The sequence below is a fragment of the Rhinatrema bivittatum genome, chromosome 1 (genome assembly GCF_901001135.1).
Source record: "Rhinatrema bivittatum chromosome 1, aRhiBiv1.1, whole genome shotgun sequence".
Lineage (NCBI taxonomy): Eukaryota > Metazoa > Chordata > Amphibia > Gymnophiona > Rhinatrematidae > Rhinatrema > Rhinatrema bivittatum.
In genome coordinates, this window is record NC_042615.1 from 502,622,020 (window position 1) to 502,847,960 (window position 225,941).

At 47.2% G+C, this 225,941-nt stretch overlaps 5 protein-coding genes across 9 annotated transcripts; 4 read left to right on the top strand and 1 right to left on the bottom strand.

Annotated features, from left to right (window-relative positions):
- Positions 1-4,544: 4,544 nt before the first annotated feature.
- Positions 4,545-103,323, bottom strand: LOC115095885 (deoxyribonuclease-1-like). 3 transcript variants are annotated; one of them, XM_029610183.1, is made up of 11 exons: positions 103,087-103,323; positions 76,383-76,440; positions 54,985-55,254; positions 42,804-42,995; positions 41,367-41,455; positions 34,624-34,710; positions 20,947-21,059; positions 20,496-20,608; positions 19,062-19,219; positions 18,083-18,179; positions 4,545-5,521 (listed from the first exon to the last, which is right to left on the bottom strand). In XM_029610183.1, the coding sequence occupies exons 4-11, from the start codon at positions 42,948-42,950 to the stop codon at positions 5,369-5,371; spliced, it is 957 nt and encodes a 318-aa protein (XP_029466043.1). In that variant the 5' UTR covers positions 42,951-42,995; positions 54,985-55,254; positions 76,383-76,440; positions 103,087-103,323; the 3' UTR covers positions 4,545-5,368. The 3 variants fall into 3 exon arrangements, with proteins under 3 accessions (XP_029466043.1, XP_029466062.1, XP_029466052.1); XM_029610202.1 differs by lacking the exon at positions 54,985-55,254; XM_029610192.1 differs by lacking the exons at positions 76,383-76,440; positions 103,087-103,323 and adding an exon at positions 66,424-66,453.
- Positions 66,688-99,219, top strand: LOC115095894 (mitochondrial carnitine/acylcarnitine carrier protein-like). Its single transcript, XM_029610215.1, has 9 exons — positions 66,688-66,831; positions 69,649-69,741; positions 71,863-71,990; positions 72,381-72,471; positions 77,331-77,448; positions 77,623-77,695; positions 93,994-94,103; positions 94,309-94,430; positions 95,084-99,219. The coding sequence occupies exons 1-9, from the start codon at positions 66,727-66,729 to the stop codon at positions 95,144-95,146; spliced, it is 903 nt and encodes a 300-aa protein (XP_029466075.1). The 5' UTR covers positions 66,688-66,726; the 3' UTR covers positions 95,147-99,219.
- Positions 103,324-103,386: 63 nt separating the features above from the next.
- Positions 103,387-158,543, top strand: TAZ (tafazzin). Of its 2 annotated transcripts, none has more exons than XM_029610237.1 (11): positions 103,387-103,486; positions 107,807-107,959; positions 113,987-114,115; positions 120,344-120,389; positions 137,593-137,678; positions 137,844-137,924; positions 138,314-138,355; positions 139,400-139,462; positions 143,095-143,147; positions 155,738-155,815; positions 155,988-158,543. In XM_029610237.1, exons 2-11 carry the CDS (start codon positions 107,851-107,853, stop codon positions 156,087-156,089), a joined length of 789 nt encoding a protein of 262 aa, XP_029466097.1. In that variant the 5' UTR covers positions 103,387-103,486; positions 107,807-107,850; the 3' UTR covers positions 156,090-158,543. The 2 variants fall into 2 exon arrangements, with proteins under 2 accessions (XP_029466097.1, XP_029466089.1); XM_029610229.1 differs by lacking the exon at positions 103,387-103,486 and adding an exon at positions 106,346-106,404.
- Positions 158,544-168,283: 9,740 nt separating this feature from the next.
- On the top strand, positions 168,284-198,871 carry LOC115095910 (V-type proton ATPase subunit S1-like). The gene is given in 11 exon segments (XM_029610250.1): positions 168,284-168,422; positions 178,901-179,027; positions 179,966-180,040; positions 192,760-192,953; positions 193,975-194,015; positions 195,171-195,256; positions 195,397-195,638; positions 195,948-195,998; positions 196,350-196,459; positions 196,462-196,589; positions 197,033-198,871. Coding segments are annotated over 11 exon segments (1,377 nt in total). The 5' UTR covers positions 168,284-168,309; the 3' UTR covers positions 197,243-198,871.
- A 6,637-nt stretch (positions 198,872-205,508) lies between these two features.
- Positions 205,509-222,080, top strand: LOC115081208 (rab GDP dissociation inhibitor alpha-like). Of its 2 annotated transcripts, XR_003853748.1 has the most exons (5): positions 205,509-205,759; positions 207,300-207,407; positions 207,919-208,018; positions 221,832-221,939; positions 222,014-222,080. XR_003853748.1 is itself a non-coding variant. In XM_029585739.1 (4 exons), the coding sequence occupies exons 1-4, from the start codon at positions 205,715-205,717 to the stop codon at positions 222,016-222,018; spliced, it is 258 nt and encodes an 85-aa protein (XP_029441599.1). In that variant the 5' UTR covers positions 205,511-205,714; the 3' UTR covers positions 222,019-222,063. The 2 variants fall into 2 exon arrangements, 1 of the variants encoding a protein (XP_029441599.1); XM_029585739.1 differs by lacking the exon at positions 221,832-221,939 and having other exon boundaries at positions 205,511-205,759; positions 222,014-222,063.
- Positions 222,081-225,941: the final 3,861 nt, after the last annotated feature.

Consider the following 225,941-nt stretch of genomic DNA (forward strand, 5'->3'; position numbering starts at 1 on the left):
TTATCGGACCCCCACAAAGGTGCCCTCCTCTGTCTGGGACTGCGAAAGCACAGAAAGGACACAAAGGCCCCATTTTTAGCACCACTTAGCAGGATGAGCTCAGACGTATCTGGCTATGTGGTGGCGTTTGAATATTCGATTGCATTCAGCGGTCGCCACTTAGCTGGACAACTGGTGGGGCAGGACAAGGGCGTTCTAGGGTGGAGCTACTTATCCAGCTAACCTAGCCAGATACATGGCAATATTCAGACTTATCTGGCTAAGTTAGACCTGCTGTTGAATAAGTCTAAAGTTATCCGGGTATAATTAGAGGTGTGGCCATTTATTTATTTATTTATTTAAATTAATTTATATACCGGAGGTTCCTGTATAATATACATATCACCCCGGTTCACAAAGAACAGTAACTATCGCTACAAATAGCGGTTTACATAGAACAGAATAAAAGAAATTTTACATTGAACAAAAACAAAGTAATAAGTTTTACATTGAAGTCAGCATGTGTAAATTTCTGATTAACAAAGGAAGAAAAAAATAGATCTGAATAACTCGTTGTGGGCTTGAAAAGACTTTTCTTCGTGTTCTTGGCTCTAGGGGAAAGCTTGTTTGAAAAGCCAAGTCTTAAGTTTCCCTTTAAATGTAGAGTGGCATGGTTCCAAACGAAGGTCTGGAGGGAGCGAGTTCCAAAGTGAAGGGCCCGCTGTGGATAATGCACGTTTCCTCAGAACGGATTTCACAGGTTGTGTGATTAGTCTGTTCTGATAGGCGCTTCTGGTTGGTTTCACAGATGTGTGTAATTGAATTTGGAATGTTAGGTTGAGAGGTGCGATGTTGTGTAAGGCCTTATGTATCATCATTAAAGACTTGAACTGGATCCTGTATTTAATTGGCCATGGCTGAATAGCCCAGCTAACTTAGCTACATATGTTTATCCGGCTAATTTTCCTAGCCAGATACTGTCTGAATAGGAACCTTGAAGAGACTTAACAGAAATTCAGACTGGAATTAAAACTAAAATAGACATTTTAAGTGGGCACATTATTTTTTATTTAAGGTAAACATTAGAAAAAAAAATAACTATATGGTTGTACATTACATTGCTCTGTACGACTTTTTATGAGCCTGGTTCTTGACTAACTAAGCTTCAATCTAGGTCTCCTCTTAGTTAACCCCTGAGTTTTCGGTTTTATTTACACATATACAATGATGTGCACATGGAGAAAATCACAGCAGAAAATATACACAAGTCACAGATTTACGCAGCGTTCCCTCATTTTATATTAGGACGCAGTTCAAAAGGCACTCGGAAAACATTTTTTAAATAATGCGTTTTAAAACACAATTTTCTCAGACGTAACCCTTGCCCCCTTCTTTTCCTGATAAAATTAATTGATCCATGTTTGTAATCTGTAAACCAGTGGTTCTGAACAGGTGTGTCAGCACACACTAGTGTCACGAAGTCCTGGGAGGTGTGTTGCTGAGCCAGCAGAAGACTGATCTTTCCTCCTCAGTCTGGATGGGAGTTGACCAACTTCTCTCTTATTGGGTAGGACAGGAAGCTGCTCTTACTTCCTTCTCCTCTTCTTGGCCAGTAGGAGGTTGTTCCCTCCTCCTTCACCCAGATCAGAGCGCAAAATCACCAACTCCTGTTCGTATGGGCCCGGCAGGACACCGACTTTATCTCCCTCTGCCTGGCAGTGAGGCTGCTGTTGCTCTCTTCACCCCATGCGGCCTGGATGTGAAAGCAGGAGCATGAGGGAGAGAGGTGCGTGCTCTGTAAATCCACTGCTGCTGCCTCCTCATCTTCCTCTCCTCAATGCTTCTTGCCCTCATCTGCTGCTGATAAAGAGGGAGGTAGACTCTGGATTGGACTGAAGGCTTTTCTGCTGGCTGGGAGCAGAAGGGGGAAATGTTCTGGGAAGATAGGAGTAGAAGAGTCTTCTGGGCAGGAAGTCATGGGGAGATAGGAGTCTGGATAGGAAGGGGTGGGGGGGGGGATGGAGGGTAGGGAGAGGGAGAGGCAGAGGCAGAGGAGGGAGGGATTGGAGGGGCTGCTGGGCAGGAAGGCATGGGGAGATAGGAGTCTGGATAGGAAGGGGTGGGGGGGATGGAGGGTAGGGAGAGGCAGAGGAGGGAGGGATTGGAGGGGCTGCTGGGCAAGGAAGAGATGGAAGTGGGGAGAGAGGTATGGAGCAGCTGGGTTGGGGGAGAAGGGAGCTGGGAGTGGGGGATGTTGAGCAAGAAGGGGTAGGAAATAGGTGGTCAGGTATTCTGGCTAAGGAAGGGCAGAAAGTTGAACAGGGAAGAGAGGGAGCATGGGGAAGAGGGTGAGGAGTGTCGGGAATGTTGGACAGGGATATGAGCACATGAAGGGATGATTTGAGTATTTGGGAGAAGTGAAGGGTGATGGGGGCATGGAAGAGAGTGACTGAGTACAAGGGCCATACTATGTCAGTTTTGAGAATATGCATTTTTTCTCTCTTTGAACTTTGCTTAGTGTAGGAGGAAATATATTTTTGTTTCTAGTTCTCCAGTTTTACACTGCATGCAGAAGGTGTTGGGATTTCCATTCCAGGTTTTGTTTCCACATTTGTAATTTGTGTGTGGGTTTTTCTTTTTTTTATAATTAGTAGTTTTTATTGTCAAAAGCCAAGAAAATACAACGAGAATGCACATTAGTACAAACAACTTGTTAAGACAACAAATAAAAACTTTTCATGTGCATCCTAAGGAAAGTCCCCATCCCTTGCTGCCTCTACCAAGCATGAACCTATAATTAAAGCAAAGAACAAGGGTCATCAGAGCGAACCCAGAAGTTCAAAATGTCCAAAGACGTTGTCCAGAAGCAGACGTCACAGTGAAATTCAAAATGAGTCAAGTTGTCGCCAACACATATACTTGCTGAGTTTGTGAAGCTTCAGTGCAGTTACTTTGCTCATAGTGCAAACTTTGTCCGAGCGTGATATCACTCTCCGTGTCATTGGAGTGCAATCTTGTTTCCAAAAATACGCAATCTCAATTCTTGTGGCAATGCAGAATTGCTGGGACAGTGCCTGAGAAGCTTAGGTCATCATAAGGAGCCGGGAAATGTAAAAGCGTCACTTCCTTTGTAATTTGTGGTCTTTTATTCTATATTTGGTGAAGGCAGGTCTGTCTGTATTCTGTGTGTATGTGACTGAGATGAGGTACTTTGCTAGAGGTTTGTATCAGCCTTATCTGTTGTATTTTCTCAGTATTATATTGCACTGGTGGTGAACTGCTGCCTTTTCATGGGTAGGGCCTATTGCTGTTTCATTTCTTGAAGTTAGTGCTGTTGAGGTATGGCTGGTTTGATAAATGTGTACAGAGTGTCCCCCCCCAGGTGTTGTATTAGTTTACAGTGCCCTGGTAGCAGGAGTTTGTGATGCTGTTATTAAGATGATACCAGAATCAGAATAACATTTTTGTATGCTGAGTTGTACAGGGAAATGTCTTAGTTTTGCTCTGCACCCATTGTTAGGAAGCGGGAGACTCCTGTGGATGCAGAGCATATGCTTATATTGTCCCATAATGGTCATGTGTTCAGTGAGTCACGTATGCGAGCGTCTTCTCTCAGGTGTGTCCTGATAGAATAAAGGTTGAGAACCACTGCTGTAAACAATGTTTTATTGAAGGAAATAAAACCTCCAGGTGAGATTTTTTTATTTTTTGGTGGTGGTGGGGGGGCGGGGGGGGGAGTTGTGTGTCAGTACTGGAATAAAAGGAGGTGCTGAAGAGTAAGAGTAAGGTCTGCTGATAGAACTTCTTCTGTGTGTGTGTGTCTCAGTACTGGGACAGCACTCCCTGGAAGAGCAGGGAGGCCTGTGGGGCAGGAGTGAGGTGCAATGACAGAGCTGTGCTGAGGGTTTCAGTACTGGGATAGCAGGGGGCACTGTGGGGCAGGAGTGAGGTGCATTGGCAGAGTGTAAGGAGTCAGAACTGGAACAGCAGGGAATGCTGCAGGGTAGGAATAAGGAGATTTGACAGAGTTATATGTGCTGGGAGGGGGTATCAGTACTGCCATAACACTATGCTGGGACAGTTCTGACTCAGAGGAAGAGAATCCACTAATACCATTTGGATAAGAATTAGTCTAAAGTGAACAGCAGTGGCTACTGATCAGTATGAAAAGTGCTATCTTAATGAATGGTATAACCCACCGTCTGGACTGATCCTGGTACGTACAGGGAACCCTTATTTTATTTAAAAAGTGTAAACGCAGCATTGTATAGAGTAGGAGAGGGTCCTTTTTTGTCAGTAGACATATTAGGGAAGATTTTAATACCTACGCGCGGGCGTAGATTTGTGCGCACAACCCGGCGTGCACAAATCTACGCCCGATTTTATAACATGCGCACATGTTATAAAATCCAGGGTTGGCGCGCATAAGGGGGTGCACACTTGTGCACCTTGCGCGCGCCAAGCCCTAGGGGAGCCGCGATGGCTTTCCCTGTTCCCTCCGAGGCCGCTCCGAAATCGGAGCGGCCTCGGAAGGAACTTTCCTTCCGCCCTTCCCCTACCCAACCTGCCGCCCAGCCCTACCTAAAACCTCCCCTGACCTTTATTTTAGAAGTTGCGCCTTCCTCCGGGCAGGCATAGGTTGCGCACACCAGCCAAGTGCCAGTACGCAATCCCCCGGCCTAGCGGCCCTATGAAGGCCTCTGGCCACGCTCCCGCCCTGGACCTCCCACGCCCCTTTTTTCAAGCCCCAGGACATACGCGTGTCCCGGGGCTTGCGCGCATCACCGGGCCTATGCAAAATAGGCTCAGCATGCGTAAGGCTTTTAAAATCTGCCCTATTACCTTCTGGTGTTTTGGAGAAGGGAGTAAAAGCGTGGCTTTTTTAGTTAAAGAGGTTAATAAGTATTTCAAAATGTAGCTTCCATTTTCTTCCTGACCCTGTTCCCCCTCTCCCCCCCCCCCCCCCCCAAAAAAAAGCTGTTGCACAACTACCACCAATTCCTGACTCGGTGCTTTCCCCCTGGCTGCGCCATGTGCTTCTTAGTCTTCCTGAGCTAGTGCTACATGCTCCCTCTCTCGCCTTTTTCAATGCCATCTAAAAATACTACCATTTCAGGGGTGCTTTTAAATTGTAAGCGCGATTCCTTCAGACTCATTAAATAACTAATTTTAATCATTGTCTTACTCTATGAAACCCCCCAGTCTCTTGCCTTGTATGTTGGTCTTGAGTAGATTGTGAGCTCTTCGGAGCAGGGACTGTCTCTTATGTGTTTGTACAGCGCTGCATACAGCAAGTAGCGCTATAGCAATGTTAAGGAGGAGGAGGAGTAACTTGAGTTTATGTCCCATCCTGCATCTCTTTGTCTTGTCGTGCAGTTCCGTTTTGTCACTAGAGCAGGATTCTGACTTCAAAACATCCAACAGCAAAGGCAGAAACCAGAGCCACAAGAAGGAAGAGCCAATTCTGAACCTTGGGTTTTTCAGCCAGGCTGGACATCTTCAACTCCACCTCCACTGGGTAGTGGTCACTGACTTCCAGGGCCTGCAGTAGAATGAAGAGGGAAGAGATTAGTCTTGGTCTCACCAGCACCATGGGATGAATGCTGTGCCAAAAAATAGTCTGTTCAAGCTTCCCCTCTAAATAGCAAAAACAATGCCGAGTCCATTCCTAAGAAGCATGAAAATCCAGCCCAGTTTTTCCACGCAAGGGATTTCCCCCCAGAGTTCAATCCAAATGGGTAGAGAAATCCAGTCCAACTTCCAAAGAAGATCTTTCACCTGCACAGTACTATTTATTTATTATATAATATTTATGAATCGCTTTCCAGATCTTACAATAAACGCTCCAAAAATGATATACAACAGAAAATACAAAACAAATAAAATACAATACAAAAGTAACTATAAAATCAAAATTTTAACATACCTGTCCACATCTATATAATAAAAATAGTAAAACACCTATGCACCCATTCTTACTGCTGGTACTGACAAAAATAATTTTAATTTATAACTCTGAACTCATCCACCAGCTCTTCAACTTACAGCAAAACTGCATTAGGTTGGACTCTTCCCTGATCGGCAAAGGAAGGTCACTGCATAACTTTGGCATAGTCAAGGAAAATGACCTATTTTGCCATTAGCAGTGATTCCTTCTTCTGGCGAAATTTGGCGTTGCAAAATTGTACATCACTTTGCTACATATTATTGATGTTCTATACTCTATCGACTGTAATTTAAGCCCCTGATGCAGCCTTAAGTGGCGAAACTCGACCGGAGTCGGACAATTCAAATAAAAATCTTCCACGGCATAAGGTTGTCCCTTTGTTGTTTTTTGCCTTGGCTACGTGGGACCGCCTTCCAATTTATTTTATTGGACCTAGCATTTAAGCTGACACCTAAAAACCTCACCTCCTCAGTAGTCATCACTGAGTCTCCATCAATGGAGATCTGAATTTTCTCCAGGTTGTTACCTATCTGCAGGATCTCTGTTTTATTGGAGTTCAAAACCAAAAACGTTTCCCTTAGCCATATACTAATTGCTGGCATGCAATTTTCCAAGAGGCCAGATAAACATTAAACAGCAAGGGGGAAAGAGAGGAGCCCTGGGGAGCCACACAGTTCATACTACCCATATCTTGAAAGGACACCATCTGGAAATCCACTTTCAAACTGTCTCGTCTAGACCTAAACATTGACAACGAGAGATCAAGATGTCATGATCCACAAGATCAAAGGCACTTGATAAGTCAATAAGAACGAACAAAACTGAATGATCCCTATCTAGAGTAGGTAATATGGAGTCCATCATATCCACCATGAGAGACACAAAAAATGATATGGCTGGAAGGGACTTTAGGGAATCATTTACAGCCGAGGTTTTTAACCTGGGTCTTGGCTATCTATTCAGCCAGGTTTTCAGGATTTCCACAATGAATATGTATGAGATAGATCTGCATGCCCGGCCTCTAATGTATGCAACTATATCTTATGCATATTCACTGTGGATATCCTGGAAACCTGATTGGCTGGGGAGTCCCCGAGGGCAGGGTTGAAAACTACTGATCTAGAATTATAGAAATGTAGTCATAGAAAGATAGGGCTGGATGGGACCACAAAGAAGGTAATCTAGAATCAGAAGATGATAGGGCTGGAAGGAATTGCAGGGAGTAATCTAGAAACAAAGAAAGCCAGGGCTGGATGGCACCACAAGGGAGGCAATTTGAATGCAAGAAAGGCTGGAAGGGACAGAAAAGGGTTATCTAGAATAATAATTAAAAAAACAAACAAACAGGATTGGAAAGGACAGCTGGGGGGTCCTTGAGAATCAGAGAAAGACAGGGCTGGAAAGGACCATAGGGCATAATCTAGAAGCATAGAAAACCAGGGCTGGATAGGATCAAATGCTGGAAGGGACAGCAGAGGGTCATCTAGAATCAGAGGCCAGGATCAGGGGACTGAATCTAGGTCTCACATGAGCACTCTTCACTGAGCTGGCAAGCTGACCCCATTTTTATGAAATTTGAATGCATTTTTAAAGAAATAAATGCCAAACCAGGCCTGCTAAAACCTACCTCTTAGCAGTTATACTTTGAGATGTTGTTTGCTGGCATATTAAGTTTAAAATTCGAATTTTAGTTTTCAAATTGATTCATGGCCTTATGTCACAATTTTCCAGAATTGGTTCAAAGCAGTCTCTCCTGCAACCTATGTTCCTTTGCTAGGCATCTTCTTGCTATACCATCACACAAATTGATACATGTAAAGGAATCTCAGGATCAGATGTGTCAAGTTGTGGGAACAAGTTCCCAGAATTTCTGAAGGCAGAGACTGATTATCTACGCTTTTGAAAATTTCTAAAGTCTTGTTTGTTTATATCTGCATTTCAGTTAAATCAGATGGAACCTCTAAGGGACTTTTCAGAGATCTGGACAATGTAATTGGTTCTAGGAGATTTTAGGACTCTATCAGGCTGTTTTTGGAGATTCGATTTGTATTTTGTGTGTTACATTTTGTTTAATTTTGTCATGTTTTGTTGATTACGTTTGAACTATTATGAATGTTATATTGTTAGCCTCTGAGTTTTGTAGAACAGCAGGTTACACATTTTTTCAAATAAATAAATAAAGCTGTAATGTTTTTCAAGATTTGCGCAACAAAGGAACTTGGGAGGACCCGAGATGGTTGACTGGGAAGGCATGTTGGAAGAGCTCTGAATTGTCATCAGTGCTAAAACTTTTCCTTTTGCCTTTTTCCCAAGGTTAAATGCAAGGGCAGACTTCGGAGGAAGCCCCCCTACTATCCCCCTTCGGTCTTACCCGTGTGGCAAATGATTTCAGGGCACTTCCAGACCACTGCTTCGCTGCTGGGCGTGTACTCCGTTGCGGCTGGCATTGGGGGAGAGATGCGACCGCTTGGAAACAACGAAGATCGTTTGCTTAGACCTGGCCAGCGGAGTTCCTCCTTCCCCTGCAGGTACTGCAGGGGAAGGAGTTCCTCCTGCAGGGAACGACTGCTTCCCTGCAGTGCATGCAGGGAAGCAGTCGTTCCCTGCATGCACTGCAGGAGCTGAAGTCTTGGATGTCAGCGTGGCAGGGCCGGAGACGCCGAGAGGTTCTTCGCATACCGCTCAAGTGAGTCCCGCTGAAAGTCGATATCTGCAGTTAGATTGTGCCGGCAACACGTTGCTGCCGAGAGCTGGAGGAGATGCTGTGGCTTAGGTCTATTATTTCTGTGCAGTGTGCTGTTTCCAATGTCCGGCATTCTCCGTTACCATTGGAGACTCCCAAGCCTTCCCCCATTACACTCGACGGTATCTGGGAGGTTCCCTCTTCCGTGGAACATGGATTTCTCTTTCTGTTCTTATTATCACTTCTTATGGTCAAATTCAATCACATGAAAATCTTTTACAAATCCATACTATGCAGTTTGGGACTTTGCAACAAACTGTACAGATGACAGCCCAGAGACTAACATCTTTGGTTCAAGATAAAACTGAGGTGGAGTGGAGAGGAGAAAATCTGTAAAATGCTGCAAAGATCTTAAACCTGCACGTATTCAATTTTCCTGTGGTTTCCACGATTTCCCCTGAAGAAACTTTCAGATCTTATTTGCGGGATGTACTTAATATCTCTCCTATCATCAAAAAAACACCACACCACTCATGAGGAACAATACATATTCTTATCAACCAAAATGCTTTTATATATGTGGGGAATTAGTATCAGAAATAATTGTGCTCTTTCAGTCTCCAGGCTCTTGCCCGCAATGGGCTTCAACCAGTATCATAAACGAGCACCAGATTTTACGTCATCTACTGCTTCCCACACAACACTCTATTTTATTTTATTTTATTCATTACTACTTTTCTAAAGCAAATTTCTTCTTTATGCTTAAAAATTGTTTAAACAAACTTCCGAATCAAAATGTACTTATCTTTCACTTGAAGACTATTACTTTACAGATTCTTAATCCTTTACTCTGCCCGCTGTGTTCTCTCCACTTAATGTACCTGACATTGTCCCAGGTAACCGCTTCTCCAGGAAAATTCCTTTACAAACTGCTTTCACAGCTTGGGAACTCTAGAAACGTTAATCACGTGAGCACGGAGGCCAAAGAACAGTTACACCTACAGTTTAGAAGGCTTATTATTAACCTGGGGGGAGTCAGAGAGCGACGCTAAGAGAGATAATAGGAACCAGGACAGACTGGACTTTTCTGCATTATTAGAGTCCACTGTGACAGATGAAGAACATTGGGCTACGTTGCTCATTACTTTTGCTACATTATGACATCGTGATTTGGTTTTTAGACTGTATTTTCTTTGTGCTCATATTGAGGTAGATCTTTAAAAAGTACCCGCGCACGTACTTTGGTTCGCGCAACCGGTTTCCAAATGAAACCAACAAAGTTGCTCTCTCAAAAATCTCTGTGGTAGAAGACTCCAGGAACTCCGTTAAGTTCCCCAAGTCCAGTTGGTACATGAGAATGGAAGGAAATACATTAGAGGTGTGAATCATGTAATCGATCGTCTTAACAATCAATTTTGGCTGGGGGGGAGGGAAATCTGATCGTCGAGTTTTTTTTTTTTCTAAAAATCGTTAAAAATCATAAATTGGGGGAGGGCGGGAAAACCGGCACACCAAAAAAACCCTAAAACCCACCCGAACCTTTAAAACAAATCCCCCACCCTCCCGAACCCCCCCCAAAATGTTTTAAATTACCTGGGGTCCAGTGGGGGGGTCCTGACGCGATCTCCTCCCGCCCTCTGGCCACCGCTGCGTTGAGAAATGGCGCCAGTGGCCCTTTGCCCTTATCATGTGACAGGGCAAAGGTAGCGCCGGCGCCATTTTCTTTCCTGGCTCCTGACGTCACGCGTGCGGGAGATCGCCCCCGGACCCCCACTGGACCCCCAGGGACTTTTGGCCAGCTTGGGGGGGGCCTCCTGACCCCCACAAGACTTGCCATTTTGAAGATTGGCAATAATGGCACCGGCGCTACCTTTGCCCTCACTATGTCATACGGGCGACCGTCGCCCGTATGACATAGTGAGGGCAAAGGTAGCGCCGGTGCCATTTTGAAGATTGGCAATACGGCCCGCGTGCAGGAGGTCGCTCCCGGACCCCCGCTGGACTTTTGGCTCCTAGTACTCCCTCCCCACCAATTACAACTTTAACAAATTTAATAGGCCCTCTTACGAGTAAAGAGGGTTCTGGAGAATTAAATATTTCACCCAAGGATGGCATGAGGAGTGGGGACCAAGCTGTGGGGGGTATAGGAGATCTAAGGACTGAGTTGGAGGTAATTTTACCACCAAAATCCTCGGAGATTACACAATGGAAACCTTGTGGACTGCAATTAAGTCCTTAGAACAAGCAATTTTGAATTTGACTCAAACGACAGCTAATTCCCAACAAAGAGTATTTGATTTGGAAAATTCTACTTCTCTGTGTAATTTTAAGATGAGAAATTGTGAAGAGCGGTTAGATAAGGTGGAATCTCTCCAAAGAAATATTGTAAAAACCGAATCAGTTAATGTAAAGAGATTAGAGTTTATAGAAAACTCCCTGAAGCTTCCTAACTTGAGGGTTTTGAATTTTCCTTTGCAGAAATGAATACCTGCAAAGGAAATGTTTAGAGTACTTACAATCTATACTGAAAATGCCTAATCAAAGTATACATGCCTTTGCTAAAATTTATAATCTACCCTCAAGAGTAGGAATAGGGAATCGATTGCTAAATAAGCAACCAAAAATTATAGTGAACCTGTCTGAAGAATTAGAAATTTCAATTGATACGGAGATATCGGTAAGAGCTACATTATTTGTCTCATTCTTATTCCAGACAGAGAGAGACGCTGTATTAAGACTATTTCTTAGACATCGTTTAGAGAATTTCCACAGTCAACAGATCTGGATATATCCAGATCTGGCGAGAGTGACTCAATTAAGAAGGAAGGAATTTCTGAGTTTAAAACCAGAAGTTCTAGCTAGGGGAGCTAGATTCATGTTAAGGTACCCATACAGATGTGAAATATATTATATGGAACATAAGTATGTATTCTTTGAGGTACCCCACTTGTAGCCCTTTTTGGAATCTCACCCCCTTAACACAGAAATTGGCTAAGAGCAAATGAAGGCTCTGGCTGTTATCTCTGATCTTGAGAGGGGATTTATATTAATCCCCTAGTATCCTTTGTTTTGTTGTTTTCCTTATTAATCGCTTATTTACAGTTATTCTCCTGGATTACCTAGAGATTAAACAGATAATGGATGTCAATTACTTGATTATAAGAAATGTTGCCCGATATGATTTGTACTTCTTATCTTTATGCATTATAATGCTTGTTATAATTTTGAAATTTATAAATTAAAAAAAAAAAAAAGAAATATTGAAGATAGCACAGAATAATCCCCACCAGCAAAAAAAATCTTCAGTGTACATTGGAAATTATATATGTAAATTAGAAATTTATGACTATAGACAAAGAGCATTTTATATAAACTCATTCAAAATCAAACTCTGTGCTCTGACTGGGAGAGAATCCAAGTAGAGAGACCAAATCTGCAAAAAGTCATGTTTACGTTTAAACATAGTGTGTCAGGAAGCCATCTTTTCCATAATTAGAAGATTATGAATGGCATTTCTCCAAAAAGTGAGAGAGGAGGGGAAGAGTCTTCCAGTAACAGTACTGATTTTTTACCCAACAAGAAACATTTGCTCCACCGAAAAGGCACTAGCTTCACAGTATCATCAAACCCTAAGCTTGATTACACAATAAATAAATAATTTTTAAATTAATTATTCTGCGAAATAGGGAAAAGCTGTTCTACGGGCAAAAAATTTGGATTTTCCCGGACATTACAAAACCAACACAAATTCGGAGAAAAATGCTTGAGATGTGCCAGGAGGCAAGGTCGATGGGTGCCAAGATAACTATAAGATACCCTTGCAAATCCGTTGGAATAATGCCCACTATATTTTTTATGAACCGGACCATCTACCTACATTTATAGATAGCCATAAAAATGTGGGCAGTGTGACCTAAGTCTCGAGCTTAGATAGAATGTTTAGTATCCTCCCTAATTTTTTTGAATTCTCTAAATAATTGTATAGAAAATGTTCCTATATATCTTGGATCTCACTGTATTACTGCTTAAATAGTTAAATATGATAAGGGGGAAAGATAGAAATAACTGATTGTTTGATATTTTTTCTTTAATTTGTATTGATCTTTTCAATGATTTCCAATGATGTGAATAATTGGAATTTATTCTGTAAATCATATTAAAATCATATAAATAAAGAATTTAAAAAATAAATAAAATAAAATAAACATCTGAAGTAAACAGATAGGAGAGGGGAGGGGCAGAAGCTGGATAAAGACAATAATTACTAGACCCAGGATCACAACCAACCCCACATAGTTATTATTACAAAGTAGTTTCACTCAATCTCTAGCGTACCATGGAACTACATGAGCAGGAAACTACCACAGTTCAATTCATGAATGATTTCTCAATTCCTGAATTGGAGAAGGAAAAAGCAAGAGTCTCCTTCCTGAGAGCGGCTGGAAAGGCTCTTTCTTCTCAAACTGCACCACAGAAAAATCATCAAATGGAAACAGCTGTGAAATACAGGAAACCTTAGAACCCACTACCTTGTCATATAGGACAACACATTACATTAGAAGGTCTGAATACACTAGACCAAAAAAACATGGCCAAAAGTATTCTCTTGAGTGTAACATTTCTGACAGACTCCAGTCAAACTAACAGTAGCCAAGAAGGCTCTGTGTTGTGAGATACAAAATGAGATAAGAATTTCTGTTAGTAAATTGAAGGAAGAGCAAGCGAGGCATATTGCTGACATGTTAGAACAGACTAAGAGGGAGGCTGACTGCGTGCTGGAAGCATTAAATTACTTGATATTTCAAAGAGCTGCAAAATCACTTCACTTTTTTCAATATCAACTGTATAAGTATGGTAACAAGCCTAGCAAACTATTCGCTAACTTAATTCGGATCGAAGGCCCGAGTTCTCTAACTCTAGGCTTAAAAGATAAAAGGGATGTACATAAACACTTTTTGGAGGACTTCACTGATAGATTTTTAGATCTCTATAGCCTTGAAAAGGTGGATGAGGGAGTTAGAGAGGAATTCTTCCAGAATCTAAACTGGCCCAAAATAACGCAAGATCAAGTGGTTCGGTTAAACAGACCTATAAGTGATGGGGAGATCTTTCGAGTGATCCAGACCCTCAAGTTGGGAAAAGCGGTGAGAATTGATGGTTCGGGCATGGAGTTTTATAAAATTCTGCGCTTCCCAATATTACCCTCTCTTGCTGCTTTTTATAACAATATTATAACCCGGGGGCTGTCCTGTTAGATATGAGTCAACCAGTAACTGTAGTGTTGCCGAAGCACGGGAAGGATCCGTTAGAAGTAGGGGCGTACAGACCCATTTCACTTATAAATGTTGATAGGAAAATTATGGCCACGTTCTGGCAGGAAGGATTAAGATGGTGCTACCAGATCTGATAAATGGGGACCAAATGGGTTTTGTAAAGAGGTGCCCCGGGGTCAAAAAGGTAAGTCGCTTTATAGCGGCTTTAAGTAATCAGTCACATTCTGACGCTGTGATTCTCTGCTTAGATGCAGAGAAAGCCTTTGACTCCATGACATGGGGCTTTATGTTTTGGGCATTATCACACTACGTGTTCGAAGGAAGCTAGCTGCAGTGGCTGCGGGAGATGCATAGCAACCCCAGTGCACGTATCCTTGTGAATGGAGAACTATCCCCCCATTTAGGATGCAGCGTGGGATCAGACGGGGTGCCCTCTATCCCCTCTCTTATGTATCCTTGCGATTGAACCACTGGCTACATGACAGAGTAAAAAAAACCTTTCATGGTTTAACAATAGGGGGGGGGGGTCACCTTTTAAAACAGGCTATTTTCACTGATGAGATTCTGTTTGTTGGTGAAGCCAGAGACAATATCCCGGGAATAGTACAGATTGTGGGGTTAAAAATATATTTTGCTAAGTCTGAAGTATTGGTACTAAATCCTAGTATTGTCGAATCATTGGTGGGGTCCTTTCCCTTCATGTGGGCTGACCAAAGAATTAAATATTTGGGAGTTTGGATCCCATAGAACGTTTCTTCTCTGTTCAAGGTAAACTTTATAGAAGTCTTCACAAATGTCCAACAGCAATTGCACTCATGGGGGGCAGATTTTAAAAGGCCTATGCGCGTAAATCCAGGAGGATTTACGCAAGTGGGAGGGGGGTCACGCGACCGGGCCTATTTTCAAAAGGCCCGGCAGAACGTGTAAAGGCCCGGGACACGTGTAAGTCCCAGGGCTTGGAAAAATGGGCGGGCTGGGGGCGTGGCCAGAATCCTCTGCAAGGCCGCTGGGCCGGGGGATTGTGCACCGGCAGTTGGCCGGCAGGCGTAACTTGTGAAATAAAGGGGGGAGGGGTTTCGGGCTGGGGGGCGGGACAGGTAGGGGAAGGGAGGGAAAGGTGGGGGGGGTTAAGGGAATGGGGAAAGCCAGCTGGTCTCCCCGAGGGCTCGGCGCGCGCATGTTATAAAATCAGGGGTCGGTGCACCTTGCGCACGCCGAGCCCTCGGGGAGACCAGCTGGCTTTCCCCGTTCCCTCCAAGGCCGCTCCGAAATTGGAGCATGTTATAAAATCGGGCGTACATTTGTGCACACCAGGTAGCGCGCACAAATGTACCCCGTGCGCGTATGTTTAAAAATCCGGCCCACTGTGTACAAGGTTCACCTCCTTTTTCTTATTGGTTATTCCTCTCAATGCAGTTCAGCATTCTTCTGGCTTTAGCTATCACCTTGTCACATTGCTTCGCCACCTTCAGATCTCCAGACACTATTACCCCAAGATCCCTATCTTGGTCTGTGCACATCAATCTTTCACCTCCCCCATCACATACAGTTCTTTTGGATTACTGCACCTCAAAAGTATGATTCTGCACTTCAAGGTATTGAATCCCAGCTGCTAAATCTTCAACCACTCTTCAAGCTTTCTTAAATTGCTTTTCATTATCTCTACGCCTTCAGGTGTGTCCACTCAGTTGCAGATCTTAGTATCCTCTGCAAACAAACTTTACTTTTTATTCCTTCCTCAATGTCACTCAGAAAGATATTGAACAGAATCGGTCCCAACACAGTTCCATGTGGATTGCCACTTAACATGGCTCTCTCTTCAGAGCAGGTTCCATTTACCAAACACTGTCTCCCATTAGTCAACCAGTTCGTAATCCACGTCACCACGTTGTCACTCACTCCCAAACTTCTCATTTTATTCCCAAGCCTTCTATGCAGGACCGTATCAAAAGCTTTGCTGAAATCCAAGTAGATCACATCGAGTGCACTTCCTCGATCCAATTCTCTAGTAACCCAATCAAAAAAATCAATTTGTCTGACAGGTTAATCCATGCTACCTTGGGTCCAGCAACCCACCGAATTGTAGATAGTTTGCTTCTTGCTCCTTTCCCAGGGGAGATAAAGAACAGCCGATCAATTGCTGTCCTCACTGTAACTCTCATTCAGACAAATGAACACACCTTTCTGCCTTCATTTAAACGCACATTTTCTGTGACCAAAACTTACTGCCGATACAGCAAGACGTTTTGCATGCAGAAAATGTAAGTTTCTAAAACAGGAGTACTGCTTATCACCCTTGCATGGAAATCCCATGCAAATGAGGGCATTAAGTAGTACTCCCTGATGCATGCTGACTTGGCCTGTATTTCCTTACACTGAAAACTTTACTCCTGGTCAAAGGTGGATTACAGTTTCCAGCATTGAAGGAAACAGGCTGTTTGCACACACAAAGTCTGAGTCACCATATACTTAAAATATGTAGAAGTAAATAGCAACAAATAATGTCCCAGTTCAGCAGCAAGGGTTGCTTTAAATTTGGGAGGGAGAGGAAGTCGGAAGCCTCTCAGTGGCTGCTCTCATTTCCTCTGGCAGTGCAAAGGAGGGAGGGAGCTGTGGGTGTTTATTGCTGAGCTGACTGGGAGGTGGACACTGCAGCAGAGTAAGTCCTCACCGTGCATCTCCTCTCTTTGCTCACTGCTAAGATACTGCTGGTCCTCAGCGTGCAGTGAGCTGGGTTTTGCCTCCTACCCCCGCCCTGAGTATGCAATACAGTATGCTCAGCCGAGCACTGTTTAACCTGCAGTTGGACGCGGATTGTGGAGGTGAGACTAATAGCGCTCATCACATGCAAATGTATGTTAATGAAGTTATTAGGGAATCATCCAAAAAAAAAAAAAGTGCATCTAAAACGTACAATTTTGTGCTCAGAAATGAATGCCTGCCTAGAGCAGGCATTCATTTCTGAGCTAATGCACTCCTACTTAATATTTTTGTAATATTAAGTAGGAGGAAGGAAAACTTCAAAAAAGTAAAAAAAAAAAAAAACAAAGTTAAAAAAATAGTGCTGACGGGCAGGTTCGGGAAACAGACACTCAGCTAACAAGCATCCGTTTCTCGAACCCCTGGCTGTGTGCCAATTAGGGAAATGGATGCTGATAAATTCAGCGTCCGTTTTCTTAACCAGTGGACAGCCTCAGACAGCCGACCACTCGCAGGCTCTCGCTGTCAAGGAGGTGTAAGAGGCAGGCAATGGACCCTAGCGCCTCCTTGACAACGCGACCTCTGATTTACATACTGTATGGCATCCCCGGGGGAGATGCCTGGGGGCGAGTTAGGAAAGCGGGCGCTGAACACTCAGCGCTCGCTTTCACCGCATTTTTTTTTGCATCGGCCCTTAATGCGCATTCAGCACAGAGCGAACACACATTTTTTTTTTTGTAAATAATACTTTATTATCCATCATTAACGTTGCAGAATACCGCACATTTTAACTCAGATTTCCTGTATCTGCGCACTTTTTAACTTCCAAAGCATTAGCATAACATCAGCTTACTGCATCAGGAATTTAAAAAACAAACAAACAACAGCCTGTGTATTAGGAAACTGTGTGCACAGTTTTAACGCACAGCTTCTGCATTGGCATGTTCGTGTATCTGCCGTCAAGTCACCCTTCAGCATAATCCTCTCCAGGATGACTCAACCCAACTCTTTCAGCCTGTCCTAAGATACACTAGTTAGATCTCTGATCATCTCCCAGTCCAGTGGTAGACAACTCCAGTCCTGGATTGCCACAAACAGGTCTGTTTTTCAGGATATCCACAATCATATGCATTAGGTATATTTGCATACAATAGAGGCCCTGCATGCAAATCTATCTCATACACATTCATTGTGGATATCCTGAAATTCTGACCTGTTTGTGGCACTCCACGACCAAAGTTGCATATCCTCGCCCCAGTCTTTCTTGAATCCTGGAGCTCAGAACTCCACCAATGGTTTTTGCCGATATCACTAATTTGTTACTTTGGGTTACATCTATAAGCCATAGACATTTGTCCCCTTTACAAAAAAAAAAAGGTCAACAAACAAGTTGTAGTTGATATTCTTAGGTCTAGGAAAAAACCTCCAAAAACCAAGGTGATCATCAGGCCTAGTGAGAGAAACCTCAGCTGTGTGCAAAGGCATCCTGGCCTTACTTACCGAAGTCTCCAAGAGACCGAATTCACTAAGGAAGTTGAAGGGTCTGGCAGATCCCGGGATGATTGCTTGGGAGCCCTGTTTGCCATATACCACAATCCTGGGAGAAGAAAAGATACTGAGAGCATTAATGAAAGAGTGCGTTACATTAAAGCAAACTGCAATGGCTCAAGGTCATATTAACATGATGCACACATCCATTTGATCCAACCAAACAAACCTACAAACAATAAAGCCTCCAACCAAGGGAAGCAAAAGAACCAAGGAAAAAGAGAATCGGGAGCAAGCCCAGATTCCACTACTCGCATCTGCTGGAGTCAGAAGATACTGAACTCCTGCAGAGGGGGTAGTAGTATTTATGGTGACGCCCCCTCGAAGCTTTGGGCTGACTCCATCTGCTGGATTGGGGACATAACCCACTGTCTGGACTGATCCAGGTACGTACAGGGAACGTGCCTTATGCTCGGAATGCCATGCCCCCTGACCTCAGACCTGAACAGTGCACACAGAAAATAAAAAAAACCCAAAACTTAAAACTTGGCTATTCAAGCAAGCTTACCAATAACCCTCACCTTCATTAAGCCCCTTCTGACGCTCTTTTATTTGAAACTGCAAGTTCTGTGATGCTTTATCACTAAGGTTAACTCGCTATCCTAGATGTATTAAGTTTAATACGCTAGCCTAGATGTACAAAGTTCTGTTATCACTATCGTTTTACTGTTGTTAAAGTCCACTGATAACTACTCCCTTTATGAGCCTTGATCCTCCAGCTCTCCTGCCTTTCCTCCTCTATCTCGCATTTTACTCCCAGTTCCTCGCACCCCTGTTATATGTAACTATTATTCTTTTCCATATTACCCCTGTTATATGTAAACCGGTATGATATCTCTTGATGAATGTCGGTCAAAAAAAACCCCTTAAATAAATAAATAAATAAACATACACACTCTCTCGTGCTGAATCCCTGGGCCCCCTGCCTGACCTGTCATAAGCACAGTTAGTGTTCTCCCTAACTGTGGTGTCAGCGTTATCTCCGATCAGCCAGTGGAAATTGGGATCTATGCGGAGTCGTATCAGGGGCCAACGTTTCTTCGCCACGTAGGCACAGTCAGCATTAAAGTCTCCCAAAAATATGATGGTCTGCATGGAGGAAACAGTTAATGGGAGAGCTAATCATTATACAGAAACAGTACCAGAGCTCATCAAGTCTAATTCCAGCCTGTCTCTCAGCTCTGATTCCCGGCTGTCACTGACTGTGTGTGTGATCTCAGGGTGAGTCACTATCTCCCTGTGCCTCAGCTCTAATCCCCGACACTGTCACTGACTGTGTGTGTGTGTGATCTCAGGGTGAGTCACTATCTCCCTGTGCCTCAGCTCTAATCCCCGACACTGTCACTGACTGTGTGTGTGTGTGATCTCAGGGTGAGTCACTATCTCCCTGTGCCTCAGCTCTAATCCCCAACTCTGTCACTGACTGTGTGTGTGTGTGTGATCTCAGGGTGAGTCACTATCTCCCTGTGCCTCAGCTCTAATCCCCGACTCTGTCACTGACTGTGTGTGTGTGTGATCTCAGGGTGAGTCACTATCTCCCTGTGCCTCAGCTCTAATCCCCAACTCTGTCACTGACTGTGTGTGTGTGTGATCTCAGGATGAATCACTATCTCCCTGTGCCTCAGTATACTGATTTGTAATTGGACAACATTCAGGCCGATTCAGTACGGTGCCCGGGATACTGAAAGTAAAATGTGCAGCCAAGTCACACATTTTACTCTCAGAAATTAACTCCTGCCAAAGGCAGACGTTAATCATAGATAGCACTGGGAAAGTGTACAGAAAAGCAGAAAAAAATGCTTTTCTGTACACCCTCCAACTTAATATCATAGTGATATTAAGTCGGAGGTCACAAAAAAAAAATCTGTCTGTAGGTTCGAAAACGGACGCTCAGTTTTGCCGGCGTCCGTTTTCCAAACCCGTGGTTGTCAGCGGTTTCGACAACAGACGCCAGTAAAATTAAGCGTCTGTTGTCGAACTCGCTGACAGCCGCCGCTTCCGCTAATAAGGAGGTGCTAGGGATGCACTATTGTCCCTAGAGTCTCCTTATTAGCGCCTGGCCTCATTTAAATAGAGAGTTGCGCGCCCAGGAGAGGTGCCTGGGCGCGCGTCGGGAGAGCAGGCACTCAACATGGAGTGCCTGCTCTCCCGCGCTTTATATTGAATCGGCCTGATTGTTCTTTTTTTTCCCTTCAGAGGAAACATATTAGCAGGCTAAGCCACTCAAAGGTGGCTGTAGTGTTGCAAAGCGATTAGGTTTTGGATGCAGGATGCTACAGAAATATACATTATTAAGGATTTCACCTGACTTCCATCCTTCCCAGCAGAAGCAGGGGGTGTGCGATTATAGTGCATTCTGTCTTACCTGCACCTTGCAGCGCTTCTGGATGCTGAGGAATACATCGTAGAGTGCGTCTATCTCTTTTACGGCATCGCTGGGAGTCGTGTGCTGAGGGACCAGGATCAAGTCTTTAACGACTGAGGGGAGAACGTGAGATGGGGTAAGATCCTGGCACATCCAGTGCCTCTGCTTCCTGACACGTCCAGAGGTGCCATAGGAGGGGAAATGGAAAAAAAAAAAAAGATAGACCGGGAGCGGGCAAACCATTTTATGCTGCACAGTGCTTTGCCCAGTCGGAGTTCTGCAGGGAGGGGGCGGCAGCAAGCAAGAGCCGCTAATGTGACCCTGTGTAAAAAAAAATTGTTTGCCCATCCCTGACCTAAAGATTTTGATCTCTTAAATATCAGAATTCCCCAATGCAACCACTGACATTTCTCGCTGGTCAGTGACTCAGCAGCCTGGAACACGGGCTCACCTGTGGTTGGGAGATGGAAGTGGACGATGTAAGGCTCCCGAGCGAAGACATCCACACTTCCAGTCAGATTATCTTCATACTGGTAGGAATCCATCACTTTGGCTTTGTCTGACCTGGGGATAGTGAAAGGAGAGAGTGGCATGGGAGTGGGGGGGACCTTACCACACCATGCCGGGTGCAAGCCGGGGATTTACTCACATTCCCGTTGTTTTCTACCTCATTGCTCAGTTCCTCCCTCTCTCTCCCCTGTTGCAGCTTCTCTTCTAGCACCCGGGGGAAAAGAGAAGGGTCCCTCACCGCTGAGAAACCCCAGGGTGGGGCAGCCAGACCAGTGATCGTTACTGGGGGGACGTGGGAAAGTCAGTGCAAGCCCTTTCAAGGGATGTCATTCCTTAAAAGCAAACTACATTCCCCCTCCCCTTTCTTGCCTACAGATAAGAAAATTATTCCTCACGTGCTAATTTTCGTTCATGTAGTACCACGGATCAGTCCAGACAGTGGATTGTGTCCCCCTTCCAGCAGATGGAGACAGAGCAAAAACTGAAAGGACGGCCCCTTACAGGTTGGAGCGCCCTATGTGTCCCTTCAGTATCTAGAATATCAGAGCCAGAAAGCCCATGGTATGGATCAACTTGAAACCATAAACAGAAAACATGAACTTGAAACGTGAACCTGTAACGCTTAGAACTTGCAAAAAGAACTGACATACAGACTCATAGAGAAGAAGTGGAGCTGGGCTCAATCCAGAAAGAAAAAGGGAGGGCGTCTGGACTGATCCGTGGTACTACAGGAACGAAAATTAGCAGGTAAGGAATAATTTTCCTTTCCCTGTACGTACCCGGATCAGTCCAGACAGTGGGATGTACCAAAGCTTCCCTAAGTAGGGCGGGCCCTGGATAGCCCAGCACGAAGAACTTGCGCACCAAATGATCCAAACTGCGAAGAGGGAACATGTAGGTGATAGTGGCGCGCAAAGGTTTCCAGGTAGCTGCTCTACAGATTTCCTGAGCAGAAACAGAATAGCTCTCCGCCCAGGAGGTAGCTCGGGAGCAAAGAGAATGAGCCTTAATGCCTTCCAGAGGCGGACGCCCAGCCCCGATGTAGGCGGAAGAAATAAGTAAATTGGTTCTTACCTGCTAATTTTCGTTCCAGTAGTACTAAGGATCAGTCCAGAGAAGTGGGTTGTGTATCCCTACCAGCAGAGGGAGTGAGGGAACCAAAACTTTGGGCACTGCCATATATACAAGAGTGCCACCTGCAGTTAGCCAGTATTGACCTGTACCCAAGCCCATGAGTAACCTAAGAAAGAAGCAGTAGGTAGCCCCAAAAAACCCAAACAATCTTACTGCTCCAGATAAATTCAAAAAAACAACTGTGAAAAACTGCTCCAACAATCACACTTCAACGGAGCTTCAGAAGTAAATATAGGCCAACGCTAGCCCAGACAGTCTTTCGGAATCAGAAGTAAGAGGTGGGCCTCTGGACTGATCCTTAGTACAACTGGAATGAAAATTAGCAGGTAAGAACCAATTTTTTTTCCCCATTACGTACAGGATCAGTCCAGAGAAGTGGGATGTACCCAAGCCACCCTACACTGGGCAGGCACCTGAAAGACCCGCACGCAAGACCCCTGCACCAAAGGATGAGTCCTCCGGCGCCCTAACATCCAAACAGTAATGCTTGGTGAAGGAGTGAAGAGAAGACCACACTGCCGCCCTGCAGATCTCCTGCAGAGACAGTAATTGACACTCTGCCCAGGAAGTAGCCTGGGCTCTAGTAGAGTGAGCTCATATACCCAAGGGGGCTTGGCGACCTCGGATTATGTATGCCGAACAAATGGCTTCTCTTATCCAACGAGAAATGGTCACCTTCGACGCCTTATCACCTTTCTTGGAACCCCCAAAAAGAACGAACAAATGGTCAGAACTTCGGAAATCATTGGTAACCTCCAGATACCGTAACAAAATGCGCCGGACATCTAAGAGATGAAGCTCCCTATCCTGAGTTGAGTTATGGGACCAACGTGAAAACCCCGGCAACTCTACAGTCTGATTTACGTGAAACACTGTAACAACCTTAGGAACAAAGGATGCGACAGTGTGCAATGACACCTGGTCATCGGAAATCTGCAGAAAAGGATCTTGACACGATAGCGCCTGCAATTCTGAAATCCGCTGGGCCGAACAAATGGCCACTAAAAACACCATCTTCAACGTCAGATCCTTCAGAGAGGAGCGGCGAAGAGGCTCGAACGGAGCATCGCAAAACACTTGGAGCATTAAGTTCAGATTCCAGTCCGGGCAAACTCTGTTGATTGGTGGTCATAAATGCTTGACCCCCTTCAAAAAACGAGCAATGTCCGGGTGCACCGCCAAGGAATAGCCATTGAATCGGCCCCATAGGGCTCCAAGAGCCGCCACCTGCACCCGGAGAGAACTGAACGCCAAGCCCTTACTCAGTCCTTGCTGCAAAAAATCCAGTACCCGAGGGACACCGACCGATAATGGATCATAGTTTTGAAGGGAATACCATGACTCAAAAACCTTCCAGACCTGAACATAGGCTATAGAGGTGGACGGTCGTCGCGCCTGAAAGAGAGTGGAAATGACTTGTTCAGAGTAGCCCTTCAGACGTAAACATTGCCTCTCAAAAGCCAAGCCGCGAGAGAGACGCAATCCTCTCGGTCCGAGAAAATGGGTCCTTGCCGAAGAAGACACAGGAGATGGGCCAGCGGCAACGGCCCGTCGAGAGCCAAACGCACTAGATCCGCGAACCACGGCTTGCGCGGCCATTCTGGCGCCACCAATACCACCCGTCCTGGGTGTAGTTCTATGCGGCGAAGGAGCCGACCGATGAGAGGCCAGGGAGGAAAGACATACAGAAGGATTCCTGTGGGCCAAGGACACACGAGAGCGTCAATGCCCACCGATCCCTGCTCTCGACAACTGAAGAAGCGTTCTGTCTTCGCATTTGTCCGTGTCACCATGAGATCCAACTGAGGTACTCCCCATCTGGCGCAAATGCAGCTCCATGCGTCGGCCGACAGCTCCCACTCTCCTGGGTCGAGTTGGTGCCTGCTGAGAAAGTCCGCCTGAAGATTCTCCACTTCGGCAACATGGGACGCGGCGATGCCCTCAAGATGCCGTTCCGCCCAGGTGAATAACAGGCGTACCTCCAGTGCCACCTCGGGGCTGCGGGTGCCGCCTTGACGGTTGATGTACGCCACTGTCGTCGCATTGTCGGAGAAAACTCGCACCAGCGGCTGAATCCAGGGAAGGAAGACTTGCAAGGCTAGTCGCACCGCCCTTGTCTCAAGACGATTGATGGACCATGAACATTCCGTGACCAGAGACCTTGTGCTGATTTCCTCCCACACACCGCTCCCCACCCGGAGAGGCTGGCATCGGTGGAGATAATCAGCCAATTTGGGGTGTCCAAATCCACCCCCCCCCCCCCCCCCGCTCCAGATTGTCGTGCGACAGCCACCATGACAGACTGAGTCTGGACTCCCGAAGGAGAGGCATTGGTAGATGATATTGTTCAGACACTGGACTCCACCGAGCCAACAGTGCACGTTGTAGCGGCCGTAAGTGAGCAAATACCCAGGGAACTAACCCCAGGGTGGAAGCCATGGAACCCAGGACTTGAAGATGATGCCACACTGTGGGAGACCGCCTCCTCAACAGGGAGTAGATCTGGTCTTGCAACTTCATTATTCGATCTGCCGACAGAAACACTTTGCCTTGCAAGGTATCGAATCGAGCTCCTAGATAAACGAGCTCCTGAGTGGATTCCAATTGACTTTTCTGGATGTTGACCACCCATCCCAACGACCTCAATGTGGTCACCACTGTGTGGACCGACCTCTCGCATTCCTCTTGTGACTTTGCACAAATCAACCAGTCGTCCAGGTACGGATGAACCAAGATGCCTTCCTTCCGAAGGAATGCTGATATCATCACCATCACTTTCGTGAACATTCGGGGGGCTGTGGCGAGACCAAAAGGAAGGGCTCGAAACTGAAAATGTTGACCCAACACCTTGAAACGCAAGAACCTCTGGTGACATGGTTGGATAGGTAGATGAAGATACGCCTCCGTGAGGTCCAGGGATGCCAGAAATTCTCCTTTGCGAACCACTGCTATCACTGTGCACAAGGTCTCCATCCGGAAACGCGGTATGCAAAGGCAGCGGTTCACCTGCTGGAGGTTGAGGATGGGACAAAACGTGCCTTCCTTTTTGGAAACTACAAAATAAATCGAATAACGGCCCCGGCCCTGTTGCGCTTCTGGAACCGGAACAATCGCTCCAAGGTTGAGAAGTCGACGCAGAGTTACTCAGACCGCCTCGCACCTGTGGGGCGAGGCCACCCGGGACTCCACAAATACCTCCCGAATCGGCCACGAGAATTCCAAGGTGTAACCGTCCCTGATGACCTTCAAGACCCAGCGGTCTGATGTAATTCTTGCCCATTCCGTGTAAAACAGCAACATCTTATAAGAGACTTCACAATATAATGTAAATAATTAATCCTAACTGCTCGGTTATCTTACTCTAATTCTCTCCCCAGTTATATGATCCTTGTTGTAATGTAACTTTAAGATCTCTTTGCACTTGTTTATGTTCCATTTTTTGTTCACACCCCCTTGTTATATGTAAACCGGCATGATGTGGTTTCTAATCACGAATGCTGGTATAGAAAAACTCTAAATAAATAACTAAATAAATAAAAGTTGGATAATCTACCTCCGACAGCTTCGACGACGGAATGGGCGGTCGTGGCTTCATTGGGCAGTCTTGTTGCTGGAGGCCCCTTGTCACTCGGAGTCTCTCCCGGGTCGCCGACCCCCTCGAAAGGACTGCTGCTGACCTGTAGTCGGCTTAGAAGAGGTCGTGGACGTGTACCGACTAGTCCTGTAGCGACGGTTGTCCCGAAAACGAGATCGAGGTGGGAAGGACTTCCTTGACGATCTTCTGTCCTCAGGTAATCGGTTGCCCTTGGACTCCGCCAACAACTTTACCAGTTGGTCCAGTTCCTCCCCGAAAAGAAGCTGGCCTTTAAATGGCAGGTTGGATAGCCTGGATTTTGAGGACAAATTCGCCGCCCAGTTCCGTAGCCATAGGAGTTGTTGTGCGGAAACCATGGACACCATAGTCCTCACCGAGGTCCGCACCAGATCATAGAGTGCATCTGCTACATAAGCAATACTGGCCTCCAAACGGGCGGACTGCAACGCCCCGCTGTTGCCGGCGTCAGCACCGTCCCGAGTTTCCTGGACCCAACACAGGCACGCTCTCTGCATGAGACTAGCACAGATCGCCACGTGTAAACTCAGAGCTGAAACTTCAAAGGCCCGCTTCAACTGGATCTCCAGTTTGCGATCCTGTGCGTCCTTTAGCGCCGTCGCACCAGTCACCGGGATTGTGGTCTTCTTGGTGACCACTGAGACCGCAAAGTCCACCTTAGGAACCTTGAGCAAATCCAAAACGTCCGTGGACAGGGGATATAACTTCGCCATCGCTCTGCTGACCTTCAGTCCCGCATCGGGAGTTTCCCACTCCCTGTTCACCAACTTTCGAACTTTCTTCGGCAAAGGAAAGGCAGTAGTCGGACCTCTAATGCCATCTAGAAAAGGTTAACCCCCTCATTGTCCGATTCCTCTTGAGAAACTTTCAGCCCCAGCACTTCCAAAACTTGAGGAATAAGCGAATGGAGCTCATCCCGCTTAAACAGTCGGACCACACTGGGATCATCCCCTTCCGTCGACAGGGCCTCCGGGTCATTGGAAATATCTGTATCCACATCCGCTTGGTCCGGGTCTGTTGCCGGGACCACCCCCGTGGCCGGGGCTAAACCCGCTCCCGGGCTCGGACCCTGAGGAGCCTGTGCTCCCACGCCACTTGGATGGGACTGATCCCCGGAAGGGTGAGAAGAGCCTGCACCCAGAGGTATTTTCTCCGGTGGATGTCCTGTGCCCTCTTGTTGGCCAGGCCGTTTGACAGGCGCCCGCTGACGTGCCAAGTACACCTCATGCATGAGGAGTACAAATTCCAGGGTAAAACCCTCCGGTTTCCCCTCCACCCCCGAGGGGGGTACTGTGGTCACCATGTCAGCACTCCCTAAGGAGTCCGCCCCTATAGGGGCCAAAACGGGAGGAGCTTCCTCCACACATAAAGCCAGCTCTAAAAACACCTGCCCCTCCGCCCAAGAGGGTCCCTCCGACCCCAACGAGTTCCCCGACTCTGAGGCACAAGTGGGGCATAGAGAATCCGCATCCAGCACCTGTCCGTGTGTACCACACACGCGGCAGGACAGCGATTTCGAGCAGGGACCCATCGGGCAGGCGCGTCGCCACGAGGCGCGAAGAAAAAAACAAGGCCGCTAAAATCAAAACCCCGCTTGCCGCCACGACGCAGGAAAAAACCAGGCCTGAACAGAACCGGCAAACTACGGGTGAAGAAACGCAGCCGCGACGCGGGAAAAATAACCAGCGGCAGGGCTGAGGAAGTCGGTCCGAAATTTAGCGCCAAAATCTCCCCCACCACCCAGCTACGGGTCCCCGGCGCCGGCTGAAGAGAAAAAATACAAGCACCCGCGGCCGCGAACGAACCCTGGCCGGGTCAGAAACGTCAAACTCACCCCTGGGCCTTCGAAGTCCCCCGGAGCCCCGGGAGTGGAAGGACACCGTGCTACCAGGCTCCCGTCATGGTCACGACCCGATCCCCCTGTGCCGACTCCTTACCTCTGTTCCAAAGGCAGCCGGCCAGCGTCACAGAAAGAAAGTCTTTTTTTTTTTAAACTAAACTTTACTCTAAAACTGAAGCAGGGATCGAAGGAGCAGATGTAGCAGCAGCAGGGGGAAATAAACCAGGAGCCCCTGGAATTCCCCCACCGACCCGATGCAGGCGAGGCACAGGCAGGTATTCCCAATCCCCCGGACGCCCGACTTCCACTGAGGGATGGCCCACGAAGGTGCCTGACACCTCAGGAAGCGTTGCAAATGCAATAAAAAAATCTAACTACCTAAAAGAAAAGTAACTATAACAAAAAACTGCAGGAGTGTAAATCTACCCTCTGCTGGAGTCAGAGAAATACTGGCTAACTGTAGGTGGCACTCTTGTATATATGGCAGTGCCCAAAGTTTTGGTTCTCTGACTCCCTCTGCTGGTAGGGATACACAACCCACTTCTCTGGACTGATCCTGTACGTACTGGGAATGCATCTTTTAACCACCATGCAATGGTGGTCTTGGAAGCCTTGCATCCTTTCTTGGGTCTGCTCCATAGCACAAAGAGATGGTCCGTAAGGCGAAACGGATTAATCACATCTAAATAGCGCAAGAGGACCCTTTTCACGTCAAGGTGCTTGAGCTCTTGAGGACAATCACCTGGGAAGGATGGGAGCTCTACAGACTGATTCAGATGAAAAGCGGAAACCACCTTGGGTAAGAAAGCTGGGACCGTGTGTAACGAAACTCCCGAATCTGTGAAACGGAGGGAAGGCTCCCTAGATGACAAGGCTTGTAATTCCTATATGTGGTGAGCGGAACAGATGGCCATGAGGAACAGTGTCTTGAGAGTGAGGTCTTTGAGGGTGGCGCTGCGAAGAGGTTCAAACAGTGGGCCACCCAGGATCTAGAGGACCAAATTGAGATTCCAGGACAGACCCGACGAATGGAGCTGAGGCCAGACATGTTTCACTCCTTGCAAAAACCAGACAATGTCAGGGTGTGCTGAGAGACGAAGTCCATGAGATTGAGACACGAGGGCCCCAAAAGCCGCTACCTGGACCTTTAAGAAGTTGTAGGCCAGCCCCTTCTCCAAACCTTGCTGCAGGAAGGCGAGAATGTTGGAGATGGAAGCATGGCATGGAGAAACATGCAGGGTGAAACACCACGTTTCAAACACTTTCCATACACGAACATAAGCAATGGACGTAGATGGTTTTTGAGCCTAAAGTAGGGTGGAAATAACCTCGTCCGGGTATCCCCGCCGTCTCAACTGGCTCCGTTCAAAAGCAGGGGCAGATTGGCCTATCGGGGGATCAGGCATCCCCCAGTGGGCTGATCGCTCCAGTCACGTGGTCTGCCTTGCGCGACCGTGACAGAGCCGCGCTCGGCAGACCACGTGATGTGTCCTGGGCCGGCCTGGGTGGCGAATACCTGGGCCGGTCCGACTTCGTGAATCCGCCGCTGTTCAAAAGCCATGCCGCAAGACAAAAGCAATCTACCCGGTCGAAAAATACTGGTCCTTGACGGAGGAGGTTCGGAAGATGTCCCAGCCGTAGAGGGCCATCCACTGCCAAGTTGATCAGGTCCGCGAACCACGGCCTGCGAGCCCATTCTGGAGCTACCAGGATTACTGGACCCTGATGGAGTTCTATCCTCCGGAGGATCTTCCCCACCAGAGGCCATGGTGGGAACACGTAGAGCAAGAGATTCCGAGGCCATGGAAGGACCAGGGCATCTACGCCTTCTGCGCCGTGCTCTCTCTTGCGACTGAAGAAGCGCGCAACCTTCGTATTTCGTTGTGTGGCCATCAGATCTAGGTGGGGCGGTCCCCATCTTTGCACCAGAAGTTGCATTGCTTCTTCGGAGAGTTCCCACTCTCCCGGATCGAAGCGTTGACGACTTAAGAAGTCTGCTCGAACATTGTCCACCCCTGCGATGTGAGAGGCCGCCAGCCGGGAGCGATGAGACTCCGCCCATACCATCAACTTGTCGATCTCTTGGGAGACGTGCAGACTTCTTGTGCCGCCTTGGCAGTTGATGTATGCCACCATCGTCATGTTGTCTGAGAGAATTCGCTTCGCACGCCCTTGAAGTAAGGAAAGGAAATGTTTGAGTGCCAGACGGACCGCCCTGGTCTCCAGATGATTGATAGGCCAGGTCGCCTGGGTGGGTGACCATTGCCCCTGCATCGACTGTGACCCGCATACTGCTCCCCAGCCGGAGAGGCTGACGTCCGTGGTCACTATTATCCACTGAGGGATTTCCAGGTTCACTCCTTGCAATAGGTGATCCAGGCTGAGCCACCAGAGCAGGCTGTGTCTGGTCGACTCCGTAAGTGGAAGAGGGATATGGAACTCCCGCCACACAGGTTTCCAACGAGAGAGTAATGTCTTCTGGAGCGGACGCATCTGGGCAAAAGCCCACAGCACTAAGTCTATAGTTGACGCCATAGAACCCAGCAGTTGGAGGTAGTCCCAGGCAGTGGGTGGAGAGAGATCCCTGAAGCGTTGCAGTTGAGAAATAGGGAGTCCGCTCGATCCTGATGGAGGAAGACTTTCCCCTGTCTGGTGTTGAAGTGTGCGCCTAGGAAATCTATTGTTTGTGAAGGGGTAAGGTGACTCTTGGGAAGGTTGACAACCCAGCCTAGGGAACATAGGAGATGTAGCACCCGCTGGACGGCTTGTTGGTGAACATCCGTGGAGCTGTCGCTAGTCCGAACGGCAGAGCTTGGAATTGGAAATGCTGTCCCAGAATCTTGAAGCGAAGGAAGCGCTGATGTGACTGGAGGATAGGAATATGTAGATAAGCTTCCTTTAAGTCTAGGGAAGCTAGAAACTCTCCTTTGTGAACCGCCGTGATCACAGAGCATAAGGTTTCCATCCTGAAGTGTAGAATTTTGAGGGCCCTGTTGACCATCTTGAGGTCGAGGATAGGACAGAAGTCTTCTTTCTTGGGAACCACGAAGTATTTATTTATTTATTTAAAACATTTTCTATACCGGTGTTAGTGTGTACATCACATCGGTTTACATCGTAACAAAAGATTGGAAAATACATTTAACAGGGAGAAACATGGTAAGGGGCGTGAGCACGCAGAGAAAGGCATAGAAATATAGAGCAACTGGTAAGAGGTTCTGAACTTGAGTAACTATAGGTTCTTAGTGTAATTTCTTAACCAAGATCTATTGGTACATATCATGCTTGAAAATCTATTACTTAAAATTATATACATTAAGTTCAGGGGTACATAGGATTAAATTATAATGGTATTGGAGGTGATGGCGGGCTATGGGCTGGGGGAAGGCAGATTGTCGCTAGTCCGGGAAGGCCTTTGTAAATAGCCATGTTTTTAGTTTCTTTCTAAATTTTCACCAAGTTTTCACCAAGTAAACTTTCACCAAGTTTCACCAAGTAAACTTTCACCAAGCTTTCGGGGATTCCCCAGACAATCACTAGTTGCCCTTTCTCTTACTTGGACGATGGCCTTGATCTTCATGAACGATGACTAGAGACTAGAGCACCTCTAGGTTAAAGCACTCTTAAGCTTTAACCCGTATCCTCCATTGTATTTCTTAATTATTTCCACCTTTACTTCCTTCCAGCTATATAAGCTTCCAAGTTCCTTACCCTTGTTGAATGTAACTTGCCTTATTCATTTCCTTTTATTTAACTTTCTTAAGTTATGCTACAGTTATACCCTTGTTAAATGTAAACCGATCCGATATGGTTATTACTATGAAGGTCAGTATAAAAAAGTGTTAAATAAATAAATAAATAAATTTGAAATGGCAGGATTCAAGACGGACTGTTGGAGGCAGGGAGTTCCAGTGTGAGGGGTCTGCGATCGTGAGGGCACGTTCCCTTGTGGCGAATAGGCGTGCCATTTTTAGCGAGGGCACATGAAGGGATCCTTTGTTGATTGCTCTAGTGGGACAGAATAGTGGGATGGAATAGTGGCCTGACCCTTGTTCCGACAAGGGTACCGGGATGATGGCCCCCCAAGCCCAGGAGCCGGACCAGCCTGTGACTCACTATATCCTGCTTTTTCACCGGACCACAGGGGGAGAAGATGAATCGGTCTCTTAGGCGTCGAGCAAATTCTAACGCGTAGCCGTATTTTAAGATATCCAGGACCCACTGGTCTGAGGTGATCTTGACCCACTCCTCGTAGAAAAGGGACAGCCGTCCACCTATCCTGGGGGTGGAGGAATGGGCCAGCAAGATTTCATTGTGTGGACTTGGCAGCCCCTTAGGAAGGGCTGTACCTGGACTGTCTGCGACTACGAAAGGAATGAGACCAGGACTGTGACCGGGATGAGGCATTTCTCTGCGGAGCTGGTCTGGACTGATGAAAATGACGCTGACCTCTGAAGCGGTAACGCATGGAGCCGAAAGTCCTGGAGCCCCGAGGCCGGTCTTCGGTTAACTTATGCACTTTATTCTCCCCAAGGGACTGTATGAGTTGTTCCTGCTCGTCTCCAAAAAGCAATTTTCCTTTAAAAGGCAAAGAGCCCTGTCTAGCTTTGGAAGAAGAATCCGCCGCCCAATTGCAGAGCCAAAGCAGGCGTCGAGCGGAGACGGCAGAGGCCATAGTTCTGGCCAGGACTTGGAGAAGATCATAGAGAGCATCCGCCCCATATGCCATTGCCGCCTCCAGGCGGTCCGCTTGTCTTGCTTCTTCAGGAGGAAGCTCTTGAGCACCAAGTAATTGTTGCATCCAACGAAGCCCTGCTCGTTGCATGAGAGAGCTGCAGACCGCCGCACGGACCCCCAGAGCCGAAACTTCGAAGATCCTCTTCAAATACACCTCAAGCTTGTGATCTTGGGTGTCTTTTAGCGCGGTGCCACCCGTGACCGGGATAGTTGTCCTTTTTGTGACTGTGGACACCAAAGCATCAACGTTGGGCACCTTGAGGAGATCCAAAGAGTCCTCGGGAAGTGGGTAAAGTTTGTCCATTGCCCTGCCGACCCAGAGGGAGCCATCAGGAACTTCCCACTCTCTTGACAACAACTGAAGTAGCCTGTGATGAAAAGGAAAAGTTTTTGCGGGGGTCCGAAGGCCCGCCAAGAGAGGGTCCCCCTTTCGCCTAGTCTCACTGGGCCCCGCAGGTTCCTGTGGGGCTTCAATGTCTAGTTCTTCAAGGACTTGTGGAATGAGCGGGTCCAATTCATCCCTCTGAAAGAGTCTTAAAACTCGTGGGTGATCCCCTTCCAGTAGCGGTACCAGGTCTCCAAGTCTGGGTCCGGATGTTGGAGGAGGAGGGGGTCGGGGTTAGCCGGTTGGGGGGCCACTCGCACCCGAGAAGGGCAAGGAATTCCCGGAGGTTGTGAGCTCCCTGTGGTGCCTGTCCCTGGAGGAGCCGGAGGATCAGGTATCTGAGCAAGATCTGGTACATCCCCATTCCCTTGGAGTCTAGGAATTTTTGGGGGAGGGGTAGCTGCTGAATCCTAGGAGAGCCTTGCCAAGTATGCACTATGCATGAACAAAATAAATTCTGTTGAAAACGGCCCCGGGGGGGCAGCGGGAGGGACCCCATTAACCTGTCCCACGATGGAATTATGAGGAGCAGGGCTTGTCGGCGTCAGAATTGGATGGGGGGGGGGGGGGCGAGGAACCAGAGTCATCGAGGAAATCAGGAGGCACAAGAGCAGGCAGCTCCGAAATCAAAATGGCCACCATTCCTTCTTCAGAACGGGACGGAGCCGGCCTCCCCGAGGGCGGGCACACAGAAGCTAGCGAAATCGGATGGCCCCCCAATCTAGACTATCCCTCCCCGCCGGGGAGGCAGCTCGAGCAGAGGCCCTCGTGGGAGAGTCGCCCAGACTCCCCGCAGGCTGCACATCGCGTCGAATGCAGCATGGGAGAGTGAAAAATAGCTCTCCCGGAGGCTGTCAGCAGCAATATGTACAAGAGCTGAACAGAGGAATGGCGCCTCTCTGTCTACACAGCCCGAGGAAGCGACATCTCAGGGCGGGCTGCTGAGGGGGGAAAAGGTTGGAGCCACCAACATTCACCCAGAAAACAGCTGTGCAAGACGCTAAAAAAAAGGAAAGTACAGAAAATAACACTTACCCCCAAAAACAGACAGGGAAGGAACCATAAGAAACTGTCCTATCAAGTTCTGCCTGCAAGTCCAGGAATGATTGGGAGAAGTGAGAAATTTAGTCTTGTATTTTTTTTTTTAAGTTGATCCATAGCAGAAAAGTAAGAAATATAGAATGTAGTAAACAATGCTGGGGAGCCGTAGGTGTCCCCTGCCATCTGCTGGAGTCAGAGAAAATACTGAAGGGACACAGAGGGCGCTCCAACCTGTAAGGTTTTTGCTCTGACTCCATCTGCTAGAAGGGGGACACAACCCACTATATGGACTGATCCGGGTACGTACAGGGAACTTCTATAATACTTTTTCCTATATAGACAGCACCAAACAACATAATTCACTTGGTTAGACTATCCCCATCCCAAACAGCCGATAGTCCCAGGATAGCCACTTAGCCTCCAATCGGAGATAAAGTGCCACATTTTTGGCCTCAAGTTCACTTTATTTGTATTATATGTTTTGCTCTCGCAATATTGTAAACTTCTGTTGACACTCAATAAAAAGTTTCAAATTAAAAAAAAAAGGTAATTATTTTGCTCCTTCCAGTGCACATTTGTGGTGGACCACACAGAATGTTTACTACCATTCCCCCCCCCCCCCCACCTCCATCTGCCATCACCCTCATCCCCTGAAGTGTCCTGCCAATCAGCGCTTTGAACATCAGACCCTCCTTCCCCTGTATGGGTGCAGGAAGGCCGTGCAACTCTTTGAAGGGGAATGAACCCTTGTGAAACAAGGCCTTGCCTGTTTTAGAGGTGTGTTTTTTATATCCTTTATTGCGCAGTTTCATTCTAGCTTTTAGCAATGTAAGCCTGTGTGTGAGGCACGGCCCTCCCCATTTCTCACCTGTAAATAAAGACATATTTTTCCAGGTATTTGTTCCTGCCCAGTGGGCCGCTGCTGATGTACGCGAATAGCTCTGACCCTTGAATCCTGCCAAAGGAGAGTGGGAAAGAGCAGAAGAGTCACTGTTTTGATCAGTTTGTCAGGAGAATAGTGGATGCCTGGAAAACTCTCCCAGAGGAGGTGACAGAGGAAAAAACAGTAACAGAATTCCAAAAGGCTTGAGATAAACAGAGAGGATCCCTAAGTAGCAAGAGAATGGAAATGAAGCACAGAGGTAACTTGCACAGAGTGACAGTTACAGCCCAAAACAGCAGAGATTTGACTGCAGTGCACTTCCTAGAAGGCATGGAGGTACCTGCCCAGAGCAGCAGATACAACCCTAAACAGCAGTGGTACGATGCCATCAAATCCATGAGAAAGCATGGGCATAATCTGCACAGAGCAGCAGTTACAATTCAAAAAGGTTGGTGAGGGACATGGGCAAAGGAAGAGTGAATGTTAAGTTCCATATGGAAATTTGTATATACATCTACCTAAAATAGATAAATTACCTCTGGAATTGGCCTTTATCTGCTGTCATTTACTATGAGGTCCATATTCAGTAAGTCTATGAGTGGACAAATTATCTGGCTAAGTTAGACGGATAACTTGTCCCATATATTCAGTGGGAAAAAAGGAAAATTGGTTCTTACCTGCTAATTTTTGTTCCTGTAATACCCACAGGTCAGTCCAGACAAGTGGGTTTATTCATCCCTACCAGCAGATGGAGGTAGAGGACAAAACTTTAGGCACTGCTACATATCTGAGAGTGCCACCTGCAGTCCCTCAGTATTGACCTGTATCCAAGCCAAGATAACTTAACAACAGGGCGAACTAAGCCCTTGAGATGGATACCCCTGAACTGGATAGCCACCAACCAAAGTAAACATTGAAACTCTAGAATACGTTAATGTCAATAGGTCTTTAACAACATCTTCGTATGAGCCCAAAAGGCCCAGCAGCAGAACAAGCAGTTTTTCGGCATAGTTCCCAAAGGTGGGACTCTGGACTGATCTGTAGTATTACAGGAACGAAAATTAGCAGGTAAGAACAATTTTCCTTTCCTGAACATACCCAGATCAGTCTAGACAAGTGGGATGTACCAAAACCCCCTTATATCGGGCGGGAACCTGAAAGACCCGCTCTCAGTACACTCTCACCAAAAGGAGTCGCCTCTGGGGCGCACACATCCAAATGGTAATGCTTGGTGAAAGTGTGAAGCGAAGACCAGACCGGGGCCTGACATATCTCCTGGGGAGATACCAGTTGGCACTTGGCCCAAGATGCTGCCTGAGCACGAGTAGAATGAGCCTTAAACTTCACCGGCACTGCACGGCCCTTGGAAACATAGGCGGAGGAAATCTTTCAACCAGCGAGCTAAAGAAGCCTTAGACGCCTTCTCTTCCTTTTTTGGTTCCCTGAAGAGCACAAATAAACGATCAGAGAGACGGAAAGAGTTGGTAACCTTCAAATAATGCAATAGGGTGTGCACACATCTAAAAGATGGAGATTTCTACTCAGAGAAAGATCATGAGACCAGTCTGGAAAACCTGGCAACTCAGCAGTCTGATTCACATGAAAGGCAGAAACCACCTTAGGCAGGAACGAAGGCACTGTCCATAAAGAAACCTTGTCAGGCGAAATCCGCAGAAAGGGATCACGGCAAGAAAGAGCTTGAAATTCAGAGATCCTCCTAGCTGAGCAAATGGCCACCAAAAAGACAGTCTTCAAGGTAAGGACCTTTAAAAATACTCGACCCAACAGTTCAAAGGGATCCTCGCAGAGGACCCGCAACACCAAATTGAGATTCCATTCTGGACACACGTTCCGAAGAGGGGGACAGAGATGTTTAACACCCCTCAGAAAACGTACCACATCAGGATGGGAAGCCAAAGCCTTGCCCTGCATCTTCCCCCTGAGGCAACCCAAGGCCGAAACTTGGACTCTAAGTGAACTATGAGCCAATCCTTTGGACAAGCCCTTCTGCAAGGACAAAATGTGCGGAACAGAAACCATCAGAGGATCTAGACCCTGTTACCGAAACCAGGTCTCAAAAACTTTCTATACTCTGGAATTGGCAAGGGAAGTAGCTGGTTGCCTAGCCTGAAGAAGGGTAGCAATAACCAGACCCAAATACCCCTTCAGATGCAATTGCCGCCTCTCAAAATCCAGGCCGCGAGACAAAAGCGATCCGCCCGATCTGACAATATGGGACCTTGACGCAGCAGACCCTGCAAGTGAGCTAGACACAGGGTCTCGTCCACCGCCAGATGTATCAGATATGCAAACCACGGGCAGAGCAGCCATTCCAGCGCTACTAGCAGCACCGTACCTGGATGAGCCTCTATTCGCCTGAGCACCCAAGCTATGAGGGGCCACAGAGGGAAGACATAAAGAAGGATTACGGATGATCACGGGCACACTAGAGCCTCCGGTGGCTGAAGAACTTCTCCGTCTTGGCGTTGACTCTTGTCACCCTGAGGTTCAGCTGAGGGGTCCCCCAACGGGCGCAGATATGATTTCAGGCTTCCGGGGACAATTCCCACTCCCCCAGGTCCAACTGCTGTCGGCTGAGATAGTCCGCTTGGACATTGTCCACTCCTGCGACATGAGAGGCAGCAATACCTTCGAGATGGAGTTCTGCCCACACGAACAATAACAAAGCCTCCCGAGCCTTGGCAGGATTCTTGGTTTCCCCCTGGCGATTGATATAGGCCACAGTCGTCTCGATGTCCGAAAATACTCTCACCATACAATCGCGGACCAAGGGTAGAAACACTTGAAGGGCTCTGTGCACCATCCTTGTCTCCAACTGATTGATGGACCACGACCATTCCGACACAGACCGGAAGCCCTGCGCTGACTTGCCCAGGCACACCACGCCCCAGCCCTGGAGACTGGCATCCATGGTGACTACCACCCAATCCAGGACTTGAAGGGATATTCTCTTCTCCAGATTGCTCCTTGTCATCCACCACGCCAGACTGGATCTGGCTTCCTTTGAAAGGGGCAGTGGCAGAAAGTACTGTTCCGACAGGGGGCTCCAGCGAGACAACACCACTTTCTGCAGGGGGCGCACATAAGCAAACGCCCAAGGCACCAGTTCCAATGTCAACGACATCGATCCCAGGAACTGCAAATAGTCCCAGACTTTGGGAACAGCCAGGCGAAGCAAACGAGCTATCTGAGCTTGAATCTTGACCACCCTATCGGCAGTGAGGAACACTGTTCCCTGCTGCATGTCAAATTGGGCGCCCAAGTATTCCAGGCACTAAGAAGGCACTAAGTGACTCTTTGGTAGATTGATGATCCATCTCAGCGACTCCAGGAGAGAACTCACTCGGAGTATCGACTGTGCGCACTCTTCCTGTGACTTCGCCCTGATGAGCCAGTCATCCAGATAAGGGTGCACCAAAACCCTGTCCTGTCTCAGAGCTGCCATGACAGCCACCATCACTTTCGTGAAGATCCGAGGAGCCGTGGCAAGGCCAAAGGGAAGGGCCCGAAACTGAAAATGCTGATCTAGCACCTCGAACTGGAGAAACCTCTGGTGGTCCTGTCGAAAAAGGATGTGTAGATAGGCCTTGGTGAGATCCATAGACGCCAAAACTCTCCTTTTCGGACTGCCGCAATCATGGGACGTAACGTGTCTATCCGAAATCGTGGTAATTTCAAACTCCGGTTGGACCTCCAAAAGGTCAAGATGGGTCGAAAGGACCACGAAATAAATGGAGTACCTTCCATGTCCTTGTTCCAGAACCGGGACTACAGCCTCTAGGCTTAACAAACTTTGAAGGGTCTCCTGGATTGCTACTCGCTTGCTTTGGGAAAGATAGCGCAACTTCAGAAAGACCGACCAGAGAGAGTGAGAAAACTCTAAGGCGTAACCTTCCCTGACAACTTCTAGCACCCACTAATCAGAGGTGATCTTGGTCCATTCCTTGTAAAAATGCGACAGCCTGCCCCCGATCGCCGAAGATGAGGAGTGTACCTGCCTGACTTCATTGGGAAGATTTGATTCCGCCCACTCCCTGAGTAGGTCTGCCTCTAGAAGCCTTTCCGGAACCTCAAAAGCACTGATGCCTCCTTGATGATTGCCTCATCGAAGAGGACACAGCTGATCTTCCAGAGCAGAAGAATCTCGACTCATGAAACTGCGGTCGAGAGGAGAAAGGCTTCCGTGTCGACTTCTTATCTTCCGGCAGTCTGTTGTCTTTGGTTTCCCCTAAGGATTTCATAAGCTGGTCGAGGTCCTCCCCGAACAAAAGCCTGCCCTTAAAGGGAAGGTTACATAACTGCGACTTAGATGAGAGGTCCGTCGACCAATTATGCAGCCACAATAGCAGTCTTGCCGCCACCACAGAAACCATGCCACGTGCTATGGTCCGCATGAGGTCATATAAGGCAATGGCCACATAAGTAACCCCCTGCCTCAAGGCGGGTCACCTGGGCCAAGGACATCGTCCCAGTGGAAGATTGCTCCTGAGGCTTCTAGATCCAACTCAAACAGGCTCGCTGCATCAGGCTGGCACAGAGCACCGCTCGGAGCCCCAGAGCAGACACCTCAAAAACCTGCTTGAGCTGCATTTCCAATTTCCGATCCTGAATGTCCTTCAGAGCAGCTGTGCTGGCGACCGGAACTGTGGTCTTCTTGGTGACCACCAAAACTGCAGCATCCACCTTCAGGGTCCTGAGGGTATCCAAATGGTCCTGTAGCAATGAATAAAGCTTTACCATCGCTCTTCCTACTTTCAAGCTGGAGTCTGGAGAGTCCCATTCATGGCTGATCAGCTTCTGGATCTTCTTAGGAATGGGGAAGGCACTGGGAGGGCTCCATAGGCTGTCCAACACCAGATTGACCCCTCATTATCAGAGTCCTCCAGAGAGAGCTTAACCCCCAATTCCTCCAGCACCTGGGGGGAATAAGCGGGTGCAGCTCCTCCCTCTTGAACAGGTGGATTACCAGAGGGTCATCGCCTTCCACTTCAGGGCCCTAAAAGGCACCCTGATCTTCCTTAGGGTCATCCGGGTCCTGGGGAGTGCCCCCCATCTGGGTCTGCATCCAGATCTGCCGCCGGAAACAAACCACCCTCACCCTGAGGGTCATCTGAATCCTCAGAATCCCTGAGGTCTAAGTCCAGACGCGCTGGGCGGGCCCCCTGAAGCTGGCCCCGCGACCCCACAGAACTCTTAGGGATTCCCCTCGGCCTCTTAGCAGAGGCCTCAGGGCTGTCCTTAAATCGCCGCTTACCCGCTTCCTGAGCCAGGAAGGCCTCGTGGAGTAAGAGGACGAATTCGGGCAAAAAGTCCCCTGGGTCCCCCAAGGGCCTTTCTGGGCTGCTGGGTCCTGACCCCGGCAGTCTATCCAGACATTGCTGAACCGTGTGGGAAAGGGGGGGGGAGAGTCCCCAGAGCCCTGGGGTTGAGCCCTCTTACCCAGGTCCCCTTCCACGGGGGAAGGACCGCATTCTTGTGGCCCCCCCACCACCGCTGCAGACCGCGAGGCTCTCCGTGATTTTATAGGCTTGGCAGAAGCACACTCCCCCTCACAGCACAAACCGTGCAGAGGGAAAGAGAATTAAGATATGCGGAACACATTCCGCAGGACCAGCAGGTCTCCACTAGCGGCCGGTCTGTCATTGGGCCTAAAAAAAGCACCCCCCGCAAATTTCATGGGGGGAGGGGCTTGCCACACGGTTGCCGCCGGTGCAGGAGAGAGAGGGCGGACTGCCGCAAAATGCTCCTGCCAGTGCGAAAGTGCTGAAGCCGTGGGAAAACACGCGCAAGGTCACCGCTGCACAGGGAACCGTGTAAGAGACATTCCCCCAATCCAGGGGCACACTCCTACCACCTTAGGCACCGAGCCTCCCTCCCTGCACAGCTCAATGCCTCCGGGGCCGACCCCTGATAATCCCGCTGAGTAGGCCGCCTGACAGGCTGCTCAGACACTAAGTCTGGGCTGCCGCTGCTGCTGAGCCTCTCAAAAAAATTTTTTTTTAAAGGAACAGCATAAAATATGTGTGGTGTATTCTTCCAGGGCAGCTTCTAACAGAAGCTGCGTGGGAGCGCTCTGGGAGTTGGTAAGGGCCTATCCTGGTCCCAACAAAGATTTGTTTTTAGAGTTCAGGAGGATTGGGGGGGGGGGGGGGGGTAGGATCTGACGGCAGCTGCACATTCAATATTGATTGAATAAGGGGATAGGGGTGGGAGGCACTTGTAGACATCGGAGCAATTTTAACATTTAGAAAGGGATGTGGGGTGGGGGCTGCACGGCTCGACAGGGCTATCGATTAAATTTGGTGGGTGGGGAGAGAGCGGGGGAAGGGAGGAAATCAGGGCGCAGGTCCCTTTACTTTTTTTTTTTTAATTTCCCAGCACTACTTAACTGGCAATCTTTTAAAGATGTCTGGTTTAGTAGGAAGCTATCCGGTCACAGAAAGCCAGACTTAAGTGAAAATCGGCTAGGTTAGGTGGACACATTACTCTTCCCTGAAACGCCTCTTTTATAACTGGCTAGATTTTAGCCTGGTATGTGGCTGAATATTACAAAATTTGCCATTTAAATGGATAAATGGCTTTGAATGTTGACCTATCTGCTACTAATCAGAGCAGGACTGGTGTGTGTGTGGGGGGGGGAGGGGGGGTGCATGCGCCTGTGATCTGATGTCTTGACTTCTTATTCCAGCCCCTGGCTCTCTTCCTACCTGTTCAGCTCTTTCACCAGTGCGGGGATGGCCTCTCCCTTGACATCCTGGACCTCCTGAAGGAGACAGATATCATAACGCAGCAGGATCTGTCCAAAAGAGATTGTAGGGAAAGGGTGTGAGCTGCAGCAGTCTTAGAAAGTTGTGATACACATCGACAGCTCACAACAGCATCCCCAGTTTATATCTCTAGAAAAACAAAATCATTCTACACAGCAATGCCTCGCTAAAGCATCCCCAGTACATCAAGTTGCAGTGGATATAAAGCCACGAGAAGAAGGCCCATCAAAACAGAAGGCATTTGGCAGTTCAAATATTTCTAGGAACCTTTTTTTGAGATTTATTTTTAATTATTTTTCCTGGAATTTATCAGGGTTTATTATGACAAGGACAAGAACAAAAACAGGAGAAAATCAGTGGAAAAAATGACTTCTTATTTTTCTGGGTAAATATTGGAGTACACAGTATTTTGGTAGATTTTTTTTTTTTATTTGATCTTTATTTTTGTCTGGTTTTTAGTTTAGGGGTTTTTCTTTTGGATTCTTTACTTTTCCTTTTGGTTTTCTCTCTTCTCTCTTTCCAGGCATGATCCCCACATTTTCCTCCTTTCTTTTCCCTCCCTCTAGGCATTACTTCCTCCTTTCAGCATGCTGGCCCTCTCTCTCTCAGCACACTTAGTGTCATAGGTGCCCTCATTTTTTTCCAGTCCTGATCATCTCTCATGCACCTCTCCCTGTTGTGCGTCCCGGCTGCATGGGTGCCGCGACCGGGCCTGCTCACCTGGCTTTACCCTCCACTAGCATGGGCTTGGCTGCTGCCACAAACCCCCGGCGTCCCCGTCTCTCACCGCGGCCTTCAACATCTCTGCAGGCCTCGCTGCGGAGCTCCCGTTGGGGCTCCATGTCTTTGGCCAGCTCGGCCCCACTCACAGGCTTTTTTTTCCACATTCCCTTTCTTAGTCTTTTACCAATTACTTTTACAAGGTCTCTTTTTTTCTGTTTCTTCTTTCTCCACCTGTCTTCTTCCCTTCCTCTATCAAACACACAGGCTCTCACTCGCACATGCTCTCACACATACACACACACAGGTTATCACTCACACACGCTCTCTCTTTCACCCATACACACACACACACAGGCTCTCACTCACACACGCTCTCTCTCTCACACATACACACACACAGGCTCCAACTCTCACACGCTCTCTCTCTCACACATACACAGGATCCCACTCTCACATGCTGTATCACTCTCTACAACACATACACAGGCTCTCACTCTCACAGAGCAGATGAAAAATAGTCAATCAACAATACCAATCTCTATATAACCTCTTAAATGAAATCTTAACCCCCCCAACCAAATAAGGTTTCTTGCTCTTGCCGTACCCCTCAGACACTGGCATGACCTCTCTGTTTCAGTAAGGCTCAGCTCTTACCTTTACCAGGATGCTCACCACGGTGCTCTTCGCAGCCTTTGCTTCCCCAAAGCGCTGTACGTTGAAGGCGCAGATGCGAAACGTGAAGGCCCAGCAGAGGAGTTGGAGGAAGAGTGTGGAGAGTGTCAGGAGGCGGAGGCCTCCCATGTCTCTGGCTCGGCGGGGTCACTGTGAGGTCTTGACATGCAGGTACTAATGACAGGGAGATACCCTAATGAAAACCAATTCCTTGTGTATGTATTCCTGATATGTGCACATCTAGGGGGGCCTTTTCAATAGGGCACCCAACAACAAAAGTACGTGTGAACTGTTGAGCTGTGCAAAAATCTCCACCAATCTTCATACCAAAGATACCCATGCACACTGTGTTTGCATACCGGCTTGTTATGCAGTTGACATGGTACATGTGCACTTGCATGATATTAAATGATGAAGTAAAGTAGCTGCATTAGCGGCTTGCTGGCTGCGCACCAGAATGTTCAAATATAAATGTATGTGCATTGTTTCCAACTGTGTCCCCAAAATGCCTCTTTTTAATGTGACTAAAAGTACGCAGGTTGTGAGAGCGACATGCATGCTTTCTGTTGACTCAAAATCCACTAACGTGGACTCGGGAAGTCTGCTCAACTCACACTACCTATTCTATGCACATAGATCCCATCTGTACACAGAATAGGTAGTGTGAGTACCCCTAACGCACATCCTCTTGATGTTTGCACTGCTGCTGTGCTTGCATTATACTAGAACAGGGCTTCCCTGGCCGGTCCCGGGGACCCCCACAACTTGTCGGGTTTTCAGGGTTTATAACATGACAGACTATGGGGTCCCTAGGACAGATATAGGAAGTCCTGCACTAAGGTATATTCATTTTCTGAAACAAACGCACAGTGTGATGGGGCACAGTGTCCGGCTCTCTGTGACACACAGTGGGGGAGGGGGTGTTTTATCGATATATTTATTTATCAGCTTATTTATTTATTTATTTATGTTTGACCCAGCAGTTTCCTCCTGCTTCCTTGGGTTTCTAGCTCATTTGGAACCAGGGCTGGGATTTGGTGCCCTGAGCTTTTATTCACAACTACCCCAGTGAATTTCCCTCCATTTTATGACCCCTTCCAGCTCACTTTATCCCCTGTCAATGCAGTGAGAGTCCTCAGCCGGGGGCCATGCACCTGAGCTCCTACCACAATCCTGCAATCCTGGGGCCTAAGTCTGGCCACTAGGATTCCCTCCCCCCAAGGGTGGTGAGGGTTGCCTCCGCAGTGTTCCCAGTCCCAGCTGACCTGGAGAGTGGCAGATGAAATGGGAATCAGCATGGCTTTACCCAAGGCAGGTCTTGCCTAACAAATCTGCTTCACTTTTTTGAAGGAGTTAATAAACATGTGGATAAAGGTGAACCGGTAGATGTAGTGTATTTGGATGTAGTCCCTCATGAGAGGCTTCTAGAAGAAGTAAAAAGTCATGGGATAGGAGGCGATGTCCTTTCGTGGATTACAAACTGGCTAAAAGACAGGAAACAGAGAGTAGGATTAAATGGACAATTTTCTCAGTGGAAAAGGGTAAACAGTGGGGTGCCTCAGGGATCTGTACTTGGACCGGTGCTTTTCAATATATTTATAAATGATCTGGAAAGAAATACGACGAGTGAGGTTATCAAATTTGCAGATGATACAAAATTGTTCAGAGTAGTTAAATCACAAGCAGATTGTGATAAATTGCAGGAAGATCTTCTGAGACTGGAAAATTGGGCATCCAAATGGCAGATGAAATTTAATGTGGATAAGTGCAAGGTGATGCATATAGGGAAAAATAACCCTTGCTGTAGTTACACGATGTTAGGTTCCATATTAGGAGCTACCACTCAAGAAAGAGATCTAGGCATCATAGTGGATAATACTTTAAAATCGTCGGCTAAATGTGCTGCAGCAGTCAAAAAAGCAAACAGAATGTTAGGAATTATTAAGAAGGGAATGGCTAATAAAACAGAAAATGTCATAATGCCTCTGTATCGCTCCATGGTGAGACCGCACCTTAAATACTGTCTACAATTCTGATCGCCGCATCTCAAAAAAGATATAGTTGCGATGGAGAAGGTACATAGAAGGGTGACCAAAATGATAAAGGGAATGGAACAGCTCCCCTATGAGGAAAGGCTGAAGAGGTTAGGGCTGTTCAGCTTGGAGAAGAGATGGTTGAGGGGGGATATGATAAAGATCTTTAAGATCATGAGAGGTCTTGAACGAGTAGATGTGAATTGGTTATTTACGCTTTCGTATAATAGAAGGACCAGGGGCATTCCATGAAGTTAGCAAGTAGCACATTTAAGACTAATTGGAGAAAATTCTTTTTCACGCAATGCACAATTAAGCTCTGGAATTTGTTGCCAAAGGATGTGGTTAGAGCAGTTAGTGTAGCTGGGTTCAAAAACGTTTTGGATAAGTTTTTGGAGGAGAACTCCATTAACTGCTATTAATCAAGTTTACTTAGGGAACAGCCACTGCTATTAATTGCATCAGTAGCATGGGATCTTCTTGGTGTTTGGGTAATTGCCAGGTTCTTGTGGCCTGGTTTTGGCCTCTGTTGGAAACAGGATGCTGGGCTTGATGGACCCTTGGTCTAACCTAGCATGGCAATTTCTTATGTTCTTATGTGATGCATATAGGGAAAAATAACCCTTGTTATAGGAACCTAACACAATGTTAGGTTCTGTCTTAGGAGTTACCACCTAGGAAAGAGATCTAGGCATCATAGTGGATAATACATTGAAATCATCAGCTCAGTGTACTGTGGCAGTCAAAAAAGCAAGCAGAATGTTAGGAATTATTAGAAAGGGAATGGTGAATAAAACAGAAAATGTCATAATGCCTTTGTATCGCTCCATGGTGAGACCGCACCTTGAGTACTGTGTGCAATTCTGGTAGCCACATCTCAAAAACGATATAGTTGCACTGGAGAAAGTGCAGAACAGGGCGACCAAAATGATAAAGGGGATGGAACGGCTCCCTTTTGAGGAAAGGCTGAAGAGGTTAGAACTGTTCAGTTTGGAGAAGAGACAACTGAAGGGGGATATGAGAGAGGTCTACAAAATCATGAAAGGACTTAAACAGGTTAATATAAATCAGTTATTTACTCTCTCAGATAATAGAAGGACTAGGGGGCACTTCATGAAGTCAGTAAGTAGCTCATTTAAAACAAATCAAAGAAAATTCTTTTTCACTCAGCGCATAGTTAAACTCTGGAATTCATTGTCAGAGGATGTGGTTATGGCAGTTAGAGTAACTGGGTTTAAAACAGGTTTGGATAAGTTCCTAGAAGAAAAATCCATAAACTGCTATTAATAAGCAATAATAGCTTGAGATCTAGTTAAAGTTTGGGTACTTGCCAGGTTCTTGTGGCCTGGATTGGCCACTGTTGGAAACAGGACGCTGGGCTTGATGGACCCTTGGTCTGACCCAGTATGGCATATCTTATGTTCTTATGTGGAACTTACCTGAGTTGTGCTCTTGCCCAGCCATTTGTCCAGATAGGGAAAAATGTGCACTCCTAGTTTGTAGAGGTACACCGCCATAGTGAGACATTTTGTAAAGACATATGGGGCTGATGCTAGGCCAAAGGCCATCAGGTAATACTGGAGGTGATGATCCCCTACTGCAAATTGGCAATATTTTCTGTGACCTGGAAATATTTCTATTTGGGTGAAAGCATCTTTCAGATTGAGAGAGCATGGCTAATCCACTTTTTTGAGAAAAGGAATCATGGTGCCCAGGGAAACCATCTTGAACTTCTCGTTTTCTAAATTTGCTCAAGGCCCTTAGATCTAGAATGCGATAGAGACCTCTTGTTTTCTTTGGAATCAGGAAATACTTTGAGTAAAATACTTGCCCTCTTTTCTCCGATTAGTATTAAATGTGCTACTTGCTAACTTCATGGAATGCCCCCTAGTCCTTCTATTATCTGAAAGTGTGCAAGGATCCCTCAGAGGGCCATACCAATCCTGCCCCAGGCCAAGGGTCCACCTCCAGCGCAACATCATCATTGTGTCACCCACCATCTCCCACTTCCTTTTAAATCCAGTAATAACCCATCTTGGATTTCCTCCGTGGAGGAAAGGCTACAGGAACGGCGCGGGGGCAGAGCAGGGACAACTCTCCACCCTAGGGTCAGGCCGGGGACCCGCGCCGAGGCACCGAGCACCCGGTCAGGGGTTTCCCCCGAAGCCACCACCATCTTTAGGCGTGAGGCCGCGCCTCCTTCACAGATTTAAAGGGACCTGATCCCTTTAACAAGCTTCACCTGTCCTTGATCAGCCTGAACAGGGGAAGTATAAAGGGAATATTCCTCTGCTCATTCTCTGACTTGGCAATTTCCTCCAACGCTGTCTAGTCTGCTAGCTTCGGTGAGTTCCTTGAGCTTCGGATCCTTGTTCCTGTTACATCTTGGTCTTCCCGGTTCCTGACTTCGGATTGGCTTACGAAGATTCTCTGGTGTGTGACTCGGATTGGCAAGCGGTGATTCTCTGGTGTGACTTCGGACTGGCAAGTGGTGGATCCCTCGGTGTGTGACCTCGGACTGGTAAGCGACGACTCTCTGGCACTTGACCTTGGACTCCTCCTGGACTCCGTCTCCAAGGGCCCGCCTAAGTCCCAGCGGTCCGGGTCCCTACGGGCTCCTCCCGGGGGGACCGCGGACTTCCAGGGCGAAGCTCCTGTCAGCCCTTGCACCGATACCGCGACCCCTCTGGGTCCACTTAAGTCCCAGCTGTCTGGGTCCCTATGGGCTTCTCCTGGGGGGGACCGCAGACTTCCAAGGGTGAAGTCACAGCTCCTCTTCTAGTCTCTCCATCTGCCTGCAGTCGCCTCCGTCTCCAGTGCCGAGGGTCAGCTGCTCTCCTCTTCTGTTCTGCCTCGCCACCCGACGAGAGAACCTACGGATCCTCCGCAAGGTATACCATCCTCTCATCGGCCCAAGGGTCCACAAGCCTGAGCATAACAACCCGCAGCAGGCAGAGGCATTCCCAGAGCAGGGTTGGGGAGGGAACTGCACTTACATGCATACTTTTGCGTTTTCAAAACCGTGTGTGAATTTTTCCCATCAAAAAAACTCTGCACACATGGCTAGAGTAAATGTGTAATGGTAGTTTAGATGGGGATATTTTCAAAGGGAAAGAATGCGCATCCTTTCCCTTTGAGAACTGGTGTAAACTCTGTGGGTAATTGCTTTAACACTGATGCTGGCTGGTGCAAGATTAACCCCAAAATGGAGAATTTTGGTAAAGCTGAATTGGAACTCAGATGCGTGAAAGGAGTTTTGTGTGTCAGTCAGCTGCATGGATGCCCTGTGGATTCTGAACAGCTTTAAACTGTGTGTATAATTTCATGACATGCTTCCCTTTGTGTGCCCGGATTGGGGTATTACGATTTAGAAAGGAAAATTAGTTTCTTACTTGATAATTTTCGTTCCTGTAGTACCAAGGATCAGTCCAGGACACCTGGGTTGTGACTCCGCACCAGTAGATGGAGACAGACTAAAACTTGTGGGCGGAGCATATATGCCCCTGTGCCAGTCACAGCCCCTCAGTCATACGTAATGTCAAAGTAGAAAAGCCATAAGGCAACCATAGCTAACCATACAAACTTGCTATTTAAACGGAAAAAAATTCCAACACCCCTACAGGAACTAGACTCTCCAACCGGGAGAACGAATAAACAAGGGGTCAGCGCACTGAAAACAATAAAGAGCGGACTCTCCGTTACCATAGCGCAGCACTGCGGGCGGGATCCTGGACTGATCCTTGGTACTACAGGAACGAAAATTATCAGGTAAGAAACTAATTTTCCTTTCCCTGTACGTACCAGGATCAGTCCAGGACACCTGGGATGTACCAGAGCCAACTTACCGAGGGTGGGAAGCAGAGAGTCCCGCTCGGAGTACCCTCTCTCCAAAACCCCCAGCTTCAGTAGCTTGAACATCCAACCGGTAATGTTTAATGAAGGTATGCAACGACTTCCAGGTAGCCGCCCTGCAAATCTCTTGAGGCGACACCTGAGAAGATTCCGCCCAAGACGCAGCGTGAGACCGCGTCGAATGAGCCCGAAGACCCACCGGCGGCGATTTTCCGCGCAGAATGTACGCGGAACCAATGGCTTCCTTGAGCCAACAGGCAATGGTTGTGCGGAACGCCGCAGAACCTTTCTTTGGACCCGAAGTCAACACAAACAGATGATCCGTCACCCGAAACGGGTTGGTGACCTCAAGATAGCGAAGAAGGGACCTCCGCACATCCAGCTTTCTCAAGTCTCTCGTTTTCGGGTCCGAAGACTCCCCAACCGCGAAAGCGGGAAGTTCAATCGATTGATTCAAATGGAAAGCAGACACGACCTTAGGAAGGAAGGAGGGAACCGTCCGCAAGGAAACCCCGGAATCGGAGATGCGCAAGAAGGGCTCCCTACAGGACAATGCCTGTAATTCCGAAACACGACGGGCAGACACAATCGCCACCAGGAACACAGTCTTTAACGTGAGATCCTTGAGCGTAGAGCTTTTCAGGGGCTCAAACGGCGCGGAACATAAGGCTGAGAGCACCCAGTTGAGGTTCCAAGACGGGCAAGGGAGGCGCAAAGGAGGACGGAGGTGTTTAGCCCCCCGAAGAAAACGGGAGATATCCGGGTGAAGAGCCAGAGAGACTCCCCGGACCTTACCTCGCAAACACCCAAGCGCCGCCACTTGAACCCTAAGGGAATTGCACGCTAAGCCTTTGGCGAGCCCCGCCTGGAGAAACGCCAAAATATCGGAAATAGAAGCGGAAGTGGGATCCAGACCCCGCTCCACGCACCATTCCTCAAAGACTACCCAGACCCGAACATAAGCTAGGGACGTAGACTGCTTTCTAGATCTCAGCAACGTAGCCACGACTGCATCAGAGTAGCCTTTTCTTTTCAACCGATACCTCTCAAAAGCCATGCCGCGAGACAGAAGTGATCCGCATCCTCCAAACAGACGGGGCCCTGCCGAAGAAGCCCCGCGAACCCCTGAAGCCGAAGGGGTGCGCCACCGACAACTGGACTAAGTCCGCAAACCAGGGACGGCGCGACCACTCCGGCGCCACCATGATCACGTTGGACGGGTGCAATTCTATGCGCCGCAGAATCTTGCCGATCATGGGCCACGGTGGGAACACATACAGAAGCACTCCCGCCGGCCAGGGGAGCACCAGCGCATCGACTCCCTCTGCGCCCCTTTCGCGACGTCGACTGTAAAATCTCGGAGCCTTTGCGTTGTGCCACGTGGCCATCAGATCCATGTGGGGCATTCCCCAAGTCTTGCAGATGAAGAGAAACGCCTCGTCCGCCAGCTCCCACTCTCCGGGATCCAGGCGGTGACGGCTGAGAAAATCCGCCTGAACGTTGTCGACTCCTGCGATGTGGGACGCAGCGAGATGGCTGAGATGCCGCTCTGCCCAGAGCATCAAGAGCCGCGCCTCCTCCGCCACTAGAGGACTTCTTGTCCCGCCCTGGCGATTGATGTAAGCCACGGTGGTAGCGTTGTCCGACAACACCCGGACCGCCTGTCCGCGTACTAGGGGTAGAAAAGCATGCAGCGCCAGAAGGACCGCTCTGGTCTCCAGCCGGTTGATAGACCACCGGGTCTGCGACTCCGACCACAGACCCTGAACAGACTTCCCTTGGCACACTGCCCCCCAGCCGGAAAGACTGGCATCCGTGGTCACCACCGTCCAGTCGGGCACCATAAGGGACATGCCACAGGAGAGATGTGTGGAATCCAGCCACCAGCTCGGGCTGGATCGCGCCTTCCCCTCGAGAGGTAGATGTAGATAGAACTCCTCTGAAACCGATTTCCAGCGGGAAAGCAATGAGGACTGCAGCGGCCGTAGATGAGCGAACGCCCAAGGGACTAACGCCAGCGTGGATGCCACAGATCCCAGAACCGTCAAGTAATCGCAGACTCGTGGCCGGTGTACTGACAGAAGACGTAGCACCTGAGACTGCAGTTTGCATATCCGATCCTGAGAGAGAACCACCTTGCCTCGCTTCGTGTCGAAAAGGGCTCCCAGATACTCCAAGGACTGAGAAGGTTCGAGATGACTCTTGTTGTAGTTGACCACCCAGCCCAGGGACTGCAAGAGCTGTAACACCCTGGCCACCGCCCGCCGACACAGACTCTGAGACTTCGCCCGGATCAGCCAATCGTCGAGGTAAGGGTGAACCAGCAGGCCTTCCCGCCGCAACTGCGCCGCTACGACCACCATCACTTTCGTGAACGTCCGAGGCGCTGTCGCCAGGCCGAACGGGAGCGCCCGGAACTGGAAGTGCCTGCCCAGAATGCAAAACCGCAGGAATCGCTGATACGCTGGTTGGATGCCCACATGAAGGTATGCTTCTGTGAGATCTAGGGACGCCAGGAATTCGCCGGGGCGCACTGACGCGATCACGGAACGAATGGTTTCCATCTTGAAATGAGGGACCTGAAGGCATCTGTTGACTCCCTTCAGATCCAGAATGGGGCGGAAAGAGCCGTCTTTCTTGGGGACTATGAAATAAATGGAGTAACGGCCCGTGCCGTGCTGATCGGCCGGAACCGGAGAGATGGTTCCCAAGCTTTCTAGTCTTTGGATGGTGTCTAGCACCGCCGCCTTCTTCTTGGGATCCTTGCAGGGTGAGACCAGAAATTTGTCCGCTGGGATGCGAGCAAAATCTAACTCGTAGCCGTGTCTTATGTCGAGGACCCACTGATCCGATGTCATGCTGGCCCATTCCTCGAGGAAGAAGGAGACACGCGCCCCCACGTTTGGAACAACGTGCCGAGGACGCGAGGAGGGATGGGCCGGCCGAACTTCATTGTGAAGGCTTGGACCCCGCACCCGACGGAGCCCCTCCTTGCCGGCCAAAACGTTTGCCTCGAAAGGACTGCTGCCACTGAGCGTTCCGCGAGGAGGACGGCCTATACGCGGGTCCAGAGGATCTTTGCGGTCTGGACTTCCTGGGCCCCCGGAACCGGGCTCTGCCTGAGAAGGAAGATCGCGGCCGGGCCCTATCCTCCGGCAGCATAAACGCCCGATTCTCACCCAGGGAAACCATCAAATCGTCTAACTCCTTGCCGAATAGCAATTTCCCCTTAAATGGCAATGCCCCGAGGTGAGCCTTGGAAGAGCCATCCGCTGCCCAGTTGCGCAGCCAAAGAAGATGCCGCGCCGACACCGCTGCCACCATGGAGCGAGCTGAGGTGTGCAAAAGATCATGGAGAGCATCAGCCCCATAGGCAATGGCCGCCTCCAACCTGTCTGCTTGAGAAGACTCCTCTGCAGAGAGACCCGCATTCGCCTGAAGGACTTGAGCCCAGCGCAGACTAGCCCGCATAGCAAAATTCGTGCAAATGGCGGCCCGCACTCCTAGGGCAGAAACCTCGAAAATCTTTTTGAGTTGAACCTCCAACTTCCAGTCTTGAATATCCCGGAGGGCTGTTGCTCCCGTGACCGGGATGGTAGACCTCTTCGTGACAGCGGACACCGCCGAATCCACCTTTGGAAGCCGGAGGAGCTCCAGCGCGTCCTCCGGCAAAGGATAAAGCTTGTCCATGGCCTTGCTGACCTTCAAACCCAACTCCGGAGTATCCCATTCCTTGAAGAGGATATCCGTGGATGAAAAATGAAAAGGAAAAGCGACCGCCGGCCCTGTGAGACCGAGCAGGACGGGATCCATATTTGCCTCCTGGCGGACCACCACCGGAGGGGCTTCAATCCCCAGCTCCTGGAGAATGGCCGGGATAAGCGGCAACAGTTCCTCCCTACGGAACAAACGCACCACCTTGGGGTCATCCCCGTCGACGGCCTGTGCTCCTTTCCCTGTACTGGGCTGCGCGGAGCCATCTGACGCTGCCTTCCCGGCCCCCGGCAGGGGCTCCTCAGAGGTCTCCGTGTCCGCCCTCGGCGGATTCTTCGGACTCCGAGACCTGCGGCACCCCTCGCGGAAGCCGCTTGCTCCGGTCCGCGCCCTGGGCGACCTTCGCCGTCCTCCTGGCCATCTTCTTCTTAGGCGGGGACCGGTGGACCCGTGCGCGCGAGGCGTCCCCCCGGCTGCGCTTGCTTCGCCTGTATCGGAGCACCTTGCGCAGCAAAAGTGCCAAATCCTCTGAGAACTCGCCCGAATCCGAGGAATCGTTTTCCGAAGTCCCCCGGGACCGAGGCCCCTCCGAGGGGCCCTCCTCCGCCGCACCCCGCTGTGGGGATAGCTCAGGGGGCAAGACCGAGGCCTCCACCGTCTCGCGCGAGACCACCCAACCAGTGGACAAAATGGCCGCCACTCCCGCGGAAATCGGGAAAGGATCAGAAGGCCTGTCAGGGGGCGGGGCGGGCCGGCCGCCCGCCCCCCCCCCCCCCCCTGTGACGGCGATCGAGCCACCCGGGAACGGGTCCCCCGAGGCGCCCCCGATGATCCCTCATCTCCCGGGACGCAGGCCGAACAAAGGCCGTCCCGGGAGAGACGCGCGCGCGCCGAGCCGCAGGCCCTGCACTGCGAGCCGCGCGGCATGACTAAAACCGCGGGAAAGAAAAGTACGCGCCGAAAAACAATGAGGGACGCTGAAAAAAATAGAAAAATCACCGCGGCAGAAAACAGCGACCTCCCCCCTGCCGACGGCGCCCCCCCTTCGAGCGGAACGGAGCGCAACGCCAGGAAACGGAGAGCCGACAGAAAATAAAATAAAACACTTTTTTTTTTTTCCCCACAGAAACAAACGCTGTCCCTGGTACTGAAGAGCCCTATGTCCTGCAGGGGTGAGTGAACCGGGCTCCCCGGTGTCACCCCTGACGCTGCTACTAGACCAGCCGGGTCCTTGACCCTAGCAGCGGCCTCAACCTGGGGAGGGTAGTCCCCTCAGGACCTCTCAACTCCCCAGGGAGGCAGGGCAACCGGGACTAAATTAACCAAAATTAAACAAACCCCAATTTGCAGAAAAAACCCCCCAAATAGGCCTAATAGAAAAATAAAAGCCAAAAGCGAACCTGACCACAAAACCAGAATCAGGCCCGACAGGGCTGTGACCGGACCTGCACCACCTACTGGAGACAGAGTAAGACTGAGGGGCTGTGACTGGCACAGGGGCATATATGCTCCGCCCACAAGTTTTAGTCTGTCTCCATCTACTGGTGCGGAGTCACAACCCAGGTGTCCTGGACTGATCCTGGTACGTACAGGGAACATGAAATGGAAACTTTTTAAATGCGACACTGTTTTACTTGTGTAATTCTGCACCGTGTACTGAAATGGAGAACTTTATGCGCATAAATATTAGACGAATATCTACCCAATTTCTCACATTAACTTGTGCATTTACTTGGCGTTTGAAAATCAAGGGAAGTTTTGCACTAAAAGGAAAGAATGAGACAGTATGGAAGAGAAATAACACCAGATTCTGGTGCTGGTCCGTATTGTTCCTGGTCAGATTACATTTCTGGCTCAGAGACAGGATACTACATATTTTGTTCCTCATCTGCTGTTTTCCCTCTTTCCCCCAGGATTATAAATAATTTGTCCTGTTCATTCTTTTCTAGGACATCTTGGATTTACTCTGTCAGTTTTGGGAAATGTGCATTTTAGATATCTTTTGTATTTTGCACAGCACAGGAGGAAATGCATTTCCGTTTCTATTTCTCCTCCAGTGTTGCACTGCTTCTTGGGGTTTCCAGCTCACCTTTTGGGCTGCATATTTCTGTTTCTGGTCACTTAGTCTGTATTTGATGAGGGTCTGTCTGTTTTCTGTGTGAGAGGGAGCAAGGTGAGGGATTCTGCTAGCGTGTGTAAAGATCTGTAGCAGTCCAGCTTACTGAATTTTCCAATCTGTATTTCCTGAAAGGTGCAGTGGAATTTTAGTACTCAGTGTACTATTTGCAGCGCTCCTTTTCCAGGTATCTGTCTTGCCCCCCCCCCTCCCCTCTCTTATCTTGTTGCTAGGATTTCAGTCAACATTTTAAGGTCTGAAAGTCTACACCAAACAATAAGACACCAAAGTTTGAAGAGTAAAGCCCAAACTGTGGAAGTCAAATACTTCTACCCTCTGATATTTGGAGGCTTTCACCATTTATCTTCTTCTATTTGGAAGTAAAACTATTCTCCAAAGCCCCCGCTGCTCTGAAAGAAATAAAAGAAGAAATGTAAAACAGACTTACGGCCTAGTTCTGCCACCAGCTGTCGGCCAGCGCTGCTGTGTGTGGTGGCAGGAAGTGAGACTGCTGGAAAAGAGGAAGATGGGCTCGGAAACCTCCTGGCGCTCGCTGTTCGTCACAGTTCCTCATTTAACAAACGCTGGATGGGCTTTGGACAAGTTTGACCACCGGCATCTTCTACCCTGTGCTCTGCTCCTGTTTCTTGTCCCAGAAGCACTCGACACACTTAGGCCCCGATTTACTAAGGCTTTTCTCACATTCTGTATCTGCGGGCTATAAAAGTTGAGAGAATTAGGGCCTTGAAAGGACCTCCATCTGCCAGAGAACCAGACCTCACTAAAACTAGAGAAGTCTGCTGCATTGCTCTAGCTGTGAACAAACCTTGTCTGTTCATCAGGTCCACACCCTCTGCCAGTTAACTAACTAACTAGCACAATAGTAATGAGGATAATATTTCTCCCTGACCCCCTGACTCATGCCTTGTGCTGCTCCTCTGCTCATTATCGCCTCCAAGCCATTTCCAGTCACCTCTCCTAGCACCCGACGCCTTCACTTCTCAGCTTAAAGAGCTGCTGGAAGCTGCCTCCAGGCACTCTCCCTCACCTGTGAACTGCATCATTGCCCCAGCCAGGCTGACTGCCCACTCTGCCCACTTCCAGCCACTGCTGCTCACCCTGCTGCCTGTGTGTGATCAGCACCCTGTGAGATTGCCTGTGATGGTTTAATCCTTGCCTGGGGGGGGGGGGGGGGCAAGGAGTAGGAGTATTGTGGTCATTTTGAGTTGGCTTCTGAGGAAGTAGGAGCCAGGTTCAGGAGCTGGTGGATTCTTTGCAGAAGATCCAAGCAGTGCACCCTTTGCCTTTTTAGGATCTGCCTCTTTTGTGAGAGAAGGACTTTATTTCACTGTTGGACAGTTTGTTTTTTTTTAGTTTTGCTGGGGGTGATGCCCTGGTCCCATTTGATGAGGGACAAGCCCCATATCCAGTGGCAAAAGGATCTGTATGTCACCTCCCCTGAAGTGGAGGTGCAGTAGTGACTCCCCTGAGGTCACCCACAGAGCGTCAGTGACAAACTCAGGGACTGGAACCAAAGCAGAGACATAGAAGGCTAATAAGTGAATTTTCAAAACATTATGGGGCCGGTGCAATATTTGTGGGCAGAAAACGGGTGCTCAGTGTTGAGCGCCTGTTTACGTAAAACGTGCCGAGCCACTTCGCCTGGGCGTGCGTCCCAATCTTTAAATTAGGGGTCGCACAAAAAAGAAGACACTAGGGAAAATGTGTGCGACCCAAGCGCCTCCTCAGCATTGGGCGCACAGAAGTGGCTATCAAGCGGGTTGGGAAAATGGACGCTTAATCTACGAGCGCTTGTTTTCTCTTACTACCGGCATAGACACACACAAGATACATGGCCTGGACCGTGAGCTTTGTGTGCCTTTTGGGCAACCAGAATTTTTTTTTTTTTAAACTAAACCTGCTTTATTTGATTTCTCCTACTTAGTATCGCTATGATACTATTAGGAGGAATCACAGAAAACAGGATTTTTCTTTTTTTTCAATGCGCCCGTGAGTGTGGCATATCTTTATCCCAGCCCCGGACTGGTGTAAAATTTGCTGCGTTGCAATGGACGTATTTGGCTGGGAAATTTTTTGCATCGTGGGGATTAGCTAATAGCCTCATCTACATGGAATGTACATGGGATGACCGCTATTAGCTACGCAGTGATTTGGACGCGCATTTTGGACGTGGTAGTCCCCATGTTGTATCAGGGCTTATAGATGCGCATCCAAAACGCACATCCAATCATGTTAAACTTTGCGCTAGCCACTGCGCACAGCATTGCATCGGCCCCTACATGCGTAAAAATTAGCATATACATGCAAAAAATAGTCTCTACTCGTGTACTCCGTATTTTATAAACATCAGAAATACTTTTCACTTGTGTGTGCACATATACACATGTAAAAAAAAGGGGCAGGGCCACTTACGAACATAGGTTGCTATTTTAAAAGACACTTACCCTTCCACGAGTACGTTTTCCAACTTCCTCACATCTTTACATCTGCTAATTATCAAGTGTAAGTGATGTTAACTGTGGTAATGACCCAGTAGTGCCCTTGGTTAACTCCTTTAGTAGGGACAGAGAGGTGGAGATTGTGGGGAGGCACCATTTGGTACAGCCCTTCCCTTTGAGAGTTCTGGCATGGAAAGCAGCTCTCTTCTGAGAGACTGGATGGAGGCAGTGCTTTTGAGTTTGGAGGTTGGTGGCAGTATAGGAGCATACCATAGTGAGGTATTGCCACAGTTTCTCACATATTCTTATTTACTCACTATGCTAATCTATTACATTAATAGACTGAAATGTAAATATTGCTCTGTGCAATCTCTCCCCTTTTTCCAGTTCCAAGTTGATTTCCCTGATTTATTGTAACTTTCTCAATTCCTTTATCTGATTCACGATATTTAAAGTTCAAGGTTCTTTTTGAGAACATTGTTTTACGTTATGTTATGTTTTACACACTTTGTTAATTGTAAACCGGGTTGATGTGATGCCTGTCATGAAACTCGGTATAACAAAAACAATAAATAAATAAATAAATAAATAAATAAATTTTACTGGTTTGGATTTTGGGCCTGCTTAGAGGATCCAGACAAACTCTGCCTGGGGATCCTGAGCAAGGTCGGGAAGCTGCACTACCAGTCCACTAACTGGCTGGTGGGGTTTGCTTCAGAGCTGACTTTGGGATTTGGACATTTTTCGTGGTAGGAAGCCTGCAGGACTCTTGGGTGTGTTTGTGGGGTGGGTTTACTGCCCATAAAAGGATACCCTGCCCACTTGGGATCTTCACTTATCCAAGCCCTGGAGGATGAATGCTTCCCATGCCCAGGTAGTAGAGACCCGTGCTAAGGGCAGTGTTAACTGTGCCATTCACTCATTCTGATTTACCATTTTGGACACTCCACTAGTCTCCGGTGTATTATTCGGCACTTGCAGCACTCACAGTGGGACAAATTATGCCTCTCCCAAGGAAAAGAATTTCCAAAAGTCACCTCTGTCACTTTGGGCTCTGAAAAGAGGGTTCCTTCCATCTCCCCACCTCAAAGGACTCCGGCCCTGGGGAATAGAGACTTGTGTTTGAGGTAGCCGGTGTGATCCAGCCACAAAGCGAGGGAAATTCTTTTATGGCTCCATCGATGTTAGGACAGCACCCGGAGACGGGGTTTCAGGTGTTTATCATGTAGTACTGTCTGGGTGGGAGATCTGGATAGACTGGGGGGACTTCAGACTAAAGAACCAGGGAGGTCTTGATGACCCGGAGGACTGGGCAAACTGGTGAACCAATTGGTAAACTGGTTAATTTCCTCAATGTGCAAACGATTTAAGATTGGTCAACTTATGCGTGTAAATCGGGACTTACACGAGTAAGTCCTAGTTTACTTTCACGCATAAAATATATGCACACATATGTTAGACTTTTGGGGGAACATTTTCAAAGGGATTTCCATGGATAAATGGGTGTTTACCCATGGAAAATCCTCCTTTAAAAACTGTTTCCTGTTTCCAAGAGCTTAAGGAGGAAGGGGTTTTATCTAAGCGAGTTTTATTATTTTTTTTTAAGACATTTCTAGTATCAGTTTCCAATCACTTTCCACATAAAAAAAAACCGACCATTTCCACAGTGGGGAGGAGAAGGCCAAGCAAACGCCAGAACCCGAAGTGATCCCCAAATGCACACAAGTGTATGGGAGAAATCCTGCACAAAAATATGCTTGTCTAGAGTGTATCCTGAAGAGCTACCTGAGAAGGCAGTCAAGATGTATGTCATCATAGATGAGCAGAGCAACAGATCCCTGGCAAGGCCAGAATTCTTTGACTTGTTCGATATCCATCACCACTACTCTCCGTACAACCTCAAAACCTGCTCAGGAGTTACCCAAGTGACCGGGAGAAGAGCAAACGGATATGTAATAGAAGCGATAGATGGCAGCAACAAGTCAAACTTGCCCACGCTCATTGAGTGTAACCAGATGCCTGACAACAGAGATGAGATTCCTAGACCGGAAGCCGCTCGGTACCACTCTCATCTAAAACCCATAATGCATCAGCTCCCACCAGTAGATCCGGAAGCAGAAATCCTGCTGTTATTGGGCAGAGACGCACCAGCACTGACCAAGGTCCTGGAGATGCGTGATGGCCCACTAGCTGCCCCCTATGCTTACTGACTCGCCTTGGGATGGGTGATAGTCGGCGAAGTTGGCTTAAATCGAACAGGGGGACCGAACGTTCACGCATACACTACGAGTGTCCTAGAGGATGGATGTCCTACCCTATTCGAACCACGGCCTAACCATCTAAGCACCAAGGAGATCTTAAGCTGCGAGGAGCTGAATCTCAATTCAGCTACCAGTCAGATCGCCCCCCCCCCCAATCAGATGTAGAAGAACATCTAGGGGACTCAACGTTTCAAGTCACCAAGGATGACAACGAACCTACCCTCCCAGTAGTCAATAATAGTCCATCACCTACAGTGGCCCCATATGGGCTCAGAAGGACAGCCCAAGAAGGAGAAAAGGAGTACGACGCAGATGCCAGACGCCTTGCAGAAAAGGACTTCTATGCAGATGACGGACTAAAGTCCCTACCTACTGCAGAGGAAGCAATGCTGACAAACGCAAATCTAAGGCTCCACAAAATAGCTTCAAATAGTTCTGAAGTAATGAGAGCATTTCCTTCAGACGATCATGCTAAAGACTTAAAGGACTTGGACCTGAGAGTGGACACACCTCCTCTCCAATGAAGTCTTGGACTAAATTGGGATCCAAAGAGAGACGTCTTCACTTTCCAGGTTCCAACCCAAGATAAACCATACACTCACCGAAGTGTCCTGTACACAGTCAACAGCCTGCACGATGCACTGGAGTTTGTGACCCCAGCTACGATACAAGGAAGAGCCTTGTTAAGAGAGCCTCCATCAAATGCTTCAGAATGGGACACCCCACTACCTCAAGCAAGGAAACCAGAATGGGAAAAGTGGAAGAGATCTCTAAAAGTGCTTGAACAGTTCTACACACCATGCACCCATGTTCCAGTACCACTCAAAACAGCTAGCCGCAAAGAGATCTGCATCTTCTTGGACGCATCTGTGAAGATCATAGCTGCGGTAGCTTTTTTGAGAGCGACAGACGCAGAAAGAACAGTGCGTAGGGACTTCGCATTTGGTAAGGCCAAGCTAGCACCATAGCCTAGCCCCACCGTACCACGTCTAGAATTGTGTGGAGCGGTGCTAGCAGTGGAAACAATGGAGTTAACGACAGCCATCTTCACATGGACAGCAAAGTAGTACTGAGCTACATCTGTAACCAGACAAGAAGGTTCCATGTATACGCTCAACTCTGGGGTTCAGCTGACTTCGTAGGAACCTGTAGAGTTGAGCATTACATCAGTCATGCTTTTAACACAAAATACTATTAACATTCCTGTGCCATGCGGAAACTTGATAGCGGGGAGCTCCACAAGCGTCAATGGAAACAAGTCCAACAGCTTGCCAACTCCCTTTGGATCCTTCGGAAGAAAGAATACCTGCCGACTCTCCAGTATCGAAGCAAGTAGCGATCCAAGATCTTCTACAGGCCCATCAATGAGGCGGCGCTCCTCATGCCGCATGAAGAAACTTGAACTCCGTGGACCGTTGTCCATCCCAGAGACTCTTTCTCTTTTTGTATTGTCTGTCTCTCGTTTCAGCTTGGTGATACCTTTTGAAGAAGACGTTGCCTGGATGACTGGACAACCGAGATGATCATGAACTTCCTTGAACGTCGAAAGATCCAGTTTTAATGGACTTTGCACTGTTGCATAATGATATAAGAACTGATATAATAGTATCTTGTGATACCAGACAGGGAGTGTTCTGTCCCCAGCAGTGAGTACATGTTTGTATCTGTATTTACTGTAGCTTAACTGTGTTTACTGCAGCCCCTCCCTTCCGGGAACTCTTGATATTGAAACACCTTTTGTAACCCATGATAAAAGTCTGGGAGCCCTGCCTTTAAGAGGAGCTTTGCCCTTAAAAGAAACTTCCTCCCCCTTGCTTTCTCTCACTTGGGAAGAGTCTGCTTGCCTTCTCGATCTAACTTGAGTCTTCTTAAGTGCCTTAAGGGACTTAAGTGCCTTAAGGGACTGCCCTTCATGCTCCCCCTGTGTCACATGGGTCCTAGGTTCGTTGCCATTGGGCCTTGCCCCCCCCCCCCCCCCTCCAGCTTGTGGAGGCGTTTTCTGTAACAGCTTTCTGGGAAACTTTCAGTCTCGACCATGCGGTCTCAAAGCCAGGAGCACTTATAAAGCTCTGTGATACGATCAGCTTTTTTATATTCTTCTTATCGCTTTATTTCTAAAGATCAAATCAGCTTCAAAACCCTTTTGTCATCTCACCTTGAATCCCAAGAAACTCCGTTCTCCCCTCTCCTACCTATTTCCAGCTTCAAAGATCTTTGCCTGGGGCTATACGTTTGGAAGCAACAATTGTAAGTAATAAAAAAAAACTACTTGTACAATAAATAATTTCAAACTTAAAGGATTTTTGTCTGAAGACTGATTGGGAAGAAAGTTAGCTGTCTGGATGAGGAAACAAGGCAAGTTTCTATTGAGCCAGCACAAAGCTATTTTTTTCAGACTTGTGCTAATTCAGCTCCATTTTGTAGCTGTTACCAGGGGCTTAATTTCTGGTGGAACAACAGTGTTCTGCCACCCTTTTTCCTGGGAGCTGAGGAAGTGTAGCAGAGCCAACGGTGTAAATCTATTCTGAACACTGGTGGGGGCTGGGATTGAAGGATCACTGGAGTAAGGAGGAGGAAGTGTTTGGGAGAGGGGACCTGGGCCCACACCCTCTCACAGGTCATACTTGACCATGTCCCCGTTCTGCACCCCCACCCCACCGCTCCACAGTTCCACTTCTCTTGTCTACAAATTAAGCCCTGCAATATAGTGTGTCTGGCTTTGGTAACTACTCTAGCTTCAATATGCGTTCGATACACTTATTTTATGTCACTCATAAAGGCTTCAGCCCATGGTTTAATAAGAGGCCTAAAACATTTTACGAAAAATTAGAGTTTGGTCCCTGGGCTGCTAAAAGCAAACCTTTTTGGAAGTAAAGAAGTTCTAGAAGAAGTAGCCATGATAGAGGGCTGTAATGCAATAGACTCAGGAGTAACATCTGAAAACATTTCTTCATAGAAAGGGTGGTAGATACATGGAACGGCCTTTCAGTACAGGTGAGAGAAGCAAAAACAATAACAGTTCAAAAAAGCACAGGACAAGTACAGAGAATCATAACATGTGCACTGTAGGCATCCTTGCCTACTACTTCCCTTTGCCCCCCCCCCAGCACATAAAACTGAGCGCACACAATACAAGTCGGCAGGCAGACTCTTTGTGAAAAATTCAGTCCGCAGCTTTAACATTCAAGGTTCATTGACATCTCATGGCATCCTAACTAGCTAAGGTTCAATTTACAATACATATGTATTCAAGTCAAGTAATTGGTCAGCCTATACAGTCACTTGCAGCTGGCCTGCCTGCCCTCAACCTGCCAGACCAACCCGGCTATGCTTGCTCGATATTGTTGACGCTTTTGTGCGCAGTCTGCCAGACTAACCCGGCTGTGTACCTGATTGAATCGGCTCAAATTAAACACTCATTTGGGCCTATTTCATGTAGGCCTTAGAGCATTGTTAAGTCTGTAAATGTGTCCATTGCGCTACCATCCTGCTGAACCTGTGGTTAGAGATATCTCCCATTACGGGATAGGACAGCAACCTTGCTTGTCCTATCTCCCCCCTTGCACTGCAGCTGAATCCAAAGTGAGAAGCACTACCTACACTTTCCATTCCAATTTCAGAAAAATGCACCCCCATCTGGCCTTTACAGCCCAGGGCAATCCATTGTGATCAAATCGTGTCTCATCACCACACCTCCTAGAAGGGAAATAAACTTGGAGATTTCCCAATTAACCCTTTTTCCTGATATCCTTTAGCCCCATGTCGGAGCGCCATACGGTTCTCAGGATAATATCGAACCATATTATCTGCGATGTCGGAAATAATTCTGCAGTCTGCGCTAGGTCCTTCTTAATCCTCGAGATCAGCTCCACCCCTTTTAGGCCAGCTAGGTCATTGTCACCCTGGTGGTGAATGGTGATGGTTTAGTGCGAGCTGCATGCATCAAGGTCGGGAGTAACTGGTCCCATTTCATTCTATTATCCCCCATCCATTGAATCTTTACTCCTGCCTGTGCACATCCCAAATGCTCCCCATGCAGCTGTTCTAAAGCTTTCTTCCCCTCCTAGAAAACAAAAGAATGGCCACATATACAAATTTGCTTCAACTGACTGACAATGACACAGACACCTTCAGTTACTAGCAGTCCTCACCGTTTCCCATATATACAAGTGCACATATCAGATATCCATTTCTCATACTATATATATATATATATATATATATATATATATATATATATATATATATATACACACACACACACACACATATGTACACACACACCTTCATATATATATACATATATACACACAAATACCTTATAAGGTACCTCTACCACTACCTCCCCTGACCCCAGCTATGCTGTGTGGCCTTACATAGCTCCTGAACCTACCTGACTTCCACCTACCAATCCTTTTGAGCTTATCAGCTGCCCCAAATATGGAAGGAGTGGGTGCCATAGGCTGTTGTGTCGAAACCTGCATGCACTAAACATTTTTTTTAAAACTGATGCAAACTGGTCTAGAACGGGTAGATGTGAATCGGTTATTTACTCTTTCGGATAGTAGAAAGACTAGGGGGCACTCCATGAAGTTAGCATGGGGCACATTTAAAACTAATCGGAGAAAGTTCTTTTTTACTCAATGCACAATTAAACTCTGGAATTTGTTGCCAGAGGATGTGGTTAGTGCAGTTAGTATAACTGTGTTTAAAAAAGGATTGGATAAGCTCTTGGAGGAGAAGTCCATTACCTGCTATTAAGTTCACTTAGGGGGTCATTTTCAAAGGAGTTACGCACATAAATGTAACTACTATTGTAGCAATTTTCAAAAGCCATTTACTCACGTAAAGTGCACTTATGCGAATAAATCCTATGGACGATTCAATGGCATATATTGTAGCAATTTTCAAAAGCCCACTTACTCGAGTAAAGTGCATTTACATGCGTAAAACCCAGATTTACGCATGTAAATGCTTTTTAAAATCCGCCCCTTAGAGAATAGCCACTGCCATTAGCAATGGTAACATGGATTAGACTTAGTTTTGGGTACTTGCCAGGTTCTTATGGCCTGGATTGGCCACTGTTGGAAACAGGATGCTGGGCTTGATGGACCCTTGGTCTGACCCAGTATGGCATTTTCTTATGTTCTTATGGAATCTAGAGCGAGAGAAGCCATCCTGATGCATCAAAAATGTTTCCCCCCCCCCCTCCCCCAGTCCTGATCTGCATAAAGGTCCTCACATTTGTTACAGGGCAGGTAGTTTCCGCAACTTCCCGTAGGTTGACCCACACATCCTTAGTGTCCTGGTCCATCCTAGACCTTCTAATTCTCTCTTGAGTAATAAAACATTCCCCTCCCGTACATCACCTTGGGCCTCTTGTTGGCTGGACGAAGGCACTAACTCACTCACCCACAAAGCCGCAAAAAATGCTAAAGAAAACGCCGTTCTCAAAAGGGAAGAAACACAGAGCTGCTGCCAATCCCCCCACCTGATTTTTTTCCAATACTTGGTGGACTATCAGCCTCCTATAAATCGCTAGCAGTGGAGGGATTCAGACCCTGAGAAGTCCCATGCATTAAATGCGCCTCTGAGCCACTTTTTTCTTTTTGCTGCCCAGTAGCTTAAATAAAGCCTTCATTCCTTTCATCATCTTTGCCTCACCTTTTCTATGCACCCTTTTCGGCTCTCCCTATCTTCTGAACCCCGCACATTCCCCCTTCTTAAATCCCCACAGACCTCCCCCCCCCAACTCGTTCTCAACCTCGCTCCCGTCCCCATGGGACTCATTAAGGAACTGCCCCGGAGGCGACTCCTCGAGGTATCACTCTGGACTGGCGTGGTACCCTGGGATGGTGCCCCCTCCGATTTGCGGCGTCGCTCCGTGCTCTCCTTCTTTTCTCTGGTGGTTCCCCACTCTGTTCTCTCGCAGCCTTCATCCGATCGCGAACTCACGCTGCACCGCGTCTTGCCTCAGCTGCAGAATTAGCTGCTCTAGGTCGCCCTTGTGCTGTCCAGAGGCCTGCGTGCATTCTTGATCCGACGCCTGCTCCTCACCCTGTCTGGCCCTTGTGTTCTTTTCGGAGGCTTCGCTCTTACGCTTGTAGGACAAAGAAGCACTGGAGACAGGGGACCATTTCTTGCTAGGTGTAGGGGATAAGCTCCTGGGTTCAAGTCCTCAGGTATAATCCCAATAATTGTGTGTGGCCATTTGTGTAGGGGATAAGCCCCGGGGTTCAAACCCCCAGGTACAGTCCCAGTAACTGTGTGTGTTTATATGAGACTAGCCCCCCCAGGTCAGAGCCCCTGGGCAGGATACCAGTGTGCACAGCCTGAACCCGTAACAGTCCTTATCTGCTATTATATCCTATGTTTTTCTAATGGTGAGAGTGACAATAAAAGTCACATATACAAAGCCCCATCAGTGAAGATATCATACGACATCTTAAGTGTTCAGAAATTTGACACTTGAAAGTTGGAAGCCCTACTTTATAGATACACAGACAAGGGCTGGGATGCGTATATTGATTCTGCTGCACAGGCAAGTAATTAATCTAAAATCCAAACATAGCCACAACTAGCACTTTGAAAATTAGCATATTTTATCTGCATACAATGTCCCAGTGACCTGCAGAGAACTGAGCAAGGTTAACATCCTCTCTGGCAGTCCTCCATCAGACCAACTTCAGATCAATGGGCAAGCTAGAGGAAGCAGCCACCGTGGCAGGCCTGTACAAGCTCTGTCTTAAGTCTAAGTTGTTATAAAGCCTATGAATTTGTCTGGATTCTGCCACACAAAGCAATGGTGGAGTTTCCGCACCAGGTTTAGGTGCTTAGTGGTCCCTGAAAATTCTCAAGGACCTAACATTGACTCCCTTAACACTGGTCTTACGTGGCCAACACCAATACGGACAATTTGTCCTGCCTGGGTTACCTGCAGAGAGAAGGTGGAAGAGCTGAGGGTGAAACTTTCCCAAGGCTGTCCCCTAACCACTCCATGGCCTTAGAATGTTGTCTGAACCCTGTAACAATGTAATCTGTTCTAGAAGGATTTCAGGAACCATGAGCAAGACTTTCAGATCCTGAACTCGCAACAGCTATGTGGAGGCTAGGTTGGACCATTGTACTTTACGTCATAGCATGAAAAGAATCAATTCCTGTACATACCTGTGCCAGGAAGTAGTGCAACACTAGCAATCCTCTGGCTCTAGCCACTGCCTTGCCACACGTTAAGAAAAGTTAAAAGCTAACTTTGGAACCTGCAATGATTAATTGCTGGGGGTCACATCCGAGCAGCTGCAATGGGGGGGGGGCTCTCGCTTCCACCAGTGCTCGCTCGCTGAAGGTGGAGCCCAAAGACGTCTTATCTCTTCCCCTCCAGACAGCAGCAGGCAGGGAACGTCTCACGCGGTTATGTTAATTTTTTTTTTTTTTTACACAGTTTCTTTTAAGTAAATTAATCTGTTAGAAATGACGCAAAAAGCAGAGAGAATATCCCCAATTAAAAATTTTTTTGCAGGTGGGGTAGGAGGGATTTGCCTAACCGTGGCAGGACAACCTCTGGATACCATCAAAGTGAGTACAGAAAATACTTCAGGTACATTTGCTTTGAAAGATAAATAAAATACTGGAAATTATTTTCTGGGCTTTTTGATTGCCTGGATTTCCTTTAGAAATGAGGAATCTTGGGTTTTTTTCTGAATTCAGAAAGAATATTTTGAAATGCAGGAGTGGATTATTCTGTATCCAGGAGTTTCTTTTGCTTTACTGAGAAGGTTTGCATCAAAATCTGGGAGGGGATGGGAGTGGGGAGGGGCCTGGGGTTGTATTGCCTAGGTGTAAAGTCCTGCGGACCTTGTCCCTGATTTTCATAGGGAAAGTGTGCACAGGCTTTCCCTCTGAACACTGTTCACAGGTACAAAGTACCTGTTGCATCTGCACCAGCTTTTTGTGCGGGTGAAATTGAATTAATAAGACGTGCCTGCATTTGAAAATCCAATGTAGGCGTGTTATTCCCCCCCCCCCCCCCGAGATCGCCTCCTGGCAGTCCCTGAAAGCCCACGTGCTGTGGAAGAGCGCGCACACTTTCGGAAGGAGGGCAATGTTCAGACAGAAAGGGCTTTGAAGATTGGTTACCTCAGAGCGCACAGAAAAGAACCAGAATGGGGTCAGCGATAATAAAGGCAGACAAACAGTCCTGGCACTTTAATTGTTCCATTTTAGTCGTTTCCATGAACATCTCTGAAATACTGAAAGTAAGCGGTCAAACTGGACACTGGTTTTCCATTCAGCGAAAGGGCCCACCAGTCCGAGGCCCTGCTGAACCCACCAGGCTACATATTCTTATGCACCATGGGCTCAAGAACGAGTCCCTTTCTATTATGGGTTTCTGGGATTGAACAAGGATTACTTGTTTCTGATCTATTTTTGGTACTTTTTTGTTTTGTTTTGCTTAACCTGGCAGTATCCTCCTGCTCCTCTGGGTTTCCATTGGGACGGCCTCTGGCTCATCTTCCTTTTCATACCATTTTTTTTTTTTTTTGCTGATGCTCCGCTTAGCCCCATGTTTCAAACATGACACTTAAAAGCGAGGAAAGAGAAACAAGTAACAGGAACCTTTGATTAGATCGAATGAAGCGAGACCCTGTAAACACATTGCCTCGATTAACGGCGGGCAACGTTTGAATTTTTTTGAATTTTTTTTTTTTTACATCTACCGGGGCCAGTGCACACAAGGCACCCGATGACCTGCTGAACAGGCAGTAAAAATGCCACTGTGTGAAATCGCCTGGGATCTGGCATCCTGCCCAGCTCCTCTGGCCCTGCAAAGCAAGCGAGCTGAAGCTACTCCCATGGAGCCTCTATCCACCTGCAGACCCAGAAAGCCCATGCTCCCTCCAGAAGCCCATCTGCTCCTGCTCTCTGGCCTCCCTGCTCCAAAGCCGCCTGACTTGGTGGCGAGGCCTTGCGGAAGATGCTGGCAACAAAGCCAGGACTGGGTCAGCCTCAGCCAGTGAGGCTGAGTGAAGCCAACCTCTCGTGATGCTGCTGCCTACAGGAGGAGCAGCGTTTCCGCCCCTGGGGTCTGGGATGGGGGAGGCTGTCTTCCTGGGCTTCAGATAACTTTATCCCCCCCTGAGCAGCAACCTAGTGGCCACTCCTAGTCCTCCCCTCCAGCTCAAAGCATGGGGACGGCACATGACACCTCTGATAATGGGAACTCTCTCCTCCAGGTTTGTATTAGCACAGGGGGATTACCTTGTTATTACACCTACTGCAGTGCTTGCTAAGAACCATGCTGCCCTTAGTTTCCAGTGTTTTACGTATCCACCTTTCCTCCGACTCGTAGGTGCCAACCTTGTGGACACAGTGGGTGCTTGGGCACTCCCAGGACTGAGCAAACTCCTTCACTGTGTCCAGGGAAAGGGGTATTTTACAATGTTCAGCGCCCTGAATCCTTTTGAAAAAGTTGGCTTCTATGATCTGACAATGGGGAATGGCTAGGATTCTGGTCTCTGACCCTTTCAGCGATTCTCTGCAGCGCTTTGGAGAGGATCACTTTAGCGCCCTGTGCCTCAGCGCTAATCCCTGACTCACTGGGGCCGATGCAATAAGACGCACGCATTGAGTGCCCGTTCTCCTAACGCGCACGCAGCCATATCTCCTGGGCACTCGACGCAGTATTTAAATGTGGGGGTGTGTAAAACAGGGCCCGCTAGGGGAGAATAGCGCATGCGAAGCGCTCAATTGCATTGGGTGCCCACCATTGCAATGGGTGTTCAATAGGAGCATCTGTTTTTATCCCGCTTCTTCAGGCCAATTTTTTTGTTATCGTGCTGGGGTTGCAGAAATGTCTTATATTAAGTGCCCCTTGTATTGTGGGTCTAAATTCTGTGGCCAGAAGACTTTTTTTTTTTTTAATCAAGCCAATATACATTTTTTTCCCCCACCGGAAGCAGTAAATTAAAATTTTTATTATTTTTTTTTTTAAATTTCTCATGAGCCCTTGCCTCATGAATTGCCTCTACTCCACCTCTGGGGCTCGAGTTAAATTTTCCACATTAAAAAGTGTGTGTTGGGCGCCCAGCATGTTCCTGCCCCGGGGGGGGGGGGGGGGGGGGGGGGGTAATAGCTAATAACCTCATCTACATGGAATTTACATGTGATGGGCACTATCGGCTACGCAATTGTTTGGGTGCACGTTTTGGATGTGCTAATCTTATTTTATAGCGCTAGAGTGTGCTTAACAAAAGTTGTGCTGCTCTGACTGTAATACAGATGCACTATTAATTCAAACCATCGGCAATGTAGGCAATATAAATTATTCTGAATGTGCTCTCTTCTCTGCTGTCTTTTTTCCCTCCTCACAGTCTGCCATCTCTTTCCCATCAGGTGAACATGCAAACCCAGAGGAAACCTCGTCCTGGACAGACTCTCCTTTACAAGAGTACCCTGGACTGCTTGACGAAAATCATAGCTAGTCAGGTGCAGCACCCATGGGTGTCATCTATGTGTGAGATATGGGGGACTCTGAGAGCCCAGAAAGGGGTGGGGGCTTTCTGATTTCCTTATGATTAGTGCTCCCCCTTCATCCCAGACCCTCTATAGGTTAAGAATGTGCTATGCTTTTTCAGTTTCAGTTCATATTTATAGATCACCTTATTGGTAAAAACTACAACCCAAAGTTAGAAAAACATACAATTTGAAACATACTAACTCAGCATAAATCCCCTACCCCTAACCCCTTCTCTGCCTAGGAGTACAGCAAAGTTACATGATATAAACATACAATACCAATTAATAACCGTATAAAAAAAAAAAACAAAACCCAACACTTAGGACACTTCCCAAAACTGCAAGCACAAAATGTCAACCTACCCACCGACATCCAAGCCCGAACAAACCTTAAGCAACTCATATAGTAAAGAGCTCCACCTCAGAGGACCTGATGAAAAAGTCTCACCCTCTCTTAAATGTTCACAAGACCACAGATTCCTCTTTTAGGGAGGGAAAAAGGGCGACATATAAGAATGAAATAGGTATCTCCTACTCGCTCAGCTGGCGGGAACTACTGCTTTATCTCAGACTAACTGAACCTCCTTTCTCAGCTAGGGAAGCTGATCCTTTCATAGCTAAATCATAGGAAATCCCCATTTTAGCCCTACTGCCTCAACTAGGGAAGCTGCTCTGTGATCTCTTCTTATTCCCAGGTCACCTAATACCTCAGGGGTGAAATGAGGTTAGCAGCGACAAGTATAGGAGTTACCTAAAATCTCAGACATGGCTATTTTTATCATCGTCTATTTCAATGACCTCCCAGTTCCTTTTTTTTTTTTTTGCCTTTCAACTCAGTTTTTTCTCCTCGGTGATCTCTGTTGCTATCCTCTCCCCAGGCAGCATACTCTGATAAGGAAGGGCACTCTTTTGCCAGCCTGAAAGCTGGAAGGGCACCTCACTAGCTGGCAGGGACAACCATCTTCCCTTCCTCTCCAGGCCTCAGGGCACCACCTCTTCATCGCACCCAGGCCTGAACAGATCCAGAGCGCCCACACCTGAGTACACAGCACTACAGTCTGAAGCACAGGACTGGTCCCCCTCGGCTCCCTTTTAATTTGTTCCCCATAAGAAACCAGAGGTCCATGTTGGGGGTCTGACTTACAGGATGTCACATCAGAGTGTCCTGGGAGGCTCTCGCTCGCTCGCTGTTTCATGCCAGATCTGCTCACAGGCTCTGGGACAAGTCCCAGCAAGCATCCTATCTAGTTTCACACCCATGCATTCACTTCATGTGCATCTCTTTTTCTGGATTAAGCTGTTTGTGCTTCCCTCCTTCTCATGTCCTGCTTTCTAGCAGAGCAGGGTCTCCAAATCGGTCTGTTTTGTGCATACCATGACAGGAATGGACCTCACTCTTAAGCCAGGGTACGTTGGATATTACCTCAGCCGTTCAGGTTGATTGCTAGTGCTCTTCTTAATGCTTGCATTATGCCAAAGAGCGCCTCCTCCTGTAGCTCATAGGACACATTACTTACATGCAACCTGTCATGGTGTACTTGTCAGATTTTGAATCAAGCCAGTGGCACTTGATAGAGCTGGGATGATTTCTGTATCTTTCTGCCACATTTTTATAATCTCTGGTATGGGATCATCTTCTTTCTCTCCATGTGCTGTGAGGGGCTGGGATATGGGGGGGGGGGGTGTGAATTCTCTGCAGATTTCTTCCCCACCCTCATAACTATCAATCTTCCTCAAAGTTTTACTGCAGCTAAAGTACAAAACGCCTCCCTTCCTCTGTTAAAGTGAAGCGGAGAGCTCTTTTTCAGGGAATATACAACAGCAATAAAGAAAATGATAAGAAATGTTTCACTGAATCTACTTTAGACAGCTCCAGGTTACCAGAGCGAGACTAAGCCAGTTCTGGCTTTGTCTCCTTTAATAAAAAGCAGGCAGCGAGGCAAACCAGGATCATATCTGCCTGTCCAGTTGAAATGGAGACAGGTGACCCTGCTGGCATCACTAAGGTGGGAGTTAGGGTCACAGAGCTAGTGCGTGTACCTGTCTTAGCTGTCTTGCGACTGTTTGCTCTGCTGCTCTTTCGTCTGACAGGGCATCCGGGGCCTGTACAAAGGCATGGGGGCGCCACTGGCCGGAATCACGCCCACCATGGCCCTGACCTTCTTCGGCTTTGGCCTAGGGAAAAGGCTCCAGCAGCAGAATCCCGATGACAGTCTGACGTAAGTGATGGGGGGTCTGGCAGTGGCTGGGATAGGGCGGAGTGACCCACCTTGTGGGGGGAGACTTAAGACCAGACCCAGTTTTTGAACTTATATCCCAATGCATTGTGGCATTTGTAGTCCCGGCTTCTTCCCTGTGAAATCAGCACTGCTGGTACCAGGACGCAGGGTAGAGGACAATATAGTGACTTTATTGCACTCATTGGGGGGGAAACTGTTTTTTATTTGTTTTGTAAGATGTTATCATCCTCCTGTTAAGAGTACTGTAAATTCTGGTGTGTCTTTAAAAAGAATCTCAGGCTAAGATTTTCCCCCAGGTACTGGGTCACTTGGCAGCTGGGTGGTGTAGGAATGGACAGCTGATGCTCTACTTGTAGTATGTCTCTCCAGATTCCCTCAGGTGTTTGCTGCCGGGATGATGGCCGGAGTCTTCAGCACCACGGTACTGGCTCCCATGGAGAGGGTGAAGTGTCTGCTACAGGTAGGATACGTCTCCATTATAATAACCATAGGACTGGCCCAGCATATGGACTCAATACACAGACAAATACGTGCACATATACACCTCACATGAGCACCCGCCTCCTCTTCCTCCATGCACAAACACCTTCCAGCTCTCACGTGCCCATGGGATGCACTCTGTGTGGGTACAGATTTTACATTTGTATTGGCATCTCCTGTCAAGATTGCTGACTGGCTCCAGATTTTCAAGGCAGCCTGACCTAGGGCTGGTCTTACCTCACTAAGAATCTAAGAACCGCCATACTGGGTGAGACCAAGGATCCAGCTGTTAATGCCCAGAGATAAGCAGTAGCTTTCCCCAAGTCTACCTTGTAGACATTTTTCTTAGGAATCTATTTTAGAACCATTAAATAAATATGGCAAAGCCCTGCCTAGGCAGTCTCCACCATGGGGACAACAAATGGACCCCGAATCCCATAGGAGTACTCACAAAGAACGAATTCTAAAATAATTTCCGTGAGGAGGATTTCTGCCTGACAAATTAAAAGCAGAGTTGGTGATTTCTCACCAATTCAACGATGACCGTTTTTGGGATAATCCAGTGGCTTGACAAGGGAGCTCTTATAAAATCCTCAGCCCTCTGGAAAAAGGCTGCTGTTGCCCCCTCTCCCTTATGGGGAACAGAGGTGTTGATTGACTTCTTAATAACACCTCTTGAACATCAAAAGGAATCTAAGGTACCTCTTTGCCTTGCTGGCACTACATATAGCATACATCAATACACTAATACATAAAACACAAATACACAAAGACTTCCTACTCTTTCCTCTTATAGGATCTACTGCGTGAACCCACACAGTCGTGCTCATAAACAGACCCAATATTCAGACACACATCTACAACTGCATGTACATAATACATGTACAACTGCGTCACTACTAAAAGCATTTCAAGTATGACAACTCTTGTCTCTCAGATGAGTCTACTAGGACAGCCCTGTCCCTCTCCATGTTGTCATCTCCACCCATCCATGACACAAATTTATACTAACTGATTCTTTTACATGGGCAACAGGGGTCCTATATTTCTGAAGGACCAGGAATGGGAAACAAACCAGATACCCCTATACCCAGGTCCTGGGGTACTCCTGATCTACTGAACCCCTCATCTGGTCAAATAGTTCATAAAGACTAGGAGTGAAGGACCACTCCCCTCATAAGACTAGAGGGGGAGATAATCCTTCAGAGAGATGAGGGTGTGCATCACCTCCACTGCAGTTCACGATACCATCTCCCTCACTTTCTCTCCCTGCCTGGATCTTTCTTCAGAGGAAGAAGCCGGTGGAGATGTCACTGTGGTATCAGCAATTCCTTGTGCTTCTAAAGGTTTGGAGGCTCCCATTAAGAGGGGCCCCCTTGTATTGCCTTCTTCCACCATTCACTACCTGTTTTGCATCTGTGTAAATCTGAAGGGAAGGGGGGAACCTAAGCATCCATCTTCCCTTTTTGAAAATACACAAGGCTCTATCCTTGGGTTTAGCTGTGCTGTGTTAGTTTTGACAGCCAGGGGGAGAGGTATCCTTCTGGGGGTTGTCCCAACAGCTGCCTCACCCAGGGATTTTTACATGTTACAGGTTTTACTGGTGTCTATGGGAGCAGAAGTTGGGGCTGGAGTCCCCCTTCAGGGAGTCCAGTTCTCCAGTCACCTTCCCAGATTTAGACATCCCAGGTGCCACACCAATAAGGTGAATATTATTAAGTGTAGCGGCCCTGGCACTGCAAGGCACAGAAGCCCTGGAGGAAGAGGGTAATGAAGCAGGTTTTTGGACTGTCCAAGGGGGGGACAGAGGCTCCTTGTGAAGCCTCCTGTCCCTGGCCTCAGGACATCACCTTTTGGTGTGCCCCGGTCTGCGGCAGCAGTAGTAAATTCTATAGGAATGGCTCAGATAGTACACCTGAAACCACCCCTTCACCTGCTGCAGTCCCTCAGATAGTTAGATTATTCACCCGATGCCTGAAGGATTCCATGTGCTGCAGCACTCTATCACTGTGCCCCAGGGGAATTTTGGGTGATTGCAGACTTCACCTCCCCCAGGGCCCTAAGGTATGACTCCAACATGTCATCTGGGAGATAAGGCAGCACGTTAGAAATTACCACCGTGATCGCAGGCTCTTCCAGAGGCTTCAATTGCTAGACCTTGCCTCCCAACTTTATGTATCCCTTTAGAGCCTTTGCCACTGCGGCCATCATGGTAGGGACCACCACGCCTTTCCACTGGCCTTAGTGGCTGCTAGCAGTGCTTTTGTCCCTACTAGCTATATAACAGTGGAGGCATACTGTTGCATGTTCTAGGCAGCATAGCACAAGAGCATAGGTTGCTAGCCTATACCTCCATCAGCTCTGAATTGGTTCCCTGGAAAGGGGCAGTAGCCCAACCTTGATGTTTTCTACACCCTTTGGCCTGGACAATGATGGTGCTACTCTACCCATTTTTTACCTCAGAATCCTTATTTGGACCCTTATTGGCCAGATCCCTCTTCTTTTTCTTTTGAGTCACCATGACTCTGTGGCCTCTCTCAAAAGAGAAGACCTCCCCTTAGGCCACCATTGCCCTGGATAGTTTGACTGAGCCTATTTCCATCACAGGTAAAAACCTACCCCTCTCTGGTCAGCCCTCTTTACCATGGTCTCTGAAGAGGGGGTGGCTCTACCACCTGTTCCTGCAGACCCACTGCCTTCATCTGAGGAGAGGGGGGGGGGGTCTATGGTCCACTTCTCTATTCACCCTTTCTAACTCTATCATGTCCTCCAGGTGTTTTCAAGCTTGAGATGCTCCTTCCTGGGCTTTCTCACTTTTGGATGTTCCTTCTCGAGACTTCTCAGCTGAGGTGCCCTCTCCTGGATCTTCCTTACTGGACAACTGTCCTGAGCTTCTCTGAACCTAGGGACCTCCTCATTGAATGCTTTCTGATCGGCTCAGTATACAGTGGCTCTAGGCTATCTTATGGCATATCTTGTCTGAGAGAAGGAGGACATCAGTAACCGACTTCACCTGTATCTTCCTCTTTTTTTTTTCCTGGCTCCTCTATTATTTCTGTGATGCATAGGGACTGATCTGGGCAATCTGGAATTTTGGCCAGTGGCAGCTGCTCCTCTCCAGCTTGGCTATCTGTTGGACCCACCTTCTCAGTCTTTCCACAATAGGAAGGAAGCCCTCTATCAAGGGCAGTACCTCCCAGCTTAAATCAGCAGCCGAAGGAATAACAAGGGTCTCTGGTTACCCTCTTTGGGACATCTGTGATGTCCTCTCCCTGAGGACAGCTATCCTGCTCCCTCCCAGAGGGTCATGACCATCACCTCTAGCCTCTCCCTGTGGCTCGACGGCCATGGGGTCTGATCTTCCCCTGGAGTTTCCTTGACCTCCTTCACTTTCCAGTGAGCTGTTAGGGCTTTCTGGCTCAGGTCAGCCATTGTTAACTCAAAAAGAGGCACTTTGAAGTCTCTTCCTCCAGATTTCCATCTAGTGCCTCCTTCTTTTAGTGGCAGGGAAGCTTCCGGCCACTGTGCTGCCCAATCTTCCTCCAAGATAAATGGGAACCAGGCTTAAGAGGCTGGGGTCGGCCTTTGCCTGATCTTCTTCCCCTTCCCCTGTATCCCCTCGACTTGTCCCTTCTGGGGCATATTTTATTTGTAAATATGTGTTTCTTTTATATTAAACCTCAGGATAAAAAAGGAATTGGGGGGGGGGGGGGATGGGGATGAACTTTAATAACAGAGCTAAAATTAAACACTAAAGAAAATAATCCTTCCTTTTTTACACGGGGAAGAGGAGCAAGCTGGGTCTGCTGCCACACTCTGAGGCAGCCGGTTTAAAAAGAACAAACAAGCAGACTACACACAATAACTGAAAGGGGGAAAGGAACCAATTACCTTAGGATAGTAGCAGCAGCAGCAGCAAGTTGTCTCTGGGGGCATCAGGCCTCACACCCTAAAACAAAGGAAAACAAGGTGAATACAAAAGTATTCCCACCCCCCCCAAAGAACATGCCACAAGGAGCTCCCTCTTTAACCATCCTCTACAGCCCAGGGCCAGCTAGCCCCAGGGGAAGCAGGGGGCCAAGGGAGGCCAAGAAGCAGTAACAGGGATACAACAGACAGGGACTTAAGAACATAAGGCCCAATATATTGGAACAGATCGAGGGTCCGTCAAGCCCAGTATCCTGTTTCCAACAGGGGCCAATCCAAGTCACAAACACCTGGAAGGATTTCAAATCGTAGATAGACCCCATGCTGCTTGCACCCAGGGATAAGTAGTAGCTTTCCCCGAGTTTACCTTGTGGACTGACTCTTCTTAGGGACTGCAAGAGAGAAATCAGAACTACAAGTCCCTGCATGCAATGGAGCAAAACCAAGACTGGATCCTGATCCAGAAAATCTGGAGCCAGTCTGCAACTCTACCTCCCACTGATGCAGACAAAATCAGTTCACAGGAAACACCTACACAAACTGCACTAGTGAAAGTCAGTAGCTCACCTGGCAGACGAGGCTCCATGGATGTGTCCCAGCCAGATTTGCTCAGCTGGTACAACAACCCATCCTAAGGTCAGCAACGTCTACCAGTGTTGCCATCAATAAATCAAACATGCCACCTTGTTAGGGCTCACACTTTGCCTTACATAGAGTAGCCTGCAAACTCCAAGGAACAACTAGAGTTTAGTTCTAATCTGTGCACCATTCTTCTTACACTATCTGTACAAAAAAAAATAAATTAAATTAAATTTTGCTTCTGTTCACATAATACCACGCTGGTTACATACAGCTATCGAGCTTTTATTTAGGCTACATCGGCAGTGACCACACCATATCCGTGCCCCGCAGGTGCAGTCAAACAGCACCATTTGCAGATACGTCGGGCCTGTGGACTGCATGCGGCAGCTGTACGCGGAAAGCGGTGTGCAGGGAGTGTACAGGGGGACGCTGCTCACACTGCTGAGAGGTAGGAAGACAGGCCAGCAGCATTCTCTGCCTCAGTCTATGATTGCATTTATTAGAAGGTCAGTGATGGTGTGATTTCCACCTCTTTCGCAAACTTGTTTCCCATGAGAACTTAGTTATAAGCTGCTTTAGCATTCAATCTATCCCGTCAACTAACGGTTTGTTTTTATGGCAGATGTTCCTGCTACTGGAGTATATTTTATGACGTATGAATGGCTCAAGACAAGCTTCACCCCAGAAGGTAAAAGGTCAGTGACAATGATGGGGGTCACTTCCAGAGCCAGGGACGTGCGGCGGAGGGCGGGGGGAGGGGAAGAGTTCTTATCCATAGCCCAGGTAGAACTGAGATTTAGTCTGAGACCTTGATAAGTTTGAAGGGGGAGATGCTGTTGGTGGTAAGAGATTTTAAGCTGCCAGCTCTTGATTGGGGTATTCCAGCTATAGACCGAAACAGAAGAAAGGAGATTCTGGATTGGAGGTGGGCAAGTAAATGACCACCTGTAGTTTAATGGAAGAACAAAGGCAGGAAAGGGTCATTCAAAGATAAGGGCCCTGGACTTCAGGAGTAATCTCTATGCTGAGATGGGAGGGGGGAGTACTTTAGGGAGGCATTGGCAGGACAGGAAGAAAACAGGTGAAGTAGATGGACAATGAGTTGAACAAAAAAAGCTATTCTAAAAACAAAATGTTTTTTTTTTAAATAAATGTCTTTATTAATCAACACATAGATACATACCAGAACAACATGCAACATAGTCTATTGTTTCCCCAGTCAAACTCCCACTGCCCAGTTGAAACAAATCATTATTTTAGGAAAATACATACAAGCAAGAGGAAAAAGATCAGTTTGGTTTTCTAAAAAGGTGCTGAAATGGCAAAAGATTCAGCATTCAAAAGGGACAAAAACCTTCAAAAAGGGGAGGAGAAGGAATAATATCTGGAAAGGCTGAGAGAAGGCAATCAGGTGCAAACAAAAGGAAATAGATAAAGCAGTTAAAGGGATAACATTTCTTTTGGAATGTCAGTGAAAGGAGGAAACACAGAGGTGGGAGTGTAAAATGGAGAAAATATATAGTGTGACCAAAAAAAGCAGCAATACTGAATCAATACATTGGTTTAGTGCTCACTGAAGAAAAGACTGAAGGAGAACCATAGATATATAGGGTAGAAGAGTAAATAGCCATTTACAGAAGAGAAGGTTCACATGGAACAAAACTGAAAGTGGACAAGGCAATGGAGCCAGATAGGACATGAAGAAAGTTCAGAGAAGTTCTGTTCAATCAATCTTTGGAGAGGAGACGATTCCACTTCCTCTTGAATGCGGCAGGTTACAGGATCTGAGGCAGCATAGGTTTACCAGAGGGATACCTGCGTCAGAAACATCTGTGTGATTTCTTTGGGTGATTGCCGCATGTGGTACTCTGGGGGATGGGCACCCCAGGAGGAAGAGCTCTGAAAATGCACTGCTATGAGATTCATAGAAATAAATGAGGAATATGTACAGTCCTGAATTACACAGAAATTGTTCACTAGAAATCGTAAAATGTAGATTTACCCAATATCCTCTTCTTTTTAAAGATCTATAAGGAAAGAAATTACAACAAAAAAAATTAGTTTCTAAAAACTAAGAGTTTGGTATTGAAAGCACGCAGAGCACTCAAATGTAGGCGTCGAGTTTCAGTTGATTTGAGATCCCTAAATTTCAGGCCAAAAATAGGTGCCTAACTTTAACTTTCAACACCTGAAACTGAGGTCCCTAAAGTTGGGCTTCCTATTGATTCCCCCGACCTGTCCCTGCCCTAAAGTTAGGCGCTCAGATAGGGCAAATTTTTTCATTCAAAACCCCAGGTGTTTAGATCATTTGAATATTGAATATTTATAAAATGTTAGCTTTGTTTGTTTTAACAGTTTTGGTTTACTAACTTAGATCTATCTTTAATAGAAAAGAGCCAAAAACAAAGAGGAAACACATTAGAAAATAACAAACAAATGATATTAAAAGCAGTGGCTACAGACTTCTATTTCAATATAGGATGAGACCTGTCTTGCTAGAGGACAATTAATGTCTTTTAATGTATTTGTTTATCGCTTACAAAAACCTAAACAATTTACAATGAGAACATACATAATAAAATCACAAAAGACAAGGGACATGAGAAAAAAAAATCTAAAAATGTGGCCCTGTTTAAATAAATATGTCTTAAGCATTGACTTGAAAGTCTTTGTGCATTCCATCAAGCACAACACCTCAGGAAGTGAATGCCAAATATTAGGGGCTGTCATTGAGAAAAACAGTCTCTCTAGTTTTGGATAGCTAGGAGGCCTCTCTGAGAGTACTTAAGTGATCGTGTTGGGTTATAAATCCTTAGCAATGCATTGGTCCAAGGCAATGAATCCAACCTCAAGAGTTGGTGAACTGTAATGGCAGTTTTGAATATCACATGAAGTGAACAGTCAGCCAATGCAGTTTCAACAAGGCCGGGCGATATGTTCACACCTGTTCTTTCCCGATAATAGTCCAGCAGTGGCATTTTGGAGAATCTGCATGGCTCTCAACTTGTTTCCGGGTACACAAACATATAGTGCATTGCAGTAATCAAATAGAGGTAACACAGAGACCTGGACAAGGCCCTAAAATCACATGGTTCAAGCAGCGGTTTTAGACCTCGGAGAAAATGTAGTTTTAAAAAAACCCGCTTTAGTAACTGAACTTCTCTGATACCAGAAGGACAGATGCAAGTCAATCCATATTCCAAGACTCTTTACCTGAGGAAGGATTGGGAGAGCGACACCCTCAATGGTTAGTGTGGAAGGAAAAGGATTATTTACATAGCCTTGACTAATCGGAAATTCTGATTTAGAAATATTCAGAACGAATTTATTATGATGTAACCATTTGTTTGATGGTTGATATGCAAATCTGAACGTGTTCAATTGTATCTGACCGAGTCAGGCTGGTGTGGATGAAGAACTGCAAATCATCGGCATAGATACGATAGCCATCACCAAGGAGACTTCAATCAGGATAACTGCATCTGTGATCATACCAAGGGCCTAGGAGGTTAAGCCTTCCTGCCCTCCCCAACCAGATGGACCCAGGCATTAGTAGCTCCCCGGTATTAGCTAGAAAGCCAACTGAGGGTCCCGTTTCATGCAAAAGATGTTCTTATGTGAAAAACAGCACAAAATGACCACAAATGTGCAGAAAACATTAAAGTGTTGGCATTTTATGTGAATTTTTTCCAAAAACCTCTTTTGCAACAAAACTTTACAAGAGAGCTTTGTGGATGGAATTTTTCACGCATAATCTATGCACAAAAATGTATTCACATTCTCCAATAAGGAGCTGCTGATTTACAAAATTATGCAAAGCAGTGCATTAGTGGGGAATTTAGTGAAAACAGGCATGTGAAAAAGGCTTTGGGGGCCCTTTTTCACAAAAAAAAAAAAGTTACAATCAAACAGGTGCAATTATTTTTTGGGTCCAGCCCAGGAGATACCTGCACCATGTGAGGGTTTAAAGGGGTCAAGTGGCCGGATTTAGGCAGGGTTAACATAGGCCAAATTCCGAAGGTGTCCAAAAACTGGGACTCTCCAATTACTCCCTGGTTTCTGGGGGAAGAACTCCCTGGCCCCAGTCCTATGCCTAGAGTGTCAATCTTAAATTCAGCCCTGTACTTGGTCTGTCTGCCCCTTCTATCTCTTCTGACATCTCCCATAGTACAAAGCCCATCATGGTACAAGTTGTGCCCCCACCCAAACTGGGTAAAAAAAATTAAAAAAAAAAATCAAAGAGGCTGTACTTGTTAAATATTTGTCCCCTTCAAAGTACTCATTGTAATGATTTTGGCCCTCTTCCCAAGCTTACCGATGGTTGGAAGGGCCGTTTGGGAGCAGGAGAGATGTTCACTCAAGCCTGCCCTGTCAGCGCCATTTTCTTTTGGGTACTAGGGCCGGCTGGACTTAGGTGGGCCTCCGTATGTCGTCATCGATGGAAGGATCGAGGTCAGCCCAGAGACAGCAACAGAGGAATAGTACAGTTTGTACTGGACAAGGTAGAATCCCGGAGACCCAGGCGCCAAAGGAACAAAGTCAGACAGGGGGCGCCCGAGCAAGAACAGGCCGAAGCCTGAGTAGGCCAAGTCCAGGACTTAGAATGAAGAGGCGTCATAAGGCAAGCTTGAGTCAGGGCTGGCGGCAATCTGGAAGCGGTGGCAAGCAAGGCTGAGATCTGAGTGAGGAGATAGTCAAACGTAGTCAGACAAAGCAGAGGTCCAGGTCTGGAGAGACTCAACGGTGTGGTCAGGCAAAGGACCAGGCTTGGAGAGAGTCAACGGCATGGTCAGGCAAAGCAGAGGTCAAGATCCGAGAAGGAAATCCAAGGGTAGGTTGGAGAACAGGAATAAGGAAACCAGGAACAGGAGTCAGCGAGGATCAGGAACACAGGAACGAGGAGAATCCTTCAGGAGGCAACGAGTACTCGACCAGCGAGGAGACCTGTTGCAAAGGCAATGCTAGGAAGCGAAGCCTGGGCTTATATACCAGGGACTCTGCTGACATCATCATCCGGGACCGCAGCTTGGTTCCCGCCGTGGGCCCTACTTAAGTTACAGTGATGCGCACGCGCCTAGGGAGGGGTACGGCGCCAAGTAGCAGCGTCTCTCCACAGGCCATGTGGAGAGGCCCGATGCAGAGCACTAGGAGCTGTAGCTGAACCGGAGATACCAGGGTCTGTAGCTGAGCTGGAGGCACCAGGGGCGGCCCGAGAATAGAGCTGGCGGCCTATTGCCGCCAGAGACAAGGGACCAGGCACTGGATTCACTTGAGGGAGGCGAGGGGGCCGAGCTGCGGATCTGCTGCGGCCAGCACGCGTAACACTGTCTTTTAACCAGTTTGTAATCCAAGAAAGGACATCGTCTCCTATCCCATGACTTTTTAGTTTTCTTAGAAGCCTCTCATAAGGGACTTTGTCAAACGCCTTCTGAAAATCCAAATACACTACATCTACCGGTTCACCTTTATCCACGTTTGTACCAATATTCAGCTAGAACTGATTGGTTAGATTCTTGGATTATTTTGTAGGTTTTGGCTGTTTTATCATGACAAAAGTACATAGAAAACCCCAATCAGAACAATTACATGTGCATATACTAATGGTGTGGTTGGACGAGCTAAGCAGACAGGATGCTGAATTTCTCAGTTTTTCACTGGGTACTTTTTTTTTTTTGGTGCTTGTTATGCAATTTTATCTGGTTTATCCTCTGGTTGGAAGAAGCACCTCCCAGGTCAAGGATGTTCTCTCTGAGCGAACTGCCTCTAAAAATATAGCCTCCTTTTCCCTTTTATTAGCACATACCAGTCATTGCAAATTTTCTGATACTATGTGAATATGGATACAAGGTGGGTAATGTTAATGGGATATTTAAGGGGAAGTGGGGGAGGAAGAGCACGTACAGTTTATGCTGCATTCTTTTCAGAGTAAAAAGCTATATACCCTTATTCATAAAAACCTTCCTTTCAGGGTGAATAAAGCACACTGTGATCCTGGAGGTTAGTTTGTCATCTCGAAAGGGAACTTAATCAATTCTTGACATTGGTAAATATCTATGGCCCAAATAATAGACAAAATGAGTTCTACAGCACATTTCAAGAGACTCCATCTAAGAGACTCCATCTAAGCTTCTTTCTTCTGTGTCCGCTTACTCCAGAGTTCAGCCTATCGCTGTGGTTCCCCACGGGGCCCCTCCCCATGGGAGGAGTCATCACAACAACAGCCAAGGGTCCACAACCATTCCTCAAACACAACACAAATTAGTGTTAGAACAAAAGCACAAAGCTGAGTACTTGCCTGCCACACTCAGGACGCTGTTAAGAGAGAGACAAGCTTGGCATTCTCCACACCTCCAGCGAGATGTGTTAAATTTGTTATGATGTATTGTGCTTTTTATTATGCATTTTTTATTGCACCCTACTGAGAATGTAGGATTGTGTGGGTTAGAAATCTTTTTAAATAAATAAATAAAAATAAATTTACAAAGCAGAACATATTATGAACATGGAAGTAAGGCCGGGACATTACTGGCTCGTGCAGTGAATGAACAGATAGAAAGTTCAGTAATATGTGCAATCAGAAACCACAAGGGTAATATAAAATATTTGTCTCCTAAAATTAATCTTCTGTTCTTCAGGACGAAGTGAGAGGATAGCATCCTTTATTGATCCATTTGCACTCTCTGGTCTCACGATGCAATATTCAGGCAGTTTAGATTATGCTATAATAGGTGGGGAGGTAAGGCTGTGGGATCTGGGAGGAATCCAGGGCTAGATGGATTTCATCTGGATTTCATAAACATTTTTTTTTTTTAAGAGTTATAATCCACCTGGCAAATACGCTGTGGGGATCGTTTGCCTTAATCTCTACTAACACAGATAAGGCATTTAATCATATTTCTTAGGTTTTTCTCTTCAAACTCCTGCAAAAAAAAAAAAAGGGGTTTCTCTGATGGCTTTACATACTGGATAAAAGCTCTTTAAAGAACTACAGCCGGCATGTTTTTGTGCCGGTGAAGTTTTTAAAGGCTTGCACAATCCGTGTACGTGATTTCACTGGGTTGAAATTCAGGGACTTTGTTGATGATCTTTGACTCCTGTAAGTTTTTGTTCCAAATGTCTTTCACCCAAGACCCGTCACCAGCACATTTTTGTGCTGGGGAATTTTCTCAATTTCTGCTCATCCTGATTCATCTTTTGAGGTGCTTTGATTTTTATCTTCACTCTGCCACTTGTGTCTAATAGAACATCAATTCATTCACCGAAAAAAAACGTTTTCTTTCACTGATAAGAGCTGAAATACAGCAGCATAAAAACATTCTGTGGCATGTTCTAAAGTTTTGCATAATCCATGTACATAATCGCAGTGGGATGAAATTCAGTGGGGGGGGGGGGGGGGGGTTTGGGGTTTTTTGGTTTTTTTTTTTATCATTTATGACCTTTGGTTCCTGAAATTTTTAGCTCCCCCACCCCCTTCATTTTTTGCCCCTCACATCATATACTCTAGAATCGCTGGCAACAGATGCATGCCAGTGATTTTTTCTCAATTTCTGCTCATCCTGATTCATCTTTGAGGTACTTTGAATTCTATTGACATTTGTGTCTAATAGAACATCAATTCATTCACCGAAAAAAATGTTTTCTTTCACTGATAAGAGCTGAAATACAGCAGCATAAGAACGCGCTGGCGGTTCTAGGGTGTAAACACAAAACCACCAACTTTCTTTACACCCTAGAACCGCTGCAGGCACGTTTTTATGCCGCTAGGTTTTGGGCTCCATAATTGAAAGAAAAATATTTTTGGTGCTCAAATTGATGCTCTGTATTAAGTACAAACAATAATTCTGCATTTGTCTATTTATTTCAAAGTTTTTATGGTATAGTCTGTGACAGCCACCAGGGCATGGCTAATACTCTAGAACCACTGAGTGCACAAATATGCAACTACATGTTAGGCCCTATATTGGGGGGAAGGAACTACTTACAATAAAAATTAAAATATCTTTCTTTCACATTTTAAGTGTTTTTACATGAATTCAATATACAGTTTAAGGCAAAGATGAGAGTACTTTCAAGTGCAATAGTTTCAGTCCCACTTCCAGTTCTCAAAGGCACAAGATTGTGCTGCCCAGTCTTCCAATTTATTCAGCATGGTAATTGAGCCTCTGGCACAGGCTATCCAGAATTCTTCTGAGACCTGCAACTGAGATCCAAGAAGCATCACAAGATTTCACTTTGGAGCCGATGCAATAAAATGCGCCCAGTCAAGTGCACAGGTTAACAAGCGTTTGGACGCACGTCTATAACCCCCGATGCAATAAGGGGATCAGTGTGTTCGACCACATGTTCAAACTCATGCATAGTTAATAGCACTAATTACCTGTAAATGCCATGTAGATGAGACTATCAGCTATTTCTCTGCAATGCAAAAAATCCCCCTGCGAGGTGCACTTTTTAACCTGTAAAATTTTACACCTGCCCCACAGCTGGTGTAAAGTCTTCCTCATGTTAAGGGCTCAACTTAACAAAAAAACTGCTTTTCTACTTTTCATCGCGATACTAAGTAGGAAGAACCACAGAAAGCAGCCCCATGCAAAAATAAGTCTTGATGGAAAAAAAAATTTCAGGGCACACACTATGGGCCATGTATATTGTGTATGCGCATTGTGCTGGTAAATTAGCTGCCATGGGATAAAAACGGACGCTTGTAAATTGAGCAACCATTTTCTTAACCCAAATCTCCTGGGTGTTGGATGCCACAGATGCGCTGGGGCCGCACAATTTATCCCTAGTGTGTCCTTTTTAGTGTGACAACTCAATTGCTTATTGCATTAGGTGCCCAGGAGTTGTTACGATCCCGGTCACTAGCCTAGTGACCGGGCTCTTACCTTCCTCCGTGGCGCCGCGAACCGCCGGGTTTCTGGCCTCCAGGGCCGCATGGCAGCGGCGTCTCCTCGTGGAGACGTCGTCAGAAACTCCTCCCCCCAGCCCTGGTACGCGCGCGCGCGCGAAGAGCCGTGTTTTAAGGCGTCTGCACCCGGATGTGCAGACACGCCTCTTTTGACGTCAGCTGATTGAGCAGGGGATTTAAGCCGGGACTTTTGAAGTTGCAATTCGCCTTGCAACGAGGTTTCTCTTCGGAGTGCTAGTTGCCATCGTTCATCTGCCTGCCTGGTTCCTGACTTCAGCCTGCCTGACTCTGGTATCGTTTATCTGCCTGCCTGGTTCCTGACTTCTGCCTGCCTGACTCTGGTATCGTTTATCTGCCAGCCTGGTTCCTGATCTCTGCCTGCCTGACTCCGCTCTCTGCCTGCTTGTACCCCGGTTCGTATCGCTTCCTTGGATTCTTCTGTTATCACCTAGACCCAGCGGTCCGGGTCCCTACAGGCTCCTCCTGGGGGGATCTCGGGCTTCCAGGGCGAAGACTCCTAAGCCCTAGTGACCCGGGCCTCTACAGCTCCTCTGGAGGGGTCACGGGTTCCCAGGTGAAGATTCATTGTTTCATCTAGTCTGCCTCCCGTCTGTCTCCCTCCGGCGGTCGGCCCAAGGATCCACTTCCGGATTGGTCAATCACAACAGTTTGCAAGGCCATGGATCCGGCAGATCTCGCTGGGCTTCAGGCCATTCCTGGGTTGGCACAACGCCTGGTGCAGCAGCAACAGGTGTTGGATTCGTTAGTAGCCACGGTTGAGCGCATGGCTACTCGAATGGACAATGAACCTCCTGGACAGGCTCCGCCTCCGGTTCCGGCTCCAGTAGTCACATTCCAGACTCAGACCCAGCTGCCTGCTCCTTCTCGTTATGCTGGGGATGCCAAAGCTTGTCGTGGTTTTCTCAATCAGTGCTATGTGCGGTTCGCTCTACTTCCCAATCAGTTTCCTACTGATGCAGTCAAGGTGGCGTACATTTTCTCCCTGCTGGATGACAAGGCGCTGAATTGGGCATCTCCTATGTGGGAGAAGAATGATGCCGCTCTCTCGAGTCTGGACCTCTTTGTGGCTGAGTTCAGAGCCGCGTTCGATGAGCCTGCTCGCCAAACTTCAGCGACTTCGGAGCTCTTGCAAATTCGCCAAGGACCACGTACACTGGCAGAGTACGCTCTGGAGTTCCGCACCCTGGCGCTTGAGGTGGGGTGGCGAGATGATGCCCTTCGGGGGATTTTTCTTGAAGGTCTAGCAGGCCGGATTAAAGACATTCTTGCTGCCAGAGAGCTCCCTGAAGATCTCAATGCTCTCATAGAGCTTGCTGGACGCATTGATCAGCGGTTGCAACAGCGGGCTAGAGAGGTACGCCCACTACGGCGCATGTCGCCACTAGCGCCGGTCTCGTCTAGACCTCTTGCCTCTGTTCCCCGGTCTACGGGGGCTACCGCAACACCATCTTCTGATGAGCCAATGCAGCTGGGAAGAACTACCCTGACTGAGGAGGAGAAGCGCCGCCGCAGGACACAAGGTCTGTGTTTGTATTGCGGCGGGAAAGGACATTTCCTGTCTAATTGCAAAGAACGGCCGGGAAACGCTCACGCCTAGGAGTAAGGGAGGAGTGTCCCCTGGGCTGTTTGAACGCTGCTCCTCAATGTACGGTACCGGTAACTTTAAAATTTCCCGAGGAGTCTTTTGAAACTCGGGCTCTGATCGACTCAGGGGCTGGAGGGAACTTCATTGCTCAGTCTCTGGTTGAGCGCCTGCAAATAACTACTCAACCTCGGGAGCCCTCCTTGCGAGTCACCTCCATTCAAGGGACTCCATTGGCCGGGAGTATCTCCTTGGTTACAGCTCCGATTTCTCTCCAGACCGGCCTATTCCACAGCGAGGTGATCTCTTTCCTGGTCTTGGAAAAGTCGGTACATCCTATAGTTCTTGGCCTACCGTGGTTACAGCAACACTCTCCCATAATTCACTGGGACAATTTACAGATTGCTCAATGGAGTCCACAGTGCTTCCAGTCCTGCATTACTACTACTGGGAGTTCTCCCTTCACTCTGGCACATGCGGGGCCAATTCTTCCGGCGGTGTACAGTGAGTTCTCCGATGTATTTTCTAAGGAAAAGGCGGAGTTGCTGCCACAACACCGTCCCTTCGACTGTGCCATCGAGCTTCTTCCCGGTACTACACCACCCCGGGGTAGGGTGTATCCGTTATCCCAACCAGAGACTAAAGCCATGTCCGATTATATTAAGGAGAACCTCGCTAAGGGGTTTATACGTCATTCTAAGTCTTCTGCAGGGGCAGGATTCTTTTTTGTAGCCAAAAAGGACGGATCTTTACGTACTTGCATCGACTATCGTGGTTTAAATAGGATTACTAAAAAGAACCGCTACCCGTTACCCTTGATCCCAGAACTTTTGGACAGACTCCAGGGGGCTCGAGTTTTTACCAAACTGGACCTAAGAGGAGCCTACAATCTAGTGCACATCCGTCCCGGGGATGAGTGGAAGACTGCTTTCAACACCCGGGACGGGCACTACGAATATCTGGTTATGCCATTCGGCTTGTGCAATGCTCCTGCCGTATTCCAGCATCTCATGAATGAGATTCTTAGGGAACTGCTAAACACTTGTGTCATTGTCTACCTGGATGATGTTCTCATATTTTCGCAAGATTTGGATTCTCATCGCCGACAGGTCCGGCAAGTTCTTCAAATTGTCCGAGACCAGCACCTTTACGCCAAACTGGAAAAATGTCTCTTTGAGCAGGACTCTTTGCCTTTCTTAGGGTATATCGTGTCTGCCACAGGATTTCGCATGGACCCAGAGAAGGTTTCGGCCATCAAGAAGTGGCCTCAGCCTACAGGATTAAAGGCGTTGCAACGCTTTCTGGGCTTCGCCAACTTTTACAGACACTTTATTCCAGGATACTCCCGGCTGGTGGCACCTTTGACAACCTTAACAAGGAAAGGAGCGGATGTTCGCCACTGGTCTGCAGAGGCTTGTAAAGCGTTTCAAGATTTAAAGGACGCATTTCTGTTGGATACTTGCCTACGACACCCTGATCCGTCACGTCCCTTCATAGTGGAGGTAGATGCGTCCAGTGTGGCGGTAGGTGCAGTACTTTCTCAGCACTCTAGTGCAGGAACTTTACTCCCATGCTCGTATTTCTCGAAGAGATTCACTCCTGCCGAAAACAATTACGGTATCGGCGATAAAGAACTTCTCGCCATCAAGTTGGCGTTTGAGGCATGGAGGCAGTGGCTAGAAGGAGCTCAGCACCAAATCACGGTGTACACTGACCATAAGAACCTGGAGTTCCTTTCCCAAGCCCAACGCCTCAATCCCAGGCAGGCGAGATGGTCATTGTTCTTTAGTCGGTTCGATTTTATCCTCAAGTACCGACCCGCCGCTAAGAACATCCGAGCCGATGCTCTGTCCCGTAACACCATCCTTGAGGAAAGGAGTGACTCTCCACAGTATATCATTGACCCAGCCAGGATTGCTCTTGACTGCACTAGTGTATCTCAGCAAGGACGAGTAGTAGTACCTCGACGAGACCGAAGGAAGGTTCTGGAGTGGGCTCACGACTCCCTTACAGGAGGTCATGCCGGCCGAGTAAGAACTCTCACTCTCTTGAATCGATTCTACTGGTGGCCTCGGGTACGTCAGGACGTTCAGGAATACGTGGCATCTTGCCCAGTATGTGCCAGGCAAAAGCCACTTTCGGGTCGACCTTGGGGTCTGCTACAACCGTTACCCATTGCCACAGAACCATGGACACATATTGCCACAGACTTTGTGGTAGATCTCCCTCCTTCAGAGGGTAAGACTGTAATTTGGGTTATTGTGGACCGTTTTTCTAAAATGGTACATCTCGTACCACTGGACAAACTGCCTTCTGCACCTGAGTTAGCACAGCTGTTCGTACAACACATCTTTCGAGTCCATGGTCTTCCACAAAGTATAGTCTCTGACCGTGGACCTCAGTTTACAGCTCGCTATTGGCGAGCCCTTTGCAAACAGTTCGGGGTTCAGTTAAATTTCTCCACCGCTTTTCACCCCCAAAGTAATGGACAGACGGAAAGAATGAATCGGTCTCTCAAGTCTTTTCTCCGCAGTTTCATTTCTGAGAAAAGAGATAATTGGGTGGCGTTGTTGCCTTGGGCAGAATTTGCATATAATAACCATGAACACTCTGTCACGGGCCAATCACCTTTTCAAACGGTTTTTGGTCGTCATCTCAAACCTCCTGTCCCAGTTCCAGTGGAGGTGGCATCTCCTGCGGCTCAGTCAGCAGCGACTCAATTTCGTCACCTATGGCAATCACTTCAGCATCGTCTTTCGTCTGCAGCACGGAAAGCACAGACAACAGCGAATCGTCATAGACGGGCTGCTCCGACACTACTACCTGGTACTAAAGTATGGTTAAGTACCAAAAATTTGTACCTTTCAGGCTACTCTCGCAAGTTGGCTCCTAAATTCTGTGGTCCATTTCCAGTGGCAGAACGTATTGGATTGGTATCCTACAGACTTCGACTGCCATCATCATTGCGCATTCACAATGTATTTCATGTGTCCCTGTTAAAACCTGTGGTCCACTCCCGTTATCATCACCTCACTCCGGATGATGTCTCAGCATCATCTCCTGGGGATCCGGTCTATCAAGTACACGAGGTACGGGACGTACGATTTCACAATCGTCGGTGGGAATATTTGCTAGCCTGGGAAGGCTGTGGTCCTGAGGAGGATTCCTGGGAACCTGCGCGGAATATCCTGGATAAGACTCTGCTGTCCCAATTTCACTTGGACAACCCTGGAAGGCCCGGTCCTTCAAAGAGGGGGCGTAAAGTGGGGGGTACTGTTACGATCCCGGTCACTAGCCTAGTGACCGGGCTCTTACCTTCCTCCGTGGCGCCGCGAACCGCCGGGTTTCTGGCCTCCAGGGCCGCATGGCAGTGGCGTCTCCTCGTGGAGACGTCGTCAGAAACTCCTCCCCCCAGCCCTGGTACGCGCGCGCGAAGAGCCGTGTTTTAAGGCGTCTGCACCCGGATGTGCAGACACGCCTCTTTTGACGTCAGCTGATTGAGCAGGGGATTTAAGCCGGGACTTTTGAAGTTGCAATTCGCCTTGCAACGAGGTTTCTCTTCGGAGTGCTAGTTGCCATCGTTCATCTGCCTGCCTGGTTCCTGACTTCAGCCTGCCTGACTCTGGTATCGTTTATCTGCCTGCCTGGTTCCTGACTTCAGCCTGCCTGACTCTGGTATCGTTTATCTGCCTGCCTGGTTCCTGACTTCTGCTTGCCTGACTCTGGTATCGTTTATCTGCCTGCCTGGTTCCTGACTTCTGCCTGCCTGACTCTGGTATCGTTTATCTGCCTGCCTGGTTCCTGACTTCTGCCTGCCTGACTCCGGTATCGTTTGCCAGCCTGGTTCCTGATCTCTGCCTGTCTGACTCCGCTCTCTGCCTGCTTGTACCCCGGTTCGTATCGCTTCCTTGGATTCTTCTGTTATCACCTAGACCCAGCGGTCCGGGTCCCTACAGGCTCCTCCTGGGGGGATCTCGGGCTTCCAGGGCGAAGACTCCTAAGCCCTAGTGACCCGGGCCTCTACAGCTCCTCTGGAGGGGTCACGGGTTCCCAGGTGAAGATTCATCGTTTCATCTAGTCTGCCTCCCGTCCGTCTCCCTCCGGCGGTCGGCCCAAGGATCCACTTCCGGATTGGTCAATCACAACAGGAGTGGCAATTTTGCGCATGTTAAAAAAGAATGCGCCCAGTTTGGATGCACATTTTTAGTGCATCCATATTGCATCAGCCTGTTTATGCTGACATGTTATTAGATATTACCAGAATGTGAAAGTCTATTCTATCTTTGCTAGAGACCTTAAGCAGATATAGTCAATATATATATATCTAGGTATCTAGTCGATTACTTTAAATCAGAAGTAATGATGATTGGGCCAAATACATTATTTCCAGGTCTAGACATATTTAAATTGGCAGCCAATTGATTCAAATATTTATGTATAAGGTGACATCTGATATCTCTATATATTGATAACAACGTGCCAATTCTGAACAGGATTAAGGTTGATTTATCTAGATGAGTTTCACTCCATATATCATAGATGGTAGCATCATCCCGATCAAAATGGCAATCCTGCCCTGCCTTATTTAACTTACCCTACGATATCCTTACCCTACATTTACTTCTTTCAGAAATACATGGAATTATTCAAACCTAAAGATGCTAGTGGGGTAAGATCTGCCAGATTTTCAGATGTGTTATTGGGCAGCCAGACTGTTTTGCCTGCGAGTTTGGCTTGGTGCAGCCCCATTACAGTCATAGCTTTCTTTTGAAGAAGAAAGGGCAAAGGGATTCATCCTACTGACATTACTATCGATGACCTCCAACTCTAGATCTACCAGACAAATTTGTAAAGTGTCCCCTATTTTGGGGCATACTTTCAGTATATGGAATATTGAGCTTAAGAAATTAGGTAAACAGAACATATATCACTTCTATTGTTATCCACTAATACCTTTGGCAACATTTTTTGTTTGATGCCGAAACTGGGGGAGAATAGGACTGAAGTTTCTAGGGCAACTTTGTGAAGGTAAACACTTTAAATCTTTTCTAGACCTACAGGTTAAGTATTAGATTCCTATATTTGCAGTTGAGGAAGGACAACATTTTAGAGGAAGGAAAAAAAATTAACGAGTGTGAGGGCCTTGAAGAAATCTTAAGTTTCGATAAGGATGAGCATCATCTAAATTTAGATTATGTATATTTTAAGAGTTGAATTAAGTGAAGAGGGTCCCATCCTTGACTCAAATATGGAACACAGACTTTGACTGATTTGGGTTCTAGGGACAGGATACAAATAGGGGAGGTCTTAAAGAAATCACCATATGCTGTAAAAGTCAAGAACTGTTATTTAAATTCAGCAATCCCATCCATTATGTTGGAGGGGATGCAGACAGGCAATGATATACATATGCGGAGAGAATGTAATGAAGTCCATAATTTCTGGACTTGGGTAGTAGATTGCATATTGAAAATATGTAGTCAAAACGTAACTCTTGACCTGGTGATTTGCCTATTTGGCTTTTAGAGGGATAGAACGCATACATCCACATCAAGGCAAATTGGCCAGCCAACTCCCTACAGGCAGCTTGGTTACCTATTGCACGTGTGGAAAGTTACACCTCAATGTGCTTGTTGGGAAAATAAAGTTGCTGAGACTGCTGTTCTCGTGAACATCTCACATATGCACTTTAATAAGAGCAATTAGATGTGTATAGAAGGGAGATTGTAGATGGTGGTCATTAATAAAGTGGCTTTATTGAGATCTCAGAATAATATACAAACTCTGTATTATTGCCATCCCCTTTGATGCATTGATTGCAGAGAGTAATGTTGGAGTTGCATCAAAGGTGAGCATAAGGCTTAATGGTTAAGGGTAGTAGCTGCCGCACCAAGCACTTTACCCCAATGCTTGTTTACCCAGACTGCACAGATCAATGCCTTGTTGAATATTGTCTGAATGTAAATCCTGTTTTCCACATTTCCCCCTGCCATTGAAGCAGAGAGCAACACTGTATATGCATTCAAAGTGAAGTATCAGGCTTAAATGGTTAAGGGTAGTAACCGCCATAATAAGCAAGCTACCCCCATGCTAATTTGTTTGCAAATTTTCTCTCATACATATTCATTGTGGATATCCTGAAAACCCGACTGGCTGCGGTGTCCCCAGGACAGGATTGTGAACCACTGGTCTAGAACAAACAGTCATATGAGGTTTTAAAAAGAAAAAATAAAGTATAAAGGAAATATTCTTCACAAAAAGGGTGATGGAATCACAGAAGGGCCTCCCAGGGAAGGTGGAGGGAAAGCCTGTAAGCGAAAAGAAGAAAGCCTGGGACAAGCACAGAGGATCCTTAGTTGTGAAGGGAAAGCCAGAAATCAGCTGGCGTCTATGGCATTTTAACAAGAAGAAAAGTGGGCAGATTAGATGGATCTTGCTATTATCTGACATACTTTCTTCTTGTTGCTCGCTTCCCTATCCAGCATCAGTGATCTCAGTGCTGCATGGATCCTCACTGCAGGGGGCTTAGCTGGAGTTTGCAACTGGGCGGTGGCAATTCCAGTGGACGTGCTGAAATCTCGTTTTCAGACAGGTGAGGAGAAAGCTTCTCTTATAGGCGCTAAATCCAGGCGCCCCCCCCCCCCCCCCAATCACAGCCCTACTCCCACACAGCTCTGCCAAAGCATCTCACTCCTGCCCCGTTGCACCTCCTGCATAGATATGGCAAGGGAGTCATTTTTCTGTAGTAGAAAATGGTTTATTCTGTATGTGAGCATTTTTATATGCATGTTTTACAGCCATTGAAGGGAAGTATCAGGGATTTATGGACGTCTTGCGGGAGGTTCTACGCGAGGAAGGCCCCGGTGGGCTGTATAAAGGGTTCACAGCAGCCATGCTCCGTGCTTTCCCAGCCAATGCGGTAAGAGTCTGAGTGCAGAGGACTGCCCTTCTCCACATATAAAAAGCTCTTCCATCTAATCAGATTATACATATGAAACTGGTTCTCTCTCTCTCTCGAAGGATGGAGAGGGTAACACCTCTTCAAAGTCTCTAGGAACCTGTTTCATCTCTTGTTGCCTTGAAGAGGAACTGGGTTGGGGTAGGAGGGAGGTCTGAAGTCACTGGGGGTGACTGTGCATTTCTCCTCTTAACCTTCTGCCACTTTCTTCTTTGGTGCAGTCCTCATGACTGCATGAATAGTTTCATCCATTGTAGTGTACACAGAGGGGAAAAAAATCAGTAACATGAGATTTATTGGTAACTAATACAAGAAATAGCACTTGGCTGGGAGGTTCTGTCACTTCAGAGTCTTCTAGGCCAAGACCGAAGAGACAGCTCTCAACTAACTCCAATCTGCTTTGAGACACTCCTGGTTTTCAGATGGCCATGTGTTCCAGGAGCTTTAGGCTTGTGATTTGTTTGCATAGACACAAAGCAGGATGAAGAATGCTAGATGAAATGGCACTTTAAAAGCCAACATTGGCTTGTGTGATGGACAGGAGCTAGCTGAGAGATGATGGAATTTTGTTTTTTTTCTTCTCTCTCCCTTTTTGTTTGGTTTCTCTGCTTCAGGCCTGTTTCTTTGGATTTGAGGTGTCTTTGGCTTTTCTGAACTGGATGCTGGCAGATAAATAAGGACCTTGGCAACTAGTGCTGGAGACCAAGTCAGGAGGTTGACCAGCCCATGACCAATGCCAAAACCAGCTAATCTAGAGCCTGTGGATAAATCTGAAGTCTGTAGCACTGGCAAGACATACATCTCTGGCTGACTCTCAATCACAAGAAAGGTTCAGGTAATGTCAAAGGTGAATGGATAGGATATACCACATTTTGTTTCACCTCAAGGATGACTGGACCTCCACGTCTCCCTGAGGGAGATCACTACTATCTTTCCACCTTTTTTCATGGATGGAAAACATTTGGCACAAATGTCCAAAATGACCAGTCTTGACCAAGTCCCTTGACACCGAAAAGGATCAAATCCCAAATGAAGATGAACATAGTCCTCCTAAAGTCCACCAGCCTGCTGATTCCATAGTGTTTGAATTTCATCTCCATGTCTTAGTGGAACTAATCATTTCCCCTGTTGGAATTTCAGCCATCTGCTTCAAAAATTCTTATCCTAACACTAAGCTGAGCCTGACCCTAACACAAGGAGACCCAGTACCCAATGCTACATAAGCTCTCTTGGTGTCTTAGAAGTGAGTAGAATTCTCAACAGGCTCTTCTACTGCTCTCATAAAACACATGGAAGATGGAGGAATTGAGTCACCTTCCTCCTTTGCTTTGCAAACACTTTCTCAGCAAATTAAATCCAGTTCTCCACCAGTCAGACTCTTATGCCTCGCCTTCCTCAAACAGCCTCTGTTGTTAGAAGTAACATGTAAAGACTGATATTTTACCAAAGTTGCACCTATTTTTTCAGATAATCCAAGTTTGTAAAGGTAACTGCAGGGAAGGTGAGGTACTGCTGGTGGGAGCCACCAATCTTCCCCCACCCACAAAACTGGACAAATATACAGCACTTTTTCCTACTTTTGCTGTTTGGGTGTTTTTTCTGCTCGAGTACCTTCTACATCTTTCAGAATCTGCTCTCACAACCAACTCATTTAGGGTTCACTGAATAGAAACACATTTCTGTTTAGCCTTTAAGTGGTCCGGTTCATGTGGGACTTTCTTGAACTGAAGTCTCCACTAAATCATCAGTCTGGTTCTAACCCAGCAAATGAAAGCCACTTTTGAGCTCCTTGAATCTTGTGAGCTCAAGTACCTGACCAGGAAGGTTACATTTTAGCGTCACTTCAGCCTGAAAAGCCAGTGAGCTCCAGGCCTTAGTAAATTACCCACCCTTACATAAACTATCAGAACAATGTGGTGCTCTGGATTAACCCTAAGTTCCTACTTAAGATGGTGTCGGAGTTCAGAATCAGTCAGTCATCCTTCCAACAGTTTTCCTAGGTCACATTCCAACAAAGGTGAGGCCACATGTCACTTAGATTGCAAGAGAGCTGCTACCTTATATCTGAAGTGGATTAAAATCCTCAGAACAGGGAGCAAGAACTTTCAGCCCACAGGCTGCATCCGATTCACAGTTTGATCTTATCCAGAGACCTCCCCATCCCCAAAAATAGGTGAATGCATCAGAGTTCCCACTTGTTACTGCTGCCACCACTCCCAGGTTCATTGTCTGTCCAGCTGCTTCACCAGAGGGGGGACCTACCCCCAAGGCAAGCTGCAACACAAGAGGTGTAACCCCCCACCTCACGCAGGGCGCTGTTTGGTTCCTACAATCAATCAGTCCTATCTAATGCAGTGATTCAATTAAAAAAGGTTAGAAAGTCCACCCTCCCTTAGAAAGTCCACTAACTTTGCCACTAATAAACCTGATTTCACTATGACAAAGAACACCTTTTCTAATTTATTTATTTATTTATTTAGCATTTTTATATACCGACTTTCCAGTAACAAAATTACTGATCAATTCGGTTTACATTCTAAACAATAACAATGACAAGTAAATGTCTTACAATGAACAGGTCGAAATAACTTGGATTAAGATATATGGGGTTAATAACATAATTAAAAGCTACGGTGCCTAATGTAGGCTAGATAGACAGTTGATAGGTATAAGGTTGGGTTGAAGTTAGAATCTCTCATTGGTATGCTCTGGCAGGTTTGACCTTAGAAGGTTAAGATCAGGGCCAAGGCAATACTGGTTATCAATTGAAGGTCTACTTCGGGGTGGCCAACTTTGGTTGAGAGCCACGAACAGCCCTGGTTTTCATGATATCCATAAAGAAAATGCATGAGAGAGATTTGCTTACACTGGAGGTAGTGCATGCATATCTAATCTCATGCATATTCATTGTGAATATCCTGAAAGCCTGGCCTGTTTGTGGCTCTCAAGGACTGGAGTTGGCCACCCTGGTCTCTACCTCCTTAAAAAAGAGATTTGTAAAGCTGTGATGTGGAACTCAGTCCACATACATAAACCAGTCACTATTATCTTCACATGGCTAGGATCCAGTTCTAGAACATATATTTTAACCCAAGCTATTTGTTATTAAAAAATGCAACACTATTTTCAATGAAATAATTTTCAAACCTATTTCCTAATCTTTTATTCTCCCTCCTACTGTCCTGACATCTTTTATTTTTCAGATTTAGCAGTTTCCTCCTGCTTCTTTGGGCCTCAATTGGAATCAGGATTGGGATCCAGTGCCATAAACCTTCATTCACAATTACCCAGGAATTATTTCCCCCTATTGTATATCTTCTACCTTTACTTGAGCCATCATAATGACTGGGTAAAGGTATTGCAGACAAGCAGTTCTCAGACAAAGGCCACCCCGTTGGGCCTTATTTCAGAATTCTGCAATCACGGGCCCTCAATCCAGCCACTCCCTCAGCTCAGGCAGTTGAAAACAGATGTCTCCATTGCCAGCTTCTGGAGTCCACTTGCCTGCCTCAGTTCCTCCCCTTCCCGTCTGAATCTCTGCAGTCAGTGAATCCTTGCATACCATCACAGGAGCAAGCCTCATGCCTAAGCCTGCACGTCTAGACGCTTCAGGAGCAATAAATGATAGTAGTAGTAAGTCAGGGTATACTGGGTTATGATCTCAGTCTCTCAGATTTACTGCTAGTGCTCATTTTCTCTCTCCTATTTGAGCTCCCCAGTTTCTGGACTGGCAGATCAGACACGTCCCATACTGCTTAGCTACCAATTTTCAAATCATAGCTCCCAGGTGAGGCTGCCTCAGACTGGGAGAATGATGTTCTTTTACAATATACCGCGCTTCTGGCTGCCTTAGCCCATCTCCTGTTGCTGAGGTCTGTCACCAAGCATGTCCTTCTGCTGTTCTCCAACTAAGCGACAACTGTCGTGCTTCTCCATATGCCCATCTCACTACCCAAACTAAATATGGCCACCGCCTTCTTCTGCATATAACTTCCTCCTCTAATCGCTTCCTGGCATCATTCTGCATGAGAGCAGTGGGTGCTTTATGGCAGCCACGATTTGTGCCTGGAAAGGAGCAAATAAGTAAGGAGGGAGATCTCCAGCTATTATTCTATGTCAATGCTATTTTTTAAATCTATATAGCTACATTAACAAAATTATATATTTTTTATAGGTATGATTATCAGTGCTATTACTTTTCTAATATTAGTAATGTTAGCATTGTTATAATCATTATCATTGTTATAATTTTTTCATTGTATTTATCTGTATTATATGTCATATCATAGTTATTGTCTCTGCTAAAATCGTCAGTATTCCAATAAGTATCCTTATTAGACCTTTTTAAATGTGTAATTATTTTTTTCTGTATTATGATTATTAGTATTATGTTGTCCCAAAATCCAGTTTCGGTAGGGATTGTTTTTGATTTTTCTGATTTTTTAATTTGTCCTCCTGCACTGCATTGTGGGATTTGTAGTCCGGTGTCTTCCCATGCGACATCAGCTCTACAGGTCCTAGAATGCAATAGGAGAAATGGTGTCAAAAGCCTAGGAGATCTTGGTCCTAGTAACCAGGTCACTTGGACGTTCTGCTAAGGATTGTGTTTTCAGCCTCCCCTTCATTTGCCTATAGGGCAGTATTCTTTATTGAGGTTATACTGGCTTTTAGATGAAGAAACAGCTGCCCTATGAGGAAAGGCTAAAGAAGTTAGGGCTGTTCAGTTTGGAGAAGAGACAACTGAGGGGGGATATGATAGAAATCTACAAAATCATGAAAAGACTTGAACAAGTTAATGTAAATTGGTTATTTACTCTCTCGGATAATAGAAGGACCAGGGGGCACTCCATGAAGTTAGCAAGTAGCTCATTTAAAACAAATCGAAGAAAATTCTTTTTCACTCAGTGCATAGTTAAGCTCTGGAATTCATTGCCAGAGGATGTAGTTACAGCACTTAGTGTACCTGAGTTTAAAAAAGGTTTGGATAAGTTCCTAGAGGATAAATCCATAAACTGCTATGACGGTAATTAATAAACAATAGTAGCTTGCGATCTAATGTCTGGGTACTTGCGACTTGGATTGGCCACTGTTGGGAAACAGGATTCTGGGCTTGGACCCTTCGTCTGACCCAGTATGGCATATCTTATGTTCTTATGAAACGTGAAATAGGAATCTGAGAGCATGGCTTGGATAATCATGTCATGTTCATTCAGTCTTTATGAATGCTTCTAGGCTTTGTGAGATCATTTTTTCCTTCTTTTGGGGTTTGGAGTCACTGGAAGGCCCCTGACTGAAGGGTTGCCAGATTTTAAATGGGGTTTGTAGCCCAAAACTAGCCCAATTACTCCAGGAAAAAGGAGGTCCCAAGCCCAAAAAGTAGCCCAATCTTCAAAAAAATGAAATAAAGGTTAATATAAATGGTATTTTCAATAATTATTTTCTTTCTGATGTAGTAAAACATACAAACCTGTAATTTATCAACAGTATGGCAACAGGCAGATATACAAAAACTGCATCAAGCAAAACTGAAAAGAAATTAAACAAATCCTTAAAGTGCTTTAGTTATTTTTGGAGTCTAGGTTCACAGCTATTTCTCACGCGACAAAAGTCTGAATTCTAATTATTCTCCGGGTGCACTGAGTCTTGATATTCCCTATTTGGATGTTCTCTCTGTATGGGCATGCATGTCTACTGGAAGGGGAGTTGGATATGGAGTTTGAGAAGTTCTGATGGATACACATTCTTCTTTTGTATTCTATGGCCTGATGAATGTTCAGATATATTTCTTTATGACCTGACACAAGCTTTGGGGGTGGATGTTTATATGCATGTTCACTAATAAAATCTTAAATTAAAAAAAAAAAAAAGTCCTTAAAAAGTGTTTACAAAAAAACTTTGTACATTAGGAGAGCAATTTTCAAAAGTCATTTCCATGCAAAAAATTACCAACTTTAGATGTCATACATGGTGCTGTCAAACTTTGCCAGCACCTCATGAGGAGTTATAAACAATGCTGAGGTAAAGCTGTTTCTGTGTAGTATGTTGGATAACACTTTAAGTCCCAGTCGGTTACAAGTGCTATCTTTCAGAAGTGTCAGCTGAGAGAACACCCTTTCAACCCAGGTATTTGACACTGGAAGTGATAGCATCCTGCTCACGCCTAGCACCATCTCTCGAAAGCAATAGCGGTGTTTAAAAAAGGATTGGATAAGTTCTTGGAGGAGAAGTCCATTACCTGCTATTAAGTTCACTTAGAGAATAGCCACTGCCATTAGCAATGGTTACATGGAATAGACTTAGTTTTTGGGTACTTGCCAGGTTCTTATGGCCTGGATTGGCCACTGTTGGAAACAGGATGCTGGGCTTGAGTTCAGTTAGGTCTCCCTGCTATTTGTCTTTCTTTTGAGACCTGACAAACCAGTACAGACAAGTGGGATTCAACCCTCCCCTACCAACAGATGGAGGTAGAGGGCAGCTATGTAGCCTAGTGCAGCAGGGAAGGTGTCAGTCTCTTTGCCTATGCTGAAAGGTAAGGTTCTCCTGTAACTTGACAATATATTATGAATGATATGCCAACATAAAAGAAAGGAACTGAAAGACTATCAAGGAGCATAGCCTCTTCTCTCCTTCCCTGGGCTGTATTTCTTACTTGCCCCCTTCCTCTCCAGCACTGCATTTGTATCAGTGCCATCACGGTTCCTGCAAACGTTGATGGCTACACTACTAACACAGCGGGCGGGCCCTACAGCCCTCACACTTTCTTCTACATACCATACCTGTAATCCGTGTGTGTGGTGGTGGTGGTGGTGGTGGGGGGGTGGGGAATGCTCCAAGTAAGGCTGGAACTTTTGGCCAAGTCACCGCTGTGAGCTGCTCCTTGCTACCACAGCTCTCTTTTTTCTCTGAGCCTCCTAAAAGTGTAGACCTGTAGTTCTGCTCAGCAAATGAAATACAGGGATCAACAGCCTTGATTGCCCTAGGGGAGGAAGAGCAGCCACCTTACTGTCGTCAGGGACTCCAAACCTCTACTTGGCCAAAGTCTCCCTGGAGAAAGCAGCCTGCCCGAGAGACCATTGCCCGCAAGACCTTCCTTCCTTCACCCTCCTGCTATACCATAATTTGCCTACCATCTGCTGGAGGCAGAGAACTACTGACACCTCTGTTATATACAGGCCCATTCAATAAAGTCCGCAGGAGAGCGAGTGCTCCAAGGTGAGCGCCCGCTCTCCCGACGCGCACCCAGGCACCTCTCCTGGGCGCATGATTCTTTATTTAAATTCGGGCCCAAGCTAATGAGGCGCTAGGGACACTAGCGCGTCCCTAGTGCCTCATTGGCGGAAGCGTCAGCTGTCAGCGGGTCTGACAGCCAATGCTTAATTTTACCAGCGTTGGTTGTCGAACCCGCTGACAGCCATGGGTTCAGAAAACGGACGCCGGCAAAGTTGAGCGTCTGTTTTCCAACCCATGGGCCGCGGGCAGATTTTTTTAAATTGTTGGGGCCTCCGACTTAATATCGCTATGATATTAAGTCGGAGGGTGTACAGAAAAGCAGTTTTTTCTGCTTTTCTGTACACTTGCCCGGTGCAGTCTGAAATTAACTCCTGCCTTTGGCAGGCATTAATTTCTGAGAGTAAAATGTGCGGCTTGGCCACACATTTTACTTTCTATATTGCAGGTGACTAACCAACAGGCTCATCAACATGCATTTGCATGTGATGAGCGCTATTAGTTTGGGGGGGTTGGCCACACATTTTCCACGTGATATTATTACCCCTTACAGTATAAGGGGTAATAATAGCGTGTCAAAAATGCGCACCAAGCGCACTGTTCTCTATCGGCCTGCTTGAGATGAACATAAGGACAAGCAACTTACGCTCTGCTTCCATCTACTGTAGGGGGATGAATAGCACTTGTCTGGACTTGTCTGCAGGATGATGAGTCAAAAAGAATTATTCTGATACAAGGCCCCTAAAGGGGGATCTAGTTAAAGTAGCAATACAAGGAACATAGTACAATACAAACAAAAAATTATCCAAGAAAAGCAGGAGAGAGCTGGGCCCAGGGTACAGACGGAATGAATTGAGAGGAGCGGGGGTAAGGAAAGCTCTGTGATTGTTAGCACAGACCAGCAAAATAACCAGGAACGGCACTGTTCCCCTCTCTGCCCCTCATACTCCCCTACGACCCATTTGCCTCCACAATTCCTTCTCTGTTCACCAATTCTTTGTTCGTTTCCCTTCCCTTCGCATCAAATTCTCTTTGCCCCTCATCCTCCAAACTTCACTCTCACCGCCTCTCCCTGACTTTTCTTCTCTTCTGCCTCCACCTTCCTTTGTTTGTTCTACCCTTTAAAAGTGCTTAACACTGCACCAATATCCCCACATTCAACCTTCTCTGTCTTTGCCCTCTTTTCATGACGCTCAACTTCTTCTTCTCCCCCAACCAACTTTCTTTCTCCCTCTTCCCTCCACCTATTCTACAGAGCTACACTTTCTTTCCTCCTCTGGTCCTCCACCTATCCTACAGAGCTACGCTTTCTTTCCTCCTTCCCCCAGGAAGCTAATCCTCAGGCACAAAAAAAAAACAACACTTTTTTTCCCTTAATCGCACCTCTTACCTCGGTTTCCCCTTCCCAGGCAGAAGCTGGGTTAGAAAGCTTCAGCAGGGTAAAATGGGGAGATCAGCCGATTCAGAGTAGAAAGTCCTGTTTAAAGAAAAGCTGAGAACAGTATGAAGGAGGTATACTGAAAGAGTCTTCCCTCTATGCAACTGCGTGCATCTTTCTCCTCTTTTCGTATTCTGCTGCAGCCAACACAGTTACCTTCTGCAACTGCCCTGCGCTTCCTATCACTGATTGGCTGCTACCGATGAGTCATCACTCTGCGACGGTAGGCACCTTCCTCTTCCGTGTTCTGTAGCGACAGTTGCCTTCTGCCTCTACACTGCTTTTCCTGTCACCTCTGATTGGTCGCTGCTGTTGTGTCATCACTCTGCGACTGCTGGCTGAGCAGCCTGAGGTAAACAGGAAAGGCTCCAGCAACCTAGAGGGCTGTTAGCACGCAGCTGCCCGGTTGCTCAGCCCAACGCTAGTCGAACCCGCACAAAAAGAATTTCCTGCTTAACGGAAAGAAAAGTAGCCTATTTGGGCGTGAAATAGCCAGGGCCGGGGGCGCCGAGCAGTAGTATACCGAGGGGGAGGTCAGGGGGAGCCAGTGCCCCCGGGAGCAGGGCCATGGGAGGGGGAGGGGGAGGGGGCGCTGATGGCCGACATGAAGGCTCATGCGGCCGCCGGTGGACCTCATCTCACTGGCGGCTGAGCAGTGAACTACTGCTGTGCTGTGTGAGGGGAGACACACAGCAGGAAGATCGGCAGGGTCGTGGTGGAGCTCATGTCACCACGGCCCGAAGAAAAAGTTCGCCGTCTAAACCTGTAGATGCTCCTTCTTTCTGCCCGCGCAGCCCCGGAAGAAAAATGTTGCCGGAGCCGCACAGGCAGGAAGGATGAGGAGGAGCAGCGCTTACGGGCCACCGGGAATCCCAAGTGGCAGCGGGCTGAGAAGAGGAGGAAGCCCAGTAGCAGGGTCGCGGATCCCACATTGTGGGCGGCCGGAGAAGATCAGGGCAGCTGCAGAGCCGATCCTGCGGCGACCCGTGAAGAGGAGGCCCAGAGCTGAAAGAGAGGCTGAGTGTGTGTGAGAGTGAGTTGAGAGACTGTGTGGGGGAGTGAGGACCTGAATGCAGAGGCAGCATGTGAGTGCCTCTGTGTGTGAGAGAGACAGCATGTGAGAGAGCCTGTGTGTGTGTGGGAGTCAGACAGCATGTGCCTGTGAGAGATTGTGTGTATGAATGATTGTATGAGAGAGAGCATGTGATAGTGAGAGCCTGTGTGTATGTGATAGAGAAAGCATGTGAGAATGAGAACCTGACTGTGTGTTTGAGGGAAGAAGACGGATGGAGAGAAAAGAAATAGAAAAAAGATACTATAAAAGGAATTGGCAAAAAAAATAAGAAAGGAAAGGTGGAAAAAAAAAGCCTGTGACCAACTGATTAGAAAACTAAGATCAGACAGCAAATGTAAATACAAATAAATTACTTTTTACTGATTGGCACATGTAATCTTTGGGAATGTGCAAGAATAGCACTTTCTCTATGCAGATCTCACAATGTAGGAGATCAGCATGGAGGAAGTGGAAGCCCATGGGGCCTGCACAGAGGAGGCAGCAGAATGGGCTTCAGTGCCAATAGCAGCAATGAGCACCTCCCCAATAGCCACGTGGCAGCAGAGGAATGAGAGCAGCTCTGAGGTTGCTGGCAAAAGAAAGAGAGGGGGTCTGCCTTTAATGTGTGCATGTGTATGAATGGGAGTCTGCCTGGGAGTGTATGTGTGTGAATGCATGGGTGCCTGCCTGAGGGTGTGTCTGTGTATGAGAATGAATGGGTGTCTTCTTGGGGTTTGTATGTGTGAGAATAGGTGCCTGCCTGTGTGTGGTGTATGTGTGTGTGAGATTGAATGTGTGCATGCCTGGGGGATGGGGAGGGAGTGGTGTGAAAATGAATGGGAGCCTGCCTGGAGGACAGTGTGTGTATGAGAATGGGAGCTTGTCTGGGTGTGTGTGTGTTTGTGTGAGAATGATTGGGAGCTTGCCTGGGTGTGTGTGTTTTGTGTTTATGCGAGGGAGCCAGTGAGAGCATGAGTGTGTATGAGAAAATCCAGGGGAGTAAGAGTGTGTGTGGGGGGTGGTATGTGGAGAGGGAGAGAGAGTGTCTTACAGCCTGAGAGTGTGTCAGTGTCTGTGAGAGTGAGAGGTTATGGTGGGTATAAGAGCATGAATGTGAAATCTGTATAGCTAAATGTGAGAGAGAATGGACATGTGAGTATGTGTGTGAGAGAGAGAGGATAACCTCCTAATCCTCGACAATATCAGGGTGACTGGAAATCAAGAGCTCCCACATATGGACAGCAGGGGCTTTTTAAAATCCTTATTAGTTTTAATTATTGGGTGTTATTTGATATATGTGCTGTTTTGAAATATTTTATTGGTGTTTGGGAAATGGTAAAAAAAGTATATGATTTTAATTAATAGAAATTCTATTTATCAGAAGTTTTAAAATATTATTTTATTCGTATGATTTTACTATTATAACTGATGCTTTATGTTTCTTGATTTTGTTTTATGAGGAATGGTGGTTCTGTTTTTCCATTGTTAATGCACAGGAGTCTGGTCTCCTGGTGTTTTCATTTCAGTTTTTGTCTAATTTGTGCTCCTTTATTTTGTATTCTGTATTTGGTGAGGGTCTGTCTCTGCTCTGTGTGTGTGACCATGATGAGAGATTCTGCTAGCATGTAGTGTCTGTATAGGGATCTATAGCAATCGGGTTTGTTTTGTTTCCTCAGTAGGTGGTGTATTGGTATTCTAGGACCCGGTGTAATATTTACCCTTGCTTATTCACAGGTAGGGTTATTGTTGTTTGAGTCCTTGGTGTTATTACTGTTATGTTATGATGGGATTGCAGTATAGATTTTGAGTCTTTTTTGCGGGGTTTTGTGTTAGTTCACAATGTGTCTGGCAGTGGAAGGTGTTTGTGCTGCTGTTACTGTGAGGTGACACCAGAATTTGAAAATATCTCTTAGTATGATGAGCTGTAAGGGAAACATCCAAGCTCCATTATTTGGGGGAATTTCAGTGGATGCACAGAGTTACAGAACTGGAGGTGCAGGATTTATATTGACATTCTGTCCCTTCCTATAAATTCCAGACTTCACTCTCATAGCCATATAGAATTAGTTGAATGAGGCTATCAAATAATTTTATAGTAGTTTTACTAGAAGTGTGAAACTGGCCAGCTTTTTAAAATTATGCAGAAGACCCTTTGGACTTTTTTATTAACACTTTTTTTTTATAACCAGTTTTAAAGCAGGATCCATGCTATAGAGGTGGGTGTGATGAAGAAATGGTATTTTGGCTCCCCCCCCCCCCCCCTAATTCTTCTGCCTAGAGATGCCACTGATTTTCTGTGACCTTAAGTATTAGTTGAAGAAGGATTAAGGGGGCGATGCTGGAAAGGCACACTCATGCATTGGCCCCCGGGCACCGGAGACCCTTGGTGCACCACTGGGTGCGAGTCATATGGGGCCGCAAGCGGTCACAAAAAGGAGTGGAGATTTGGCGGGCTGCAAGCAGTGCCCAACCTGCTCGTGACCCAGAAAACCACACAGTCAGCGGGCGTGATCGAGAATGAGGTGGAAGTCGGGGCAGAGACCGGGGGGGGGGGGGGGCGCAAGGGAGAAGGCTTGCCTAGGGCGCCTAATCCCCTTGCACCGGCCCTGGAAATAGCCCAATCTTGCAATACTGGTGGTAGGTGCTTTACGGCAGCCACGATTTGTGCCCGGGAAGGAGCAAGATAAGTAAGGCGGGAGATCCTCGGTTATTCTATGTTAACGTTTTCATTTTTTAAATCTGTATAGCTAAATTATTAACAAATTAAATATTTCTGTTGTATGTATGATTATCAATTCTGTTTCTTTTCTCTGAGTACTGAAATGATTATCTGTTATTGATTGTTTTTGCTAGTCTGTCCACAGTTGGCTTTTGAAGAGAAAACTGGCAGGCTGATGTCAATGTAGGGTATATATACTGTGATGTTAGCTTTGCTCTGTCTCCATCTGCTGGTAGAGGTGCATAACCCACTGGTTCTGGATTCATCTGACTATCCTAAAGAAAAGGAAATTATCAGGAAAGTAGTAATTTCTCATTATATGTCATCGTTTTTTGTTTTTTGCTAAAATCATCAGTATTCCCATAAGTATCTGTATTATACCTTTTTACATTTTGTATTATTTTTTTCAGTATTATGATTATTATTACTATTGAGGTGTCTCAGAATCCATATTCTCTGAAGAATGCTTTTGTGGGGAGTGCATTTCTGATTTTTGAATTTGTCCTCCTTCATTGCATTGTGGGATTTGTAGTCCGGGTTCTTCCCATGTGACATCAGCTCTACAGGTCCCAGAATGCAAAAGGAGAAATGGTGGCTAAAAGCCTAGGACTGAGCTTGGGCCTCCTAGTAACTAGGTCACTTGGACGTTCTGCTAAGGATTGTGTTTTCAGCCTCCCCTTCATTTGCCTGTAGGACAGTATTCTTTATTGAGGTTATACTGGCTTTTAGATGAAGGAGACCTGAAATAGGAATCTGAGGGAATGGCTTGGGTAATCATGTCATGCTCATTCAGTCATTATAAATGATTCTAGGCTTTGTGAGAGAATTTTTTTTTCTTTAAGGATTTGGAATCAATTAACAGCCCCTGACTGAAGGGTTTGTATTTTTTTTTTTTCTAGGTAGGGAGGAGGGTCTGGTTAGGTGTTGCTGCAGTAATGGGAAGATGTCCCTCAAGGGGAAGTGGCCGTTTCCTGTTCACCCGCATTTGCCCTGGACCCTATCCAGCACTGTGGTGATGGGGCTGGTAGGCACCTACAGCTGGATATGGATCAGTAAGTCTGGAGTGGCTGAAGCTACCTCATGTTATTTGATTTCTGTTGACCTATCAGTTTTATAAATGTATAATGGGAGAAGAGGAATGACAGTCTAGCTTTCCAGAATGAGGACTGGGAATGGGGAAAGTTACTTTATCTCCTTGTGTCTTGGTTCTGACCTCTGGACTGTCTGTGACCTTATCTCCTTGTGCCTCACATTCTAATTCTCAGTTCCCTGTAAGAACCCGGATCAGCCCAGACTCCTGGGCTTTACCTCCCCTCCAGCAGGTGGAGACAGAGAAGGTTTTGTGGACTCTGTCGTATAACCCTGAGGTGCCACCTAGAGTCTGTCAATATTCTTCTGTCTCCAGCAGGTGGAAGAGGTGCTGTCCTGGAGTCTGGTGTTTTGGTCAGGTTTAGGAATTTGGTTGTACCTTTCATTGTTGTTATTGTTAGGCAAAGGTCAGATTTAGTTTCCCCTTTCTAACATCCCAGGGGGTTGCCAGGTCCTGGTGGGGCCATCCCCGCCAGGTAGTAGAGGCTTTGGTGCAGAGGGTTGAGGACCCTATAACTGCCCACTGCAGGTGATCCCAGGGGTCTTGGGCTCTCACCTTCATTCTAACCTTATCCAGGTTTTGAAAAAAAAAAAAAGGGGGTTATGTTCCTTTAAATTTCTCCTCTGCTGGCCTAGCTTTTCTTCGTGGGTATGTAGAGTGCGATCGGGTTCAGACCGCGGACAGCTCCCGATCGGGGTTTTTGTTTGTCTTCGCTGCTCCTCTCTCCTGCCGGGCTAAATTTAGGCCGCTGCTCATGCCGCATGGTGCGGCCTGTGCCGCGTGCGGGTCTCCTGGGCCGGCATTTGCAAAGAATGGTTGTCGGGGGGAGAGGGGTCCTCGGGGGTTGCTGCCCCGGCGAAATTGAACGGCAGTGACCCGCGATCGCATCAGGGGGCTGGGGTCCCAGTTTCATTGCTGCAGGCCCCGGATCCGATCCAGCTCAGCGCGGGAACGGAGGCCAGAGAGCAGGAGAGAGCAGCTATGGGGGAAGGGCTTCCCCCACCGTCGTCTCCGCGGCCTAGTGCGCCTGGGAGGGCCGGATTAGATGGGGCTGCAGAGGATTTGGAAGTGGACGATGAAGGGGTCGACTTGGACAGGTCTTCTTCATCGTTCACCTCTGATTTTGTGCTTTTAATGCACAAGGCTTTCAAGGCTCTCAAAGCTGGGAAGTCCCAGGGGCCTAAGGTGGCCCGCAAGGCACCTGCGTTATCTGGACCATAGGATGGGTCCTCTTCAGCCCGAAAGCGGGTTCAGGGGCCGAAGGCCAGTGGAGCGCCGAAGGAGAAGCGTCCGCTTCGGTCCGTGATCTGCCCATTGGACAGCGATACTTCGGATCAGTCAGATGAAGGGGAGTCTCCGCCAGAGGCTCTGGATCAGGATCCGGAAGGGGATCCGGATGCTCAATCCCCACTGACCAAGCACGTGGGCTCGCCTCCAGGTGGAGGGTGATGACCCTAAGGTGGTCCGCTTGTTCCGAAAGGATGAGTTGGGACCCCTTATCCCGGTCATCCTGAAGGAGCTGAGAATTGAGGTTCCTCAGGACGATTCCCGGTTTGGCGCTAATATGGATCCGGCTCGGTCTTTCCCGTTCCACTTATCTGTGTCTGACCTTTTGTTTAAGGAGTGGGACACTCCTGATCTGGGTCTGAAGGTAAGTCGAGCTTTGGATAAATTGTATCTGCTCCCTGAGGACACGCTAGATCTGTTGAAGGTGCCGAAGGTGGATGGGGGCCGTCTCGGCTGTGATGAAGAAATCAACTATCCCGGTGACGGGAGCCACAATCTTAAAGGACTTACAGCACCGCAAGTTGGAGGTCCAGCTTAAGAAGATTTTCAAGGTGTCCATTCTCGGGTCCGGGCCGCTATATGCAGCAGCTTTGCACAGTGAGCCAGTCTCCGCTGGGTCCAGGATTTGCAGGCATCTGTGGCCCTTTTGGAGGCCCAGGCTCAGCAGGCCGGGCGGTTGGAGGCCGCAGTGGCTTACAGTGCGGATGCACTTTATGATCTTTTGCGGACCTCTGGGAGGATGATGATCTCGGCGGTCTCTGCATGATGCCTCCTGTGGTTGCGGAATTGGTCAGTGGATGTTTCCTCCAAAGCGCACTTGAGTTCTCTGCCCTTCGAGGGGAGACTGCTGTTCGGACAACAGTTGGAAGATATGATAAAGTTGCTGGGGGAGAACAAGGTCCATAAGTTACCGGAGGACAGACCAAGGACGAGAGGCTCTTTTCCTCAGCGGGCAAGATTTCGGGGGAATCGACGGTTTTGCTCCTCCCAGTCCACCGGTTCCTCTTTCAGCCAGGGGCAAAGCCGCCAGAATACGTGGAACCAGTCCTTTTGGGGCCGGCGGCTCGCCAGGGAAGGAATTCCCCAGTCCCATGGGGATCCCAAGTCTTCTCAATGAAGTGCGGCCGGTTCATTCCTTGGTTCCAAGAATAGGGGCAGGCTATCCTTATTCCTGGAGGAGTGGACCTCTATAACATCGGATCAATGGGTCCTAAATATAATCGAACACGGCTAGGGTTTAGATTTTGCACGTCCGATCCACGACCGCTTCATGGTATCACCATGCGCATACTGTCAAAAGCATCAAGCGGTACAAGACACCCTGCAGCGCTTACAGGATCTGGGCGCCATAATTCCGGTACTGGCCGGAGAGCTCAGGCGCGGGCGTTACTTAATCTATTTTATTGTGCCGAAGAAGGAAGGCACGTTTTGCCCCATTCTCGATTTGAAGAAGGTCAATCAGACGCTGAAGGTTCCTCATTTTCGCATGGAAACTCTGCATTCTGTCACAAGGGAAAGTTTGTAGCGTCATTGGACCTGACGAAGGCTTATCTGCACGTACCTATCCATCTGGATTATCAGAAATACCTGCGGTTTGCGATAATCGGGCATTTCCAATTTTGCGCTCTTCCGTTTGGTCTAGCGCCTCGAGTTTTCACCAAAGTGATGTTGGTAGTGGCGGCGGCCTTGCGGCGCGAGGGCATATTGGTGAATCCCTAACTGGACGACTGGCTGATTGGCGCAAAGTCGGAAGCCCTATGCAGGACTGCGGTCCAGAGAGTGCTGCAGAGATTGACTTCCCTAGGCTGGGTGGTCAATCCCGACAAGAGCCATCTGATTCCTTCCCAGTCCTTGGAGTTTCTGGGGGCCAGGTTTGATACAGTCTTGGACAAGGTTTTTCTTACAGTAAAGAGGATTTCCAAATTGGTTACCCAGGTGGAATTCTTCAGGTCCATGCTTTGACCCAGGGCCTGGGATCACTTTCAGGTTCTGGAATCGATGGCGTCCATGCTCCAGCTGGTACCGTGGGCCTTTGCCCATATGCGTCCACTTCAATCAGCGTTGCTTTCTCGCTCGAGTCCACTGTCCCAGCAGTTTCAACTTCGCTTACCGCTGACAGACTCGGCGCATTCCAGTCTACATTGGTGGCTTTGCCTAGCCCATTTGCGTCGGGGAGTGGACTTGGAAATTCCCACATGGATCGTGGTCACCACAGACGCTAGCCTCTCTGGATAGGGAGCAGTGTGTCTGGGATCAGCGGTGCAAGGGCAATGGACAAAGACGGAATCTTTTTGGTCGATCAATCGTTTGGAGACCAGGGTGGTTTGGTTGGTGCTACAGGCCCTTCTTCCCCTAGTGGAGGGACAGTTGGTGAGGATTCTGTCAGACAATGCCACAGTGGTGGCCTACATCAATCGTCAGGGAGGAACCAGGAGCCATCCAGTGGCGACGGAAGCTCAGCTGTTGATTAGCTGGGCGGAGCAACACCTTTACAAGATAGCGGCCTCTCACATTGCCGGGGTGGACACCGTGCAGGTCGATTTTCTCAGTCGACACCAGTTGGATCCAGGGGAGTGGGAACTTTCCGAGTTTTAGTCTTCTGTGGAATCGTTGGACCATGCCTTCCATGGATCTCATGGCGACATACCGCAATGCCAAGGCTCCTCGATTCTTCAGTCGGCGGCGAGAACAGGGAGCAGATGGAGTAGATGCTCTGGTCCTACCCTGGCCAAGGGACGTTCTATTGTACTTCTTTCCACCGTGGCCGTTGGTTGGAAAGGTGCTACGCCACATCGCAGTTCATCCGGGCAAGGTAATTCTAGTGGCTCCGGAGTGGCCATGACGCCCGTGGTTTGCAGATTTCTTGAATCTAACAGTCGACGGTCCACTGAGGTTTCGTTTGTCTCTGGCTCTTCTGCACCAGGGTCCCGTCTGTTTCAGTGAGGTAGATCACTTCTGTCTAGCGACATGGCTTTTGAAAGACAGAGGTTGAAAACGAGGGGTTATTCCCTTTGTCAGGAAATATTTAAAAAGAAAATACGAGAGGTTACTGGACTCTACCCACTATTCCTTACAGTTTTTTGCTGCAGCTCCAGTAAGACTTCCACTTCCAGAGCTTACGTCCAAGTTTCGGGAGTGTTTGAATCCTGTTGTTTAGAGCGTAATGTTCGTCCGTCCAGGGCTTCTATTCCGGAGGTTCTGGAATTTCTGCAGGCCAGATTGTCCAAGGGTTTGGCTTTTAATTCTCTGCGAGTTCAGATGGCGGCTTTAGGTTGTTTTCGTGGTAAGGTACAGGGGGTTACTCTAGCTTCTCATCTGGATGAGGTTCGGTTTTTGAAGGGGGTTAAACACTTGCGCCCTCCGGTCCAGAATCCCTGTCCTTCGTGGAAACTTAATTTGGTTCTCCGTGTCCTTTGTGATGCTCCCTTTGAACCATTGAAATGGGCTATTTCATCGGCGAGGAGTATATCAGAGCTTCAGGCCTTATCTTGCAGAGAGCCTTTCTTACGGCTTTCTGACAAAGGAGTGTCCTTGAGAGAACGGTTCTCTCCTTTCTCCCGAACGTGGTTTCTGCTTTTCATTTGAATCAGTCAGTGGAGCTGCCTTCCTTTGCGGGTCTGGATTCCTCTACGCCAGAGGCCAGAGATTTACGGAAGCTGGATGTAAAGAGAGTGTTGTTGCGTTACCTGGAGGTTACCAACAGTTTTTTCTCTCGGACCATTTGTTCATCTTATGGAGTGGACCCAGGAGAGGTCATAAAGCTTCCAAGGCCACTATCGCACATTGGCTGAAGGAGGCTATTGTTTCGGCATACCTTGTACAGGGCCGTCCGATTCTGGTCGGGCTTAAGGCTCATTCAATGCGCTCGCAATCGACTTCGTGGGTTGAATACCAACAGGTGGTGCCTTGAGATTTGTAGGGCGGTTACCTGGAAATCTACACATACTTTCACGAGACATTACCGACTTGATGTCCGGGCACCAGAGCCCGGTTCATTCGGAGCTAGTGTCCTCCGAGTGGGACTCTACAGTCCCACCCTGGTTAGGGAAGCTTGGGTACATCCCAGGAGTCTGGACTGATCTAGGTACGTACAGGGAAAGGAAAATTGGTTCTTACCTGCTAATTTTCGTTCCTATAGTACCAAGGATCAGCCCAGAGTCCCACCCAGGGAGAGTCTGCTCGGCCGGTGGTTAGCGAATTATTTTGCTGTAAGTTACATAATGCCCCCCTTTTCAGGGAAAGGATTTTGGGCATAGTTGGGTTCTCGTCAGTTACATGTTTTCATTTCCTCTGCTCTTCGGGGGGATATTGTTCAGGAAAGATTTTGACAGTTTATTCTCATTCTGCTTGGGTACAGTGTAATACTGACAGACTCTAGATGGCACCTCAGGGTTATACGACAGAGTCCTCAAAAACTTCTCTGTCTCCGCTGCTGGAGACGAGGTAAAACCCAGGAGTCTAGGCTGATCCGTGGTACTACAGTAACAACAATTAGCAGGTAAGAACCAATTTTCCTATCTGCCTCCAACTTCCTGTGTATGTCTGGAAATCTCTACAGAGTATAAGTTCTAGTCATTGAGCTGCCTGATTCCCACATCTCTTTTTGAATTGAGCAATGGGAAGAGTCTTTTCCACTTCCTTTTGGTATTGCTCTGCTGATTCTTCCCTCCTCCTACCCTCTCCTTTCTTTTTTTGTTCACAGAATACTTGAACCGGATCACCGTGCACAACAAAGAAGTACTATATGACCTGATCGAGAAACGAGATGTGGGTACTCCACTCATCACCATATCCAACCACGTGTCCTGCATGGATGACCCACACCTCTGGGGTATGACAATTGGGAAATGAGAGGGAGGTGTAGGGGAGACATTCCTGACTCTCACCTTGTTAACTGAGGTGATGCTAACAAGATCAGTGCAAGCAGGGAAAAATGCACCATGTTTTCTCCAAAGCAGTCTTTAGGATGGCAGCAGCCCTTTCATGGTGCCCGCAGATCCTCCAGAGATCCCGCCGGTCAGGGAACCGGAGGAGGAAAGTCAGCACAATGAAGCCAGTGGGGTCTATTCCTCCGTGAAAGCAGTAGGGGGAAGATTAACCCGCTTTTATGAAAAATGGACCAAGGTCACCTTGGACTAGTGGGTTCTGGAGGTGGTAAGAGACGGTTGCACATTAGAATTTTCGCATCCCATCCTGGAGGCCTTTCTAGAGTTCCCACTGCTGATCTCGAAGCAAGTGGGAAGCGGTGAGGGATATGCTGCGGAGGTTACTAAGTTTAGACACAATTGTTCCAGTCCCACTTTCCGAGTTGGGGCAGGGGAGGTACTCGATTTGTTTCGTGGTCCCCAAAAAAGGAGGGCACCTTCCATCCCATTCTAGATCTGCAAAAGGTGAACTTGGCCTTGCTGGTTCCACGTTTTCACGTGAAGACGTTGCGCACAGTGATAGCAGCAGTCCGCAGAGAGGAGTTCCTGGCATCGTTAGACTTGACAGAGGCTTACCCCCATATTCCCATTCGGGTAGACCATCAGAAGTTTCTACGTTCACGGTGCTGGGCAGGACTTTCAGTTCCAGGCTCTCCCCTTCGGCTTAGCCACGGCGCCACAAACTGTCACGAAGGTGATGGTTGTAGTGGCTGCAGTGCTCCGGAAGGAAGGGGGTTCTAGTTCGTTTGTATCTAGACAACTGGCTTATCTGAGCAAAGTCAGAGGAGGAATGTTGTTGGTCTATTTGAAGTGTACTGGAGATGTTGCAGTCTCTGGGCTGGGTGGTGAACCTAGCAAAGTGTCACCTGGTTCTGGCCCAGACTTTGGAGTACCTGGGGGTAAGATTCGACACCTGGCTGGGCAAGTCCCTCAAAACTGAAATCTCAGCCACCACCACATTTTTGGAGAACAGAATACCCACTCCACAATATTTGTTAGTTACTGGAGCAGCAGCAAAAAACTAAGGGATAGTGGGTAGAGGCCAGTAACCTTTCGTATTTCCTTTTTAAATGTGTTTCCTGTCAAAAACAACACATCCACCCACTGTCTTAGAGCATCTTGCATCAAAGGCTTCCTCTTAATATAGGTATTCAGGCCCTTACCATTCCAAGACATAATCTTTAGCTCCCCCCATTTAACAGAACTCCACCTACCACTCCCCCAAAAATCCACCCCAATACAATAGCAGGTACAATCCTTCCTATTATCCCATAGATACTGCAATCACTATTGTATCCCCCCACAAGTGCCCTAGCCAACAAAAGGAAGCACCCAATATCCCCAGAACTCTCCCCCCCCCCCCTCTGCACCCCCTTCCCCTCCCAAATCACACCTGAAGGAATGACGGCACTCATCTTAGCCCAGCAGTTCTTGCACCCCCCCCAACCAACACACCACATACAAAATCCTCATGTGTCCTCCCCTTAATAGCCCAGCAAGCAGCAATCAAACAAAACACCAGAGAAATAAAAATCTCCAAAACAACTTGAGTCCACAAAGTCCAGGAATGTCCAGACCCATGAAAAACAAGCTCACTAGCCAAAGACCAGCATCAGCAGATCTCAGCAATACATCTTGAGACCCCCCTCAAGAGTTTCTCCGCAGATGCTTCCCTCCGGATTGCATGCATTGCCATCTGAAATTGCTCATACTAGGATGTGTCATAGTGGACAGACTCAAAGTAGAACCAGCAGTTCCTGAACATACCCAGATCAGTTCAGAGAAGTGGGTTGTGTATCCCTACCAACAGATGAAGTCAGAGAACAAAAACTTTGGGCACTGCCATATATACAAGAGTGCCACCTGCAGTCCCTCAGTATTTCTCTGACTCCAGCAGGTGGTAGAGATGCACTCCTGCAGTCTTTAGTTTGAGGTTTTTTGGTTTTTTTTGGAGCAGATTTTTTTCTTCCCTGCCTGACTGAGTTGCGAGCGGCTTTGTGGCAATTGCGGCCTTCTTCCCCATCAAACCGCGAGGCAGCACACTCTTCCGGGTGGGGCTGCGCTCAAAATCGCTGGCCTGCCGCGCACATGGTACATGCGGTCAGGCTCTGGATGCGGCCTCTTTATGCGCAAATTGTGCTCCAGGGTTGGAGGGCTCGTTGGGGCTGGCTGTCCCTTCCCTTGGGAAGGGTGTAGGTGCCCCGGGCCTAGCATCGTGGGAGGAGGATTCTTCTCCTGTTTTAGCTCCAGTGGGGGAGTACCCCACGGGGGGAGCTGGCAATGCACGAAGCCTTCCTTGCTCGGAAGTGCTCGGGGGTTAAGAGTCCCGGACACCCGGGAGATGTTGTAGAACCACCTGGGAAAAGAAGTCGGGCGCGGAGCTTAGTCAGCACCCTATGGAACAGACTCGCCTGAGGGAGGATGGCTCCCGGGGACAGCAAGACCCAATTCTTGGGTCAGGATCAGCACCACCTTCACGGGCGGATGCGGGGGCGGACCCGGATCAGGCAGATGGGGATGCGGACGATACAGATGACCCCAATACCCCGTCTGCGGAGGGAGACGATCCCAGCGTGGTCCGCCTATTTAAAAGAGATGAGCCACGGCCCCTTATTCCACAGGTCCTGGAGGTCCTGGGGCTTAAGGTTTCACAGGAGGAGTCTGACAATGAGGGCGTTAATCCCGTCCTCGATGGCATTAGGGGTCCCACAACTTCCTTTCCTCTGCCGAAGAAAGTATGCAAATTGATGACCCGGGAGTGGGAAGCTCCTGATGCAGGGCTGAAGGTGGGCAGAGCGATGGCGAAGCTATATCCCCTATCGACTGAAGTTTTAGACCTGCTGATGATTCCTAAGGTGGACATTGCGGTCTTGGTGGTCACTGAGAAGACCGCTATCCCGGTTGCTGGGGCGGTCGCCCTGAAGGACATGCAGGACTGGAAGCTCGAGATCCAGTTGAAGCGGGCATTTGAGGTCACTGCTCTGAGTCTTCGAGCGGTGATTTGCGCTAGCCTGATGCAGAGAGCATGCCTGTGTTGGGTTCAGGAGGCTGCTTCCAGTTCCGGGACCGTTTCCATGGATTGTAGGGCTGGAGGGGAATCGGAGCTGAGCCTTTACACATCCGCACGCATCAGACGCCGACAGTGCCCCCCCCTCCCAGGGGTTTCTAAACGCCAGCGCCTGTGTAAGCGCATGGCTGCCGCGGTCAAGCCATTTTTTTCAGCCTCCCGAGGACCCCGGAGCTGCCGGCTCCCTCGAGGCGGGAGCGGCGGCCATTTTGGCACTGGATTCGTGTGCGCCGCCATCTTTGGAGGGGGAGGGAGATCTTCCACCGTTGCTCTCCCCGGTTCGTCCCGGACCCCCCGATGCGCAGGGGCTCTCCAGGGGGGCAAATCATCCAGGTTCTTTACCTCAGGGACCTGGGGGAGACCAGACCCCCATTTTGTCTCCGGGTTCGCACCCTTTTTCGCCAAATTTTATTCTTCTGCTGCACCAAGCTTATCTGGCGCAGCAGGATTGTTTAGGGAGGCAGCTTTGCCTCTGGCTCCTCAGGGTCCAGGTCTGCGGCCTCCGGGTTCCGATGCAGGGTCCACGCAGTTGCGGGACTCGACCATCCCGATGGTGCTCAGCTCCGGGTGGGCAACAGGAGGTTTACAGGTCCCGGTCCCTCCGGCAGGGCAGCGCCAGGCTCCTCAGCGCAGGATCTGGTTTCTCCAGACTTGGATCAAGGTGATGACATAGGGAAGCCATCAGTGGCAGAAGGGAATGATCCCAAGATTCTCCGGTTGTTCCGGAGGGAGGAGTTGGTTCCTCTGCTTCCATAGTCCTTGAGCAGCTAGGTTTAAAATCTCCTCAGGAAGTTCCAGAATTGGATGGAGCGGACCCCGTCCTGGACAGTCTTCAGGCTCCTCCTTCTGCCTTCCAGTATCATAGGTCGGTGCAGCAATTGATTGAGCTTGAGTGGGATTCCCCAGACTCCGGTTTGAGGGTGGGTAGGGCTATGGCCAAACTCTACCCCTTGCCAGAACAGACCTTGGAGCTTTTTGCGCTTCCGCAGGTGGATGTGGCGGTTTCCACGGTCATGAAAAAGACTACGATTCCGGTAGCGGGAGCCGCAGCCCTCAAGGATGTTCAGGATTAGAAGTTAGAACTTCACCTCGAGGATTTTTGAGAGTGCGGCTTTGGGGCTTCAGGCCGCCATTTGCTCAGGCTTTATGCAGAGAGCATGTCTGAGATGGGGGCAGAATTTTCAGGATGCACCTTCTGGTTCCGACACGTCGTTTGCAGATCGCATGGAGGCGTCGGTCGCAGATGCGCTGTATGATTTCGTGCGTTCGCTTACGTGTTATGAGTTCGGCGGTCGTGGCCCGACTTTTACTTTGGCTCCGTCACTGGTCTGCGGATGTATCTTCTAAGGCCCAGTTAGGTTCTTTGCCTTTCAAGGGTCGTCTCTTATGTTGGATTGGTGAGATCTATTCTCTAAATCTTCTAATTTATTATTTAACTCCACATTAGACTGCTGGGGGTCAAACATCTCTTTCTGAAGCTACGTTACTACAGAGGATTGCTCCTTTATATTGGTTTTCACTTTCTCCACGCGCCGCCCTTACTCAAGTTAAGTCAGTATGAAATTTGCTGATAGGCTCCTGTATTTCATCTTTGATAGACTTAATATCAGCCTGTATGTCAGCAAACCAGAGGTGAAAATCTTCTTTAGTAAGCGTTTCACCCTTTTGCGATACAAAATAACCCCCTCATTCTCTGAGCCCTCCCTACCAGAAATACCGTCTGATGGCTTATCCATGCCGCTCAAGGTCCCATAGTGGGATCTGCTTGCATTGTAAGAAAACTGTTTTAGATCCACCATTTTTTTCTGCCTTGCTATGTCCGCCAATAGCGCCGGTTCCTATTTTATATTCCGGAACACTTTTTATTTCTACAGATCCGCTCATTCAAGATTATATTTATGAATGAGATGGGGAAACTCTCGTCAGGCATCCATCTCGCAGGGTTGACATCACTTCCCTCCTCACTCGAGATTTCTAACATTCTTAATTTTCCGTTCCCTGTACGTACCCGGATCAGTCCAGACTCCTGGGTTTTGCTTCCCCTCAAGCAGATGGATCCCATCCCAGGTAAAAAAAAAAGCTCTGGTACATCCCAGGAGTCTGGACTAATCCGGGTATGTACAGGGAAAGGAAAATTTGTTCTTACTTGATAATTTTCGTTCCTGTAGTACCATGGATCAGTCCAGAGTCCCGTCTGTTTTATGTATAGAGGTAACGGAGAGTCCGCTTGTTCATCATTTGTTTATTTGGGGTCTGCAGATCAATCTTGTTCACCGTGTTCAATGGGTTCTTTTCCCATTTGGGGTTAGTGATCCAGTTCAGGTTACATGTTAGTTACATATAGTTAGTTTGGTTTTGAACCATTCTGCTATGCTACTGAGTAATACTGACGGACTGTAGGTGGCACCTTGGGATATAGGACAGAGTCAGTCAAAACTTCTCTGTCTCCATCTGCTGGAGGGGAGGCAAAACCCAGGAGTCTAGACTGATCCAGGTATTACAGGAACGAAAATTATCAGGTAAGAACCAATTTTCCTATCCATCTCCAACCTAAGTTCATCTTCCTTGTTGAGTTTATCGCAGGATCATTAATGCCCGTTAAGTTCAGACCTCTGGTAGGTCAATTTATACTAACTGTGAGGTCCATAATTGTTGCCTTCTGAAAGTTTAACCCTAATCTTGATTACTGGCAGGCTTAAATCAGCAATATTGCAGATATTGAACAATTGCATTATGATTTAAAGGCGTAAGGCTACAAATATATCCAAGTATGTGACTATTATAAGTTTTACTATAGGATGGTGTGATACGGGATTCTTATCTGTTTTTATTTTTTATTCTTTGATTGTTTATGAATTGGTTGATACATGGGACATTGGCTCCATTGTGATTTGTTATGTAAGTGGTTTCAGCAACAGTGCCATGTATTGTGATATGTTGATTTCTGTTATCTGCTTTGTATGCCTGAAAATGTTTACTAAATAAAGAGTTGAAGAAGAGTTCTTAGATCAAGGTTCTGGTTCACCATGCTGTAACATTTGTCATCTCATCACCTGCTTGGTTCTAGGTATCCTGAAGCTGAAGCACCTCTGGAATCTGAGGCGAATGAGATGGTAAGTTTGTGTCTTTGGAGGGTGAATCTAAACACTCAGTACCTTGCTGGACTTGGGAAGGGACATAGTTATGTGGTTCAGATGCCACTGCCTCTTGTTACAAAGAGCATATGCACACAAAATGGGAAAATTATTATTTTTCTTATTGTATTTTTGACTTGGCAGTTATCTCCTCCTCTTCCTTTTAGGTTCTTAGCTCAATCAGAACCATCGTTGATTGATCAATGCTCACCATGAGCTTTCATTTACAATTACCTGGGCTATTTCCCTTTATTTTTTATAACCTTCCCTATCCCAGCCAATGTGGTGATGGTCCTTGAATGGGAGCCACACAGATTGATTCCTGTTGCGCACACGGGCTTTGGCAAGTTGTTACGTGCAGGAGTCCATGAGTGGCTGTTGCGCGGGAACGGGAAAGTGTGCCCTTGGACCTTGGCGAACCAGGAGAGGAGCTCCGTGGAAGTGCCGAGGCTGGTGAGACGAATCCACATCTGGGTAGAGACAGAAGCCCAGGGCCCTGCCGACCTGCACAACCTCAGTGAGGCCAACCATGCAAAGTTGGTCTCTGAGTGGTCCTCCAACCACTCCAAGGCCTTTCGGACCTGCCGCTGGATGACGGCAAAGGCGGCAGGCCGGAGAAGAGGCAAGGGCAGACCAAGAACTTGGAACGTGGAGACTCAAAAGAGGAACTCAGGATCAAAGTCAAGTACTAGGTTGAGGCTACGACGCAGCACGCCCTACACAGCCCACCCACGGACCACGCTGAATGCGAGGCAGACTCCAGATGAGAAGTGAAGCAAATGCAAGGAACATGTCCCAGATACTGTAGAGGCCTGCACCGGGGCGCGCCCTACACAGCCTCCCATGGCTGGTCACGGACCACGCTGAAGTGGCGCAGGTTCCAGCAGCGCCTAACACATGGACGGAGCAACTACAAGAACATCCGATGGCCAGAACGAGATTCAGGACAAGGGACTAAGATGGGACTTGGCTTCAAAGAGGGAATTTAAAAACACAGGACCAATACGGAACTTGGCTTCAGGCAAGGATGACCCTTCGGAGGCTTGTGCTGCAGACGAGAAGGTGGCCTTCTGCCACGAGACGGCAGGCCAGGAAGGTGGCGAAGAGGAACCAGGGGTTCAGGATATCAAAGCTGGATCACGGAACATCAGGAGCATAGATGAAGGATATCCAGAAGAAAACCAGGAACATACAAAAACGACAAGGGATCCCACGAAGAACCAGGAAACCAAGCAGGAGCAAAGACGAGAAGTCCTAGGGAAGACTAACTCCTTGCAAAGGCAACGAAGAAATGAACTCAGAGCCCTTTTATAGGGCAGAAGAGGAGAAGACGCCCAGGGAGGAGTCCAGGTGGGGCCCAGGGCATATCCGGCTGCGGGCCCTTTAAATCCAAGAGGAAGATGTGGGCCCGCCCCTAGGAGAAGGGGCAGGACCATGGACAGCGGCCATGCTGCCACTGAGTGTACAGGAGCAGGGCTGGGCCGGAAACAGGCCCCGACGGAGAAGAGGCGGCGTCCTACTGCTGAAGAGGAGGCTGAGAACGGCTCCCTGCACAGGCGAGACCAGGGACAGCGGCTTCTGGGCCTCGGCATGGCAATGACGTCGGCAACGTCTCCCTGCCACTCTGAACGCTGAAGAGAGGTGAGAGGCCGCGGGAGAGATCTTAACAATTCCCTCTGGAATGCAGTACACATACATCCTAGTTCCAGCCAGTAGGCTACATTGGGTTGAGTTGTGTTGGGTGGACAGCTTGGGGATGGATTGACTTGGACTGTATTACATTCGATGTGATGGGCTTGTATTGGATTTATGTATTTATTTATTTTGGATTTCACTCCCACCTTTTCAAAAGTAGCTCAAGGCAAGTTATATTTGGGTACAGTAGGTATTTCTCTGTCCCAAAAGGTTTACAATCTAAGGGTCGGATTTGCTAAGGCTTGTCTCCCATTCTGTCGTTATGGGAAAAATGCTTAGTAAATGAGGCCCCAAGTTAGTACCTGAGGCAAAGAAGGTGAAGTGACTTGCCCAGGGTTGCAGGGAGCATCAGTGGAATTTGAACTCTGACTTCCCTAGTTCTCAGCTCATTGCTCTAATCACTAGATCAGTGGTTCTCAACCTTTTTTCCATCATGACACACCTGACAGACCATGCTCACGTGCGTGTCGCATAGCACACTACATTTAACAGCTATACTAAAAAACATCCTAAATATTTTATTGTTGAAAATGATGCAGGAGAAAGATAACATTCTTTAATTTCAATAACTGCTTATAAAATATTATTAAAGGTTATTTTGTTTCACAAAAATGTTAATCTTTGCTTACTGCATCAGTGAGAAATCTAGGACTGATATGCATATGCAGCAAACAGCTTTTTGATACAAACTCTCATGCATTTCACTATCAACCTCAGAAAGTTCTGACCTCTTCTGGAGTTTATACAGAGCACAATTAGGAAACTTCCCCTTTCAACTCACCATGCAAAAATATATTCAGATTCTGATATCCCCTCACTAATAGTACTTGAAAATCCTTCCCTGCCAGCCACTTTGTGAAATAACATGATAACGTGCTAAATTGTTACCGTACTATGATGGCACATGAGTAATTTGTAATCTATACTACCCTTATTTCTCTTTATCGTGCCCTTCTGTAAACCGTTGTGATGGTTATTTAACTTAACGATGGTATAGAAAAATTTTTAAATAAATAAATAAAATAAAAAGACATATAGAAATTATATAGCATACCAGCCATACCTTAAGATTACTAACACCCAGGATTTGAACAGCAACAACCTCGCCTATGAAAAAGCAAGACTGCTAATATAGAACACAGAACACTTACTATTAGAAAAACAAAGCCAGACTGCTGTAGATTCCTACACAGAATCTACATCCTAGTTAGCAGAATTCCTCACCTCTATCAAACATGCAGAATGCAGACTGACTCTTATCTAATATAGAATAAAAGGCCATCTACCTTATAAATGGCCTGTGACCGACGGCCCGCAAATGCGCAGTAGAGCGCAGCTCTACTGCGCATGTGCGGGCAAGGACGTCGGTCAGAAAAAAAAATGGCGGTGGGGCCGCAGGAGCGGGAGGAGAAGCAGCGGCGCCGCGCGCGCGCGGCGCCGCTACTTCTCCTCCCCAGATCTGCCGGCAGATCTCGGGGGGGGTGTCACTCCCGCGCCCCCCCCCCGAGATCTGCCGGCAGGAGCGGGAGGAGAAAGTAGCGGCACCGCGCGCGCTGCTTCTCCTCCCGCTCCTGCCGGCAGATCTCGGGGGGGGTCACTGCCGGCAGATCTCGGGGGGGGGGGGGGGGGGGTCACTGCCGCGCGCGCGGGAGTGACACCCCCCCCCCCCCCGAGATCTGCCGGCAGGAGCGGGAGGAGTTAATGGAGCCGGGTGAGGGTTGCGGGAAGTCGCGCTTACGGCGCCGGGAGGAAATGGAGGTGGGTGTGGGCTGCGAGGAGTCGCGAGTACGGCGTCGGAAGGAAATGGAGGCGGGTGAAGGGAGGGACTGAGTGGGAGGGAGGGAGGGAGAGGGGGACTGAGTGAGTGGGAGGGAGAGGGGGGACTGAGTGAGTGGGAGGGAGGGAGAGGGGGGACTGAGTGGGAGGGAGGGACTGAGTGAGAGGAGAGGGAGGGTGGAGAGGAGTGGGTGGGGGAGGGGGGTGGTGAAGAGTGAGGGGAGAGAGAATGAGGGGGAGGTGAGAGACAGAGGGATGTAGCCCGTTTTAACGGGCTTAACGGCTTGTTATAAACAAACATACAGAGAAAAGCTGATCACCAAGAAGCAGGGGGGAGGGGGAGGTACAGCGGTATGGCGAGGCAGGATACAGCATGCCTGCAACATTTCTGACTTGGATTGATGGTGGCAGTGATTGCCAAGGTTGAGGGAAAAGCAGCAACAGGGAGCCGTGATGAAGAATTTTAAGTACCAGCTCCTTACTCTGCAGTCTTCTCAAGCAGCAAGCACATGTGGCTCTTATAGAAAGCATAGGCTTGCTAAGTCAAATTTTTGGTGACACACCAATGTGTCCCAACATACTGGTTGAGAACCACTGCACTAGACTACTGCTTCACTGGTTGGATTGGACTTGATAGGATTAGATTGGGATAGATTGCATTGGATGAAGTTGAGGTTAAATTAATGGGATTGGAATGGATTGGATTGAGCTATTTAAATTGGATGGGACTGGGTTTCAGGATGGGAGCCCCTGACAAGTGTAAACCACATGCTGTTCAGAATTCCAAGTTGGACTTTATTTCAGAATACATTTCAACGGAAATATGACATCCTGGCTTACACTTTGCAGGATTTAACAGAAGACACAGTTTCTCTTCCTTCATGGACAAATGGGAGTTTCAGGTTCAAATAATTTAAATATGTTTAATTATAACTTACAATCCAGTCCGATCCAGGTCAGATTATCCAGTTGCACAGTATTCTATTACTTTGCCTTTACAGACACAAACACCCTTACTTTCAGGTTCTAAACTTCAAGAGTCTCCTCTGGGTTCTCACAGCTTGTCTCTCTCTAGCCCTTGAATATCCAGGAATGACTTCCTAGAGTTCCAGCATCCCTTTAGTAGCCCTGAAGAGCAATCCGGTTCATTAGAGGCAGGCTTTATATTGTCAGCAAGCCCTTCTGGCTTGTTCAGCCTCAATTATCAGACCCACTCGGTGACTCACGGGCAAAGCTTCAGCCTCCCATCCCAACAGTCCGCTGGTTAGAAGCCTGCCAGAGCTTATTTGCTGCTACATTGGGTTAGAGGAGGTGAAGTGGGGTTTGGTTGGGTCAGGTTGAGTTGAATTGCATGAAATGGATTAGATTGGATTGGATTAGGTTGAATGAGCTGGGTTTAGGTGAATTGAGTTGAAATGTTTTGGTGAGTGGAATCTGTTGTATCTGATTTCTTCTTTGTGATGGCTGGGATTCCAGACTGAGACTATAGATTTAGGCGTGAGAACATATTTAATAATTATTTTATTTATAAATTTACAGCACATACTTCAAAGTGAGCATATAATGAATGATTAGCGTAAGTCAGGTGTAATAAATAATCAAGTTCCCTGTACGTACCCAGATCAGCCCAGAATGCTGGGTTATGCCTCCCTTCCAGCAGATGGAGACAGAGAAAAACTTGAAGGGCACCCCTGTGAGTAGGATGCACCTCCTGCAGCCCCTTCAGTATTTCTCTGTCTCCAGCAGATGAAGGTGGCAGAACCTACAGTCCTGGCTAATTGATTCTATAAAACAAAAAAAAAGAAAAAAGTGGCTGTGACAGGAATCTTTTAAATTTGTCTGGCTGAAACAAAGTTTCAAAAAAAAAAAAAGAAGAGCCGAGCCTTCTGAGGAGACGAGTTATTTCTCCTCGGTGTCTTCCCGGGGGCGAGGGCTCATCAGCGGCAGCAGCTGGCGGAAGGGGGAGGCAGGCGCATCGGTCCCGTGGTGCAGGCACCCCGATGCTGCCTCGTGGTATTCCGCCTATCCTGCTCCCGCGGAACACGGAAACGGCAGCCTAATTAGGAGCTGCAGATGCAGATAGCTTGGCAGGGGGAGGGGATCTCCCTCCTCAGTTATTCCCGCAGGATTTTTGCCCTGGGTCTCCTCACTATTTGTTTCCAGCCTTCCCTGCTCCCTTGGGTACCCCCCTCAGGAAAATTTAAAGGGCCAGCATCCTTTTTTGGCTGATTTTATTTTGTTATTACATAAGGCATATTTAGCTTGCCTTATGCCCATGGGGGATCTTGAGCCCCCTCCGGGGCGGCCTGGGGCAGGGCCCTCTCCTCCCGTGCTGGTTCCTAGGCCGGATCCTCCTGAGGTCTCCTGGATTCGGGTGCGTTGCCGTTGGCAGATCCGCTTCAGGCGGACATGGATGAGGATTCCGAGCCTGTGGCTCCAGTGGAAGGGGATGATGACCAGTTGGAGCCGATGATTCCACATGTCCTAGCGGAGTTGGGCATACCAGCTGGTCAGACGCAGACGCCTCAGGATCAGGGCACGGTGGATCCGGTGCTGTCTGGTCTTCGTCCTCTGGCTAGGACTTTTCCTTTTCATCCTATGTTGCTCCAGCTAATGTTTCGGGATTGGGATACTCCGGAAGCTAGCTTCTTGTAGGCAGAGCTATGGAAAAATTGTACCCGCTGCCGGACGACTCTCTCGACCTTCTTAAGATTCCCACAAGGTGGATGCGGCCATATCCGCAGTCACTAAGCGTTCGACTATTCTGGTGGTCGGGGCGGCTGCCCTTAAGGACCCTCAGGATCGTAAGCTTGTGGTGCTTCTCAAGCGTATCTTCGAGGTGTCAGCTCTGGGGGTTCAAGCAGCTGTTTGCAGTAGTTTAATGCAGCTTGCGAGTCTCCGGTGGGTACAGCAACTCCTGAGTGCCAGAGAGCTCTCCCCGGAGGAGTCTGAGCAGGCTGATCATTTGGAGGCGGCGGTAGCGTATGGGGCGGATGCTTTGTACGATCTCCTTCGTACGTCTTCGCGTACTATGGCTTCTGCGGTGTCAGCCCACAGGCTTTTATGGCTCTGTAATTGGTCGGCCGATGTTTCCTCCAAGTCGCAACTGGGTGCTTTTCCGTTTTGGGGAAAACTACTTTTTGGAGATGATTTGGAGAAGCTCATTAAGTCCTTGGGGGACAATAAGGTGTATAAGTTCCCGGTGGATAGACCAAAGGCTTCCAGAGGTTTTGGCTCTTCCCGGTTGTGTTTTTGGGGGCAGCGCCGTTTTCGCCAGTCTAAGCTGGTTCCGTTTGGCCAAAGACAGTCATCCGGGATATCACAGATTTGGTCTCATTTCTTTCGTGGCCGAAGACCCACCCGAGACGGTGATGCCGCAGGGGCCACAGGAGTCAAGTCCTCCCAATGAAATAGCGCCGGCCCACTCCCCTGTTCCGGTTGTTGGGGGGTGGCTGTCCCTGTTTTAAGAGGAGTGGATGAAAATAACTTCAGACCATTGGGTTCTAAACATTATAGAACACGGCTACGCCTTAGATTTTGCTCGTCCCTTACATGACCTATTTCTGGTGTCACCCTGTGGGTCCCTGGAGAAAAGGTGCCAGGTGTCTCTCACGCTTTTCCGGTTGTTAGACCTCTGGGCGATCGTCCTGGTTCCTTCGGACAAACTTCAGACCAGCAGATATTTGATTTATTTTCTGGTTCCGAAGAAGGACGGGTCCTTCTGTCCGATTTTAGATCTGAATGTCAACAGGGCTCTGAGTGCCCCATTTTCGTATGGAGACGCTACGTTCCGTAATCGCCTCCGTCAGAGAAGGGGACTTTTTAGCGTCCCTTGATTTGACAGAAGCGTACCTACACATTGTAATTCGGAAGGACCATCAGCAGTATCTCCGGTTTATGGTCCTCGGCAAGCATTACCAGTTTCAGGCGCTTCCCTTCGGGCTGGCTACTGCTCCGCGCACGTTTACCAAGGTGATGGTGGTCGTGGCGGCGGCTCTCCATCGCCAGGGGATCCTGATCCATCCCTACTTGGACTATTGGCTCATTTGAGCGAAGTCACAGGAACTATGCAAGGTGGCGGTTGCCAAGGTCTTGCAGACACTTCGCGCCCTGGGTTGGATCATCAATGCGGACAAGAGCCAGTTGTCCCTGGCCCAAGTCCTGGATTTTTTGGGGGCGAGATTCGATACTTGGATTGGGAAGTCTTCCTGAGGCAGGAACGGATAGACAAACTCATGTTGCAGGTTCGGCGTCTCTTGTCCCTGCCAGTTCCCAGGGCGTGGGACTATTTACAAGTTCTTGGTTCTATGGCGTCTACTCTGGAGTTGGTCCCGTGGGCTTTCGCTGATATCAGGCTGTTGCAAAGGGTTTTGCTCTCATGTTGGGACCTCATGTCGGAGGCTTTTCAAGTCCCCTTACCCCTCCAGGAACCGGCCAGGTCCAGCCTAGCGTGGTGGCTGAGCCCCGAACACTTGTCCTCAGGGTGGATCTGGAGGTCCTTCAATGGACCATTGTGATGACAGATGCCAGTCTTTCCGGCTGGGGGCAGTTTGCCAATTTCAGGCAGCACAAGGCCAATGGGCGCAGCAGGAAGCGCAATGGTCCATCAATCATCTCGAAACCAGGGCGGTACGGTTGGCCTTGCAGCAGTTCTTGCCTCTGGTTCATTGTCTGTTGTTGCGAGTGCTCTCCGACAACGCAACAATGGTAGCATACATCAACCGGCAGGAAGGCACAAAGAGTAGTCCCGTAGCAGCGGAGGCGGACGAGCTCATGGCCTGGGCAGAAATTCATTTTCCTAGCGTGTAGCAGATGGTCTCAGGATCAATGGGTATAGTGTGCTCCTATTAGCAGTTGGAGACGGAGTCAGATTTCAATCTGATGTCAGCACTACATATACCCGTGCACGAGGCTTTGCTCTCCAGTTTTTTCCGTCTCCTTAGCAGTTCGGGATTTCACACACGCTTGCACAGAGTTAGAAAACCAAACTCCAAATTTAAAGAAGAAACAAAGAAAAACTTACCTCCAAAACGAGCCCTGTTCTCCTGCAGTGATACCTAAGGGTCCCTCCCCCAGTCGAGATTTCCTGAGGTGATTTCCGAGATCCCTCAGAAGTAAGCCTCTGTCCCGGTGTGGACTTAGCCCCCGGGAAAGGGAGCGGCTGAGAGGCAGTGGGTGCAGAACCGAGCGCGGCGGTGAAGGTAATTCCCTCTCCCCCGCAGCCAGAGACCACCCAGCAGAGGACCAGGAAGCTCCGAGACAAGGTAAGGTAGAAAACTTTCTGTAAGTCTCTGGTCTCCGAGGCTTGGACAGCCACACAGATCGTCTCTCCAGCATCTGTACATTCAGGTTGAGCAGCCCCGTCCGGGCTAGACCCCGATCCAGCAAGAGGGTCCTCCCATGTGGAGACCCCCTTGGGGGGGCCGCCATCTTACTGCATGGTTGCCGGCGCCTTCCCCCCTGGTCGCTGCATCGTCCGCACAACTGAGCCGTGCGCACAGCGGCCAGCCGGGCGCACAAAGTACTTGTGCACGTAGCGGCGCTTGCATCTACGCCATGCGCACAGTGGTGCGCACATCGGGGCTGGGCGCACAGTGGCACGCCCTGGGGTGCCAAGCGCGCACAGCCACGCGCACATCTTCTGTTCCTACTCGCACAACAAGGGGCAGTCCTTTCGGAATAGACACAACAAAAGAGGAGCCGGCTCAGGACCAGGCCCCAGCTGCAACACGCAATGAGAATCAGCAGACCCATCTACAGGAAGAGATCAGATGGGGCAGGCTTGCCCTATTTTACAAAAGATGGGTCGAAATAACGTCGGACAGTTGGGTCCTAGCCATCATCCGAGAGGGATACTACCTGGACTTCCACAGCATCCCCCCGGACAAGTTTGTGATTTCTTCGTGCCATGACCCCTCCAAGAGGAAGGCAGTGGAAACCACACTTTCAAAACTACTCGCCCTAAAGGCAATAACACCGGTGCCCATGCACCAACAAAATTCTGGGTACTATTCCATCTACTTCATCGTGCCCAAGAAAGAGGAAACATTCCGGCCCATACTGGACCTCAAGACCGTCAGTCGCTACCTGAAGGTACCCTTCCGTTCGGTCATACCCTGCATTCGGTCATAAAGGCGGTACAACCGGGAGAATTCCTGACCTCCCTGGATCTGTCAGAAGCCTATCTCCACATACCGATCCATCGCCTCCATCAGCGTTTCCTACACTTCGCGATATTGGGCCATCACTACCAGTTCCAGGCCCTACCGTTCGGGCTAGCTATGGCTCCCCAAACGTTCACCAAGATCATGGTGGTAGTAGCGGTGACACTGAGGAAAGAAGGGATCCTTGTGCACCCATACCTGGACAATTGGCTGATCAGAGCGAAATTGCCAGAGGAAAACCATCAAGCAACCATCAGAGTCATGGAACTACTGCAGAACCATGGGTGGGTTGTCAACACACCCAAGAGCCACCTGCAGCCCTCCCAATCCCTGGAGTACCTGGGAGTCCGGTTCGACGCCAAAAGAAACAAAGTCATCCTTCCCCTACAAGGAGAAGGAGATTGATGGAACAACTACGAGCATTGTTGAACTCCACTCTCCCCACGGCATGGGACTATCTCTAAGTCCTCTGACTCATGGCATCAACCATAGAAGTCGTCCCATGGGCAAGGGCTCACATGCGGCTCCTACAAAATTCCCTACTGTCACGGTGGAACCTGATGTCTCAGAACTACTTCGCCCCCCTCCGGCTATTGGCGAAGGTTCAGAACCTTCTACAATGGTGGCTACAAGAAGACCATCTGAGCGAGGGAACAAGCCTATCCCCACCGGAATGGACCTTGCTCACCACGGATTCAAGCCTGCGGGGATGGGGAGCCCACTGCCAGGAGCTAACGGCTCAAGGGCAATGGGACAAAGAAGAGTCGGCATGGAACATAAACCGACTGGAAGCCCGAGCAGCCAGACTAGCCTGCCCTCGGTTCAGCCACAGACTCCGGGGCAAATCAGTCAAAATCTCCTCCTGGCCATAGATGCAGAGAAGGCCTTTGACATGGTTCATTGGCCTTTTCTCTTTCAAGCATTACAGGAGATGGGATTTGGCTCCTTTTTCCGCAACTGGATCCAAGCCCTTTATCACAACCCTCTGGCACGCATAAAAATCAATGGTAGCTACACCGCCCCGTTTCCGGTGCAGAGAGGGACTAGACAAGGCTGCCCATTGTCACCCCTCCTTTTTGCAATTTTTCTCGAACCCCTAGCCATTTCCATCCGCCGCAACCCACAGGTGCAGGGATTCATTACATCTACCTGCGAGCCCAAGTTGTCACTTTTTGCTGACGACATTCTCTTCACTATTGGTAATCCCGTGGGTTCCCTGCCTGCCCTCGAGTCTGAGCTAGCCCGTTTTAGTGCCCTTTCAGGATTCAAGATCAACTGGGAGAAGTCCGAGATTCTAAATCTCTCCTGCCCCCAAGATATAGTAGGTCAATTGCAGCAAGCTCATGCATTTAGATGGGCGCCCTCCAAACTTAAGTATTTAGGGGTGTATCTGAGTAATAATGTATGTGACTTGTATAATCTTAATTATGCTCCTCTTATTAAGAAAATAGATGTTGACTTGGAGAACTGGGGCTCTCTTCCGCTCACGTGGCTCGGACGACTTGCTACCATCAAGATGAACTTGCTGCCCCGGTTCCTGTACCTTTTTCAGACACTACCAATTCCACTGAGTCGAATCACGCTACTTCAATGGCAACGGAAGCTGCTCCGTTTCTTGTGGCGCCGCCGCCCTCCTCGTGTGGCGCAGTCTGTCCTCTACCAGCCGAAACTACAAGGTGGTCTGGGCCTTCCCAATCTGAGATGGTATTATGCAGCTGCCCAGCTCAGGCCCCTCATTGACTGGCACTGTGCTCGTGCCACAAAGCCGTGGGTCGCTTTGGAACAATCGTGGATTGCGCCGGTCCCCTTGGCCTCCCTTCTCTGGCAACCTATCTCGTCCTGGCGACCGATGATACAGCTTCCACCCTGCACCAGGCACACGTATAACATCTGGAAGCAGTGGAGAACCCGACTGGTGGGCCGGTATGAATATTTCCCTCTTACTTATTTATTCCACAACACCCAGTTTCCGGCAGGTCTACCTACCAAGGCCTATGGACTTTGGCAAGCGGGAGGACTTCTCTGCCTGTATCATGTCATGCACCAGGGTCGACTGGCCTCCTTCGACATCCTTCGAGAGCGATTCCACCTACCAGCTACGGAATTTCTTGCCTACATGCAACTCCGCCATTTTATCTCCCATGTTCAATCTAGGGGGCTCCTGGCTCCCTCACGCTCTCTTTTTGAGGGATACTGTGTTTCGCCTACTGCAATTGGTGGCCTTATCTCCAAAATTTACCAGCAACTACTACAGCGCCCGTTCACTAAACACACTCACATGACAGCTTGGGAAGCTGACCTCCAGCGGCCTCTATCGGAGGAGGCTTGGGAATCTATCTTTTCCAACATATCCCGTGGCAATGTGTCCACCCGCATTGTAGAAGCCAACTACAAGACTTTATATCGCTGGCACCTGACGCCGATGAAGCTACATCGCTGCTACCCGCAAATGGACCGTTACTGTTGGCGGAACTGTCACCAAGAGGGCACATTTCTACACATGTGGTGGACGTGTGCTTTTATTCGTCCTCTTTGGACCTATGTATCACGGCTTCTATCAGACCTGCTTCAGTCTCCCTGTTTGCTCACCATGGAGCAGGCATTGCTCTTTGCTCCCTGCGACTCTTTACCTTTGCACGCTCAGACTCTTGTGCAACAGTTGTGCACGGCGACTAAAATGGAAATTGCTTACCGATGGAAAAGGCCACATCCGCCCACGTCAGACGAATTGCTCAAACGTCTAGATAACGTATGCCTTCTTTATAGACTCACGGCACTGAAACACCACCGACTTTCTAAATTTCTTCAAATCTGGGACCCCTATATTTCATGGAGATCCTTATCTTTCACGGTTGTTTAAAAGTGACATCAAGCACTGTTTTCTTTTGCCTCTACTTATTCATCATTCATTTTGCCTCTATTTATTCATCATTTATCTACCCTACGTTCAGCTCCTGAGTTGTTGTTGACTGGAGTGATGCTAGTCTACTCACGTTTATAGATGATTCTTTGGACTTTTCATGGCATGTTGGGGGGTGGGGGGACTGGGACATGTATGCAAAGTTTGCTGTTGTTCTTGCACCACTGCTTGTTTATGTTTATTCTGTGTATTACGGCAAATAAAAATTATAAATTAAAAAAAAAAAAAAAAATCAGTCAAAATCATGCCAGACAACGCCACAACAGTGGCCTACATCAACCGCCAGTGGGGGGAACCAGAAGCCAGCAGGTGTCCCTGGAAATAGAGCCCCTAATGACGAGGGCAGGGATATCAGCCGCCCACATCGCGGGAAAAGACAACATCACTGCAGACTACCTCAGCAGAGAGAGTCTGGATCCAGGGGAATGGACACTGTTTACAGAAGCCTTCCAGCGGATGGTAAACCACTGGGGAGCCCCAGCCCCCCGGATCTTCTGGCAACCGGGTCCAACACCCAGTTTCCCAAGTTCTTCAGCCGAAAACGTGAACTGCTGTCCCAGGGAATCGGCACTCTCGTCCAGACCTGGCCACAGGAGGACCTACTGTACGCCTTCCCTCCATGGCCATTACTGGGCGGAATCATCCACAAGATAGAACACCACAGAGGGCTGCTCCTTCTAGTGGCCCTGGACTGGCCAAGAAGACCATGGTACGCGGACATGCGAAGACTTCTGGCGGGAAACCCTCTACACCCACTTCCACACAGGGATTTACTCTAGCAAGGACCGATCCTCCACGAAGACCCAACGAGATTCTTGCTTATGGTCTGGCCATTGAGAGGTCTCGCCTGAAAAAGAGTGGATATGCAGGACCAGTGATTGACATACTGCTCCGAGCGCACAAGTTCTCCACCTCCTTAACATATATACGAGTATGGAGAATGGAGAATATTCGAAGCCTGGTGTGAGGACCGCGACATCCTTACACGGACAGTCAAAATCCCCATGATGCTGGAATTTCTGCAGGATGGCGTGAACAAAGGGTTGTCCCCCAACTCCATCATGGTTCAACTGGCCGCTCTGGCCAGCTTCAGACCCAGGGTGGACGGCACAAGCCTAGCAGCCCACCCAGACATCTCCCGCTTCTTAAAAGGGGTCAAGCACATTTGGCCACCCTTAAAGTGGCCGATACCCCTATGGAATCTCAATCTAGTGTTAGACTTCCTAGCAGGAGCTTCGTTCAGACCAACTCGTGGTCTGTTCCTACGGCTCCTGACCTTGAAGACGGCATTCCTCGTGGCAATCTGCTCAGCCCGTCGAATCTCCGAACTTCAAGCACTATCATGCCGGGAGCCGTTCCTCAGATTCACGCCAGGATCCATACAGCTGCGCATGGTACCCTCCTTCCTGCCAAAAGTGGTTTCTCACTTCATCTAAACCAAACCATCTCGCTGTCATCTCCAGATGAGCATAAGGACTCTGACAACTCACGCCTTCTTCGCCACCTGAATGTCGGCAGACTCCTAGTCCGATTCCTGGAATGATCAGAACCTGTACGAAAGACGGACCATCTGTTCGTTCTTCACAGCGGGAAGAAGCAAGGAGAAGCGGCCTCGCGGGCAACCAGAGCCCGCTGGATCAAAGAAGTAATCGAGGCGGCCTACAAAGAGGCAGGCAAGCCTCCTCCTCAACAAGTCAAGGCCCATTCCCCAAGGGCCCAGACAGTGTCCTGGGCAGAATCCAAGGTGCTGTCACCTGCAGAGATCTGTCAGGCGGCAACGTGGTCCTCCATCCATACCTTCTCGAGATTCTATCGCCTGGATGTTCAGGCATTCGCAAGGGCAGTACTAAATGGGCCACGGGCAGCCTCCCACCTGTTTCGGGAGTAGCTTTTGTACATCCCATTGGTCCTGAGTCCATCTGCTACACGCTAGGAAATGTAGAAATTACTTACCTGATAATTTCATTCTCATTAGTGTAGACAGATGGACTCAGCACCCCGCCCATGGCTGCCTCGCAATCAAGAATCCTCGGGGAAACCTCGGGGAAACCTCTCCCCAAGTGCAACACAAGCACGGGAATGCCAACCCTTATCTCTAGTTCAGACACCCATATTACCAGGTGTCGGCGCTTCTCGGTTGAGTGTCCTGGCGGTCTCCAGCTAGAAACCAAGTCAACCAATTCAAGTTAATCAAGTTACTCAAGTTAATGAACTTATCCAAGTTAATCAAAAAAATTATCCAAACACATATATCCATAATTGCTTTTCGAGGAGAAAACTGGAGAGCAAAGCCTTGTGCATGGGCATATTTAGTGCTGACGTCAGATTGAAATCTGACTCCGTCTCCAACTGCTATCAGGAGCACACTATACCCATTGGTCCTGAGTCCATCTGTCTACACTAAGGAAAATGAAATTATCAGGTAAGTAATTTCTACACTGCTCAGGATAGCGGCTTCGCACATTGCCGGAGTAGACAAAGTACAGGTGGATTTTCTGAGCTATCAGAGATTGGATCCCGGAGAATGGGAGCTGTCTGACGAGGCGTTCGTTTTGATATCTCATCGGTGGGGGATTCCCCGTTTGGACCTACTGGCAACTCGGTGGAAAGCCAAGGTGCCACACTTCTTCAGTCGCAGAAGAGAGCACAGAGAAGAAGGGGTAGACGCTCTTGTCCTCCCATGGTCTCGCGACATTCTGCTCTATGCATTCCCTCCTTGGCCTCTGGGTAGGCACAGTCTTGAGAAGGATAAAAGCCCATCCGGGAGAGGTGGTGCTTGTGGCTCCAGAATGGCCACAAAGGCTGTGGTTCGCGGATCTCCTCAACCTTGAAGTGGACGGTCCGCTCCATCTGGGTCATCTTCCGAATCTCCTGCAGCAGTGTCCAGTATTTTTCGACCAGGTGGATCGCTTTTGTCTAGCGGCTTAGCTTATGAGAGGCAGCAGTTGAGAAAGAAGGGGTATCCAGATTTGGAAATTTCCACTCTTTTGCGGGCTCGCAAAACTTCCACCTCTCTTACTTATGTCTGAGTCTGGAAGGTTTTTGACTCTTGGTGTAGCAGGTCGAATGTTTCCCCTAGGCGGGCCTCGATAGTCCACATTCTAGCCTTCTTGCAAGAGGGTTTGGCGAAGGGGCTAGCTTTCGGTTTTCTATGGGATCAAATGGCAGTGTTAGGCTGTTTACATGGGAAGGTGGACGGTGCGTCCATAGTGGCTCATCCGGACTTGGCTCGTTTCCTTCGAGGTGCAGAGCATTTGAATCCACCATGTCAAGCAGTTTGACCATCCTGGAATTTGAATTTGGGCCTTAGGACGTTGTGTGAACCACCTTTTAAACCACTCAGGTGTGTCACTCTGAAGGACCTTAGGATCAAAATGGTGTTTTTGGTGGCTATTTGCTCGGCTCAGATGGTTTCGGAAATTCATGCTCTATCTTGTCGTGAGCCTTTTTGTAGGTTTTCCAATTGTGGCGTTTCTCTTAGAACTGTGCCATCTTTCCTGCCTAAGGTTGTATCGGCTTTTCACGTGAACCAGTCGGTTGAGTTGCCTGCGTTCCCGGATTTGGATCAGAATTCTCCAATGCTCATGAATTGAAGCGTTTGGATGTCAGGCGGGCGCTGATGCGTTACTTGGAGTTCACTAATGATTTTCGCCTGTCAGATCACCTGTTTGTCTTGTGGAGCGGTCCTGGGAAAGGGCATAAAGCTTCCAAGTCTACTATTACTCGATAGTTGAAGGATGCTATTGCTTCAGTGTATATATGTCACGGGCGAGCAGTTCCAGGGGGTCTTAAGGCTCATTCTCAGGCATTCTGGGCAGAAAGTGAGTTGATTTCCCCTCAGGAGATCTGTAGGGCAGCGACCTGGAAATCTTTGCATACCTTTGCTCGGCATTACCGTTTGGATGTTCGGGCTCCTGACTCAGAGAGTTTTGGTAGCGGTGTGCTTCGAGCGGGCTTTCTAGGTCCCACCCCATGTAAGGCAGCTTGGGTACATCCCAGCAGTCTTGGCTGATCTGGGTACGTCAGGGAAAGGAAAATTGGTTCTTACTTGCTAGTTTTCGTTCCTGTAGTACCACGGATCAACCCAGAAGCCCGCCCGATTTTTTGATTCCGCTTGAGAGTTTTGTCAATTTTTTTTTTTCCTGTCATACTATATAGCAGGATGAAGATTTCACAAATGTGCTTATTTTGTACATAGTTGAGTCTCATAATTTTGGTTTGACCATTTAAATTTTGGATTCCTGTTTCCATGTTAATTCTGCTTTGATACTGTTTATACTGAAGGGGCTGCAGGAGGTGCGTTCTACTTACAGGGGTGCCCTTCAAGTTTTTCTCTGTCTCAATCTGCTGGAAGGGAGTCATAACCCAGAGGTCTGGGCTGATCCATGGTACTATAGGAACGTGTTCTTATAGTACCATGTTCTTTTCTTGCCTCAAAACAGCTTATGATCTATAAACGGGGGAGGGGGGGGAGGGAGATGCATGCAGGAGTGCCCCTCAAGGCCTGCTGCAAAGGACAAATCCTCCCTCAGTTGTTTAATCCTTGTAATTACTTCCTAAATATTTTGTATGTGTTGCAGTTCATTAGAAAAAGCCCATTTCTTTCTCCTTTCCCCCTGATCTTCAGGACTCCCGCAGCCACAGAAATCTGCTTCACCCGAGAACTGCATTCCATGTTTTTCAGCCGGGGAAAATGCGTTCCTGTGTGCCGAGGTAAGAGGTTGCAGGCCCAGAAGGGGAAAGGGGAGGAGAAGAGGCGGAGGACTCTGCACGCACAAACCAGTGGCATGCATGAAAAGAAATCCATAGGATGAAAGGGGCTGCAGGGGGTGAGGAACCTGCCTTAAGCATGGCTGATACACCACTTTACATTTCCAGGAGATGGTGTATATCAGAAAGGCATGGACTTCATCCTGGAGAAACTCAATCATGGAGACTGGGTGCACATTTTCCCTGAAGGTACCATGGCCATGAGTGGAATGGGATGAAGTGATTGGGATTTGGTGACAGAATGGTATGAATGGGATGCACTTTAAAGCCTTTTTGTGCCCCACCCCTAGTATCCTGTGGTTGAAAGGGGGGGGGGGAGGGCGCATTGGGAGTCTCTCTTCAGATCCCAGCTAGCAGTGCTGCTTGCCCCACCTCACTGGGGCAGTAGAGGAGAGTATCGCCTCCTGGCACCCCCACTCTCAAGCCCAGACCTAGACATTTAGACTTCAGATGGCATGTGTCGGCCTCCTGTGACATGCCTGTTAGCATGATGTACCAGCGCCAAACCAAGGTGATGGGCTCATGTTTATGTATGTGGTATGAAATCTCTGATAACAGGTCTTCTGTCTTCCCCATAGGAAAAGTGAACTTAACTCAGGAATATATGCGGCTGAAGTGGGGTAAGCACAAGGAGAGGGAGGGAAGATCTTGCCTTATGGGAGATTTTGACGGGAAGGAGTGGGCATAAGTGTGAAATATCTCAGGTCTTGTAGCCTCTAGAGCCATTGAGTTGTGTCATGGGATGCATCGTACAAAACGTTCCTCCCTTACTTGAACAGCCCCAGCTTGGATTATTTATTTATGTACATATACTGTCTTTCCAAACATGATCAGGGTGGTTTACAATGTTAAAACATACATAAAATAAAAGCAATAAAACATAAGAGATTTGCAAAGTCTTATCGAATCAAAACAGAATCTACCAGTAGTATTAGCAACTTGTAGCTGTCCCGTGATTCCGTAGGCTATTCTAAACAGTCAGGTTTTTAAATCTCTCTTAAAGCTTATGGTTTAGGAAGTCACGTGAAATGCTTCAGGCATAGTATTCAACAGCCTGGATCCTGCTACAGAGATGGCCTGTTCTTGGACTTCACTTAAGTGTGCACTGCATAATGATGGAATATTCAGTAGCCCTTTATTAGCTGATCTTAATGTTCTTTGAGGAATGTGTAAATGTAAAACTGTTCCCGTCCATTCAAAATTTTTAATGATTTTGAGAATAAAAGTGTTTTGTATTGAATCCAAAATCTTATCGGTAGCCAACGTAATGACATCAGTTTGGGAGTTATATGGTCAATGTTTTTGCTACCAGTTAATAATACATGTGCTGCGGCATTCTGTAACATCTGTAAAGATGTTAAGGTTGGGTGGGGAGGTAGAGAGAAGAGAAGGGTCAGGACTTCAGGCACTGAAGCACAGGGGTAGAGCATGGTGTGCCCTTGCTGCTTAGGAGGAGGGAGGAAATCATGCCAGCTTTCCCAGCAGGGAATGTTTTAAGACTCCTGTTGTTGAGCAGGTGCCTAATTAGGAGTATAGTAAAACTTTGAATGGCTAAAATATTCTGCAGTGGAGAAGTCTTTAATTATCTCCTGTGAGGCACTGGATTCTGGGATGTCGCTGTTGATCCTCCTCCTCAGCCTGTACTCTGTCTTTGTGCCTCTCAGGTATCGGCCGACTGATCTGCGAGTGCCACCTCAATCCTGTCATCCTGCCTCTCTGGCATGTGGGTAAGTCTTCCTCCCCTGTACAATACATGGTTACACTATCTGCTCCATCCTCCTGCTCCTCTCAGATGGGCGTTTTCTGCAGAGTGAGTTTCTGGCAGAATGAACATCAGAAAACAGGCCCAGATATACTCTCTATAGCATGTCCTTAATTCCCATATTATATTCAAAAAGGGCAGCAAACTCCACCCTGTCAAAAATAAGTACACCAAAAAAGGTGGAGAAAATAAACTCATTTATACCCTGAATCCTGGGCAGGCATATACATAAAAGGTGCCATCATGTAAAGTGCTCAGTGCTCATCAAACCAGCAAGCTGGCAATTTTGCTTCACCAAGAACACTATTAGAATCAGGTACCACAGGAGGACTTAAACCATAGAATCTTACATTCCCTGTACGTACAGGATCAGTCCAGTCCGCTGGGTTGTGTCTCCCTTCCAGCAGATGGAGTCAGAGAAAAAAGCTGAAAGGCACCCCCTCTTATACTGGTGTGCTACCTGCGATCCTTCAGTATTTCTCTGACTCCAGCAGATGAAGGTGACAGAACCTGCGGTCCTGATCCTTTAAAAAAAAGAAAACAAGGAAAACAAAGCAAACTAGAAATTATAAGACCTAATGGTGTTTGTTTCCACCAGTGGCTAAATCAAGCTGTTTAAAAAAAAAAAAGTAGTCTTCTTTCTGGAGGTGAGCAGACTCAGTTCTCCCGAGGCTGTGGCCTTGGTTGAGGCACGGCTGGGGTTAGATACCCCGTTAGCCGTTTTCCCGGAGTCACTTCTTCTACCGGTGAGTAGGGGGGATTTACTGATGGGCCGGGCCCTCCCCCTTGCACCCTGAAACGGCATAATTCCTCGGGGGGGGGGCTGCCTGTGCCGCGATTGAGGTCCCAGGGGCATTTTTTCCCCTGGGTGGCTGCGTGTCAGTATTTTAAAAAAAATAAATTTATTTTTCTACCGTGCGCACAAGTTTCCCGGGGCTCCAGAGGGGCGATTTTCGCCAATTTTTTCGGCCTCATGCTCACTCCCTCTCCGCTGGTATGCTGCGGGGGTTCGGCGTGTTCAGCATGTGGGGAGCCCGTGGCGCAGCTCTCCCGCGATGGCCTCTATACACTGTGTTCCCGCCGTCTAGCGCGGGAACGGCGGCCATTTTGCCTCCACCATGCTCCAGTGTAGGGCTAGATGCAGGAGATCCCTCCTCCACTCTCCCCGCCGAATTTGAGCCCTGTTAGACAGCGGCTCCCAGTGTCTACCTTCCCTCCGAGCTCTGCCTCCCCCCCCCCCCCCCCCGTGGGGAGGGGGGGAGGCCTTAAAGGGGCAGCTTCCCTTTTCTTCCATCGGTTTGTGCGAATGAGACCAGCTGTGCGTCCAATTTTTGGACACGTAATTGGACACTTACTTGGGCGACCAACTATTTAGCGGCATCTGATTTTGCCATGTGCTTGCCTGTATGCATGATCTGGGCTAGGGCACTCGGGTTTTGGCACCCATCAGCACAGGATTGTGCACTTAAATTTTGGGACATATATATTTTTTACAGTGTGAATTCAGTGTGCTGACAGACTGATGGCACCTATAGCTAAGAAACCTAAGCGCCTTTCCCTCTGTGCTACCAGTCATATTCGGGCATTTCAGCCTGGCGTTCCCTCTAACTTGTGCTAGCGCTGCTTAGAGGCTCAGGGAGAATTGCCTTCATCTGATTTTACTAAGCCAGGTTCTTCCCAGCCTGATAAGGGCCTGCGTAAAGATGTGTCAAAGGGGCGCCTGATCTTGCAACTCCCTTAACTGGTTTATCAGCGGGGGGAGGTAGCCCAGTGGGGCACAGCACAGGTGCCTTCTGATTTTGGCATGGATCCTTCTGCCTTTTCTTGGGTAGAATTTTTTCAGGAATTACAATCCTTTCTTCAGGCAGCGTCCTCTGCTCCGACCAATCTTGCCAGGTCAGAGTCTCAGGTAGTGACATCTTGCACGCCTGATGCTGCTGTTAAGCAGTGAAGTACACACCTAGATTGGCAGCCGGTCTTCCCGAGAGGGATCCAGATGGCACGGATGATGAAGAAGCCGATCCTTACTCTCTGGAGGATGGGGAAATCTACAATATTTATTTATTTATTTATTTAAAGAGTTTTATATACCGTTATTCGGTGAAGCCATCATAACGGTTTACATAGCGAACAAATATATTCAAGGAAAATTTTGATATTATTATAACATTGCGAACATTACAGTAAAAACATAGAATAACAATTCTAGAAAATAAAGTAAGGTTGGAAGAGGAGGGAAATGAGTTAGATAGGAAATATGGTTCTTAGTTCATTTGAGAGTAGATATGAGCAGATTATTGGGGGTCCGTGAAAAATTTGCGAAACAGTAAAGTTTTTAGGTCTTTTTTGAAGGTTTTAATGTTGTTATGACAAATTGGATATCATTTTTATGCAACAATTTGTTTCACAGGATTATAAGAAGGCTTTCATGATTTGTTGTTGTCTAAGGAGGCTGAAGTCCATTTACAGTTACTAGGATTTACTACTCATTGGACTTAATTTGATACTGCTGCTGAGTATTTACAAATGACTGTGTGTTACGTGAATGGGTGTCTTGTGTATATGTTAGGAATGCTTGAAATTCCTTGTCTCTACTTGGTTTACAATGAGTGGAAGATGATGCATTTTGCTCTGACAAGCTATACTTTTTTTTCTATTTATATATTTTCTTCTTACCTTGTATTTTATGGTGTTTTTTTGTTCTATACTAAATATGTCTCACAGTTTGAAAATAAAAATTGAAAACAAAAATCTAAAAGATTGGTAGGGCAAGACTTTCCTTTGCAAAAACCATGTTGACTCTTCCTCATGTCTATATGTGTGGTCACTAATTTTGTTTCCAAGAATTGCTTCTACCATTTTGCCTAGCACTGATATCTGGCTCACCGGTGTATAGTTTCCCAGAGCACCCCTGGAACCTTTTTTAAAAATTAGTGTTACATTGCCAGATTGCTGGTATGATGAGCATTGAGCACTTTACCTCCTTTTACAAACATTTCTGCACAGGGTTTGGTGTATAATTATTTTTATTTTCTTCCCCTTGTTTTGGTGTGCTTAATTCCCATATACCATTTTTCTAATATAAGTGCTGTGTGTCTGTCAGTTTTGATATTCAGAGGGGAATTCATTGACTGTCTTGCTCCAGTTTTACCCCCAGGCTTTTCCCTTGCACTGGACCCCAGGGTATGTCTCCTGATTAAATCTAGAGCAGGTTTGTGCACAGGAGCAACATTTTTGATGAATCCCTTCCCCAAGTGCCTTATCCTTTGTCTCTTTCTATTTAATTTTCTTTGGTTCCTTATTCTAAACATCTCTGTAAAAGTCCCCTTTGGGAAGGGATGGACACAAATTTAAGAGATGAATGGGTTTAATTTGCATGGAAGGAGGGGGCGGAAGGATACGATCACCTTGGGCCAGGATTTCCCAAGAATCTCTCAGGAGGTGGTAGGTCCTAACCATCTTGGGGAACCAGTTGGGGGGGGGGGGCAACTGAAAGGAGGGAGATAGCAGCTGCACTCCCCTTCTCCACTGCCAGTGGTGCTGGTGGCTGCCTGTGCCTCTATTGTTTGGGTTATTTTTTTCCCTTTGCTTTTTCAGGCATGACTGATGTGTTGCCCAACAATCCACCGTACGTGCCCCGTGTGGGACAGGTATGTTGTGTGTCTGCGTCTTGCTGTGTATATTTGTGTGCTTTCTCAGTTGAGATATGTAGATGTAAGTGTCTATGAGTGTATGTAGGCGTATCTCTTGGGAAAGTGATGTGCAAGTATTAGGATGCTGTCTAGAGATGAGAGGTTTGAAGAAACTGGAGGAGAGGAAATGTAGTTGCACTCCACAAAAAATGGGAGCAAGGAGATGGACAACTGCAGATCTAGCAGTCTAACATTTGTAGTTGGTACAGCTATGGAAACACCACTAAAAGAAAGGATAGTGCAGTGCTTAGAAGTGAGAAGATTGCAAGACCGCAGACCACATGGCTCACAAGGGAAAGATCTTGTCAAAGAAACTTGACTATTTTTTTTTTCAGTATCTTTATTAGAGATTATCACTGAGGAACATGAGGGAAACTATCCTTGTCTTCAGATGATACAAAAATCTATAACAAAGTAGATACACTGGGAGGCATGAAAAACAAGAAAAGGCCTTTAAAGACTGAAAGAGCTGTAATAACATAAGATTTGCCATACTGGGTCAGACCAAAGGTCCATCAAGCCCATTATTGTTGTGTCCCGCGCCCGTGGATGGCCACGGGCGCGGCCCCCTACCTCCACCGCGGCGGCGACCCGCCTCGGCAACCCCTGAAACGCTCCCCGGGGCCGGTGCTCATCACCCCGGAGATGGTCCGCAGTCTGGCCGCCCGCTGGGGGAGCCGTCCCTGCTCCTCCCTCTCGGCGCTCTGCTGGCTTTCCTCCTCGGAGGAAATCCAAGATGGCCACCGCCATCTTTAGGCGCGAGGCCACACCCCCCTGCTGGATTTAAAGGGACCTGAGCCCTTCAGTGATACTCACCTGTTCCCTGTACGTACCAGGATCAGTCCAGACTGCTGGGTTATGCCTCCCCTCCAGCAGATGGAGTCAGAGAAAAGCTGAAAGGGCACCCCCTAGATATACCGGTGTGCCACCTGCGATCCCCCAGTATTTTCTCTGACTCTAGCAGATTGAGAGGCATAACCTGCGACGACCCTCTGGCACTCGACCTAGGACCTCTTCAAGACTACCATCTCCAAGGGCCTGCCTAAGTCCCAGCGGCCCGGGGGACTGCGGGCTTCCAGAGTGAAGCTCCAGTTGGTCCTTGCACCGTTACCCTGACCTCCCTAGGTCCACCTAAGTCCCAGCGGTCGGGTCCCTACGGGCTCCTCCCGGGGGGACCACAGACCACCAGTGGTGAAGACACAGCGCCTCATCTCGTCTCTTCATCGCCTCCGTGTTCGCCTCAGCCTCCAGTGCCAAGGGTCCAGCTGGTCCTGCCTCCTGTTCTGCCTCGCCACCCGACGAGAGAGCCTACGGACCCTCCGAAAGGTATACCATCCTCTCGTCGGCCAAGGGTCCACAAGCCTGAGCATAACAGATTGCCAAGTCTATGGACCCGGCAGAGGTATCTGCCCGCCAGGCCATTCCTGGGATGGCCCAGCGTCTGAAAGACCAACAACAGACCCTCGATGCCCTGGTCTCTGCGGTACAGGGCCTGACCCAACGCCTGGAAGCACTAGGGCCTATGAATCCTGCACTTCCGTCTCCGCCTGGGGCACAAGGAGGTCGCCCTGCCCAACCTCACTCCGTCCAGGTCTCCGGAGGCGACCAGGGGCAAGTTACTCCCACACAACTCCCGGCACCCTCTCGATACGCCGGAGATGCAAAGTTGTGTCGAGGATTCCTCAGCCAGTGCTAGGTTCGCTTTTCCTTAGTGCCGGCGCAGTTTCCCAGCGACCTGGTCAAGACCAGCTACATCATGTCCCTGCTCGACGGGAAGCCCCTGATCTGGGCCTCTCACCTATGGGAAAGAAGTGATCCGATCTTTAGAGACTTGACCCAGTTCCTGTCTGCGTTTCGGCAGATGTTCGACGAACCAGTCCGCAAGTTCACTGCGGTCTCCGAACTGCTCCGGTTGCGGCACCCGTACTGTGGCTGAGTACGCCACAGAATTCCGCACCCTGGCCGCGGAGCTGAATTGGAGAGAGGACTGCCTGCATAGTATCTTCCTGGAGGGCCTAGCCTTGCACCTCCAAAATGAGTTGGCGGCGAAGGAACTCCCCGACGATCTCAACAGCATGATTGAGTTGGCCAGTCGTGTAGACCGTCGCATGAGGTTTCGCATCCCGGTGACTAAAGCAGCAAGGAGACCCTCTCCTCCGTCCAAGAGTGCCCCTGAAGTCCCTCGGGCACCCGCCGACGAACCCATGGAGTTGGGTCGCGGGAAAGTATCTCCGCAGGAGTGGCGGCGGCGCACGAAGGAGGGACTCTGCTTTTATTGCGGCACAGCGGGCCACAGAGTAGCCGCCTGTCCAGAACGACTGGGAAACTCTCGGGCCTAGGACCTGGAGGAGGTCTCTTCCTGGGCCGTACCACACCTGCACCTCCACTAACATTGCCAGTGTCACTAACCACGACCGAAGGAGACTTCCACACTTTAGCTTTGGTGGACTCCGGCACCGGCGGCAATTTTATAATGAAAGGCCTGGTGGAACATCTAAAGATCCCACAAGTCCGCCTTCCTGTTCCCATGGTCATCTCTTCGATCCAGGGGAAGCCCCTCCCAGAAAAGTGACACACACTACGATTCCCGTCCAGCTCAGAGCTGGGGCCCTGCACCAGGAACAAATCTCGTTTTACGTCCTGGAATATTCCATCCATCCGATTGTTCTAGGACTTCCGTGGCTCCAGGATCATGAGCCCCAGTTTGATTGGAAGACTGCGGGTAAGAGTAGACACATGGTTGAGAACTGTGCCTGCTTTTACCTGTGGACTGCAGAACGCATGCAGTTTTGATGATTTAGAACTATGTGCGCTGCTTTATGCCGAAAATTTGCCAACAGAGAAAGCAGGCACAAAGCTTGGCACATAATTTTTCCTTTGAGCAATAATCAAAGCAAAACTGCTGGTGGGTAGAAATCCTGTGGAGTTTGTACCAAGGTGTCCTCCCCCATCTATTTACATCTTTCATGTTTCTAGATTATGACAGCAGAAAAAGAACATATGACTCTGACCATCCCCCCAATTAATTTAGCTTTACAATTCCCATCTCTCCCTCAAAGATTCCTTGTGTTTAGCCCATGCTTTTTTGAGTTCAGATACTGGTTTTCTCTCCACCAGCTCCACTAGGAGGCTGTTCCATGCATCCACCATCCTCTCTGAAAAGAAATTTTTCTCTATATTACTCCTGAGCCTACCTCCTTTCAACCTTATTTCATGACCCCTCATTCTAAAGCTCCTTTCCATTGAAAGAGACTCACCTCATGTGCATGGAAACCTTTCAGTTATTTAAATGTCTCTATCATATCTCCTCTTCAGATCTTTGTCTGTCCCCATTTGTTTTAGAATGAAGACCACTGGCCATTTTAGTAGCCACCCTCTGGACTGACTCCATCCTGTTTATATCCTTTTGAAGGTGCGGTCTCCAGAATTGTACACAGTATTCCAAGTGAGATCTCACCAGGGACCTATACAGGGCAATATCACCTCCCGTTTTCTCCTGACAATTCCTCTCCCTATGCAGCCAAGCGTCTTTCTAGCTTTTTCCATCACTTTATCCACCTGTTTGACCACCTTAAGATTATCAGATACAATTACCCCCAGGTCCCGCTCTTCCTTTGTGCTTAGAAGTATTTCATCTCCAATGATGTACCTCTCCCTTGGATTTTAGCATCTTTAATGCATTTTCTGTATTTTTTAGTATTACATCTTAGCTGCAGTCTCTAGACATGCCTCAAGCTTTGCTAGAACCCTCCTATTTTTCACACCTTCCTGGCTGTCCATCCTGTTGTAGGTTTTGAATCATCAGCAAAAAGACAAACCTTTTCCGACAATCCTTCTGCTGTGTTGCTCATGAAAATGTTGAAAAGAATTGGTCCAAGGACTGATCCCTTAAGCACACCACTAGCAATGCCCCTTTCCTCAGATTAATCTCCATTTACCACTAACGTTTGTTGCCTCCCACTTGGCCAGTTTCCAACCCAGCCAGTCACTCTAGAGCCCATACTAAGGGTGTTCAAATGTATTTATAAGTCTCTTATGCAGAACTGTGTCAAAGGTCTTTCTGAAATCCAAGTACAATACATCTAGTCACCCAATCAAAGAAATTGATCAAATTCATCTGGCAAGACCTATCTTTGCCTTGTATCTTGTAATCCACTGGATTCCAGAAACTGCACTATCCTCTGTTTTAGTAAAAGTTCCATTAATTTACTCAACACAGAGGTCAGCAAATAGTTCCCAGCTTCCTCTGTATTTACACTTTTATGAAAAGGAACCACATCCGCCCATGTCTAGTCCTCCATAACCACTCCCGACTCTAAAGAAGCATTGAAAAGGTCAGCTAGCAGAATTGCCAGGACATCTCTTAATTTACCTTAATACCTCAGGTGTATCCCATCTGGCCCCATTGCTTTATCTACTTCAAGTTTAGTTAGCTCCTCACAAACACATGGTTTGGAAAATTGAATGCAGATTACCTGACTTCCAACTTATTTGTGTTCATTTTATGTGATCTTGCTCAAGGCCCTTCCACAGTGAACACCAAACAGAAATATTTGTTAAGCAATTTTGCTTTTTCCTTGTCAGCCTCTACATATTCCTCCCCTTCACCTTTGAGTCTTGCAATGCCACTTTTGTACTTCCTTCTATCACTAACATATCTTAAAAAAAAAAAAAATCTTGACCCCCCCTTCCCCGATTTACCCTATTTGCTATTTTTCTTCTATTTACATTTTTGCATTCATGATTACTACTTTCCCAGCTTCTCTTAATTTTTCCAGATATTGCTGCCTGTCTTCCTCTTTCTGCGATCTCTTGTAGTTTATGAATGCTACCCTTTTCTCCCTTACCTTTTCAGCTACTTCTTTAGAAAACCATAATGGTCTCTGTTTCCTCTTTCCTTTATTTACTTTCCTAACAAAAAGATTAGTTGCCCTTGTGATATCTCCTTTTAGATTTGCCCACTGCCCTTCTACTTCCCCTAGATTTTTCATCCAGCTAACGACTCTTTGAGGTTCTACCCCCCCCTCCCCTTTTCACAAAATTAGTTTTCCTGAAGTCTAGAACCCTTGCCTTAGAGTGAACCTTCATCTCTTTAGTCCTAATATTGAACCACACCATCCCGTGATCACTGGTTCCCAGATGATCAGAAATACTGTCTCTATTGGTAAGCACCAGGTCCAGTATCACCCCCTCCCATGTGGGCTCTGTTACCAGTTGACAGAACAATTCTCCTTGCAGAGAATCCAGGATCTCCTGCTTCTGGAAGACACTGCAGCTGGGATGCCCCAAAGAACATCCAGCAGTTCCCTGTACGTACCCGGATCAGTCCAGACCGTGGGTTGAGCCTCCTGTCCAGCAGATGGAGACAGAGAAAAACTGAAAGGGTATCCTATATCAGGACAGAGCCTACCCTGCAGCCCTTCAGTATTTGTCTGTCTCCGGCAGATGCATCAGCTCAACCAGCGGTTCCCTGATCTTGGCTAGTTAGCCCTTTCCCAGTTTGGGTACTTTCTTTCAAAGGATCAAGCAAGTACTGTTAATTTGTTCGGGTTTATTTAAAAAAAAAAAAAAAAAAAAAAAAAGGCAATTGGCTCTGTTTTAGTTTCTCAGGAGACAGTACAGGGCTAAGCCCCCCTAAGCCCCTACGCTCTTGCAGGGCTTAGGGGGCTTAGCCCCTTGTGTTGACATAGCCTAAGCCCCTGTGCCCGGTGATCCTATTGGGGCTGAAACTGGTGGTCCAGTCACTCCCCCCTCCCCTGGCTGCTTTTCTTTGTTCAGGGAAGCCCCTTTTCCTGACAGTTCCCTCAGGGAATCTGTATGCCACTGCTTTCAAATTTATGAAGTAAAAAAAAAACCTTCACAAGCCTTTCTATTTTCACTTCGGGGGCCAGCAGCCAGTGTGGTGTTGGAAGAGGAGCATGCAGGGTTCGGTCTTCTGCCTCTGCTCCTCCCGGCAGCAAAGGTCAGTTATCAGCTGTTTTTGTCTTCAGATTGCGACTCCTCTTCAGCTAGTATGCTGCAATCACACTGCTGCTGCCTGGCTTGTGGTGAGCCCTCGACGTGTATTTCCTCATGTTTGCTGGGAGGTGAAGGTCCCTCTCTGGCAGAGTGGTCAAATCCAGCCTGGGGTCGCTCCTCACAGCACGTGGCCAGGCTGTTCCCGGGTCGACAAATCGCGGGAACGGTGGCCATCTTGGGGGTTTCAGCAGCTCCCGATTCAGAGCTGCTCAGAGCAGACGATCCAAATTTTTTGGGGTCTCCTCCCGATTTGAGCCGTGTGCGGCCCCAGAACGTTGTCCCTGACCCCCCCCCCCCCCTCCAGCAAGTCTAGGCCACGTTTTTCATCGGAATTTGTGCTTCTCGTGCACAAATCCTATCTGGCCAGCTTGCAGGAGGAGGAGGATCCCTCACCGGGTCCGCGGCTGGCCCCCCTCTCACTCCTGTGGCTCCGGATGCGCAGGGGTCTGTCCAGGTGCGGGTGGTCCCGGGGCCCCCCTCTCCCAGACCCTCCAGCACCTCCGGGGACCCCCGATCCGAATCTGGACCTGGCGGAGATGCTCCCCCCTCTGGAAGGGGATGACCCCAGGGTTCTCCGTTTATTTCAGAAAGAAGAGTTGAAACCCATCATTCCTTTTGTCCTTCAGGAGTTAGGGATTGAGGGGTCCCCGGTGGATACTCTTACGGCCGCGCTACCAAAGCACATGGACCCAGTCCTAGCGGGACTCAAGGCTCCGGCTTATGCTTTTCCTTTTCACCCTATGCACAAATTGCTGCTCCTCTGGGAATGGGAGGCTCCCGAGGCGGGGCTCCGTGTCTGGAGAGCCTTGGACAAACTTTATCCGCTTCCGGAGGACTGCTTGGAAATGCTGAAAATTCCCACGGTGGATTCTTCAGTCTCCGCTGTGACCAAGCACACCACTATTCCGGTGGTGGGTGCTACAGCCTTGAAGGACGTGCAGGATCGCAAGCTCGAATTCCACCTTAAGCCTATCTTCGAGGTGCTGGCCTTGGGGGTCCGGGCGACTATTTGCAGCAGTCTCATGCAGCGGGCAGGCCTTTGGTGGGATCAACAATTACTCGGCACCCAGGACCTCCCGTCCACAGAGGTAGAGCAGGCTGAACGGTTGGAAGGCGTCATTGCGTATGGGGCGGATGGTCTGTACGATCTTCTCTGCGTCCAGGCGAAAGCGATGGCCTCAGTGGTTTCCGCCAGAAGGCTCCTCTGGTTACGCAATTGGTCAGCAGACCCGTCGTCCAAGGCGCAGTTGGGCACTCTGCCTTTTAAAGGTAAGTTGCTTGTTGGCGAGGACCTTGAGCAGCTCATTAATTTCTTGGGTGAGAACAAGGTTCATAAGCTGCCAGAGGACCGACCGAAACAATCCCGAGCGTTTGTGCCTTCCCGTTCCCGGTTTCGGGGCCAACGTAGATATACGGTTTGAGGGTGTGGTGCTTCTTCTTTGGGGTTACCTTTCCAGGTCTCAGCCTTGGTCTCAGCCCTTTCAAGGTCGTTGGCCCTTCCGCAAGGGGGCATCTCAGCATACCACCCCGAAACCCGCTTCCCAATGAGATTCTGTCAACCCATTCCTCAGTTCCCAATCTAGGGGGTCGCCTCTCCCTATTTTTCAAGGAATGGGTCAAGATCACGTCGGACCAGTGGGTTCTCGAGATTATCCGAGACGGTTACGCTTTAGAATTTTCTCGAGATCTGCCAGACCTCTATGTAGTCTCTCCTTGCAGATATCTGAAGTGGGATGCGGTGCCCCAAACCCTTACCAGGCTCCAGCGGCTGGGCGCCATTGTCCCAGTTCCAGCAGAAGAGCTTGGCGCCGGCCAGTATTCCATCTACTTCATAGTACCAAAGAAAGAAGATTCCTTTCGCCCGATCATGGACCTCAAGAGGGTCAACCGGGCCCTCAAGGTCCCTTATTTTTGTATGGAGATCCTGAGGGCGGTCATAGCAGCTGTTCATCCCAGCAAATACCTGGCCTCTCTCGACCTAACGGAGGTGTACTTACACATCCCGATTCGCTCCAAACACCAGAAATACCTCCGCTTCCACGTTCTGGGCCAGCATTTTCAGTTCTGGGCGCTTCCCTTCGGTCTTGCCATCGCGCCGCACATCTTCACCAAGGTCATGGTGGTGGTGGCGGCGGCGGCTCTCCGCCGGGGAGGAGTCTTGGTCCATCCTTATCTGGACGACTGGCTCGTGAGGGCCAAGTCAGGGTTCTCTGCAGGCAGGCAGTCGACCGGGTTCTAGCTCTTCTTACCTCTCTAGGTTGGATAGTCAACTTCCACAAAAGCCATCTCCAGCCTTCCCAGGTGTTGGAATTTCTGGGGGCCCGCTTCGGTACTTGGATCGGCAAGGTGTTTCTGCCCCATGCTTGGGCACTCTAGCTCATCGACCAGGTGCGCAACCTTATCTGGCTCCCGCTCCCGACGGCATGGAACTACCTTCAGGTCCTGGGGACTATGGCCTCCACCATCGACCTAGTCCCCTGGGCCTTTGCGCATATGCAACCGTTACAGAGAGGTTTGCTATCCCGCTGGCAGATGGCGTCGGAACAGTTTCAAATGGTTCTTCCGCTTTCGGCCTCTATCATCGCCGACATACAGTGATGGCTTTCGCTTCCACATCTTCTGAGGGGAATGCCTCTTCAGACTCCACAGTGGATCATAGTCACTATGGATGCCCGTCTCTCCGGCTGGGGAGCAGTCCGTCAGTCTCAGACCACGCAGGAATACTGGTCTCCAGTCCAATCCCATTGGCACATCAATCGGCTGGAAGCCCAGGTGGTTCGACTGGCTCTACAGGAGTTTTTGCCCCTGCTCCGGGACAAGCCGGTGAGGGTCCCCTCTGACAACTCCATGACAGTAGCTTATATCAACTGACAGGGGGGCATTCGGAGTCGCCTGGTGGCCCTGGAAGCCAGCCGGCTCCTTGCCTGGGTGGAGCGTCACCTGGATTGCCTGACGGCCTCCCACATAGCGGGCAAGGAGAATGTACAAGCCGACTTCCTCAGTCGCCAGCATCTCGATCCGGGAGAGTGGGAGTTCTCGGACGAAGCAAACGGATTGATCATCAGCAGGTGGGGTTCCCTGCACCTAGACCTCATGGCGACCTTGCGCAATTCCAAAGCCAACAGGTTCTACAGCCGTTGGAGGGAACACAGTTCGGAGGGAGTGGATGCTCTCGCTCTCCCCTGGCCCTTGGACGTCCTCCTCTATGTGTTTCCTCTGTGGCCTCTTGTGGGAAAAGTGCTCCAAAGGATAGAACTTCACGGGGGGCCGGTCATCCTGGTGGCACCCGAATGGCCCTGCAGGTCGTGGTTCGCGGATCTGGTCAACCTGGCGTCGGACGGCCCTCTTCGTCTCGGCCATCTTCCTCATCTGCTTCGACAGGGTCCCGTATTTTTCGACCAGGCAGATCGCTTTTTTCTAGCGGCCTGGCTTTTGAACGGAGACGTCTGAGGTGTAAAGGCTATAAGGAGGAGGTGATTACCACTCTCCTGAGGGCACGTTAGCTATCTACTTCTTTGGGTTATGTTCGCGTTTGGAAAGTCTTTGAGAATGCCAGTTCTGAATCGGGTGTCTCGGCGCATTCGGCACTGGTCTCCTTGGTTCTTTCCTTTCTTCAGAAAGGCCTCTTCAGGGGTCTTTCCTTCAATTCGTTGTGCGTCCAAGTGTCCGCTCTCGGTTCTCTTCTCGGTTGAGTTGAAGGGCACACCTTGGCGTCTCACCCGGACTTTGCTCGGTTCTTAAAGGGCGCCAAACCTTTGAGGCCCACCGTCCGTCCCACTTGTCCATCCTGGAATCTCAATTTAGTCCTCCGGGCTCTCTGTGGGGCTCCATTCGAACCTCTCCGATGGGCTACTCTAAAGGATCTTACGCTTAAGGCAGTTTTCTTAGTTTCTATTTGTTCCGCTCGTCGGGTTTCGGAGATTCAAGCGCTGTCCTGTCGGGAGCCCTTTCTGCGTTTTTCGGATTTGGAAGTCTCCTTCAAGACTGTTCCTTCTTTTTTGCCGAAGGTCGTTTCTTCCTTCCATGTTAATCAGTTGGTGGAGCTTCCTGCATTCTCTGCTGAGGACGTTGCAGGTCCCGATGGGGGCGATCTTCGCCACCTTGATGTGAAACGTGTGTTACTCCGTTATCTTCAAGTCACCAATGAGTTTCGAATCTCCGATCATCTTTTTGTCCTCTCGAGTGGTCCAAATAGAGGAAAACAGGCTTCTAGGACTACTATTGCTCGGTGTTGAAGGAAGCGATTGCCTCGGCTTATCTTTCCCAAGGCCGGACAGTTCCTGAGGGCTTGAAGGCTAACTCTTTGCGTTCTCAGGCTACTTCGTGGGCGGAGAGTCAGCCGGTCTCTCCACAAGAAATCTGCAGGACCGCTACATGGACATCCCTGCATACCTTTGCTCAGCATTACCGTCTAGATGTGCATGCACCGGTCTTTGGTTCTTTTGGGCGGCAGGTGCTTCGAGCGGGACTGTCTCGGTCCCACCCGGTTTAGGGAAGCTTTGGTACATCCCACAGTCTGGATTGATCCGGGTACGTACAGGGAAAGGAAAATTAGTTCTTACCTGTTAATTTTCATTCCTGTAGTACCACGGATCAGTCCAGACGCCCTTCCCTGGTTTCTTTCTTTTCTGCCGTCCGCTCGAAGTTTTTCCTACAGGTCTCTGGATGTATATCACCTGTCATTCTCTTAAGGACACTGGAAGCATGTATTGATGACCAAGGATAGGCAAGAGCACTATTCTACAGAGTCCATTCCTCGTTGATAATTGTTTCGTTTGTTACTCATTTGAGTCGTGTTTACTTGCTTGATCTATTTTCGGGGTTATCTTAGTTATTATCTGCTTTGACAATGGTTATACTGAAGGGCTGCAGGGTAGGCTCTGTCCTGATATAGGATACCCTTTTCAGTTTTAGTCTATTTCCATCTGCTGGACAGGAGGCTCAACCCATGGTCTGGACTGATCCGTGGTACTACAGGAATGAAAATTAACAGGTAAGAACTAATTTTCCTATTGAAGTCTCCTAGCAGAAGCATTTCCTCTTTCATAGCAATCCTGTGAATATCCTCCATTAAATCTTTCGTAATTTCTTCTGTCTGTGCTGGAGGTCTGTATATAATGATCTGGAAAGAGGGAATCTGGAAGGAGGAAATGGATCATCCATATTGGTTTAATATTAACCCACAGTGCCTCCGCCTTACCTTATAAACCCTGCAGTTCTGTTGATTTAATAGTTTATATATATATATATATATATATATATATATATACATACATATATACACACATACACACTACACCTTCTCCCTTTCTTCCTACCCTGTCTATCCTGAATAGATTGTAGCTCAGTATAATTATCATCCAGTCATGGCTTTCCATGTACCATTTCTCTGTGACAGCTACTATATCTAAATCAGCTTCTTCCATGACTGCCTCCAGATCTGGGATGTTATTCCCCATACTGTGAGCATTAGTGTATATAGCTTTTCAAATATTGCCCTTTTTTCCCATTTCTATACAAGTATGTAATGCTTTACTTACCTTGGAGTTTTGTTCATCTATCCCTGATGATTCTAGTTTAAAGCCCTCCTCAGTAGAACTGCCATTCTGTGTTGAAAGATGCTGCACTCCTTCATTGACAAGTGTATCCCATTCCTGCTCAGCAATCCTTGAAACATCATCCCATGGTCCAGGAAGCCAAAACCCTCTCATGGACACCATCTACGCAGCCATTCATTTATCTCTAGAATATGTTTCCCTGCCTGGGCCTTTATCCTTATCTGGGAAGATTGAAGAGAATACCACATGTCCACCTAGCTGCTTTACCCTCTCTCCCAGAGCCATGATGTCACTTTTGATACAATCTGCTTAGTACCTAGCAGTATAATTTGTGCTAGCATGGATGAGCAGCATCAGAGAGTGGATAGTAGGCTTGTGGATTTCGGCAATCTTTCTGTAATGTCTTGGATTTTGGCTCCTGGCAGACAGCACACATCCCGGGACAAGATGTCTGTTCGGCAGATGGATGCTTCCATGCCTCTCAGAAATGAGTCCCAATCATCCCTACCCTTCTGCCTCCTAGGTGCAGTGCTGGTTGTAGCTGCATCTTTGGGGTTTGCATGTTTTGGTTCCTCTTCCTCATGGGATGTTATATCCATTTCCAGGGCTGCATACCGGTTCTTCAGTTTAAGGGAAATTGGAGCCTAGGGTCTAGTAGCCATAGTAATGTGGGCCCAGCTGTCATCTTGTGGTTCAGTTTCACCACTAAATCTGCCTGAGTTCTCCATCTTAGATGTCTTGATAAGCATTTCAACGATGTAGTCCTCATTCTCCTGGATGCTTCTCGGTCTCACCACCTCCTCTCTTGAGTTCTGTTGCCTCTAGAGATCTCTTCCACCTATTTGTTGTGCTGTGAGTTGAACTGGGAGTTTGAACATCTCAGTGAAAGTCTGCAGACTTGCTTCTGCTCTCTGTGTGCTGAGCTTTCTTTCCTGTCCACTAACCTGTTCTTTTTTTTTTTTTTTTTTGCAGAAAATCACCATTCTGATTGGAAATCCATTCAGTGTGTCGCCTTTGCTGGAATGCCTCAGATCGGAAAACAGATCTACGGTAAGGAGCCTCCTAATCCGCGTCTCCCCCTTCGACTTTAACATGTCTGTGAGGGGACCTCACCCCCAGCTTGGTGTGCGTCTATGTACGGGCATGTGAGACACCATTCTTTAGCACGAGTTTGGTTGTGACCATCTCTTTTCATGTCTCCCCTCCCCCACCTCCCTTGCAGGTGGAAATGCGGAAGGCAATCACAGACTTTATTCAGGAGGAGTTTCAGAAGCTGAAATCCCAGGCAGAGTCCCTGCATCATCACTTCCAGCCCCACAGATAGCGGCAGGAGGAGCTGGACATCCAGGATGAGAAGGGTGGATTGTAAATCTGTAAAGTCCCCGTCTGCCTCCTCCATGGCACCAGCGCAACCCGGCACTCCCCTCCCTCCCCATCTCTCCTGACTGTCCCCTTGCCATCCCTGGTCCTTCCTCATCACCACAGGGGTCAGCGCAGAAGCCTGTGTGGACTCCTTACCGTCATCATTATGGTGTCTGCCTGGCAGGTGTACTGTAATTGTCTGAGGATGAGAAGAGGCTCCACGGTCGACTCCAGGGCATGATGCAGTGGTGGTTCGCAGGTCACAAGCCCTTTCTCTGAACAGATGCTCCTCTCCCAAGATCTGCCACAAGAAAGGGTCCTGCGAACTGAGAGGCAAAAATGCTCCTGTCTTCCACTGCTTCAAACAGAAACGTCAGCTTTCCAGCTTGCTGTGACCTCCTGGCACAGTTAACCCTGGGCATTTAATTCTGGTCAGGAGGTGGAATTATTTGACATGTTATTTTGCATATGGGTTTGAAGTTTTAAAATACATACTTGTAGGAAAAGTTTGATTTCAATGGAGGGGAGGAAGCAAAAAAAACCACAAAGCAAATGGAGAAAAACCTGAGTGTCAGCTGGTCAAGCTGCTAGGTAGTCACTGAGTCATTTTTAAATGGTTGTGGGCGACTTAATTTCACTCCTGCGTCCTGTCCAGTTTTTTGAGTTGGTACAGTCAGAGACAATGAGCAAGTTCCCCCAAGATCGTCCTGTCATTCAGGAACCTCCCAGGGGCATCCTGTGAAACTTGACTGAGGTTCCACTGTAAGCAGGTGCAGTAGGCGCATACAACTTTGCTCCATTTTTAAACAAGGAGTTCAGTGTACAAATGTCTCCAAAAATGAGTGCTCCTCCGTGCAAATCGGGCATTAGCTATACCTCCCCCATGCAGCGAGGCGCAGAGGCTTAACTCTGGTTTTCTTGATGCTGGTGGAGTAAAGTTTCTGGGGATTGAACCTGGGGTTCATGGTTTGGGGGTGGGGGTCCTGTATTTGGCATTTATTTCTTATGGTCTTCTTTCTTTCTTGTGTCACATCGAGTTTTATGTGCATTAAGGGGCCGATGCAATAATTGTGCACAGAAAACAGATACTCATTGCCAAGCGTCCCTTTTCCTAATGCGCACCCAACTACCTCTCCTGGGTGCACGATCCAATATTTACATGAGGGGTTGCACTACAATGGAGATGCTAGGGAAAAATGTGCGTCCCTAGCACCTCCTCAGCATCAGGCGCACAGGAGAGGTGACCGTGAAGCGGGTTGGGAAAACGGACGCTCAATCTGCGAATGTCTATTTTCTCCCATTACCGGCATAGACACAACCCTATATGTGGCCTGGGCTGTGTATCTTGTGGGTGTGTTGGGAGTTCAGAATTTTGTTTTTCAAAAAATTTTATTTTCAAACTTTTTTTTTTTTTTTTAAACTAAATACTGCTTTATTTGGTTCCTCCTACTTAGTATTGTGACTGTACTATTAGGAGGACTCATAAAAAACAGGATTTATTTTTTTTTTCAATGCGCCCTTGAGAGTGGTAAACTTTTACGCCAGCCCTGGGCTGGCATAAAATTTGCCACGTTGCAAGGGTCCATTGACCTTGCGGAAAATGTATTGGATCGCGGGGATTAGCTAATAGCTTCATCTACATGAATTTACATGTGATGAGTGCTATTAGTTATGCGGTGATTTGGACATGCTAAACCCCATATTGGAACAGGAGTTATGGACGCATGTCGGAAACCTGCATCCAATCGTGTGTTAAGCCGTGTTGTGGCTAGCACGCGGTATTGCATCGGCCCCAAAATATGTTTTGAGTCCCTAACTCTTGTTGTCTGGGTACAAATCATGTCTTCTGCACACTACAATGTGCATAAACCATGTTTTGAATATTCTAAGCCTACTTTTGGATACACGTTTTTTGGCTCAGTTTGCTTTTTTATTATTTAATTCCCGTTCCCAGTACGTACCAGGATCAGTCCAGACAGCTGGGTTATGCCTCCCCTCCAGCAGATGGAGTCAGAGAGAAAACTGAAAGCACCCCCTAGATATACTGGTGTGCCTCCTGCGGTCCTTCAGTATATTCTCTGACTCCAGCAGATTGAGAGGCATAACCTGCGGTTCTGGTCTGGTCAGTGTTCTTGGTACTGTAAAAAAAAAAAAAAAAAAAAAAGAGACAAGGGACAAGATCAATTGGTTCGTCTTTTCTGTCCTCTGTCTGCCTGTTTGTCTTTGTAAATTGTCTTGCGCTGCGAGTTTAGTGGTTAAGTGTGGGGCAGGCTCGGAGGGTCATACCCTCCTCTTCTTCCCGGGATAGAGTGTCCGTAGGGCTGGGGGAGAGTTTACCGGTGGGCCGGTCACCCTCCCCCCCCATACCAGGGATTTGGCCCTGAAGGGGGTTAAAATAAAAAAAAAAAAAAAAAAATTCAGTCTGAAGAGTCACTTAAGCCCTGTTGGGGACAGGCAGTGAGCTCCCCTGCTTAACCCCGAACCAAACGCCTGCCCGTGCCCTTTTCGGACCCCGGAGGGGGTGGCTAGTCCACCCGGCGCGAGTTAGCTCACCAGGGTTGGTTTTTTTTATTTTTGGCGCCATTTTTCGCCGTCGCTTCAGGGCTCTCTCCTAGGATGCCGCGATCCTCGGATTGCCAGACGTGGGGAGGCGGGGGCGCGACTCTCCCGCGAGGGTCTCTGCCCTCGATGTCTTCCCGGGGGCGAGGGACCCTCGGGGGGGCCGAGCGCTGCCCGCAGCCGCTCTCCTCGCCCCTCTGCGTCGCGGCAAAGCAGCGCCTCAGGCAGCCGGTCTGCGGCCCCTCCTCCCTCGGGGAGGAGTGCGGCGGCCATCTTGGCCACGCGGCAGGAGGATTTTTCAGCTTCGGAGGGGGAGAACTCCCCTCCCCCCTCGCCGGACGCCCGCAGCTCGCGCTCTCCGCCCGATGTGGGGTCGCCTCGAGGCCCCCCCTCAGCGGATGCCCCGAAGAAAGGTGTTAAAAGGTCAGTGCCTTTTTCGGCGGAGTTTGTGCTTTTAATGCACAAGGCATTTTTACAGGCTGAGTCCGGCTGCGAGCTGGAGGTGCCCCCTCCCCCGAAGGTGCCCAAAAAGTCTCCCCTACCTCAGGGGAGTCCACCGGGGGTGGGGTCTGCCGGGGTTCCGGCTCCCCGCCCGCGGGGGGGGGGGAGCTGAGGGCCTGAGCGATACAGGGGCCGCTCCAGAGTCCCCGGGGGCTCCGGATTTGTTAACAACGGACGAGCAGGGGTCCGTAGAGGGGGATGACCCTCAGGTGCTCCGTTTGTTTGCCAAGGAGGAGTTAAGTGCCCTTATTCTCCACGTGCTGCAGGAGCTGGAATTAACGACGCCGCCTCAAGAGGCGGACTCGTCCACGGGGGATATCGCGATGGCGGGGCTTCGGGCCCCCCCTCAGACTTTTCCCTTTCATCACAAGGTGCTGCAGATTGTCTCGAAAGAATGGGAACTGCCAGAGGCTTCCCTGCGCGTGAATCGAGCCATGGAAAAGCTATATCCCTTACCTAAGGATTCTCTGGAACTGTTGAAGACACCCGCGGTAGATTCGGCTGTCACGGCTGTGGTCAAGCATACGACTATCCCCGTGACGGGGGGTATAGCGCTGAAGGACCTCCAAGACCGCAAGCTTGAGGTCTTATTAAAGCGTATTTTTGATGTGGCGGCACTGGGGGTCCGAGCGGCGGCTTGCAGCAGCCTTGTACAGAGGGCCAACCTCCGCTGGGTTCAGCAGCTGCTGACCATGCAGGAGCTACCTCCGGGTGAGGCTGAACAGGCGAATTGTGTTGAAGCGGCGGTCGCTTATACAGCGGATGCCTTGTATGACTTGTTGCGCACATCGGCTCGTATTATGTCCTCGGCAGTCTCAGCCAGGAGGTTGCTGTGGCTCCGTCGTTGGTCGGCGGATGCCACCTCCAAGGCGAGGTTAGGTTCCTTTCCCTTTAAGGGCAAGTTGCTGTTCGGCGACGAGCTGGACCAGCTCATTAAGGATCTGGGTGACAACAAGGTTTACAAGCTGCCGGAGGATAAGCCTCGGCAACCTCGGGCGTTTGGTAACGCCAGGGCTCGCTTTCGTGGACAAAGGCGTTTCCGTGGGGGAAGAGGAGGTTCCTTCTCCCAACGGCAGCCGGCGACGAGATCCCAGGCCTGGTCTTCTTCTTCCTTTCGTGGCAGGAGGCCTCTACGTGGAGGCTCTTCCCAAGGCTTTCCTGCCATTAAGCCCGCGCAATGAAGGTGCGCGGGCCCACTCCTCCGTGCCCGTTATCGGAGGTCGGTTGTCCCGGTTCTGGGAGGAGTGGGCCGCAATTACTTCGGATCAATGGGTCCTCGACGTGGTTCGGTACGGCTACGAGTTGGATTTTGTACGTCCCCTCCGGGATCTCTTCCTGGTTTCGCCGTGCGGGCCCGTAGAAAAGCAGGTAGCTATAGCTCAAACGGTCGCCCATCTACAGGCTCTGGGGGCGGTGGTTCCGGTTCCCGGGGACCAGCTCAGGACGGGTCGGTATTCCATATACTTCCTGGTGCCCAAGAAGGAGGGCACCTTCCGACCCATTCTGGATCTCAAGGGAGTAAACAAGGCGTTGCGAGTGCCCCGCTTCCGGATGGAGACCCTCCGGTCTGTTATTGCGGCCGTCCACAAGGGAGAATTCTTGGCTTCTTTGGATCTGACAGAGGCCTATCTGCACATCGGCATAAGAGAACGGCATCAAAGGTACTTGAGGTTCATGGTGATGGGGGACCACTACCAGTTTTGCGCCCTCCCCTTCGGGTTGGCCACCGCGCCGAGAGTGTTCACCAAAGTTCTCGTGGTGGTAGCGGCTTCCCGCCGCCGGCAAGGCGTCCTGGTACACCCCTATCTCGACGATTGGCTCATTCGAGCGAAGTCGCACGAGGCATGCACCCGGGCGGTCTCCTTAGTGGTGCGCCAGCTGCAGAGGTTGGGTTGGGTAGTCAACTTCGCGAAGAGCAAGCTCGAACCAACCCAACAGCTGGAGTTCCTGGGAGCTCGGTTCGACACCTTGAGGGGCAAGGTTTTTCTTCCGCAACAACGCATGCTCAATCTCATGACTCAGGTACGGCGCCTGTTAGAGCTCGAGATTCCCACGGTCTGGGATTATTTACAAGTCATTGGTCATATGGTGTCTACTATGGAAATGGTACAATGGGCTTTTGCGCATATGCGTCCATTACAAAGAGCGCTTCTATCTCGCTGGGATCCCCGCTCGGAGGAGTACGGGATGGAGTTGCCTTTGCCGGAGCTGGCTCGCTCCAGTCTCTCTTGGTGGTTGATTCCGGCCAATCTCCTACAGGGGGTGGACCTCGAACCCCCGTTTTGGTTGGTGGTGACGACGGACGCCAGCCTGTCGGGCTGGGGTGCGGTCTGCCAGTCCCGTGCAGTCCAGGGCACCTGGTCAGCACTCCAGGCGACTTGGTCCATAAACCGCTTGGAGACCAGAGCGGTCCGCCTGGCCTTGCGTTGTCTCCTTCCGCTGGTACGCGGACGAGCAGTAAGAGTTCTGTCGGACAATGCGACCACAGTGGCGTACATAAATCGACAAGGCGGCACGAAAAGCCAAGCAGTAGCGTCCGAGGCGGCGCTGTTGATGTCCTGGGCGGAAAGGCACATAGAGCGTCTCGCGGCCACCCACATTGCCGGCGTGGACAACGTTCAAGCGGATTATCTCAGCCGGCAGCACCTAGATCCAGGCGAATGGGAGATCTCGTTGGAAGCGATGGCTCTCATCGCGCGGCGTTGGGGGACTCCGCGCTTAGACCTCATGGCGACTCGTCAAAATGCAAAGGCGGCCCGCTTCTTCAGTCGGAGAAGGGAGCACGCGTCAGAAGGGGTGGACGCGCTAGCCCTTCCGTGGCCTCGTCACATTCTTCTTTATGTGTTCCCTCCGTGGCCGCTGGTGGGGAAAGTGCTAAGGCGCATAGAGTCCCATCACGGTCCGGTGATTCTCGTGGCTCCGGAATGGCCGCGGCGCCCGTGGTTCGCGGATCTGGTCAACTTGGCAGTCGACGGCCCACTGCGTCTCGGTCATCTTCCCAATCTCCTTCGGCAGGGTCCAGTATTTTTCGATCTGGCGGATCGTTTTTGTCTGGCGGCTTGGCTTTTGAGAGGAAGCGGTTGAAGAAGAGAGGTTATTCGGACGCGGTGGTGTCTACTCTCCTTCGGGCGCGTCGATCTTCCACTACTCTCGCCTACGCGAGGGTTTGGAAGATTTTCCATGATTGGTGTGACACGGCAGGTACGTCGGCCAGACGTTCGTCAGTGGCGGATATCCTTATGTTCTTACAGGATGGATTGAAGAAGGGGTTGGCGTATAATTCGCTTCGAGTTCAGGTGGCGGCTTTGGGCTGCTTGAGGGGTAAGGTCGAAGGTTCTTCCCTTGCGAGTCATCCAGATGTGGCTCGTTTTTTGCGAGGGGTTAGAAACTTGCGTCCTCCCGTCAGGCTTCCCTGTCCGTCTTGGAACTTGAACTTGGTACTCCGCGGTTTGTGTGTGGCTCCGTTTGAACCTCTTAAGGCGGCTTCTTTGAAGGATCTCACCCTTAAGACTGTTTTCCTTGTCGCCATTTCCTCGGCTCGTCGGGTGTCGGAGCTTCAGGCTCTCTCTTGCAGGGAACCGTTTTTGCGCATTTCGGCGTCCGGGGTTTCCCTACGAACTGTTCCTTCCTTCCTACCTAAGGTGGTTTCCACGTTTCATGTCAACCAAACGGTGGAATTACCTTCCTTTTCGGACGAGGACCTACAGTCTGCTCAGGGTCGGGACTTGAGGCGTTTGGATGTCCGTCGGATTCTCTTACGCTATTTGGAGGTTACGAATGACTTTAGAAAGTCAGATCACCTTTTCGTGTTGTGGAGTGGACCCAGGAAGGGTCTTCAAGCGTCCAAAGCTACGATTGCACGCTGGTTGAAAAGTGCTATTGCGTCCACGTATGTTGGCTGTGGTAAGCCTGTTCCCGCTGGACTTAAGGCTCATTCTCTGCGTTCTCAAGCGACTTCATGGGCAGAGAATCACTTGGTTTCGTGCCAAGAGATATGCAGGGCGGCCACATGGAAATCTTGGCATACTTTTTCCAGGCATTATCGCCTGGATGTCCGGGGACCTCCTGCAGAGTCCTTTGGGAGCAGTGTGATTCGAGCGGGACTCTCAGGGTCCCACCCCAGTTAAGGCGGCTCGGGTACATCCCAGCTGTCTGGACTGATCCTGGTACGTACTGGGAAAGGAAAATTAGGTTCTTACCTTTGCTAATTTTCATTCCAGTAGTACCATGGATCAGTCCAGACGCCCGCCCTTGGTGCTTCTGGGAGTCCGCTCGTAGTCTGTCGTTTTCATTGCAGTTTTCTGTCTTGTGTCGGTCGCCTCAGTGTCATGGGGCCGGTTGCTATTTTATAGCGTTCTTGTTGTACACTTGTGGTGTCCTGTTTGTTGTTTCTGGTTTTTTTACCTGTTTCAAGGACGTGGCTACTTGATCTGGTCACTGTTTAAAAAAAAAAAAAAAAAAAAATTTTTTGCGGAAGGACTTTGTGTGTAGTGCTTCTGCTTTGATATCACATATACTGAAGGACCGCAGGAGGCACACCAGTATATCTAGGGGGTGCTTTCAGTTTTCTCTCTGACTCCATCTGCTGGAGGGGAGGCATAACCCAGCTGTCTGGACTGATCCATGGTACTACTGGAATGAAAATTAGCAAAGGTAAGAACCTAATTTTCCTATGTATTATCATACCATTAGCTTCCTGTATTTCTGGACTCTGAAGTCCAGCACTCATGTCTTATTACAGCAGGGCCTCAGGCTGGGGTGCTATCTCCAGGCTTCTGGGTTTTTTGTGTTTCCTCATTTTAAAAATCTTAGTGCTATAGTAGAGAGAAATATATATATATATATATATATATATATAAATCTAGAATTTGCAAATCAAATTAATTCTATTTGCATGCTTTTTGTAATGTTGATTACAGCAAGGATGAAAGAGCTAGAGAACCCAAAAATGCAGGGAAAGATGTCAGGTTGGGGAGGGGAGGAAGTGGGGACAGGGGGAACAGTCTCATGAGAGTTTGTGCGACCTAAGAACAAATGTTCATTGACCTGCTGCTGCATCCAGTGGTGAAAAAGTCAGCAGTTCCTACAAGAGCTGAGCCAGAGACAGCATTCAGTGATCACTGCTCTATCCAAGAGAGAAAAACCCCAGTCCCTCAGCACTCATTGCAGCCGTCCCAGGAGCAGGACCTGAGACATTCACAAGTACATTTTCAAAGGGCTACGCACATTAAAAACTGGGGTTTACGCGCACTGCACACATTTTTTATAGGCCCGGCCATGCGCGTAAACACCGGTACATGCAGAAGGGCCGGCCGGGGACGCACGTGCTGGCAGTCGGCCGGTGCGCGCAGATTACTTCTGCTCTGGAGAAACAGTAAGTAACAAAATTAAAAAATTAGGAATAGGTAGGGTTAGGTTAGGGGGAGGAGAGGAGAGGGGAAGATGTAGGAAGAGTAGGGTTAGGGATAGAAAAGTTCTCTCCCAGTACACTCCTTAATTGGTGCGGACTGGGAGGGAACTGGGGGAGGCCCGATTGCGTCGCCGCACGTAGGTTATAAAATCCCACCCCCCCTTGTATGCATGAGTCGCGGGCCGCCCGCACATTAGCATGCAACTTTTAAAATCCGGCGCACGTTATAAAATTGGCGTGTCCATGTGCGCACATGGATGCACGCGCGGACTTTTTTAAATCGACCCCTCAGTGATCACAGCTCCATCCTCTGGGGAAAGCTGCAGCCCCACAGCTCTCATTGAAGCTTTCCCAGGCCATTACATCTTTTTGTTTTATTATTTAATTTCCTGGCTGCAATAGTTGAAGTTTTTCCTTTAGTGTTTTCTTGCCTCCCACCCCCACTGGTAAAGCACAGAGAACAGTACTTTGGGTCCTGTGGAATAGTGTTCCAGATCCTTGTACTTGGTTGGAAAAGAAGCAGAGAATTTTGGGGGCCAGGTGTAGTAAATATTGTTCCCGTAGCCAGAGAGGAGAAATCCCTAGGTAAAATCTAAACCTTGGGTTTTTAAACTGTTGTCTGTTTTCTCACAGATACCATGAAATTGACTAACACTGTGGGTTTTAAGCCTTTTTTTTAATAATATGCAAATTCTTTTCAATAAAGATTTTCAAGACCTGGCTCTGTCCTGAGAATTTTTTTTCTAGCATTCATGATCCTCTTAGCATAGACCGGGATGGAGAAGACTTGAGGGTTTGGTTGCATCCAGGGGCGGTTCTATAATGATGTAGGGTGAGGCAGCCGCTTCAGGAGGCAAAATTTTAGAGCAGCAAAAAGTACCCCTCAAAACGCTCCTCCAGCAGCTACCTCACTTTGCCACCAGATAAGGATTTACGTTCGTGCCTGCAGCAGAAGAGCCCCGCGGCAAGAGTAAGGAAGGCCCCGTGGGCTACCGGTGACTGAAGAAGAAAGAAAGTCCAGCGGGCTGCTGGCAGAGCCCAACTCACCGGTGGCCAATGAAGGGAAGTGGATCGCTGGAAAAGCTCCCAGCCTGCCGGCGACCAAAGAATTGAGAAGGCCCAGTGGTGTGCCATTAGATACCAACCCAGTAGCAGCCAATGAAGGGAGGAGGCCAACTGGGCTGCCAGTGGAGCCCAACCTGCTGGTGGCGAAGAAGGGAGGAAGCCCATCTGCTGCTGGCAGCAGAGAAAATGAAGCCCCCAGCTGTGTGTGAGAGCGCATGTGCCTGGGAGTATGTGTGTGTGAGAAAAGGCACATGCATATTTGGGTGAGAGAACATGTGTGTGTGTGTGAGAGCATGTGTTCCCTGAATGTACCCGGATCAGTCCAGACTGCTGGGTTTTGCCTCCCTTCCAGCAGATGGAGCCAGAGAAAAACTTGAAGAGCACCTCCTCTTAATCTTGTGTGCCGCCTGCATCTGTTCAGTATTTCTCCGTCTCCAGCAGATGGAGGTGGTGCAAAACCTGCAGTCTTTGACCATTTCTTCACTTAAAAAAAACAGAAAGTTGATTTTACTTCTCAGGACAGATCATGTAAGCTTTTACAGGGACATACCTCCCAGGCGATAGGCAGGCCCTAGTGAGGCTATCCCTCCTGGTCACAGGTCGTGTGGAGCTGGGGCTATTGCCCTGTGTGGCTCCTTTGGTCTGGTAAGGCGTATGGGGTGATACCTGTAGTCCGGTCCCTCCCCCTTGGTCACAGCCTGGATTCGGAAAGGTCTGTCAGCCTTCTCCTTTACTAATTTTCCCGCGGCCACATACAAAAAAAGAGGCAGGAAAGAGTGTGGCAGCACTTTGGCGCTGCGGAGGTCAAGCTCGGTCCCCTTTTGCCGCTGGGGACCTCCGGGACTGCGTTAGCCGCCTTCAGTTCTGTTGGGAGTCCAATCCGTCCCCGCCAGCCCGTTTGATGCGTCCGACGTGTTGTGTGGCATACGGGGAGTCTGCTTCGCAGCTCTCCTACACAGGGCTCTGCCTGCATTGCCTCCCTGGAGGGGAGGGTATGTCAGGGGTGAGGCCAGGGTCTGGATCGCGGTCCCATGGTGCGGGCAAGCGATCAGCCAACCACAAGATGAGGACTGATCTGTTCCCGCTGAGTGCGGGAATGGTGGTTATTTTGAAATTCTTCTCCGATGCTCAGGCTAAAGCAATGGGGGGCGGGGATCTCCCGCCCAATTTGTCCCTAGTGCATGGCAGTCCTGAGGGCCCTCAGAACTCGCTCCAGGATTATTCTGATGGTGAGCCCGATCACCTAGTGAGGATGGGTCTGGCCCCAGCCACTTTTTCTCTAGACTTTGTGCTTTTAATACACAAAATACACATACTTTTAATTCCTAGCTACTCAGTCCCAAAACAGGGGCAGTTCTCAGGATCAAACAGAGTGGCCCCTCAAGAAGGTCCCTGTGAGGGAGAAGGCCCCTGTGTATGAGAGACTGTGTAAGAATGAATGTGTTATTGTGCTTGGGTGAGAGGGAAGATAAAATGTGTACGGCCCTACCTCCCCCACTCCACGATGAGCTCAGGGGAGACTGGAAATCAAAAAATCCCAGGTAGGGAGAAATGTTTAAATCCTTATTTGTTTTAATTATTGGGTGTAATTTGATGTTTCTGCTCTTTTGAAATATTTAATTTGGGGGGAAATTAGAACATTTTTACTATTATAATTGATATTTTATATTTCTTGATTTTATCATTTAATGTTTTATGAAGATTGGTACTGTGTCTGTTTTTCCATTGTTGCTCTGCATGTAGAGGCTGTTTTTTGTTGGTTCCAGTTCAGTTCTTCTCAGCACTTTTCTGTTTATACTTTCTGATTTCTTTATTCTGTATTTGGTGAGGTTCTGCATCTGACAGAGATGAGGGGGTAGGAGCATGTCAGTTTTTAAAAATATAGATTGCAGGAGCGAGCTGGGCTTTATTTGATGAGCTGGGACAATTGGGGGGGGGAGGGGACAAAAAACGTAGCCACGGCCCAGGATGCAGGACAAGGAGTGGGTGGAGAAAAGGGGGGGGGGGGGTCTCAGGCCACGATGTGGAGCAGAAATCGGGAGTCAAGGCGCAGAGGGGAGTAGGGAGATACAGGGGAAGAGAAAGGGGTTGGTGGGCTTGGGATGGGGGAAGAGAAAGGTGGAGGCTGGGTCAGGGGGGTGCTTTGCTGAATCTGCCACCAGCTGTGCCTTTTGTTGCTAAAGGAGAAAGTACTATGTCAAAGCAGACACTGGTATAGGCAAGGAGAAGGGGGCGGGAGCGGGAACGTAATTCTGTATATCGTCCCCTCACAGAAAAATCCTGGCCCCGGCTCTGAGATGCCTCCTTGTAACCCCGCGACTGCTGGAGCTTCCTCTTCCGCTGCGTTGAGCGGCAGGGGGCTGCCCTAGGAGGCTCGGACTGAGTAATCTGCGCTCCACCGCAGCCAGGAACAGCGATGGCGTTGGACCTTGGGTAGGATTAACAGCCCCTGGGGTACCGGGAAGGGGCGGGACAGGGACGGTGCGTGGCCCACGGCCTGTGAAGCGCCGGGGTGGATCGGCAGCCGGTGACGTTCGGGGGGGAGGGGCAGGGTTCGGCCTAGGGACGTCGCCTTGTGACGCGTCAGGAGGGCGGGGCTCGGTCAGGTGACGGTCGATGGTCGGTCAGGTGAGCGGTAGACGGGAAGATGGCGCTGGGGAGGGCTGGAGCGTTTGTCTCGTCGTCGCTGCTGCTGCTGCTGCTCGTGGCTCCGGCGCTGTGCGTTCAGCAAGTGCCGATGCTTCTCTGGTCGAGTCAGGGGTGAGTGAGGCGTGCACGGCCACCCGTGCTCCGTATCTGGACGTTTCTGCGCTTCTTTCCGGCGGGGCCACCTCCGACGCAAGATCCAGCGAGGGGAGGGGCACTGCCGAGGACCTGGGCTGCTGCGCGGGGAAGGAGGAGGAGGAGGAGGAATTTGCCGTTGCAGACTCGGGGGGCGCACAGGACTGGGTTCTGGAGGCGGCTGCGGCTCTCGGTGGAGGGCTGTCACTGTCATCGCTGGGTGCGGGGACGGCTAAAAGTGTGGCAAAGCTGGGGTGGGACAGCAACTAATTCTGGGCTTCTGATGCTAAGGTTGGCTGGGGCTGACCCCCGAGGTGGATTGTAAGAAAATACTAATATGGGGAATCCTTTTCAAAATCGGCCCACAGGGTTATCTGTTTGACTCCCACTTGGGCTTTCTGAGCAGCATGTGTTTCATCAGCGCCCAAATGCATGTCAAGCTGATCCTTGAGAGGTACATATTTTTAATATCATCAGCAACATTAACCCGTGCAATTAGGAGTAAGACTGAAACCATACACACCGCAGAGAGCCCTAAGATCACAAAACAAAAGGACTTCTAAATGTGCCTACATCGCAGAGTACACATCTAACACAAATAAGAGACTAAATATTTTCCACGGCGGGCCCCAAGTTGTGGAACTCTCTGCCAGAATCATTACACCAGATAACAAACGTGAACTGAAAACATGGCTCTTTAGGCATGCATATAATCTAACCTAAAATACCAATATGCCGATTATAGTCACTGTCAAAACCATAAATAATGTTACTAGAATAAGTAATAAGTATTGAACAATGTAATGTGGAACGTGACAACTTACTGATTAATACGTGAAGGATAATGAAATATCATTTATGGAGTATTAACCATGATAGTAGCCCTCTAGCTAACTTGTACATGTAGCTGATTTGCTGTTGTGTTGACCTAGAATATGAATGTTGTAAAAATATGAATATTGACTTTGTAAACCATTGTGATCTTTTGGAATGATATATAAAACATCTAAATTAAACAAAGAAATATCATGTGACCTGGAGCAGACTAGAGCCAAAAAATTATACAAAACAAATGTAACATTTTTCCTACATAACTAGGAAGTAGAGCACACTCCAGACCAGGGCTGAGCAAACAGAGCTGCAGTTCCTCTTCAATCTATGCATTCGATTGGGTGCCCCACAAGTTTGGTTACATCTCTCATAGATATATATCCTGGTCTGGTGTTAAATTCTCTTGTCAACCAACCACCTCTTGAACCAGCTGCCCAACAGAGAGCGAGCCACATTGTCAGCCAGTATCAAACATGCACTGTCATACAGATTTTCAGATTGAGACAACTTTATTGGTACATACACACACACACCGACGCACACCAAGAAATACTCACTCACTGTGTGGGTGTATCTTTGTGTTTTCAGTGTGTGTGGATTTGTGTCAGAGAGAGATGCACGCATACAGTGTGTCTGATAGAGTGTATGTGTGGGTGGCTCTCTCACTCTGACACACAGACATATATACACACTCCCTCTTTTTCTCTTTGACACATACACACTCTGTTGTGCTGCTGCCCATTTGCTCACACAGTGAGTGCCCCTTGCCCCAGAACTGCTGCATCATCATGTAAAGTCCTTGCTTGCTGCCATCCCTTTCCCATCCTGCATCAGCCCCCCTCCCTTTCCCACTCTTTGGCACCCCCACTTTCCAAGAGACTCACTGGGTCTACAGTTAGCTGCCCCTCTCAGAGCTTAGCCCAACCATGTCAGTCAGAAGCCTCACCAACAGTGCACAGGCACTTACTCTTGGCTTGCCCCCTTCCTTTTCATGCCTGTACCTTGCTGCCTCTTTTTTTTTGCCTTGCCCCCCTCCTATCACCACAGTTCCATAGAAACTTTTCTACACAGCCCTGTACTTTTATGATTTCCCAGGCCCTGCACTGCATATCTAGTCCAGGAGAGGGAGGACCAGAAGTGATCCATGCTGTTCCCTGAGTTTAAAAAAAAAAAAAAAAAAAAAGAAAATTAAATCTTGGCCAAGACTGTGGAGAGCCACTGACTGCAAGCAACACAACTCCAGGTGGAATCCTGCCTTCCCACATGGAGCCAGGGCTGGTGTAAAGATATTGAATGCTCTGGGCGAACCTTCTAACTGCACACTTCCTGCTCTGCGCTTCCCACACACAATTAAAAATTATTGTATTTATAATAGATTTTACATGAAAAAGTACATTCAAACTACAATCTTCTGAGATAAAAATCAGAACATGTATTTTGCAATTGTAATTCAGTTTACTCAGCTTTCTGAGGGTCAAGCTCATACTCAACATCCATAATATATCAGGCTTGGTAGTGTGTCCCATCAGTGCTCACACATGTTCCACAGCCTGCCGATAGATGGCGCCATAATATATCTGGCTTGGTAGTGTGTCTGTCAGTGCTCGCGCAGGCGGCTCAAACACACCAGAGGTACGAAGGACAGCGGCCATCGCGGACAGGCAGAATATAGCAGAGGAGACCCTGGCATGCCGCGAACAGAGCGTGTCCCGTGGCACACACGCCGTTCGCGGCAAAGATGAAGGCCCGGTGTGCCGTTTGCGGCACACGGGGGCCTTCCATTTTCGCCGTGAACAGCGCAGGTCCCGCAGCATGCCAGTGAGAGAGAATGTGTGTCGGGGAGGGTGAGAGAGAGCCGGGGGGATGTCGGTTAGAGAGAATGTGTGTGTGAGCGAGGGGGGTGACAGAGAGCATGTTTGGTGAGAGGGGGTTGGGGAGGGTGTGAGAGAGAGTATGGGAGGTGAGAGAGGGTGGGTGGGGGGGGATGCTTGAGTGTGGGTTTCAGAGAGGGAGCCTATATGAGGGGATGTGTGTGTGTGTGCCAGAGAGTGAGGGAGCCTGTATGAGGGTGTGTATACGAGGAAGGGACACTCTTACAGTTAATTTCTAGGGAAACCCCAAAATAGCTGCAAATGTAGGATCATGATTCCAAAGCCCAGCAGAAGCTAGCTTCCATTAAACTGGAGACCCAAAAGAACAGGGAGGAAATGCAAACTACTAGAGCCTTGATGCGCTTAGCAAAATCACAGAACGTATAGGGAGACATGGTTTTGGATGTTTCTCTAGAGACTTTTGGAAAGGGATTATAGGTGTGCCGGATAACTTTTTATATGATTTCTGTCTATTGTGATCATTTGAAGCTGTTGCGGTTTTCTAACCGGTGGGAATAACCTAGTAGGGCTCCAGGAAATGTATTATTGTGTGGATAAATGGGTGTCTTGTGTTTATGCTTTGTGATGCCTAGGCAACACTTTGTTCTTCGGGTTAAACAAAAAAACATTTAAGATGTGCGATTTAGGGTGTGTAAATTGGAGGTACATAGTTTTATATTTATTGTTTGTAGCTTTTTGCAGGGTTTGGAACTTTTATGTTTTGGCATTCTGTATGTCTTATAAATTAATAAAAAAAAAAAAAAAAAGACAAAACATGGTTTTGGGAAAATAAGTGTGGCAGCTTGCTGGGCAGACTGGATGGGCCGATTGGTCTTTTTCTGCCATCATTTCTATGGTTTAATGGCACATCTATAATTTTATTTACACAAGGGAAATCTTGCCTCATCAATCTGCTGCATTTTTTTGAAGGGGTTAATAAACATGGATAATAATGAGCTAGTGGATAATAGTATATTTGGATTTTCAGAAGGGCATTTGACAAAGTCCTTCATGAGAAACTCCTGAGAAAATTAAAAAGTCATAGTTTAGGAGGAAATGTCCTATTGTGGATTGCAAACTGGTTAAAAGTCAGGAAACAGATTAGGACTAAGTAGTCCATCTTTTGAGAAAGGTAGAGTGCCTCAGGGATCTGTTCATTGGATCAGAGCATTTTAATATATTTATAAATGCTCCGGAAAAGGGTACGACAAGTGAGATGATCAGATTTGCAGATGACACAAAATTATTCCAAGTTGTTAAATCACAAGCAGATAGTGAGAAATTGCAGGAGGACCTTGCAAGACTGGGAAACTGGGCATTCAAAAGACAGATGAAATTTTAATGTGGACAGGTGCAAAGTGATGCACATGGGAAAAGTAACCCACATTGTAGTTACACAATATTAGGTTCCCTACTAGGAGTTACCATCCAGGAAAAGATTCTGAACGTCATCATGGACACTACTTTGAAATCTTCGGCTCACTGTATGGCGGCAGTCAAAAAAAACAAAACAATGTTAGGAATTATTATTTCCTAGCGTGTAGCAGATGAACTCAGGACTAATGGGTATAGCGTTGTATAGTGTGCTCCTGATAGCAGTTGGAGACGGAGTCATATTTCAATCTGACATCAGCACTACATATATCCGTGCACGAGGCTATGCTCTCCAGTTTTTTTCCGTCTCCATAGCAGTTCGGGACTTCACACACGCTTGCACAGTGTTAGAAAACCAAACTCCAAATTTAAAGAAGAAACAAAGAAAACTTACCTCCAAAACGAGCCCTGTTCTCCTGCGGTGATACTTAAGGGTCCCTCCCCCTGTCGAGGTTTCCTGAGGTGATTTCCGAGATCCCTCAGAAGTAAGCCTCGGTCCCAGCTTGGACTTAGCCCCCTGAAAAGGGAGTGGCTGAGAGGCAGCGGGTGCAGAACAGAGCGTGGCGATGAAGGTAATTCCCTCTCCCCCCGCAGCCGGAGACCGCCCGGCAGAGGACCGGGAAGCGCCGAGACAAGGTAAGGTAGACAACTTTCTCTAAGTCTTAGGTTTCCAAGGCCGCACAGATCGTCCCTCCGGCGTCTGTACAATCGGGTTGAGCAGCCCCGTCCGGGCTGGACCCAGATCCGGCAAGAGGGTTCTCCCACGTGGAGATCCCCTGAGGGGGGCCGCCATCTTACCGCGTGTGCCGCATCGTCCGCACAACCGAGCTGGGCGCACAAAATACTTGTGCGCATAGCAGCGCGCGCACATCGGGGCCGGGCGCACAGCAACACGCTCAAGGGTGCCGAACACATGACTAGGACCACGCGCACCCGGAGCGCATAACCAGGCCTCCCGGCACGCGCACCTGTACAGGATCATGGCACCACTGTCCAAGACAGCTAAAAGTCAAGCCATCTCTCCAGCATGCCACTTGAGAGCGGCGCAGCCCAAGGTGACTTCCGCCCTGTGCCTGCTATGCAAAGAAGCTCGGGGGGGGGGGAGGGGGAAACCGAGACAAGGTCCCCCTCAGCCTGTAGAGGACTCCAGATCCACCAGCGAGACTACCCCGGACCTCTCTATTCCCGACTCGGCCCCTCCACAGTGGGGGCCCTCAGGGGAGTGCTGTCAGATCCAATGCGGTCCCAGGCAATTTCACCTGGGTGGGATTCTTCGCTGAGCGGCAATCCTACATCCACGCACAGACAGGGCCACCAACAGCACAACCACAACCCCCGCCAGTGGTCCAGAACCTCTCAGGCCCCTCCCGGCCTCCACCAGATGAGCCTCCCCTGGACAAATACCTTCCCTTAGGGGATACAGATGACTCGGAGGAGGAATCAGAACCCCTGGAAGAGGGGAAAATCCCTTCAGGAACAGTACCGTATCGAACCATGATGCGCTTCTTTCCAAAAGACGAATTATCAGATCTCGTAGCCACGAGTCTGAAGGCATTGGCCATCCCGGACACATGCAATGCAGCAGAGTCCAAGGCGAGCCCCTTCCTGGCTGTGCTCCGCCAGACCTCACGCCATTTTCCTACACTACAGACCGTACAACAACTGATCGACCTGGAATGGGACGCTCCAGAGGCCACCTTTAAGGGAGGGCGAGCCCTAGAAGCTCTCTACCCCTTGGACCTCGCAGCGAAGGAACTCCTGAGGTTTCCCAAGGTTGACGCCCTGGTCTGCGCCACCACAAAGCGCACTACCATACCAGTCTAGGGAGGAGCTTCACTCAAGGATGCCAATGACAGACGGCAGGAATCCATCCTCAAGAAGTCTTATGATGTATCAGCTATGACCTTACAGATCGCTGCCTGCTGCGTCGTGGTATCACGCGCCTGCCTGGCTATGGCCAGGGACGCAACTACGCCAATCGAGGCATTAGACCCGGCAATATCATTCCTCACGGATGCGACCTCAGACCTGGTACGCACCTCAGCCAGGAGCCTCTCATCCATAGTATCAGCCAGAAGACAGCTCTGGCTTCGTAGCTGGTCAGCCGACGCGACCTCTAACCTGTTCAGAAGCGAACTGGACAAATTAGCCAACAATTGGGGCGAGTCCCCAGTACCCCGTCTACTCGAGGACAGAAACAAGAGGAGCCAAGGGCAGAGGATCCCAGCGTTTTAGACCATACAAAAACACTTACCAAGCCCCTCGCCCCGCCAGCAAGGGACAGTCCTTTCGGAACAGACACAACAAAAGAGGAGCCGGCTCGGGACCAGGCCCCAGCCGCAACACGCAATGAGAATCAGCAGACCCATCTACAGGAAGAGATCATAGGGGGCAGACTCGCCCTATTCTACCAAAGATGGGTCGAAATAACGTCTGACAATTGGGTCCTATCCATCATCCAAGAGGGATACTACCTGGACTTCCACAGCATCCCCCGGATAAGTTTGTGATTCCTCCGTGCCACGACCCCTCCAAGAGGAAGGAAGTGGAGACCACACTATCAAAACTGCTCGCCCTAAAGGCAATAACACCAGTGCCCATGCACCAACAAAATTCTGGGCACTATTCCATCTACTTCATCGTGCCCAAGAAAGAGGGAACATACTGGACCTCAAGACCGTCAGTCACTACCTGAAGGTACCCCGCTTCCACATGGAAACCCTGCGTTCAGTCATAAAGGCCTATCTCCACATACCAATTCATAGCATCCATCAGCATTTCCTACGCTTCGTGATATTGGGCCATCGCTACCAGTTCCAGGCCCTACCATTCAGGCTAGCTACGGCTCCCCAAACGTTCACCAAGATCATGGTGGTATTAGCAGCGACACTGAGGAAAGAAGGAATCCTTGTGCACCCATACCTGGACGATTGGCTGATCAGAGCGAAATCACCAGAGGAAAGCCATCAAGCAACCACCAGAGTCAAGGAACTACTGCAGAGCCTTGGGTGGGTCATCAATACATCCAAAAGCCACCAAATGGAACAAAGTCACCCTTCCCCCTAGGAGATTGATGGAATAACTACGAGCATGGTTGAACTCCACTCTCTCCATGGCATGGGACTATCTCCAAGTCCTCGGACTCATGGCATCAACCATAGAAGTTGTCCCATGGGCAAGGGCCCACATGCGGCCCCCTACAACATTCCCTACTGTCACAGTGGAACCCAATGTCTCAAAACTACTCCACCCCCCCTCCGGCTACCGGCGAAGGTTTGGAACCAGCTACAATGACTACAAGAAGATCATCTAAGCGAGGGAACAAGCCTGTCCCCACCGGAATGGACCTTGTTCACCATGGATGCGAGCCTGCGGAGATGGGGAGCCCACTGCCAGGAGCTAACAGCTCAAGGGCAATGGGACAAAGAAGAGTCGGCATGGAACGTAAACAGACTGGAAGCCCGAGCAATCAGACTAGCCTGCCTACAGTTCAGTCACAGACTCCGGGGCAAATCAGTCAGTCATGTCGGACAACACCAAAACAGTGGCCTACATCAACCGCCAGGGGGGAACCAGAAGCCAGCAGGTGTCTCTGGAAATAGAGCCCCTAATGACGTAGGCAGAATTAAAGCTACAAGGGATATCAGCTGCCCACATCGTGGGAAAAGACAACGTCACTGCAGACTACCTCAGCAGAGAGTCTGGATCCAGGGGAATGGACACTGTCTACAGCAGCCTTCCAGCTGATAGTAAACCACTGGGGAACCCCAGCCATGGATCTTCTGGCAACTGGGTCCAACACCCGGGTTCCCAAGTTCTTCAGCCGAAGATGGGAACCACTGTCCCAGGGAATCAACGCCCTCATCCAGACCTGGCCACAGGAGGACCTACTGTACACTTTCCCTCCATGGCCACTACTGAGCGGAATCATCCGCAAGATAGAACACACAGAGGGCTGGTACTTCTAGTGGCCCTGGACTGGCCAAGAAGACCGTGGTACGTGGACATGTGAAGACGTCTGGCGGGAAACCCTCTACGCCTACCTTCACACAGGGATCTACTCCAGCAAGGACCGATCCTCCACAAAGACCCAACGAGATTTTCTCTTACGGTCTGGCCATTGAGAGGTCTCACCTGAAACAGTGGATACTCAGGACCAGTGATTGACACACTGCTCCGAGCGCGCAAGCTCTTCACTTCCTTAACATATATACGAGTATGGAGAATATTCGAAGCCTGGTGTGAGGACCACAACATCCTTCCACGGACAGTCAAAATCCCCATGATCCTGGAATTTCTGCAGGACGGCGTGAACAAAGGGTTGTCCCTCAGCTCCATCAAGGTGCAACTGGCTGCCCTGGCCAGCTTCAGACCCAGGGTGGACGGCACCAGCCTAGCGGCCCACCCAGATGTCTCCTTCTTCTTAAAATGGGTCAAGCACATTTGGCCACCTCCTTAAGTAGCCGATACCCCTATGGAATCTCAATCTAGTGTTAGACTTCCTAGCGGGAGCTTCGTTCAGACCAACTCGCGGTCTGTCCCTATGGCTCCTGACCTTGAAGACGGCGTTCCTCTTGGCAATCTGCTCAGCCCGTCGAATCTCCAAACTTCAAGCACTATCATGCCGGGAGCCGTTCCTCAGATTCACGCCGGGATCCATACAGTTGCGCACTGTACCCTCCTTCCTGCCAAAGGTGGTTTCTAACTTCCATCTAAACCAAACCATCTCGCTGCCATCTCCAGACGAGCAACATTCACCACCTGAATGTTGGCAGACTCCTAGTTCGATACCTGGAAACATCGGAACCTGTACGAAAGACGGACCATCTGTTCGTTGTTCTTGATTACTTCTTTGATCCAGCCCGCTGGATCAAAGAAGTAATCAAGGCGGCCTATGTAGAGGCAGGCAAGCCTCTACCTCTGCAAGTCAAGGCCCCATTCCTCAAGGGCCCAGGCAGTGTCCTGGGCAGAAACCAAGATGCTCTCACCCACAGAGATCTATCGGATGGCAACGTGGTCTTTTATCCACACCTTCTCGAGATTCTATCGTCTGGATGTTCAGACCAAGGAGGACACAGCGTTCGCAAGGGCAATACTAAATGGGCCACAGGCAGCCTCCCAACCGGTTTGGGAGTAGCTTTTTTACATCCCATTGGTCCTGAGTCCATGTGCTACACGCTAGGAAATGTAGAAATTACTTACCTGATAATTTCATTTTCCTTAGTGTAGACAGATGGACTCAGCACCCTGTCCATGGCTGCCTCGCAATCAAGAATCCTCGGGGGAACCTCCCCCTGAGTGCAACACAAGCACGGGTAAGCCAACCCTTATCTCTAGTTCAGACACCCATATTACCAGGTTTTGGCGCTTCTCGGTTGACTGCTCTGGCGGTCTCCAGCTAGAAACCATGTCAACCAATCCGAGTAATCAAGTTAATCAAAATTATCTAAACACAAACATATCCATAATTGCTTTTCGAGGAGAAAACTGGAGTGCAAAGCCTCGTGCACAGGTATATGTAGTGCTGACGTCAGATTGAAATCTGACTCAGTCTCCAGCTGCTATCAGGAGCACACTATAGAACACTATACCCATTGGTCCTGAGTCCATCTGCCTACACTAAGGAAAATTAAATTATCAGGTAAGTAATTTCTATATTAAAGGAATGATTAATAAAATGGAGAGTGTCATAATGCTTTTGTATTTCTCAATGGTGAGGCCACACCTGAAGTACTGTGTGCAGTTCTGGTTGCTGCATCTCAAAAAAGTTATAGTTAAAGTGGAAAAGGTACAGAGAAAGGCGACCAAAGTGATAAAAGTAATGGACCAGTTCCCCTGTGAGGGAAAGCTAAAGAGGTTAGGAGTTTTCAGCTTGGAGAAGGTGGCTGAGAGGGGGATTTGATAGAGGTCTATAAAATCATGAAAAGACTTGAACAGGTGTGAATCTGTTTACTCATTCAAAAACTAGGGGACATACCATGAAGTTAGTAAATAACACATTTAAAACAAATAAAAGAAACTTTTTTCAGTCAATGCACATTTAAGCTCTGGAATTCATTACCAGACCATATGATAGTCAATTAGCATAGCTGGATTTAAAAAAGGTTTGGACAAGTTGCTGGAGAAGTCCATAAACTATTATTAACGAGATAGACTTGGGAAAGCCACTGCTTATCCCTGGGTGTTAGCAGCATGGGATCTATCTACTATTTGGGATCCTGTCAGGTACCTCTGACTTAGATTGGCCATGATTAGAAACAGGATACTGGGCTTGATGGACCCTCTGTTTGACCCAATATGGTAATTCTTATGTTCTTATAGCCGTGCCCCCTGCTTTTGTCTGACTCTGTGACCCCCCTATGTGTTTTTTTTCCTCCCTAGCTCTCTTTGGAACAGCGTTGCTGCCTCCCATGAGGGTCACGTGACTACGGACTCCCAGCTCGCCTCTTATCTAGATCTTGCGCTGTCTAATAGGTCCCATAATGTGCTGCTGTTCCTTGTTGAAAAGGTACTGATGGGGATCTTCCCCACTATAAGGATGCAAAATGATTTTTTCATTTGAACTCTGGCTGATGGGAATCTGTTTTCCTTGTCAGTGATGCCTGCCTCTTGCTCACACGTTCACATGTCCTCCTCTAGCCTGGTGTCAACATACATCCTTGTCAGGCAGCTTTCAGCGGCCACTTCCCTAGCTGCATTCTCCTCCTCATTTCTGTATAGCTTTACCATTTTTGCTATTCAGTGTCCTGTATAAGGCTGGCCTTGAGCTGATTCTCCTTTCCACCATAGCATAATCTTTAAACGAGACTGAATGGAGCTGCTGTTCAGCCTGTTCACAGCTGATGAGTGTCTCTCTCCGACATGGGCATGACAGTCATGAAAAATAGTGATAGGATTGTTTCATTTCCTCAATCCAGTCTGTCTTCTGCTTTCTCCCTGATTCCAGTAAAATGAGTGACCTTTATCAACACCATCTTGACTTTTAATGTAAAATCCAAGGTAAAGGAAAATTGCATTGTTTGTGTTCTAGGAAATATCTCAAAAATCCAGCCAGCAAGTTTGTACTGATTAAAATGTTCATTTATTCTTTGGAAATTCTTTATTCTGTTTTCCTGTCGGGCCTGGCATCTTTTGCAGTAGTGCCACAAATTGTATTCTACACACTCATGCCATATATGAATCGGATAAGTAGGGTGGTGAGGGTAGGGATAATGTATAGGGTTCTTATTTGAAGGAAAGATGTGTAAAAGAACAAAAGCATGTCTTGCTCTTTGTCAGTCAGATTGGCTCTGTAAGATGCAAGACTGGCAAGAAAGCAAATTATTGTTGATAAACTGAGCACAGCTGGCATTGTAGTTTACAGAACGGGTCATAGCTTATCAGGACAAACACCGCTTTCCTCTGCTCCACCTTTTAACTTTAATAGTAATTTTTTTACCCTCGCAGCTCAGCCTTGAAGATTTCACAGCATATGGAGGTGTGTTCGGAAACAAGCAGGACAGCGTTTTTCCCAATCTGGAGGTAATGGATCATCAGTCATTGTATTTAATAGCCTTGGCTACTGGTTCTGGGGCCTGTGTAATAAGATGTGTTTGGCAGAACACACAGTTCAACTCGCAGTTGTGCACACTTTTGTGTGTGCAAACCTTACTGCCAATGCAGCATGGAGTTTTGCACACAAAAATGTGCATACAGGTTTATGCCCTCCCATGCAAATTCCATGCTAATCAAGACATTGGCTATTACCCCTCATGCACCCCCCCACCTTCCCTCCAGTGTAGATTGGGGCACTGGCTTAACCTGTGTGTTTTTAACACTGGAAACTTAGCTTCTGGTCCTAGGTGGACTAATATGGACGGAAGCTGGAGCTGTGCTGCCAGGACCTGTAATCGGAATTTTATGTGCATAAAATATACTTTGTGCACACAATGTGTGTGTTCTGTGCATGAGACTTTTATATGCACAAAAGTGCTTGTATTTTGTGTGCATAAGTCATGAGTCTAAGAGACTTCTTTTTTCCCTGCTGGAGTTAAAACATGTGCTCAGTTTGCAAAAAGCTGTGGGTGCATTTTAACTCCTGATGCAATTGGAGTTAAATTTGCTTACTACATTTGGATTAGTGTTTGGGTTGTTTTTTTAAGTCACACAGTGCACAGTTATACCATGTTCCTTCTTACATTGGGCCCTCTCTGTCCCCACTGGTTGTTTTTTTTCCTGTGGCTGCCAAGGGGATGCTGTGAGCCCTTTAAAGCATCTTATTTGGATGGTATATGTGCTCCTCCATTACTATACAAATTCACATTCTAACTCGTGCCCTCGCAAAATGATATTCGGATTGACACACAAAACCACATGGACCCTTGAACATCACAGCCACAGTTTTGCTGTCTTGCTGGGACACACACTGCCAGCAATTCCAGAGCCATACAGAAGCTGCAGGAACAGGTGTTATGGGGATGTTGTCTCTTCTCTAAGCTGAAGAATCCTTTCCTATTTAGCCTTTCTTCATAAGTGAGCTGTTCCATCGCCCTTATGTTTGTTGCTTCTCTGTACCTTTTCTAGCTTTATCATTTTTGAGATGGAGGCAACCCAAATTGTACCCAATACTCAAGGTGCAGTCACACCATAGATGATACCGAGGCAGTGGTGAAAGTTACCCTTAGCTGATTTCCTTTTCATGAATCCTGCTGCACCAGTCCAGATGCTTGGACTTACTCCACCTACCAGCAGATGGAGACACAGATCGTACCTTTTCCGTGACGACATTACTAGTTCTTAAAGTGGTGCAGCCCAGGCAAATGTCAGTATTGTTATTTATTTATTGAACTTATACTGCTTTACAGGCAGAGTATTATGCAAGCAGTTTACAATAACTGTGCATAAAATCAGTCAAAATACATAGAGAAAAACCAAAATCGTCGTATACAATGGTGACATTACGAGACATAACACATAGCCCAGCGAACAAGTTCTGCTACAAGTTAACAGTCATAGGTCTGAGTAAGCAGCCTTCCTTTTTTTTTTTTTTTTTTAACTCCTTTTTGGAACTTCATGAAGTTCAACTCATTACGGATGTCGAGAGGTGGAGTGTTTCAGAGCAGTGGAGTTTTATAAATAAATGAACGGTGTCCAGTGACATCAAGCCTAATAACCAAAAGAGGGAGGAGATAAAGGAGATGCTTTTGGTAGGAATGCAGAGTGCAGGATGGAGTATAAGGAGTATGATAAAGCAATGAAAATAGAAACAAAAAATTTGTAACCATCTTATCTAGCCTCTCTTTATTTAAAAAAAATAACTTCCATTTATTTATTTTATTTATTTATTTAAAATTTTTATATACCGGCATTCATGTTGCAAACACATCATGCCGGTTTACATATAACAGGGGTGTACAGTGAACAATTCAATAACCTATTTGTGTAGAAGGAAGCAGTTACAAATAACAAGGTAATAGAACTGGGAGGAGAGAAGAAAAGGGAGAGAATAACATTAGGTATAGGTATTTACATTAGTAATAACATTTTTACATGTGGAAGTGGTAGAATCTGGCTGAATAGAATTAATCGGTGTCCGGGAAAGCTTTTTTAAACAGCCAGGTCTTAAGTCTCTTCCTGAAGGTTGGGAGGCTGGGCTCCTGTCTAAGGTCCGGTGGGATGGAGTTCCATAGAAGGGGGCCGGCTGTTGAAAAGGCCCGATCTCTCAAGGTAATGTGTTTGGTAGTTTTGGCTGGGGGCACTTGAAGAGATCCTCTGAGTGTGTCTCTTGTTGGTCTGGAGGAGTTATAAATTTGGAATGGGACTTGTAAGTCGAGTGGGGTGTGTTGATGGATGGTTTTGTATATTATGGAAAGAGATTTGTAGAGGATTCTAAAGTGAACAGGCAACCAGTGGAGATCTTTTAGGATTGGAGATATATGGTCCCTCCTCCTGGAGTTTGTCAGTAATCTTGCCGCAGCGTTTTGTAACATCTGGAGGGGTCTAGTATAGGAGGAAGGTAGGCCCAGAAGGATAGAGTTACAGTATTCGATCTTAGAAAAAATGATAGCTTGTAGAATGGTTCTGAAGTCCTGAGTGTGGAAGAGTGGTCTAATTCTTTTCAGAACTTGGAGTTTGTGGAAACAGTCCTTGGTGGTTCTGTTGATGTAAGCTTTAAGGTTCATCCGGTTATCAATTAATACTCTTAGATCTCTCACCTGTGTAGTAGTTGGGATAGTTGGAGGATTAGAGATGGCATTGTTATCTGGGGAGATGAGAAGCAGTTCTGTTTTAGAGGAGTTTAAAACTAGGTTTAGGTTAGCCAGGAGATGTTTAATTTCGAAGAGACAGTTTTCCCAGTGAACCAATGTTTTTGTGTAAGATTCTTTAATGGGTATCACGATCTGGATGTCGTCGGCGTAGAGGAAATGTTTGAGGTTAAGGTTGGAGAGGAGTTGGCAGATAGGTAAAAGATAAATGTTAAAGAGTGTAGGTGACAGTGAGGAGCCCTGAGGGACTCCTATGGATGCGTCCATTCGTGAAGATTCTTTGTTCTGTATCTTAACCTTGAAGCCTCTGTTGGAGAGAAAAGATTTAAACCATGAGAGAGCGGTGCCTGAGATACCTATAGAAGCCAGAATGGAAGTGAGAATGGAATGATTGACCGTATCAAAGGCGGCTGATAGGTCCAGTAGAATTAAGAGGAAGGATTGGCCTTTGTCAAGGCCCATTAATATGAAGTCAGACATGGAGATGAGGAGGGATTCTGTGTTCAGTGATTTGCGAAATCCGTATTGTGATTGGAATAGGATTTTGTTTTCTTCTATGTATTCGGAGAGTTGAGTATTGACAACTTTTTCTAGAATCTTGGCTATGAATGGGAGATTGGCGATAGGACGGAAGTTGTTGGGGTCTTTAGGATCCAAGTTGGGTTTCTTGAGTAGAGGTTTGATGGAGGCCAATTTGAGGTCGTCAGGATATAGTCCTTGGGAGAGTGAGCAGTTTATGATGTCCGACAATGTTTTAGCGATGGAGTCAGGGATGGCCAGGAGCAGTTTGGTGGGGATAGTATCCAAAGGATGGGAGGAAGGTTTCATTCTTCTTATAAGAGTTTGTATCTCTAAGATAGAGATGGGTTCAAGTGTTTCCAGACCATTGTTGTTGAGGGATGATTGTTGAAGAGACTGGTAAAGAGCAGGGTCGGTGGGATTAGAAGGCAGATGAGTTAGAAGGCTGTTGACTTTGTTGTGAAAATGAAGAGCAAGTTCTTCAGCTTTGGGTTGTGCTAGGTCGTTGGGAATCTCCTGTGGGATGATTTGGGTGAGATTGGAGACATAGGCGAAGAGGGCTTTTGCGTCGAAGATTAAGTGGTGAATCTTGGATGCATAGTAGTCCCTTTTGGATTTAGAGGTAGTTGACTTGTATTGATGGAGGGTGGCTTTGTAGATGGATCGTGTATTGGTGCTTGGGGATTTGCGCCAGTCGCTCTCTTTCTGTCTTAGATTTTGTTTTAGCTTTCTTAGTTCTTCCATCTATTGCTGTCTAAGAGACTTGGCCAACAAAAAACAGTCTGGACCGGGGGGGAGGGGTTTATGTATAAAAGTTTGCCTTTGAACAAATGACTGCTATGACATGCTTCAGAATCTTGTATGTCATATGTTTGTGATATTTTCTTTAATAAACAGTTTTATATAAAAAAAAACAAATTTATTACCATATGTTATGTTAAACACTTGCATGAAAGTAAAATGTACCCATAATATCCAGGACATGCTGTTTCATTTGAAGGAAAGCTTTCCTCTTCATTTGGATTGACTTAGAAACATCAGGAAAAATTGGTAACTTTTACCCACAAAATAGTACTTTAAATATAAACAAAGTTGATGAATAACCAGGTCTTTATTTGATTCAAGAGGAAAAGATACTAGCAAAGTAGCCCTTGTGTAAATAATATCATTAGAGGTGTGTAAGAAGCCAGAAACCTCACTACTACCAAAGAAGCAAATAATTGTTTTTCCTTCCCTATTAATAGGCATACCTTTAGATAGCAGCAAATATTTTGACAGGGAGATCGCCTTGTCTTGAGTAATCTGTAATACTTCATAAATATATTTTTTAAACAATTCAAAAGGCGACATAAGCCTGGTTAGGAGGCATAAATTCTTCGATCATATAACATTTTCAAGGGATTTTAACCTGTTTTTTGGGGTTTTTTTATTTTTTATTCTATTTTACTAATTTTCTACACAATATTTGTTTTAGTTGATTTATGTTTATTTATATTTTTTTTATTTTGTTTTTGTTGGAATTGTTGTGAACCGTTTTGGTCAAACTGTGTTTGTGAAAGATGGTATAGAAATATTTTTAAATAAAATAAACAAAATAATACAAATTATCATTGATACTGGATCCCCATGTGACATGCTGCACTCCAACTTGTTCTTTTAAATTATTAGATTGCAGCTGTACCCCATCTAAATGGCTCTCAAGTTAAGTTGGATGATGCTCCTGCAGAGAATTCACATAATTGGGTCATGTCCACACCAAGGTGCTTTTGGTTCGAGATACTACCTACCATATATCACGGAGGAAAACATTCACTGGTTTGGCAGCTCTATCTCCAGTCTTCAAACCTTATATTTACTGTAGCAAAATAGGAACCGGCACAGGGATAGCCCTCAAATGGGAACTTTCTCCACACTCTGCACTGTGAAGATTTTTCTTTATCAGATATCAAAGAAAGTAAAACTGATACTTGACACGGAGGAAGCAGGGTTCGTTATCCTCTGCTTTAAGAAATTACAAAGCCCTCAGTCTTATCAACTGATGTTTACCCCAGAACAGTGGACAAAGCCATTCATGAGTCCAGTTACTGGGGTAGAAGTCACCGGTGAAAAAGAAATCTTGGGTTTTCGTTCTCTTCCCATAAGTACAGAAGGGAAGTAAGAAGAAAGGCGACAGAAGGGTTGCACAGCTTTTGCAGCACGCCGGCAGCTGCGCACCACAGCCCCCTCAATGTTATAGTAGGAAGGGGCACCCAACGATGATGTCAGGCATAATGGCCTCTCCCGCGGAGGGCTGGTAAATCTCTGCCCTAGTAATAGCCAGCCACAAATTTCCTCTCCAGCCTTGTGGAGCGCTCTCGAATAAATATGCTTTCAACTGTTTACGTATGTTCTTAATTACTCTCAAATATCGAGGCAATTGGGGGTCGAACTAAAGAGAGAGCTTTTACCAGTTTCTGCAGAGTGGAATGTTTTTGGAGAAGGTAAAGGCAAAATATCGTTTTGAGAATGCAATGATCATTTTGGTCTATACAAGTCTAAAAGTTCAGATAATAAAATATAAGTACCTGCAGGAAAATCCTTGTAGAAATATTACCTAAGTAAACCTTTGGAACAGAAAGGAGGGAAAATAAGATAAAGATGAACAAGCAATGAGTGAACCTCAGGTTCTCTTCTATGAGTACAAATATCTCTGCAAACAAAAGAATACCTTTTAAAATATGGCGAGGCCCGAACTCCTCGGACGGGTCCTGAACTGGTGTTTCAGGATTCAAAATAAGAAAATTATCAGATGAGAGTAAACTTTCTTATCCTGCTGCACCAGTCCAGACATGTGGGGAAATATCCAAGCCCGATTAGATTGGGAAGGAAGGAATTGGGGCTCCTTTGAGAATGCTGGCTTCAAAAGCTGAACATCCAATCTGTAGTATTTTGTGAAAGAATATAAGGAAGTCCATCTTCTGGAGAAGTAGCTGATGATTGCCCAAGAAGAATCTTGAGCCCTTGTTGAATGGACCTGAAGCTTGACTATCTTGAAAAGGTAAGCTGACAATTATGTCTTTAATCCACATGGCCAACATTGCTTTCAAAACTGCCTTGCTCTTACTTGACCCTCCAAATAAGACAATCCATTAGACTTCTGGAATGGATTAGTGACTTCCAGATAACTCAGGAGGCTTCAACAGACGTCTAATAACCGGAGTGGTCTATCCTTATCATGACATTCCTCTTGTGAGAATTCCAGCAGAAAAATTCTGATTATAGATAGAACGAAGAAACCACTTTAGATAAAAAGGGAGGGGAGTGACATAAAGAGACAATCCAAGCCAAAAAAAAAAACAGGAAAGGATCTCTGAAAGATAAAGCCTGTAATTCAGAGAGACGCCTAGCTGAACAAATAGCTACCAGAAAGATCGCCTTCAATGATTAAGTCCTTCAGCAAAGCCTGTCTAAAAGGTTCGAACTGAGATGCTGCTAAAACCGAGAACCAAGTTAAGATCCCACTGAGGAACTACATATCTTAAGGGAAGATGAACACATTTCACTCCCCAGAAGAAATGAGATATCCGGGTGAGATGCTCTTGACTTCCTAGATTGTATTTTTAGAACAGGAGATCACTACCACTTGGACCTTAAGTGAATTTAAGGCTAAACCTTTGTTCAACGTTTTTGGAAGGAAAGTCGAAATGTTAGAAATATGTTTGCTAAGATGAAACAGACCATTTTTTGCAACATACCTCAAAGATGCCAAACCCTGACATAAGCCAGTGAAGTAGAATCCGTACAGGCCTTCAACAGTATTGAGATTACTGAGAGAGAGTACCTTTTCTGGTGTAGCTGTGATCTTTCAAGAGCCAGGTCATATGATAAAATAGAACCAGATCTGTAAAAATCTGACCCTGAGTCCCTAGGAACTGGATCAGAGAGTTGACCTGTAGCCTTACAGAATCCGCCTACCAGCTTCATTTTGACCAATCTGGAGTCGTCCGAATTCCTAGCGAACACTGGTTCTCTATCTTAGGGAGATCCTTATCAGAAGCTGGAGAGGAAACACTTACAACATCTCTTTGTGGCCTTGGCTGAATTGGAAAATCTGTTTCTTCAGTATTGTATTCTTTGCATTGACTAAACTACCCGAGAGCCTTGGCATTTGATTTTTGTAATTCGATATATCTGGGCTTACCTAATTCTACTGTTCATGCCATGCAATTGGTACAAAATGTGTCTGTTCACATTATCTGTGGGACACCTCTTATTTATTTATTTATTTATTTAAGGTTTTTTTATACCGGCATTCATGAACTCGTTCACATCATGTCGGTTTACAGAAAACAGGGGTGCGGATAATACAACCAAAAAACATAAATAACGTGATGAAGAGAAGCAGTTACAATTAACAAGGGCTAATGAACTGGGAATGTAAGAAATAGAAAGAGATAGAGGAGAATAATTATGTACAAAAGTTCAATATAAATATGGGGTCACAGTACTCCTGTTCTGGCTAAACTTCACTGGCTTCCCATAATTTGGCATATTAAATTTAAGATTTTAATGCTCCTCCATCCTTTAATGCAATCTTGAAATTATATTAGCCAGTTAGGAGTTTGCGGTCCGAATCAAAAAACTTGCTTTGCATTCCTTCTTTTAAGGCAATTAGACTGGACGAATTTAGAGTGTTTATTTTACATTCAGTAACCTATTATCTGGAATACTCTCCCTGATGTGGTCAAGGCAGAGCTCTCAATATTTAAATTCTGAAAACTAGTTAAATCTTGCTTTTATGAGCAAGCCTTTTCTGGTTTGATCTGATAACGTTTTTAGATTGCATATGGGGCATTTAAGCTTTTTTTTTAGCTGCTGCTGTATTAAGGCTATATTTTTGTGCTACTTTTAATTATTTGTTTCTTGAGTTTAGGATGAGGCTAACAGTTTAAAAAAAAAAAGAGAGACTGACTAGCTGCGAGGGAATTTAGAGTTAAGGGAATATGACTGTTCATAAATGTTAAAATAAAATAATATTGAGCTCAGTTTAATATTTTAGTGGAAGATAACTGTTTTATGATTTTTTAATTTGGATTTTATGTAGTATTTGAATTTATGTATGTTTGTTTCATGATTATGAATATTCTATTGTAAACTGCCAAGAAATGGTGATTGTTGGTCTAGACATTTTTTAAAATGAATTCTTAAAATCCATTGGATCCATGTGAGGGGTACCCCATTGGTGCACTGTCTTCTCAAAGGCCTCCAGGCTGAGTTATCCCTTCTCCAGGATCAAGCATGTTTCTTCTGAGAAAGTTGACCTGGGTATTTTTCAATCCTGCAATATGAGCTGCAGAAATTTTGAAGATGATTTTTCTTCGGGTGCCTACTTGCCTGTTCACATACACTATCACCATGGCATTGGAGAAAACCCAGATCGCCATTCCCTTCAAAATGTAAGCAAAAGAAGCAAAACTAACCTGATGACTCTGGTTTCTAACCCGCCTTCTTTGATCAAAGACCCCGAAAAACCTGATTCCGATAGTGAATTCCCCACCCTGTCAAGCTTGCATCTGTTGCGAGGATACTCATGAAGGAGGTTCCAGACTTGTTTTCTTCGGCAAGTTTAGCAGTGATAACCACAATAGGCTCCACCTCGCCAGTCTTGGAAGAATCAAATGACCTTCGTGGTTTGAGTTTAAAGGGACTAGCACAACTGAAGAGAAATCTGCAGAGGATGCATGTGAATCCTGGCCCACAGGACAAGATCTAAGGTGGCTGCCAAGGAACCTGTGAGCTGTAGGTAATCACAAACCCAGGGAGCTCCCTGAGTAAGGAACCTCTTCACCAGACTCATAATCTTGATCACGCTTTCCCAAGTCGGTGACACTTGACCAGTTTTGGTATTGAAAAGAGCTCCCAGAATATTCTAAAGAGTGGGAAGGAGAGAGCTTGCTTTTGGCAAAACTACTCACCCAATCTAAACCTTCTAAAGCCTGCACAATCCTGTTTGACACCATGAAGCCTTCCTGATGGGACTTGGTTCTAATCAATCAATCGCAGAGATAAGGATGGACCATAATGTCTTCCTTTTGTAAGAAACCTACCATACCGTCGTCTTGGTGAAGGTTCTTAGGGCCATGAGAGCAAAAGGAAGTGCTCTGAGCTGAAGGTGTTTTTCTAAGATGCAAAAATATAGAAACTTTTGTTCCTCTCTTTGGGAATATGGAAGTAAGCCTCTTAAAGATCTAGAGCTGAAAGAAACTCACCCTGGCGTATGGCCACCAACACAGATCCAAGTTTTTCTATATGGAAAAGTGAAATGTGGAGACTGTTGTTCACTCCCTTTAGATAGAGGATAGGTTGTCTTTGGAACCTCAGAATAAATGGAATACTGGCCATGACCCTGTTTTTTGCATGGTACAAGAGTCATTGCTTGCAAGTGCAAAAGGTTTTGAGCATAACCTGTACCACTTCTCACCTGGTGGGGAATATACATGGAGAGACCATAGTAACATAGTATTGACAGCAGAAAAAGACCAAATGGTCCATCCATTCTACCCTGCAAGTTTCTTATGGAAGTAATTGCCGCTCCGTGCTGGTTACCCCCCAAGCCTTATGTTAAAAGTAGTAATATTAACAATCAAAACCAAGCAGTGTCAAATCTATATCAAAATTATTGCTAGCAACATTTTTACAGGATGAGTAGCCTTCTTGCTGATTCAGGCAATGCTGCTTGAACATGCTCTGCTTTTGGACTTGGCCATAGAAGCAGTCCTGTGCCTTTTCCCTAATGTCTGTATATCAGTACCCCAGACCATAAAAGTCAGGACCCTGACTTTTTCCCTCCACAATCGAAGCGGGGAACAATATTGCAGTTGAATAAAAATTATGTAAGTTAATTGGATAAGGTTTGTAATCCCCATGCCTTCTGTTAGGGGTAGAGGCTGCTGCACTATGCAAGTTAATCCCATGCACCCCTTTCTTCATTTCCAACTCTAGCCTTTTGATATCCAGTGTTTATCCCATTCCTTTTTGAATTTTACTGTTAGTCTTCACCACCTCTTCTAGCAGGGAATTCCAGATATTCACCACCCTCTCCGTGAAGAAATATTTCCTGATGTTGGTTCTGAGTCATCCCCTCTGGAATTTAATTTCATGACTCCTAGTTCTACTGCCTGCTTTCCAATGGAAAAGATTTGAGGTTCGTGCATTATTAAAACCTTTCAGGCATCTGAAGGCCTGTATCATCTCCCCTATGCCTCCTCTCTTCCAGGGTATACATGATTAGAGCCTTCAGTCTCTCTTGCGTCATCCTATACTGACCCCCACACCATTTTGGTCACCCTTCTTTGGACCTCCTCTTTCCTTATTAAGACACGGACTCCAGAACTTTACATAGTACTCCAGGTGAGGCCTCACCAAGGACCTGTACAAGGGCATTATCCTCCACCTTTTTCCTGCTGGTTATTCCTCTCTCTCTATATAGCACAGCATTCTTCTGTCTTTAGCTATTGCCTTGCATCACTGCTTTCAAATCACCAGACATATCACGCCAAGGTCCCAATTACCTGAGTCAGAAGAGATTTTGTCATTGTATAAAACAGGTGCATAATCGCGTCATCCTCAACCTCTAGAGATAGTTGTGTTTCCTTGGAGAAAGGACACTTATCGTATGTCCATGCTTTCCTCCAGGTAGAAAGCAGATAGCACCCTAACAGAAATATTTCCTGCCCCAGATTCCTCCAGGCACAGTTTGGCCTGCCTCACTGTCTAACAGCTCTTGGCTGTTTGGGGCCAGGCCTTGTCCCACTGAGAGAGTAGTTCCCCCTTCCCTCACCAGGCCTCTGAATGCCACAGAAGGCCCAGTGCAAAAAAAAAAATCCTGGGAAGAAATCCCCTTGGGAAGAGGTGCCGGGGCTCGGGAAAGTGTCAGCACTGAGATCCCCTATCAGGGTTAACACGAGGACCCCCAGGCCGAAGAGAAAAAAGCACAGCAAGAGGGAATTGCAAGACGTACTCAAAATGGTGGCTGTGCCTGCTGAAAAGAAAACATAGGATGCAGCCCCCAAAAGGGCTGCATTGATCCCATGTTGGTTTCAGAGGCTGCCCCGAAACATCACCACTCTTCTGACACATAGGGCATTGAGAACTGGCAGCGCTGCTAGAGTACCAGCTCCCACAGACCGCTCAGCGTCGGCCATGATTAGCCATCAGGATGGGACAGACAGAACTGGACAGCCGCCGGACATGAAAAGAAGATCTTAAATGCTTCTTTGAACTGCTGCTCAACCAGCCTCATGCAAAGTCCACTTACTTCCACCCTGCTGCTGGAGCCTTACAGGGAAGCAGCTGCTGATCTCCTGATTTCTCCTCTTCATTTTTTTCTTTAAACTTTAATTGGGGGGGGGGGCAGATTTCTCCGAGGATCCTCAGAAGCTCAAAATAGGCTTTCACCTCCTGGCTTTACCAAGGCCCCTCTGGGGCTGGGAGTCACCTAATAGGCTTGCTGAGCTAGCAAACCACCAGCTTGGTCTGCAGTTCCCTGAAAAGGACTTAAATTGCCAAAACATAGAACTGCACAAATTATTCCATCAGACAAGATAAGGCCAAAACTTGGGAGCCCAGATCCTGCTGCACCAGACCAAATGTCCTACCTTCTTCTGAAGACAGAGAAAACGGTCTTTTGCATGGACTGCATCACTGTAAGTACCAGTGATGTCACAGAAAATGGCATTATCTGTCTCCCATCTGCTCATAGGGGGAAGTGCACCCACATATCTGGACTAGTAAAGCAGGATAAGGAAACAATTCTGCATTTTATTTTCCATTCCTTTCCAAATCATTCCTGATATTCTATTTGTATTTGTTTTTTATGGCTGCTGTGAACTGAGCTGAGAATTTCAATGTGACTTCAAGATCCTTTTCCTGGTTGGTGACTCCCAATACAGAACCCAGCATTTGATACCTATTGAGATTATTTTTTCCCATGTGCATCACTTTGCATTTGTCCATGCTAAAGCTCATCTGCCATTTAGTCTGGCAAGGTCATGCTGGTGTTTTCACAACTTTGAATTTTGTCTCATCTGCAGATTTGACAACCTCACTCATTGTTCCCTTGTCCAGCTCATACACTGGTCCCAGTACAAATCCCTGGGTACTGCACTATTCATCCCCCTTCAGTGGGAAAACTGACCCTTTCATCCAGCTCAGTTTCCTGTCCCATGACCTTTTAATTTCCTGAGGACTCTCTCCTGGGGGACTTTAGGAATTAGACAAAAAGTATGGGGGAGGGGGCCGCACAAATTCTGTGCAGTTCCACAGGTTGCACCTAGTCTTGTTATGATTGATTAGCTGCAACCAAATAAATACTGAAGGCAGTCAATACATTTTATGATTTGACTGCCTTCCCAAAAGTGATTTACAAATTAGAGAGCTGGGTGTGTGTAGGAGGGGTCTCAGTTGCAGAATGTCAGTGCCCCTCTCCTTGCTTTGTAGAGTGCTCTGACGTCCTCACCCTCCTCCCTGGTGCTGCCCTCAGTAGATTGGTATGCTGCCAGCACCCTTACTGCTTACCTGAAAGAGAAGCTGGGTGCCAGCCCCCTGTATGTTGATCAGGCCACGCTGCGGGAGCTGAAGCTGAATGGGAGCATCCCCTCCCTGCTGGTCATCAGACTGCCCTACAGTACCAGGTATTGACCCAGTGCTCTCATGTATGGGTGTGGTGCTTGCTGGCAGGGGGGGGGGGAATGGAGCAGAACTTGTGTAGGAAACCAGGTTTGTTAATGGGGGTTCATAACTTTTGTTATACTCGATTAGAGGAAAGAGCAGCATTGGAGAAGGATGTTGAGTGTATGGTTCTCAAATGCTTATTGATTTTCCCATGAGCATTAGGAGAAGGCCGATTAAGATCTATGTGGTTGGACTGGTCTGTGACTCTCCTGCACACAGGCCAATCCTTGAGGGTGTGGGGCCCCAGAAAAATCAGCCTGTGAGGGGCATCCTTAACATTTTTATGTAATTAAGTCCTTGCTTACCACAGAAGTAGCAGCCTCTTTTTTTTTTCCCTCCCCCCCTACCACTGGCAAAAGGAGATGAGTATTCTCTTACCAATGACTGCTTGCCTCCTCCTCTGCCAACTTCAAGCTGAAGTCTGAATGCATGTGACCTGCTAGCAATGCGCTTTCAGATTGAAGCCAGCAGAGGAAAGGGGCAGACACAGGTAAGAAGTACTGCTCTCCTGTCATTGGGAGGGATGAGGGACAGTCCTGCCCATTGAGGAGGGTGGACATTGCCAGTGCTCTGGCACAGGAAGGACTTTGCTGTGGGTGGCTCGGTGGGATAGCACTTAGATTTGGATATTTGGGGATTTGATTACTCACCTTTCCAAACCCGAATTCAAGGCAAGTTTTATTTCAGGCACATAAGGTATTTCCTTTCCCCAGAGGGCTTGCAATCTAAGTTGGTACCTGAGGTGTAATGGAGGCTGAAGTGATTTTCCCCAAAGTGATGTGCCGAGTCAGTGGGAGAAGTGGGATTTAAGTCCTAGTTTGCTTGGTTCTTAGTGTGCTGCTGAAATCACTAGGTGGCTCAGAAGGGTTGCCTTGATTCATCTTACCCTAGGAATAATCCTGCCTGTAGATCCCACTTCTAGAGTTAGATTCTGAGTAACTTCTCTTGTCACACAGTAAAACCCTTTTCTTTGTTTCCCAGCACCAGCTTGATAAGTCCCAAAGAGGTTCTCAGTGGCAATGGTAAGTTCTAACTCCTTCGGAGAGTTGATGGTTAAAATCTCTCATTTTGAAGTGTTTAATACCAGTTTCCTAGCGTGTAGCCAGATGGATTAACTTCCTTTCCTTGAATATAATCGGGCCAGTCCAGGACCCTCTTTATGCTACTGCTGTTTGTGTCTTAGTTCACTCTATGCCTTACAGCAAATTTTTTTCACAGGTAAATAAATAGGGCTGGAAAGCATTATGGCTTCCTGTACTTTGACGCAGATGAGTTGTTTCTTATTCTATTGGATACTCTTCATTCGTTGCTTGTTCCTTAGTTTTTTCTGGAAGAGCACTAGTTTTAAGATAATGCTCATGGTAATGATAAATGCAATTGTAATAACTATTATGGTTCTATTAACGTTGTCCTCAGTTGGCTTGACACAGGAATGCTGGCAGCCTGGTGTCAGCTCTGAGGTATCCAAGAGGTGACATCAGTGAGCCTATTCTCTGTCTCCATCTGCTGGTTGGTGTGCATAACCCCATTTCTCTGAAATGGTCTGACTGTATTCAAGGAAATGAGATTATCAGGTAAGAAGAAATTTCACCATACAACTTCTATTCAAATAAACAGCTTTTTTAGTCTTTTGACAAAAGAAAATTTGCTGTGAAAAAGGTGGCGTTTTAGGTAGGATGTGAATATTGACAGATTAGCTTACATTTTTCAAACTGAATGTGGGAGATTGAGTTGGGAGCCACATGCTGTTCTCTGGGATGTGGAGGATGTAGCTACGCCGTACGAATCTATGGTAAATGAGGACTCCTTTGTTTTTGCTTTTTTGGGTTTCTTTTTGTTCTGTATGTTTCAATATATGTTTAAAGATTAAATAAAGAAACTTAAACTCTTCAGCCCCAGCTCCTGCCAGTCCCTAGCCCTTTTGATTTTTATCCATGCTCACTGTAAGAAATGAGATCTGTGAAACCTCTTATTTGTGCTGTATGTGTGTCTTAAGTAAGACACTAAGTTCCACGGAGCCCAGACACTTTTCCTGCATGAGTATTGTCAAGTGCTGCATACACGTTGCAGCTCTACAGGCATGATTGGAAATAGTAGTTTGACTCCCTGCATTTCCCTCATAACTGCAGACTTACCTGATTTTTATTTTTTTTCACCTTTTTTTTTTCTGCCGGCAGATGGTGTTCTGGGTCAGGTGCTTAGTGTCCTGAATGCAGAAGATGTGCCCTACACTGCGATACTCTCAGCCACAAGGCCTTCCCGGGTATGTGAGAGCCCCCTTCACCCAAGAAACTCCAGCAGAACTCCTCTTGCTGACCACTCTGCTAAGAGACACACAAATTACCATCAAGCCATCTCCATCTTCTTCCACGCATACTGAAATATGTCTTATCTCTTTCTCAGGCATCCAGAGATGTCTCCTCTGTGGGGAACACTGGCCGGCAACTGCTGCAGGCAGCAGTTGTGACCCCAGCCCCCTACCCTCCACTGGCCTACCCCTCTGCGGCTAACCCCTGCATCCTCTTTTGGGCCAAGAACATCTCCCTGGCCTATGACAAGGAGAGTATGGTGGAGCTGACTAATCAGACTTTCCGTACCCGCACTGTCAGCACTGATGGCTCCAGCTGCACCAACGCGAGCGCTGTGTGAGTACCGGACCGCACTTTCTCATGCAGGAGCATCAGGACCCAGAAACCTTTATGTCCTGCATGCATGAGTTTGTGCAAGAGAGAGGATGAATCACAACCAGGAGGCAAATAAAAGCTGTTTTTAATTGGCAGAGCAGGCAGTGACTGCTGGTGGGGGGGAGGGGTCTGTGGGCATATGGTACGATTGCCCAGTACCCTCACAACTTTACAAAAGGGGTGGTTACCCGCAGGTTACTTGTAAACAGATGTGTTAGATTGTGTGTTGCTATTGCTTACTGTTCTGCTTTCTTTACTCCTCTGTCCTAGGCTTGCGCTGACTTACAATAATGTTTTCCAAGGCTTGCCTGTTATCTTGATGTGAGTACTGCCTACATAATTTACCCTCTCTCCTGCCATCTCATAAATTATGCGACAGTGAGCCTAGATATCTTAGGAGTTCTTCTCATTCCCAGTTCTATCTGATAAGCAGACCACACCAATGTGACACTCTCCAGCTTGAGAAATTTAAAACGGCCTATATTTAAATGGAAATGGAAAGTGCTAGGATTGTCATAGTTGATATAGAGGGTGAAAATGAGGGAGGCAGATTGACCAGAGGTTGAGTAAGGTTTGTGGTGACACAATAGTCAAACAGTAGCTGGGCATATGGAATGGGCTGAGAGAACATCTGCTGTTAAGTTTTAGTAAATCTTGGCTTCCTCCACTCAGCTTCCGAATGAACAACCGCCACTACCCAGTGTCTGGCCGGCCATGGTTCACGCTAGACCGCCTGGAGGTGCACTTCAACAGAGAGATTGCCTTCTTCAATGCTTCCCAGGTTACTGCCCCAGCAACTACTCCTTTCACTGTGGCTTCATAAGCAACCTGCCAGGCCGTGGCTCCATGCTGGTGCCCAAGGACTCTGATGCCTTCACACAACTCTGGCTGGTCAACTTCGAGGAGTTCCAGGTACCAAAACCAGGCAGCTGTGTGGGATTTTAATTTTTTAATGCATTGTAGATATAGTAGTGATGGAACTGGCCTTATTCTTCAATCATACTGGAAGATGACTTCTTCATAAAGGCAATGCAGTCTGTGTGTGTTCCTGTAATGAGAAAATAAGGACCTTGTCTAGTAATCTGATTGGCCACTGTAAGATTCCATAAGGTGGAAGTCTGTTTCTTCTACAAGTAAAAGGGATGCATTAGTTTGTTGCACTTTAAGATTGCCAGAGACTAGTGCTTCAGAAGCCACCACCTAAGCCCCAGTGGGTTAGGTCATGCTATATAAAGAACAACATCTGAGCAGAGCAGTGATCTGATCGTATGAAACATACCATTAAACTCGAGGAGCTCTATGTTCATCTTCTAATTTCTCTTTTTTTTTTTACTTTTTTGCCCCTTTCTCCCTAGATCCAGGGTTTTAATGTGACCAGTGGCAATTTCTCCTATGCCAGTGACTGCTCCGGTTTCTTCTCTGCTGGCATCTGGATGGGCCTGGTCACCACCTTCCTCCTGGTCTTCATCCTGACCTATGGTCTACACATGGTGATGAGCCTCAAGACCATGGACCGCTTTGATGACCCCAAAGGACCCTCCATCTCTGTGCCACAGACTGAATAACCTTCTGGGGAAAGGGGGATGGGGCTGGGAAGGGAAAGCAGTAGACAATGACATCTCAAGTGAACAATCCCAAAACAGAGAGAGGGGGATCTCTTAACTCCAGTCCCAGAGCTACCACTGAAAGCCTTTTCAAGGTTGCCTCAAGTCCCCTACTGCTGTACCTAAGAATGTGAGCTTAAGATACACTAGCTTGAGTTTCACAGTAGCTTACCCGGTACACACTTGCCCTTGGAAATGGGGCCCTGAATGCTGGAGGAAGGAGAGAGTGCTTTCACTGCTCCACCTCCCTCCCTGTATCCTCTGTAGCCTTTGCTGTGTCCTGAGAGAAGGGTTCATATAGAGTTTAGCCCCTGGGCTTCTAGGCCAGTGAGCAGCAATTTCAGGCTTAAACCTGGACAGCCTCAAATGTTAATATCCAGTGCTGCTTGTGAACCTAGGTCTGGCCCAGTACTGACTGAGCCTTTGCAGAAGGTTGTGGTTTGCAGCTTCTCTCTGGAGCACTGGCTACCTGCATTACATCCCACCCTTGGAATTTCCTTCCCTGGTAGAAGTTCCCCCTCTATCCATTGGCTGGTCACTGGACTGGGAAGTTATTCTCCTCCTATTCTAGCCTCATTCCCTTCCCCTGGTATAAAATATCAAGGTGATGTGATTAGAATGCGTGGCTTATCCTAGCCCCACAAATTATTGGGGGAGAAGGGGGGGGGTGTTATTGGGCCAAAGACATAGCTGTATCCAGTCCCTTCTGCATTCCATGGTCCAGAGTATGGGGGTGGGGAGGGAGAGTGGAGCAGTGAGAGCTGCTTCCTGTTTGTGTATCATGTGTTTTTTAAATTATTGTGGAGCTGGTAGTTAGGCCAAGCCAGTGAGACAGATACCTCCAATAGGGGAAGGGGGGAGTTGTGTCTCACTCTAATAACTCTGCCTTAGCTTCTGGCAAGGCAGTCCTCCCCAAGAATGCAAAAGATGTACAAATTATGTAACAGGCTGCTGAAAAATTTTGTATATAGTAGGATATAGAGAGGTGAATCCTGTTTTGATGTTAATGATACAAGCAGATCTATTTATTGGTGTCTACTTCAAGATTGTGTTGACCTCATCATAGTTCTTATACAAACGTGTGTGTGTGTGTGTTAAAAAGAGGAATATTGTAGGTCTTGTCCTGGTTCAGAAGTGTTAGAGGAGGACTCTATCTACTTAAGTAAGACAGAAGGAGGAGGATCCATATCAACATAGACATTACCTTGTGTCTCCCAGCATGATTCCTAGTCTGCTCTTAGGATGCACGTGACCAGAATTAAAACTCCAGCTTCTGTACAACTCAAGCTTCTTGGCTTCAACTACTGCAGCTTACCCACTGCCTCTCCTTTCTGGATTAAAAGGCCTCAGAAATAGCCTTTACAGAATGTATAGCAGGCAGTATCTGTGTTCCCTTTTAGAGAAGTAATTTTTTTTTTTTACTTTGTTCTTTTTTAATAAAATTTCAGTCCAAATTTATAGTAAATGATAATCTCTGAAATGGCAGTAGTTCATCACTGTACCTCCTCCCTCTTCTGAACCCAGAATTTCATGCACAATTTCTTGATTCTGTAACTTAAAAAAGAAAATTAAACGAATGACCAACTCATACTTTTATTTCCTGTGGTGATGACGTGCTCCCCTTAGATGAATGGGGTTGGGGGGAAGTGTTCCTGGCTCTTTTTTTTTTTTTTTTTTACATGGTCTGGCAATAAGGGGCATCCTTGAGCAGGAGCACTGGCTACTGTAGGGTGGGTGATGCTGCTCTTCTGTGCTGAGATTGGCTGCAAAAAATCAGGGCATGACAGTAATAACTTTGTAACCACGTGTAAACACACTGCCTTAATAGTGTGCAAAGAAATGTTTTCAACTGTTTATCATGGGTGCAGTGCCAGAGGTGTGTTGGGAGAATAAAGTGAATAAGCTGTCATGGGAAATGGGGGGGGGGGGGGGGGGGAGGGGAGGGGAGATATTCGGGCATCAGGGCTTATGAGCTCAAGTTTGTGTATTCTTTTCCATCAGGGTGGAGTACTTGGTGCTCTCCAGCAGAGACAATTTCTCTAGGGACTCTTGCAGGTTTATTCAACAATCTGGTGGTAGAGCAGGCACACAGGAATCTGATTTGCGGTGGGTTGCAATGCAGGGCAAATTACAGGGGCTGTGAGGTGTTACAGCAGGATTTTCAGCTAGGTGACTGATCCTTCTGCTTTTTGGGTGGGTGGGAGAAAAAGATGGAGGGCTAGCAAGGTACAATGTGTATAAGAGGCTAGGAGAGAATAGATGGCATGGAGAGGAGACTAGGGGTGGAAAGAAACACGAGAGAGATGGAGAAAGATGTGAAAAGGAAAATGAATTGATAGTTGGAGAGAAAATGAGTATAAAAGGTTTTTCTTTGAATTTTAGGACTTGAATGTGTTTGTATATTTTTTAAATTTTGGATTTTTGGGGGTTTGTTTTTTTGGGGTTTTTTTGAGTTGGCAGTTTCCTCCTTTCTTCGTATGGTTCCAGCTCAGTAGGAACCAAAGCCAGCATTTTGGCACCCTGTACCTTCATTTATAATAATCTGGGAATTTTCCCATTTTATAACCCATCTCCCTCCCAATATACCTAGTCCAATCTTCTGCTTGGGGGGTGGGGTCATGGATCCGTACTCCCTCCTTAAATGTGGCCATGAGCTGTCACCAGTGGCAGTAATCACAATGTGGGGGCTCTGAATGCAGAATTCACAGTCCCAGCTGGCCTGGGATGTGGAAGACCCGACTTGAAGATCAAATTGGGGACCTTCCACCTAGCAACGCACGGTGCTGGTCCTTTTTTTAAGTTCTTCAAATTAGTGTTCTTCGCTAGGTAGTTTTTATCTTCTACACTTTGAATTAACATATACAGAATCAAATTCTGTGTTTTGATCTTTGTAAGGAGATAGCTGGTAGGAGCTGGCAGCTTTTTGGGGAGGGGGTGGCCCAGGAGTGAGTAAATGGAGATGGGTGTGTATAAAGAAGCAGAGGAGGTAAAAGGATGAGCGAGAATACAAGGAGGCTAGAAGGTGGAAGGATGGTATTGAGAAAGAGAGCAAGAGGATCATAAAGGTTGAGAGGAGAGCAGGCAAATTTGAGTGGTAAAAGTTGCAAAGAAAGGTGTGAATTAATGGATTGGGGGATCCTTATAAATTACCCTATGCCACTGTCTAGTTACTCAAATAGGACTGCTAAGGCTTAGTAGTCTGTGCAGAGAGGTTTGTGTCCAGATAACTAGTTACAACCCCAAAGAGAAGGCATGATGGCAGGTGCAACCCTAAACACTTTGCTAAGCAGACTGGATGAGTCGTTTTGGTCTTATCTGCTGTAAAGAAGAGAAACTGTAAGCTCCAACTGTCTTAGGGGTGATCACTTGGCAGCTTTATTAGTTAAAATCTGTAACATCATTAAAATTGTCTGTTGTACCTGGAGGGTGGCCAATGTAATCTCAATATTTCAAAAGGGCTCCAGGAGCGATCCAGGAAACTAGACCAGTGAGCCTGACTCCAGTGCTGGGAAAAATAGTGGAAGCTATTATAAAGAATAAAATCCCAGAGCATAGAGAAAAACATGGTTTAATGGGACACAGCCAGCATGGATTTACCAAAGGCAAGTCTTGCCTCACAAATCTGACTGATGAAGCAAGAGGGTAGGCTGTCTAAAAAAGCCGTTTGGCGTCTAACCTATATTGTTGCTCAAAGTATAGTCCAAGTATTGAGCTTTATTTGAATGGAGACTTAATTTTGCACATATGCCCGACTCCAGCTGAGTTTCCCTGTTGAATTGAGCGGAGACAACACCGAGCCTTCATAGTTTTAAAACCACCAACTTACTAGATTTTTGGTGCATTAAATCTAAAGAGTGGTCATTTATTTATATATATATATATATATATATATATATATATATATATATATAGTGATCGACTATATACAGCCCCTGAGTGGGGCGAAACTCGGCCGGAGTCGGGCATATTTGCAAAATTAAGTCTCCATTCAAATAAAGCTCAATACTTGGACTATACTTTGGCATCTAACCCATATTGTTGCCTCACAAATCTACATTTCTTTGAAGGACTTAATACACGTGGATAAAGGTGAACCGGTAGCTGTAGTGTATTTGGATTTTCAGAAGGTGTTTGATAAAGTCCCCCATGAGAGGCTTCTAAGAAAAGTCTTAATGTAAACAGATATGATGTTCTAATGAACAGCGGTATAGAAAAGCAAATAAATAAATGGGATAGGTGGTGATGTCCTTTCATGGATTACAAACCGGTTAAAAGACAGGAAACAGAGAGTAGGATTAAATGGTCAAATTTTCCCAGTGGAAAAAGGTTAAACGGTGAAGTACCTCAGGGATCTGTGCTTGGACCAGTGCTTTTTAATATACTTATAAATGATCTGTAAAGGAATAAAATAAGTGAGGTGATCAAATTGCAGATGACACAAAATTATTCAGAATAGTTAAATCACAAGCAGATTATGAGAGATTGCAGGAGGACCTTGCGAGACTGGAAGATTGGGCATCCAAATGGCAGAAGAAAATTAATGTGGACAAGTGCAAAGTGATGTATATAGGGAAAAATAACCCTTGCTTTGGTTACACGATGTTAGGTTCCATATTAGGAGCTACAACCCAGGAAAAAGATCTAGGCATCATAGTGGATAACACATTTAAATCGTTGGCTCAGTGTGCTGCGGCAGTCAAAAAAAGCAAACAATGTTAGAGGAATTATTAGGAAGGAAATGGTGAATAAAACGGAAAATGTCATAATGCCTCTGTATCGCTCCATGGTGAGACCATATCTTGCATACTGTGTACAATTCTAGTCGCCGCATCTCAAAAGAAATATAATTGCAACAGAGAAGATACAGAGAAGGGCGACCAAAATGATAAAGGGAATGGAACAGCTCCCCTATGAGGAAAGACTAAAGAGGTTAGGGCTTTTCAGCTTTGAGAAGAGATGGCTGAGGAGGGATATGACAGAGATCTATAAAAGCATGGGAGGTCTAGAACAGGTTAATGTAAATTGGTTATTTACTCTTGGATAATAGAAGGATTAGGGAAGTTTGCAAGTAGCACATTTAAAACATCAGAGAAAATTATTTTTCACTCAATGTACAATTAAACTCTGGAACTTGTTGCCAGAGGATGTGGTTAGTGCAGTTAGTGGAGCTGGGTTTAAAAAAGGTTTGGATAAATTCCTGGAGGAGAAGTCCATTAATTGCTATTAATCAAGTTGTGTGAGAGAATAGTCACTGCTATTACTGGCATCAGTAGCATGGGATCTACTTAATGTTTGGTCCATTAAGTCCAGCATCCTGTTGGATGCTGGGCTTGTTGGACCCATGGTCTGACCCAGTAGAGCAATTTCTTTATGCTCTTATCTTGAGGCTGAGATGCAGATAAGTGCTACTGTCGGTGTCCACACTAGGTACGGAGTGTGAGGTTTCATTCTGTATAAATGCTTCCATCGCAATTCAATTTAGTGTTGCAAATTAGCCATTTCCCATTTCTCCTGTAATGTCATGGTATAATGCCTGCCAAAGGGATTGGTTTCCTTATTAATAATGTTATCACTTTGCAGTTCCCATCTTCATTAAATATGTTGCTGCATCTGCTCCCCGAAACTTGAAACCCTCTATGCACCAGCTCCCTGCCCTTCCCTTACAAAGCGGACTTTCTCCTATCACTTTTAAGGAAAGCTTCCTTTGGGGTAGTGCTCCTATCCTTCCCTGCCAGCGTGGGCCCAGCACCAAAGAATCAGAGGCATGGCATGCTTGACTTTTATTTTCTTAAAATGGGCCTGTGGTGCAGTTTTCTGCCATCAATTAAGAGTAGTAGATTTATTTATTTTTATACTAGACACTGGCTTTTTGAGTCATTAGGTATTATTGTTAGATAAGGTGGAGGTATCTGTCCTCGCAGCTTCACCCCTCAAGCTGTGACAACCTTTCAAAGATGTTTGAAAGAGAAAAGTGAAATATTTGAAAGCTGCGGTCTGTATATATAGAACTCTTCTCCTTGTATATAAAAAGAATTCCTCTGTATATTGAGTGAGGTGCATAGCTGGAGATCTGTGCATGTTGATATTCAGAATTACACCATCTCCAGTGTCAGCTCTGGCCCAATGCTCTCTCCTTGGAACGCGGCAGCTCCAGAACAGCATCCTCCTCTCTCTCCCTGCTCAATGATATCCCTCCACCCTTTGCTCTGCAGTAACCCTCTTTTCCTCCCCCCGCCCCCCTCATGCCTGGCAGCATCCCCATTTTCTCCACTTCACATTCAACCCATCAAGCATTCTCCCCACCCACAACTTTCTTCCTGGCAGCATCCCCCTCTCTGTCCCTGCTCGATCTCTCTCTCTCTCTCTCTCCTCCCCCCTCCTGTCCTGCATATCCTTCTCGCTCTCTTTACCCCCCAGAACCTAGTGGCTTCCCAATATCTCCCCCACCCTGCTACATCCATCTCCCTCTCTCCCCTGCAGTATCAGTTCCCCTCATCCTATCTCCATTGTCCATTATCCTTCCTCTGCTTCTCACTGCCCCTGAAATAGCATCTATGCTTTCCCTGACACCCCTCTCTCTTTCTTCCTCTCTTCCCCTTCCTGCTATGGCCCCCAACCTCTCATTCCTCATGGGCTGCCTGTTACCAAGGAGACCCATACAAGGCGCAAGGCCATTGCAGGTTCTGTGAACACACGCTGGGTCGCAAGTCCTACGCTGATTTCTCTTTTGGTTCTGCTACTAGGAGACTATGATTTTGTTTATTTATTTGCATTTATAGACCGCTAATGCCTTAGCCCGACATACAGTCCAACATGAAATGATAAAACCATTAAAAAAAACCCCCAGTATATTATAATAAGTAAATATAAAATCTGTAAACTAGATCACAATTACTCAAAAGATTTAAAAGTTAAAACAAGCCATAAGACTTTGCACTAAAATATATAATCCAAATTAAAATTATTAAAAAAAAAAGCTTGCTTTAAAAAATGTTTTTAATGCAGATTTAAACAACTTTGGGCATCCAATTACCCTGATTTCTAAAGGAAGGGAGTTCCAAAGGCTGGCTGCTCTAATGGAGAAAGTGTGATCCGGAGTAGTAGCATGAAGCCTTGCCTGTTTAATGGAAGGAATATCAAGTACTGTCCTTTGTGAAGACCTCAGAGGTCTTATTGCCTCGTATGCCCGGAGTATTGTGTTTGCCCATGGCAGTTGTTTATAAAGTTATGAGCTTGTGGGTCAACATGGTAACATAGTATTTAATTCTCCATTGAACAGGCACGATGATACCCCTTTAGGTGTAATGCCTAGGTCAGGCCCCCCCTTATCCTGGCACTGCCTATTTTCTATCCCCTCCCAAATCACTTAGCCCAGTCACTGTCTTTGGCTGGGGGCCATGCAGAGCCAGTGTTTCTATTAGGCAAACTGGGCAGTCAACTTGAACACCACAATTTTGGGGGTGGCATAATCCCTTCCAGAGCCAATACCGCCAAAAAAGGGCGTGCTTTGCTGGAGCCAATACTGCCGGTAGGAGGAAGAGCTGTGCTGGAGCTGCCGCTGATAGGTAAGCTGGGAAGAAGGGGTGCATGATTGAAGGTTCGCCTAGGGCACCAAATACTTTTGGGCCACGCACCAGCGCTCCTTCCATGACCTTGCAATCTTGGGCCCTAAAACTGAGTGTCATGGTTGCACAATGACGTGTTCTTTTCCCACGGGGGACGCAAGCACTGCCTCTGTGGCATCTCCAACCTCAGCGAACCTAGGGAGTGAAAGACCTGATCATGTAGTCATCACTTAAAAGTCTATAATTCCTAGGGATTTTTTTTTTTTTTTGTATTAGTTAATTTGGCTTGTGCGACTTAACACGGAAACTTTATCTATATTTAAAATATTTTGTTCTAGGTTTACTTTTAGTAATGGAATTGATCATGTTCTCTGTGTATTAATTTGTATATATTATCATTATTTATGTTCAATTCTTTATAGTCAGAAAATAAAACAGAAGAAAATACGTATAGTATATAAAAAATCTGTATGCACACATATGTTTCATTTATTTGACTATTTGCATAGTGAAAAACCCAGGGAGGTGGCAGTTCCTTGCAGGCTGATGCGGGCAGCGCAGGGATCTTGGACCTCCTCACCAAGGTCATCCACCCCCTTTCTCCCCATCCGTAGTAGGGCAGGTTTATGGGGGAAGAAGAAGGGGCTGGACACATAGAAGGAGCCAGGGAAGTGATGCCGGAATCGCAGCCGTGCCCCTGTCCTCCCGCCCACGGCTTTGCAGTGCAAGGAGGGATGCGAGACTCTTTGACGTCGCGGAGGGATTGTAGAGGCTGCTAGAGTTTGCTGCCGCCCCTGAGCCATCTTTGGTCCATTTGCCAGCAGCCGCTTGCTTGGCTCGTGCTGCAGATTCTTACTCGGCATTGAGTATGGATGAAGAGTACGATGTGATCGTCCTGGGCACTGGCCTGACTGTGAGTATCCATTCCTGGAAATTACAAAAAAAAAAACCTTAACCCGATCTGCAATTAGAGCCAGAAGACACGGTGACACCCCCTGCCTCCGATAAACAAGCCTTTCCCGGGATTAAAAAAGGCTCCATGCAATTAGTAAGGATGCCTTAGAGGGACTGGAAAATGTATGCAGTAGTTTTTACAGATATTGCATCAGTTTGCTCCTTCTGCCTTTTCTGTTTATTTTTGCAGTGAACTGTTTCGTTGGATTATAGGGTGGGGATGGAGCAGGTGGGGGTGGGGAGAGCTGTGCAAACTGAATGATTTGTTTATTTAAAAACGTCAAAAAGGAAATGTGGTTTTGCAACCGGCAACATACTCTTTTTTTATCAGAAGGGATGGGCTGAAACCATGAATATTTTTCCCCCTTATAAAAATATATATATAAGAAGCGGCTGAGTGATAAAATGGAGGCTCTTTTATTGATTCACCAGTTGCTGAGGCCAGTGGTTTAGTAACCCAGCCTTTCTCCCTCATTGCCTTTATTGTTTTCCCTTCAGAGTTGGGGGGAGAGAAATTTAATTAGGGAATCGGAATATAAAGGGAGAGGAGGCGATGTAGGACAGGACTTGGAGACCCTGCAGCCTTTCTGTTACTTTGAAAGGGCGTGAGTGTGTGTGTTTTTCGTACACATGTATAGAACCGTTTTATTCTGGAGTCTGGGTTTGTGTGGCTGTAAAGTAGGATTTACATAATCCAGACCTCTGTCTATAAGGATCCCTGACTAGCAATCGTGGTGTTAACCTACCTGCTGCTTGTAATCTGCCACATCACTATCACTGACCCCGTTATATTAAGCACTGCAGAATTTATCCTTCCTGTCCTCCAGGCTTTGGCTGTTTTGTGTTTTGATGCCACAGAATGCAGGAAATAGGCGTTGTCTGCTTGGGAATCGGAAGAAATTCTGGAAAACAGAATTTCTGACACTCCGTGTGTGTGATCTCGGGGGGGGGAAGTCACTTTATTTTTCTGAGTACTAAGCCCCAACTCTGTCACTGACTCTCTGTGTGTGACCTTTATCTCCCTGTGTCTCAGTTTTTGCAGCTGTGATCTATATTAATAAGTCATTTATTCTTCTGTGCTGCCAGTGGAAGGTTCTATAAAATCGAGGTGCTATATAGCTGATTGTGATCATTAATACCTGTGGTGACTGCTTCCATGTTTTTAATTATTACATTTTGTAATATACTTTAAAAAAAATCTTATTTGCAAGAAAGGGCATAGTATTAATCCAAAGTATTTTATTTTTAGTTTGTATGTTAATGTATCTATGGTCCTTGCTCTGACTTCTTGCTTGCATTTCTTTTAAACTAGTGTTAGTCCCAGGAAGTGACCCTCCCAGCCTGTGGGGCCTCGGGCTCAGGCTTAGCCCCAGCCCAGCAAGTCACTGACCCTCCCAGCCTGCAGGGCCCTCAGGTTCAGGCCAGCAAGTCACTGACCCTCCCAGCCTGCAGGGCCTCAGGCTCAGCCCAGCAAATCGCTGACCTGCTGTCTTTTGCAGGAATGCATCCTGTCTGGGATCATGTCGGTCAATGGTATGAAGGTGCTGCACATGGACAGGAATCCGTACTATGGTGGGGAAAGCTCCTCCATTACCCCCCTAGAAGAGGTAAGGAGGAAGGAGAGGTGGAGATAAGGGGCTGTTACAGCAACAGTTTTGTATTTCACTGTCCTTAAGCAATGACAGCACTCCCAGTCTGAGGTCCTGCTAGAAATGGCAAGGCCGGGAGAGCTGGACTCGTACATTTGCTGCTGTAATCGGGGAATGGGTATCTGTCCATCCAGGATGCAGTGAACCCTGTGGCTGTAAAGCCTGCACTGTAAAGTTATTGTGATCTCGGGGTGTTGGGGGGGGGGGGGGGGTTCATGGGGTGTGTGCTCCAATGTTTTAGAATTGGGGGTGGAGGGGGAGTTTGAGGTGCTTTGAATATCTAATCTGTACATAGGGGTGTGTTGTTTCAAAATTGTTCCCACATATATTTTCTTCATGGGTCAGCGAGTATACGTTGCCCTGTATCCCTCACTACCTCCTGTGGTGTGGTGCCAGGACAGAGGTAGAGGACAGGGCCACTGATCCATTTCTCTCTCTCCATTTTTTGACCCCCTTCCCCCCCTTACAGCTCTATAAACGGTTTGAGATCCCTGAAGGACCCCCTGAGTGCATGGGGCGGGGACGTGATTGGAATGTGGACCTCATCCCCAAGTTTCTGATGGCAAACGGTGAGTAAGGTGGAAAGTGGCATGCATTGCCTCGAATGACAGGCTCCTGAGGGGAAGATCGCAGCTGCTGGGGGGGGGTGTGTCCCCCTTCCCCTGTCCAAAATGAATGTAGATATACAGGGGTGGAAAAATAATTTAAAAAGCTAGGAGCCAGGAAAATGGTGATGGAAAACATCCTGTTTTATTTTTTCTTTAAATTTTTTTTTTTTTTTTTGTGTAGGTTTCTTTTTTTTTTTTTTTAATGGGAGGGGAGTAATTGCAGGATTTTTATATTGGTTTTCTGTACTTTCTATTCCCAATCTCCCTGTTCACCTAATGAGCTGGAAGCCCAGAAGGCCACCCTCCCCTGTCCTCTGTGATCCCGCCTTAATGACCTCTGTGGGCCCCCGCTGTAACCACTTCTTTCTTCCTTGTGCCCCACCCACTATAATGACATCTCTAGCTTCTCCAGGCCCCTGTAATTACATCTCTAGCCCCCCTCTTTCCAAGCCTGCCCCACCATAAGGACATCTCTTATCTCCCTGGGCCCCCATTGTAATGAAATCTCTGCCCCAAGCAACCCCGTAACGATATCTCTCTCATCTGTTCTCTCTAGCCTCACTGTTAAAAAAAAAAATAAAATAAAAAATATCTCTCCCTTCTCCTTCTGGCAATGTTCCTCTAATATTTTGTGGGCAGTGTATGGGTGTGTGTGGGGGGGGGGGGGGTTCTGTACAGTGCAGTGTGCTGTGAAACATCATTTTAGTTTCCTTTTTCATGTGCGTGCAATGTTCCTGTGTGCACATGCAGAGTGCACAAGGAACATTGTCTCCTGGCACTGCCCCCCCAATAACAACATCTCTTTTCCAGGACCTCCATAATATCTTCCTCCCTAGTTCCCACCGCACCGGCATCTCTCTGTCCACCCCAGCTGTAATGACATCTTTCTCTTCCCTGAGCCCCCCCCTTCTGTAACATGTCCCTCTCCTCTCCTCTCTGGGCTCTGCTGTATCAACTTCACCCTCTCCCTGCCCCACCCTCACCCATAACATCTGTATCCTTTCTGGGGCCCGCCGCCGTAACAACGTTTTTCCCCAGGCCCCACTGTAACGACTTCATATCAGAATACAAATTTTATTTGGCTCAACACCTTCAACAAGGCCCAGAGTGGCAGTAGAAGCTTGAATTAAAAACAATAGGGACATGGGTCAGCTGAACAGGTCCAGTTGTTTAGGACCGAGTTTAAAATCCATTGAATGGTGCTTCAATTCAAGAAAGGGATGATTTGCATCGTAAACTGGCATTTTCGGAGTGAGACGTTTGTCTGTGGTTTTTGACTTTGCTAAAGATTTCTGGGGTGACCCCTCATGAGATCTCTAAAAGATAATTTAATTGAGATCCTGTATATGCCAACTGAGACCCTTCCACCTGTCAAGTTCTTGGGTTTGTTTTTTTTTTGGACTGGAAAATGCAAGAAAACACAAGCTGTAGGGCAAAACTTGGTTCGGTAATCCATGGGTATTCTTGATTTGATGGCTTTCTTGGAGAAGTCCAGTTCAGAAAAGGAAGTGAAAATCTGGGTACTTGCCAGGTTCTTATGGCCTGGATTGGCCACTGTTGGAAACAGGATGCTGGGCTTGATTGACCCTTGGTCTGACCCAGTATGGCATGTTCTTACACTTTTGGTATTCTCAGTCTTTGAGCAAGACTTGAGCGCAATCATGCGGTTTTATGTTTTCGGAATGTTAAGGCTTAATTTGGATTTATCCAAACTTGGTGAAAATCATTCAAGAGCAAGGAAAAATATTTTGGGGAATGTGCCAGGAGATGTGGGCTCTTGGGGCATCTTCTGTTCTATGGTATCTGTGTAAATGCTTGGTGAAGTGTAATGCTATAAATTGCATTTTTTTTGTGTGCCTCAAATCAATTTAGATTCTTTTTGGATACTACAAAGCTGTCCATTTCAACTCCAGTGACTGCCAGAGTAAATGTCTAATTGATCGTTTTTGGTCTTTTTTTTTGTTATTTTCAGGAATGTCTGTGTGTTTATTGTCTATTTACTGCTATTTTGTTCACTTTTGGTTTCTCATATTAATTTCACTCTCCCCCCTTCTATCTAGGTGAACTAATGTTAAATGGCAATATAGTTTCTTGATTCTTTTTTTCTTTATTATCTTCATGTTTAATAGTTTGGAAGTGATTGGATGTCCCATTCTGGTTTTCTAAAACCAGATTAAAAAACAGCAGCCATGAATAGTACAGTTGCAAAAACTAATCATAACTTCATCAGTATAAGATACTAGGGAAGGAGAAAGTGATGTCACTGGGTAAGATGGCTGCCTAAAATGTGGGCTCTGATCAGATGTTAACAAATAACTTAAAATTATCCTTTTTTAATGAAAATTTGCACTCATCGGTGTGGTGAAGGCTCTGATTATTGGAATGGCTACCCATCAGAAGATGACAGAAATTCAAACTTTTGAAGCAGGGAATTCAGGCCTGAAGTGTGCAAGCAAGACTATGGGAGCAAGTTCCAGCAGGATTGGAGGCAGATAGCAAGGCCAGTGTGGCCGCTAAAGATTTCTCCCTACTGGAGCTTAAAGCATGGTTCAGGAAGGGGATGGTTAATAAAACGGAAAATGTCATAATGCCTCTGTATCGCTCCATGGTGAGACCGCACCTTGAATACTGCCTACAATTCTGGTCTCTGCATCTCAAAAAAGATATAGTTGCGATGGAGAAGGTACAGAGAAGAGCGATCAAAATGATAAAGGGGATAGAACAGCTCCCCTATGAGCAAAGGCTGAAGAGGTTAGGGCTGTTCAGCTTGGAGAAGAGACGGCTGAGGGGGGGATAATGTAGAGTCTTTAAGATCATGAGAGGTCTTGAACAAGTAGATGTGAATCTGTTATTTATACTGTTGGATATTAGAAGGGCTAGGGGGCATTCCATGAAGTTAGCAAGAAACACATTTAAGACTAATCGGAGAAAATTCTTTTTCACTCAATGCACAATTAAGCTCTGGAAGTTGTTGCCAGAGGAGGTAGTTAGTGTAGCTGGGTTCAAAAAAGGTTTGGATAAGTTCTTGGAGGAAAAGTCCATTAACGGCTATTAATCAATTTTACTTAGGGAATAGCCACTGCTATTAATTGCATCAGTAGCAGGTGATCTTCTTGGTGTTTGGGTAATTGCCAGGTTCTTGTGGCCTGGTTTGGCCACTGTTGGAAACAGGATGCTGGGCTTGATGGACCCCTGATCTGACCCAGCATGGCAATTTATGTTCTTATTTAAAACAGGACTTGTCCTTTGTTAAAGGAGAGATCTTGGAAATGATTTTCTGAGCTGAAGGGCAAAATGGTTGAATTTGTAGGCAGGATCGATGAGGTCAAATAGTAGATTGACGAACATGAAAATCCACCCATGAAAATGATGAAATATAACAAGGAACTGAATATATCGACTATTGACATCTTGGATAAATTGGAGGACCTGGAAAACAGGTCAGAATGGAACAGCATTCAGTTCTGAGACCTGCCAGACATGAATTAATGAGGACTACTCCTTGGCGATGCGTAGTATCCGCAAAGCCTTGCTTGGGGGCAAAGGTGAAGATAAGGGGCATTGCTTCCCATACACATCAAGAGAGCGCATAGGGCTCTGGGCTCTCGACGGAAGAACATGCCTAGAGATATGGAGGCCTGTTTTCGGAGCTTTCTAACTAAGGCGAAGATCTTAGCCAAAGCAAGAGTGCAGAGAACCTCTAGTTGGGAGGGCCACAAACTGAAGGTTTACAGTAATCTGTCTCCGGTCTCTCTTAGAAGGCAGAGAGAGCTGAAGGAAGTAACAACTACATTGAAATGTGAGGTATGGGGAGAGAGGCGGAGTCAAGATGGTGGCTTGAGGTGGCCACAGTTTTCTGTCTGGCTATCCTGGTTTGTTCCATGTTTCCTTTCTGGAATATGCCTTCTAAGAGAGAGGAGAAGGTCCTGGCCAGCAGTCCATTACCAGCTCTGTATCCCAGAGATTAAACTTCTCAGTCCTCTTGGTCTTTGCCTATCGCTGAGTGAAAGATGCAGACTTCCCAGCAGGTCTAGCACGGCACGGGATGATGAGGTCACTGGAGCCGGGGAAGTTCTGGTGTCTGGACCACATCTTCCTTGGCTGGCAGTTTTGGAACTTGCAGAAATCCTTCAGTTCAGCGGCGGCCCTGCTCCTCTGGGGGTGCTGGTATCAGTGTGGCTGTTGTGGGTCTGTCTTTCTTGGGGATACTTCACTCTGTGCAGAAAAAAACTGAAAGGTGCAGCTGCAAAGGTTAAAAGTGTTCAACAGGCTTGGACATTGTTTAAAAATACAATCCTAGAGGCGCAGTCCATATGTATTCCGCGCATTAAGAAAAGGTGGAAGGAAGGCAAAACGATTACAGTCATGGTTAAAAGGTGAGGTGAAAGAGGCTATTTTAGCCAAAAAAAAATCCATCAAAAATTGGAAGAAAGAAAGATCCATCTGAAGAAACTAGGATAAAGCATAAGCATTGTCAAGGTAAGTGTAAAACATTGATAAGACAGGCGGAGAGAGAATTTGAAATGAAGTTGGCCATAGAGGCAAAAACTCATAATAAAAACTTTTAAAAATATATCCAAAGCAAAAAAACCTGTGAGGGAGTCAGTTGGACCATTAGATGACAGAGGGGTTAAAAGGGCTCTTAGGGAAGATAAGGCCATTGCAGAAAGACTAAATGAATTCTTTGCCTCCGTGTTTACTAATGAGGATGTTGGAGATACCAGTTCCGGAGATGGTTTTCAGGGGTGATGAGTCAGACGAACTGAACCAAATCACTGTGAACCTGGAAGATGTAGTAGGCCAGATTGACAAACTAAAGAGTAGCAAATCACCTGGACCGGATGGTATGCATCCTAGGGTTCTGAAGGAATTCAAAAAATGAAATTTCTGATCTATTAGTTAAAATTTGTAACCTATCATTAAAATCATCCATTGTACCTAAAGACTGGAGGGTGGCCAATGTGACCCCAATATTTAAAAAAGGCTCCATGGGCGATCCGGGTAACTATATAGACCAGTGAGCCTGACTTTAGTGCCGGGAAAAATAGTGGAAACTATTCTCAAGATCAAAATTGTAGAGCATATAGATAGACATGGTTTAATGGAACACAGTCAACATGGATTTACTCATGGGAAGTCTTGCCTAACAAATCTGCTTCATTTTTTGAAGGGGTTAATAAACATGTGGATAAAGGTGAACTGGTAGATGTAGTGTATTTGGATTTTCAGAAGGCATGAGGCATATGAGGCTTCTACGAAAACTAAAAAGTCATGGGATAGGAGGCGATGTCCTTTCGTGGATTACAAACTGGTTAAAAGACAGGAAACAGCCTGTATCGTGGCACTGTGGACTGGCTTACAAAACTTGATTTCCAGAATTCTTGGCGATGAAGTGGACATTTCAATGGACTATGCCTTACTGCACAACGTGGAGGGAGAAACTGGAGCACTGGCATATCCGTTCTGTCTTCAAACCTGTATTGCCACTAGACTGGAGATTGCTTATGCATGGAAGTCAACTAAAAGTCTGCAAATCACAGATGTGGTACGCAGGCTGGACTCTGTATGTACTATGTATAAGATTACAGCGGTTAGAAGACAAAATCTACAGGCTTTCCATAACACATGGGATACATTTCTACGTTGGCGAGAGTTGCATGATGGGACCTGCTAATACAGTCATTTAAGGAGAGGGATGCATACAGTGAAATCCTACGGGAGAGATATATATACATTATTCAGAATTCTTTTCTTGTATACCTATTCTGGGACAGCTCCGGGGAGGGGGAGGGGGGGGGGAGATGATAATTGTACCTTTTTGTATTGTTTTATACGATTGGCTGTTTAGATTGTTGTTGTGTTTAATACAAATATAAACTTATATTTGTATAAACACAACAACAATCTAAACAGCCAATCTAGTATAAAACAATACAAAATGATCTGGAAAGTAATACCACGAGTGAGGTTATCAAATTTGCAGAAGATACAAAGTTATTCAGAGTAGTTAGGATTGTGATACATTACAGGAGGACCGTGCAAGATTGGAAGACTGGGCATACAAATGGCAGATGAAATGTAATGTGGACAAGTGCAAGGTGATGCATATAGGGAAAAATAACCCTTGCTGGTGTTACACGATGTTAGGTTCCATATTAGGAGCTACCACCCAGGAAAAAGATCTAGGCATCATAGTGGATAATACTTCAAAATCGTCGGCTCAGTGTGCTGCAGCAGTCAAAAAGCAACAGAATGTTAAGAATTATTAGTAAAGGAATGGTTAATAGAACGCAAAATGTCATAATGCCTCTGTATCGCTCCATGGTGAGACCGCACCTTGAATACTGTGTACAGTTCTGGTCGCCACATCTCAAAAAAGATATAGTTGCGATGGAGAAGGTACAGAGAAGGGCAACCAAAATGATAAAGGGGATGGAACAACTCCCCTATGAGGAAAGGCTGAAGAGGTTAGGGCTGTTCAGCTTGGAGAAGAGACGCTGAGGGGGGATATGATAGAGGTCTTTAAGATCATGAGAGGTCTTGAATGAGTAGATGTGACTCGGTTATTTACACTTTCGAATAATAGAAGGTCTAGGGGGCATTTTATGAAGTTAGCAAGTAGCACATTTAAGACTAATCGGAGAAAATTCTTTTTCACTCAACGCACAATAAAGCTCTAGAATTTGTTGCCAGAGGATGTGGTTAGTGCAGTTAGTTTAGCTGGGTTCAAAAAAGGTTTGGATAAGTTCTTGGAGGAGAAATCCATTAATGGCTATTAATCAATTTTACTTAGGGAATAGCCACTGCTATTAATTGCATCAGTAGCATGGTATCTTCTTAGTGTTTGGGTAATTGCCAGGATCTTGTGGCCTGGTTTTGGCCTCTGTTGGAAACAGGATGCTGGGCTTGATGGACCCTTGGTCTGACCCAGCATGGCAATTTCTTATGTTCTTGGTGAGTCCCTCTGTATGCCAGTGAAGTAGGCTGTGGTGACACCAGATTCTCTTTGGGATCTGACCATACCAATATAAGATTTAATGCACTGTTTGAGAGGGTTGAACCTCTGGGTTAGAATCACAAGGAGCAATTGCAGGAACATAATGAGAAGATTCAAACTTTGGAGAGTGGTGGGGGGAAAAATATCCAAGCTATTAATGCCGTTGTGATACAAAAGTGAGGCGCACTTTCCAGAAGGGTGGAATCTTTGGAAAATCGTTCTGTGTCACTTGAACTTGCAGTTGCTGAATTTTCCCTAAAGCAGGGCTTCCCAAACCTGTCCTGGGGACCCCACAGCCAGTCGGGTGTTCAGGATATCCACAATGAATATGCATGAGATATATACCATGGAGCCTCCATGGTATGCAAATGTATCTCATGCATATTCATTGTGGATATCCTGAACACCCGACTGGCTGTGGGGTCCCCAGGACAGGTTTGGGAAGCCCTGTCCTGGATGTTCTTGCATATGTCGACAGATGTTATTTCCCTTCTCCCCCCTGCCCCCAGGATGTATTTTCTTCCTTCAACCACATGTTTGAGGTCAGCAAATCAGATTGCTCTTTCTCTGGTGCACATGCTAAATTTTACAACTTTTCTGGAAAGCTCCAATCCAAAGATTTCTGGAAGGGGGGGCTACTCTTGTTAGGATCTTTTGTTTCTGAGCAGGATTTAAAGCATTCTTATGAGATAATAATATTTGAGGAATATGAGTACTAGTTTCTTAGGTCAAGTTCTTAGACATTCTTCTGATCTGGGAAAAGTTCCTCAGGAGAGGAGACCAGGCTTCCTTGCCCTTTGGCAGGCTGTTGGTGCTTTAGAGAATGCTTTTGTATTAAGATATCCTTGTGAATGTCTGGTAAACTATACTGCAGGTTATGGGGGTGGTTTTGCCTCTTAGCAGATGATTTTTTTTTTTACACTGTAAAAAGTTGCACATACCTCCAGTTTCCATTCAGGGCCATTCCCGAAAATCTTAATGAATAGCAGGAATCTCCACGTCAGGACTGTCTCTAGTTTTTCATTGTTTCTTATGATCTCCCACCTTTGTGTTGTGGGAAAGAATGAGGGCAGTTTTTTTTTTTTTAAGTATGTTATGTTTCTATGCTTTTCTCATTGAATTTCTGAATGCAAAGTTGTGTGTTTTTTTTTGTGCCCGGTATATTGTTTAAAGTCAAATGTAAAGGTTTTGGGGTTTTTTTGTTGTTTTTTTTTAAATGTGAGATACAAGTGGATATTTCCATTTGGTCTGTTTAATGTCAGTGGATTATTTGTAAATTTAAACCATGGAGGAAGCAAGAAAGGCCCTACAGGAAGAAAGAGTGATTAACCGTTGGGGGAGGGGAGGGGGGCATGCTAGAGAAGTCAATGCCAGCTCCGCTGCCTGACAGAGATTTTTCCAGATGGCAACATGTGCAGCTGGGGGGAAAAGAGATCTGTCAAAAGCTATACTCATGGACAGAGCAACTGATAAACAGAGCCACAAGACACTAACAGGCCGATTAGCCCCCGTTTGGCTGCGCATTTTATACGCGCTATTATTATACCTTATACTGTAAGGGAACCACCCCGAAACTAATAGCGTTCATCACATGCAAATACATGTTGATGAGCCTATTAGTTATTTCCTCGAAATACTGAAAGTAAAATGTGCGGCCAAGCTGCATATTTTACTCTCAGAAATGAACGCCTGCCCAAAGACAGGCGTTAACCGTTGATGGCACCGGGTAAGTGTACAGAAAATCAGAAAAAATTGCTTTTCTGTACACCCTCTGATTTTTAATATCATAGCAAAATTAAGTCTGAGGACCCAAAAATTTAAAAAAATCTGCCTGCCGGTCGCAGGTTTGAAAACAGACGCTCAATTTTGCCGATGTCTGTTTTCCGAACCCGTGGCTGTCAGCGGGTTCGAAAACAGACATCAGTAAAATTAAGCGTTGGTTGTCAGACCTGCTGATAGCTGCCGCTTCCGCTAATAAGGAGGCACTAGTGTCTCTAGTGCCTCCTTATTAGCGCGGGCCCTAATTTTAAATACAGAATCTCATGCCCAGGAGAAGTGCCTGGTGCGCGTTGGGAGAGCGGGTGCCCAACTCTGAGCGCCGGCTCTCCGTGGGTTTTTTTTTAATCTGATGTGAGGTAAAGTGGACCTACGCTGGCTATAATTATTTTGGTTTTTCTGTTTTGTTTTTAATTTTTAATCCCTTTTTTTTTTTGGTGTGCTAGTAGATTGCCAGGGTGGTGATGTGAGCCGGAGCGGGTATGCAATTTTAGAAGTGTTTTTTTAAATGAGGGCTGGAAGGCAGGTGTGAATTCTGGAAGTGGATGACTGCAGTACCATTAATGGCAGAGCAAATAGGGTGGGGAGGAGTATTTAGTGGAAGGAGGGAAGAGGGGGCACAGGGAGTAAGGTGTGATGGGAAAAGGGGCGGGGAGTCAAAGGAGGCCAGGAGGGTAGAGAATGCTGGGGGGGGGGGGGCAAAGCATGAACTGAACACCAAACTGAATGACAGGGGGAAAAAAGATACGGAACTAACAGCAGGAGGTGAGGGAAATGAATGACTGCGATGCGATGTGTGACCACGCCCCCCCTGACGTCACTGGGAGCTCCGGCGACGGTTGAAGAGCGCCTCACCATCAGGTGCTGCGAGCCGTGCGTTGTGCACCCCTTCGTGCAACCCTTGTGATTCTAAAAAAAAAAAAAAATCTTTTATATTTTTCTGTTATGTAACCTTTATTCCAATTCTTTACCTTTTTCTTTTCACTTGTTAACAATTTTAATTAGAAATGTTCATTGTATTAGACTATGGAAATTTATTTCCTGCTATTCTGTTTAATGTAAACCGGTATGATTTACATCGGATGTAAGAATGTCGGTATATAAAAAATAAAAATAAATAATAAATAATTTTATGAAAGGCAGGGATTTCTAATGGCTAATAAAAGAATAGTAACAGCAGGGGAAATGCAGTTGATTCAGTATTGAATGTAAGCACAGCGGTAAAAAGCTTATGAACCCAGTTTAAAGTCCCTCCTGATGCAGCCGCGTTTGGCGGAACACGGGTCCGTGTCGGGAGACCCTGCTTAAAATTGTGCTTCTCTAAGCAATGGAGTTGCCGCCATAAAATAAAAAGTACAAATGAAACTAATTTTGATGCTGTGGGGACTCATTGAATCAACTGCATTTCTCCTGCTGTTACTGAATCCTTGGAAGTGCTGTTTCTTGCTCCTGCATTTGTGCTGTGTAATAAAAGAATAGTGTCATGAAATATTAGAAGTAGGAATATACATGTTGTTTTTTAAGAAGCTCAGTAGGTTGAGAGCTGATATTGTTTTATTGCAGGAAAGATTGTCATAGGGACTATATTCAAGTTATCCTTGCATCAAATTAAAAAAAAAAAAAAAGTGGGGTTTGGGTGTGTTTATTACATAGAAAATCTTCAGACTGTGGTGTTGGATATCAGCAGAGATAAAGAGGGTAGATACATTTTTTGGCTTGTCGTGTTGATGGCGAGATTATTGCCATTGTAAACATGTATAATGCATCGTTTCATAATCAAGGTGTGTTTTGACACTATGACAGAGCATTTGATACTTTTTGCCATGGGACTGGTAATCTTAGGAGGAGTTTTCAATTTGACTCTCAAGCCTGTCCTAGATAATTCCTTGTTATATCAAACCAAGGGACTCAAACTTCAAAATTAAATTATATGGAGTCAGAAATGGGCCTAGTGGACATATGGAGGGTTTTAAAGCCTACCTCTAGGGATTAGAACCACTACTGTATCCCACACTCCTCCTCTCGTATGGATGTGATTTTCCTGGTAGTGGCCTTAATGGAGCATATTAAAGGAGCAGAAATTGAAACCGTAGTGTGGACAGATGATGGCCCAGTAGGAGCGGAGATTTTCTAACTAATGCTTCACTATATGATGAGACGTTGCCAAAAATACAGAATGGGAGATTTGGGAGTATCTGGAGATAAATGACACTGGTCAGGTAAATCCTTCTGTGGTCTGGGACGGCTTAAAAGTAGTGTTGCAAGGTAAATTGAGAGATTGAGCATTAACAGAGAAGGAAGCTGCCTCTTTAAGAAATTAAATTAAGGACTTATAAGGGGCCCATGAAAGCACCGGATTGAGAAAAATCTTTGAAAAATTTGGAGCAAATGAGGGAGAAATTGGCATTGTCCACCTAATTCAGGTGACTTATCAGCCTTCCGTGCTTTTATTGCTAAGAATATCTCTTAATCAGAAATTTCCCCATCCAGCAATTTTTCTTGTTCTGCTAATTTTTGTTCCTGTAATACCACAAGGAAGTCCAGACAAGTGGGTTTTGCATCCCTACCAGCAGATGGAGGCAGAGAATAAAAACGTTTCAGGCGCTGCTGCTTAACCGAGATTGCCACCTGTAGTCCCTCAGTATTGTCCTATACCCAAGCCAGAGATTAGCCAATAAACCCCTTTCCAGGGCGAACAGGTAACTTGGGGTTGGAACCCCCTGAACTGAAGTCTCTCAAAAGTCTGATAACCGCTTAACTAAACATATTTACAATTTGCAAAATTTTCTGAAATATGGTTCATAAACTATCAGGAAATTCAGTCTTTTGACAGCAAAGGAGTGGGTCTGTGGACTGATCTGTGGTATTACAGGAATGAAAATTAGCAGGTAAGAACCAATTTTCCTTTCCTGTTCATACCTAGATCAGTCCAGACAATTGGGATGTACCCAAGCACCCTTAGACTGCGTGGGATCCTGAAGGACCCACACGCAGGACACTCTCGCCAAAAGTCGCACCTTCCTGCACTTGAACATCCAAACAGTAATGCTAGGTGAAAGTATGAAGCGAGGACCACATCGCAGCCCTATATATCTCCTGAGGAGACACAAACTGCGCTCTTAGGCCTACTGGAATTTTGCGACCCTTACAAATATAAGCAGAGCAAATGGTCTCCTTCAGCCACCGAGAGATCGTGGCTTTAGAAGCTTTATCTACTTTCTTCGCACCACCGAGCAATACAAATGCTATGACTTTGTTGGAAATAGTGAACCCTGGGCCGAGATGAGCGATGTCTCCGCCCACAGGGAGGAGCTCTATGGGCTTCACCGTCTGTGGGCGTGGTCTCAGCGACGTAGGACACAACTGTAAAGAGCTTTTATTAGGGAGAAAAGATAATGCACAACCTGAGGAGCGGGAAATGCAATAAGACAGTTCTTGAGCAGGACTACTCAGGGTAGTGCTATAGATGTGAAGGTCCAGTAGTGGCCCGCAGCACGGGGTAAGCCGAGGATAACTGGTCAGTAGATGAAGTAGCAGAAGTCTGAAGATACAGGAACCAGGTAGAGGATCTTGAGTAGTGGTACAATACCCTGTAGCTCAGGATAGGTAGAAGAGGTATGCTGACGAACGGTAGTGGTTTGAGGTACGGGGGTACACTGTGGAATCCCAGCAATGTAGACAGCATAGGAAACTGAAAAAGGTACTCGCAGAAGGAAGTTTCCAGGAGCTGAACCCGAGGTTTGGGTTAGGCGAAGTCTAAGGCAGAAGGCCCTCCGAGGAGCGGATAGCCGAGACGCGGAAGGGCTCCTGTGGAGCGGGTACCCAGAGCATCCCAATGCCACAAGTAGAACTGGAACAGAAGATCCCAATGTGGAGCGGATTTAACAACGAGAGAACTTCTTGCTAACTCGTCTTAGCAGTGGGCCAGTTGGCTTAAGTATACCAGCAGGTTGACGTCATCGGGAGGGGACGCCCCCGAGGTTCCCACCATGACTTAAAACTGTGCATTCTCTGAAATGCTTCCTGTTCCACATGCAGATCCCCAGAGGTAGGCAGAGCTCCAGAGTTTCAATGCATGGATGAGACGATGGTGCAGGGAGAAGAGGGATTCAGTTTTGTAAGGAACTGGGGAAACTTTTGGGGAAGGGTGAGACTTTACTGAAAGGATGGGCTCCACCTTAACCAGAGTGGAACCAAGCTGCTGGCACTAACTTTTAAAAAGGAGATAGAGCAGCTTTTAAACTAGAACAAGGGGGAAAGCAGACAGTCACTCAGCAGTGCATGGTTCAGAGAAATGTATCCTTGAAGGATACTAATGAAACGGGAGAGTTAGGGCATCCCGACAGAGAGGTTCCAATAAAAGCAAACGTAGTCCATGTGCCTATATGTGAAAAAATCACCTGAGCTAAAGATTTTCAAATTATCTCTAAGAACTGAAAAGCAGGTTGTTAATACAAACACAAAACACACTTTGAAATGTCTGTATGCCAATGCCAGAAGTCTAAGGAGTAAGATGGGAGAGTTAGTGTATAGCAGTAAATGATGAGTGACATAATTGGCATCACAGAGACCTGGTGGAAGGAGGATAACCAATGGGACAGTGCCTTATCAGGGTACAAATTATCGCAATGATAGGGAGGATCAACTTGGTGGGGGTGTGGCACTTTATGTCCGGGAGGGTACAGAGTCCAACAGGATAAAGATCATATAAGAGAATAAATGCTCAGTAGATTCTATATGGGTAGAAATCCCATGTGTGTTGGGTAAGAGTATAGTGATAGGAGTATACTACCGTCCACCTGGACAATATGGTTAGACAGATGATGAAATGCTAAGAGAAATCAGGGAAGCTAACCAATTTGGCAGTGCAATAATAATGGGAGATTTCAATTACCGATAATCCAATGAAGCATAAACCTTGCACATCCGCAAGTACTCGGACACAGTGGTGCAGGATAAGACTCTCATCCACTGAGAATTTCAAATGTTCTGTTTATTCAGGAAAATGTATCTGATTGGGTCTCGCGAGAGCTTTCTCCTTCGCGCCTTTTCTGGTTTAAATGGCTGTCCTTTTTGAGGGCGCTTGCGCTCCAGTTATTACTCCCACAGGTATGTGTTTGTACAATGAAATTCTCACCGTAGCCTTATCTGTTCCACTCCTTACTTAATTTATTGTATTGCAGATTGATACTGTTACTTTGGTCCCTCCCGATGCAGCAGTCGCGAAACAAGGGACCGTGTCGGGAGACTTTAAGAATATTCTGTTGTTATTGATGGAGTTGCCAATGAATGCTTGATAATTTTCCTGAATAAACAGAACATTTGAAATTCTCAGTGGATGAGAGTTTTATCCTGCACCATTGTGTCTGAGATTTTAATTACTCCCAATATTGACTGGGTAAATGTAACATCAGGACTTGCTAGAGACATAAAGTACCTGGATGTAATAATGATTGGCTCAGGAACCAAAAAGAGAGGGAGCTATTTTAGATTTAATTCTTAGTGGAACGCAGGATTTGGTGAGAGAGGTAACGGTGGTGGGGCCACTTGGCAACAGTGATCATAACATGATCAAATTAAAACTAATTACTGGAAGGGGGGGACAATAAGTAAATCGACAGCTCTAACACTAAATTTTCAAAAGGGAAACTTTGATAAAATGAGGAAAATAATTAGAAAAAACTGAAAGGTGCAGCTGCAAAGGTTAAGTGTTGAACAGGCATGGACATTGTTTAAAAACAATCCTAGAGGCACAATCCATATGTATTCCACACATCAAAAAAGGTGGAAGGAAGGCAAAATGATTACAGGCATGGTTAAAAGTGAGGTGAAAGAGACTATTTTAGCCAAAAAAGGATCCATCTGAAGAAAATAGGATAAACATAAGCATTGTCAAGGTAAGTGTAAAACATTGATAAGACAGGCGAAGAGAGAATTTGAAATGAAGTTGGCCATAGAGGCAAAAACTCATAATAAAAACTTTTTTAAATATATCCAAAGCAAGAAACCTGTGAGGGAGTCGGTTGGACCATTAGATGACAGAGGGGTTAAAGGGGCTCTTAGGGAAGATAAGGCCATTGCAGAAAGACTAAATGAATTCTTTGCCTCCGTGTTTACTAATGAGGATGTGGGGAGATACCAGTTCCGGAGATGGTTTTCAGGGGTGATGAGTCAGACGAACTGAACGAAATCACTGTGAACCTGGAAGATGTAGTAGGCCAGATTGACAAACTAAAGAGTAGCAAATCACCTGGACCGGATGGTATGCATCCTAGGGTTCTGAAGGAACTCAAAAATGAAATTTCTGATCTATTAGTTAAAATTTGTAACCTATCATTAAAATCATCCATTGTACCTGAAGACTGGAGGGTGGCCAATGTAACCCCAATATTTAAAAAAAGCTCCAGGGGCGATCCGGGTAATTATAGACCAGTGAGCCTGACTTCAGTGCCGGGAAAAATAGTGGAAACTATTCTCAAGATCAAAATGTAGAGCATATAGAAAGACATGATTTAATGGGACACAGTCAACATGGATTTACCCAAGGAAGTCTTGCCTAACAAATCTGCTTCATTTTTTTGAAGGGGTTAATAACATATGGATAAAGGTGAACCGGTAGATGTAGTGTATTTGGATTTTCAGAAGGCGTTTGACAAAGTCCCTCATGAGAGGCTTCTACGAAAACTAAAAAGTCATGGGATAGGAGGCGATGTCCTTTCGTGGATTACAAACTGGTTAAAAGACAGGAAACAGAGAGTAGGATTTAATGGTCAATATTCTCAGTGGAAAAGGGTAAACAGTGGAGTACCTCAGGGATCTGTATTGGGACCGGTGCTTTTCAATATATATATAAATGATCTGGAAAGGAATACGACGAGTGAGGTTATCAAATTTGCGGATGATACAAAATTATTCAGAGTAGTTAAATCACAGGCAGATGTGATACATTACAGGAGGACCTTGAAAGACTGGAAGATTGGGCATCCAAATGGCAGATGAAATTTAATGTGGACAAGTGCAAGGTGATGCACATGTGGAAAAATAACCCTTGCTGTAGTTACACGATGTTAGGTTCCATGTTAGGAGCTACCACCCAGGAAAAAGATCTAGGCATCATAGTGGATAATACTTTAAAATCGTCGGCTCAGTGTGCTGCAGCAGTCAAAAAAGCAAATAGAATGTTAGGAATTATTAGGAAGGGAATGGTTAATAGAACGGAAAATGTCATAATGCCTCTGTATCGCTCCATGGTGAGACCGCACCTTGAATACTGTGTACAATTCTGGTCGCCGCATCTCAAAAAAGATATAGTTGCGATGGAGAAGGTACAGAGAAGGGCAACCAAAATGATAAAGGGGATGGAACAGCTCCCCTATGAGAAAAGGCTGAAGAGGTTAGGGCTGTTCAGCTTGGAGAAGAGACGGCTGAGGGGGGATATGATAGAGGTCTTTAAGATCATGAGAGGTCTTGAACGAGTAGATGTGACTCGGTTATTTACACTTTCGAATAATAGAAGGACTAGGGGGCATTCCATGAAGTTAGCAAGTAACACATTTAAGACTAATCGGAGAAAATTCTTTTTCACTCAACGCACAATAAAGCTCTGGAATTTGTTGCCAGAGAAGGTAGTTAGTGCAGTTAGTGTAGCTGGGTTCAAAAAAGGTTTGGATAAGTTCTTGGAGGAGAAGTCCATTAATGGCTATATTCAATTATACTTAGGAATAGCCACTGCTATTAATTGCATCAGTAGCATGGGTTCTTCTTAGTGTTTGGGTAATTGCCAGGTTCTTGTGGCCTGGTTTTTGGCCTCTGTTGGAAACAGGATGCTGGGCTTGATGGACCCTTGGTCTGTCCCAGCATGGCAATTTCTTATGTTCTTATTCCGAAAGGTGGAAGGAAGGCAAAATGATTACAGGCATGGATAAAAGGTGAGGTGAAAGAGGCTATTTTAGCCAAAAAAGGATCCATCTGAAGAAAATAGGATAAAGCATAAGCATTTTCAAGTTAAGTGTAAAACATTGATAAGACAGTTGAAGAGAGAATTTGAACTGAAGTTTGCCGTAGAGGCAAAAACTCAAAATAAAACCTTTTTTAAATATATCTGAAGCAAGAAATCTGTGAGGGAGTTGGTTGGGCTGTTAGATGACAGAGGGGTTAAAGGGGCTCTTAGGGAAGATAAGGCCATTGCAGAAAGACTAAATGATTTTTGCTTCTGTGTTTACTAATGAGGATGTTGGAGATACCAGTTCCGGAGATGGTTTTCAGGGGTGATGAGTCAGACGAACTGAACCAAATCACTGTGAACCTGGAAGATGTAGTAGGCCAGATTGACAAACTAAAGAGTAGCAAATCATCTGGACCGGATGGCATGCATCCTAGGATACTGAAGGAACTAAAAAATGAAATTTCTGATCTATTAGTTAAAATTTGTAACCTGTCATTTAAAATAATCTATTGTACCTGAAGACTGGAGAGTTGCCAATGTAACCCCAATATTTAAAAAGGGCTCCATGGGCGATCTGGGAAACTATAGACCAGTGAGCCTGACTTCAATGCCAGGAAAAATAGTGGAAACTATTCTAAAGATCAAAATCGTAGAGCATAGGGAAAGACATGGTTTAATGGAACACAGTCAACATGGATTTACTCATGGGAATTCTTGCCTAACAAGTCTTCATTTTTTTGAAGGGGTTAATAAACATGTGGATAAAGGTGAACCAGTAGATGTAGTGTATTTGGATTTTCAGAAAGTGTTTGACAAAGTCCCTCATGAGAGGCTTCTACGAAAACTAAAAATTCATGGGATAGGAGGTAACGTCCTTTTGTGGATTACAAACTGGTTAAAAGACAGGAAACAGAGTAGGATTAAATGGTCAATTTTCTCAGTGGAACAGGGTAAACGGCGTGCCTCAGGGATCTGTTCTTGGATTATTGCTTTTCAATATATTTATAAATGATCTGGAAAGGAATATGATGAGTGAGGTTATCAGATTTGCAGATGATACAAAGTTATTCAGAGCAGTTAAATCACAAGAGGATTGTGATACATTACAGGAGGACCTTGCAAGATTGGAAGACTGGAGCATCAAATGGCAGATGAAATTTAATGTG

What these genes read in the sequence shown, in the direction of transcription:
- LOC115095885 (XM_029610202.1), bottom strand. Translation starts at nt 42,950, where the DNA reads ATGGGAGGCCTCCGCCTCCTGACACTCTCCACACTCTTCCTCCAACTC. An exon ending in AGAAGCGCTGCAAGGTGCAG is followed by an intron (nt 19,220 to 20,495) that starts GTAAGACAGAAT and finishes TCCTCCATGCAG; the next exon opens with ACCATCATATTTTTGGGAGA. An exon ending in TCGGTCTCTTGGAGACTTCG is followed by an intron (nt 5,522 to 18,082) that starts GTAAGTAAGGCC and finishes ATTCTACTGCAG; the next exon opens with GCCCTGGAAGTCAGTGACCA.
- LOC115095894 (XM_029610215.1), top strand. Translation starts at nt 66,727, where the DNA reads ATGACGCAAAAAGCAGAGAGAATATCCCCAATTAAAAATTTTTTTGCA. An exon ending in TTCACCCCAGAAGGTAAAAG is followed by an intron (nt 77,696 to 93,993) that starts GTCAGTGACAAT and finishes TTCCCTATCCAG; the next exon opens with CATCAGTGATCTCAGTGCTG. An exon ending in GAAATCTCGTTTTCAGACAG is followed by an intron (nt 94,104 to 94,308) that starts GTGAGGAGAAAG and finishes CATGTTTTACAG; the next exon opens with CCATTGAAGGGAAGTATCAG.
- TAZ (XM_029610237.1), top strand. Translation starts at nt 107,851, where the DNA reads ATGTCCCTCAAGGGGAAGTGGCCGTTTCCTGTTCACCCGCATTTGCCC. An exon ending in CTACAGCTGGATATGGATCA is followed by an intron (nt 107,960 to 113,986) that starts GTAAGTCTGGAG and finishes TTTTGTTCACAG; the next exon opens with AATACTTGAACCGGATCACC. An exon ending in GGTGCACATTTTCCCTGAAG is followed by an intron (nt 137,925 to 138,313) that starts GTACCATGGCCA and finishes TCTTCCCCATAG; the next exon opens with GAAAAGTGAACTTAACTCAG.
- LOC115081208 (XM_029585739.1), top strand. Translation starts at nt 205,715, where the DNA reads ATGGATGAAGAGTACGATGTGATCGTCCTGGGCACTGGCCTGACT. An exon ending in TCCTGGGCACTGGCCTGACT is followed by an intron (nt 205,760 to 207,299) that starts GTGAGTATCCAT and finishes TGTCTTTTGCAG; the next exon opens with GAATGCATCCTGTCTGGGAT. An exon ending in CCATTACCCCCCTAGAAGAG is followed by an intron (nt 207,408 to 207,918) that starts GTAAGGAGGAAG and finishes CCCCCCTTACAG; the next exon opens with CTCTATAAACGGTTTGAGAT.